Source organism: Magallana gigas, chromosome 4, assembly GCF_963853765.1.
Source record: "Magallana gigas chromosome 4, xbMagGiga1.1, whole genome shotgun sequence".
Lineage (NCBI taxonomy): Eukaryota > Metazoa > Mollusca > Bivalvia > Ostreida > Ostreidae > Magallana > Magallana gigas.
In genome coordinates, this window is record NC_088856.1 from 16636898 (window position 1) to 16925255 (window position 288358).

The 288358-nt window shown below is 33.3% G+C and overlaps 11 protein-coding genes, 2 long non-coding RNA genes and 2 other non-coding genes across 26 annotated transcripts; 8 read left to right on the forward strand and 7 right to left on the reverse strand.

The window, feature by feature from the left end:
• Nucleotides 1–17549: 17549 nt before the first annotated feature.
• On the reverse strand, nt 17550–19621 carry LOC117680568 (B-box type zinc finger protein ncl-1). Its single transcript, XM_011437412.4, has 2 exons — nt 19481–19621; nt 17550–19332 (listed from the first exon to the last, which is right to left on the reverse strand). The coding sequence occupies exon 2, from the start codon at nt 19330–19332 to the stop codon at nt 17674–17676; it is 1659 nt and encodes a 552-aa protein (XP_011435714.2). The 5' UTR covers nt 19481–19621; the 3' UTR covers nt 17550–17673.
• A 1529-nt stretch (nt 19622–21150) lies between these two features.
• Nucleotides 21151–42009, reverse strand: LOC117683017 (uncharacterized). Of its 2 annotated transcripts, none has more exons than XM_034451759.2 (31): nt 41749–42009; nt 40646–40815; nt 38625–38697; nt 37445–37512; nt 36965–37087; nt 36108–36255; nt 35018–35145; nt 34015–34188; nt 33556–33845; nt 32939–33116; nt 32371–32573; nt 31908–32004; nt 31468–31594; nt 31123–31327; nt 30828–30876; nt 30546–30698; nt 29983–30119; nt 28895–29030; nt 28249–28403; nt 27941–28091; nt 27537–27671; nt 27038–27217; nt 26461–26568; nt 25980–26108; nt 25351–25563; nt 25033–25137; nt 24279–24386; nt 23652–23749; nt 22830–22896; nt 22490–22596; nt 21151–22297 (listed from the first exon to the last, which is right to left on the reverse strand). In XM_034451759.2, exons 1-31 carry the CDS (start codon nt 41912–41914, stop codon nt 21733–21735), a joined length of 4746 nt encoding a protein of 1581 aa, XP_034307650.1. In that variant the 5' UTR covers nt 41915–42009; the 3' UTR covers nt 21151–21732. The 2 variants fall into 2 exon arrangements, 1 of the variants encoding a protein (XP_034307650.1); XR_010712885.1 differs by lacking the exon at nt 21151–22297 and adding an exon at nt 24770–24816 and having other exon boundaries at nt 22523–22596.
• A 27-nt stretch (nt 42010–42036) lies between these two features.
• On the forward strand, nt 42037–51097 carry LOC105334077 (alpha-L-fucosidase). The gene is made up of 7 exons (XM_011437399.4): nt 42037–42447; nt 43441–43547; nt 44183–44310; nt 44927–45060; nt 46232–46329; nt 47178–47481; nt 49595–51097. The coding sequence occupies exons 1-7, from the start codon at nt 42092–42094 to the stop codon at nt 49848–49850; spliced, it is 1383 nt and encodes a 460-aa protein (XP_011435701.2). The 5' UTR covers nt 42037–42091; the 3' UTR covers nt 49851–51097.
• A 3678-nt stretch (nt 51098–54775) lies between these two features.
• LOC105327024 (carbohydrate sulfotransferase 15) lies at nt 54776–67530 on the forward strand. 2 transcript variants are annotated; one of them, XM_066081460.1, is made up of 10 exons: nt 54776–55161; nt 55622–55680; nt 56405–56452; nt 58401–58608; nt 59724–59970; nt 60459–60584; nt 61025–61184; nt 62613–62766; nt 62933–63080; nt 66905–67530. In XM_066081460.1, exons 2-10 carry the CDS (start codon nt 55655–55657, stop codon nt 67156–67158), a joined length of 1371 nt encoding a protein of 456 aa, XP_065937532.1. In that variant the 5' UTR covers nt 54776–55161; nt 55622–55654; the 3' UTR covers nt 67159–67530. The 2 variants fall into 2 exon arrangements, with proteins under 2 accessions (XP_065937532.1, XP_034307665.2); XM_034451774.2 differs by lacking the exon at nt 56405–56452 and having other exon boundaries at nt 54777–55161.
• Nucleotides 67531–74904: 7374 nt separating this feature from the next.
• Nucleotides 74905–94176, forward strand: LOC105339894 (carbohydrate sulfotransferase 15). The gene is made up of 9 exons (XM_020072073.3): nt 74905–75121; nt 85171–85271; nt 85404–85575; nt 85740–85986; nt 88145–88270; nt 88950–89109; nt 89328–89481; nt 89627–89774; nt 89956–94176. The coding sequence occupies exons 2-9, from the start codon at nt 85246–85248 to the stop codon at nt 90642–90644; spliced, it is 1722 nt and encodes a 573-aa protein (XP_019927632.2). The 5' UTR covers nt 74905–75121; nt 85171–85245; the 3' UTR covers nt 90645–94176.
• Nucleotides 94177–94588: 412 nt separating this feature from the next.
• On the reverse strand, nt 94589–100986 carry LOC105339890 (uncharacterized). The gene is made up of 5 exons (XM_020072078.3): nt 100402–100986; nt 99986–100178; nt 98642–98958; nt 98134–98394; nt 94589–98047 (listed from the first exon to the last, which is right to left on the reverse strand). Exons 1-5 carry the CDS (start codon nt 100868–100870, stop codon nt 96093–96095), a joined length of 3195 nt encoding a protein of 1064 aa, XP_019927637.2. The 5' UTR covers nt 100871–100986; the 3' UTR covers nt 94589–96092.
• A 9044-nt stretch (nt 100987–110030) lies between these two features.
• LOC105318884 (uncharacterized) lies at nt 110031–134716 on the forward strand. 2 transcript variants are annotated; one of them, XM_034452477.2, is made up of 5 exons: nt 110031–110890; nt 111238–111430; nt 112044–112363; nt 127233–127496; nt 132458–134716. In XM_034452477.2, the coding sequence occupies exons 1-5, from the start codon at nt 110143–110145 to the stop codon at nt 134350–134352; spliced, it is 3420 nt and encodes a 1139-aa protein (XP_034308368.2). In that variant the 5' UTR covers nt 110031–110142; the 3' UTR covers nt 134353–134716. The 2 variants fall into 2 exon arrangements, with proteins under 2 accessions (XP_034308368.2, XP_065937533.1); XM_066081461.1 differs by having other exon boundaries at nt 110038–110890; nt 132442–132561.
• LOC136274500 (uncharacterized) lies at nt 120508–123447 on the forward strand. The gene is made up of 2 exons (XR_010712886.1): nt 120508–120880; nt 123145–123447. It is a non-coding gene; the product is annotated as an uncharacterized lncRNA (long non-coding RNA).
• Nucleotides 134717–135481: 765 nt separating the features above from the next.
• Nucleotides 135482–148957, reverse strand: LOC105339887 (pseudouridylate synthase 7 homolog). Of its 2 annotated transcripts, none has more exons than XM_066081462.1 (16): nt 148864–148957; nt 146589–146962; nt 146302–146392; nt 144105–144215; nt 143557–143706; nt 142885–143012; nt 142419–142496; nt 141716–141844; nt 140876–141001; nt 140164–140225; nt 139898–140055; nt 139439–139628; nt 139017–139139; nt 137458–137527; nt 136551–136702; nt 135482–136139 (listed from the first exon to the last, which is right to left on the reverse strand). In XM_066081462.1, the coding sequence occupies exons 2-16, from the start codon at nt 146930–146932 to the stop codon at nt 135940–135942; spliced, it is 2112 nt and encodes a 703-aa protein (XP_065937534.1). In that variant the 5' UTR covers nt 146933–146962; nt 148864–148957; the 3' UTR covers nt 135482–135939. The 2 variants fall into 2 exon arrangements, with proteins under 2 accessions (XP_065937534.1, XP_065937535.1); XM_066081463.1 differs by lacking the exon at nt 148864–148957 and adding an exon at nt 147792–147855.
• Nucleotides 148958–149124: 167 nt separating this feature from the next.
• Nucleotides 149125–149246, forward strand: Trnal-caa (transfer RNA leucine (anticodon CAA)). Its single transcript has 2 exons — nt 149125–149162; nt 149201–149246. It is a non-coding gene; the product is annotated as a tRNA-Leu (tRNA).
• A 2325-nt stretch (nt 149247–151571) lies between these two features.
• On the reverse strand, nt 151572–207271 carry LOC105318881 (E3 ubiquitin-protein ligase HUWE1). Of its 7 annotated transcripts, none has more exons than XM_066081464.1 (81): nt 207151–207271; nt 205706–205791; nt 205447–205554; nt 205124–205240; nt 203883–204043; nt 203463–203541; nt 203306–203368; nt 203019–203093; nt 202792–202908; nt 202581–202680; nt 202330–202430; nt 202182–202243; nt 202000–202088; nt 201792–201872; nt 201622–201707; nt 201331–201435; nt 200867–201098; nt 198777–198878; nt 198416–198496; nt 197853–197959; nt 197302–197340; nt 196848–197025; nt 196524–196615; nt 196024–196229; nt 195740–195806; nt 195440–195616; nt 194988–195233; nt 194181–194806; nt 193967–194086; nt 193806–193870; nt 193402–193559; nt 192942–193232; nt 192552–192704; nt 191865–191963; nt 190227–190380; nt 189761–189885; nt 189478–189612; nt 189057–189175; nt 188788–188875; nt 188284–188399; nt 187881–187932; nt 187648–187768; nt 187394–187496; nt 187012–187252; nt 186541–186730; nt 186264–186410; nt 185964–186091; nt 185440–185637; nt 184525–185080; nt 184079–184227; nt 183514–183607; nt 183167–183247; nt 182832–182995; nt 182573–182687; nt 182292–182402; nt 179444–179642; nt 178961–179114; nt 177055–177181; nt 167730–167881; nt 167463–167565; nt 166565–166775; nt 165978–166183; nt 165754–165853; nt 165326–165609; nt 164779–164975; nt 163806–164106; nt 161394–162599; nt 160330–160382; nt 159873–160030; nt 158753–158863; nt 157220–157413; nt 156683–156798; nt 156320–156443; nt 155865–156056; nt 155295–155498; nt 154760–155035; nt 154387–154657; nt 154099–154204; nt 153652–153951; nt 152880–153070; nt 151572–152527 (listed from the first exon to the last, which is right to left on the reverse strand). In XM_066081464.1, the coding sequence occupies exons 2-81, from the start codon at nt 205748–205750 to the stop codon at nt 152425–152427; spliced, it is 13254 nt and encodes a 4417-aa protein (XP_065937536.1). In that variant the 5' UTR covers nt 205751–205791; nt 207151–207271; the 3' UTR covers nt 151572–152424. The 7 variants fall into 7 exon arrangements, with proteins under 7 accessions (XP_065937536.1, XP_034306507.2, XP_034306508.2 ...); XM_034450616.2 differs by having other exon boundaries at nt 184079–184224; nt 196839–197025; XM_034450617.2 differs by having other exon boundaries at nt 164779–164966; nt 196839–197025.
• LOC117683347 (small nucleolar RNA SNORD61) lies at nt 156541–156610 on the reverse strand. The gene has a single exon (XR_004597414.2). It is a non-coding gene; the product is annotated as a small nucleolar RNA SNORD61 (small nucleolar RNA).
• A 5338-nt stretch (nt 207272–212609) lies between the features above and the next one.
• Nucleotides 212610–219641, forward strand: LOC105336799 (titin homolog). Its single transcript, XM_034450623.2, has 5 exons — nt 212610–212745; nt 213475–214910; nt 215326–215487; nt 216317–217531; nt 217935–219641. The coding sequence occupies exons 2-5, from the start codon at nt 213501–213503 to the stop codon at nt 218430–218432; spliced, it is 3285 nt and encodes a 1094-aa protein (XP_034306514.2). The 5' UTR covers nt 212610–212745; nt 213475–213500; the 3' UTR covers nt 218433–219641.
• Nucleotides 219642–220581: 940 nt separating this feature from the next.
• LOC105336800 (POC1 centriolar protein homolog A) lies at nt 220582–239555 on the forward strand. 2 transcript variants are annotated; one of them, XM_034450625.2, is made up of 14 exons: nt 220582–220730; nt 221398–221482; nt 231618–231697; nt 231958–232049; nt 232440–232548; nt 232998–233068; nt 233294–233401; nt 233946–234061; nt 234564–234697; nt 234896–234964; nt 235382–235540; nt 235983–236069; nt 237007–237174; nt 238513–239555. In XM_034450625.2, exons 1-14 carry the CDS (start codon nt 220716–220718, stop codon nt 238615–238617), a joined length of 1398 nt encoding a protein of 465 aa, XP_034306516.2. In that variant the 5' UTR covers nt 220582–220715; the 3' UTR covers nt 238618–239555. The 2 variants fall into 2 exon arrangements, with proteins under 2 accessions (XP_034306516.2, XP_034306517.2); XM_034450626.2 differs by lacking the exon at nt 235983–236069.
• A 19177-nt stretch (nt 239556–258732) lies between these two features.
• Nucleotides 258733–266552, reverse strand: LOC136274501 (uncharacterized). Its single transcript, XR_010712887.1, has 3 exons — nt 266478–266552; nt 262440–262797; nt 258733–258853 (listed from the first exon to the last, which is right to left on the reverse strand). It is a non-coding gene; the product is annotated as an uncharacterized lncRNA (long non-coding RNA).
• Between the last annotated feature and the right edge of the window lie 21806 nt (nt 266553–288358).

Genomic DNA, 288358 nt, shown 5'->3' on the forward strand with positions numbered 1-288358 from the left:
CTATCGGTTGTCTTCTTAAATAAAGGTCTAATTGATAGGATATGACGAAAACGGGGATAGTTTATTGCTGAATAGATGGAACATGTGAAATACAATTGTACAAGCAATAGTCGTCCCAGGGAACTTGATGTGACCTCTGTATAATGGGTGCGCCACATCACCCGGCACTAGTACAGATGCGATCTTATTCAGGAAAGTTTTGAAAAGTTGTGCATTTTCATAATGGTTTATATATAAACCCTTTACACGGTATTTTGCAACATAATTTCCTATTCTTGGAAACAAAACAAAAAAGGGGCTTTCTTTTGTGTTTCATGTGGGTATGAAGGTACGGTATAGCTAGCATTCCAGAAAAATAGAATAACTTGCATAAAATGAACTATAATCGATTTTTTAAAGAAATAGAGTAGACAATACATTGTAGATGTTATTATAAATCCTAGTTTTTAGCGACACTGCTTAGTTAATTTTTTTTTTAAATTTTCCACATTTTTTTTTACTCACAGATGTGAGCACCGGATGCTCTCGGTTGATGTTGACCCGGAGTACCTTTTTCGATAAAAAAAAATCGTTAGGGTTTCTCATATAAGTTACATGTACATGTAAATTACGGTACGTTGTGAAAAAATCTTTAAATTAGCAATTTTTAAAGCATTTATTTGAAATAATTACAGTATTTATATTATAAATGGGGACTGTTGCCTTTAAATAGGCATTACAAGTTTTCCAAAAAATTTATATGTTCCCCCCTCTGGATCCGCCAATGGATATTATGTTGTTATAGATAAAATAATTTATCGTTTAATCTAAACTTAACGAGCATAAAAAGCTTTAATACACATGTACTTGTTGACCCCTAAGAAAGAAATAGATAATACATGTACAAAGCCTACTCTCCCGACTTTCGTTTTGTTTTAGTGATTATTTACCTTTCACATTAAATGCACGGATAACGTTTTAGGTAATTCAAAAACATAAGTTTATTTTAGACTATATTCATTCAAGAAATAATGATGTGTCAATTTGTATGAGCTTAATGATTCAAATTATTTTCAGCTTACAGAAAGGTAGAATAGAGGTAAAATCAAGCGCTCTAACATAACATAATTTACCCCCCCCCCCCCAAAAAAAATAAAAAATGTAAAACGTATTTGTAGAGAAACCCATGTATGATCTAATATATAAACTACACTACATTTGTTTAATATATAAAAACACATTTTGTAATGAGAATCAGACGTGTATATAAAGTTTTTTGTCACATGGTTGACATTTGATGGCTTCTCATAGCATCAGAATATTCAAAATAAGGTTCATGGGCCAGGAATCATATGGTGTTAACAATGTAAAATTTATTTTGTATGAGGATATTTGCAGAGTAAATATTATAACCCGTAGCATTGTAGTTCTTGGAATGATTTTTAAACATGTTTCAAAGACATTTTTATGCTGAAACCCTTTTTAAGGCACAGAACTTGATTAGTGGTCATGGTTTTAACAATATGTAAAATCTACTCTCTCTTAGGCTGCTTGCATAATAATTTCACAAAACACAGAACATTGTAGTTCTTGAGAAGAAGAGTTTTAAACATTTCTCGATGTATTTCTATTTAAAACTTTGAGTCAGCCCATCATTGGAATACAATATACTACAGTATAGTTTAATAGGTTTTGAAACAATTAAATAATTATTTGAATCTAAACCTTCTGATGTAGTTGCATGCATTTGTGAAAAATGCATGCAAATCATATCTGTTCTGAACGTCTGTCAAGCATCCTTACTACATTTGTAGTTTTTCTATATAACACATCAGCAAAAATATCTTGTTTGATCCGTCTTACTAAAGCAAGCCCCTTCTATTACACTTGACTACTGCCATCATCTACTATTTCACTACACCGAAGTGAAATATTATGGACTTGCTTTAGTTAGACTGTTATTTGATTAAATAATTTCTGTTTGTTTAATCATTTCTTTTTGTAAAACCAACCTGTAAGGATCTTCTCAATTTGATACACATTTATCCAGGTACATTGTTTAGTTCGACTAAATGAGTAATCAATTTTATAGTCAAACTAAACAATTCTTATGAAAGATAGTTCATCTTTTTAAGACCCCCCGCCATTAAAAACAACATTGTTTGATACAAAATGCACAAATACGTCGCTATATTACGCCATACAATTTCATCTAAGTCTACTTGTTGGGTCCTTAAGAGGATTTTTATCTCCTCAGAAGAAGAGTTCTGAATAAAGATATGTAAATATTCAAATTTGGATGGGGTTTTTTTACTTTCCTTTAGTTTACCAAATGATAGTTGTAACTAAACAAATCTTCTTATCTGAAAATTTAGGGAAGATCTGATTATTAATTTGTTCTTACATTACTATCCTAAAATACTCTATAATTAAAATGAAAACCTTTGCTAAAGATTTTATTCAATTACACACAGTATACCAAAAGTATATACATGTATAGATGAAATAACCAAACATTTAAAAGATTATATATCAAAATTAATAGGTAACTTCACTGGGTAGTGTATATCACAGTTAAGCCAAACGAATAATCAGAATTCAATCAACAATCAACTAAAAAACAACAAAACAAAAATTCTTGAGATGTATAGAATTAAAATGAATCATTAGTGTAAATTATCTATAAAAAATCTAAAAAAAAAGAAAAAAAAAAAGGAGAAGGTCTTATTTAACGGTTATTCAGTTTTGCCTTAAGATGAATGGGGGACTTTAGGACTTTAATAAAACGCTCTATCAAAACATTATGTATTCCATCATCCCCCCCCCCATGAAAAAAATACACCAAAAAAGTAAACAAACTCGTGCATGATCTTTTTGATTAAGCTACATTTGTTTTTTATATAAATAATAAAATAATTCTTGAAAACTCTTGATGTATACCACTTCTGTCTCCATAGGAGTCTTAATCAGATCTACTTGGATTTCTAGTACATTGTTTAGTGTTTAATAATCGATCAAAGAACATGTACACATGTTTATCCATAGTTTCCTAAAACATTTTTGAAAGCTAACTTATGATTCTTTTAAGCAAATGCCATAGTCGTAATACAATAATACCCGCCTCGACATCGAAACAACCCTTTATATGGGGCGAAACCACGCGTTATCCTAATATGTTATCTCTAAATTTACTGCGTTGCCCATTATTAAGGTCTTGTTGTTTTTGTATTGTTTCTTATTATTTTTTTCCCAAATTTTGTGCACGAGATTTCTCAAAAACTATTAAACCGATTTTAGCCATTTTCACAGAAGATGGGACTTTATGTAAACTTAATACATTTTTGAGATTTTGAGATTTTATCTGTCGTCACTTCCGGTACCGATTTATCGGCCATTTCGTAAATTTTTATGACCTATTTTGTGCAGAGCTGGCCCTGGGGCCATAAAACTTAGACGAGCTTACTTTTGATCTAAGTCTCACTTTTACAAAAGAAACATATAGTGGAAAAGTGAGACTGAGATCAAAAGTGAGGTCGTCTAAGTTTTTATGGCCCCGGGGGCCTGATCTCAGAATCTATCAGAGATATGATATGATATGATAATGAAATTCTCAGGATATGTAGTCTATAGTTTGAAGTTGTGCACTATTATGTTATTTCATGCCAGTGGCGCCATTTCTTGGAGCTCGCTTAAGCACAAAAATTAGATATGAATTTTCATTTAAAATTTTCATACGTTGTGATCTGTATCTCTTTATGAGTTGATATTCTGTTTAAAGATATATAACAAAAGTTGTAGATAATTAGAATTTCTTTCTAACGAAATCAAGAATAAGGGGCTTGCCCCTTTAATTAGGGGCCAAGCCACTCGTAAACTCTGTTACGAATAACTTAAAAAATGATAAAGATTTTGTAATGCATCATAGAAGCAAAGTTGTTGATCGTAACAATATCTATCAGGAAAAATTATTACTACGCCCATTGATGACGTAACTAGGGATTTTAAGGGGACAAAGTACTTAAACTTTGACGCAATATATTTAGAGAAGGAGACATATTTTGTTAAGCATTGTAGAAGAGAAAATGTTTGCATTGATGATATTATTCGATTCCACTAATCAAACACTAATGTATGTCCCCATTAAGTATCAAGAGGGCTGGCCCTAAAATATTCAATCATTTGTATCTCATAAATGAACAACAATTTTATATGGGTGTAAGAACAATTTTTTTTAGTATTTTTAAGACCTTTGCAACAAAATCAATAAAAAAGCTGGATCTTTTAATAAGGGGCCAAGCCACTCGTAAACAATATTACGAATAACTTAAAAACGATAAAGCTTTTGTAATGCATTATAGAATCAAAGTTGTTGATTGTAACAATATCTATCAGAAAAAATCATTGCACGCCCATTTATTACGTAATTAGGGATTTTTAGGGGCCAAAGTACTTAAACTTTGACACAATATTTCTAGAGAAGGGACATATTTTGTTAATCATTAAAGAAGAGAAAATGTCTGTATTAATAATACTAATCGATTCCACTATTCAAAACACCAATGCCTGTCCCCATTAAGGATCTAAAGGGCTGGCCCCTTTAAATATTCAATCATTTGTATCTAGAAAATGGACAACAATTTAAGATAGGTGTAAGAACACAAAATGTAGGTATTCGTGAGACCTTTCGAATAATTTAAGAAAATGGGGCTGTCTCCTTAAATTACGAGGTAAGACACTCGTTATATTTCTTACACATAATTAAAAAACGATCAAGATTTTGTTATGCAATATACAAGCAAAGTTATTGATCGTAACAATATCACTTTATATAACTCATTGCCACACCCATTGATGACGTAATTAGGGATTTTAGGGGAATTAAAATCTTAAATCTTTAATGTGCTGTATGTGGAAAAGCAAAACTCTTTGTTAAGAATTTTAAAGGATACTGGCAATCGTATACATTATCTGAAAGGGAGTGGTTGAGAGGGAATTAATATTTTAATCGTATCGTTTAAAAAGTTGAACGAAAGACCTACTCGTTACTCGTAACGAGATCGTATCTATTTAAATAATATATTCTTAACAAAACCATCATTTTAGAACGTGCGTAACAGTTAATGTATCAAACCAAGCAACTTTATATATACAATAAAGTGAATATGAAATTCCAAGTGACTTACCATAAAACAAAGAAGAAACATAGAAACTAATGAATATTTTTAATACAGTAGGCTAAAGTTGCATTAGTTTCACTAATTATTACATGAATCAATTTAAATATAAAGCAAACATGAATCAGACAAGAACTGGAGAAAATAAGGTATATTGAATTTAGTTCCCATAAATCAAGGTGATACAGAATACCAACTATTTACAGAATGTTGTTCACTTGAGATATTTGATGACCTTCACATTTCCCGTGTTGTACTCGGCAACAAACAAGTTGTCAAGTGTATCTATACCCATACCATGCGGGAAATCCAGCGCTATGCTATCAATGTAACGCAAGAAATGTCCGTCCTGATCTAAAATGTGGACACAGAGGTTGCCATCGTCTGCTATTAAGATCTGACTTTGACCGTTTGTTGTGATGCCACGAGGAAGAAACGGTTTCTCCTTTGACTTGTTTGAATGACCTGTGTAACGAAATCGGAGTTTCCCTGCCTGATTGACAACCACCACTGCCTCAGCTGCCCGGTCAGCCACGCATATATCCAAGTTTCTGTTTTCTGCAATGTATTGTGTTTTATAATCCCCTGAGTACAGAGGTTTACCGTTCTCTTCAAATCGTTTGTTTCTCAACTGAGCCCGAGTATCGGACTACTTTATTTTTGTCATCATTACACATCACAATCAGAAGATCATCAGTCGAAGTGACGCACCGATTGCCGGGTATCCATCCCAGAGGTTTGATTATTTCTTCTATCTGTCCATTCACTACTTTATTAACAGTCTTCAATTCCCAGTCACAATACAATAAACATCCTTCAGTTGTGACTGCTATATCATCTGGATATTCTCCAGATTTTGTTTTGATTGAATTGATAGAGTTACCTTTAACATTGAAGCATTTCATTTCGCTAACTCTAGCAGACGCCCAAATTTCTTGTTCGCTGTAAAAGGAAACATTTCTGAGATTGAGATACCCAGTGTTAAACGTGTTGATGACCACTGGTGTATCCAGCAGTTCTCTGAAGGACCCCCTCTGTTTTTTCAACGTGTAGCCATTTTCAATTGTAGTAGAATTTAGAGGTTTGATGGATCCAATTAATTTTTTAGCTTCTATTCTATCCACTGGCCTCGGGCAAAATGTAGGCACTGTCACTTGAATTTTTGGAGAAAGTTTACCAAATTCGTTGTTTCTTGAACTGTATTCCATGATTGTAGACACAACATTGGATTCCCTCTGTAGGTCCTTCAAAGTTGATAAGTTTTCTTTTATCATAGACTCTATCTGTTTTATCTCTTTTAAATGCTTCATCAAGATGTCCCGATGGCTTACTTTGATCTCGTCTATTTCGTTCCTCATTTATTCGATAGCTCTATCAATTTCTTTATGCCATTCCTCTCCTTGTTTGGACACTATTGTGTTAATGTTTTCATACTCTCCATCTAGGCTGGCAATCTTGCTCTCCAAAGCTTTCCTTATTTCTTCATATGTTGGAGAAATTACATTTTCTATTTCTGCTGTATCTTTTTTAATGCTTTCTTTCTTCGAATTGTAGCTGTCTTCGAGGTCTACTACATTATGATCCTTGTGTCCTTTTAATATCGAGCATTTGGCGCAAATAGAATTATTACATGACAAGCATTGCAGTTTGCATGTTTCTTTGGAATGTTTTTTACAAATTGGAAAAATCAGGGTGGATTTTCGTTGCTGGAATGGGACAATTTTATGTTTGTCATATTCATTGGAGATGTGTTCTCCTATACATAGCTTACATAGTTTCACATGGCAGTAGTCACAATAATTCTGTACAACGTTATCCTTACACAGGTCACACCGTACCACGTCCTGGGCACTGAGACGAGGATCCATCTAACTTACAAAAGAGTGTACATGTAATACAGCATTTATCTGTGCATCAAAATACGTGAGCTTGCAATTTATTTTAATATAGTTTTTTTTCTGTTATCTTAGCTTTTGAATATATACTCTAAATGAAAATAAATGAAAGACAGTGTTTACCTTGTTGAATAAAATGGCGGATCCTGGTCACCCCGACTACAAAGTCACCTGACAGAGGAAATTACATATAATGTAAATTGAATTTTTTATGTTAATAAATTTCTTCTACTGATATTATGTTTTTAAGTAAACAAGTTATCCCTCCATCTCGATAAAACCTGTAATAAAATTCTGTAAAGAATTTTTGACACCTGTGACAGTAATATATCATAAATGGAAAAACCTAATTGTCCTGACTTTCGTTTTGTGATGTATTTACCTTTAAATAGTCAATGCATGCTTGTGCATTGATAAGTTTTCATTCTATTTATACCATCGTCCATGTTTCTATCATATCACCTATATTAATCTTTTTAACCAGTCTACACTGCTCTGTTTTTTTGTCAATTTAAAAGACAATATTATAACAACATGTTGAATTGAAAAGAGCATTTTATTACAAATGCCAATGTAAAATGTAAATGTAGCGGTATTGTCCGCTATCAAACTGTATGTTACACCTGTCACAATATAAAATAAAACAACCAAAAAGATAAAGTATCATGAATATAAAAATTGTACATACACAATGAAAAACACATGACTAAGGAATGGCAAAAAGAAGGGACTACTATATCTATATGAAAACATTCTATTTAAATTTACTGTACATTAAGTAATAAATAGACTATTCTCATTCAACAAATATGATGTGTGAAAATGTACATGTATAAGCGCTCATTCATTTTAAGTTATTTTATAATTACTGGGTTAAGACTCAATAAAATATTTCCTTCCACTTCGTACAATTTCCTCTATTTCTTACGAGAAATGATAGTAATTCACAGTTGTATAGTATCTGATAGGACTGAAATCTACAGGATCCAGTGCTATCAATCGGTTGAAACCTTCATCGACCTAAAAAAAAAATCACGGACTGAACGAAAATTCATGATAATCTTAGACGTATATAAATTCCCTTATAAGACGTTATTAGATATTTCTTTTATCTATTATGTAAACGTACTGATGTACATTAAACAACAATTTAGTTACTTTTATTTACAGTTTACGATCAATTCATACTTTTTTTAAAAAGACAAATGTAAATATAAAAGCATTGATTGGTATTATAATTAAGGCAAATCTGTAGAAAAACTATATGTGCATATATTAATGATGAAAGGTAATCTATACTCAAATTTCCAGTGCATTGCATGTATTATATTGGAAAATCTGTTAACAATCGTTAAGTGTGTACGAGTACAATATTGGACAATCTGTGCACATCCTTTATATACATATATTACGTATTGGTCAATATGTAGGTGCATAATTGTCATAAATATATACTATATATACATATTATAATCGATACATACTAACCTTATTAGGCTGTATGTCATAAGCTCTCAACACTCCATCATGTTTGTCGATCTGTACAAAGACGCCACATACATGTACCATATTGGAAAATAAGTACATGGATATCGTGTACATGTATTCTATTAGACAATCTGTACATAGGTACCCAGTAGTATGCAGTTTTCAACTCCAATTAATGAAAAACTTTAATTTGCAAAAAATTTATTCAATTACATACAGTATACCATAATTACCATAATTATATATTAAATAAATAACTAAATATTTGAAAGATAAAAATATCCAATTAATACATATCTTCACTGGGTAATTTATATCACAGTTAATCCAAGAAAATGATTAGATTTCATTCCACAATCAATTAAAGAACAACAAAACAAAAATCCTTGGAAATGATCACTTCCAAATTGCACATTGGTATTCATAAGGTAGACAGTTGCGCATGTAGCATAAACTACATATAATAATGCATATTATTCATTATATTTCAATAGTATACTTGGTAAACAGTCTCTGTACATAAATATAGAATCTTATGGCAACATTCTGTAGAACACCGGTATAACATGGCACTATATCAGCAAAGCTTGCCTTTGGGTTTTGCAAATTTGGATACATGAAAAGATACAGTTTTTTCTAGCATAAATAATTGTTCTGATTGATTATAAACAGGGTATGGCAACAAATCATTTAAAATAATTATCACAGCTTTAACAACAAAATGTATCTTAGGTTTATAGCACCGTATAGCACAATTGGTTTTCCTGCTAATTGCCCACAGAATGAAGAGCGTTCCGAACACACTTGGGACAGGCCAGAGGCAGAAGATCCCCTCTGTTATAGTACTTTACCAGAACTTGGGCACTACTGGGTACACTGGCAGGACCATGTGCAAGTTCTTTCTGAAACGTGACCAAAACTTCCTCCAGAAAGTTCTGCTTTTTGTATTAATGTCCGCATGTGAACAGGACACTGTTACTGGTCTGACTCGAATCAAGCACCTGTTCCCCGTGAAGCTTTTCGTCTAAATGGTCCACCTCGCTGCGTGTCATTGCGATGAACTGCTGCGACTCTGCGCCTTTCTGAAGATTCTGCACAACGTCTTGCCAGAGCTGCTGATAGGGGATCATTTTGTCACTTGGCTGAAGGTCAAGGCCGTGACCTTCACTGCTGTCCACAACAAAAGACTGGCAGGCTTGGTGACATATTGGATGGTTTTTTTCAATGTCAACTGACTGAAGTTTTTAGCTCACCTTTTTGTCTGTCGTTCGTCTGTTTGTACGTCCGTCCGTCTGTCTGTCTGTAAACATTTTACATTTTCAACATCCATCTTCTCCTGAAGATAGGAATATATAGTAAAATATCTTTAAATCTTTTTCTAAAAAAAACATTTGCCTCAGATATTGTAGATTCAAATTTGTTCAAATCACAATCTTTAGGAGTAGTGTGGGGCCACATTGGAGATTCAGTTGTACAAAGAAAAATATTTTAATTATTCACAAAAACTGAAATGTTATATAAGCTTTAACTTATATGCAAGCATTTTATATACTGCTGATTCTTTAAAATTGTTTAAACTATGGCCCGTTGATGATAATTGGGCCTCACAAGGGGTTCAGAGTTTGATGTAGGTTTATATCCTGTATATAAACAAATGTTAAGGGTCATTTTGAGAACTGCAATGCTGAATGTGATATGACTATAAAATCATCCTGTTAGAAAAGGAACGTTTAACTTGATTTTAAATATAAGAATATCCAGGGGGAAACAGATTTTTGTATTTTGTATAGGATCTACATGTGTTATACCACACTGTCCAGATAGTTTGTATTATGACTCCTTGAAGCTAATTTTATCATGCCTATTGTTGCTCATGTGAGCGATGTGGCCCGTGGGCCTCTTGTTTGATAATGTACTGTAAGACTGTCATTGAAAATTTTGTGGAGAAAGAGAGGTTTGCGTCAGCAGCCGACCGCTTCTCTGACTGTGGCCTAAAACAAACAAAGAATCATAGTAAAAGAGTACCATAAAATCACAACATCATGCATCTGCCTTTTACAATTTTTTCAACTAAAAAAACCTCAGCTAACAAGCTCAGTTTTATAACATGTAGAAAAAAAAACTGCTCACCAGAAAATGGTGACATACAAAATACGGGAGATGTGATCCAAGTACGGATTCAATAATTTCTCTAAATCTACAGTTTTCAATTTTTCAGCCTTCCAAAACTGCAATACCTAAAGATGCACTAACTACCAATTTAATTCTCGTCTACAATTTGTCAAAAAAACCCATAAAATGCATGTGCAAGGGTGTATCATTTATTTGAAAGAAGATGTATATCTGCATTTGTGTTGGTATTATTTAAAATCCAGTCAAATAAATAATGGTCTTTTGAAATTATGCAAGATGTAAAGATATCATAAACATGAAACAAAATTACTTCGCATTATGAAATAATATATACCATAGAAAACCATTGCCCCGTAATACTACTGATACTTCCTATCACTGATTATAGGTGACACGGAAACCTGAATTAGCATTTGAAAAATCTCCACTTAAAGCCAAATCAATAAGCGCGTTAAACATTTGCCCTTTAGACATTAGAGAGAGTTTCATACCGTGCAGCATCTTCAGTAGCCAACAGTTTTTGATCCGCACCGCTCCTGAACAAGCGGAGCGATGCGGATCAGAAACCCTTGGCTGTCGAAGATGACAGAACAGATGCAACAACCAATCTATCTTCAAGTAAAGTAGTCCTGCATAAGATGTTAATCACCACGCCTGTGAATGCAGTGCAAAGATCAACTCCTGAACAAAACAAAACGAGCAAATATATGACACGCCAATTTCTAACAATAAGCTAAATATTATATATAAGTATTAAAGTCGATAAACTAAGTTTTATACGGTTGTACACTGAGATTACGGACAGAAAATTATAGTTGACGACATTAATCTATATTTCACATCGCCACCACCTATGATTTAAAAGTTTATACTATATAAACTATAATTAACACAATAAACAACATTTGCGATTGCAAAAGAGTTTATCAGATAAATATAATTTCACGATTGTGAAACTATGATTAACATTTATTAACTATACGTGTAGTTGACGAATGTTATAAATTTAATAGTTTAAAGGTGTACCGGTGTTATATAGTGCCTTTTCCCCCTAGCCATCTTTCCCCCCGGAAAAATGGCTATATAGCAGTTCTTCCCCCCGGAAAAATGGCTATATAGCAGTTTTTCTCCCACGGATAGCTGACTATATAGTGAGCTTTCCCCCTTTTTATAGCCAGATTACCCCCACGGAAAACCTACTATATAGTGGATTTTCCCCCATTTTTACTTTCCGACCATGTTTATTGCGGACTATTCGTGAAAATAATTTGCAATAACTGATATGATATTAATTTCTCACAATAAAGGATAATCATGGCATTTATTTTTTTCAACCCCAAATATGAACTAAGGCATGTGCCTTCATAACATGCATGTGTCATCATCGTTTATTTCACCTGTTCTCATCCCTTTTTGGAACACCTTTTACACGGATTTCGGAATACCTCGAATCTTTTTCATCTAATCGATGCTTATCTACAGTTTTGACTTCGACGTTATGAATACGTGAATAAACACATTTGAGTGAAAATACGCCGGTTTGGAAATATAATTTTCCAATGTATTACCATCAATGTATAAGCTTCTCTCAGGGAACTAACTGACCAATCTTGACTTAATTTTGTAGAGAAGGGAATAAAAAGTGGAAATGTATTAATCCCTTCGTCCAAAAAGCTATCAAATTTAAATTAATACCGTTAGAAATGACGATTTTAAGAACAATTATATATTTCTTCTTCTAAATATAAAACGGGAGACAGGGTGCAATGATATAATGAGAAACTGAAATGTTTTAGTTTTACTTTGATTGATGGGGTTCTAAATCATGGGTAAAGGGTATTTTAATTATGTATTAAAAGCATGTGTAAAGTTAGTGTTTACCATTTCGTTTTAAAGTTACGTAAATTAATATTTTTAAGCACATTTCTACGAAACGCGAGATATTATGATGTAAGCATTTTAAAAAACAATGAAATATCTTCACAACCAGAACAATGTCGGTATCTTTGCTGGTTACTTTGGAAAATGTGAAATGGAGCCTGAACTAACTTTATGTTTATATTGTCACTCACTATTTGCTAATTTTTCCACTTCTAAGTTTGCAACGTGATTTATATACAATATTGAAAACGATGCCATATAAATCAAGATTTACTTCTGTACCATATTATTTCTTCGAACAATTAAAAAAGGGTAATTAAAAAAACAAAACAAAACAAAAAACACAAAAAAACAACCAACACATATATTGTGATGAGCTGACTTTTTTAAAATATAAGCTTGTTCTTCTAATCAACTAACAAGTAAAAAAGTCGTATATGCGCTTAGGTTGGTTATTTATTTTTGATTTTCGGTTTCTCCTTTTATGAATAAAAGTTCATTGATTTATTTATCTAATTATTAATCATTTCATTAGTCATCTTATGAATTGATTAAATGTTTTGAAGAATAATGAATTTTACCCGCGTACCTTTTTATAAAAATTTGTTCGTAAATTAAAAAAAAAGCAACAGAATTAAACATAATTTTCAATTATTTTGATAAAGAAATATATGAGTGATTGTGTATTTTTAAATGATGTTTTTACTTTTAAATGACCGTAAAAATATGTGCATGTGGTTATCTAGAGTTTTTGAGATATGGGGCCCTAAAAAATACATATTCTTTATAACTGGATTTCAAACATCGGGCTCGAAAACAACAAAGGCTCCTACCCTGCATGGGGCTTAAATTTTTGGTGTCATCTACTAGTGGTATACCACTACCACTTTGAAAATATGGTTAATTGGTCATCTCTTGAAATTGAGATTCGGGTCCCCACTTATAGAACACTATTCAATCATTATAATGGGGTTTTAAACATAGAGCCCTGAAACATCAAGGGCCCCAGGCCCTACCCTGAGGGCTGATATTTTCAGAGTCATCTTCAAGTGGTAAACCACTGCCACTATCAAAATATGGTGATATGGTCATCTCTAGTTTATGAGACATTGGACCCTAAAGAATATGCACTATAATTATTATAATAGGATTTTAAAAATCGGGCTCTGAAACATCGGAAACAATATTTCTCTAAAACAGAGGTTTAGCCTGGATGAAATTCTCACAAACAGACAAACAGTCTGATAGATTTATCAAGAAATTCTTAAAACATTCTCGTTTAATACAATTTCAGAACACAGAATTATGCATATAAGTGTATAACTTGTAAAACTTTTTTTTCAATAAATTACCTAAATTAAGTTCCATTACACACATGTTCAACTTTCAGCATTGTCTATAAAAACAATAAATCGGCAAAACGAAACTTAACCTGTAGAGATGAATGCAGATATACATGTATGCAACCTGGGAGTGTAGAAACATTGATTTTAATCCTTACTGGATTTCCATAAATATTTTTTATGAAATCTGAACCAAAAACGTGAGGGAGAAACCCTACTATGGGGGAAAAGCTACTATATAGTAGGTTTTCCGGTGGAAAAGCTACTATGGGGGAAAAACTGTTATATACCACCGGTGTTGTACAGCAGTTTTTCCCCCATAGTAGCTTCCCCCCCCCCCCCCGGAAAACCTACTATATAGTAATCTTTCTCCCTAGGGGGTTAAATCAATGTTTCTACACTCCTAAGTTGGATATATCCGCATTCAACTCAGGTTAAGTTTCGTTTTGATGATTTTGATGCTAAAAATTGAACATGTGTGTAATGGAATTAATCATAGAACTTCATTTAGGTAATTAAATTGAAAAAATTAATTGGTTTAACAAGATAATTATACACATATATGCATAAATCAGTGTTCACAATTTGTAAGTGTTTTGAGATTTCTTTAATAAATCTATCAGTCCGTCTGCCTGTTTGTGCAATTTTTTTTTCCGGGCTAATAGTCTGTTTTAGAGAAATTTTGTTTCCGATGTTTCAGAGCCCGATGTTTAAAATCCAATAACAATGAATATAGTGCATATTCTTTAGAGACCCATGTCTCAAAAACTAGAAAAGACCACATCACCACATTTTCACAGTGGCAGTGGTTTACCACTTGTAGATGACTCTGAAAATTTTCGCCCTCAGGGTAGGGGCCCTCGATGTTTCAGGGCCCGGTGTTTGAAATCCAATTATATCGAATAGTTTATTTTTAGGGCCCCATATCTCAAAAAACTAGAGATGACCAGATTATCATATTTTTTACGGTCATTTGAAAGTAGAAACATCAGCTAAAAATACACATTCACTCATATATCTCTTAATCAAATTGATTGAAAATTACATTTAATTCTGCTTTTCTTTTTAAATTTACAAACAAAATTTTTACAATAGATATGTGGTCAAATTCATTACTCTTCAAAACATTCAATTAATTCATAAGATGGCTAATGATATAATAAATAATTAGATAAATAAATCAATAAATTTTAATTCATAAAAGTAGCAACCGAAAAACAAAAATAGATAACTAACAAAAGCGAACTTGATATACGACTTTTTTACTTGCCAGTTGATTAGAAGAACAACCATATATCTAAAAAAAAAAAATAAGTGAGCTCATTACAAAAATGTGTTAGTTTTTGTTTCTAATTACCCTTGTTTCATTGTTCGAAGAAATAATATGGTACACAAATAAATTTTTATTGCAAAAATATATATGAAATAAAGTATGATTAGTTTATTTTTAGGTAAGTGAAACGTATATCTTGTTTTATATGGCATCGTTTTCAATATTGTATATTTATGAATCACGTTGCAAAATTAAAGGCGGACAAATTAGCACGCAGTGGATGATATTATATTCATAAGGTTAGTTCAGGCTCCATTTCACATTTTCCAAAGTAACCTGCAAAGATACCGACATTGTTTTGGTTGTGAAGCCATTTCATTTTTTAAAAAGACCTTGCGTTTCGTAAAAAAGTGTGCTTCAAAACATGAATATATGATTATATTTAAGATCGTCAATTGTACGGGATTAATTAATTTAAAATGCCTTTTGAAGAAGGAATAATACATTTCCACTTTTTATCCCCTTCCTCTACAAAATAAAGACAAGATTGGTCAGTTAGTTTCCTGGGAGGAGCTTATACATACATGATTATACATGGCAAAATTAAAGTTCCTAACCGGCGTATTTTCACCCAAATGTGTTCTGACATGTTCTATGAAAAATGTCAATGTCATAACATCGAAATCAAACCTGAAGATATGCATCGATTAGATGAAAAAAATTCGAGGTATTCCGAAACCCGTGTAAACGGTGTTCCAAAAAGGTGTAACAAAAGGTGAAATAAATGGTTATGACACAGGAATGTTATGAAGGCGCATACCTTTGTTCAGGGCAGAAAAAACCATATATTTTATTATATGTGTTAATAAATGCCGTAATTATCCTTTATTATGAGAAATTAATATCATATCAGTTATTGCAAATTATTGCAAATAATGGTCCGCCATAAACATGACCGGAATATAAAAAAGGGGGAAAATCTGCTATAATAGGTTTTCCGTGGGGGTAATCTGGCTATAAAAAGGGGGAAAACCCACTATATAGTCAGCTTTCCGCGGGGGAAAAACTGCTATATAGACATATTTCCGGGGGAGAAAAACTGCTATATATCCATTTTTCCGGGGGGGGGGGGGGGGGGGGGGAAGATGGCTAGGGGGAAAAGGCACTATATAACACCGGTAAATCTATATTCACCATCAGCAAATATAATATAATATGTACTGATTTTATACATTGTTCGTTATCACCACATCTTATATAGATATATTTATGAATGATACAAGTAACAAGTGTTTGAATGTTGTTATATTTATATCCAATCTCTGATTGGTCGTAAATTAAGTTACTCAGGCGTATGAAAGTTACTGGGTACGTGCTTAAAGTAGTAGAAGTTATTCGAGAATTGCTGCCTATTGTGCAACAGACCCCTACCCAACCACTCACTCAATTTGTTATTTTGGTGATATCGATGTTGATATGTTTTTATATTGTAGAATGTTAAATGAAGGAAAACGGAAAGTTGATTGTACATGTATATGATGTAATAAAAAAGTCTAATGCACTCGCGCAGGCGAGCTGTTCCTATAAATTGGAGTTTTGAGTTTTAGTTTATAAATATTTTATGTTCGTTTGAACGAGTGAGCTGGAACATAAATAATGTTTATTTCTAGACAGATACACTTATATAAGCATTCGTTAAGAAGAATAGTTAACACCTGTTAAATAAGATTTTATATTGAAAATACATTAATCAGCAACATATAATGTTCAACGTTTATTTACAAATAGAAATACATTTTACAGATTGGAGCTATAGTTATCGAATCGTTTCCTATAGTTTGACATTTGAAAATATATTTATAACAGTCAAGAAACCTAATTTATCGACTTTGAAACTATGTTTAGCTCATTTTGTGAATATTGAAAGCCATGCAAATGTTTTACATAAAATATATAATATTAATCATCAAAATAAAGATAATGTCCTATTCATCTACTTGAATCTACTAAAAGCATACAATTACATGTAACTAAGGATTCATATAGTCTTTAATGAACATGTTGTACATGTATTACCTGATAATACTTATTATGCCCAGTCCTTATACATCATCACGGACACAAGCACATTGCAGAGGTATATCAATAGATTACAAAGACGCCCGATGTTCTCTATTGAAATAGATACGCATTGATGAAACACTAACTCTTTGGTTGTCGCCTGCCTTCATAATTTTCGTGAATAAAGTTATAACGTAAAACCTCTTGCACTTAAAATATATAAGTAAATAAGGGATTAATTGCTATAAAAAATAAGAACAGACTAAAAATAAAGCAAAGGACGTTTAAAGGTATTTCAAGTTTTAAATAATTTTATTACACAACATACACAATAAAGCCAAAAAGGTAGATCATCAGACAAAAAGTTTCGGACAGAAGCTTTATTATTGATTCAGTTTATTTTCCGCACAAGTCAAAGTAAGTACCAACTATTTACGCAATGTATTTTACTTAAGATATTTAATGACCTTGATATCTCCAGTGTTGTACTCGGTAACATACAAGTTGTCAAGTGTATCAACACATATACCGTTAGGATCATCGAACATTCTGTTATCAATATGACTCAAGAAATGGCCATCCTGATCTAAAATATGTATACAGAGGCTGCCGCCGTCTGCTATCAAGATCTGACCCTGACTGTTTGTTGTAATTCCACGAGTTTTAAACGGATTCTCTTTAGATGGATGACCGGTGTACCTGAATCGGAGTTTCCCGGCCTGACTAACAACAACCACTGCACGGGCTGCAAGGTCAGCCACGCATATATCTAGGTTTCTGTTTTCGGCGATGTATTTTATTTTATAATCCCCTGAGTAGAGAGGTTTACCGTTCTCATTATTTTGAATCGTTTGTTTCTCAACTGAGCCTGAGTATCGAACAACTTTGCAATGGGATTCGTCATCATTACACATTTCTAGCAGAAGATCACCGGAGGACGTGACACAAATATTACTCGGTATCCATCCCTGTAGTGTGATTATTTCTTCTATCTGACCATTCACTACTTTATTTACAGTGCGCAATTCCCAGTCAGTATACAGTAAACATCCTTCAGATGTGACTGCTATATCATTTGGATTTTCTCCAGACCTTGTTTTGATTGCATTGATTGCGTTACCTTTAATGTTGAAGCATTTTATTTCGCTAACTCTAGCAGACGCCCAAATTTCTTGTTCGCTGTAAAAGGAAACATTTTTGAGATTGGTATATCCTGTGTTAAACGTGTTGATGACCACTGGTGTATCCAACAGTTCTCTGGAGGATCCCCTTTGTTTCTTCATCGTGTAGCCATTTTCAATTGTGGTAGAGGTTAGAGGTTTGATGGATCCAATCAATTTTTTAGCTTCTATTCTATCCACTGGCCTCGGACAAAATGTAGGCGCTGTCACATGAATTTTTGGAGGAAGTTTACCTAATTCGTTGTTTCTTGATTTGTATTCTATGATTCTAGACACGATATTGGATTCCCTCTGTAGGTCCTTCAAAATTGATAAGTTTTCTTTTATCATAGACTCTATCTGTTTTATCTCTTTTAAATGCTTCATCAAGATGTCCCGATGGCTTACTTTGATCTCGTTTATTTCGTTCTTCATTTGTTCGATAGCTCTATCAATTTCTTTATGCCATTCCTCTCCTTGTTTGGACATTATTGTTGTAATTTTTTCATACTCTCCATCTAGGCTGGCAATCTGGCTTTCCAATGCTTTTCTTATTTCTTCATATGTTGGAGAAATTACATTTTCTATTTCTTCTGTATCTTTTTTAATGTTTTCTTTTTTCGAATTGTAGCTGTCTTCCAAGTCTACTACATTATGATCTTTGTGTTCTTTTAATATCGAGCATTTGGCGCAAATAGAATTGTTACACGACATGCATTGCAGTTTGCATGTTTCTTTGGAATGTTTCATACAACTTGGAAAAATCAGGGTTGATTTTCGTTGCTGGAATGGGACAATTTTATGTTTGTCATATTCATCTGAGATGTGTTCTCCTATACATAGCTTACACAGTTTGACATGGCAGTAGTCACAATAATTCTGTACAACGTTATCCTTACAAAGGTCACACCGTATCACGTCCTGGGCACTGAGACGAGGATCCATCTAATTTACAAAAGAGTGTACATGTAATACAGCATTTATCTGTGCATCAAAATACGTTAGCTTGCAATTTATTTTAATATAGTTTTTTCTGTTAGCTTAGCTTTTGAATATATACTCTAAATGAAAATAAATGAAAGACAGTGTTTACCTTGTTGGATAAAATGGCGGATCTTGGTCACCCACTACCAAGTCAGCTGACAGGAAATTACATATAATGTAAATTGAATTTTTTATGTTAATAAATTTCTTCTACTGATATTGTGTTTTTAAGTAAACATGTTATCCCTCCACCTCGATAAAACCAGTAATAAAATTTTATAAAGAATTTTTTACCCTGAGACAGTAATATATCATAACTGGAAAAACCTAGTTGTCCTGACTTTCGTTTTGTGATGTATTCAATGCATGCATGTGCATTGATAAGTTTTCATGCTATTTAAAGTTACTGTACATTAGTTAATATTCAGTCTATTCTCTTTCAACAAATACGATGTGTGAAAATGTATTAGCGTTCATTTATTTATTTTAGAATTACTGGGAGGGGGGTTAAGACTCAATAAAATATTTCCTTCCACTTCGTATAATTTCCTCTATTTCTTACGAGAAATGATTGGAATTCACAGTTGTATAGTATCTGACTGGACTGAAATCTACAGGATCCAGTGCTAAAATAAATCACGGACTGAACGAAAAATCATGATAATCTTAGACTCAAATTCCCATATAAAAAGTTATTAGATATTTCTTTTATCTATTATGTATACGTACTGATGTACATTAAACAACAATTTAGTTACTTTTATTTACAGTTTACGATCAATTCATAATTTTTTTAAAAGACAGATGTAAATATGATAGTATACATTGGTATTATTATTAAGGCAAATCTGTAGAAAAACTATATGTGCATATATTAATGATGAAAGGTAATCTATACTCAAATTTCCTATGCTTTGCACATGTATTATATTGGAAAATCTGTTAACAATCGTTAAGTATGTACTAGTACAATTTTGGACAATCTGTGCACATCCTTTATTTACACATATTACGTATTGGTCAATATGTAGGTGCATAATTGTCATAAATGTATACTATATATACATATTAGTATTGATACTAATAGAATCATTCATTATTACGAGTGCGGGATAGTGAAATTCCACCGAGGGGACAAGATTCACTGTCTAGGACGAGGCTTTGCCGAGTCCTAGACCGTGAATCTTGGCCCCGAGGTGGAATTTCACTATCCCACACGAGTATATAATGAATGATTATTTTTCTCGCATTATATTAGCTTAAAAAATGATGTTTGACAACTTTCTGTTATGACGTTCAAAAGATTACTTTCGGTTTATCCCTCCGCGTGCTTCAAATAGTGCAAGTTAAATGAAAGCATACGACAGTTTTTTCAATTAAAATATGAAAAATTGTAATTAATTATGCAACACAATTACTTAATGGATAATCTCAATGCACTATTTTGCATTTCCCTACAGCAGACAACGTTTGTTTACATTTTAAAACAGCGTAGTTATACACAGTGTAAGACAGAAAAATCTCACACTGCTGTCTCACACCGGACAAACCGATCTCACACCGGTGATAATGCGAGAAATACTTATCTTATTAGGCTGTATATCATAAGCTCTCAACACTCGATCGTATTTGTCGATCTGTACAAAGACGCCACATACATGTACCTTATTGTGAAATATGTACATGGATATCATGTACATGTATTCTATTAGACAATCTGTACATAGATACCCGGTAGTATGCACATTTAAATTTTCAACTCAAATTAATGAAAAACTCTAATTTGCAAAAAATTTATTCAATTACATACAGTATACCATAATTACCATAATTATATATTAAATAAATAACTAAATATTCGAAAGATTAAAATATCAAAATTAATACATAACTTCACTGGGTAATGTATATCACAGTAAATCAAAGAGAATGATTTGATATCATTCAACAATCAATTAAAGAACAACAAAACAAAAATCCTTGGAAATGATCACTTCCAAATTGCACATTGGTATTCATAAGGTAGACAGTTGAGCATGTAGCATAAACTACATATAATAATACATATTATTCATTATATTTCACTGGTATACTTGGTATACAGTCTCTGTACATAAATGTAGAATCTTATGGCAACATTCTGTAGAATACCGGTATAACATGGCATGATATCAACAAAGCTTGCCTTTAGGTTTTGCAAATTTGGATACATGAAAAGATACAGTTTTTTCTAGCATAAATAATTGTTCTGATTGATTATTAACAGGATATGGCAACAAATCATTTAAAATAATTATCACAGCTTTAACAACAAAATGTATCTTAGGTTTATAGCACCACGTAGCACATTGGATTCTCTTGCTAATTGCCCACAGAATGAAGAGCGTTTAGAACACACTTGGGACAGGCCAGAGGCAGAAGATCCCCTCTGTTATAGTACTTTACCAGAACTTGGGCACTACTTGGTACACTGGCATGACCATGTGCAAGTTCTTTCTGAAACTTGACCAAAACTTCCTCCAGAAAGTTCTGCTTTGTGTAATAATGTCCGCATGTGAACAGGACACTGTTATTGGTCTGACTCGAATCAAGCACCTGTTCCCCGTGAAGCTTTTCGTCTAAATGGTCCACCTCGCTGCGTGTCATGGCAATGAACTGTTGCGACTCGGCGCCTTTCTGAAGATTCTGCACAACGTCTTGCCAGAGCTGCTGATAGGGGATCATTTTGTCACTTGGCTGAAGGTCAAGGCCGTGACCTTCACTGCTGTCCACAACAAAAGGCTGGTAGGCTTGGTGACATATTGGATGTTTCTTTTCAAAGTCAACTGACTGTAGCTTTTTGATAACGTTTTGTAAGACTGTCATTGAAAATTTTGTGGAGAATGAGAGGTTTGCTTCAGCAGCCAATCGCTTCTCTGACCGTGGCCTAAAAACAAACAATGAATCATTGTAAAAGAGTACCAGAAAATCACAACATGATGGTGTGTCTTCAATCTAAGGGGGTGTTGAACAGTAAATTCTAAATTTTCTTCTGCATCTGCCTTTAACAATTTTTTCAACCAAAAATAACATCAGGTAACCAGCCCAGTATTATAACCTGAAGAAAAAAGCTGCTCACCAGAAAATGATGACAGACAAAATACAGGAGAGGTGATCCAAGTACGGACTCAATAATTTCTCTAAATCTACAGCTTCCAATTCTTCAGCCTCCCAAAACTGCAAGACCTAAAAATACACAAAGTAAATTTCATTCTCCTCTACAATTTATCAAAAAAAATAAAATGTATGTATATGGGTGTATCATTTGTTTGAAAGAAGATAATTGTCTGCATTTGTGTTGGGATTATTTAGAATCCAGTCAAATAAATAATGAGCTTTTAAAATGATACAAGATATAAAGATATCATGAACACTAAACAAAGACACTTTGCATTATGAAATAATATATATCACAGTACCTCCATAATTAGAATCCTATATCTTTCTTCTTTTTGTCCAGCAGGCAGATCTTGTTTCACACAGAGCCTGAAATATACACAACAAAAAGATTTACATGTTCATGTATCACATCAACTATTAATACTGAATATACAAATCTAATACTCAGAAATGTAGTCATCAAATACAGAATCTTTCAATTATAATTATTGGGGAAAAAAAGATAAACATCTAAAGGGCAATTGATGAATTAATTTAATACTGGTGTATATTTAGAGAATTTAAAATATGTTATCATCAAAAAGACTCTTCCCCTAACCTAAAATAAACCCCATGAACTTTAATCTTTAGAAGCCAAAAAGCAATTGTGATATAAAACAGAAAACTTGTTTTATTACTTAATATGCTGTAATTGTACTATTTAAGTTTTTGATTTTTTTCTCTTTCTTTTTCCACAAACCGTTTTTTGCCACCCCCCCCCTTTTTTTTTTGCCCATCTGAACATATATTTTTATGCATATATTTTTATGCTTCATCATTCCAGGCTATAAATAAGAGTATTATTTAATTTGTCATTTATATATTGCACTTTACATGTATTACCTTGCACCTTATGGTGAAGGCTTACATAGGCATTGCCTGCTGCCTAATCCATTTATGTAAATGTATATTTGCATAATAAAATATTTTCAAATCATAAGTTTTAAAATTGAGAATTTGATTATTAAGGTCTTCATGCCTTAACTTTTATACTGCAGCATCTTCAAACCAGAAATGCTGTAAATGGAGGGTTTGGTTAATAATACCATATTATGAACTTCAGACAAGTTAAAAATACTCACTGAATATAGAGGTTGATAATTGCTGACACAATCGCATTAAACTTGGCTGTATAGTGATGCTTGTATTTCTTAAGTGCAGACAGGTGAAAGGTCAAGGCCTGAAAAAGAAAGTACATGTATTTGAAAATGACTGAAAAAATGTTTTAGGGAAAACCTTATTTTTGGAAATTGTACAAAAATGTCATATTTGCTGGGTCTACATGTAAGTAGCCTGGTGCCATATCTACTGCACTATGAAATTTGATGAACAATTATCTCAATATAAATACGTCAATGAACATTGTTAACAAAAACAAAAACAAAATTTAACCCCCAACAAATATTTCTGCTCTTATTTGTTGTACATTGTAGATAAATTAAAATATTTCTTCCCTAACCAAGCCCTACTAACACAAATTATATCAATCATCTCTAAAACATGCGATATCTCCCAGGATTTGGTTTCATTTGGCTTACCTGTGAATAATTTTAATTGCTATTAATTGGCATACACATTAATAAATCTGATCAATAATTGGCTAACCTGTGAATATTTTTGATTGCTATTACATGTAATTGGCATACACATGAATAAATATGATCGTAAATTGGCTAACCTGTGAATATTTTGATTGATAAATGGCTTACCTGGGAATAATTCTGATTGTGAATGCCCACATAGACAGCACTCAACCAGTCCTTCAGATCTACACATCTCCTGAGGAACTGGAGGCAGTGACAGAACTCGGACAGGTGCTGCAAAGAAAATAAACCAATCAAATGCCTGTATTTGGTATGCTCGTATTGTTTTGATAAGCTTGCTTTGTTAATAAAATTTCCATATCTGCTTCACTTACACCAAAGTGTTCTCCAATTACATCAGCAGACTCTGAATGTACTTATCCTTCTGACTTTACAGAATAATTACAATTTTTATCTACATGTACATGTACTTTGCATCAATTGCCCATGACAATCATTTAAAAACTTACAGTTTTCTCACTGCCATAAATCAAAATTGTTATTTCAAGCAATTTAAACATTCTTTTCTAAATCTGATTTTACCATAATGTTTGAATATACCAGCTTTATCAGCTAGATTATTCTCCTTTCAAACATTTCATATTTACAACTACTACCTCATGAGCACTTTCTCAAAGAATAAAGAAGGTATCGTGTTTCCAAACTGCAAGGAAAGATTAAACTTCAAAGCATTAGACAGACAGAGTCTGGGTCATCCATGGTTTTCCAGAGAAGAACAGGAAGTAATACAATGTAATTTTTTTTCTCAAAATATCAAAAGTCATTGCTTCAAGATTTAGACAAGGAAAAAACATAATTAAATTTGCCAATGATTAATACAACATAGAATTATATTGAAATGTCTCTGTATTGTACTTGCCTCTAATACTTCCAGGATGACAAGTCGGTTGTATTTGGTCTCTGTCAAAGACTGGAGATCTGGTAACTTATCCAAGTGCCTGCTATCAAATCTTTCTAATCCAAGCTGCTCAAAAAACAGAAACTGCACTATATCAAAACCCAACAAACCATTTTTTTCCCTCAAAACATGAATTCATAAATCATCACTGCAAAAATTAAATAATTTTGCAAAATTTGTGTTCTGAAGGCATGCAGACTAAAATTCAGGAGAAAATGTTTGATCGATGATTTTCAATGAATGAAAAATAAATTCCCAACATTCAACATGAAACCCTACCCAGTGTTCCTCACTGCTGTCAAAGGAGTCAGACCGTGACAGACTGGTGTGCCTTATCCTACCGGCAGGTTTAGGGGCAGGGATACCAGCACAGACAGTGGGGACCAGTATCTCTGTAACGGGGGCGTAGGTTTCCCGGTGTCTGTGGTGAGTGTGTATTCGGCTGTGTTTGGTGCTGGTTGGACTTGTGGAATCCATCTTGTCCATTCCAAGCTATATAAAAAATCAATTACTTAGTTATTACACTATTTCACAAAAGCTATGATTGAACATAAAAAAAAATTTAAAACAGCATTTTTTAACAAAATATTTGGTCCTAGAACCATTTTAACAAGAGCGTGGACTTTGGGTAGTTGTGTCAAACGGCAATGTGATGTACGCCTGTCTATTTCATTGTAGGCCACTCAGTCATAACTCTTTGAAATCAAAAGAATTTGTCTGGCTTTTTAGCTAAGACTACGCAATCAGTGTATATTTCGCTTAAAACCAGCATCATTTTTAACTTGTTAAATGCAAGAAAAAGATAGTTACGTCCTACTGAAAGTCCAAGGCTTTTTAAAATGGTTCAAAGTGTGGCTTTTGGAAGAAATCACAAGTTTATCATACAAATACAAATCTTTGGTGTTTACCTGGCCAAAGTCATTTTTTCCCCACACCCACACCAATCCCTCGGTGTCCATGGTAACATTGAACTCTCCTCCGGAGGATAAATGGGCCATCTGTCGGTCATTAATCTGAGTGACAATGTTGGGCTGTTTCTGCAAAAAACATGTAAACTTGCATTTAATTTCTTCACTTTAATTTTTATATGTATAAAAACCATCACAGGGATATAAAATTCTTTCATCTGTATAACAGATTACCAGGATTCATTTTTTATCTTCATCTATAATGCACTTTTTTAAATCTTGTTCTACTCTTCAAAATTTTCAAACAGTTAAAAAGTCTAAGTAAAGCAAAGGATAAATGCACTTCATTTTTCACCTATACCTAGCTTCTAAGTACAATATACTTTAATGATATTTGTGTATACATACATTAGCATATTTCTAAATCATATAAAAACTTTGAGATGATCCCCATCATTTGTGGTCTGTACATCTGACTTACCATTTCATATTTTGAGTTGTTCCCTATCTGACCCTCTGCATTACGCCCCCAGCTGTACACATCCCCATCCAAAGTCATCAGTAAACCGTGGGAACTCCCTACCGCTACCTCTCAGTGAGACAAAAAAGAAAACTCCTCACTCACTCAATATACATCCGTAAGTATAACATAGAGTTTCACAGGTCATATATCTGTATATGCTTGTGTTGTAAAACCAAAAAATATCAACAAAATTACTGCAACAGCTAATATAGCTGAGGGATTAATGGTTCATTATATATCCACCTATTAAGGACTTCATTTAACACAGTGCATATGATACAAGATAATTTGCTTTAATCATAACATTTCTTTGTTGAACAACAATTTTTGTGGATTTCTTTGTTTAGCAGATCTATCCACGATATCAAATTTTCATCAAAGAAAGTAAATATGAAAATTTTTTATTGTTGATGTCAAAAGAACTTTTGTCCACAAATTAACAAATCCTAGAATCTCTACAAAATTAATGAGAATTGATGCTCATGATTATTGGAAAAAAAACCACAAAATAAAAGAACCCAGTGTGGACCCCTACCTTTGTGATTCTGCCGTGGACGTATCCCGTATCTACGACTTCAGGCAGGAGGAAACGTTCCACCGGGTCCCCCATAAACTTCCCCGCCTGGCGGGCCTTCCTGGCCGCATGAGCCACAAACCTCAGGTTGTAAGGGTGGCACCCCCAGGTATACACCTTGCTACTGTGTGTTACTGCCACCTGTCAATCAATTGTATGGCATATAAAGGTAGAATACAATCTTTTACTGAATTCAAATAATTACAAGACAAGCGAAAAGTGGTAACTTCAGTTAAAAAAATTTATTGTGGAATCGTCATTTGTTGGGGCCATGTTCATGGCTTTTGTGGGTAACCCTTGCCCGCAAATTTACAAAATTACGAACCCACTAACCAGGAAAAATTTGGCTACCAGTGAACATTGACCGCCACAAATAAAAATGATTTAACATTATATCATGTTAAAATTTATTACAATGAAAGCAAGAAAACACATTTTAAAAGTAACACTTATATCTTACATTGTGGAAGTATCTTGTAGCTACAATTGCTATTTTTTCTGGCAGTGTATGGACTTTCACTGGGACTGAAGATTTTCTGTTGTTTCCAATGCCAAGTTGACCAAAGAAACCACATCCAAAGGAATAAACAACACCCTACAATGTTACAATGTACAGGGGAATAATCTGACATGTACACTAACATATCAACTTTTTCATATTTTTAATAAGATAAGGATCAAGAATGAATGAATTTAATCATAATCATGATCCACTTTCAAGAGTAGGATGATTTAATTATAAACTTTCACAAACAATACTGTCTGCGGCATTGAAAAAGTAATAACAGCTCTTAATTTTTTTCAGTGATTTAACAAGGACTTCGCTGACAAAAAGATTTGTAGAAGAATTTAATGTTCTCTTACTTGTTCTGTTAACACCAGAGAATGGCAGTGTCCAGCCTGTATGTGAGACACATTTAATGAGGTCAAGGATGTGACCTTGGTAGGGGTCAGTGCATCTTCAATATTGCCATGCCCTAACTGACCGTGGACACCCCAGCCCCAACTGTACACACTAAAACAGAAAACATTTTTTTCAGTATAATCAATGGACATCTATAATTTAGTATTATTCCATCTCTCTCTCTCTCTCTCTCTCTCTCTCTCTCTCTCTCTCTCTCTCTCTCTCTCTCTCTCTCTCTCTCTCCATCCACACATCTATGTACACTTACTCTCCCTCTGATGTGAGAGCTAGGGTGTGATACTGTCCACAAACTATGTCCACACAGTTGGTAGCTGACAAAGCTTCTAACAACATAGGCCTGCTGTAAATGTGGGTGGTTCCTATCCCCACCTGGCCATACTTAGAAGATCCCCATCCATAAACCTGAGATAAGAAGCACATGTATTTTAAATACAATATTATTCAATAAAATTTGATAAAATACTGTGGAATCATTTTAATTCATGGGGCCCAATTTTCGTGGATTGTTACTTTTTTGCTCATTAGTGGGGATATAATTTTGTGGATGCGACGTCGGTTTCTGTTTCAAAACTCTTTCTAAAATTGTATTCATTGAGGATTAAAATTCGTGGGGGAGGGTTACCCACGAATACCACGAAAATTGAGCCACCACGAATTCTAATGATTCCACAGTATATGATAAATGCATGATTTCAAAAGAAAATTTCCAACCCTAATAAGACATATCACTAAACTAAGTCTAGCAAAATCAATGAGTATTTTTCAATCTACATAAAAAACATTATACTTTCCATCCCTAATAAGACAAATCCAAAGTCTAAAAAAACCAATGAGTGTTTTACAATGTGTAAACTTAAAACATTCGTTGAGTTATAAGGACAATTTTTCCTTACCCCCTGCTGTGTTAAGGCCACGGTGTGTTCCCCACCACAGGAGACAGACAGAACTTTAATCTGCAGCATGTGTAGGGTCTCAACTCTGCAGGGAGGGGATACAGTGTTCTCCAGAGCCAAATCTCCATGACCCAACCTAGAAAAGAGGCGCAAAAAGTCATTTCTCAGTGTGCGAAATTAACAATAGACCGATAGACAAAATCTATAGAAAATATGCCCGGTCTATAGTAACTCGAATATCTGTAGACCAACTTGTCTATAGAACGAACGCAGCCTGTCGTCTAGTCGATTGAATGTTTTACTCAATACCTTTTTAAATACACTGCGATAAGAAGCAGAATGTAATTGCCATGTGCTATTTAAAAGTCAAAAACAATATTCAGAGCATGTCATTTTTTGACAAAATGAAGTATTCACAAGGTGCTAGACCTGGGAAAAAAAAACTGGATAGTCATACACCATTCTAGTTTTCGCATTCGTGAACCCAGACTGCACATCTGGAATTCATGACCGACATTCAGTTTTCCTTACGTTGTCTTAGATTCTGCGCTTTTGTATCGTGTTATCTACAGTATTGAAGGGAATAGGGTATTTTATATATCTATTTTCCTTTACTTTATCTGAGTTTATTTGATTGGTAATTACAAGGCAATGTCACTGTGTATGGGTTTAGAGCCGACCACCCTTCACCATGTTCTATAGAAAGAGAACTTTCCTATTGTGGTGTGTCCAGTACCAGATTATTTCACCATGTTCACCCTGAATAAAATTACAATACAAATAAAGAATATTTGTTGTTGTTTTTGGTCTATAGGAAATCAGTCAGGTCTATAGATTTTGAAAATGTTGTAGACCGATTGTCTATCGTACAAAAAAGTTAATTTCGCACACTGATTTCTAGAGTAAGATATTGTCAATTCCTTTTGGAATAAAAGATTTGATACCTGAATTCAAAAATTCTTCAAACAAATCATTTTAAAAATCAAAACCTTTTTAAGTTAATTTATCTAATATAATTTTCAAGATTTTGTTTCCTCTATTTAATAGGTAATAAGCATGAATTATTTGTACCTGTAATCATTATTTACCTCCCCTGGGATGTTTTCCCCCAAGTATATAGTTCTCCATTTCTAACCACTCCCACATGCTGGGGACCTGTCCCTACTGGGCGAGGTTGAAAGGAAAGACGCCTTCTCTTCTGGACGGGCTGATTTGATTGGGCATTCTGAAAAATTTATCAGTACTTATTTGTTGGCATGTGATTCGGAAATTAAGCAAGTACTTTATATTTCAAACAATAAATGAATCATGCAACCTGTAATCAAATAATTTAAACATAAATTTTACTAGTAATTCTCTCTCTCTCTCTCTCTCTCTCTCTCTCTCTCTCTCTCATACCAAGATATTAAAACTGTTCTGAATAATTACATAATAATAAAATATTTGGTTATGTAACTTTGCTCCCCCTCTCCCTCTCTCTCTCATGTACAGGAATATTACATAAATGTTCTGATTTATCATATAATATTGAAATATTTGGTTACGTAACTTTGCTCTCTCTCTCTCTGTGATACCTACACTGACAGATGGCTGCTTCTCTCTCTCTCTCTCTCTCTCCTTCTCTCTCTTTCTTTCTCTCTCTGATACCTACACTGACAGATCGCTGCTTTGCCTCTGATGTACTGACAGACATCATCTCCTGTACTGATGGAATGTGACCATTCGCTTCTCGTTTCTTGTTCAGGTGAAGTACAACGCTCAGAAAGAACTCCACCAGTTTTCCTGCATTGAAGATTCCTCCATCCTAAAAATCATACATTGATATTCAAAATATATTTACATTTTTACAAAAGTAATTAAAACAACATTTTCTTTTTTTTATTAAAAGCTTTCAGATTGTGCTTTGAGAATAATGATAACATCCAAAACTTACCAAGATTCCAGAATCTCCATCACTGGATACTGAGCTAATACTGGTGGTTCTATAAAAGAAATCAGAGAATACATGACTATCATCATTATAAACTTCACAATAGAAAATCAATGATCCTAATAGTACTCCTTTTCTGTGATATATCATAACTTATAAAACAATTTAGCACTGATACATGTGTAATACACATGTGCATGTACAGTAAATGTAGGTGTATTTGAGATAAATGCTTATGTCATACTCAATTTTTCCTTAAGAATAACGAGATAAACCATGAGTCCCATATATTTCCTACCTGTGCCTGGACCCCATGAATCTACAGAGGTGGCCTTTTAGGGGATTTCGGGAAGGGTCAAACACCTGGGCCAGAGTCTCCAGATGAGCTTCATCAAGACTGCGTAATACAGGCTGCAGGAGGCGGTAGTTGGGGAGGGCCAGCTCAGGCTTACTGCACAACAGGTCCACCAATGATGGCGGGGTCATGAACTCAAGGAACACACCTGAAGAAAAGACAATAGTATACATACATACTTTACAATGAATTCTGTATGCATTTTTTTTTAAGACAAAATTTGTACGAATACAAAATACATCAAACTGGAACTGTTCAACGATAGACAAACTTCAAAAGTGCTGCTACCTTTGGAAGCCTGGATAAGGTGGTTGGTAAATCCTTTGGCAACGAGTCCTTGAATCATCTCTGGTTGTAACATGAAGTGATTGAATTTGGCCAGTAGACTAAGGGCCTCCATAACAAGGCCACGGGACTAAAAACAAAAATCTGTATTGTAGTCTGAGATCTACTCAAAAGTGTGCATAATCAGTTGTCAAGAAACCTCATGTATTTATTTATATACCTTTAATAATTAACTAAGGAAAATAACATGGGAACCAAATCTCCAAAATCCTGAACAGAACAAATATAACTGCTTGACAGGAAATTTTTAATTCCCTACTAGATCATACATCAATTCAAAATGAGAGTCAGAAATCCTTGCTTCAGATTTTCTTCCTTTCTTCCATGGAATCAAAATTTACTTAAATTTACTGTAATTGATTTACATGATAAAGTAATCTTACCTTTGCTACCTCCAATAAAATATCATTTAAGTTGCTTTCTGCTAATAAATTAAGGGCCATCTGTTCATCATAGAAGAAATTGCTGGTCAAAAATTCTCTGGAATAAAAAAGAACTCAAGAATTATTTTTCTAACATTAGAAGTAATTCTCGTGTAATTTGTGCCACTTTAATTGCTTTAAATTGTTGTTGAAGATAATCTCTTGTATAAATATCATATTAATAATAAACCATAGCTTGAAAAATGTACAGTAGACTCTTGCATATACGTAAAGACCAACATCAAAATGAAGACTTTCAAAGAAAAAACCTTCTAGCTATTAGATAATGGTTTTATAAGTACATATATGTACTTACAGAAATGTAATTTTGATGTTCCAGTGTTAAATGTTAAATGTGATTTTTATGTTCTGTATTGTTTGTAGGGAGAAAAAATCTTTGGGTTAATTGTTTATAAGTACTAACAGAAATGTATTTTTGATGTGCTGCTCCCCGGAGCTTTGCTTGTAGAGGTAAATGTAGCAATAGACGGCCATGTTGGACAGTTGTTTCTTCTCCACCGTGGTTAGGTCAGAAGAGCGATCCCCCAGAGCCTGCTTCAGGTGTGACATCACTTCCTGTACACACCCGTGCTTTGCAAAGCATGATACACGCCTCAGGAATGAAGACTGTTGAAAATATTTATTTAGCATCATTTTTCAAGTCTACAGCAACCCACTTATTCAATATTTCAAGACTTAGTGAAAAGGATCAATAAATTTTACCCAGTGTCTTTACAAAAAATCTGATTTTCTCTAAAGATGATGGCTAAATAATACAGATAGTCATCTGCAGATAGTCATCAAATTTTATAGTTGCTATTGAAGTGAATGTAACCTTCACAAGTATTACCTTTGCCACCTTTTGCACCTTATTTCTGATTTCACTCACTAAGTGAATGTTACCTTAACCTTCACATGTATTACCTTTGCCAGCTTGAAGACTTATATGGCTCTGACAGAGGTGTTACTGTATTTTGATTTTAATTTATTACCTTAGCTAACTTGAAGAGTTTGATGGCCCTGTCATAACTGTGGTTCTGAACACATTTCTCTGCTGACAACTCATACAGGGTGTTCACGTCCAGACCAAGGGCTATCCCCAAGTTGTCAGTGACACCGGCATCTGATTTACCCAAGGCTAGGTCAAGGAAAAGGCGCTCAGGGGAAATCCTGCACATCAACATAACAAATATCAATATTTTGAGTTGTGCATAAATGAAAAAAAATTTAAATAGTAACATGCAAAGAAGTTTCAAATTCAGATTTAAATAAGAATATCATTGCCATTTTGTTTTCAACAGAAAAGCAACAAGCTCCTGCTTCACATTGCTATATTTGCTTCATTATATTTTTACAGCATGATAAAGACCTTAATTGAATTTGATTAATACTCATTTGTTTAGAATAAAAAACTTAAAATGCTTTTTATTTTTAATGTTTCACCCCAAAATTAATTCATCTTAAATTTCTCAAGATTCAAATTTCAAAAAATAAAAATTAAGGATCAAATTTCATTTTAAAAAAATTTTTATAAAATGAAAATAACAAAATCAACAATGAATCCATCTTGCAATTAATATTAAGAATTAACAGAAGAGGATTAACAAACCTTGGTCTAAGTTCATACACAGCTGTGTCTGTGATAACCAGGCATCCATTTAATACTGTGTGACCATTGATTTGGATCTCAAACGATCTGTACGCTCCACCGTATGTGCCAAGAGTTTTATCCTCGGAGTGGTTCCAGAGTCCGGTCTCCTTGTTTCTCATCATCTGCTGCTTGAAGTTCTCCTCCCTCTTGTCATGCCAGTAGAATGGAAAGGACTTCTTCACCACAGCCAATAATTTCTCATCCGCTGGTAAATCAAAATGCTGTAAAACAGCCTCCTTGTTGAACTCCTTTTAAAAAAAATTATTATTTCTATGTACATTAACCATGTATTTAACTGCATAATTGTTAAGTTACCAAATTATTTCTAAAAATGAAAGCTAAATGTCTTTTATGTTTAGTTCAAAAGCTGCGATTTTATTCATACTCCAATATATAATCAATTTTGGATAGATATACCTTCTGGTTTTCCACTGATGTCTCGGCTTTCTGATTGGCTATTACTAGCAGTCTTTTCTCTCCAGCCAGTCTGGTGGTTGTGTAAATTGTTTTGTCACTAAGGATAATGTTACAAGCACCAAGAGGAAGTTTGTATACAAACAGCGGAGAATGTTCGATGTTGCTATCAAATACCTGTGTTAAAAAGATCAATATCCAATTAATATTTCAAATGAGCATTCACTAAATCTTTCACATAAATCAATGATACACAATGCTGTTAGAAAAAGTTGTGAACATTTCTGGAAATATTGGCATGGCCAATATGCATCAACAATATCAATCCCCTTTTAATAAGATCAAGCATGCACATAATTCTGTTGAATTTCAGGCAATCAATAATACTTGAGTCCTGTTTTCAAACATGATTCATTGATGATCTGAATGGGTTATCAAAGCTGACCTGGTATGTTGAAGGTAAATAACCAGAAACACACCTGATAACTGACCTGATGAAATACTGATATCTGAACTGAATACAAGACTAATATTTAATCTGATACAAAACTAATATCTGACCTGATACAAGATCGATATCTGACTGATATATGACATAATACATTACTTATATGAGACTTGATACATGACTAGGAAGTTGACCTGATATGACTGATATCCGACCTTATACATAACTAATATCTGACCTGATACAAAACTAATATCTGACCTTATACATGTCAAATAACTGACCTCATATGTTGATACCTGACCTGATATATACTTGATAGCTGACCGATATCTGATTCATAACTGATGCTATATGAGCTAACTTGATAAAAGGTTGACAGCTGACTGATACATAACATCTGACCTAATATATGACTTAATAAATGACTAATATTTGTGCGATAATTACACGACTGAACACTGACCTGTTAGGTTAATGATTGCTAACCTGATAAATGATTGATATCTGACCTGATACATGATTGATATCTAACCTGATACAACATTGATGACTGACCTGGTATGTTGATGATTTGTTGTCATACGCTGTGATGAAGTGTCTTCCTTTGGCGTTCTGAGGACTCAATGAAACAGATCTCTGGAACTGATAGAACCTAAGAGGCAGGAAGACATCTTTGGTTTCCTCTGCAAAAAACAATTCAATGACATTTAAATCTCTCTTAAATCTTAAATTCAAATTGATAAAGATTTCATTAAAACAGATCTCTGAATAGACATATTGCATTTACATGTCTCTTATTTGTGACAAAACTCTCATGTCTTGTCTGTTTTTTGGTACAGATGTTCGTTATTTCAGAGACATCGGATGAGAGAGCTAAAAATATAAAATATATGAAAAATTGAACATTGTCTTTTTTTTTTATTTAGCATAAAGATAAAGCTAGAATGCTAATTTGAAACTACTTTGAATAGGACAGAAAACAGTTTTTATCCATGCATCAAAATATCATGTACTAAGCATTTAAACAAACACAATATTTATGTGCTTAGACTCAATTTGCGTACATAACAGAGCAAATCACCTCCTTCCTTCCTATCAGCCTATTCTTTTCAAGCACAAACTATCCTAATTGCATTCCCATGCAACCCTACACCCTTCCCACAGAGGATCAGTCTGTTACTCGGTTTTCAAAAACAAAAAATGCTTTTCATAATTTCAAAACAAATTGTGTGTGCTATTGACTCACTTATACAATATATCCTACATCTATATTCATCTGATCAGTGAAGCATCGACTATACATGCAATCATTTTGAAGCATCTCTTTCACACAATCTGGGTCAATCTTGCTGATTAAAATTTAACACATTCAGTAAAAGCAACTAAATCTGCATACTTATCTTTATATAAAACCTTTTCTTATAAGACCTTTAATCTAATATACAAGACCTATTCTTATCATTTTTTAAAAGACCTCATCTTCACATAACACCCTACATTAAACAGGACACATTCTGTAGAAAAGACCTTTTATATAGGGTTTCCTCTTAAATTGTTTTAATCGCTTCGTTTTCTGTTATCACACTTCTGTTCATAATGCTGCTGGCTGTGGTATCGGTACACCTGGTAGGTGTTGTTCACATACCTGTAACGGCAGTGATGCTTATGACTGGCAACTGGCGGCCATCAATTTGGTCATAGCCAAGGTCCGACACTTCAAGGTCAAACTTGAGGACCTCGGATGTTCTCGACTCTAACAGGAGTTTCCACTGAATTCCTGCTTGTCCAGTTATCTGAAATCCCCAATAAAAAAAAATATATATATTTTAATATATTCAAGTTCAAATATACATTTCATGTTTATTAACAAAAAGTTTTTTAAGGGTTTATTAAGGTTAAAGATGGCCAGAGGCAAACTGCTATAGAAATTGTTTTACGTTCATCCGATCAAACATTTTGCATATATAATTACAATTCATTTGAAAATGAATAAACAAATAAAACCAAACAAGTCTGAGTAAAGATTTCCACAAATTCCATTAAAACTGGTCAGAAGATCATTCTTGCCCAATTAATCAGAATGAAATGTTTTGATGGGTTTGAAAACCAGTTCTAAACACCTTTTTGAAATTCAGAATCACTTGTCAATCTACATTGTTTATAAAATAAATCACTTCAACAAATCGGGGTTATGTGAACATAGAACCATTTTAACAAGAGCTAGGACTTTGGGAAGTTGTGTCAAACAGCAATGTGACGTAGGCCTGTCTATTTCATTGCTGGCCACTCAGCCATGGCTCTTTGAAATCAAACAAAATTTGTCTGGCTTTTGAGCTAAGGCTACTCCATCGGTGCATATTTCGCTTAAAACCACGTCATTTTTAACTTGTTTTGACGCAAGAAATAGATAACTACGTCCAACCGAAAGTCCAAGGTCTTGTTAAAATGGTTCTATATCCTGGCTGTGTCAAGTTTCTTTCTGCATAAAATGTATGATTGTACCAAGAGATAAGTGGACATCTGCTGGTCATCTTGAATGAGGTCAAGGTTAGCTATGCTGGCATCAACCTCCACTTCATTAACAATGCATCTTTTGATTAAGTCAACAATCTCTATCTCTCCGCACTACAAAAAAACGCAAAATGTTATACACTAAATTAACATGGAAATAATAAAAATAGAATAATTACATATAACACCAACAGCTGTTGCTTCATGGAATTCGGTTACTTGGCACTTGTGTATTACTGCTTTGCTATGTTTTTCTGCCAACAGTACATAATACACGTCAAGTAATTAAGTTTCATAAACTTGATTTTCAGCTGACTTTTGCATCTGCATAAACAAAGAATTTGTACCATATTTTGTGAAACATATTCACAGAAAACTTTCAGATGTTATATTTATTTACCACATAGTGACTGAGAACCTGGTCTTATAAAAATATCATTATCAAATGAATGCAGGTTAACTGCGCAATACCTTTGTGCCAATGATAGCAATTTGTTGACCGTCCAGTGTATGCCACCACGTAACAACAGATGGGAGACCTAAATGTACAGGAATACAACTATTATAACGGGGAGTTACTGTAGATCCCTCATTAAAAACAAGGAATTAATTTTCGCGTAAAACGCAAGAACCAATTTAACTTTCGCGGCTTTTAAAGTTTTGCTTTTTTTCAGACAGGTTTTAACTATAGAAATTATAACAAAAAAATTGGCGATTGTGATTTTATATTCACGTGATTTGATACATAACAGTGGTCGAATCGCGGAATTAAGTACTTGCGTAAAATAAGGAATTTACAGTATGTATGTATAGAGACACCAACAATTGTCAAACCAACTGAAGATACCGTTGACCAACATCTACATGTATTACATTGCTGTTTATCTATAAATCACATCTCGCCAATCTCGGTCATTGAAACAAATAAACAAATGTTGGAGAAAAAAAAATAAAACACAGTTCTTCTCCCTATGTATACAGTGTGGGCCTTATTTATCTAGCTGCTTATAATGGACTGAAATTATTCATTTTCAAAAACTATACTGGGTTATGTTGTACTTGGTCTACTATTTTAACCAAAAATACCGGTATTTAACACAAGAAAGATTCTGTATTACTGCAGTGAGAAATAACCACAACCTAGATCTTTTTAATAGCATAGAATGATCCTGTACAATTATAGTACTCTCTCAAAGTATTCCTTACGGGTATTACCATAGTTTAAATGTTTGGTATTACAGATGATTAATGATTAGGCCTAAAAAAAAAAAATTGTGTGTTTAGGGTAATTAATTAACCCTATACCTAACCTACAAAAATGCCCCGATCTTACTATTTTTAGATGTCTGTTTTTATCCGATTGTGATTTTTATATTATTTCTATTAAAAACCCATTTTTAAATATGGCACAAACAAACATTCTTAGGATTCATGCAGAAAAAAATATGATAAAATAAAAAAAATCCCTACCTACCTAACCTAATTTTTTCATCGGTGTTACCCTAAACACACAAATTTTTTTTACAGGCCTTATCATTCATCTTTCATACATAATTATATATGTTACTTTTCAGTCTTTAGTTCCCCCACAGAATAATGTAATCCTGGATTGTAATTATAGGCCCCCATTTTATAACCCAGAAGTAATTACCTCGTGGTTTCTTCACTTTAGTGATTGTGACATCATCCAAACTCCAAATTTGATTAACCTGGGCTGATTTATCCTAATATTAAAAAAAAATAAGTTTATTTAATATCAGATATGAAATATGTATAAATTGAGATTGTTGAGGCAATACTAAATAAATGTTCTTGACAATGAATGACAAATACTTTCAGCTACATGTCACTGAATAAGCCATTTTTTAAAGATAAGAAATTCATATGCACAGTCTGTCACCATATGACATTCTTTTCAAAATCAATTTTGCATAACATCAATTTATCTATATGGTCTGAATATTATGAAAAAGAATGTCAAACTTAAAACCCACATACGCCAAAAATTATTAAAGGATTGAACCTATAGAGAAACTATAGACACCCATTCCCCTATACTAGGTCAGGCATGCTTGCACATCTAAAGATCTTTGGCATATACAATGACACAAACAATAGTTATAGATTTTAAATATTTCTATCAATATGATCAATAAACAATGAATCTGTTACAGATAGGTGCTCCCAAGTTACGACGACACCGATTCTGATCAGCCTTTCGTATTATATACATTGTACATATATGCATCTATCTCAATCTGATGAGCTATGATTGTCTTTTTCTTGTATTATACACATATATATCTATGTGCTATGGGTAATATCATAAAATAGTTAGCAAATGAATTCTCTACTTGAATAAGCAATAAACTTAATGTATATCCATGTACATAATTGAATTTCACTGTGAATTCAGATGATCCTTATTCTTATTACTTTAAAATGCACACGTCTTGACAACAAAATTGACAAATCATAAGGCTTATATTTCATGGTTTTGACAAGATTTTAAATATTTAATTTCATAATGTAAAAAAAAATTCAGTAAGGAAGTTTTTTTAATTATGTCATGCATAAAAATAATTCTGAATCAGGAAAATCTTCCTTTACAGTGCCTCAATCGTAAGTATGACAGCCAGAATTTACTGGTTGTAACTAGACATGAATTATGATTGTTACGTAATCTAGCACAGATATGTTCTTCGACTGATAAAACATTCATACACATTCTAAATGCTTACTTTTATAATGATACTTTTCTGATTTTATTATTTCTTACTAAATAATTAAGAAATCTTGCATGTCGACACTTTGAATAGATATTTTCAAACTTCCATATTGTGAATATATGCTTCCTATAATATTGAAATAAACAATAAAATCAAGCAAAATTTTATGTTGTTGGTTCCCATGAATGTTACCTAACCGCAAAGAGCACTGGGTTAGACAGTTAACTACCGTACATGTATTTAACCTGTAAGTCAGACGATTTGAAACCCTGATGGGGTTATTATTTTTACCTTTCCAAACATGTTTAAAAACATTTTTTTTGCTCAAATATTGTAAAATTAAAAAATTCTAAACTATTGAGAGTGTTTTGATTATAATGTACTTTTATTCACATTAATATCAACAGATTTCCCATACCACCTTAATAATCTAAGATTTAAAATAATTACATGTATGTACCTATATAAAAGGGACAAAATATTCTTATTTAAAAAACACATTACCGGTATGTCATATGTACATGTATATATATATTTTACAAAAAATCCTGAACTCTAAATCAATTTACTATCTCCTAACAAAACATTTAAACTGCAAGTATAATTTTAGCAACCCAACAAAATCGGTCAACAATGAAATTCATTGAGCCAGTGACCTTTTCAACTTTAAATACATCAACGTTCTTTACACGTGTGTGAGAAAAAAAGAAGAGAAAAGCTATGTTCTAAAGAAAAAAACATTACTGTAACAATGTACGATCTGACTATATTAAAAGTGTATTTTAGATTATGTGTATTCCTTTACCCTAAATGGCCCAGAATAGTAGCCCAATCTTCTGGAAATTCCCTTTGCACCTCTAATGTGATCAATGTTTACATAAAACTGGAAAGTTCTGGATCAGACCAGAGAAATCTAAACAAAATAGGTTAAGGTCTCTCTCACCAGAATTGATCGCGCAGGAATGATGAAAATCGTGGCATCTTCTGTTACAATGAGGAGCCATGATACTGTTGGGTCAAAACACATGGAACATATTGGTTTCTCTTGGGGCCATGTCAGCTGTTGATATTTAGGGATTTTCCCTGATGATGAATACCGCAATAAGAGGTATCCTGGAAAAGAATTAGCTCATAAAAACACACAAATTCCAAGGATAGTCTATTTTTTACTTAATTTATACCACATGCTTATTTACTTTTATGTTTAGCCAAATAACTGGGGCATATTGATACAAATCTATATATGCAAATCTTGATGCTCGAGATTATAAAGTACAATCATAATATTTCAAGACTACAGTTAAGTGATTAATTGAAATGTACAAATTATATGTTAACTTTATCAATTGACTAAACTTGACTATTCATTAGGCCTAATTTAAGGAATAGAAGTTTATAACCTAATTAAACTGTTGATAAATGTCAAAATCGAAATCTTATTTGTTGATAATCTGGAATCTATAACAGATGAGTTCAAAGTTTTTGTTGAGGCAACATCACATAATTATACAAACAAAATTGAAACTAATTTAAAAAGCCTTGAATTATCATATGCAATCCGATAAGCGACACAATATGCTAATTAAAACTTTGGAAATTATCCAGAAAGCATGATTTTTTGTACATATGTAAACAAGGTTAATATGTCACATGCGATGTATCACGTACACAACTGTTACAAAAGTTATTTATAGATATAGCAACTTTTTTCCAGTTGATAAATCAAAATTCAATGCAAATGCACATAGATTTATAACCACAAACACATGTAAAAATGCATTACAATGTATACCTATGTAATCAACACTATATATCTATTAAATTACTCATGCAAAACAATTTTTTAGGGCTAACGTTTTTCAAAGAAAAATTCATTTATGATGTTTCTTATCATTTAAGCATTATTTGCAGATTCAGAACTTATGCATATTGAGCATATTGAGTGCACTATACAATGGCATGAATTCAAATGCCCTAATTTCGTAGTCAACATTCATGATCAAACATTGCGTAAGGTCACTAAAAACTGGGTCAAAATATATTTACCATTGCTGTTGTAGAGAGCTAACAAATTATCCTCCCCTGCCTCAATCCATGCATATTTTGTCACTACCGGTGATTTTCCTGAATCGCCATCTTCTCGAATAGACATTAACCGAACTAACTGAAATAATGGGTACGTTGTTGGAAAAGGCATTCTCCTGTCTTTCATTGAAACATGGTTAATTTCATAACGTTATTTACAGTTCCTGCTTGAACCGCTTTGATGTCCGACTGCACACTCGGGAAGTTTCTCGTTTCTACCTCAATATGAACGGCGCGGCCATGTGACTTTCATAAACAAAACCACGTGACGATCTCTCGCACGTGACTTACTTTTCATTTGGTCATGTCAAAATTTTGCAAGATTTTTAGGATCATTTTCGTGGTTCATCTGTTGACAGATGTGTCGCTGACAGTTCGATATGACCCGAATTGGAAATCTCTTGATTCCCGACCCCTGCCGGATTGGTATGACGATGCAAAACTTGGAATCTTCATACACTGGGGAGTTTTCTCGGTTCCAAGTTTTTCCTCTGAGTGGTTTTGGTATGACTGGAAGCAAAGGGGACTGCCTGGCATTATTGACTTTATGCAGAAGAACTACCCCCCAGATTTCACATACCCAGACTTTGCGCCTGAGTTTAAAGCAGAGTTTTACAGCCCAATAGAGTGGGCTAGTCTTTTCAAACAGGCAGGAGCCAAGTAAGTCATGTGAGAGGTGAAAAGCATTATGCATATATAGTCTTATTGTATAAGACTGCCGTCGTCAACTTTCTGCATTTCAAATTCTGACCAAGTTTTTCTAATAGGACCTCCTTTGCGTGTGCCCTATGGTGAACAAACTCGTCCTCTTGCCCCTTCTTCAAGTCATTCATTATCACTTTTATCTCTCCTTGATTTGTATTTCACACACAAAATAGGCTTTAATTAATTTGAGTACTAAATAGTGTAAAACCCTCAGTTCTGTAGAATATTTATTTGTTCTTCCCTTGACCCTTGAATTCTTGGCTCATTAATATAACATCATAAAAAGTGTTGGGGTAATGTGTAAATCAAGATATTATGCACATCAGCTAAATGGTCAAGGTCATATCAGATCTCTGGAAAACCTTTGGCCAAACCTATGGCTGGCTCATACTTCACATCAAGTATCCTTGAACCAAGTTTCATGGTAACGGTCATAGCTAATCTCTAAAATCCATGTACAGATATGGATTAGATATTACTATAAAAACAGTGCTATGGGTAAGGGGTGTGCATTGACCTTGAACCATGTAACAGATGTCAAATTTCTTGATAGTCCATAGGTACAGGAAATAATTTTTCATCTTTGCCCTAATTGACATACCAAACCCAAAGAGTATATATAGATCTATTGTGCACAGTCATTGGAAATTAATGCTTTTCATTATAATGGCTTAAAGCAGGGCCCATTATGTTTGGTTTAGAGAACACTAGCCATGTATCTCTCCCACCTGTAAATGCTGCACTCTTTAAAAAGTATGACCGGATGACTAGTATTATCTGGAAATAAATGATGCAAAAATATTTCTGAATGTAGAACATACGTCATTTAACACTAGCTGCCTCATTTAATTCAATAGAATTTTTTTAATTTTAACATAAAACTAGCTTTGTTGTGCTCTTTTTGTTTTAGGAAGTCCGGTTGATTGATAATATGCACTCTTTAAACAGGTATGTTGTTCTGACTAGCAAACATCATGAAGGATTCACTAACTGGCCATCCAAATACTCCTTTAACTGGAATGCCAATGACACTGGACCAAACAGAGATCTTGTTGGTAAGAGCTAGAGGATAAAGTAAAAACAGGTACAGTGTTAATACATGTATAACCAGATGCTAGGATTTTGCCTGTACATTTGAACAATGGGGCTTGACATTTGATTACTGGGTATCATATGTACTCACTGGTGTTTCCTTTAAGCTCAGGTTTAGTATGTATCAATAGATTATACAGTTGATCTCTAACTCAAGAATATTGATATCTTGCATATGTATTAAAGTTTTCTGAAAGTCCCCACCACTGGGGTGGTTTTTTTTACCTTATTAATATTATAACTTCAATATATATTTCAAAACCTTGAATATTTTTTGATGATTGTGAGATTCTGAAGTATGTACATAGTACAACATGTATATAATGGGAATTTATATACTGTATACAGGTTTATTTTCACCCCCTGGTAATTTTCACCATTCCACACTTGCAATTAGTTTTTCCCCGTCTTGAATTTGCCCAGACACAGTTGTATTTAAAGACAGATAATTTGAGACATTGGAATTCGCCCAGTCTTTAATTTGCCCGCTGACAACAAGGGCAAAAGGAGCTAACATAATATGGGAGCAAATATTTCCCTGTATACAGTATATGTAGATAATACATCATGATTATTTGTGTAAGTTTCCATTAAACAGGGGACTTGGCAGATGCTGTTAGGGATTACTCTCTAAAGTTTGGACTCTATCACTCCATGTTTGAGTGGTTTAATCCATTGTACAAAAGTGATGCAGCAAATGGCTTCAAAACCCAAAACTTTGTCAAGGTATGCTGTTATCACACATCATCATTTTATGTGTTCGTAAATATATTTTCAACAACCATATTAAAGTTATTTTTCAAAATTGTTTGAGAGAGATAGAGAACTAGAGAGAGGAGCTAAAAAAAACCCATAAGGATATAAAAAAAAATCACTTGGTTCTCAGGCCAGTATTTTCAAAAACAGATGTGGCTTGGCAGTGGTATTTTTTTCTTTTTATTTCATAAAAAAAGAATTAGGATGTGGGATATTTTATCTTAACAAGGTGCAATTCTTATAAAAAAAAATTCAGAAAAAGCGATGTTTTAAAGCAAATAATAGCAAGGAATGCATGGGTCTGAGATGAAAAAGAAAAATATACCATCGATCGCCCTGCCGCATCTGTTGTTTTTTTTTCAGATCTCGGCCTGAGAACCAAGTGATCAATTTTGTGTGGCCTTAGAGTCTACTTTTACTCATTTTAATTCAAAACAGTTTCAAGATATTTTTGGTTAAGTATTAACACTAAGCAAAGAAGTTTGATTGAAAAATTTTGAGGGTGCATGGGAGAAACATCTTTAAAAAGAGAGTGTATTTGAATTTTCGAAGTCAGACTTTGAACGTATGATTTGTCTCTAATCAGTCCAAGACCATGCCGGAGCTGTACGAGATTGTTCAGAAATACAAGCCAGAGGTGGTGTGGTCAGACGGGGATGGGGACGCCCCTGCCGAGTATTGGACATCCCAGGAGTTCCTCGCCTGGCTCTATAATGACAGGTATACTGTAAATTTCTAATTAAATGTGAGGAATTAATATTTGTGTAAAATCACAAGAGGCACATCTCACTGATTTTAAAATCCCGCTTCTATTTTTTTGACAGATGTAAACTTATTGAAAATATGATAAAAATTTGGTGTTCTCAATTCTATAATCTCGCTATTTGCTGCAAAAGAGTTGAATCACGGAATTAAGTACTCGCAAAAAATAAGGAGTCTACTTTATACATTAACATTGTACTGTGTTTGTAGTTTGTATATTTCTTAAACCAGATGGGTAAAACATGCGTAGAAAATATTTGAGATGTAGAGAATATGATGCAGAATAGATGAGTTAGAACACAACACAAACACTTTAATGAAAAAAGAAATAGCTACACGATGCCATGTTTCAGAATTGGCAGCTAGAGAATTCTAAGTGGGTTTTTTTTTATTTTGAGAAAAATTTCTTTGGTAGTTAACTGTTGAATTAATGTCCATTAATATTTTCATTTCATCAAAATTGTCCATACTTAAGATATTAATAATAATTTTTTGATTAAACATTTCCCTTGCTCAGGTAAAATAAAATAATTACTGCATCTCATCATCATCTACAGCAACCACATAATGCAAGCTCTCTGTAACAGGTTCACACATTGTACTTATCTTGCTTGTCTCCCTTGATACTATTCAAAAGACAAAAATGAGACTTAGTTAAGGTGTCAAGGAGCTACCATTTACGTGATATGAAATTAAAGTGATTGAATGTTTGTTTAACAAACCATCACAGCCGATAACTTTTAACGATGGATATAAACTTTTCATTATCTTTTTAATTTAAAAAAAATTATTACTTGAAATAGAGGGCCAGAGAGGAAAGGGTCTTCAAACTTTGAAAGTTGTTGTAGATTAACATAAATTGCATTTTATGTGAAGTGTTGAGATGCCAGTGGGAATGCTGGAGTTAGTTCCCATGCATCATATGATTATACATTCATATTACAGACAATCTTTATACATATAGTGATGATGATTTGTTTTACTTTAATCAATGTGATAACTAGTGCATGTAGTCATTTTTTTAATGTCAAAATCCCATTTTCTACCTGTATGTAGCTCTTTACTGGTTTGATATGGAAAAACAATAATCTTATGATAACTTAAGAAATTGCTTTTGTGCTTGCTATAGTCCTGTGAAGGACACAGTGGTGGTCAATGACAGATGGGGGAAGAACATCTCTTGTCATCATGGAGGATTCTTTACCTGTGCTGACAGGTACAATCCAGGTATGTTCCCATAGCAACTACAGGTGAAAGCAAAAAAATAAATGATTTTATTTATTTTTACAAACTTTTTGAAATTGTAAATCTGAAAGTATTTATAAATTGTTTTTACAAACTTTTTGAAATTGTAAATCTGAAAGTATTTATAAATTGTTTTTTTTTGTATTCTACTTTGCTTTAAACTTAAAGATCAAATTCGAATAATTTTTTAAAAAGTTGCAGGGGATTAAAAAACTTGATTATGTGATTTATGTCCTCTAAGTTAATGTCTATGTTTGTTCTAAAAAGTTTGACCACATATTTCATTGGGGCTTTGGAAATGCTTGCTGCATTATACAAAAGCTTATTGGTGTTGTTTTCATGCCTCACAATGTCTGTCATTCTATTCTGTCTTGAAAATAGCACTATAGCTGCTGACGTTAAAGGTGATATTTGATTAGTATCTACATGTATTTGCATTGCTGGGTTTTTTTATTTGCATAATTTTGATTTGCATTATTTGACCAAAATAACCAGAGTTATGGCTCTTGGACCTGAACATTTTTAAATTGTTATGCCTTTGCAGGCTGATAGTGATATTATTGAATTAACCTACTTCCAGCATTTCAAGTTTTGTATCAATTAATCATACTTTGCCGCAGTCTGTTCTCACTTCAAATTTAAAAATAATTAAACTGCCTTTAGTCTATCTTCCTGTAATTTCCAGTACCAAGTTAAAGGCAATTTGTTCTTTCATTGCATGCTGCCAAAGCATGCCATTGAAATTATCAAATCTTTTTTTTTTGGAGGGGAGTTAAGGTGTATGTGTATGCATTTCCTTATAGCAAGTTTTTCTCTTGCTGTATTTTTAGGTAAGCTTCAAACTCATAAATGGGAAAATGCCATGACAATAGATCATTATTCATGGGGATACCGCAGAAATGCCCCTCTGAGTAATTACCTGACGATTGAGGAACTGCTGAAGACATTCATCACCACTGTCAGCTGTGGAGGAAACATGTTGATGAATGTGGGGCCAACAAGTTACGGCAGAATAGTGCCGATTATGGAAGAGAGGCTGAAACAAATGGGGGAGTGGCTGGGTGTGAATGGGGAGGCTATCTATGGAACGAGACCGTGGTCCCATCAAAATGACACTGTCAGTAAGGATGTATGGTGAGGGTTTAAATAAACTCTTATACATGTACATCAAAAATATATTTAGCTCTGTTTAGGCCAAAAAAAATTAATGATTTGTTTCTCAGGCACCGCTGCATCAGTAAAATCATCGCCGCATCAAACTTTTTTATCGTTATTTTTCTGGATTTTTCATATCTTATCATTGTCGGTTTTCTCTATTATGGAGTCCATGTAAACAAACGCTCAGAACAAATGCTTGTCTCTGTCAGTGAAAAACGTTATTTTATCTGAAACATCTACACAGTGACCAACCTAGGGGACTACCTGGGCTAAATACAAGTTTATGTAAATATAATTACTCGCTTTGTGGTCGGTAACTTCGCCAGAATTTCCTCAGAGAAAGAGGTAGAAGTTGCACTGTATTCTGAGTTCACGATCGTGAAAGTTAACCCCAAATGCAATAAAATGATAATAATCTAATTCAAAAGATGTTTTCATGGCCTAAGTTAACCCCTGTTGTGATTAATAACTAGCGACTGTCTTATCTTTAGAGGTTATAAATACGGTTGATGCAACCACATACTGTGCACTGGAAATTACAACCGATGTTTATAACTTTAGGTGTTGGTATTACAATTAGTTGGTAACTTGTAATTAATTAATAACTCTGCCTAGTTAGTGCTAAAATAATCATAAAACCGTTTGTCTACAGTTATCTATTCTGTACAACCCACTATATGACGGTAGTAATTGGGTCAAAGGGTTGGACTAATACCTCCAAAATACACTTAAACACATAGACTGATTTTATTTGTCATTTAGCCAACACAAATACAAACATTTAAGCTACAAAATATATGAATACACATAATAAATTAAATTTTAAAAATTGGATAAGATTTTAAATTTTTTAGGAGTTGTTTTATTTTTAATTGACTTGCCTCTAATCAAATTCAAATTAAGGTCGAATCTGTGTATAAATGTATCATCATTAGCATTATGCCATTGTCAAAGAATGGAAGTCTACCTGATTTCTCAAATTTCTCCGTATTTTTCTTTGAGGGAGACCTTCAGAAGTGAAGTCTCCCTAAACTAAGTTTGCTCTAGGTTGGTCCCTGTTAACGCAACCGCTGAAATTTCTCTGTAATCTTCAGAAATTGAAGCCTCTGTGATATTGCATAGAAGCAGGAATAAAGGACAATTGTATTGTTATAGAATTTTATGATGACTAATTTACTTTTCCTTGATTTGTCCTCAAGGCACTGAAGATTGATAAGAAAACACCCCAAATGAATGCTTTATTTGATAAATTTTTATATGGCAAATTCAACTGTAAAATGCCATAAGAAGTCCCCTATTTCAGTTTAGACTTCTGTTATTACTGTGAAACGGAAAAATGGGCAGCAAAATGAAGCAGGGGCACAAACCATTTGTCATTTTTGTTCATCTGCAAAAACTCAACCTTTAAAAAGGAAACAGATTTAAACTAAAAAGAACAGATTAAAACAAATGTTTAAACTTTGCCAATGAATGAGCTTGATGAATATCTGCTGATGAGTACACAAATAAATCATAAAGTATGGGTTATCGTCATTGTAAATTTTGTTTCCAAAAAAAAAAAAAAAAAAAAAAACCTGCCTGCCTCATCAAAATTTCAAAATTTTGGCCCGAGAAACTAATGATTAATTTTTTTTGGCCTTAACTCAATGAATTTGATACACTTCAAAGTTTCAAGAAGTGTTCAGATTAGATGTGTTAAAAAGGCATTGCTATGACCCAAGATGAAGCCTATGCCAGTCCAATTCTCTGAAGAGATTAGTCAGAAACTAAATTGTTTTTCACTTTATAACATTTCTAATATACTTAGAATAGCATGTCATAAGTATATTCTGAGGATGTAAATACATATTTGCATTTCTTTCCTCAGTAGATACTGGTTATTTGTTTTATTTTCAAACTTCTCTGCAGTTTGTATCTATTGCAATTTCTAAAATGATCACTCAATCAATATACAATGAATGCATTTTGAATCTTAGAATTTTGAATTCATGACAATGCCTCAATATTAAAAACAAAATGGCACCCCTCAAAAAAATCCAGTTAAACATTGTTCATACTTAAATGCCATTTGTTATGTATGTTTTTATAGGTACACAAAAAAGAAATCTGCCACAGGATACACAGTATATGCCATTCTTCTACAGTGGCCAAAAGCAGGAACTCTTACCCTTGGGGCACCCCAAACAACAACAGCCACAGTAGTATCACTGCTTGGTTATCAAGGGAACTTCAACTGGAGCAAGGGGCCCATAGGGGGGATTGAAATTAAGTTTCCCCTTATTGGTTGGAATATGATGCCATGTAAATGGGCCTGGGTATTAAAGCTAGATGGAATAAGCAATTGACTCATCTAAGTGATGATTGATGACAGCCAGGGTGGTTTTTATCCTTGCTGGTATTTTTTTATTGCTTTTTTTAATTTTTTTTACTTTTAAATACTATAATCTGTCCCAAGATATCCTCGATTCATGTTTTGCTTATTTACGGTACTTGATATTTGTAAATGCCTCAAGGTGCAAAAAGATGTTCAATCAAAAGTATGAAAAATTTCTGAGATTTCTCCTTTGAAACACCCTCTCTAGCTTAACAGGTTTCAATACATGGCTAAAAAATATATGTCTACAGGGATTTTGTATTGCAACAGACCTGGATGATAATCTTGAAAAATTGTGCTAGGTATTCCGAGGATTCTGAATTAAGAGAAGATGTTAACATTCCCCATTATAAACCTCCACACGAAATCAGTTTTCGTTCCTGCCAATTTTTTTCGAGAGAAAAATGATAATGTTCCCTTCTCATCTATTTCAATTGCACTTCTTTCACAAGTATGTGTATTTTTTATTCAGAATCCTCCAAATGTGCTGCATAAATATCTTGGGACAAACTATAGTACAATTATTCTTGTTTATTAGAATTAAGAGATACGATATACATTGTAAATGCAATAAATAAGAATTGCAAAGAATTCTTATATTTTGTGATAAACAGCCATTTTTATAGAGATAGATTTTTGTACAATTTTTAATACTTTCTTGAAAATATCACTAGGCCTTTATAAGGTTAAAGTTGATGTGAAAACCATTCCATATTATGCATTTATTTTATTACGGGGTATGTACATGTAAGCATGTTTGTGATTTGTGCTGTTGGTTTTCTATTTTTTGAAAGATTTGTCTCTTTTGTCTCATTTTACTCAGTGAACCTAGATTGAATGTTATGTAGTGTTTTTTTGTGTGCATGTTCAGTGTGTGACACATTCAATTATTACATTCCATGTTTTTCAAGATTTTTTATATGCAAAAATGACACAAACCCAATGTTGAAAGTGAACAAAATAAACAGAATGTGTATATATATGTACATCATTATGCAATGTAATTTTTTTTAAGGGCCCAAAACTATAAGGTCTCGATACTCTGTATTGCGTAATGTGTATTGCATTTTGACTGTGATAACTGTCAGATGACTTGAAATCCATCAAGTGTTGTTTGTAAATGCTCAACTTTTTTTTCTTATACCACATTGCAGATATTTTTGTACATAGACATGTTATATGAATGTCATTTACGTGTAAGTAAAATATTTAATTCTTGCAATAGTTGATTTCCTTTTCAGCATATCAGTTATATATCTCATATATAAAGCTGATATATATGCAGTAGTTATCCATACTCTACTTTTCTGTCACTGCTTTGACTAATAAAGAAAAGAAACAAGTACATGAGACAATATTTCCCCTTATATTTAATTTAGAAACAGTATATGAAGACCTTTTACAAAAGAACAGGATTAAATATGGCTGATTGCCAGAGATAAGCAATTGTAATTGATGATATGTTTGTTTATAAACATGTTACGAGTAAACCCGGTATTGGCGGTAAAATGTTACATTTTTAAGAATGGGGGGGGGGGGTGAAACTTGTTTCGCTGTAAGCTAGACTTCGTAATAAGTAGACTCATTGTGTTGGTGTTTTACTGTACAATTTATAGGCATATTTACTTCCACCAAGTATGATTCTTTTTCTTAGAGAAATTAATAGTAATTCATAGCTACAGACCCCGTTGTTTAGCGATTGATTGAACCTTCAGCCACCTAAGATTAAACCACGGAGTGCTCGAAATAAGTATGATGAAATCGGACTCAATTCCCTTTTTAAAAAGAATGACTTGGCTATTTCTTTTATTTTACGTACTGAATTCTGGATCCGTGCATGATCTGCGTTGACCAGTATTGTATAGGAGCCTTTCTCGATCTGATCTTGACATGAGTCCTGAATTAGGACGCTGGTGTACGTGCAGATGCGTTTCTATACGTAATGAAACGTTCATCACGCATTGATGTACTGTGTTGCAATAAGGCATAACAATGACGGCTGTTCACGATCAAGATGGAAAGTGATCATGATTTGAGCTACGATTGAACCCCGACGAATGCATCCATAAAGCCTGAATTACCATATTAATACATCGCAACTGAAAGCAGCTCATTGCTGTGTTTATATACTCTAATATACAGTCTGTAAGCCAGATCACCGCGAATAGTGCGACGTGATTGTAATGAAAATTGGACATGCTGCGCTTGGTAAAGATGCGAAGCGATCTGATACAATGATAACGACTGAAAAACAATCGTGCCGGTCTTAGAAAATCGTAGTCAAAACTACGATCAACACAACTGCTGCAACAAACTTCAAGATCTATTGAAAGTTGACACGATCAACACGTTTAAACTAAGACCGTGATATCGATCGCGCCGCGAATCGTGATAGTGAGAACGTAGCATAACCAATTCATCGAGGCAAGATGGTTGCTATCATTATAAAGTACATATCACCTCTTTAGCTTGGAAGATAATAAAATTGACAGGACACGTTTTGAAAAGATTTAAATCAGAGTGTTCAAGAAATGTACATTTATTTTTCAATTACAGTGTATAAAAAATATACTTTGCTGTTATCTCAGTTTGTTTTTTTTTGGGGGGGGGGGGGGGTTACCTTCGAATGTAATAAAGCGCATATGTGCGTAATTCAAAATCAATCGAACTGCCAATTATTTTTGTCTTTTTTAATTTAGATTTGTATTTGATTGAATAAACAAGTTAAATACAATTTTTTGAATAATTTGTTATGATTTATTACTGAAATTGTTCTAAAATAAAAGGACAAATATAAGGTATATTTGTAAATTATATTCTCTGCGTGATAATCATAAGACATCGTTTATTTTCAACTTGCAAATTGCCTCATTTTATATTTTCGAGACACGACTCAGAATCGCTACCATGCGGGGGTTTTTTTTCACCAATGATACCGAGTTCGAATTATACAAAGCCGTTTCATTCACCTAAAAATTGTTAATATCATAAAACCTTGCGGGTTTTAAAGAAACAAATATTTCCTTAAAAACATATTAATCCGCTTGGTGTTAATGTAAATATGTAAATGTTTTTATATTAAAACTAAGTTTGAAGGCGTCTTTAATTACAGCAACACTTATCCCCGCGTTAGAACCCTTTCAGTGAAATATTTCTGTTTTTCGTCATATCTTTGCACCCGGTCGCCTGCTAAATATTCAGAAGTCAATATTACATAGGTATCGGAACCTTTCATATTACTAACTTCAAACCGATGGCTTTTGAGGATGAATGGTTCATTTTCAGTCATATACTGAGAGTAGCGAATTATCACCTTTTATTATGAGTCATCAGACATCTTTGTTATTTGCGAAATATTAATCTAATACATATAGCAGGTCCTCCTTGATGGTCATCTGGCTATTAAAAGGGGGACTCCCACTATATAGCCAGTTTTCGGGGGGGGGGGGGTCTACTATATAGCTATTTTTACGAAAAAAAAGATGGCTAGTGGGAAATGGCACTAAACAACACCGGTCAAAGATTTATAAGCTTTTGACCGTGGTCATTTAATTACTTAATAGATAATTCAGGCATTAATGCACAAGCAAAACAGACATATATTGTGTGTAACTACAAACAACAACAAGAAAGAACAATTTCAAGAACAACAAACGTATTTAACATGAGAACCTTTAAATTTGGCTCAGACATTAAATACATGTATTCGGGTAAGTTTTTAATTCGATACTAAAAACGATGTGAAATTTCTTGTAATGTTTTAGATTTATCGTTTATACGTAAGTTATATTCATACAGTTCGATTTATTGGAAGCTCTCATCACTTTTTAAAAGACGTTCTGTTGGCCTTCGAAGAAAAGGAATGGTTTACTTAAACAAAAATCTCGCTTTGTCGATTCGTAAATTTTACTCACCAAAAGTGTAACTGCGATGTCACCACTCATAATGTTCAGTTTAATGTAAAATTTGGTGTTATGACTGCATTAAGAAATGAACTTTTCAGGCACGCAGCATCGGCAGCAACAACGCCCCTTCCCACTTTTTTGCGCAGCAAAGATTTTTCTTAAATTTACATACAAAATATTGAATTAACATGGAGTTGGCCCCCCACTTTTATGGGACCATATAAAAAACTGAATTGAAAATAATGAAATAAACGGTGGTATTGAAGTTAAAATTATACTTCTTTTTTTTGTTGTTGTCAAAATGGATGAGTGGCCCCCCCCCCCCCCCCACTTTCAAAAACGATGCTGCGTGCCTGCTTTTGGTGTTAGTAGTACATTAAGTAGTCATAACTCCAATTTTTTTTTTAAGTAAGCACTTATGGGAAGACACTTGAGCAATTTGGTTTAACTAAGTGCTATTCTGTACAGTGTTAAATTACATATATTAGGTTAATTGAATATTTTTCATAATCGGACTATGCATTTTAACTTGTTAGTGTCTTTTCTATCCCATCCACGATACTTATTGTTGCAAAAAATGTTATTAAATAATGAACTTTTTGAAATTCATTAATGGGCATGCTATCTCAAGGAATCATCTTTCTAACAAGATAAAGCAACTGCATGTCAACAATGATTATATATACACGTGACTTATCCTTTGAAATCTCGAATCTGTGATGAATAGTCTTGCAAACTCGATGTATATATGTACATCAAAACATAAAGATTGTATAAGAGTATATGGCAACTTTTCAAGACTTTCAATTTGGTTTCAAGCCTCAAAATAACAAAACACACGCACAATTCGTGTTTAAATAGTTGCTATATGTTACATGTAAAACTCACTACTAAATGTAGGTCAAAATAGTTACTATATATATATACGTTCTCGTAACAAAAAAACAATTTAAGAAAGAACGTTCTAACTTGTATCGGATTAAAGTGAAACGGGTAGGGTCATTCACTGTGTTACGTAAAGTTTATTTCATCATTTAAATCCCGCCAGAGAATACATGTAAGTCGCAATAACAACTCAAACTGAAAGGAATGGTAAAAAAGGGATAATTTAACGGTTTAAACATGCCTCCGTTCAAAGAGTTGACGAATATGTCAATAGCATTCCAATCTGAATTGATAAATAAAAAGATAATGTTTATGACTGTCGATGCTACAAAGGTCCTGACACTTAAACAGTAACATTTCATTTAGAATGAAGTTGTAAATAGTTAAGTAGAAGATTTCTCGGACAAAATATTCCACGGGAGAATAAGAGAAAACAGTCCTAAGTGAACATAAACGATGCCACCAAGGCATCATCTATAGAGAGAGCGGGAAGTAAGCGAAAACTGTGGAATTTAAAATAAATTTCTCTTGAAAAAAAACCTTGAATAAAAATTGGGGATTTGAGAAGAGTGCAATTATTTCCGTGAAAACATTATAGAGTCGAGTTTAAGTCGGCGATCCAAGACATACTGAAAAATTTGTTTATTGAATATACGTTATATTTAGATAAATCTAATGTATTTATTTATTTTTCATTGTTAAGGTTTGCGATTCATTTGATGAGTAACTTCTTTAAACACTAGCCTTTTCTATATATTTTCAAACCTCGGATTTATAAACAGAGGCGGATGGCAAAATAAATTGATTAAAAAAAAGTAAGCTGAATGCAATAAATATTTTCTACTTAAAAATACCATTTTTTTAACAGACATTACATGTAAAGCAAGAAATTTACCATTTTAATGATTTTTTACGGACATGATTTAAACGACTTTTCCTTTGATTTCAACAGTTTCACTGGAATCAAAGAGAAATATAAACCAGGATGAAATTGAAAGTTCTTTGTTACAGGTAATCTCTTAGTTCTTCATATCAAAAAGTTATTTTTTTCATTTTAGATTTATTCGAGGGTCAATACAAAAGATTCGATAAAATCACAAGATTAATAAAAAGCGAACAAATAAATATTCGCTTTGAAATATCTGTCTTTTGATTTTCTGATCTAAAATTGTTTATTTACATGAAGATAATTACTCTTGTTTGTTAACGAATTGTTAATTTAAACAAAAATTACTTTCATTTTTGAACATCAGAAGAGATCGAAAAGTATTAGATAATTTTTCCTCGATCATCATATCAATTATTACAATTTAATAAATGCAACAAGAACAAATTCCTTACATTCTTGAAATATTTGTTCAATATTTTGTGTGATGTTGCTATTCCATATTGTTAGGATTCAATGAAACATCTTTTCTCGGTTGGTCTCTATTCGGCAGAGAAAGTATGAAATAAAACTTTTAACCGAAAATTTTCTGATTCCTTGGCTTTTATTCAAGCCGGATAGTTTCTCGGAATAAAATATGCCAACGAAAAAAAGCCCCCTTTTATGTTTGGCAGGGACATGGGCTGGAAAATAGACCCAGTTTTCAATTTTCATTGATTTCAATTAAACAACGAGGATTATACAACATGTACTTTAACTTAACCATTGAATCCTTATCGAAATTTGACATAATGTAACGTTTTGGAAGGAAATAGTCTTTCTTAATTTTCTTTGTTTATCTCTTTCCAGTGTCAGTATTACAATTGTGCCAAATGTAACAAATCACCAGCCAGAAAGGTTTTGTATATATAAACTACTTTTATGACTACATATTATATGCATTTTTAATATGTTTTGACATACTGATGTACATTTGCCCGGCTGTTACAAGTTCATGAATGCGTATGTAGAATCTCTCTTTTAGGCATTTCTATCTAATATCTGTATGCCCTCTGGGTCCAAAATTGGAAATAAACTATTATTATTATTATTATTATTATTATTACTAGACTTTGACCCGTGCGTGCACGGGTTGACATTGCATATCGGACATTTACGAAATAGGTATATCGACACACCTTATTATTGACATTTACATAACAAAGCTATAAGCCTACAATAATGCTGTTGATTTCACTACACTTTCCTTAATTTAAATAATCTAACTGTGTCTAGGGAAAGGCCCTCACCCCAGTTAGAATGCTTCCCTTGTACCCCTAAAGTAGCAGAAAATTGCAGAATCGCCCCGAACGATTTTGGAGAAAGTTAATGAAGTTGACTGAAAAAAAACCAGTCAAATTTATCACAACAAACCTTTTTGAGACTGCAAAAATATAGCAGAAGTCCAATAAAAATTCACCCGTATTTGTATTATCATTTCTGAGTTTATTCATGCAGATGTGATATTGTGGAAACATCGTTAGCGTGAATATATTGCGCAAGCGCAATATTATAAAATCCAAAAAATCCATGTGATTTCCGGGATTTTTTGAGGATTTTTCGTTGATTAATTATTAGCGAAGCTTAACTGAGAAAAAATAAAAACAAATTGGTAATCTTCAGGTACCAATGATGTTTAAAATATATAAAACAAAACACAGTGTTCTTCCGATTTCTCGGTATTAAAGACCAAAAATTCGAGTCTATTATTTTAATATAGTAGTATAGATTATATAGGCGACATCAATATGTAATATTGCATCTTTGAGTATCTATAATGTTTGACCTTTTAGTATCTATCTTCAGCTTCGTGTATTGGTTTTCGTTATCAATGTATCTTTTAGTTATATCTGATCTCAATATTTAACATTGGTTATTGGTGATATTAATCTACATTCTATTGCATGTATCTACTCTAACAAATTTAGAACGTTTTACGAAAAGTTAAAGATGGATCCCTAATCAGAAATTTTTTAGTTAAAGTATTTTTTTTCTCTCATGAATCAATTAGTATGATTCTTGTGTTACATTTTAAAAGCGAAAAAAAAATTATTTGATTTATCTTGACACATACTGTAATTGTTTCTAATGCAATATATTACTTGAATCTGCATGAAATCGCTCAGTCCTTTTATATTTGCTACACTATGGCGTATATAAATATATGTAAATCATAGGCGTCGGAAGGGGAGGGGGTGGGTGGGGCTTACCCCCCCCCCCCCATCTTTTTTGCAAAGTTATACATAACCATAATCAACGACCCCCCCCCCCCCCCCCCACCTCACCTTTTTTTTTTGCTTGACAAGCCGCCACTGTAAACTTGTATCTTCTACCAAAGTGATCAATATTTATATATTTAAGGTGCGTCCTTACTCGAGTGACGTCGCCACTGATAGTACTTTATACATTGTATATATTGATATTATGTAATTTTCATAATTAGAAAATCACATGATTATTTGGTTAATGATATTAAAAAAAATATATAAAAATGATAACAAATTAAAAACGCAAGAATTTTTTAAAATGACAGAATCCAAATGATCGTTTTAAATAAAATCTTCTTTTTTTATACTTAATGGCATCTGACTTTTTAACAACAAAATTTTTCTTATCATATTTTCCTGTACAAAAATCAAAATTTTGTAATTGCCATGTGAAAAATTTTGATTTCCGATAATCTAAATTTTTGTAAAGGACATTATGTTAGTAAGGAATATCTATTATAATTATTTCGTCCTCATACTGAGGCGATTATCTAAAAACGACGTTATGTTTTGTTACGATAATCTTTATCCCTTTATAGGAGGCCTTTAAGACGTTTACTATGGTTGTGTTTTTGTCTGTGCGTCCTGTACAGCTTCAGTCCACTGGTATTTTACAAAGATTCCTTCTCGGCAAACGATAAATTCATGATACAAGTTCATCACCAACACAATTCAAGCTTCAAACACAATACAAGCATTGAGTGTCAGAACTCTCGAAAGACAGCGGCGGAGGATGTTCTTTGCATGGTATATAATTTAATTATGGTTGTAACGCGCTTTCTGATTGGCTAAAAAATTATTTTATATCGGATAAAGAATGTTGCCTACGTCATAGTATGACTAAAAAACGAATCAATACACCTGACGTTACGTTTGAATTTTGTACAATTTTACGTCATTTTAAAGGTCAAATGACCGTTTTTATCTACAATGAAGAGTAAAAAAAATAAATTATAAGCAATGAATTCAATATTTATTAGTTTTATACGATATAAAATGGTTTGAAACAGTTTACGCTTTTTTTTTAAACCGCTTCGCGTAAACTGTTTATTAGATGAATGTATTTACTTTCCATTTCCTATTAGATATATGAATTGCAAATATATATATATATATATATATATATATATATATATATATATATATATATATATATATATATATATATATATATATATATAAATCTTTAAGCTTAGGAAAATCACATTAAAATACGTTATGCATGGGTTCTAAGTATATGCATGTAAGACATTTTAATTTTTACATGAAAGTGCGCGCGCGCAGCTTTATGAATGGTTCATTTTGCAACTCTTATTTAAAAGAACTTAGTTTTACTTTCTTAAGATCGACTGTATGATATGTATCAATTAATTATTGTATCACAGGGCTATTGTTTTTCATGCATATGTACATGTAGATAAGTGATTGGCATTTATCCTTTTATAGTTTAATTCTGGTTGTAACGCGCTTTCTGATTGGCTAAACAATTATATTGTATAAAGAATGTTGTCTACGTCATAGTAAGACTAACGTCAAAAATGTATTAATCCGCCTGATGTTACGTTTGAATTTTGTACAGTCATTGACCTAGTTATTCTAAAGTGAAAAACAGCACCATAATAGAAGGGCTACAATGTACAATAAATAGCTTTTCGTTCCTATTAGTGGATTTTTTTTTCACTCCTGAGTAAACGTAATCGTTAACACAATTTTAAACAATAATTAAGTTTTTTAGTGTAGATTTCAGGCGTACTTAATATTAACTTAATACTAACGACTGAAATAATTCACCTTCTGTTGAATGTCCATGCGGGTTTATTTACAAGATAATAAATGACAATTATTGTTTTGATTTAAAACAGAAGAAGGAAGAATTTTTAAAGAACTTCAAAAACCCGTGCTGGTTTGAAGAAGAAGCAGGAGGCCTGATCTCCTCCCAGAGTGAGGGTGTCTTGCAATGTCTTCCATATTTCTACTTATTCGGCGTGTGTAAAACCGGAACGACAGATCTATTCTTCCGGTTGACCCAGCATCCACAGATTTTGGAAAACTTTGGAGACTTGCACAAAGAAACCACATTCTGGTCATGGGGCCGTTACGGAAAAAATGGTATTTACTTTATAAAGCAATTTAAAAAAAAAAAAATCTTTAAAAACAAATTTCGAGAAAAAATCAGTACTCTTGAATATTGTATCTTTCAAATAATAACAATGGCATTGTCCTATATTTACAAAAAACATTCATCGCTGAACATTCAGGAGGCTTGTAGCAACAATCAACCATCAGATCTCCCTAACATTTTAGGATATGAATTATTAAGCTATAAACTATAATGTAGTTAATATATATATATATATATATATATATATATATATATATATATATATATATATATATATATATATATATATATATATATATCCATTTCGTGTATTTCACCTTTAAAATTTGGTTATTTTTCCCATATTTTTAAACAGAGCTCTTCTTCTAAAGGAGATCAATACAGTCTAACAATGGCCACAACCATCGAGCCCTCTTTACTTATTAAGATAAATACCACTATATCAATGGAATTATATTAGACAAGTTTTCTGCAGGTCACCCTGGACATGCATATGTAAAGGAAACACTTTACAACTTCACTCAATTTTTTAATGCTGAGGAAATCGGAGAAACCAACATCTTACTTGAAGATATGACAGAATATTCCAATATGATAACAGGTAAACTGCGTGTTGTGAATGCATGGTTACAGCATACATTGAAGTGATCAAAGGGTATCAAATAATGCAATTTACTTTCTGTTTCTCTTCTAATTGTGATGTATATCATTACTAACAATGTTTTTATAAGAATATTACGGTGGTATTTTTGTTTCATCATAAGTTACAGTATCATTACTTTAAAAAAGAATGATATAAAAATTGAGAAAAGAGAGCAAATATTGACAAGTTTCTCTTATAACAAGTCCTCAAGGAAATATACACATATTCTGTGCCTTCGAAAAACGGCACTATTGATTCTGTTCCTTAAAAAATATATTTTTTGTTCTTTGTTAGTTTTGATAAAGTTGCACCAACAATCTTACAGTTTATTATGATAGGTTAAAGCATCGCTATATAGAAGGGGGGTTAAAAGTAAAACAATTCATCGTTATGTACAGGGCACGCTTATCCCATGGATTTTTGGGATCACAGCGATTGGCGGGAAATTCCACAGAATGACCCGACAGCAGACGTTCCTACGTTTATCACACCACATCTAGTCAAACACGTCCAACCAAACGTTAAACTGATACTGATGCTCAGACAACCAGCAGAGAGGTATGGCTTGGCTAATAAGTAAAGAGAGATACCAGCATCTATTTCATTTTTGTCTGTCTTTGTTTGAGTACAGAAGAGGCGCAAGGCCACATACATTGTACATTTATTAAATGTATTAAAATGTTATTACTACAAGACTTTGCAGGATTTTTTGTCTCGATATATTTTTAAATGATTTTATGAAAACAGTTCATTTATTTATTAGATTTACAAGAAATCATTCATACAAAATTAATTGATAGTTTTTTTTATATTATAAAGTTAGAGACTTACACATTCAATATGAATGACAGGCTACGTTTGACAAACGCGTCTATCTTGAGTGCTGTAGCCATTTCTAGTTTGAAAAATATGCGCACTCGCTCAAATAAACGAGAAATGTGATGATTTTTTTGTTTGATTTACGAAATAGATAGAAATCAATTTCTAATTTATTGTAATAATAAATTATTTGTCCGGAAAAACTAGTTTAAAGTTTTCATTCGAATGCCTGTTTGTGTCACTTGGTTTGTACGAACCGATTTTTTTTTTTACAGAAGAGTTGTGTAAGGAATTGCATAGTTGTTAAAGTTTAGGACGACACATACAGCACATAAGTTTAGGAAATGTTTCATTAAAAAAATCAATTTAATCCAACTTTATGGTTTACAACATTGTATTTTTACATTCTTATAAATATGTCCAACATTAATAGTGCTGCGCGTCATTGGTAATTCCACACAGTGTGAGGTTATTTTAAAATTCAGGAGAACATAATTTCATTCACCAATCCTCCGCCGAACGTGATCAATTTAGCTTGTTTTAACCGAGTAATGTCCAAAAACGAATTTGCAATTTTGATTTTTAAAAAAAAAATTGTTTCAAATCCCTGACTTTCTCTATAAATATATTATTAAATATGTATATTTATCCATTTCTTAATACTATTTTTGCACTTAATTTCCTTGTTTGCAGCAAAACCCATTTTTTTCTTTTCTTTGATAAAATGCAATAAAGGATATAGAATGATTGAAAGATTATATTGGTCTTTAATAATTAATTCATATAATTTTAAATAGATACTTGATCAGTCCATCAAATAATGTATTTATATCTATATAAGTCGAACCACCTTAACACTGAAGCGCGATTTTTTTTTAAATAGCACTTATTTTTTTTAGTACAAAAGAAAACTCGAATAAAATGTTATTGAAATACATGAATTCCTGTGGAGAAAACATTAAAATGGACAAATGTTTGTTCAGCTGGTTGATTCATTCAATTCAAATTATAAGAATTGGTCGACGAAAAAAGATCATTTATTTTTGGCTAATAAATTTGATTTAATGTCTATATATTACCAATCCAAAAGTTTCCATATACATGCTAAGGATTTCTACCTGCATATTAATACAAAATAAGCACAGGTTCCTTTCTTTATATCTTCAGGTTGTACAGTCATTATTACCACGGCAAATACGGGAACACCACTGAACAGTTCCATCAGGACGTCGTCAAGGAAATTAACAGCCTCAAAAACTGTACTGAAAAATACAGCTATCGGGAATGTTTATATGGACAGAACATGACCCAAAGCCCACACGTACGTCACCAAAAAGCAATAGATTCCCGTCTAAATTTAACACATGAACGCAAACCGGTTATCATATTTAATGTGCGTCATTGTTTTTCTATGAAAATATAAGACCTGTTGGATATAATTAATGATTGTTTTATATAATATTAAAAAAAGTCTAACAAAATTTCAGATTCCAATCACGGCAAGTTTATATTACCTTCATCTTCAAGAATGGCTCGAAGTGTTTCCATTGAAGCAGATTTTTATCTTCAGGCATGAAGATTATGTAAAGGACATGAAATACATCCTTAAAGGCTTGTTTCGGTTTTTAGGAGTAGGTATGGAATCTACAGATTGTTAATTGACTTCATACTTTACAACTTTTTTACCAAAAAAATAAAAATAATTAATTTATCATAATATGTATTACGGTGCGACCGTTGGGGCGAGCGCAGCAGGTGATTAAAAAATCAATAAAAATAAAAGTGGTGACGTAAAGTAAATGAATTTGAATGCAAAATAAAATAAACATACATATTTTTTCCAGTAAATTTTCATTATTCATAATTCATAAGATTTTTTATTTATCTATACACTGGTCGCACGCCAGTATAGAATTTATCTCAGATAAAATATTGTTGAATAATAAAGATTTTAACATAATGTACATTCCAGTTTATTTCCTCTTTTCTTGCAGCAGACATTTTTCTTAAACTTACATATAAAAATTGACTTACCATAGAGTTCCCCCTCCCCCGTTTTAAAAAAAAAAATTCAAATTTACGCATAAAAAAATTGGTTGATCATATGTGGAAAATGGATCCCCCGGGAGCATGTAATAAATAGTAGAGAAAATAAAGACACTTTTGAGCAGCTAAAGAGCTAAAGGCATACTACGCACTCCCCATTCCTCACCCCGATTAGAATTTTCCTGATTTTGAGAATTTATTTTTTCTTTTTGCTTGTGAAGATTTTTTGAATGATGTTGCCACGCCCCCTTTTAAAAAACGTTCCTGGACCGTAAATATAGTGAATAGAATAAATGTGAGCATTCAGCCAAATGAGAGCAAGTTACAGCTGTTTCCTATCTCTGAAGAAATGTCCCGATTCGTTAGCTCTGCAAGATATGAGAAGATTTTGGTATTTATATTTCAGCAGATTTACAATAACTACTTAGAATAGTTTCCCCTTATTGTGACGTCAAAGTTCACGTCAGTCAAGTGTCGTCTGTCGCTTTGTAAACACACTGAAAAAAAAACTACGCGAAAATACTGTTTTGTTTACTTAAAAAGCATGATGTTCTGGAAATTACACAATTTATCTGTTTCTCAAAAGTTTTACTTTGATTCTCGCGAGATGGTATCCAGTCTAGTGAATTCGTCCGACATTGATAAATTGCATTGTGGGTCGAAATTTACTGACGCCGAAAAATTCTGTCGGATCAATGTGTAAGGAATCCATTGTGACGTCACTCGAAAGGACGATAACTCCGTTAGTCTTATGTAATGGAATATGCGTTGTGTCAGCAGTAACAATGCATGTACTTGTTCTCGTGAGAGTGTGAAAATGGGAAACCATAATTACAGGGAACTACTGGGACGATTAAAACAAGGCATGACTGGTCCGATTTACTGACGCAAAAAAAATCTGTTGAATGAATGTGCAAATAGTCCGAATTTTCTATTCACACACGCCTTGCCGGTAGAGCTCGCTTCGCGCCGGCGCTGCGCTCGCTAATATGTTTTACGGTGTGACCGTTGGGGCGAGCGCAGAAGCAACCACACATCTGTCATCATTGTTAAATGCAACCCGTGGACTTGCCCTAACAAAAAAACTTGGGCTTTGTTTGAAAACTTTTAACAGTTAAAGTTATTAAACTTTTATTCCAATGGTCCCTTCCTAGGTTTATACACTTAAACAAACTACAAATGAGCATTAATAAAATGTTAAACAGACTTATTAAAATATTTAGATAAACACATTTTTTGTTAATGTAAATACAATTATAGTTTATCATCCCTTTACCTTTTAATAATGATCATTAAAATCAGTAAACAATAAATTGAGTGTCTGTGTTATTTCTCATTTTGTTCCTTGTTGTCATCAGTGTTTTAATGATTTTCCTCTGTGACATCAATTTTGTCTTTAATCTTTCAAATTTTTGTACGCTATATAAGCGTTGTAGACATGTGCCCTCACCCTTTTTTAGTGTGTTATCCAATATTATTTAAAGGATTGACCACATATGCAACTATAACAAATACATGTAGATATTTTAACAGTTTAATTTATTTCTTTTATTTATTCATTACAAAATGACGTGGCATCACGTAGATCTAATAATGATTGGACTTTTTTTTTTCTCTTTTTTAATAATTTTTTGTCACCTACCTAATGTATGCATAATTATATGTTTGGATCAATATGACAGTAAATTTAGCATGGAACTTGCATGCGTCCACATCCAGTACAGATGCTTGATCGACCTCTAAATTTATTGCTGGAATATATAGCCCGAGATCACTGTGACGTCATACTTAACTTTTGCGCTCGACAGTTTTCGTAAATTGTCGGACAAATTCGGGGAAGGAAATGACGTCATATGTCAGCAAAAATTTTACGTAAGCATATGTGTTGTTTACTTTAATGTTTTTAAAAGGATTTTCTATTGTTAAATGAAAATGATGTATGCGATTTATAGGTAAGAATTTTCCGTAGAAACTCTTCCTGTTCCACCATGTTGCTATGTACCGCAAAGGATCACTGGGATAGTAGAACGTTTTCACGTGGCCTCATAAAAATTTCTTTGAACAATGTGCAGATTTCAACTCGAATTTTCTCCGCTCGTACACTTTGTCTATGGAGCTCGCTACGCGAGCGGCGCTTCGCGCCGCCTCGCTGCGCTCGCTATTAAAAATTTCATCAAATTTGTATGCGACGGAGAGTTGGTTATGGAATTATAGCCAATCGGTTAATTGCAATTCGTTCCGATCGATTAATCAATGAAAATTGCCACATATAGAGGTATCCCGACCCGACCTCCCCCCCCCCCCTCTTGCAAAATTAATTTTTGTTAAAATTTATATATTTCATTATAAAATTACGAAAAATATGCCTCGAACGGTCGGACCCTCTCCCCCTCCCCCCCCCCCCCCCCGGCAAACTCAAATAATGTCGGACCCCCCCCCCCCCCCACCAGTGAAAATATATTCTGTTGATATTAGAGGGGCTGAGGAGGATGTGGACCAATACATACCTGTTTAGATTCTTGCATCAATGTACCCACGCCTGTTTTTATTCATAAATAATATGTAAACGGTGTGACCGTTGGACCGAGCGCAGATTTAACACAGTGCAGTTTGATTTTTGTATAATAAATCTATTTAAAACGCACACAGTAGGATCCGCCAGCAAGGTTGCCTACTCAAATCATTCGTCAAAGTTAAACTAAACGTCGCGTGCTCAGTCTACATTATGACGTCATATTTCAGACGTAAAACGTCTTCGGAAATAGCCGAAGAGACTTACGTGATTCCGAAATTTTTTTTATTTCTTCTTTCATTGTTCATCAATTTAATTAATATGAATGCCAATGTAATAAAATTGAATACTTTATTCAGAATCTTAAAGATCAGTTCCTTGACGTTAATGTTTTTATTTTCCATCTGATAATTTGATAAGACATACATAGAACAAGTCGTGTTTCTAGACTGAAGCACTATTGAAACTTATCTGGTTTCCTTTTTAATTTCTTTTAATTCAAATTACCTTCTATTGAAACACTGGAACTTATTAAATCGAGTTTAGGGGCAATAAACATCGATAAGTACCAGTCAATCAATGATCGAACTAACTTTTAAAAAACAAAATGGCTGCCAAAATGGCGGCGCCCAGGGCTGGAAGAAATTTTTTTGGGCCTTAGTACCCCTGATTCAACTTTCATTTTTCACCGATTTTCTTATATATACGTGTTACCATTAATCCTCGCTTCGCGAGGCGGGCTTCGCCCGCCTCTCGCTGCGCTCGATATAAAGATATCAATTAATTTGAAATCCAATCAAGAAAAGAATAAGTGCCTCATATGATTAATTGGGTTTTTTTATGTATATAATGTTATGTCTTAACATTGAATTCATGAATGTGTTTTTATCTCCTCCATTAGATACCGTTCCTAAAAAGGTTTTCAACTCCATCTTAACTTCAAAAAGAAAGTATGTCACACCAAATAAGCTCAGAAAAGGATCAATGCTTAAAGAAACATGGGACATTCTAAACGGTTTTTTCAAGGACTGGAATAAAAAACTTGCGTCGCTGCTGAATGATGAGAGATATTTGTGGAGAGACGTGCCCTACAAGCTTAAGCATCCAATGAATGAAGCAGAAATGAAAAGAATAACAAATTATACCGATGTTTGAAATATGAACATGGTTCTATAAAAGGAAAGTTAAAATTAATGGAGGTGATGATCACGATACTCAAATCAAGCCAAAAGTTCAACATTGAATTAATTACTTGAGAACACATCCACAAAAAGAAAATTGAAAAGGTCGTTAATGCAACAAAGTGGCAAACAGCCTCAGATTCCAGAGAGGCTAACAGACCACAAATCCCAAACTGGCACCTCAACACATAAAGACGCTCTCAATTAAAAGAAGTCTTTAATGATAGAAGGAAATGGAGTCGGTGAAAGGGTGAAAACCAGCGAAAAAATGATTAAAATTCAGAGGAGAAATATTTGTAACTCCTTTTATATAAATGAGTTGATTTTGCAAACAACGGCTGGATTTTTTTTTGAACAATGAATTTAATGAAGTAAAAAAAGACCGAATTTACGACGGATAGAATACATAAATGTTAGTGGCTGTGCTTCATCTAATATCCCTTAACATATGTCAGCGGCCTCTTTTTATTACGTTGAATCATAGAAAAAGCTACCATGATTTTGATAAATTTTATTTAAAATAGTGTGACGTGGAAGTTGTTTATAAAAGCTAACGCGTCGCCAGCATCATGAGTGTATTTAGATTCACGTTTGTTCAAACCATGGTCTCCGGGGGTAAGGTGGGGCCAAAATGGGGGGGGGGGGTCAAAGTTTAACATAGGAATATATAGCGTAAATATTTAAAAATCTTCTGATGAGAAACCAATCTGCCAGGAAATCTGTACATTGTTTGGAAGCATCCTCAGATAGTGTAGATTCAAATTTGTGAAAATCATAACCCCCAGGGGAAGAGTGGGGCAAAACGTTTCTAATGTAGTTTAATGTTTTTGTTCCCATAACAATTGGTAAATACTTTATTTATTAGCATTTTTGACGACTTGTTGTTTTGTATGATGTCATAGTTAACATTTTCCGTAATTTCTGGTCGGCGCGACCACAGAGTAGACCTTAACAGTGCTGCGAAAGGATGCAGCTGTAAATACGGAAACGAGTTCAGTTGAATGTAAAGTGAATGATGATAGTGATTGAGCGCCTCGTAAAGATCTTTTTACATCTAGAAACATCACTCTTTTGTTATTTCTGTTGGAAAAACTAAGGCGACATGCATTATTAGTCGCAAAGAGTCAAATGGTTTGCGACCTTTGAAATCGCGTCACGAGAGACTTTCGATAGTTGCTAAAATTGCAATTACGTTTTTACAAATAAATGAAAACTGTTTTAATGTGCGGCTCTCTGTGGCATTGTGTGTGCTATCAGTAAATGACCTATTTCTTGTACTGCTGGGGCGCCATATCACTCATTAATCCGACAATAGAGCATCTCGTATTCTTAACATCACACGAAGCTCGACAGCAGAGTACTACAGAGTACTGTTGTATTCCACACAGTCATGAGAACATCATGTGCACTTTGGTATCTACAGTGTAATTGATATTTTGTATGCAGTCTTAAATTTTTCTTTCTTTTAAAAATATTTTTCATTATTACTTGTGTAAATCATTAATGTATTTATGTTCTAATTCATCCGTTCAAACGAACATAAAATGTTCATAAACTAAAACTCAAAACACCAATATATAGGAACAGCTCGCCTGTGCGAGTGCAACGGACTTGATTTATTACATTACATACATGTACAATCAACTTTTCGTTTTTCTTCATTCAACATTCTACAATATAAAAACATTTTATTAACATCGATATCACCAATACAACAAAATGAGTGGGTGGGTAGGTGGGGGTCTTGTACGATAGGCAGTAAATCCCAAATGCATGGAATGAATTCTACTACTCTAAGCACGTACCCAGGTAACTTTCGACACGCCTGAGTAACTTAAAGGGGCATGGTCACGATTTTGGTCAAAGTTATTTTTTCGATTTTAAGGTTTACAATGCTTCAGTAAGGCATTTTTAATAGGCAACCAAAATTTGAGTGTCATTTGATGAGATATAAGCGAGTTACAGAGCTTACAATTCTTCGCTATGTAAACAAAGCGTTTGTTTACATTTCGAATGTTGAAGTGAAAATTCCAGTTTTAGACCTAAAATAAATGTGTTAATCGTTAGGAACTGTTTATTTATGCTTAAAATGAATAAAAAGATACAAAAACCAGCTTAAAAAAGATTTTTACTGCTATATTGAACACATGTAAACAAAAACAGGGCACGAGCCTTGTTTACATGACGAAGAATTGTGAGCCCTGCATCTTGCTTAAAACTCAACGACTGGCACCCAAATTCCATTTGATCATTAGATTTGCATTTTTAAAGCATTGCTAATAATAAAAACAGAAAAAGAAACTTGACCAAAATCGTGACCATGCCCCTTTGAACGACCAATCAGACATTGGATATAAATATAACAACAGCATTCGAACACGAGTTACTTGTATCATTTATAAATATATGTACATGCATTTGATGTGACTCTTTAGAAACTTTACATAATGTTCAATCTCTATGTAGAGAAATAAAATATGAATTATTGAATTAGTTAAATAATTACTTTATAATCTGTTTTTCTAGTACTTTCATAAAAAGCAAGCTAGTATTCACTCTATTACACAAATAAAGTCGTTTGGGTGCGTGTCGATGACAATAACAATGAATTTTATTCTCAATAGAAGCGACATATTATTAGATCAGTTCAAACAATCATGGTACTATCAATAGAAGCGGTTTATAAAAAAGCAATAACTGTTTCAAACCTTTTCATATCGTATAAAACTAATAAATATGAATTCATTGCTTTTAATTTAATCTTTGGGAGTTGATTTAAATCAACTCTCCTATGCAGTTACTCAGGCAAACCGAAAGTGAAACAGTGTTTGGACCTAAGCACAAATTAACACCGCTGACAACATTTAGTTCTAATCAATAAATTCGATGTATAATGAGCTCTTAAGCATTGTTCTTCAAGGAAACTCATTTATAGATACCTTGTAAATAGTCAGATTTTAAATGGTACGAACAATTTAGATATTTTTTGAAGTCGTGCATTTTATGTATTCCTACGCCAGAGTTCAATTTAGTCTCGTTCAACCAGACGTTCGGCTGTCTCCGTAAATCTCCGACAAGCATAGAGGCTCTCTTGCTTGTCGGAGATTAACGGATACAGCTGAGAGTCTGGTTGAACGAGAGTAGAGTTCAATTTTGCTTGGATTAATACAATTTCTCATAACTATTTCGATAACTAATACGTAGTTTGATGGAATAATTCTTTGAATATTACATAACATGATTGGTATTGGATTTTCACGAAATTCCTGTAGGGTTCATATTATAAAAATGTGCGCAATTCAAATAATTATAGGAATTTACTTGCCATGCAAAAAAAAACATATCGGTGATTTTAAAATAAATGACAATCGATAAAATCAACTCCCGTGAGTACTTCAGTACTTTGATTTTACTCTTCATCGAAGATAAAAACGGTCATTTGACCTTTAAAATGACGTTAAATTGTATAAAATTCAAACGTAACGTCAGGCGGTTTGATACGTTTTTGACGTTAAGTATAAAAAAGTGACATATTTTCCCCTTGTCTTACTCCAACAGTACATTCAAAAAGGTTAGAACATCTTCCATTGGCCAGTACTTTTGACTTAATAACTTTATACATATAAGTGATAATTTTAAATAATATTCCATCAATATTATTCAATAAAACATCGTTTCATAAGCCAATATGCCAGACAGAATCGAATGCTTTTTCAGAATCTATAAAAGCACAGTACAATTTCATTTTGTGTATTTTAAATAGTCCTATAAGAGAATGTACTAAAAACTAGACACGATCTCGTTGCGAGCAACAAGGAAGTCTTTCGTCTGAATTTAGAATTTGAGATATATGTTTGATTTTGATTTTGCTATTTAACAGCTAAACATGATTTAATATAGAAAAACAGGGTCTACATTCTAAGTCCAGATACTATATTGTTTCATGTGTAAGATGTTTGTTCAAGTGTTAAGAAATTCGTCACCGTTCTTGAGATATCTGAGAAAAAACGTTTTAGAGGCCGGTCCCATATATCCTTATTAGGGCCGCTGAACCAAATTTGAAGGTTGTACGAGTATGTTGTTAAGTACAGCATTTTGAGCATCTTTTCTTATACTGCATTTCAAAATATTTTTCCTTTTTGAGATAAAGGTGATCAAAGTTTTGCACTTTTGACCCCTTAAAAACACAAATTGTGTAACACATGAGAAATTCATTATATTGTATGGGTACATAACAGTAAGATAAACATTTTTGCTTCTATAACCTATTGCAAAATACCCCTCAGTAAAGAGTAATAGCTAAAATAGTTTACACCCGTCTGGGTCTTTGATTGTAGGGGCCAGCCCCTTTTTGTTGGTATTCAATTCAATTCAATTTCTTTATTGCAAAGACATACGTCTTATAGCACTTACATGTATAAATGTGAACAATACATGAATAAATAATAATAATGGACGGTCAGTCCTTACAAATCTATAGAATAATTTGTATTTGGAGAATGAAATAACACATTTATTATATATATATTGATAGTAATAACAATTGAAATCAGCAAATGACACTTTATATAGTCAAACCATTCTGAGTGTGAGGGCTTTGTAAATGAATTTTCCTAAATTACACAATTCTTTAATATTGTTAACACTTAATAACTGTATTAATTTGTACATGGATGGTTTACACCAGTAATACTTTTTTATGAGCTTTGATCGTAATGCTAAGTACATTGGACATACAAGTATAAAATGATATTCGTCTTCAATGTCTGTTATACAAGTTTTACAAAATCTTTTGTCTCTTGGTATATTTTTATGTCGACCTGTTTCAATAAGCAAATTATGTGAGGACAACCTCATTTTGGAAATACATTTTTTATACAACCTTGGTATTGATTTTTCTAAATAGTATTGTAAGCAAAAATTATCAACTAAGTGCTTGTAAATAAAACATTTTGTTTCTATTTGCATCTTGCCATGCAGCGTTTGAATAAAGTTGTCTTTAAGTCTTTTCTGAATAATTGGTAAACAAATACGACTGTTTAAATTATTTTGACCATTCCACATGTAGCCAAGTCCCAGATTATATAATTGGTCCTTAATAAATTTTGCCCAGCTTTGATAATTTTGCTTTTCGTTTTCACAAATACAATATGACCAGCCATAAGCAGCTCTTAATATACAATTTTCTGTCTGTAATAATTTAAACCAGAACTTAAACATTCGATATATACGAATAAGATATAAGGGTAGACGCCCAGTCTCGAAATATAACATAGTTGTATTAGTATTTTTCCGGACACCAAGCACAAAGCGTAAAAACTCAAGGTGGACCTTTTCAATATCTTGTCCCTTGTGGGAACCCCAAACTTCACATCCATAATTTAAAATGCTACACACATAGGTATCAAAAACAGAAAACAAAGTACAATGGTTTAAATAAAGCTGATTAATTGTTGATTTGAGAGCAAATATGGCTTTGCGACCTTGTGCCGCTAATTGTTTTTGAGTGGTAAAAAATTTACCGTTATAATTGAACATAACACCTAGATAAACAAAATGGTCCACAATTTCTAAATTTTCACCATTATAAAGCCATTTCTCGTTGGTGCGGTAATTCCCACCATTTCTAAAAATAACCACTTTAGTTTTAGATACATTTACATCAAGGTTCCATTCATTTGTATAGAACTGTAAAATATTCAACATGCTCTGTAGCTCATCAATTGATTCAGAAAACAATACCATATCATCAGCATACATAAGAAGATAAAGACTTAGCAATTGCAGGTCAATGGGGGCAGTCCCTTTTCCTATAAATTCATTTTCAAGATCATTAACATATAATACAAACAACATGGGAGACAACACTTCTCCTTGTAAAAGACCAACATGATTTTCAAAGAAATTAGAAATATGACCAGAAGATTTAACACACGTTCTAATTCTGGAATACATTGAACGAATTACTTCAAGTAACTTTCCCTGTATACCATAATACTTTAATTTTCTGTACAATTTCTTCCTATTGATAGAGTCAAAGGCCTTCTTATAATCAACAAAACAACAATAAAACCGTTTTTTAGTTTGCAGCGCTTGTGAAACCAGGCAATGAAGTGCAAAAATTGCTTCTGTAGTACCTAACATAGGTTGAAAACCAAACTGTGCATCTGTGACAATACTATTGGAAGATGCCCATAATATAAGTCTACGGTTCAATATTGAGGTAAACAATTTACAAAAGCAGCTGATAAGACTTATGCCTCGGTAATTGTTGGGGTCATCTGGGTCACCCTTTTTAAAAACAGGAACAATAACTGCATCTGACCATTGTGTAGGAAAATAACCGGATGATAATATACGATTAAAAATACTATGTAAACATGGCATAAGTATACCCTTGAATTAAATGAAAGGTCACTTAAAACTACGCACATTTTGTTCAACAAGTGTTACAAATTCGTTACCATTCTTGAGATATCTGAGAAAGAAGATTTTAGGAGCCAACCCCTTATCTCCTTATCGGGACCGTTTATCGAAATTTTGAGGGTTGAATATTGTTGAGTTTGTCATTTTGAGCATCTTTTCTTCTATACTACTTTTCAAAATAGGTTTCCTTTACCAGATATAGATGATCAAGGTTTTAAACTTCTGACCCCTAAAATTCCCTAATTACGTCATACATGAGAAAATCAATGTATAAGATATTTTGTGATAGATTATAGAAGCAAAAATGTTTATCTTACTGTAATTGAACCGAACTGACAAAAATTGTTTCTACAAATACCGACTATAAATTACGAAAACAAAATTCAATACTACAGAAAGATTCAAAATTAATTTCTTTACAACTTTGCTTCAAAAATTCATTAGAACTTTCTATTCCTTTACAAGTTATTGACTAAAAACTTTTGACGCCTCTTACTCCCTATCTATAGGGGCCAGCCCCTTTTTCTGTACACCGAATCAAAGGTCTCGGTAAGACCAAGAACTTTTAAAATACATCTTATAACAAATTATTATCAGGTAGAAAACTAAAATTTTTTGCATTTTTTTTTCTAACCTTTGTTTCAACACCTATACCACTCCTTTTATTTGCATTTAAATAAAAAATGAAATATATGTTGCACAAATTCAATGTATCAGCTTCCAAACCAGCTTCCAAACCAGCCCATCTTTAAAGCTAAACCCATCTGACAAAAGAAGTCATTAAATTTTACTAAAAGGGGAATAATTCAAAACTGCATGGGGATTTTCATCAAGTAAAATATGAAACGACAACATTGCACGGCATGTGATCAGACCTAAAAATTTCAAAACAATCGGTAAACAATCAAGCGAGATATTTAGGATCAAAGTTGGCGTCTACAAAAAAAAATAATAAGAAATCTGAAATTTTTTCAGAATAATAGTAAGGTCTCCCGCTCAAGCAGAAGACCTTAATAAAGTGAATGGACACAGACTATTTATTGTGTCAGGAAATCGTTTTGCACACATGGTGTAATTTGACAACTGAGATTATATACGTTATGTTAGTCAATTAAATGAAAAAAAAATGTGACTGATCGAATGTCTTCTTTGATAAACGGTATGTATTTAAAAAATCAAACTTTATTGATGAACGATACTTCGCAAATACTCAAGCTAGTTAATTTGACTCTTTGAACACTGTTTTCTTCAATAGCTAGTACGTTAATAAAGAACAAGCTGGTATAAGCTTTGTTGCACATATGAACTCGTCCGGGTGCGTGTCGGTGTCCAAAAGAGAGAAATCTGAGCTAAACAGCAATTAAGGATGCCTAACGTAGTGTGCAGTAAATAACCACCTTACGACAGTTGTTTAAATCGGGATTATCTGATATCCAAAAAAAAAAAAAACCGGGAGTTTTCATGATTTACAAAATTCCACGGACACGGTGTAAACCTCAGCTACAGAACAGGTTTGTCGAATTCTGAATTTTTTGCACGGTTTTGAATTTTTGGGGTTTTTTTAATATGGGAGGGATTATGTGGGGAAGAGGTGTGTGTGTCTTTTTTTATTTTAAGCTCACCTGAGGTGAAAGCTTATTAATAAGTGAGCTTTTCTGATTAATTTTGTCCAGCGAGTGAGCTTTTGTGATCACTTTTGTTTGGCGTCTGTCTGTCTATTTGCCTGTCTTTCTGCAAACTTAGTACATATTCCATTTTTGACTTCTTCTTTAGCACCACTCTGTCAATTTCAATTAAACTTGACACGAGGCATTTTTTTAGTGAATGGGAATTCAATATTTTTAAGACGAAGGGCAACACCCTTTTTCAGTGGAAGATACTTATGAATCTATTATCTATCATTTAGTTACAGAAATATGATAGAATACTTCAAAGTTTTTTTAGAAATCATCAGTAAAATGTCCACTGTAATGTCTCTCTTATGTAATGCTTCATTTACGAATATTCATTCAAAATAAACTGCAGATAATGAATTTGGCTAGAGACATGTTATGATAAGGTAACTATAAAATTGGGAGAATCTGGTAAAATAAAAAAGTAAGCAGTTAAGATAATATTATGACTTTTAAAAAAAATAATAATTGCTTACCGTATCAAATTAATAATTTTAAGAAAAATATCCCTGTAGCAAAATTAATCGATCTTATCTTTATTCTTCACAAATAAAGTTACAGGGTAGCCTGTAAAGTTCTCTACGAGAAAAAACAAAGTTAATCAAGCAATGTGTTTAATGATGTGTGCAGGAAATGCACGGCTTAGGCAGATTGTTTAGAATCATCTGGTATTTAAAAAAAAACCAGTAGTTCAAATTAAGTAATTTAACGACATAAAAGTCATGTTTCCTCCCCGATGCTTACGTTTGCATTGTTATATCAATACAGGACAGGGCACCCATCTTTTTTTTTAGGTACAGAGATATATCAAAGACCCCAAATTTTTCTTGGAACGTTTCAGTTCTTTAATAAAAATATGAACTTTTTTTCTGAAAAAACTATTCTTCATAAAAAGCTGAAAACTGAATATACCCTCATAATAATGAGATATAAGGTAGTTTTATAAAAATGCCTTTAACATTTTAAAAAGGCAAAGTAAATTAAAAAGTGTGTTCTTTGACAAATTTTTGAAGCATAAAAAGTGTTTATGAAACTTAATTAAACAACGTTTTGCAGGTGTAAGTTCGTAAGCCCTTGTGTACTTAATTTACTTTGTTTTTCCAGTACATTTATAAAGAAAAAGCTAGTATTTATTCTTTGTTCACTATGCGTAAGAATAAGAGATGCGGTGATGCATTGTTGTATGTGCGTGTTACTAGGGAAACATGAGAACGTAAATACAAACTAGAGATTATATTTGCATGTTTACTGGAATACAGTTAAATTGGTGAATTCTCTTACTAACTAGAATTCATAAGAAGGAAAAGCTTTGCAATGAGAAGCTGTTTCCGACTGAATTCTCGCGAATTGTGTCTTGAGTTTTAAATTTAAAATTAAAGAAAAGCAAATTGCCCACAAGAACTGAATCAAGTGGCCTTTTGTAGTCATTTTAAATGAAATTGTGACGGCAAACTTTTTGAATTTAACTCATGATTTTGATGTTTAATGCCCCAGTTACACATTCACGGATTAAATGCCGGTGTAATGAAGAATAATGACCCCCGTAGAATAATGACCGGGGGTTATTTTTCGACTTAGAATAATGACCCCCCTTCCTGTAGAATAATTGGATTATTCTGAAGAAAAAAGACCCAGGGGTCAATTTTCTTCATGTTAAACGTGAAGAAAAATGACCCCCGATGTAAGCAAGAATAGAAATAGGTTACCCAGTATCCCGACAAGGTATCTGACTTTGAAATTACTGGAATTTTCACTCTGTTCAGTTGATTTTGATGTTATAAACACCGAACTTGTACAGATATCGCTGTATATACTTTTTCATATCCGTAGCAAACACACACACAAACACACATACATTGCCACAAATTGATTGTTAACAGTGAAGTCTCTACTCTCGTCGATATATGGCGGGAAATAACGCTGCACTTGTTAGAAATCTGCTGAACTATACTTGTTTCTTTACCATGAATCATTCTTAACAACATATTATATATCTTTATTATTTAAAGACGATATTTCATTTAAAAATGTATGCACAGCTTGCTGAACTTGATATATCGCGATTTTACAATTGCATCGATAACAAATTGCCAGGTCGGCACGTCTGTGCAGGTGGTGCTACTGTTGCAAAGTCATTCCATATTTAAAAAAAGAAAACAAATGAAAAACAAATTTATGTACATTGAGGAAATAAATTGTGTGATAATTAACGAACAACAATCATGAAAGAATAATTGTCGTAATTGTTGTAATATTATAAGCAATATTCATTGGTAAATGAATTATCAAACAAAGAATGATATACATGTATTTTCTTATATAGATATATCTTAATCGCTCGTTCACCAAGGTAAATAAATGAGAATAGGAAAAAATATACTAAGACAATTGCAAACTCTAGACTTAGTCATCATTATTTGAAACTTATAACAATTCAAATGTTTAAAATTGATTCAGGTTGTTCTATTCTAAAAGATCAGATATGGGAAAACAGAATTTAAAAAAAAGAACAATATCCCATTTTCTTCAAGATAATGTATATTCCTATATTGAGATTTTTCGATTAATAGAAAATCTTTGATTTCATTTGATTCCCTTTATGTGTTATATATAACAAAAAGCTCTGGTTTGAATTCTTTTCATTCTAAAACATATGGATCCATTTTCTATTATCTTATCCAATTTTAAAAAAAGAAACTTTTAATGAAAATTTAAAAACTATTGTAATTATCATATACTGTAAGTATCATGTAAAACCTGTATGTAAAACCTTCAATAGTGCATGATAAAGAAAGATAACTATTGCTGTTTGAAGCAGTTTTTGTTACAAACCTGAACAACAAAGTGCTCATCTGAACCATAAAGCAGCGCTTCACTATGTTTTGTAAGATGATTTGACTTTGTATATAACAAGATATTATTTTCATATACATTTAATAATTTAAATTTTATGATGCGATAATAAAGTTTTGTTGTTTTTAATCTCTTTGTCTAATTTTCTTAATATCATGATTACACACAATGTCAATTTTGGAGAAATCTATCAAGGCTCAATTTCTTTAACTTTGTTTCATTGGAATCTCTAGGTACTGACTTTGATGAAAATCAAAATGAATTGTTAAAAAAAAATATATATTTAAAATTAATATCGGAGGGATATTACGCCTTAAAAAAGTCATTTTACGTTAGTTTTGTTTTCTGTTACGAACATATACATGTCATACATATACATCGGTATTCTAAACATTTGTTGTAATGTATTTGTGATCATGTATATACTTTCTTATAGCAAATGTGTGAAGAGTACCTGACTATAGTAAATCTTATATAGATAATAAACACTGATAGAATATAATAAGTGATAATTTCTAAAAGTGTTGATAAGGGGTTAAGGGCTCATTTTGAAGGATTATATCCCCCCTTGATTTTGATCAGACGAACTTTACTGCCTCCAAAGTTGTCAATGCTACCATAAACTATTGATATATTAATCATCTTGATATTAGATACCGATGATAAAGTAAAATATATTTTCTGTTTGAGTACTCTCAGTACTTTGACGATTTTCCTTATTGAATGGCTGCTATAAGTGGCTGCTAACTTCAGGATGGTTATAATGCCTAACAATGGGGTAAACTTTTTATAATTTTGGTTTCATCATTTATTCTGGGTTATGTACTTGCACACCTAGTAGTTTGTAGTAGGGGGAAATCGTCAATGTAAGTATAATTCATGAACAATGTCGAGTCTACTCTTTTATCGCCAATAAACAGAGTTTTGTTTTATAGTGTCTTGTATTTCAAAATAATTTTAATGTGTTATAATGGGATATATACATGTAAATTTAACTCGTTAAGATGAAAACCATACCCCTATACAATACGTCAGTATCTTGTTATAACGGAAGGATTTTTGTTTTCTAAGATATACCCCTTCTTTCACTTTAAATTTATTTAAATATGAATTATAATTTTTGTTACTTTCTGTAAACTGCAGTAAAAATTACAATATTGTAAAGACTATTTCACAAATAATAAAAAAAATATACTAAAAAACTTTAATCTATAAGGGGGTCATTATTCTACAGGGGTCACTTTTCTTCATGTAAAGTGTGCTCATTTTTATGAAATGACACTTATTCTTCAGGCAAAGGGGTCATTTAACTACGTAGAATAATGACCGGGGGGTCATTTTTCTGCGTAAAATAATGACCGGGGGGTCATTCTTCTACGTCGAAAAATGACCCCCGGTCATTATTCTTCGTTACACCGGATTAGCTACGGAAGCGATTCGGCATCATTCGTGGCGGTATGTATTGACCAGTGGCTTTTCCGACTGTTAAAGTATCCAAACGTAGCAGTACTTGTATAGCTGTGATAATTTTCAAACATGTTCAACATTCCACTACGGATGAAATCATCGTTGCACTTCCTTAGTAAAACTTACCAAACCGTTTAGGAACGTTGAAGCCCGTTTTAACTCCGTGTAAATCCGTCGTAATTCGTATGTATCAATTTGTATCCATTCCGTAATATTTACATTTACTTTCTTTTTCCCTATTAAATTGCATTGATTGATTTGAGTGATATTTATGCATAACACAGAAGACCCAAACACCAAATCTGGTGCGTATGAATACATTCAGTATTTCTCAAAGAACATGACTGACTTTCCTCGCGACTTCAAACCGGACTACGACCTGATATTATACTTACGCTGATTAATATTTCATTGTTGTGAATATTGTCTAACTGTTAAATAACTTCAGTTGATTATTGTTCTAGTATACCAAAGGTAAATTCATCAGATTACAGAATGAAAAGTCAAATTGTGTTACAATGATTTAAAACGCTGTGGACTATTTTTGTCAGCATAATTCGACTGTTCCAGTGGCTCTTCCGTTAATTGCGCATTACTCGTTGAATAAGGCAGACATTTTTAAAAATAAATATATATTTGCAGAAAGGGAAAACATGTTTAAAAACGTAGATATAAGCATTGAATCATTATTTTTTGAAAGATGTGGTCTCATAACTGCAACGGTGTGTGCAAACAAATTTTCATAACGCGCTAGCGTGCATTATTCAATTTGTATGCACACACCGTTGCAGTTATGAGACCACATCTTTCAAAAAATAATGATTCAATGCTTAAGTGCATTCGTACTAACTTCGTATCAATTTACGATCATTAGATTTTCCGGTGTCAACCGTGGAAAATATTGAAAATATTCCGTAGCAGAACCGTGGAGTTGATCCGTGAATGTGTGACTGGGGCATAAACTAACAGAATCGTGCATCAAATAATTTTTTGTCGATATGGGTACGAGATATATATACGGTTATTTTAGACAAAACATGATATTTGTGTATGTGCTATCAAATGTTCTGCCTGTGTGTTGAAGAAGCAAGGTAAATTGCTGCAAAACCGTAGCCTTACCGCAGATGTCGGATTTACAGACCGACGAGTTCAGTCTACTACATAATAATAAAATAATAATAACAACAACATACTGTATCTATGTACATATAATCATATTGCTATATTTACATATACAAAGTGTTATATATACTCTATTTCTTATGGAAACTTATTGTCAATTCATAGCTCTATAGAAACAGCCAGACTAAAATCTACACGCCCCATTAATCGATTGGTCGAAATCTTCAGCTGCTGAAACTGACAAGAAATTGACGGAACTGAAATTGACACACACGCCCTGTTTATCGATTGGTCGAAGCCAACAGCGACCTAAGAAAAATCACGGACTGCACGAAATAATCATGATGATGTCAGACTCAAAGTCTCACAGAAGACGATTTGGCCGTTTCTTTTAGCTAACCTACTTATATACATTAGAATCAGATACGGTAGTGACATTATTTGGCCGCATAATTTACGATATTTTCAACGTCTTTGCGTTATTGATGTTGTGCAATTTTTCGATCATTATGACGTCACTAATGTGCGCTAAACATGGAACGCTCGTTCAAATGCGTTACGATATGATGTTTCATGAGAAGTTTTCGTTAAAATTAGACACTTTCACATGCGACTATAACGTTTTTAACTATTGTTATCGACGTCAACAATGCTATCGACACTGAATGAGAAGCTGATTATAGTCTGTCCCAAGTTATTGCTTCCATCACTTTTTGATGATTTTTATTATTCACTTTTCGCTTGATATTTCAACAATAATAAAAACCTTAGTGCTCAAACAACGTTAATCCACTAATATGAAACATGTCTAGATTATCTGTTTTGAAACATCCCCTCTACCGCTTCAGGTTTCAATACACATCCGAAAATAGAAAGTCTACGGGGATTTTGCATTGTATAAGCCATGAAATAGCCCGGATGATAACGTTGAAAAATTGCGCGAGGTGTCCCGAGAACTTGCGAATGGAGAAAAGATGTAAACATTTCCCATTATAACTCTCCGTAAGAAATTTGTTTTCGTTCCTGTAAACTTTTATGATTGAAAAGAGATAATTTGTCAATGAATATATCTTGGATATTTTCCCTTTCATCGATTTCAACTGTACATGTATTTCTTTTACAGGTATGTGGTTTTTTTTAAATTAAAAATCATCAAAAAGTGATGGAAGCAATAATTTGGGACATACTATTATACTTACTCTATTCAACGAAATCAAAACTAAATAGCTACATGATGACAACAATTGTACTTTCTGAAATGGAATAATATCTAGTTTTATATTTTGTGTTATTTTAAATTTTATTTTTTTTTAATAAGAATCGATTCAAAATTTCTAGAGAAGTGTTTTTCATTTCTTTGACAAAACATGTTTCTTGTTTTGAAAGTTTCCCTAATAAATGTTTGACTTCATCTTTATCGGACACTTTAAACATTTTGTTTAGACGTCATTTGTTTGAAGAAACTAAGAGAGAGAGAGAGAGAGAAAGAGAGAGAGAGAGGGGGAGGGTACATTTCTTTTGTAATTCACTAATAAGTTATCCTTTATAGTAATGACATTTTGATAGAATTCAAAACATAGCAGTTACAGTCCACGTATTACACCTGTCAATCAAATCAGCCCGCGAGCTGCACCAGTGCTCTTTCCTTGATAAAAGTTTTTCACTCAAAAGAAAATAGAAATATCTTTGACAATAAAGTATTTTACAGTTATTTTTAACGTTTAATATAATTCTTACACACTCTTTGTGTGAAAGTTGATTTGTTAATATACTACATTGTTTAAGCAGAAAACTACACGTGTAACCCCATCTTTCTTTCTCTCTCTCTCTCTCTCTCTCTCTCTCTCTCTCTCTCTCTCTCTCTCTCTCTCTCTCTCTCTCTCTGAGTGTATATGTGTGTGCAAACAATTTTGTAAAACATGAACAGATCCAGTTCGTTTTTAACATCTTTCAAGTCCTGTCCAATCATTCCCATTTCCTTATCTATTTCAGTCAAAGATGTTTTTCTAATTGAGATTGCTTTTCAAACTTGCAGAGAGTCGAGGACTACCTCCTCCTTTTCCCTTACCTTCTTCGAGTTCATTGTTCATGCATTTAAAATTAAAAATTGTGATCAAAAAGATAATGAAAGCTTAAGAGAATTTTTTTGCTTCATGTACTTTAGTGAATAACCAATGGAAGGCGTAAGGTACTTGTGTTAAACTGACTCACTACACCTTTGAATAGTTCCTCAAATCAACAGAAATTTACTTGATAAGAAAAGATTCAATGTAGCATAATGCATCAGAAGTATATATATCACATGTAAGTCATAAGGCGAAAATATATACAATTTTGTATTTAAACACTTATAGTTTCAAAAGTTCAAAATGAAACGCATGCAAATTTAAACTTGTGATATGCGGTTCACAAGCCCGAAACTCATGCACAGGTACCGTTATGTTTTTACAACACTTATAAACTTCTCGCGTAATATGTATGGCGTCGTGTTCAATTTAAAAGTTAAATCAAGATTAAATGTAATCGATTCCCTTTGTCTTTCGGAGAAATTATTCATTATAACTTTCCATGAAAGTTGACAACAAAACAACAAGTGTTGTATATGGTGGCATATCTCTGCCCCTTGTGTGCAAGTTATTTTTCTATCAAATATGTCGACATGCAAGATAAATATGTTGACATGCAAGATAATTATGTCAACATGCAACATAACTATGTTGACATGCAAGAAAATTACAATCAGATAGGAATTATAGGAAATCTCAAAAAATCTCAAATATCGCCGACCTGTGACATCCAAGATGCTAGATGCTACTTTTTTTTATGTCGACATGCAACTTACTTATGTTAACATGCAAGATAAATATGCTGATATGCAACTTATTTATGTCAACATGCAACTTATTTATGTCGACATGCAACTTATTTATGTCAACATGGAACTTACGTATGTTGACATGCGAGATAAATATGTTGACATGCAACTTAGTTATGTTTACATGCGAGATAAATATGTTGACATGCAACTTATAAGTTGTATGTCAACATAACTAAGTTGCATGTCGACATAAATATGTTGCATGTCAACAAATTTATCTTGCATGTTAACATAACTAAGTTGCATGTCGACATAATTAAGTTGCATATCGACATAAAGAAGTTGCATGTTAACATAAATAAGTTGCATGTTGACATCAATAGGTAGCGTATCTAGCATCTTGGATGTCACATGTTGGCGGTATTTGATATTTTTAAAACATCTTATTTGATTGCTGTTTTCTTGCATGTAAACATAGTTATGTTGCATGTTGACATAACTATCTTGCATGTCAACATCTTTATCTTGCATGTCAACATAATTAATAGAAAAATAACTTGCACAGAAGGGGCAGAAATATGCCACCATAGTTGTATTTAATATTTCCTTCTTATTTATATTAAACTCAAGTGTAGTTTTTTTAAACAAAACGAAAAGCGTTATGAATGTGACTCGTATATATAATTTCCTTACATACATAATACATTATTACAAATCACCAATATAGGAAGTTAATATGTTTTCAGTTTTAAGATGAACGATTATTAAAAACCTCTAGGTATTTTTTTTTATTGTAAATGTTTATTTACAGAAGGCTCAAGCTTTTTAAAAAAAATCATAAAACCTTAATTTTTGATCGTGATTAGGTGATCACTTTAGTCAAACAACATCAATCCTCTAGGAATATGTTTTCTCACTGCATAATGTACTAGTGTAATGATTTGAGGCGTAATTTAAGAGGAGGTCAAGAAGAGAAATATACATAAATCTTCCTGGATACAGAATATATCCGGATGCCTGGTAACTTGTTATCATGTAACATTTTTTTTTATCATAAGTCGCTGACTTTGTTTCATCTTTATTTTGTCAAAATCTCTAAATAATCTATCACTGGAACATATATAGGTATATCAAATAAATGCAATCAAAATTGTATTTTCTTCATTATGTGCATGTTCATAAAACGTTCGAACGCATTTTTCTCTTTATGCTTCCATTGTTTGTCGTTTGATTCACACTATGTCTTTTTTCATAACAACTTGGAAATAGTTCGGTCGTTTAAGCAGCGATTTTATATCAAATTTTGTATTCCCTTTTAAACGATGGTTATGCTGAGAATATGTATATTGATATAAATTGCAGTACTTGTCCTGGTCTTGGCTTCGTAGTTCTTGAGAGTATGTCAAAATGTGAAAAAATTACAGTTGAACAAATAGACAGACAGAGCAGGCAGACAGACAGACAGGGAGGCAGAGAGACAGACTGACGGACTGAGAGACGGACGGACATACAATCAAGCAGACAGAAACCATACAGAAGGTGATCAAAAATAGATAAATTGAGCTTTCAACTCGAGTGAACTAACATAAAGAAAATGATCTACTTAAAATAATAATCTAATTTTCAGATGTAAAAGCAATCAATATCAGGACATTTCCCAACCATTTTGATTTTGACACTCAATGGTAGGATGTAAATCAAGATGAGAAAAGTACACTCTTTCTGCAGGTAAAATTGTTTCCTTTCAAACGCGTTTTTATGCATTCTTTCGTCCAAGGCTTGTATATATATATATGATTTGATTGCAGAGCCACGCCATTTTATACTTTAAAGCCCACATTTTCTATTTTCCATTTTTAGATGGAGATGTCTAGTAAAGGTGTGCTTTTTCTTCTGTGTCCTTGTGAGTCTCAGTCCATTAATTTATCGCAGAGTATCCATCTTCTCCTACAACTATAAACAACAGAAGAGAATGCCAAACTTCACCTGTCCCAGCACACGAAAAACAATTGCAGAGGATGTTCTATGTTTGGTATACTAGCATTGATTTTTTCGTTAAAACACTCTTAGATATTATTCAGCATTGCTGCTCACACTACAAATAATTTTTTTCGTGCAACTTGATAGAGTCGAGGAAGGCATGATATCGACCGACAGAATCTAAATCTTAAAAAAGTTATTATTTTGTTGATGTAGGAGAGAAAAACGTTTGTGAAGAACTTCAAAAATCCGTGCTGGCTTGAGAAAGAAACACATGGTGTGAACTCTTCGTACAAAAATGGCGTTCTTCGATGTCTTCCATACTTTCATCTATTCGGCGTGTGTAAGTCCGGGACGACGGATCTTTTTTCCCGGTTGACCCAGCATCCACAAATTTTGGAAAACTTGGGGGACTTGCACAAAGAAACAACATTCTGGTCATGGGGCCGTTACGGAAAAAATGGTATATATTTAAAATATATTTTCACATGCTTCTGTGAAAAAAGGACACTTTTCACAGAACATTGTCATAACGCCTATTAAAGAGGTTCGTTCCTGTGTTTTGGGTAGCCATTTTGGGTCACCTCTACTCTAGAAAATATGTATTATATTATGATTCTACTCATATATTCAAATTTTATGATGCCAATTAAACTATCTTAAATGAAATAGTAAAGAAAAAATTACATATTTACAGAGTTTAGTATGGGACTATGTTTTGTGGCGGAAGGTTTTTAAGAAGAAAATGAACATTTTTCATAACTCAATTGTTTTGGAGTACCGTCACTTAAGCTTCCTTATTTTCAGTTCAAACAATATTTCCAGATAGTTTGTGCATTAGGATATCTTCATTTTGTTACGAAAAACATAATTTTAATTTTTTTAAATATTTCTATCGTCATACATTGGCAAATTTAACTTATAATTCATAAAATTCAAAGAAAAATGAATTCCAATTTTATCCTAAAATCAGCTTATTTCATGCCATATCCCAGATTTTACATAATAGAAATTTTAAGCTTTTTTGACAAGTTTATCATAATTTGAGAAAAAGTTTGAGACTTTTAAATAATTTCATTACATGTTAAATTGGTAATGGATAAAAATAGCGTTTTATCAGTGCAAAAAGGTCAAAATAACAATTAGGTGAAGGAATTGTAACATTTTTCTTGATGATAATTTTAATTTTATTTATTTTAAATAGTATAAATTTGTATTTGATGCCATGGTTCATTCCAATTATAAAATATAGAGGGAAGAGCGATTTATGTGCAATCTGAACTTTCAGTGCAGAAAGGTCATTTTAAATACACCGTAGCGACGAATGAAGCATGTAGACCCCAAAAATTTGTTTTGAATTTTGATTAAGCTAAGATTGTAGATTTTTTAAAAATACTTTAGAAAAAAACTTTAAGACTTTTGATTGCAGGATCCAACGTCCTTAAGTGGTTCTTGTGGATAACATAATTTTGACTTTCTGTATTATTTACGTTATGTGATTTTTTTCATTTTATGCCGATTCTTCAAATGCAAATTCTCTTGATATGGATATGCTAGTTTTTCATCATATAATATACTTATTGTTCGTTTTTAATGCTGGAACGTCACCAAATGAGGGTATTTTTGGGAGTTGATTTTAATCAACTCTCCTATGCAGTTACTCTGGCAAACCGAAAGTGAAACAGTGTTTGGACCTAAGCACAAATCATCACCGCTGACAAGATTTAGTTCTTCAAAGTAATCGATAAATTCGATGTAATGTATTTTGAAGCATGGGTTTTTAAGAAACTTATTTATGAATACCTTGAAAATAGTTAAATGTTAAATAGTACGAACAATTTAGGTATATTATTCAGTGGTATGTATTCATACGCCAGAGTTCAATAAAGTCTCGTTCAACCATATTTCGATTACTTATACATAGTTTGATGGAATCAATTCTATCTTTAATCATTACACAACACGATTCATACGGGGTTTTCCTCAAAATTCTTGTCGGAAAAGTCCGAGAATTCATATTATAAAAATGTGCGTAATTCAAAGACAGATTATAAACTACTTGCCAAGCAAAGTAACATATCGTTGATTTTAAAATGAACAATAATCGATAAAATCAACTCCCCTCAGTACTTGAGTACTTTGATTTAGTTTTTGCTGATACTATTTAAGGGCTAAGTTTATGACTTATTATCACCATAAAGATATACATATGTAGTAACAGTATTAACAAAGCTTCATCATTAAATGAGCAGATAAAACTTTAAAAGTAATTTTTATTGAGAAAATGTCTTTGCAAAGATAAAAGCTTAAAAGTAATTATTATTGAGAAAATTTCGTTGCAAAGATAAAGCTTAAAATTATTTTTTATTGAGAAAATGTCTTTGTTGCATAAACAAAAAGACTTATTGTGTAAATACATGTACTAAATATTGTTATCTGCTATGTTATCTGTCTTGTTATTTGCGCCGATCGTCTATAATATAATCTGGCAACCACTCATACCTCATACAAAAGCTACAGATGTATTTTAAGGTTTTAAGCTCCTCTTACGCAATTTTGGCAGTGAGCATGTGCCTATCAATTTATTCAAGGTATAATATGCATTTCATCATTTTTTTAAGGCCACCCTGGACATGCAAATGTTAAAGAAACACTTTATAATTTTACTCAATTTTTCAATGCTGAGAAAATCGGAGAAACCCAACTCTTACTTGAAGATATGACAGAATACTCCAATGTGATAACAGGTAAAAGGAACATACCTCTCAAACTGATTCAGCCCAGTGTCATAAAACACTGGTTCTCACAAATCATTTGAATGTTTATTTTGAATAATCAAGTAATATCTATTTTCCCCAAGAATATGATTTGTCGATTAACTCTTTAATCAACTTTCTTGCCGTTCAGTCACAATTGGAACATATTTGAAAGAAATTGTTTCACATCATTAATTTTGTTTATTCAAAGCATTGTATGTGAAATGGTGTTGAAATATGCATATGGCCAATATAAATTATTGTCTAAAGGCCTTTAGGTATAGTAATTTTGTCAATTATTTGGAGAGGGTTGATTTATGATAATTTTTTTCAATTTTTGCATCAATTTATTATTTCCGCAAAGTCAGATATTCACAGGTGTTTTCTTTGTGATAAGCATTTAGGGATTCACTTTCGGGATAGATATACGTAATTATATAAATGACTATAAGCTTCTTTGAGAATTCAATGTTGTAAAAAATAAATCAACAGAATTAACAATACCAGGATTTATATGATTATATTTGTTATAGTCTAAAATAATAATTACCTGCTAATTTATATAGCTTAATTTGCACCAATGATCAAAGTGTTTAAGAGTTTATCAAAATGGTGATAAGCTCACTTCATTGTAAATTAACACGTTGGCGTTTAATTTTTCTATTTATAGGACACGCTGATCCCATGGATTTTTGGGATCACAGTGATTGGCGGGAAATTCCACAGAATGACCCGACAGCAGACGTTCCTACATTCATCACACCACATCTAGTCAAACATGTCCAACCAAACGTTAAACTGATATTGATGCTCAGACAACCAGCAGAAAGGTATATATTATAAAAAGAAAAGTCATTCTCTTCCATAAAACTGAAAAATCTTAGAAAATAGAACCAGGTAATAGTTATCTGACCGATTTATTTGTACATGTATATAAAAAATGTTATTACATGTTTTGGTATAAACTGTCTGCACATTAATTTTATCTAATACAACAATGTTCACAAAATGCAAAAATGGTCACAATTTCTTTGTTTTGTTACAATAGGTTATACAGTCATTATTATCATGGAAAATATGGGGACTCTGCTAAGTCGTTTCACAATGACGTAGTAAAGGAAATAGAACTTCTGAAAAACTGTACTGGAAACTACAGTTATCGCGCATGTTTGTACGGAAGAAATATGACACAAAAACATCATGTAAGTGTCTAAAACTTGTACTCTACTCGTGTAAGACCAAGCAGCAATAATAAGAGCCTCAAATAAGTTTTATTAACAACCAAAAACAGTGAAAGTTTTTTTTATTGGAATGGCATTAGATTTCAATTTTACTTTTATGATTTAGGTTCCACTTACGGCAAGTTTATATTACCTTCATCTACAAGAATGGCTTGAAGTATTTCCATTGAAGCAGATTTTTGTTTTTAGAAACGAGGACTATCAAAAGGACATGAAATATACTTTTCAAAGATTATTCCAATTTCTGGAAGTAGGTATGAGAGAAACAAAATACTTATTAATCATCCATCTATACATTTTAAATGAAGGTGAATTTTTTTATGATTTAAAATTAAAATTCAGTGAAAAATAATTCAATGATTTTTATTGAGATGGATTGCATTTTCTTCTGTTAACCAAGTCTTGCCTCGATAATTTGTTGTTTATCTTTTTAAGATACAATTCCTACAAAAGTTTTTAATTCAACTTTGACTATCAAACGAAAATATGTCACTAAACGGAAGGTCAAAGAAGGTTCCATGCTAAAGGAAACATGGGATATTCTAGACGTCTTTTTCAAGGACTGGAATAAAAAACTTGCCTTGTTGTTGAATGATGATAGATATTTGTGGAATGACACGCCCTACATGTTTAAGCCTGCAAAGAAAGAAAAAGAAAATAAACCCGAGATTAATCGTCTTCAGTTTTCAAATAAGACTGAACTACGAACCACGATGATAAAAAACACAAGTTTAACAAAGAAAGACACTTCGAAGACATCCTTAAAACAGGTTAAAAGTAATAAAAATCAACCGAAAGCTTCTAATGAAAGGAAAGTTACAGCAGCTGAGAAACGACTTAGTGAACAACATTCAAAAGATGCCAAAAGGGCCACAGTTAAGGTTACAAAATTGAAAACAACTTTACACCATAGACAAACTACCTTACCAAAACCTAAAAAAAAAGTATTAAAGAAGGATGGGATTGATCAAACAAAAACAGTGAAAACCCAAACGTCGATGAAAAAGACAAAAGAGAAGCCAAGGGTGAACAAGAAAAACGGGGAAATCACTCTGCGTAAAGCAGAAGAGGGAAAAGTGAAAAATACCATTGCAGTGTTACAGGAAAAAGGATTTCTACTGTGACATTTATAAATCGCTTTCTATGTCACAAAATGTAATATTGATGTTGAAAGTGTAATAGTTCGGTTTTTGGTATACCACTAAGTGGTAAAGTCAATTTAAATTCAATTTTCGAAATCTATAAATAGGTCTATGTTCACTGAGGTTCAAATCGATGTTTCTGACAAAGAATAAATTTGTTAAAAATAATACTGGCGTACGACCATTTCCCGCCGATAACCATTTCTCGCAGGTGCATTTTTACGTCATTTTTCGTTTATAATTTTTGGTTGATAAAATGACGTATCAATGCACTGGCGAGAACTGGTCGCACACCAGTAACTTTCCAAAAAGCTTGCCTAACTAAGAAAATTATTCGATCGGAAGCATGTATAAATCACGTTTTGAAAATAGATTTGAAAGTTTTGCTTCAAACAACACGTGTACATGAAAAAATGATAATAACAAACAGTGAACAATCTCAAAAATCCATAACACGAAATACAAATCTAAAACAGAGCAACACGGACCTACAAATAGATAGAGGTAGGATCAGGCGCCTAGGAGGAGTGAGCATCCTCTGCTGACTGGTCACACCCGCCGTGTGCTCTTGTCGTAATCGGGAAAAAAAATTGGAAAAGTTCGTAGACAATTAGGTGATTAATTATGGTCTAACAATTATTATAAAAATACTGGAGATTAAAAGCCTTTTTCTTTCAACTTAGTGAATAAATATTATTGACAATTAAAGTTATATCCAATTATTCCAGGAAAGTATCACATAATTTTAAATCTTAAAAGTGAGAAAGAAAACTGTAAAATTTTAAATTGTTTTTGCTATATTAAGATAACATAATTAAAGGAATTTTCTCAAAACGGGAAAAGAACAGCTATAGTTTGTCCCTAGTTAAGGTGGTATGGGATACTTCCATGTTTTTGACGTATAGTTTATCGAAAAAAAAACCCAATAAAATCAAGTGTAATTATATAAGTAGTTTCTTTCCCAAAATTGCCACCTATCAGCGTAGCTCAGTGGCTTAGACGCTTCACTAAAAATGTGTTACCCATGAGTTCGAATCCTGCTAAGGTTTTTACAATTTTTACCTCTCCATTATTTAGAAGCTGTTTTTCGGTTAAATATTTTCAGATTTGAAAATTCTAAAGTAGTGAAAGTTTTTTTTTTAATTATAAAGAAATTAAATGCACATTAATATCGACAAATGTCCCATACTATCTTAATCTACTGTCACATTTGACACCAGGCAATAAACAGTAAAAATCATTATGCAAACTTATATGAGAACAAATATATGAGTTAAGGAAGACAACCGTTTATTCCATGACAATGAACAACAAAAACGACCACCCTCTTCCCCCAAAAAATCTCATGAAATTAAACATCATGTAATAGTTTCAAATAAACAATCGTTTTAAAAATTTTCAATCAAGACCACTAATGAAAATCAAATTAAATAACGTGAATGCAAAATAAAAAAGTTTTCTTATATCATAAAACAAATTCTTTAAATCATTATGAATAAGATAGGGCAATACTTTCACACAACAACTGGTTTAAGTTTTAAACATTGACTACGAACGTTTGTCCATCATTTTAACCCAATAAAAGAGATCAAATATATTTCATTAATAAGTTTGTAAATATCTTTTCATTCAATGATGAAGCTAAAAAATTAATGATAGGGACAGAACTCAAAAATTGATTATTAAGAAAATGGTTGAAAGGGTACCATCCTTGGACTTAGATGTTCTACATACATAAGTAAAAATTCAATTTAAACTGTAATAAATTTGGTATGTAATTTACTTTTCTATTTTATCATTATTTTTCATTTGATATTCCGATTTATCGCCTTGGTGTGCAATGGACAATCATAAAATGCGTATACAAAGACGATGTCAAACATCTAGTTTTCATGAAAGTTATGACAATAAATTTACATCAACCAAGTTTGATTCGCTTTATTTCGTACGAAAATTGATTGTACAAATGGAAACTGACATGACCGAAATGAACACGCCCCGTTTATCGATTATTCGAAACCTCAAGCAACCTAAGAAAAAACCACGGACTGCACGAAATAATCATGATGATGTCAGACTCAGGTTCCCATTTACGACGATCGAATCGGCTGTTTCTTTTATCTAATGTACTGATGTACGTTAACAATAATCAATTTTTCTTACTTTTTGCGATTAGTTTAATAATTTGTTCACAGAAAGATGTAAATATAAACAATTATATGCTTGAAGCTTGATGCAGGTTATGAAGGAAGCAATCTTTGTGAAAAAAAATTACATTAATGTCGCCACTTTCACATCCCGCCAAAGAAAGCACTTGTTGTTTATATTCTTCATCTATTTCTTAAATCCCCGGGATTTTGCATTGCACTTAAATGACATGAAAAGTGTCAGGATGGTTGATTTGAAAAGGTGTGAGATGAGTCCCGAGAAAACCCGAGTGAATAAATATGTCAGTGTTTCACATTACAAATCCCTGAAAAAATGTACTTTTGCTATAACAAAGTCTCCACCCCGACCTTCACCTCCATTACATGAATATAATATGTGCAAATAGATTTTTACATATTATTTGTATCATTGCGCATTTACATACTTTGCGTCTGCGTTTTCCCCGCATTGATTCTATACTGTTATAACTTTACCTTGCTTCGTGAGGTCCATTGTCCGTCTGTCCGTCCGTCTGTCTGTCCCACTTCAGTTTTCCACACTTTTTTTCTTATGCGTTTGAGGAATAATATGAAATTTGCTGCACAGTTTCAAAATTGTAAAAGTACAGATCAAGTTTTCATTTCATTTTTGTAGCCTCTGGTTGACATATTTTCGAGAAAAATAATTTTTTATGTTCCAATTGTTTAATGTTCGGGTTCGAATTCGGGTTCGGTGTGTATTGAATAAAAGAGGAAAGTATGTAGTCAGTAATAATATCGTGCATTACTTGTAGCATTCTTTTTATTGTTTCTAACAAACAAATAAGTTCTGTAAAATAGTGTCAAATATAATCGACAGGGGTTTTTTGTATTATTACAATCGGGTTCGTTATCGGGGTTTCTCTGTTGATTCGGGGCCGGGTACAGAAATCTGAGAAGACGTTAATAAATGATATTCTGCATAACAGTGCATTATTTTCACAAATTTCTATCAGCAATTACTTAATGGACTTAGCGAAATTACAGGAGATAATAAAGAGTATTATTTTACCAATTTTTCTATATCAACTATGTAGTTTGAATTTCCTCTGTTCTTTTATCTCTGATTAAAGAATAACATCTCGTTTATAATAGTTTTGAAATAAATGTATGCTTTGAAGCTTTTATAGAATAATAATATAAAACGGTAGGGGACGTTTATTGCTTATGCAATACTCTCAGAATACTTGTTCTTAATAAAAACGTAACATAATACATGCATAATGTGTTATCTTTCAATTTGCAATGGAAGAAAATGCTTAGATGTAATAAGCAACAACGTGCTAGAGTGTTCAAGATAAAGGGATGTTTCATAATGCACTTGTGTAATATGACAATGTAAAGGCAGGTGTCAACAATATAGTTAACTAAGGTAGAAAGTAACTCATAATTGATGTCGAGTTATATAAACAAAATCATCAGCTTAGTTTGGGATTCCTGCTTTCATAAGAATTTGATTCAAGCAGGAAGAGTTAAATTGAAATCTGTTTGTGTTTTCCAAAACGACTTATATTAGTAATATATACGTACAACATACATAATCTGATAAATTTGATGTGTGTTTTAAAGATGTTCATATCAGTTCTAGAGTTGAAACTCGTAACAAAGTAGCCCAAGTATACTCTGTCGTTTAATGACTTACTAAATACTGCGTAACTGGGCAGGTAAATCTAGGTCTTGTAGCCCAAATACACCGATAATTGTTTGCAACCCGTAAATAAAACACATAAAACACTCATTGCAAACATTTTATTTCATTTTGATCATTTTGAAGATACTTTTAAAAAACAGTGTGACATACTATTAAATTTTAAGCCAATGTAAAGTCAGGAGGCCCAATCAAACGAAAATAGATAAAAAAAAAAAACAACAACTATACAATCAAGAAAAACCAATTGAACAATTGGACAATCAGTATGGTATATAATGTGCTGGGTCTGATTGTTTTTAACGTTATAATGTTGTGTAAAATTAGAGCAAATATATTGATTATATCTAATAAACATTGCTAGTATAAAGCGAAAACCATAAATTGTGTTGAATAATATTGTGTATTGGGGCAAATATAAAATCAATCCATGCCGCGGTGAAAAATTAAGGACAGGATATGTTTTTGCATTATATGAATAACATTTAAATAGTGATGACAGAGAAGAAAAGGTTTTCTACTTTCTCTGATGTTCTTAATACATTACAACAAACTGAAGGCATAGCATCAAATATCATTATGCTTCAATTGTTTATGGATTTTTTTAAAATAAAAGTTTACGTGAAATTGGTTTTTATTTTGGTTAATATGTTTTTTAATAATTTCAAATGTTATGACATTTATATTACAAAAAATATAAATCTCACTAGTCTTTTAATTAAAATTAAAATCACGTATTTCCTTCCCTGTCGCGATGTAACTGACATGATAGCTTGTCAATATATCTAATTATTTACTGTTCATGTCAACAAGGTCGTTTTTTTTAATTCAGATAAATCATATCCATTTATTTTGAGATTATCTTGGAAAATGTTCAGCAAAAAAAAAAAAAATACAAAAAACAGATCGGTATCTGTTCCCCAAAAAATTAGGAAAAGGAGAAAAGTTATATTGAAAATAACAGGAAAACATAAAATTTCATAACCATTTCTAAGATAACGAGTGGATTGATTATAATTTGTCTGCAAAGTTGAATAAGTACAATTTGAAGGAGAACATCCTAGAAATGAAGTACCCAATGGCAACTTTTTGATAAGGAGAGATATCTGCAAGATATATCTTTTATAATGATAAGTTAATAACATATATTTGTGATGCTAGAATGCAGATATGGAGGGAAATTCTAAAGCACGAAGAAATGTGTGAGTTACAAGCACTAAAGAATAAGCATTATTGAGCTACCAGTAGGGCAATATATAGAGCATGCAAAGAGAAATTCCACATGGTATTCATTAATTTACAATGGTATACTCATTTACGTGTGGTATTCATATTTTCAAACAGACAAGGAAGTAAACCTTAGAGAGCGATATTTTCGTAAATAAGAGCAATGAATTGGCAACCATGGACCTCTAATGTGTAAAACATAGCGTTTCCGGATCATATAGTTCAATTTTCTTCCTTTAAATTAGGACTGCAATATTAAAAAAGCATATTCAAGTTGATCAATTTTTACCATCTGCATTTTACCTACAGTGCCAAATGTCTGCTCTTGAAAGCGGGGGTAGATCAGGTTTCGTCTTTTTAAAGAAGAATTTAATGTGTTATCATATCGCTACCTTTATTCTTCGTAATTTTTTGTCTGTACTCGTTGGCTTTTTCTTCTTTATTCAAATACATAAACATGTAAATGGCATTATAAGCCATTTCTGGCAGCTCGATGCATAGTTTTTCAATATCGTTCATGTGTTTATCTAAGGGGGAAAATGTTAAGAACAGCCGTGAAATATCATAAAGAGAAATGTAAAACTCCCGCAGCTTCCCACGAAGGACTAACAAATGCTGTTCTTTTTGAACTGTTATTTCTTCTCTCAGACTTTGGTCTTCTATTTCATCACTATTAATCGCACCCATTTCAATAGATTTTTGCACACAAGCTATTGCTGTTTCTAATGTGGCAGTTGCAAGGGTTTCATTTCTTTTATCAATTTCTTTTATACTACAAGAAAAGAAATAATCTGCCAATGAGTTTAAGTCAGTATCCATTTGTTTTGGAATTTCCATCAATTCTATTTGAAAATATGGTTTCCAGGGAAGGATATCTTTTGCAAATGTTGCACGCTTATCGACGATTTTGTTTAAAATATTAGCTGCAAATTTTTTGTCAAATAATCTTGCAAGAATAATACGAGTAGATCTTTGGTGAAAGCTTTCTAATATTTTCTCAAAGATGTCAAGACAACTAGGAATTTCACAGCCACCGTCCGACATTCGGAGAAAGAGCATCTGCTCACAGAGGTTTCTGAATATATCTAATGCACTGTTGTAAAAACCAAGCCTGGTGTACACCTTCATGGAACCGACAGTTCCTGGCATAAATGCTTCGGTGAATAATGTTATCGAATCTCTGTTTTCTTTAAAATCTTTGCAGTCTTTAAGAACCATCCTTATCAAATTTTCAGCAAAATTATAACCGTGGTTTTCAGTTGTTATTTGTATAACAGTCAGTGGAAACATACGGATACATTCAATATTTACACAGATCTCGTTGATCTCCTCTGGTGAAAAGCTTTCTACAAGGTTAAACGAAGGCATGAAATAGTGAGGAAGATGCCTTGCTTTTAAACGGGCTACTAAGGAGCTTGTGACAAAGAGCAAACACCCACTGACATTTGTTTCCCACAATTCAACAGGAATATCTTCCAAAGCTCTGAAATATACAGCAAGCAAATGGCCATATTTTAATTTCTTTGACATATGAAATGTTGCATTTTCAGTAAGGATTTTGAACACACGGAATCCATATATTTGATGTTCGGTCAGTCCAGCCATGAATATCTCTTGTTCAGCTAATGAAAAGTCGTACTTCCACTCAATGTCTGGATCTCTACTCTGTGGATGTGCTTTCTTTATTAATAAACATCTCCGACTTAGAATTCGTTGCACAAGCCTTTCCGAAGGGAAAGAAAATTGTCGCTCTCGTTTCATCCATACCTGTGCATGTGGGGGGAATGTGTCACACAACAAACTAATATATTTCACACTGATGTTTTCGGGAAGATTTAAGTTTGGTGAGGCTGTTGGTATATTTAAATCTTTGAGATAAATTTCATTGTCCCGTTTTACAACATCTTGCCCAGGCGTCACAACTTCGTTATAAGGAACCTTAATGTGACAATAACCTGAATGAGTCCTGGAAGAGTCAGCATAAAAGGATACTTTAGGGTAATGGCTAACATCACTATGTTTCACAAGAATATCTACCGGGCAAATGGCAGCTGATAGCACTTGTTTTTGACGATGTAAGTTATAAAATCTCCTTTTTTCTTGCGATTTGCTTATATCTTTTAAATAAACATCTGTTCCTGTTGCATTTGATCCGACAAATACGATACACACATTATGGTACAACAGCGGGACTTTCATCCCTATGTACAGGTTAATGAGACGGTTTAGAAAAAGTTGTTTAAATATATAAGAAAGATGGAAGAACGGAATCCCGGTAACATCATCTATATTCATTGGATCTAATAAACTGCTAACTGTAGTTTCTAAAATTAAATTAAAATAGTGTTAGTTGTTTGAATTACATTTCCCACAAATCAAATTCAAAAATTAACGTGGAATTGTGTCTTACCTGACGTTGCTTGTAGTTCTGACTCATTTATAGAATATATATCAAGGTACATATTATCTCCATGATTTTCTTCAAAACAATCCGTGGACTCGGTACTGTTTGTGCGGAAATTTTCAGTGTGAGTTCCGATTCTGTCTGTATATTCTTCTTCCGACAGTGTTTTACCCGCTTTGATTTCTCCAAATTTGTTTCTGATAATGTCTAGTCTTGCGGACGGGGAGAAGTGTCGAGAACAAGCAAGTGTTCTGCACAGAATTGATTCTGCAAAAAAACAACAAAAAACCCTCCATAAATCCTTTTGTTTTAAACATCACAATTAGTATTATTGGGCATCCTAACTAGCTAACTAGAGTAATTAACATTATAAACATAAAGTGCTGTAGCGTTTTCTAATATTAGGAATTTAAGACAGTTTGATGATCTCGTGCATCATTTTAAATTTAATCTAATTTCATTTATATATTTGTATGTATTTTCCGATTGGATTTTAATGAAATAAAAAGTTTACTAAAAGGCCAGTGATGGCGCCAGTCCCTTGGTCGCAGACTCAAATAATGGAATTCTCCAATGTGTCCAAGGAAGATACGTATGCGTCTTCTTTTAGCGTTAGACTCTGGTTGAAGAATTGTTCGTCTAACATCATACTGAAAAACATTAATTACAGTGATATGGATGTCAAAAGCATCAACGACAGCCTGGAGAACTAGATGATCTCCCCATTCTTTGTCCTTTGACATTCGTTGGAGATAATCTTCCCAAGTTTCTTTACACAGAAAAGACTGTCTATGATGACTTTCCTCTATAAATGGGTGTTCCCGTAAGTATCTAAAAGAACCAAAAATATTATTCTGATTAAAGTATAAGGAATCTCTAAATATGATGATTTATCAGATAAATTCAAATCACAAGAGAATATCTACTTGATATATATAAGCTTTTTAAACAAAAACATATTTTTATTTTAACATCGATTATGTTATGTTATGTTATGTTATCCTAAAATCTAATGCTTTACAATTAAAGGACTGAACGTTCGTTCTCTAAAACTTCATTGATTTCCTTTAATATAATATTTAATAAAGAAATAGCAAAAATACAATAATTAAAGCATTTATCTGGTATTTGATTTATGGATAAAGAAATTGCACTTATATCTCAATTGTTTAGGTACACAGCAATCTTAAGGTATCCATAAAAAACGGAAAACAGTATTGTTGATTCAGTTAAAATACTTATAACGTGAACATTTCCTTAAATCTTATGTATTTCATGTTGATAGACACATTCAATACTTTATTTTGATATGGTATTTTTGTGACTCATTTGTAATTATTTCTTATAGTCAGAAAACACGATTTACAATATAATTAGGATATATCTTCAGGTTTCCCGAGCTTGATTCATATTAATATTTAACCCCCTCCCCCCGAACAAAACTACGCTAAATATTTTCCGATTAAATTGACTTTCAATATGCATTTTTTTCTTTAAGTTGTTTATACGTAGCAGGAAGAGTCTCAAAACCATTAATATATTCAAAGTTACTTTATATAGAACTTTAAAGCTAGAAATTTCGATGATATTGAATTCAGTAAAACTAGCATTAAAGACCACATCTATTTAACGGAGTTTAAAAAATCTATAACTGTATTCACAAACGCTTCAATACATTCCCCGAACGTTATCGAATGGAATGCAGATCGTGACGCCAAAGCTGAAGTCATATGGCATGACCTACAGACAAGTGCCTGTCTAGACATCTATGCAAATCTCTCGTAATCTGATGGGTAATATATTGTCCACCCACCCTCATCAATTAAACACCTTTATGTATCGTAGTAGCAAATCTTACTGAACGGCAACATATCGTAGATGTTCTGCGCTGCACCCCATGCATCCATTTATCATAAACTGGTCAGAAAGCGACCGAAACATGCAGTTTCCGTCAGGAATAATGTCATGTATTTCAAAACCGTTATCACTGGCAAACTTCTGTATTGATCTTTTATAAATCGGCATGTTTTTATATTTGTCTAAACCTTCACCTATGAAAAGAAATATCATAAAATTTTACATAGCTACATACATTAATCAAAATCGGTCTCTATTTAATTAGGCAAATGTTACAAATTAAGAATCAGAAAAATCAATCAAATTTTATATTAAAAAAAGAATCTAAAAAATATCCAATGATAAAATTGAATCTTGAATGGGAATAATAAGTGAAAATGTCTTACTAAGAAATGAAAAAAAACCAATATTACTTACTATATCTTCCTTCACTAGAGTCGGCTTTCGTGATCACTCCATCAAAGATAAATTGCAAGTCTTTTTCGGCATAGTTCACATCGTTTTTTTCCATTAACTCTTCATCGCTATCAAAATAGTCTATGTCATCTATGTCTGCTATTATACCTACGCTGGGTTCCTCTTTCTTTTCAACTTCACAATCACGAGGAAGTTGTTCTTGCTGTCCAGTTTTCAAAAAAGGTTGTTCATCTGAATTTTCTTTACGAAAGTTTTTTACACCTTCAACTGTTTGATCAACAGATTTTGATGTTTTGTTAGTGCTCTCTTTCACATTTTCATTACTTTGTAGTTCCATTAATGAATTTGTGTAAATAAATTCTATGGACTGCTCTTCATTATCATTCGGTGTCCACAGTCCATCCAACACATTTCTGCATACATTCTTCTCAATGAATTGTGTTATATTTCTAAGCGATGTCATTTTCATTCAGTCAAATATTAGATAGCAATTTTCTTACATGAAATTTATGTTCCCTACTTGGAGATAGTTCAATTTTGCTCCTAAAACTTCCTTGTTCAACAGTTTTTGTGCAACATCTTCCTTATTTCTTCCGTTTTAGCTTACAACAATAAAAATTAAAAACTGGGCTTTATATAATTTGTTGTTATTAACAAAGAGGAAAGACACAACTGGTAGAAGGCCAAGTCAAATCCCTTACGCGAACAACAATTAAATTTGCTGATATATATTTTAATATGCATCTTTTTTACTTAGAGTTTCAGCGCAATACAATGATATTTAGTTGTACAAAGTGATTTTACACAAAAATGTATTTTTCTCAAGAATCACATATAATGCATCCAAAGTTAATAAAAGCGAGTAATTGAAGAGAGGAAAAATTGATATGATGTTTAGCAAAGTTCGAAAATGTTGTAGACTATATGTATCTAGAAATTGTGCAGCGAAAAGTATTTTTATACTTAAAAGTTAGCTTTCATCTTTTTCCCCAAAAAGCTTTGAAGTCTTTGAAGGCCATTCCCCCAGAAACCAATGGCGATGTCATTCGCTTCTCACCTTCACTCAGTCATAGATGGATGAAAATCTTGCTCAGAAATTAACTTTTTACAGTCAGTTGTGCATTGATAGTTGCATGTATGTAAATTTTCTCAGTTTTCATGACATTAAACATTATAATGATATTTTAGAAAGAAAGATAAACTGTTTTTTCGCTTGCTACGTGTTTGTTATTCTTAATCATAGTTGTGTAACACATCATTTCCATTGTATTGAAAATTTGAAAAAAAAAACGAATTCTTTTGAAGTTAACTAAAGATAATAAATAAATCAGAAAGACCTTACCTCTTTTTTCTTGACTGGAACAGGAATATTCAAGATAGATTGAATTTTCTCTGCTGTTGGTTGAACTTGACTATTTCCTACCAAGTGCCCTAAGAATTCCATCTGACATGCATCAAACTCACATTTTTTTGGGTTGACAATCAAACCAGCTTTCTGTAATGAACTTAACACTACTTGTAAGTGTCTAATGTGACTTTCCCAACAGTCACTAAAGATATCATCAATAAAGGAATCTGAAAAGGCGGTATGTGTTGTGTATTAAGAAATACAAACACGTCCTTTACTATGGCTACATTTTATTAACTGAGAATCCATTAAGGTACATCACAAAAAGTTCTCAGACTATCAAATATCAACTTTAGCAGAGCCAGTGCTCATAATATAAATAAACTATGGAGTTTCCCATTTATAAATGTCCGAATCAATTACCGCCCTAAACATTGTTTTATTTATATGCGAGGGATGCTAGAACTTAAGATTTCATCAGTATAAACATAACATTTCCTCCCTTCAAATTTATGAACATAAAAGATAAAGAGTAATTCAAACAACACAAAACTAATCTACAGTTATGAAAATCAAGGTATATATGATTATGATATCGTCACAATGTCTACTATTAAAATTAACATTCTTCAATGAGTCTTTTTGTTTTATTACGTGCACGTGTCGGATACCGTCTCATTAGTGGCGCGTTTTTAGTCGGTTGATGGTGCAACGGTGGTCAACGCTGTTTGCTCTTTGAACTCTGATGTAGGGTCGTCACAGTAACTCGGTTCATCGATTTTTTTATTCGAATCTCGCATTTGATCGACATGTCTTTTCCACACGCTCCCTTGTTCGGTTGTAACTTCATATGATAGTGGTCCTAATTTTAATTTAATTTGTCCCGTCTATCCATTTTTCATCCTTTCTGTAATCTTGCACGATAACATGGTCGTTTTCTTTGAAATTACGAGTTGTTCCTCTTTCCTCCACCGCATTTTTAGTGATTTTATCGGTTACAGTTTTTCTTGTGTCAGGTCCAATGAGATCTAAGCATGTCCTAAGATTTCTTCCATTAAATAATTTTGCCGGTGTTTCATTTGTAACGCTGTGAGGCGCGTTCCTATGCAACAGTAAGAAATTTGCAATCTTTTTGTTGAGTGACATTTCTTGATTTCTCATCGACTTTAGGGTACGTTTGAACGTTTGCACGAATCTCTCCGCTAAACCATTAGTAGCAGGGTGCTAGGAGCGGATTTAAAATATTTAATTCCATTTTTCCTAATGAATTCGTCAAATTCGTGTGATGTAAACTGTGTTCCATTGTCTGATATAATCTGTTCTGGAATTCCGTTTCGTGCGAAAACTGTACGCAAAATTTCAATGGTTTTAAAGGAAGTTATTTTTTTTCATTGGAAAAACTTCAGGCCATTTTGAGTTCGCATCCACCATAATGAGAAAATTCTTATTTAATAATGGTCCGGCGAAGTCGATGTGTATTCTCTGCCAAGGTTCTGACGGCCATTCCCAGGGATGTACTGGTGCCTTGGTGAGATGCATGTAGAGTTTCCAGTATTTTTTGTCGAAGTTTCGTTGGAATTATGACTCTGATTCCCCACATCAAACACCCATGTTGTGTGGTTATTTCATCTCTACGATTGTAAAACAGCATCAGAGATGTGTCCTCTGGCTTTTTCCATCCTGATGTCACATGTTGATAAACACAACTCAGCATCGGATTTCTCTTTGTTTCTCTTGCAATTTCCATTGCAGTAACGGGCAAATTTTCTATTTGTTCAATGTTGAAAATATCAGATGCATCTGGCTCATCATTTTCATTTGACTTCATGGGAAGTCTTGACAATGCATCTGCGTTTGTGTGATTCTTTGTACTTTTGTACATGATTTCATAGGTGAATCCTGATAGAAATACAGCGTATCTTTGCAATCTTGAAGCGGAGGTTACAGGGATACTTTTTGAAGGATGAAAAATCAAAGTTAATGGTTAGTGATCTGTGATCAGTGTAAACTTCCGTCCAAAGAGATAAGGATAGAATTTTTTACCGCCCAATATATCGCCAGTGCTTCTTTGTCGATTTGTGCATAGTTTCGTTCAGTCTTTGTCAATGTTTTTGATATGTAAGCAATTGGTCGTTCACTTCCATTTTCGTATTTGTGTGACAACACCGCTGCTATTCCATATGGTGAGGCGTCACAAGCGAGGTACAAGTCCATATCTGGGTCATAATGAGCCAGGACCGTATCGGAAGTAATAAGCCTTTTTGCTTTTTCAAAAGCTTTCTATTGGCTTTCATTCAATGACCATTTACATCTTTTTCCAACAGTTCATGCATTGGTTTCAGTTCACTTGCCAGATCTGATTTCACCAGTCCAAGAAATGATCTCAGTTGCGTAAGATTTTCAGGTGCTGGCGTCCTTAATACAGCATCAATTTTGTCTTTTGTTTTCCAGATTCCATCTTTTGTGACTTCATGTCCACAATATTGGACACTGTCTTTGAAAAAGTAACATTTTTCAAGGTTAGCCCTTAATCCAAATTTCTGGAGGCGTTGAAGAACACTATCCAAATTTCTCAAGTGTTCCTCATCGGTTTTACCAGTGACTATCATGTCATCTAATATGCAGTGAACACCTGGTAATCCTTGTAGAATCTGGTCCATAGTTCTTTGCCAAATTGATGGTGCCGATGCTACCCCATACAACAGTCTGTTATATCGATACAATCCTTTGTGGGTATTTATCGTCAGGTACGCTTTGGATTTTTCTTCCATGTGTAGATATGCTTGTCTCAAATCAATTTTAGAGAAATGTTCTCCATTGGACAAGGACGCAAATATATCCTCTATTTTCAGTAAGGGATATAGGTCAACGTTTAGCCGAGGGTTGAGTGTGACCTTGAAGTCTACACAGATCCTAACTTTTCCATTTTTCTTGGGAACTTGTACAATTGGTGTTGCCCAATTGCTGGTGTCCACTTTTTCTAGAATTCCCATATTTTCTAGATTTCCTAGTTCTCGTTCAATTTTTGGTTTCAAATCATATGGAACTGGTCGTGCCTTACAGAAAATTGCTTTCGCATCATCAATTAGATGTAGATTTCCTTTGATTCCATCGACTTTACCGATTCCGTCAGCGAACACTGAGCTATATTTTTGTAAGATTTCACGAATTTTCCTTTGGCTTTCAGGTTTTTCTGTGGCAACCGTCATGATGCTTTTGACATTTTTCCATTCGAGTTTTATTTCTTTTAGCCATGACCGTCCAAATAGGGTTGATGTCCCTTTTTCTACAACATACAGCTCACAAACTGCACTTTGTCCATTGTTTTCAACTTTTACATCTAGGACTCCAACTGGTTAATGTTTTTCACCAGAATATGTGCGGAGATTGATTTTGCTTGGTTTTAATGGCTGCTTACCGAAAATTTCTCGGAACTTTTGCTCTGATATTACGGACACAGCTGATCCGGTATCCAATTCCATTGGAATTTCTTTTCCATTTCCTCTAACTTTTAAGAGTATAGGATGATCACCAGTCTTGATACCTGAATAAATGCTCAATTTTTCGATTTCGCATGATGAATCACTGTCATCACTTGTCTGGTCAACATTTCGGACAAATTTCTTTTGTTTTCTTGGTTTGAATTTTTGTTTTCCTTTACCTGTAATGTCCTGTTACACTTCCGGCAGACAGCTGATTTAAAATAGCAATCAGCTGAATCATGATTCTTTCCATTGCAATGAATGCAATTACTTGCTGCGGCGACTTAGGTTTTTGATGGTACGTCCTTTGTTGGTTGAGTTTATTGACACTCACTTGTTTATGTCTTAGTTCCTGTGCATCTTTTGAGGTGGTCTCCATTCCCACTGCTATATCAATGGCTTTTTGAAGTGTAAGAGTTGATTTTGATAATAATTGCCTCAGTATTTGTTCGTTATTAAGTCCACACACTATCCTGTTGCGAAGTTTTCTCCGAATTCGCAATGTTCAGCCAATTTCCTTAGCTTCACCACATATTCGTTTACTGATTCTCCGTCCAGTTGTTGCCTACGGTTGAATCGGAATCTCTCTGCGATTACAGATGGTTTGCGAGATAGGTGATCTTTCAATAATTTCACAATATCCACAAGGTTTTTATCTGCCGGTTTTTCAGGACTGGTCAGGTCTCTCAATAATGAATAGGTTATTCCCCCGATCAAACTTAAAAGCGCCGATACTTTCATATCATTATCTACTTTGTTGGCCTTGAAATATTGTTCAAGCCTCTCAACATATCAAGTCCAAGTTTCAATGCTGTCATCAAAGGGATCAATTTTTCCTATATAACCTGCCATCTTAGTAATAATGACTCAACTGTTAATCACAGAAACTTTGCAGTATCTTTTATATGTAAATTTCCATGGAATTATCAGTTAGTCTTAAAACATCCTCGTCGCCAATTTGTTGTGTATTAAGAAATACAAACACGTCCGTTTACTATGGCTACATTTTATTAACTGAGAATCCATTAAGGTACATCACAAAAAGTTCACAGACTATCAAATATCAACTTTAGCAGAGCCAGTGCTCATAATATAAATAAACTATGGAGTTTCCCATTAATAAATGTCCGAATCAATTACTGCCCTAAACATTGTTTTATTTATGCGAGAGATGCTAGAACTTAAGATTTTATCAGTATAAACATAACAGTATGTTCAGCTAAAACAGTTCTTACCAACCTATTGAATGTTGCAGCGGAGTTCATCATTCCAAACGGCATTACCGTAAATTGGTAATGACCGAATGGAGTTCCGAACGCGCTTTTCACTTTGGTATCATCATCTAAACTGATTTGCCAGTAACCTTTTGTAAGGTCTACTTTCTCAAAATATAGCTATAACAGTATGTAAAAGAATAAACCAACAAATCAAAATTTCCAATACTGTTATATGTAATTTCACAGAAAAAGTAAATTGGAATGTTATCTGTAATTAAAGAATCACTTTTTATCACTAGATAATCTGATAAATCATTTAAACATAAAAAAGAATTGACAGTTTGGTTTCAAATAATTGCAAAAGCCACCCTAAAATAGTCACCACTGGGCCTCCATAGCACGCAAAACACATAAACAAAACGGACTCGAAGGTCTCTTACTGGAAATCTATCCACACAGGGCCTCTTAACCATAAATGTTCGTCAAACACGAGCTCCCGTGCGTCCCACTTGCGTTACGCGCTGCTCCGTTAATAGTTCTCGGTCCTAGTCCTGCCCCACATATGCTACGCAAAGCCTTCAACTGACGTTTCACCACTGACCCACCGGCTTTAACGATATAACTATCCCTGCACTGAAACAATAATTACCTATTCTAAAACCTATAGACATTCTCATTTATACAACGAAAATAACTAAGACCACACCCCGTAAATATACCATGAAACTGACATAAAACATACATAAATTTACCGGCTGGAGAAAAGCAAATGCCCAAACAGATTCACAGTAATTTATGGCTACCAGTCTACCAGACTAACTTCTGGAATTCGACAAAATTAACAAACTGGAGGGCGAATTCAACAACGTGGCCGCACACTTGACAAGCAGCCACGGCTCTAACTCACCAAACCGGTTATACTAAAACTAGCCCTAATACCGAACACTCTCGATTGACAAATATGGAACACAACTTGGTCCAAAATTACAACTATTTACACAAACAAAATACAAAACTGAAATGAACTGAATTCAACTTTATCACAGATATACTAAACAGAAAAAAAACAAATAAATAAAATGAAAATAGAATTACATCGTTTTGAGTTTTTCTAATTAAGTGTAGAAAAGGACGGAATGGAGACATTGCATTTCCTGTGGGGAAAAATATTTTTAGTCACTGTTTATTGTAATAGATATTAAAAATACTAATGAAATAATTGTATGATGTTAAAATCTTAGTGGATAAAGATACTCTACAATTAAAGTCTGGTAGAAAATGGCTTCTTCATTGCATTCTAGCTATGCAAATTTTTTGACGGATCAAAAAAACATTTTGTTACTAATTCACTTTAAGTGCAGCCAAGTTTTCCCAAAAAATCTAAACATTTAATATGTATCCATGTCTCATTAATACCGGCAACAATAAATTCACGGTATTAATTGTTGAATCTGGATGATAAACCAAACTTCTTTGCATCCTGTTCAATTTTACAAATACTTACCATGCATTTTGCTAAAGAATTTGAACATGTGTTAAAAACATCTGGACACCCCTTTACATATCAAATAAGCCCTGTAAAGTCTCAGGACATGATCATACTGGGTTCCATATTTTTGTGATTTTGGATAATGGCACCCTTATTTTCATTCCTTTGACACTCTAATGGAGTTCCCAAATCAGATTATAGCCCCATTTGCTTCAGAAATACTGTATTGTATATTTCTCACTAAAGTTTGATTCGTTGACAACCCCGTGTGACACTTGTTAAACTATGGTGTTAATGAATATTGATTATCTTTACGAACCTTGAAACTTGCAACTACATTAAGTTTTAAAATTTGCCGAAATATTCTGAAGAATACTTTTAAGTGCATTTTCCATCATTTAAGCCATTTCCTAAGATTGTATGGGATACCTTTATATTGTGATGTACTTCCTATCCAAATAAGCAAAAAAAAATCAGAGACACTTTAATGATTTCTTCTTCGTTCTGTGCGCAATAGGTTAGAATGTTAACAAGGAACATATGTCATTAGTTCAAATCCTGCTGGGGTTTTTATTCTTTTTACCTTTCCAAAAAAATTAAAAAGTATTTTTAGGTCAAATATTATAAGATTTATAAGTTTTACACCGGGAATATTCTGATTATGATATACTTTTATTTGACATTAAAATGGATATCCCATACCACAGAAAGCTTAGAAAGCATAGAAAACGTTGAGGTTGTAAAGCAACAAAAGCAACACGACACGTAAAATACTCAAATATAGCTACCGTATATCAGGTTTTTTCCACGTGTATCCAATTTCCGCTTTGTTCGCGACGATTTCTGAATCGCAGAAAATAAATCAGCGTAAATTTGATACAAAGTTTTGTTTTTTTTAATATATTCTTTCTTTCCTTATGAAGTAAACAGGTATGTAAGAGTACAATGAACTGTTTTCACTAAGTTTAGAGTAGAAATTGAGGGATCGGAGGACAAGCGGCAGATGACAGGTTTGTAAGCCTCGTAGTTTATTTAATAATCCATTGACAAGATAATTAAAACGGTCTCTTTTTGCGTAAACTGATGTCTGTAATTATACTTGAGCTACTGGTATATGTAACGGTACATGATCTATTTCTCTATGACTGTGTGCGTCTCTGAAAATAATTATCGGTAATTATTTAACATTAAGAAAATCGTGTAAACGGTTTAATTGTCCGAATTTTTCATTATGAAGAGCGGCAATTTAGATACTTTTACCCTCTTATTTCACAAGTTTAAACAATCTTGAATTATATTTTCACTATGACTTTGAAATAGTGAAAATTTGATTCGCGTAAATTTTATATACCGTTCCAGGTTCTAAATCGCAGAAAAAACTTGACGCGGAAAAAACCTGATATTGGGTATAATATTGGCTTGCAAATAGAATATACCATCTGAAGTGTACTCTTTGAGTTGATCCCTACGAACTTCCAGATTGGGTGAGATAAGTTTTAGAAAGTGAAAAAAAATATGAAAATTATACAGAAACTAAGTATTTATGGGTTTGCATTTTGAACACATAATATGATTGAAAGTATAAAACATATTAAATGACAAACCTCGTTATCATTCTTCTGTATGTCTTGAGTCTTCGGACTTGGATTTATACACTTAACATTGATATGAAAAACATTCAATACCAGAAACCGCTATGACTTAAAGAAGTGAATGCTTACATGTTGTATAGAGTGTTGTGTCATATTTTTTGCATATATACCAACAAAATACATTCGCTACTGTGTGTTTAATGTATACAAATTCATATTGTAAATTTGGAGTTCGTTTTGTGGCTTCAGAATTCGTTTTCCCACACCAGTATTCCTGTTTATATTTCTTAAGCATATTCAGGAAATTTGTAAAATCCGAAAACAACACAGAAAATTTAAAAAGTTAATCGGCGATACCTGTAACTGAAAATCACAGTTAATTAGTATGAATATATGAAGGATTAACATTTTTTTAACAAATATCCTCATATAACTGTTCGTTTAAAATTAAAAATAACGATCTCACTTTTTTCCTTCCTTGTCATGATAGAACAATGTCAGTGATATCCTTCCTTATAAAGCAGATATTTAGTTTGTTTTGCATAGAGAAAAAATACGCTCAACTTATCTTTATAGAAAAACAGAATTTCAAATTATATATATTCATCTCAATATGTCATCGGAAGACGTGGCAAGGTTGCTTGAAAAGCAGAAAGCAACTTCGCTGCAACGGTTTTGGAAAAAGGAAGAAATTGTAAATAATGTTCCACAAGAAAAGAAAATATATGAAAATTCTTTCGATGATAGCAAAAGGACCGATGATCGTTTTTCTGAAAACTTCTGTAAGCAAGATGTAAGGAATGTCAACGTAAAAAGACCGGGGCCAATTGGGATTCACACAAAAAGAGGAGGTATGGATAAGACAAAATCAGAAATAAAATTTTTCGACAACAATGATAACTGGAATATTTGGGAGCACCCTTCAGAGGAGAGTAAGGATTTTGATGAAGAATTTTCCACGAAATCAATCATTGGAAAGCCCTCAGAAGTAAGAAATCATAGAGAACTAAACGGGCACAACAAAAACCTAGATACCAAACGACTATGTAAAGGTGAAGAAGAAATAAAAGACGAAGACAGTTTATTGGCGTCGAATAGCATCTTATCTGAGTTAGATTCAATCCAAGCCAAACCACAGAACGGTGAGGATAAACAAGAGGCCTCCGATGGACAAACTATGAACAAAGATACAGAGGCCATAGCTTCGTCAAGTAACAAGGAGTTATTCGAAATAGATGAAACAGACTATTATGACAGCGAAGATGAGTACTGGGACACGCACCCTTCCGATGAATCTTTCCTCGACTATCTCGATGACTATCAAACATTACCAGTTCCAGACTCACATAAAGGAAGATTTAGTAAGTCAAATTGTTGCAACTATTCATACTAGTTAGTCAACTATTCTTAATGAAAATTCATGTAGAATTCTTTGTATATAAAAGATAACCCTTTAACATAACAAACCATACTAAAAACGTACAAATAGACGATCAAAGATTAAATGAACAAAACACGCATTATTTGTCGGAATGACGTTGGAACCATACATTTAAGAAGCAAACTTAATTTTTTTTTTTTTTACTTTTAACAATGTAGTGTGCTGTTTTGTAGCGAATTGTGTGACATACAACAGTTTTAATGAAATACTAGTATTGAAAGATCATAATATTAATTCATAGAACGAGCTTTTTGTTGATTTTTTAAGGTAAAGGACTGGAACAATTAGCAAACCTCCCAGTGTTTCGACGATCCATACATAAATTTGCGTTTGATAACAATTTTGAAGTACATGATGTCAAGCCAGACGGAAATTGTATGTTTCGTGCACTCTCAGATCAATTTTTGATCAATGGTTTTCCAGGACACACGGAAATTTCATTAAGGACGGATGCAATAAAGTATGTATTAGTTTTCTATATTTAAATACATGTTTTAAAATATTTTTACTACATGTACATGTGTGTGCATTTAGTTAAATTTTCTTTCAAAAGGTTTTGTATCACCAAAGATTTTTTACCTATACCCATCAACGTACAAAGATATATTTTCAGTGTAGATAATGCTGAAAATTCAACACATAGATCAAAAATATATTAACATAATCTTAATCAAAATGTATGCTAGGGTTAAGAAAAATTCTGCTCATCAGTAAATTAAGAGATGTTCCATGTTTCAACAACAACAAAAATGACAATATACATATATTTTTAACTTTTGTTTTTCGTTTGGTTTTCGTAGACATTATTGGCGTTGATTTTCGTATATTTTCAAAATGTGTACATAATGCAAGAAATGCTGAAACTTACTGAAAAAAGGAGAAAATCATTCAAACATAACAAAATGTTTAAATAATATTTAGTTTGCAAGCAAATGAAGTACAAGATATACCGCAGCGCTAGATGTGACAAGCAAATGGGCTTTCTGTTTTCTGTCCAACACATGGAAAAATCCTTTACATGCATAATCAAAGTTACAAGCCTAACTCTATAAACTTCAGGCATCTCATTTTAGTTATCTGAGATCACACTCATCAGAAGAAGGGGGTGCCCACGCATCGTCCTTTTTATCCGAGGAGTCGTGGGAAGATTATCTTGTCAGAATGGAGAGATCGGGAGAGTGGGGTGATCACATCATGCTGCAGACTCTGGTTAATGTCTTCTTTCTAGAGGTCATTGTATTCAACGTCTTCCAGGAAGATATTAGAAGAACCGAAGTGATTGCAGAATCAAAGGAACGAGTCAGCTATAGACTTACAATATACTTGGGTCATCTCGGGGAGTTTCATTACATGAGTCTACGTCCAAAAAACTGGCTACACCATTGGCCATACAGTAGGTTTATTAGGGTTTTCCGTTTTTCAACGGAAAACCCTTCTGTTATTCTACTGTTTCTTATTAGGGTTTTCCGTTTTTCAACGGAAAACCCTTCTGTTATTCTACTGTTTCTTATTATTATTTTTTTTTTTTTCCCGCAAATTTTGTGCACGAGATTTCTCGAACATTTTTTGTCTGATTGCTATGAAACTTTCAGGGTATGTAGATGATATTAATATCTCTAGACGTTTTTTTCAAATTTTTAAAATTCACTTCCGGTTATGAGTTATTGCCCTTTAATTGAAAATTGGGGGGTCTTTTGTCCAGAGTTGATCTCGGGAACTACAGATGATAGATGCATGAAATTTGGCGAAATTGTCGGTAACATTTTATAGTTTTGCTGGCATGAAAATTTTGGTAATTTCTTTGTTAGTTTTTGAGCTATTTGTCGCCAAAGTTTAAGATTTTTTCGGGGCTGAAATTTTGTTGCTTTTTGTATTATAACCTTTAAACTAAAAATATTTTGTTAATACATATAGAACAAAAGTTGTTTAGAATAACGAGAGGTTTCATTTAAAATTAAGAAAAAAGGGCTGGCCCCTATAATTAGGGGTCAGCAGCTCATACACGTATTTTTCTGATAGCAAAAATCGTTATCATTTTATGAAAAAAAATTAATTCAGTTATTGTTGATATATTAAATAATGTCATTTGGTATCAAATTAAACAAGTTCTGTGCCCTATTTTTTTTCAAATTTCATAAAACAAATATGTGAGAATCGTACATGAACGAGTTAATATGTCTACATAGACACACAAGCGAACAAATGCCACATTAAGGCCCAGGCATTTACTGCATTACGTTGTGTTGCGTCTTAGATAAATTGTTGTGATTCAATTTCATTTTTTTCATCTATATCATTTATGAATTCAATGAACACACATTATTTTAACGTTCTATGTGCAACTATTTATCGGGGCGCCCCTGTTTGTAACCCCCGCGCGCGCACCGAATGTAAACAGTAACGAACGGCATTGTAGAAAAGAGAGAGCCGTAATGCAGAAGAGAAGTTGTGTATTCTTTCGGTGTACACATGCATTTTCAATTTACTGTGAAACATATGAACATGCACAGGGAACAATACTACATATTTGTTTAAGGAGGATATTTTTCTCGTGTGAATCGTTTACGAGGAAATTCTGACAGCCACACTTCTGTCGACGATCAGCCGTTGATAAGCTACGAGTAATAAAGGAGAAAAGATGGACATTAAAGTGTGTGATTTATGTGGATGTTACTGAAGAAGGTGAGGCTTTTACTCCTTTTAAAGTTTTTTTTTAACTGGTTAAAATTTAGTATATAGTATAGATGTACATGTAAGTACGTGCACACAGTTAGATGTTTTTGTTATGGTGTGGGTGTTTGTTTACTAACGTGTAATTTTTACATGTTTCATGGATGTTTAGACTCGCTCGAGGTTCATGGGGGACTGGAAAGGGTAACTGAATTTATCTATTTAAAAAAATAACAGATTGTGAATTTTCAACTCAAAATTCAAAGCAGGGTCTAATTAGAAACATATCATATATTCTTGTGCAGAAGACTCCAAATGTAGTCATGAATACCCTGTAGACATAACTTCAAGTAAATAAAATTGTATACTTCAGACTTCAGAGTTAAAACATGACTTTAATATCTTTATGATGCCGATCATTGTATCATTAAAGAGGTTTAGCAGACCAACGGGTACCTGGTATATGTACTTGTACATGTAGGTTACAAGTTAGAACTATGCCTACCATTCTACCAGTTTACATAATTTTTCTTGTTTAGCAGTTATGATGTGTACTTAAATTGTCCTTGTTAATGTTTTAAATGTAATTTTTTATTCTCTTTTTTTAATCTGACTACTGGCAGTACTGGCGTGCGAGCAGTTCTCGCCGAGGACCATTTCTCGCTGGTGCACTGTTACATCATATTTTCGTATATAATTTTATGTGTTGATAAAATGACGTAACAATGCACTGGTGAGAAATGGTACTCGGCGAGAACTGATCGCACGCTAATATTGATTAATTACAGACAAAAACTGAAGGTTGCGAGTGTTATTTTTTATTGAACAACATTGTTTAAAATAATTCTTTATATATGTGACGATCAGACCGGTTTGAATACCAGCTAGTGCCAGATAGCTCAGTTGGTAGAGCACCTGACTAGAGATTCAGGGGGCCCAGGTTCAAATCCCGGTTTGGTCCTTCATTATTTCTCCCATCCTGTTACAATATTGGTGTTGTGACCAACCCCTGCAACTAACAGGTTAACTCGATCCTGCCAGGGATGATCTTCGAGGGTGAAGATCATTTAAGGGGGAGGAATGTGACGGTCAGACTGGTTTGAATACCGGTGCCAGATACATGTAGCTCAGTTGGTAGAGTACTTTACTAGAGATTCAGAGGGCCAGGTTCGAATCCCACTTTGTTCCGTCGTTATTTCTCCCATCTTTTACATATACATCAGATATATGACAGATGATTAAGTCATCACATGTTTTGCAAGATGCAATAAGTGTTAAAAACCTTTACTTTACAACAGAATACATTTAAGTGAATATTTATGTTCCTTCAATGTTATTATTTGGTGTGCTTTTCTTGACAGTGTCGCATAAACAATTTACCCGCTCCTAAAACACAAACTTTCTTTGTGTGGATTCAGCTTACCGCTGATTGGCTGCTGTTGCAGCAGACAAATAAAATATGCACGCACAAAACACAATGAACTTATCAGAGAATGAGTTGAGTTTATTTAAACTGTTGGAATTTGGGTATTTTTTTTAAAAATGTATACTTGTGACAAAACATATATGTGGTACATACAGCTGTAGCTTTATGAAGAAAATTTTGGTTAGACCATATATACCTATCATGCAAGTAAATGATATTTACAAAAAACTTGCAATTTATGGCGCACGAAATATACGCTAGTTTTATAAAGATTGACATACATGTAATGTACCACATTCTGTGAAAAATAATCTATTAAAAATTCTTCATTAAGTTTACTCATACATGTTTTATGCTTATTACACGTAGTATTGTTTTTAAAACATGTAATTTATAAGAAAATAAACAAAAACCCTCGCTAAATTTATTTGCAAAAAAAAAAAACACAGTAGAATTGATAAAAAATGGTATACCAGAAGCTAATACCAGTACATGTACTTTGACGCTGTTCGGTGGGTAATATTCGTTTGTAATTTACGAATTGAAATATTGACTGTTGCACTACAAGTACGGTAATAAACTCTCTCTCTCTCTCAAACTCTCTCTCTTTCTCAATTTGATAAGTGTTTATACCTATGAAAATTTTTTTATATTATATTATGACTTGATATGCAAATTTTTGATCTTGTACTGCCTAAATGTTATGTCATGTATTGGGATATGTCATACTTATTACACTGCATGGTCAGTGTATTTTTTACAGAAATACTATGCATATGTTAATGTAAACACAGCTATTACTAGTACATGTATGTAAACACAGCTAATTAATTTTTTTATTTATTTCAGCTCAAAACGGACTCTTGTTACCACATGGCTTTTACCGGTACCTGTTGATTCTTGTGGGTCAGCTCCTGAGATTAATCTGTCACCTCTATCCACATGCATATTCCTTGTGTTCTACAGACTATTTACCGGTAATTCAAATTAAATCCGATAATGCATGAACAATAATGGAACTTGAAGAAAGCATCATGCCATGTTGTGGTTTGTGTTTGATAAGAAATTATGAAAACAAAATTAAGACTGTTTAAAGAAATTCATAATTGCTGTGAAAATTTGTTTTTCAATAAAAGTATACAATTATGTTTCCTTTATTTTTTATTTCATAAAGATATTTAGATGTGTTTACATAATTGAACCCCCCCCCTCTATTTAATTGTCTGCATTAAGATTACATGTAGGATATGTAAATGTACATTTGACTTTGAAATAACATCTGCTATGATAATTACTTTTGAAATGAACAAGAAACAACCTATCTCTACCTTTCTAAGGTAAATATGCATAAAAAAGTAGAAAAACATGTCAAATTTGAACATTTTTCATTGAAATCAACTCTGTCTCCAGCTACCTGGGTGTGTTTGAATTTAATTCTAATTTAAGACAGATGTCTAACTTGTAGGTTGTAACTTACTGTTTTAGCATGGTTAGAAGGAGACTAGAAATCAGAATAGATTAGATATTCACTAAATATGATTGTTAACTTAGCTTACTTTTTTCATGAAAACAAGAAATCATAAGCAGGACAGCTGTCTATTTGTTAATTAAAATGGTACAAATCATACAATAAACAAATAAAGATCAAATTTTAGAATCATTGATGATTGTTTTCAAATATGTGTGAGAAATTACTCAAGGAAATTGCCACACGTTTCATAAAATTAGGTTAAACATTTCAAACCATGACTTTTTATGAAAATCAAAAGATTGGGGGGGTGGGGGGTATACATGTAAGGGTATTTCTAAGTGATGTGAAGCTTTTATCATGATTATATCCTGTAGGCATATGTTGTATTGAATAAGGTTTCTTTTTAAAGGTGGTTGAACAAAAGTTGACCTCTAAAAGGTCAGATAAAGATGTTTTACTATGGAGAACCTTGTAAATCTATGTTTACTAAAGGAAATTGGAAATGGTGGGTTCACTTAAATGGCCATATTTTTATTAAACCTCAATGGAATTGGCAATATGTGGTATTCTTTTTCTCAGAATTGCATTAGCTTTCTTATTCTAAGAGGAACCGTCTTTTCATAAAAATGTTAGTGTACTAAGTTAAAGGTACAAGGAACAGTTTCGGATAAAGTACCGTCAACATTTTTGTAAAATTGAGAGTGACTGTACTTGAAGGTTTATCATTGTTGCGTAGATTCATGAAATGAATTTTAATGATTATCAATAGTTAGAGGGATGTCTCTTGTTGGAATTGGTAAGCAATATTAAGGCCCCTAATTTTAAGTACATGAGAAGCAGAAATAAATTGTGAAACTTGCGGCTATGACAGATATGTTGACTTTACAGTGAAATTGAAGGTTACAAACGGGAGGTTATATAACATGAAATGTAGGTGGATGGGATATTATATGCCTATTTAGTAATTACTGGGTATGAGGACAATAGCAAGTTTATTGTCCTCCAAGACAGCAACTATTTAATGAGGCAAAGCCAAGGGAAATAGTTGCTGTGGAATGGGACAATAAACTTGCTATTGTCCGAATAGTCAGTTAATTGGTATTTCATTATACAGAAGAAAACTTTATTTGTCAGCGATGCAGAATTTCTTGATGATAAACAAATTAGAGTTAAATCAAACTTTGTATTTAATGCGGCGATCTGATTAGGTCAGAGGTGTTCCGAGTTTAAGGTGATATGGGACACTTCCATGTTGTGACGTATTGTCTATCGAAATAAACAATAAAATAAAGTGTAATTATATAAGTACATGTAGTTTCTTTTCAAAAATGGTCACCTAACTCCTTAGCACAGTGGGTTAGAGGGTTTACTAGGAACCTGTAAGTCATGAGTTCAAATCCCGCTGGGGTTTTTACAATTTTTACCTTTTCAAATATTTTTAAAAGCTATTTTTTGGTTAAATATTGTAAAATTTGAAAATTCTAAACCGGTGAAAAGTATTCAATTATATAGTACTTTAATCCACATTAATATCGACAGATGTCCCATACCACCTTAAAAAGGAGGGAAATCAAATTCTGCTGATGAATGGTTTTGATGACTATTCACCATGGGCAGATAGCATGGATACTATTTTAAATTAGATAAAAAGGCATGTTTATGCGGGCGCCTTCTAGTGATCAATTTGTCCGTCTGTCCATCCGAGATGGCTTGACAGGAGCATAGCTTCTCTCCCCTTGGCCCAATCTGGCTCATACCTCATCCACAGGGTTCCTTTGGTTGAAGGATGTGCAGTGACCTTTGAACCATGTTTTTAGGTATAAGGTTAAGGTCATAGCAGAATTATATATATAAAATCCTTGTCTGGGGCATATCTTTTTTCCCTTTGGTCCAATCTGGCTAATACTCACAGAGTGTCTCTATGGTTAAACGATGTGCAGTGACCTTGCATGACATTTCTAGGTAACGGGTGAAGATCATATCGGATCGTGCAAAAATCCTTTTTTGAGAGCATATATAATTTCTATTAACCCCTATTTGGCTCAGACTTCACATAAGCAGAGCTTGTGAGTAAAGGGTGTGTAGTGACCTTGAACCTATTTTCAGTGAAAAGAAACTGTGAAGGTCATAGCAGAATTATATTTTTAAAAATCCTTGTCCGGAGTATATCTTCTCTCCCTTTGCTCCATTCAGCCTCATACTTCACCCACATGATGCCTTTGTTCAAAATATATGCAATGACCTCGAATGATATTTGTAGATGAAGAGTCAAGGTCATATCAGATCACACAAAAATCCATATTTTAAGAGCATAGATATACTCTCCTTTTAGCCCCTATTTGGCTAATATTTTACCTTTACAGAGTTTATTGGTAAATGGCGTGCAGTGACCTTGAACCAAGTCTGTCAATGTGAAGGTCATAGCAGATCTTTTTAAAATTAGTTTTAGATAGTAGATTATTTTCCAAATATTCTTAATCTTGGTCAGATTGAACAAAAATGCATGTATGTTAGGGGGAATGAAATTGAATTAAAAGTTCTATGCCAGCTGGAAAAATTTCAAGTTATAGGTCAAGGTCAAAGCAGAATTCTCTGAAATAACATAAGCGGGGCCCTTTGAAATGTTCACCATTTCAATGTTGTCTGGTTCATAGTAATTTTACATAGAAAATATTCACAGAAGTACAGTAAAGTAAACTTTACATCGATAAGTTTCTGACAATTAATGACGCAACGAGCACACAGTACGAAAGGTGAACCCTTTGAAAAGCAGTGAAGAGGAAAAATTGCTCAGAATTATGTTTTAAACAAAATTGATTTTTTACATAAATTTTAATTTTGCATTCTGGGTTAAGAAAAAAGATGTTAGTTCAAGGTAAAGTAAACTTGTACCTAAAATGAAGTCAAATTTGTTAAGTCGTACTTAAACACATTGTTTTTTTTTGTTAAGTCGTTCTTGAAATGGTTAAGGGTTTTTGGTTAAGTCGTACTTAAAAACATTCGGATCATGTTAAGTTGTACCAAGAATCATTCGATTTTTTTTTATCTTTTTGTACTTAGGTTTCTTTGTTACTAGATTACGAACTCTGCTTCTTAGACGTACTTCTAGCGTTGCTTTCGACATTAGCGGAAAACCCACTCGTTGCTTTGCAACGAGCTTTGCTCTAGTTATTATTTTTTTTTTTTCCCGCAAATTTTGTGCACGAGATTTCTCGAACATTTTTTGTATGATTGCTATGAAACTTTCAGGGTATGTAGATGATATTAATATCTCTAGACGTTTTTTTCAAATTTTTAAAATTCACTTCCGGTTATGAGTTATTGCCCTTTAATTGAAAATTGGGGGGTCTTTTGTCCAGAGTTGATCTCGGGAACTACAGATGATAGATGCATGAAATTTGGCGAAATTGTCGGTAACATTTTATAGTTTTGCTGGCATGAAAATTTTGGTAATTTCTTTGTTAGTTTTTGAGCTATTTGTCGCCAAAGTTTAAGATTTTTTCGGGGCTGAAATTGTGTTGCTTTTTGTATTATAACCTTTAAACTAAAAATATTTTGTTAATACATATAGAACAAAAGTTGTTTAGAATAACGAGAGCTTACATTTAAAATTAAGAAAAAAGGGCTGGCCCCTATAATTAGGGGTCAGCAGCTCATACACGTATTTTTCTGATAGCAAAAATCGTTATCATTTTATGAAAAAAAATTAATTCAGTTATTGTTAATATATTAAATAATGTCATTTGGTATCAAATTTAAAAAGTTCTGTGCCCTATTTTTTTCAAATTTCATAAAACAAATATGTGTGAATCGTAACGTTACATGAACGAGTTAATTTGTCTACATAGACACACAAGCGAACAAATGCCACTTTAAGGCCCAGGCATATACTGCATTACGTTGTGTTGCGTCTTAGATAAATAGTTGTGATTCAATTTCATTTGTTTAGCTATATCATTTATGAATTCAATGAACACACATTATTTTAACATTCTATGTGCAACTATTTGTCGGGGCGCCCCTGTTTGTAACCCCCGCGCGCGCGCCGAATGTAAACAGTAACGAACGGCATTGTAGAAAAGAGAGAGCCGTAATGCAGAAGAGAAGTTGTGTATTCTTTCGACGTACAAATGCATTTTCAATTTACTGTGAAACATATGAACATGCACAGGGAACAATACTACATATTTGTTTAAGGAGGATATTTTTCTCGTGTGAATCGTTTACGAGGAAATTCTGACAGCCACACTTCTGTCGACGATCAGCCGTTGATAAGCTACGAGTAATAAAGGAGAAAAGATGGACATTAAAGTGTGTGATTTATGTGGATGTTACTGAAGAAGGTGAGGCTTTTACTCCTTTTAAAGTTTAAAAAAGTTAAAGTTAAAATTTAGTATATAGTATAGATGTACATGTAAGTACGTGCACACTGTTTGTTTTTGTTATGGTGTGGGTGTTTGTTTACTAGGCTAACGTGTAATTTTTACATGTTTCATGGATGTTTAAACTCGCTCGAGGTTCATGGGGGACTGGAAAGGGTAACTGAATTTATCTATTTAAAAAAATAACAGATTGTGAATTTTCAACTCAAAATTCAAAGCAGGGTCTAATTAGAAACATATCATATATTCTTGTGCAGAAGACTCCAAATGTAGTCATGAATATCCTGTAGACATAACTTCAAGTAAATAAAATTGTATACTTCAGACTTCAGAGTTAAAACATGACTTTAATATCTTTATGATGCCAATCATTGTATCATTAGAAAGGTTTAGCAGACCAACGGGTACCCGGTACATGTACTTGTACATGTAGGTTACAAGTTAGAACTATGCGTACTATTCTACCAGTTCACATAATTTTTCTTGTTTAGCAGTTATGATGTGTACTTAAATTGTCCTTGTTAATGTTTTAAATGTAATTTTTTATTCTCTTTTTTTAATCTGACTACTGGCAGTACTGGCCTGCGAGCAGTTCTCGTCGAGGACCATTTCTCGCTGGTGCACTGTAACATCATATTTTCGTATATAATTTTATGTGTTGATAAAATGACGTAACAATGCACTGGTGAGAAATGGTACTCGGCGAGAACTGATCGCACGCCAATATTGATTAATTACAGACAAAAACTGAAGGTTGCGCGTGTTATTTTTTATTGAACAACATTGTTTAAAATAATTCTTTATATATGTGATGATCAGACCGGTTTGAATACCAGTGCCAGATAGCTCAGTTGGTAGAGCACCTGACTAGAGATTCAGGGGGCCCAGGTTCAAATCCCGGTTTGGTCCTTCATTATTTCTCCCATCCTGTTACAATATTGGTGTTGTGACCAACCCCTGGAACTAACAGGTTAACTCCTGCCAGGGGTGATCTTCGAGGGTGAAGATCATTTAAGGGGGAAGGAATGTGACGGTCAGACTGGTTTGAACACTGGTGCCAGATACATGTAGCTCAGTTGGTAGAGCACTTGACTAGAGATTCAGAGGGCCAGGTTCGAATCCCAGTTTGTTCCGTCGTTATTTCTCCCATCTTTTACATATACATGTATATCAGATATATGACAGATGATTAAGGGTCATCACATGTTTTGCAAGATGCAATAAGTGTTAAAAACCTTTACTTTACAACACAATACATATAAGTGAATATTTATGTTTCCTGTTATTATTTGGTGTGGTTTTCTTGACAGTGTCGCATAAACAATTTACCCGCTCCTAAAACACAAACTTTCTTTTTGTGGATTCAGCTTACCGCTGATTGGCTGCTGTTGCAGCAGACAAATAAGATATGCACGCACAAAACACAATGAACTTATCAGAGAATGAGTTGAGTTTATTTCAACTGTTGGAATTTGGGGTTGTTTTTTTTTAAATGTATACTTGTGACAAAACATATATGTGGTACATACAGCTGTAGCTTTGTGAAGAAAATTTTGGTTAGACCATATATACCTATCATGCAAGTAAATGATATTTACAAAAAACTTGCAATTTATGGCGCACGAAATATACGCTAGTTTTATAAAGATTGACATACATGTAATGTACCACATTCTGTGAAAAATAATCTATTAAAAATTCTTCATTAAGTTTACTCATACATGTTTTATGCTTATTACACATAGTATTGTTTTTAAAACATGTAATTTATAAGAAAATAAGCAAAAACCCTTGCTAAATTTATTTGCAAAAAAAAAAAACACAGTAGAATTGATAAAAAATGGTATACCAGAAGCTAATACCAGTACATGTACTTTGACGCTGTTCGGTGGGTAATATTCGTTTGTAATTTACGAATTGAAATATTGACTGTTGCACTACAAGTACGGTAATAAACTCTCTCTCTCTCTCTCAAACTCTCTCTCTCTCAATTTGATAAGTGTTTATACCTATGAAAATTTTTTAATATTATATTATGACTTGATATGCAAATTTTTGATCTTGTACTGCCTAAATGTTATGTCATGTATTGGGATATGTCATACCTATTACACTGCATGGTCAGTGTATTTTTTACAGAAATACTATGCATATGTTAATGTAAACACAGCTATTACTAGTACATGTATGTAAACACAGCTAATTATTATTTTTTTTTATTTCAGCTCAAAACAGACTCTTGTTACCACATGGCTTTTACCGGTACCTGTTGATTCTTGTGGGTCAGCTCCTGAGATTAACCTGTCACCTCTATCCACATGCATATTCCTTGTGTTCTACAGACTATTTACCGGTAATTCAAATTAAATCCGATAATGCATAAACAATAATGGAACTTGAAGAAAGCATCATGCCATGTTGTGGTTTGTGTTTGATAAGAAATTATGAAAACAAAATTAAGGCTGTTTATAAAGAAATTCATAATTGCTGTGAAAATTTGTTTTTCAATAAAAGTATGCAATTATGTTTCCTTTATTTTTTATTTCATAAAGATATTTAGATGTGTTTACATAATTGAAAAATCCCCCCCCCCTCTATTTAATTGTCTGCATTAAGATTACATGTAGGATATGTAAATGTACATTTGACTTTGAAATAACATCTGCTATGATAATTACTTTTGAAATGAACAAGAAACAACCTATTTCTACCTTTCTAAGGTATATATGCATAAAAAAAAGTAGAAAAACATGTCAAATTTGAAAATTTTTCATTGAAATCAACTCGATCTGTCTCCAGCTACCTGGGTGTGTTTGAATTTAATTTTAATTTAAGGCAGATGTCTAACTTGTAGGTTGTAACTTACTGTTTTAGCATGGTTAGAAGGAGACTAGAAATCAGAATAGATTAGATATTCACTAAATATGATTGTTAGCTTACTTTTTTCATGAAAACAAGAAATCACAAGCAGGACAGCTGTCTATTTGTTAATTAAAATGGTACAAATCATACAATAAACAAATAAAGATCAAATTTTAGAATCATTGATGATTGTTTTCATATGTGTGAGAAATTACTCAAGGAAATTGCCACACGTTTCATAAAATTAGGTAAAACATTTCAAACCATGACTTTTTATGAAAATCAAAAGATTGGGGGGTGGGGGGTATACATGTAAGGGTATTTCTAAGTGATGTGAAGCTTTTATCAGGATTATATCATGTAGGGGTATGTTGTATTGAATAAGGTTTCTTTTTAAAGGTGGTTGAACAAAAGTTGACCTCTAAAAGGTCAGGTAAAGATGTTTTACTATGGAGAACCCTGTAAATCTGTGTTTACTAAAGGAAATTGGAAATGGTGGGTTCACTTAAATGGCCATATTTTTATTAAACCTCAATGGAATTGGCAATATGTGGTATTCTTTTTCTCAGAATTGCATTAGCTTTCTTAGTCTTTTCATAAAAATGTTAGTGTACTAAGTTAAAGGTACAAGGAACAGTTTCGGATAAAGTACCGTCAATATTTTTGTAAAATTGAGAGTGACTGTACTTGAAGGTTTATCATTGTTGCGTAGATTCATGAAATGAATTTTAATGATTATCAATAGTTAGAGGGATGTCTCTTGTTGGAATTGGTAAGCAATATTAAGGCCCCTGATTTTAAGTACATGAGAAGCAGAAATAAATTGTGAAACTTGCGGCTATGACAGATATGTTGACTTTACAGTGAAATTGAAGGTTACAAACGGGAGGTTATATAACATGAAATGTAGGTGGATGGGATATTATATGCCTATTTAGTATTTACTGGGTATGAGGACAATAGCAAGTTTATTGTCCCCAAAGACAGCAACTATTTAATGAGGCAAAGCCAAGGGAAATAGTTGCTGTGGAGTGGGACAATAAACTTGCTATTGTCCGAATAGTTAGTTAATTGGTATTTCATTATACAGAAGAAAACTTTATTTGTCAGCGATGCAGATTTTCTTGATGATAAACAAATTAGAGTTAAATCAAACTTTGTATTTAATGATGCGATCTTATTAGGTCAGAGGTGTTCCGAGTTTAAGGTGATATGGGACACTTCCATGTTGTGACGTATTGTTTATCGAAATAAACAATAAAATAAAGTGTAATTATATAAGTACATGTAGTTTCTTTTCAAAAATGGTCACATAACTCCTTAGCACAGTGGGTTAGAGGGTTACTAGGAACCTGTAAGTCATTAGTTCGAATCCCGCTGGGGTTTTTACAATTTTTACCTTTTCAAATATTTTTAAAAGCTATTTTTTGGTTAAATATTGTAAATATTGATGACTATTCACCATGGGCAGATAGCATGGATACTATTTTAAATTAGATAAAAAGGCATGTTTATGCGGGCGCCTTCTAGTGATCAATTTTTCCGTCTGTCCATCCGAGATGGCTTGACAGGAGCATAGCTTCTCTCCCCTTGGCCCAATCTGGCTCATACCTCATCCACAGGGTTCCTTTGGTTGAAGGATGTGCAGTGACCTTGAACCATGTTTTTAGGTATAAGGTTAAGGTCATAGCAGAATTATATATATAAAATCCTTGTCTGGGGCATATCTTTTTTCCCTTTGGTCCAATCTGGCTAATACTCACAGAGTGTCTCTATGGTTAAACGATGTGCAGTGACCTTGCATGAAATTTCCAGGTAAAGGGTGAAGATCATATCGGATCATGCAAAAATCCTTTTTTGAGAGCATATATAATTTCTACTAACCCCTATTTGGCTCAGACTTCACGTAAGCAGAGCGTTTGAGTAAAGGGTGAAAGGGTGTGTAGTGACCTTGAACCTATTTTCAGTGAAAAGAAACTGTGAAGGTCATAGCAGAATTATATTTTTAAAAATCCTTGTCCGGAGTATATCTTCTCTCCCTTTGCTCCATTCAGCCTCATACTTCACCCACATGATGCCTTTGTTCAAAATATATGCAATGACCTCGAATGATATTTGTAGATGAAGAGTCAAGGTCATATCAGATCACACAAAAATCCATATTTTAAGAGCATAGATATACTCTCCTTTTAGCCCCTATTTGGCTAATATTTTACCTTTACAGAGTTTATTGGTTAATGGCGTGCAGTGACCTTGAACCAAGTCTGTCAATGTGAAGGTCATAGCAGATCTTTTTAAAATTAGTTTTAAATAGTAGATTATTTTCCAAATATGCTTAATCTTGGTCAGATTGAACAAAAATGCATGTATGTTAGGGGGAATGACATTGAATTAAAAGTTCTATGCCAGCTGGAAAAATTTCAAGTTATAGGTCAAGGTCAAAGCAGAATTCTCTGAAATAACATAAGCGGGGCCCTTTGAAATGTTCACCATTTCAATGTTGTCTGGTTCATAGTAATTTTACATAGAAAATATTCACAGAAGTACAGTAAAGTAACTTTACATCGATAAGTTTCTGACAATTAATGACGCAACAAGCACACAGTACGAAAGGTCAACCTTTTGAAAAGCAGTGAAGAGGAAGAGTTGCTCAGAATTAAGTTTTAAACAAAATTGATTTTTAACATAAATTTTAATTTTGCATTCTGGGTTAAGAAAAAAGATGTTAGTTCAAGGTAAAGTAAACTTGTACCTAAAATAAGGTCAAATTTGTTAAGTCGTACTTAAATACATTGTTTTTTTTTGTTAAGTCGTTCTTGAAATGGTTAAGGGTTTTTGGTTAAGTCGTACTTGAAAACATTCGGATCATGTTAAGTTGTACCAAGAATCATTCGATTTTTTTTTATCAGGTTTCTTTGTTACTAGATTAAGAACTCTGCTTCTTAGACGTACTTCTAGCGTTGCTTTCGACATTAGCGGAAAACCCACTCGTTGCTTTGCAACGAGCTTTGCTCTAGTTCAAAAGTATTTTCCTTCAAAGACAACGATTATTCCTCACATTGTTAAACATACTTCACCTTGAGGCTTGTTCTGTTCCGTAAGCAATGTTTAAAGCTGACTATCTAGCATTTTATGTCGAGTTTTTAAAAATGAAATGTCATCTTATACAGAAAAGACTCGTCAAACACATAAATGATATGTATTGTGATTAGTAAGGTGTACAATTCAATTTATTATTCCATTTTAAGGTTAATAATTGGTATGTCTCACATTTGTTTACATTAATCAATAACATTGATCAAAATTCTTAAAAACTAGACGGTTTCTTATGGACAAGTCAAAATATTTATTTATATCATTCCGTAAAAGATTGGATAAAGAGGAATAGGATTTTCTTCGTAAAAGGGTGTATGTAGATATATTTGGAATTTAAATTGTTCCATTTTCCCAGGGGCGCTACTTGGCCGATTGTTAGTATGTTCCACAAACGAGACACTGGAAGCTCGTGAAAAAGTCCTTCAAGAAAAACTGTCCACAATGCACCCTGGCAAATACATTCCACAAAGCGAACTTGAAAAAATTGCAGGTTTTGTTTCACATCATTTCATGAAACAACAAAGTGCTACACATCAGATCGTCGTGGATGACCAGTTTCCCCATTCTGAACCTTTCAACACATACAGTGGACAAGACCTCCAGCTAAATGAAACAGAAGGTATAAAACAAGAAATATGTAAAATTTTAAAATCTTGGTTTTTCAAGTAATGAAGTTCGTTGTTTAAAACTAGTGTATAATGATTGATACAGCTCGGAAACAAAAGATAAGAAAATATGATTCTGGCACTATGCCTCTATAAAGTATCAAACATGCCAGCCTTATATCTCATTTTGTAGAATTAAAATTTAGTCGGAAATACATCCTCATAAAAAACTGAACCTTATTTATTTTACAACGATTGATAAACAAGTTCTACAACTTATATTAATATCTCTCGTTGGCACGGATGTTAGCGCAAGGGGGTCATTATCCTTATCATTTGATACCACTTTGGGACATGACTGAGTTGAAAATACTCAAATTAAATTTTAAAGTATTAATGAATTTCAATGATGTTAAGGCCATAAACACAATTTAAAAATTCCAAACGATTACAACACACATTTTTTTATTTTTAAAAATCCTGAAAAAGGCATGGTCACGATTTTGGTCAATTTTTTTTAATTTTAATTTATATTTCACAATGCTTTAGGAATGCATTTCTAATGATCAAATGAAATTTAGGTGTCAGTCGATGAGTTTAAAGCACGATACAGGGCTCACAATTCTTCGTCATGTTAACAAGGCCCGTGCCCTGTTTTGTTTACATAGGTTCAATAAACCAATAAAAATCTTTTTCAAGCTGATTTGCCTATCTTCTTATTCATTTAAAACATAAATAAACAGTTACTAGCGATTAACACATTCATTTGAGATCTAAAACTGGAATTTTCACTTCAACATTCAAAATGTAAACAAAAGCTTTGTTTACATAGTGAAGAATTGTAAGCTCTGTGACCAGCTTATAGCTCAACAAATGACAATCAAATTTTGGTTGCCTATCAAAAATACCTTACTGAAGCATTGTAAACATTCATATCGAAAAAATACTTTTCGACCAAAATCGTGACCATGTCCCTTCAAATTATTCACTTGTAAATTAATAAGGTTTAAAATGCATTTCATCAATGGTCACATACATACTTTTTAAACCTTTCCTACATAATTGTATATGAAATTGTAAGATAAAGATTTTTGTTACCAAATTGTTTGCAAAGTTGCCACTTCTAGGCATAATATATAATAAATTGGCTGGATAAGTCTTATTTATGACTTTGATCTTAACAGTAGATTATTAGTACGTACCATAAATGATATTATTCTATATTTTATTCGAGCATACGTTTTTCCAGCTCACTTCATTTTTAGACGGGTCACGTGACCCCGTCTATTAGTTTACTGTGCGCCGAAGTCTCAAACCGGAAGGCACGCGTAAAACACTGAATTGAGTCTGTGCGTAAGAAAATAGTGCAGAAACTTTTCAAGCATTTCAGTAAAAATATATATCATAAAAACACGCATTAAATCGTTTTAAGTCCTCTACATGTATGTATAAACCAAATTCTGTTAAGAAAATAATCAAATAGCTTTATTGATCAAAATATTCTTGTTCGGTTTAATAGTTGTAGTGATTTGTGGAATGAGTTACGTAACTGAATGCACAACGCCGTCGAGGAATCAGTTGGTAGACGAGATCATTATTCAATGAAAGAGAATGTAGGTTGAATCGAAAGTAAAGTTCCGAAAGGCAATGTGCCATATTTGAAAAATGTGAATTTTATTTTAACAATCTATCACCTGAAAAATGCCGAACTTCATGCGCGAGCCGATGTTAAAATCTGGACGAGTTATACACAGATTACATATTAAATTCATTGGCTTCCAGTCTACCTGCAGTATGACTGATGTTCATCTCTAAATTTTGTTCATAGAAAATAAAAACAAGTCTGAATTTGCCTTCTCGTTCATTGACTCTTAAGTTAATTAAACTGAACTTTAATTTTGAACAATGCATTGTAAGCAAAATCTATATAGATTATACATTTTGGGTGACCAATAGAACAAATAATATATACAATGTTGTTGATTGAAAAACCAAGTTAAATGTTAATATTCATGCTGTCTGGCTTAGTTGGAATGTATAATCATGTATTTTTTTTAATGTTATGAGACATAAGTTTACACTTTTTTCTATACTTTATAACGGACAAAACCAGTAATATTCATCATTTAAAAGAATTTTTTTCATCAATATCTGAATGTCTCTCATCAGAAACTAAGCCGATCTTTCTCCCATCGGTAAATATCTCGCATTAATATTAGACCTATGAATTCACATATAATGCATGGTTGTTATGTTTTAAACTTTTTTTTTTACATGCAGATCCCTGAAATGCCAATGTTCTACAACATTTGTTAATTTTGTTGTAAATTACGTTAACTTTGCATATATTAGAAGTTTTAAAATCAAATAATTCTGAATTAATAGCTAAAATTAACAATTTACAATTATCATACAATAATGTTTGCTTTAGCAATTGTCAGTAAAACATATTACCGCCAGGTGAACATTTTTCCTAGACGTCAAACAAACTCTCCTTCAGTAGCACTAAGTAACTGATCTGGACATTTTCCTTATTTTTTTCTAACCAGTCCTTTAACTGACTTATCTCTTTACATTTATCAATCTTAATCATTCTGTTGCTTTATTTTTAACGACATGTATAACAGTCAATCAGGAAAGGTTTACCTAAAAATATGACACGATTCATCACTTTTGGTCTCCATTTTCTAGTTTTATCGATTTAAAAAGCAGTTGACTGAATTCGGAGTATGATTTTTAATGAAAAGAACAGTTGTATCGTAATTTGTGTAGATGATGCTCGAGTTTACACAAAAAAGTGGTAAGTGGCGAACGAATTTATTTTACCTATTAATTCAATATGAATCGCGCCGCAAGAAAATCGTGACAGATAAGTCGGTCTAAAAAATCAAAATGACTACCATGACGAACTTTCTTATTGTTATATATTCTTATATATTCTTATTGTTATAGTACTTGGAATAATCTTATTGTAAAAAGAAATAATTCTAACGTCAGGTGCCTGTTTTTGTTATCGGTATGCAAATGTTAACATTGTTCGGTAATTTAGCAGTTTGAGAGTTTTCGGAGTTTTCATAAACCTTGTAACAGATCCGTCCGACTTGTGGATTTTCCCTTAGATCACAAAATTAAATAAATCTATTAATTTAAATTTACTACTCAAATAAAGTTGATTTGATTTTCCCGGTTAGTTGTAGTTTTTAAAATTTAGAAATATGTCATTGAAATCTTTAGAAAACAAACTTCATATTGATAAAGAAAAAAGGTGATCAGTGTTCATTTGTGTTCGTTTGGCGCATTTAACTTGAAATTTCTTCACCAAATCTGCAACCTTTGCTAATAACATTCGTTACAGTACTAGGATTCTATATGAGAGATATCATGACATCATATTGTTTTAAATCATGATCAATGATTAATTTGAAAATAAAAGTTGAAACAGAATTTTTGTATAAAGGTGCAAAACATTATTCATGACCTTTTTGCACCTTAAATTGCGTAAATTTTAAAAAATCTCATTTTGATTTGAAATAAAAGCTTTTTATATATTTGTATAAAAAATTGCTATATTTATTTAATGCAGATTGTGGGTTTTTTTCCAAATTAAATAAACTGATAAAAGATCACGGTTAGTGATTTCAGTAATATGGCTACAAAGACAAAATCCTCACAACTTTGGCTTAAATATATATTTCATTGGTTTAAGGCAGAAAGTCAATCAAACTTTCTAATTTTGATTCCTACATCAAATATTATGTTATATATTTTTTATTTCTATGATTTATCATTTTCCTCAAGAAAACCTTCCGCACGAAAACAAAAAACAGTTTCTATTGGTTTTCGATGAAGTTTCTTTATGAATGTTGTACAATAATGAAATAATAATCGTTCTGTGTTGACTTAATGAAAAAAATGTACCTTATTTTTATTAAATAGAAAGTTCATATACGAAACAAATATTGCTTATTTATATTAAAAAGAATGCTATTAGTTATTAAACGAACATAAAACGTGATGAGTGTGATACCTTAAGGTCGTGAATAGCTTAAGTTTATTATCTTATCTGTGGTATATTCATCCATTGAACAAAATATGAATCCTGGAATCGGAGAAAAAGAAGTCATTTTACACGCTAATTATTGATTGTCACCATTACTTTTGTTATATGGAAGAGTGCCGTTTTGCATAAAAAGTAAGTTAACATAAAAAAAGTGTTGTAAGTAGATTAAAATCGACCTTTAAACACTGTTTTATTATCGTGTACAGTGGATATTAGCAAAAACAGTAAAGATTTTGGTCAAAACTTAAACTAGACTTAACGCACAATGGTTAGTTGCATTTGTATTATTCATTCTTAAAACAGAAACGAATTGCATAATATGATATCAATTTGTGGTAGCCATTCTAACAATGGCAAGCATCATTGTTATTCCATCCAACTTGACTTAAAATATGATCACAACCTTGGGCCATCGGCTATGATTTAAATAACAAATGAAAATGCAAATCTGTGGTTTTGATTAACATTTAATTCACACCAACTTGCATTAAAAGTTAGACGGTATTTAGTCTCTTTGGGGTACGATTGATACTTTTTAATACCTTAGAGAGATGACGGAAACTCCAATCACGAACTGTTGCATTGGCAAACGATTGTTTATTATGTTTGCAACACTGTTACATTCATAGATGATAAATTAAGTATGGAAACCTCATTGCAAAATATTTTAAACAATTTCCTTTTTCTAAAAATACTGAATAGCTATGAGAAAAAGTAAAAATTACATTTTTTTTCTACTCTTTGCAATTATTTGTTTAAAATAGAGCCAGATTCCAATTACTCTATATCTTCTTTTTTAAAACATATAAGGCAATGTTATGAATAAGATATTTGTCAAAGCAGTCATTGTGTAACGAAACAAAAACTTTAAATTTTAAATTTTTCATGTTTTTTAACAGTATTTATTTTTCTTAGACTCACTGCAATGTTTGATTGAAGACCCACTACTAACAGATCCAATTTCGGGAATCCCCCTGCCTCATCTAGCCATCATAATTACTCTTCTAATACCAACAAAGATGATTGAAAAATCTCCGTCTTTGCCCGCTGTATATGATGTACCGTTCAATTTCTTGGGATCGACTCAAGATGGGAGTTTACATATATATCTTAAAGACATTTCTATAGGACAGAAAATGAGAGCTTTTTACAATAAATACAAGCTAAAATTCGGGGAAAAAATGGCAATTTTGAAAGATGATATACATGTACGCGTTTCAGACTCCATTCCAGACGAGGAAGAATCTTCGTCGACTGTCTTGTGTTTTGATGATTCCGATACATCTCCGGGATATTGTAGGTTAAAATATTTAGATGGGCAAGTCCCAAAGTCTGACCAAAACACACTCCAAACGGAACATGGATTATTTTTACAAGGTTTTGATCTTTCGGGTGCATTTTTAGAGAATACATTAAATGATCAAATCAGACATTGTGGAATCCGAATGGACTTTTGTTATGTAGGCATGGAATGGTTTTTGCGAAGACCGCTTTTTGACTTTCCTTCTCGAAGCTTAAAGTTTCAAGTTTTTGTAATGTATTGTACGTTAATACCAAAAGCTCACCACTTTAGTAAAAACCCTGCAATTGAGTGGAAAATAGATTTTTCGATAATAAATGGCTTAATAATGGAAAACTTTACCTATTTTCAAAGATATGGATTTGCGATTTTTAAAGTCTTGCTTGAAAATCTGACATTCCATCTCGAAAAAAGACTAAAATTAAAACATCTTAAAGCTGTCTTCTTTTCAGCATGCGAGGAGTTCCCAAGTTGCATTTGGAAATCTAACCTTGGTGGTTGTCTTCTATTTGTAATTAGTAAACTGTTGATATGCTTAAAAAAGAGGTTTTTACCACACTATTTCATTCCTCAAAGGAACTTACTCGACAGTTTTTCAGCTCAAGATCTTGACGCCCTTTGTGTTTTTGTCGAATCCATTCGAGTCTTTCCAGTGCAGGTTACTCAGCTCATTGTAGAGAAACATGGATTTTCTTATGGTCCAAATTTAGTCCGTTCAATTTTGACCAATACAAAGTTATTTACAAACTCCAGAGAAATGAATACCGTAGTAGACCATGGGATTTCCGGGATGTATGGAACAGCTAGATATCTCTCTAGATTCGGTTATTATCATGCAACCTGTGAATTGTTGGAAAGAATACACGACTTAACAAAATTATCACCCGGAAACAGAGACCCAGAAAGTTTCTATAACTTTTTTGACGGCGCATTGCAATTAATGAAACAGCGATCATCTCGAGTCATTTTGGCAAAACTGTACGACATAAGATTTGGAACAGCAATGGTAAATAAATACTTTTTAGACAGTAAACAGAGCTTAGGAAAGTGTCTTTCCTGGGATGTTGATATTCTAATAAGTTGGTTGGAGGTCCCCGCCAGTAAATCCGGAGATTTAATATCAATAGCTGAATTTCTGTACAATCAAAGTCTGCGTGAGGGAGAAAAGAGAAATTTATCCCTCTCAATCCCAACAATTGAAACAGCTATAAATTGTATTAAATATGCCCTTCAAGAAGACTCAATCGGAGTGGAAAACATTGACGACAAGAAATTAAAGGATGAGATATTAGCACAAAAGCGTGAACTGAAAGCAATGCTGAAGAAATACTACATACAGGTGTATCATTTATCAGAACTAACTCTGAGTCTTTCTCCACTCATAAATCACATGCCAGATATAGAGGACCTCTGCAAGGATTTCCCAGAAATGTCTCTTTGTGTTAGTCTGATGTTTAGGTTTTTAGGACAAAGAGAAAAGAGCCAGGTGTATGCAAGAAAGGTGAAATAATAAATGTTCTGACATAGGGTGAAAGGTTTGACAACTCACTCTGAAATTGAATGTAAAAAACCAATTTATTAAAATTTAGCTGTTCAAATTATTTCAATTGCGCATGGCAACTTAAATTTTTATTGGGAGTTAAATGACAGATATTATGTATAATGTATTTAAATTATTGAAGCATTGTAGTAATGTGTTAAATTAAATATGATAATCATTAAAAATATTACAAATATTATGACTCAAATTGAAGTTTAATATTCATTTGTATTATATTAATTTAATGTTTGGAATTTTTGGAAATAAACTGTTATTTCCAGTCAACCATACGATAGCCTTAATGATAAAGTACGATACTGTAAAATGAATATTAAGATGTTATAATGGGCTTTCAGGAGTTGGAGTACTACTCGCTTTTCACTATTCACTATTCAAATAGTTAAAAGTATTCTGTGGTTGGTTCAATATTCAAATTACCATATCCCGAGTAAATGTAAACTCAAAATCCACATCAACTTACATTTATATTTGAAACCCAGTGATTCAGTAACAACTGTCACTTGCTAAAGGCCCAAATATGGGATACAGTGTGTTAGCTAGCCCCTTGAATGACGATATAATGAGAGACATGTTTTTTTTTACTATACATGTACACCAAAAAACTTTTTTACAAAAACATTCAACGTTACTGGTCCTTGTGGAAAGAGGCATACTTTTAACATGTACATGTATAAAGTTCAGTCATTGGTAACTTTGCTGTGTACAAATACTGCTTGTAGGCTAAAACTTAAGAGACTATAAGCAATTACAATGCACATCTTTCTCATAATAATATTTGTTTATCTAACAAAATGGGTAAAAGTATTACAAAATAGAATTCATGTTCTAATACATTTTTCTAGAAGGAAACTGCATGGATCAGTTTACTAGGTTCTTTAACCCTGTAACCTTGTTACACTGGGTGTGTTTGAAAAGCTATACCATAGCAGATGTTTAAACTTAAACATCATTGGACCTATAATCTGGTTTTTAATAAATCAAGGAATTTTTGTAGTTCATGTACGTATATAATTGGGAAACAAATGAATTCTCTTTAAACAGCATTTAAATGAAGAAAACAAAATATCACTAAAACAAATTCAAGAACATGGACATTTTTCTGACCATTCATGAATGTATTAACATGAATACAACAAATTAGAAACAAAAAAATATTTCTGTTAATTTGTGTTTCATGCACATCAATAACTTGTACTTGCTGCTAACACTTCAGGTCAAACATAATCAGATCATTTTGTAAGACTCTATTCTAAACATGATGATCTATTCAGGAGTCAGATGTTTTTTGCAATATGCTCTGTAAAATATTTAAAACTAATAATGTCAGTTACTAAGATAAAACAGCTATTGCACTTCTTGACTTAATATCTAAGCAAATACTTCTGTTGCTGCAATTCCACCATTGAACATCACTACAACATTTGAAGGGAGTAGATGTTTAGGTATGTAATTCTCTATCTGGCAACTCCACCATTAAGAAACACTACAACAGGTGCCCTATGTCAATATTTCCATACATGATTATGTACACAACGATCACTGGCCTAGAGCAGACTGTTTAGTCTGCATCTCCTTGACAACCATAGCTGTGGGTGAGCGATCGGGCATGACGCCATGGTTCAGTGTCGCCTGATAGGCGGCAGACGTGTCTATTTTTAGAATTTCACGTAACGCCATCGTAGCATAGCAGGACTGTGGCAGAGATAATTCTATTTTCAATGCTTTTATGGTACCATCTGTTAAAAAAAAGTAGACTATTATAAGGAAGGATATTGAGATACATGACTCTATAAAAGGGTATTCACTGATAGTGTTGTCAATGATGATAAATGATTTTACACTGATAGTAATCAAACCGATACCCTGCATCAAATTTGGATTGCCCTATTTACTCATTCAAATACTATTGTCATTGACGTCAATTTCTCTTATCGATAAGCATAATCAAATGTTGATTGTTGTTTAATTTGCGTCTTAGGTTTTTTATCAAAATGTCAATTCATTAAAATGAGTTTCATTCAGAAATCAGAAACATCAAATAAAATCAAGTTCAACACTTTCTTTGTTATTGATAGGAATTGTGTTTCAGTTATCTCAATACTTTGATTGCAAAGTGTTAATGACAATGAAATAAACATGCAACAAACCTGGATCGGAGACTGGTTCTGGTTTTTTCTGCAGAAGGTCAAGATCACTTTGGGTCAACTCCTTAGTAACATCTGAGTACATGTAGGATTGCCACATTAAATCCTTGGGTAGTATTATTAACCTCCTATAAGTACCTGGCAAAGCATAGTTTCTGCAAGTCAAAAATAACATTTTAATTTTTTTTCAATACTTTTTAAAACATTCAAAATTTGAGACAAATTTGTAAGCATTGATGTGTGAAAGATCTTTTATATGCAAAAATGACTCTAAATAAGTGTGTATAGTTATATTTGAAAGCTACAGTAAAACTAATTTAGTACGAACACATATATAGCAAATTCTTGGATATAGTGAAGTTTTTTATCAGACCCTGGAAATTTTTTTTTTTCAAATCTTTGCATAACTTTATGGTAAAACGAATTCGGATATAACAAATTTACGGATATAGCCAACTGATTTTGAGTCTCGTGGAGGTGAAAATAACAAAATTTAACACGTTTATAACAAATTCATTACAAATTAAAAAGTCACTCTACCATTTAACATAATAGTTTGAAAGAATTTATTTTCATATAATTTTTGTATAATTTTTTCAATTCACAATCCCATTATTAAAGGTATCAAAGTAATGTATTTGTATTTTAAGCCTCAATTAGCAAAAATTATAGTCTGGTGGAAGAAAACATGTACATAGTGAATTCGCTGTAGTTTTTATTACGAATTCGTTATTACGGATATAAGGAATTACGGATATAACGATGTTAATCCATTGGTCCCTAGGACTTTGCTATAACCAAATTTTACTGTACCATTATAACTGGACATTATAACTGCCTACTAACCCCCTCCTATAAAAAACTGACCCCTGACATGACAAGAAACTATTTAAGAACAAAAGACACTTACTTGTTGGAATGTTTTAGATCTTCCAATTTGAGCCCATCTTCAGCCATCAACTTTGCATACCATAAACCAACTGCAAAACCAAAAATACATGTAGCTTGGTTTCTACAATAGATATGTAGAGGAACAGAGCAGATCCTTAACCCTTGGCAAGTGAAAATGAACCGACAGGTACCATGATCATTTTATTCAAAACTCTAAATCATAACTTTTTTACCACTGGCACTTGAAAATTAATAAATGAATCTATCTGAGAATATCATTCCATAATACAAGTAAACATTGATATCTCGAAATTGGAAGGACTTCAACAAAACTTCGAGATATCCGGGGGTTTAAGATATCCAAAAAGGCTTTCCAATTTTGATTCTGTAATGTTCTTATATCAACATGTGTTTTAGTACCTGTACATGCTGAACTCTTCTACTACTCATAAATGAATAATCAAACATTTGATGAAATAATTTTTTGTGTGTATATTTTTTTTGTTTATGAAATACATATTAATATTTGTAAGAGCAAACAGAATAAGACGACCTCAAATCATCTTCACTCTCAACAGTTCATAACTTTGAGAAGGAAGAAGCACTTGCCATGTAATTTCTGAAATTTATCACGGGAAACATTAAATACGGATTCGAAAGTTTTAAAAAAAACCACATATATAAATAATCTAGAATCACAATCCACAAAACATTATTTTATATCATTGTGTTTGTGAACTAACATATCTTATATTAATTCATTACGCTCACAGCTATTGGAAACGACCAGTGTACGATAAACCGAAGTCACTTTAAACGCTGCGTGTTCAATACATGAACCATTTCTGTTGAACTTAGAAAAGTTTTCACATAAATCTTTGTATCTCAATAATGCTTCATTGTTATTGGAGCGTACATGTATGTGAAAAAGACATAAGCTAAGTTCCATTATTAATCCTTTTTCATAAAATTGGCAGTTATCAATATTAAATCGATTCTCCGTACACACTCTACACAGTCTGTTTTTTTAATTCATATTATCTGCAATCGTGGCTGTGTTTTAATCTGAATTTTATAATTAGGTACTAAATATACAAAACACTCAAGCTACCATTCTTATTAATTTACATCATGCAGTTTGAGGTACCACTAGTTTTGAAAATTGTAAATAAGTGTAAAAATAGCAGCGGGCAGAAATGTGTGAAGTACTGACACCAATTATATTCAGCTAAGCAGAAAAATGGGTCAATTTTGAGATAAACTAGGCAAAATTAGGGCTTCAGCCTATCAAAATACTTCGACATAAGCAGAGTATTCGTGATTACCGTATTCAAGATATTAGGAGTTTTTTTAAATCATTAACATAAAGAAAACTGTCTGGACCAGCGGTGAACTTCGACATATTAACCAGGGTATTCTAGATATCTCATGTTCGAGATACCGATATTTACCTGTATTTTACTTTTTTTATTTTTGCTTAAAAGACTTTTTTATTAGTGCACAGATTTTGATAGCAAGATTTTAGGTCCAGTCTGCTTAGCTTTTCTGCTCTTAGTTGTGTGAGCCATGCATGCCTACCTTCATTATCTGGGTACTGGACATCAAACCCTGGGAGTGGAAGGATGACATCGTGAATGGTGTATTGAGAGAGGGTTTCTGCTGTCACTACCTCAGGGGAGACCCTGGAACTTGTACTGCCCCCTACAACAAATCAAACACTGTTTATTTCAAATATAGAAACGGCACTATGAAATAACCTACAAAAGGGATTCCAATGAATCAAATAAATAGTGTATGTTCATGTAATTTATCTGCAATCATCTCTGAATAATTATTTCACAATAATAACCAAATGTTTTGAAAACTATAATTTAAAGTATATAAAGTATCTATATTGAATATTAATCACTCAGATAGATTTCAATACAATTTAAAATCAATGAAAACGTTCTTCAACAATTAATAAAAAGCCATAATGAAAGGAATTGAAAAATATTAACCTTCAAGTGATCCGTTTGCTGAACTTTGTCGATTTTCCTCTTTGAAAGCTACATCTTTCAAATCTCCTTTGTAAACAAGATCCCCAACCATTGGCTCCATCCCAAATTTCTTGATTCGATCAGAGGCTACATGATTCCAAATATAGCTCTGGTAACCATGTAGATATAACATTCTTGTGTTTCTGTGAATCTATCAAAAGTAAGATTTACAGTTAAAAATGTAATATACAGGTACATTCATATGTATGCTACATGTATCAACATTAATTATCTAAGTTTGAAATTAATGTAAAACAAATTCAAAGCTTTTAATTTCTTTATCCTCATAGATTTGCATTCAATAAAAATCTATCAAACTATTTTTTAACTATTATATATTAAAAACAAAAGCCCTGGTCAGATTTAGTAATAAAGGCAGTATATATATTTACCGTCCTTTATCTAAAAACTGTGACATACCATCTGGAAAGCATTGGCATAGTTATTTTCTCCAAACTTTATCAGTCCTTCTAGAAGTGCTCGCTCTATGTTGTATTTCCGTGGTAACACTTTCAACATCTGTGTGCAGTTCTTGTCTTTCCACCAATTCTTCCTACACTCTGTTATGAAATCCTTCTCTACAGAAACAAACATACCATGTAAACTGTGTCAATAGAAAAACATCGATCAATCTTTCGATCTTTCTTCATAGCCAAGTTTTTAAAATTTGCGACATATCAACATACCGCCTGGCCTTGGCTGTAGGATTAGCTCCCCTGCTTCTTTGTAGTTACTTTTCAACAGCTCTCTGGAGAGTCATTAATTTTGATACAGTCAAAATCTGTCCATTCATTCATTAATTCAATGAGTTGGTTGTTTTTTTATTAACAAATGTTTTTGTTTGTGGTAAATGTCCATTGTTTTGTTTTTTGGGGGGTTTTTTCAGATAAAAAATAACTCTATCTTTTTTTTAAATTAATTTCCAAGCTAACATTGCATAATTAAAATCAATATGGTATCATAAGATGTAATATGTCACATAAGTCACATTGCCTGAGAGAGAAAACATATGAAATTTTATTGCCATGCCATTGGATCATAACAGTTACTGTATAAGCATTTATTTTCGTTGGGTTTAAATTTTGTTATTTTTAAACCAAATACAATATCGTTGGCATTTATTTTCGCCATATCGTAATCCCTAGAATGCATTGCATATCAACTCTGTATTTATTAATGCTTGGGTTAAAAGTTCGTCATGGATTTAATTTCGTTGATTTATACTGCCAACGAAAATAACGAAATTAAATCCTCAATGAATATTTCTGCTTCTACAGTATGTGATTCCTATTCATGACATTATCAATTGAATACTTATGTAAAGTACGCTTTAACAAAACATGTAGAGACTTTTTGATACATACACGTACTGCACATCTGACACTCAATGTTACTCACTTTCCCACTCGGTAAGTAGGTATGGCTGTTGTTCCAAATCTTTGCATTCCAAAGTAGTTGATGAATCCGTTGGTCTTTAGAGACTGGAGAGCCGAGTCAATTACTTCATCTGTTCCCGTGACATCTCTAAAAGTTTCATAGTTTATTTTGAAATTAGTCTAATACTTATAAAACTTAAGTTTCAGTGTTTCAGTCGCACTACCACAGTGTACGTTATAATTATACAAATACTAATTTGATCTGTGTTCCATAAGTAATTTGTTCTAATGCTAAATTAAATGCAATACTCTAGACTAGTTCTAACATATGTAGTAGTTTGCTTAGTGCTTCAACAGAAATTTGTTTTGATTTATAGTACTTAATCAAGCAAACATTTGTTTTACTTTTTTATTTACTATGGAATCATTAAATTTCGTGGGGGCCAATTTTCGTGGATGGATAAAATTTTACAGGTTCATGGGGACGTAATTTCATGTAGTCTGATATATCTACAAAAGGAAATATGACTTTATTACCAAAATTTATGAATTCGTTGAGGATGTTATTTCGTGGATGAGAGGTACCCACGAATTCCACGAAAATTGAGCCACCACGAAATCTAATGATTCCACAGTAATCTGTTTCACGATGTATAAATTCCTTGTAAAAATGATGAACACAAATACATAAACATGTTTTAATTACTCTAAAAATTTGTTCTTAAAATACCATAATTTTCAGTTCCACTAGTACCTAAGTATTCATTCAATCAATTGCACTGCTAAATGCTAGAAAAATTTGGTTTTTTCCCAAACATTTATTAGACATACTGGTAAAAAGTTGATTTATGAAATTCCATACCTTAAGACAATGGTGAACCTGTTGCCACTCAGTTGACCTAGTTTGAGTGGCTGTTCGACATATCTGAAGTTGCCAAGCGCCATTTTGTAAAAATAACGGTTGGCCCCCACCAGCTTCTCTGCCTTGACCCTAAATTACAAAAAAATCATAATTATACGAGCCTAAACAAATCACATGATTTAATTTTTTCATCATACACACTTATAATATTTACTTTTGTAAAATATGTTTCCTTATATAAACCTATAGAATAGCGAAAAAAGTTAAATTCTGTGTGAACGTTTCCGTGACGTCACAATGATAACCACACGCATTCATCGCTCGACAGTTGCAATATTGTAATCGTAAAAACACAGTTACATTAATGATTCTGAAGATTTCCCTTCTCAAATGTAAATATAAGTAATAAACAGCAACGTTAAAAAGTTCACCAGGATATGAACTTGGTTGGTACGTGATCAAATTTTCTGAAAAGCCTTTTGGGCTTCACAAGATTTGATCATGTGACCGACCAAGTTCATATATATCCCTGTGAACTTTTTAAATTGCTGTTTATTTTTCAATTGAACTTAGATTTTGATGCTGTTTATCAAATGAATTTTATTTTATTCAAAGTTGCATTTAATATCATCAGCAGCTACACAGCCAGTTACACAGCATTGCTTAGATATCATCTTTATCACACCTGTGTTTCATTCTATACCTGTAGACAGTGACCTCTTGAGAAGTTATGGCCCTCTTGTCCTTGGTCCCCGCAAACTGGAACATGTTCTTGTTAATACTGTGTAAACCAAAAGATTTGGTAATAAGTCAAATACTTTTATATTATTTATGTAACTATTACATTTACTATTCCCAAATAATCTACATCTTGATCGAGAAAATAGTCGCCATGAACCAGAATATACACAAAAATCATGAAATAAAGTACAGTTGAACTTCGATATTTTAAACACTGATATATCGAATACAATGGATATGTTGAAGTGATTTGTAAGTCCCAACTACTTATTTTTTAAGTATTTTACTCTCGGCATCTCGAATACTCGGATATCTCAAAGTTTTTAAACAGTCCCATCTAGTTATAGATAACAAAGTTTAACTGTAGTTGCAAATAAAAGTTGGTTTACAGTTTATCTGCATTCTGATTTCTGGCTGTAAGACCTTACTGGAAGAACTTGGTGAGTTTATGCACTGCCTCCATAGTGTCCATATTTTCTTTGTACAGAACGAAGCGGCAGTAGTTTCCAAAGCCGGCCGGCCAGGGCTTACGTTGAAAGTTCTGCTGTCTGAAATGCTGACCTGAGAAGAAAAAGGAAAGATCAAAATGAAAAAATAGAATCAAAATGTAAAGAATATTAAAAAATACTATTTGTTTTGTAGAAAGTAATATATATGTACGATAAAACTTTTCAAATCATCAATCCTTCTACCTTTTACTATTTCAATTAAGGGATGTGATTAACAGAGACAGAAAAATGAGAAAATCAAATCAGTTGGGGTCTGCTCTGATCTCAAGAATGACTATTCTGACTTTCAAAATCTGCAGAAATAAGTAATTCTGAGAAAAAAATCATGTCCCTGCCATTACTAATTACTATGAATATTTAAGAACATCCTCTATAATGATTTGATAAACGGAGGAGTCAGACAGCTAAATAAAACAAATTTTTTTGTAGCCCGCATCTTATTCACAAGGGGCTGGTGAAAAATTGATGTTACATAATGAATGTTTTATAGAAAATAAAGAATTGATGTTATATGGTACATGCATAAACATGATAAATCACTGAAGTTTGTCTGAGTGTTTCAGGACCTTTCTCTTGAAAAATCAATAAAACCTGACCTGAACCCCAATGGCCGCCTGCCCCTTTAACTGAGATCCGGATAAATCTCACATCATCCTCTACAAGAGTATCAGATTCCAACTTCTTGTAACGCACCCTCACAATCTGGTGTACTTTTCCTCGGGTGACTTTATCAACCGGGGCCTAAAGTGTTTTTGAAAAATTAAAATTGAGCGATGTTTTAATGTATAAAATGTTAAAAAAAAAAAAATTAATATTACACAAAATTTTGCATATTAAATTATGTTTCCATCAAAATATGGTTGTAATGAATGGTTGAAATAAATTTATCATTCTATCATTACAACTGAAATGTCAAAAATTAAAAAAAAAAAAACATTATCCTCAATAAATATTCCAATCTTTTAAAATAAAATGAAACGGTTCAAATAAATACAATCATGTTCTTCACTGAAAAAACTTTTTTGATATCAGTGCTTACTTCATTTTGAAGGATGCTATAAAATACAAATCTAATGATGTCAAGCGTAAATAGTTCTTCAAATTAGTGAAACTCCAATTAATGAGCTGTTTATCCTTACACATATGTCAATGACGCGTTTGGGGTTAGGATTAGCATTAAAGTCATCCAGCTTCTCCTTCTGTTCAGGGGAGAGCACTCCATCCAACCCTGTGTCATCATCCTCTTCATCCTATTAAAAAATAAAATCAAGAAAATGAATTGTATCAGGTTTTTCTATAATATTTTCCATTCATTTACCGGTAAACGAATTATTGTGTATCCGTAAATGCATATATCTTGACTATATTTGTTTCAGTTCTGTTAACCAAACTTAAATCAGAAAATTCTAATACCTTCCAAATATTTCTCTCCATTAAATGTCTTATTCTCATATTTCAATGTTTATATAAGATTACAAGTATCTATATTGCCCCAGTCATAAAAATCAGACACTGCAAACTAGCTTTTAAAATAACAGCAATGTTTTTTTGAGTATACATGTACATGCACTTAAATACACATAAAAATTCTCAGTTTCTATTTTAACTTCCCTTTTATACTGTGTACATGTGCACATAAACATGAAAATTACATGAATGCGATCTAATGCAGCTTAGCTTTAATGTAGAAAACATTGCCCATGTTGTCCATTATAACATTTTCTCCTTCTTAAGGACCCTTGACAGCTTGTTACTTCTATTTTTTATGACAGTACGTCACAACATGGCGATTTTAACGCATTGTGAAACAGTTTATATCGCCAATTCTAGGTGTTTATCTCTGTGACGCAAAAGAGGATCCGGAGCTTCAATCTATTGACCTGCAGGTCCCAAGTTCGACTACTGCAGGAACTTTTTTTTCATGAAAAGCGGTAAAATAATAAAAAGTTGATTTTTCCCCTTAAAAAAACTGAACTTTTTCCTGTCATTTTTAATTCAAACACATGCTAAAAATCCATATCTTTGAGTAATTAAGAAGAATGGGCTTGTATGCAGAACTTTTCCCAAGTGTGGAGGACCCTTAACAAATACATGTAATTCTTGATATCTATACATCAGCATCACCTTTTCAAAATTCAGAGACTTTAAAGAATACCAGGCTGACAAATGACTTAGATAATGTACATATACAGTATAAAAACACTATCACCACATTTTCTCTCTACATTAAAAAATTACAAAATAAAATATACCACAGATAAGCAAACTCATACCAGTAGTTACAAATATTATAATAAAGCAGTTTGCTTTTTTTCTCTTAATTTGCACTGTCTTTCATGGTATATTCTTTTCTGTACTAATTTCTGTAGTGAAGCGTTTCCAGTTAGAATATGTATCAGCATACACAATTTCACATACTTCAGAGTTCAAATTTCATATCATTCAGGTCTGGTTTCATGTGTCAAATGAACAGTTTAAATCATTAATATTTTGCAGTTCTTTTTCATTTTCAATTGCATTGCAATCAAAAAATACATGTGAACTATCACAAGGATTGTAAGCAAGTCAAATATTTTATGAACCTTATGCACTTAAGGAGGAATGGGGCACTTTCAGTTTTGTTGTATGCAGTCAGTAACTGTTCTGAGCAGTTTAAAGAAAGTCAAGATTTTAAAAAAAAATCTGCGTCAGAAAGATTATCGAGAGAATAAAATTTTAAATACATAAAAATGTAAAATTTTCAGTACATTAAAAATTTCCACATAGATTTTGCCTACATTACCATGATTTTTATAGTCAACAGCTTGATCAAAAGTTTTGGTGAGTATTACATGTAATACATATACACTATGATTTGTCCCTAATTTTTAGGTCCAAATTGGTGGGGATGTGTATTGTACACCAGAGTGCACTTCATTTGGCAAAATATGGTACTTTCTAAAAAAAATAAATTAATTTTTACATTCTATATCTTACATTTCTTAATATTGAAGCTCAGTTAGTTAAAGTGTTATCTTGTGATTTCTAGTTCACTATTTAGAGAGTAGCTGGTTCTGTGTAGGTTTTTTTAAAAATTTATTCTTTAGTTAAATCTAATAATAATTTAAAAATGCATTTTATGACCAAAAATTGTAAAACGTGAATATTGAGAAAAAAGTGATCATATATTCAATATAATCTACTTTCATCTGTATCTACCAAGAATAAAAGTGCCCCATTCCACTTTAAACCAGGACTGTTATTTTCTAGAGGCCACATATTTTTTGTTTGCCATGCAAGATTGACATGACACACCCCAGACCCTGTGACATTGTGTACGCTGATATTGATACATACAGCCGGCATCTGCGACCTGTCCACCTCTAAGCTTGTCAGTCTCACTAGCCTCCCTTCCTCATCTATCTCATTCACTATGAAGTCTGAATACCTGAAGGTTGGCATGACAGTTTATTTAAATCATATCTTATCACTGTCATTCCATGTTTTGGTATTAAAATGAAAAAAAATGTACACAAGCCTGTTTTTTTAATTATTTTACATTTATATATTTATAATAAAAACAACAAAAGTGAAATATGGAGATTGAGTTTTTGAAGCAAATCTTCCATTTGAAGTCCACAAACCTTTGCTTGATGATAGCACTGAAACCAGGCGAGGAACTAATGTATTCAGTGATTCCTACGTCCCCCTCTTTAAGGAACACCCCCTCTGTGTCCCCTGGCTCCTCTTCGACTCCCTCTTTTTCCTCCTCTGTGTTGTCCTTGACCTCCTCTGTCTGATCAGATGAGCATTCAAGGGATTTGTCCAGGTCTTCTGAGGTTCCAACTGATTCTGAGGTCCCAATTGATTCTGAGGTCTCCTCTTCATTAGGACCTGCATCTAAAGAAGAACCTCCTCTTCCTCTACCTCTTCCCCGTCCTCTCCAGTGACCTCTTCCAAAATTTCTTCCTCTTCCTCTGCGTGGCATTTTGATTTGTGAACTTACGAATTAAAGCACCTGAAAACCAAACATTTTGCCATCATTTTACCAGTACATTTATATTTTGAAAAGACAATTTTTGTGGGATAGACAAATAAATCATACCTTAATAATATACATGATATACATTCATTCATTATTTGTATTTGTACATTTGTCTACTGGAATTGTTCACTTCAAATTATATGAAAGTACCCTTTTGGCAAATGATAAAGTTGAAGAGATGTGCTATGTGTTCCGAAAAGTTAATGGATAATAAATGCCAGTAGAGATTTTTCCATAATAAATTTGTATTAAGAAATTTTTACATTCTTGGTCATATTGTAACTACAAAAGTCAGTATTGTACATGGCATCATTATATTACAGTATATGGACAAATAAAAAACATGAAATTAAACAATAAAATTTTATTTGCTATACCAGGTTAGTATATACATGTATATAAAATGCTGGAGAAAAAACATACCCAGCAGAAAACATACATGTACCCATGACTTAAGGTATACTTTCTCCAAGAGAAAACCTACCCTGGAGAAATTGTTGGAGAAAAAAAAATTCCCAGGAGAAAACATACCCAAAAATTAGGGTACACATTGTAACCAGATTGTGAAATAGTTTTAAAAAACTTTGCTAATTAATGCATAAGGATACTGAAATATATGAATTTTTTAGCAAAAATATCTTGTATGGATCCTGCAATTCTTATACAAATGTATAAGTATTGTTGGAATACTTTAAAAATGGACTTGGACATGATTTGAGCTTAAAAATTTTAAACTTTATTTTACCAAATTTAATGACAACAGAATAAGATACAACCAAAATACAGCAATCTTGAGTCTTACCTTATATCCATTTTCGCGATGATCTATCTTTGCTTTTTTGGCAATCTCTTTTAAATCACAAATTCTTGAATATGCAGAAATTATATTCTGTATTATTTTCTATAATTTTTTTTAACCACAAAAAAATGACTGACACAAATTAAAAATGCTACACAATTTTCCGATTTTTGCAAATTTTGAGACACGCGAAAAAAAAGGATATACAGTATATTTAAACTAGCACTTGGCAATTATAATCAACATAAATAAAATTGATAATAAAATATAGACCTAATTGTATACACAGTGCAACCAGACTGATATATCACACTGCTACATATGATATGTAATAATATTATATTTTTTCTTCAAAAGTGACTCATATGTCTGATGATTCTGGTGTATTCTCTTTTGAGAAGTGAACAGGCTTAGCCTACATCAACTTCAGTGGATGGATTCTCTTTTGCCTTGAGAAGTGGACAGGTATAGCCTACATCCACTTCAGTGGATGTAGGCTATGCCTGTCCACTTCTCAAAAGAGAATAAGTCCGGTGTCAGTGTGCTTCATTTAAATGTAAACTGGAATTGACAAACTGCCTGGGTTAATAATTACATACACAACTGTACACAAGTCACCAGGGCCCATAATATATAACTTACTTACTTACTTACTTATTGTATTAGATCAATGAATGTAGTACTATAATCAATAAGAATTTTATAGCTTTACATCGACGATTACGATTTCTTAATGTATCCCAAGTCATGGGTATACGTTTTCTCCAAGAAACGTTTTCTCCCTGATACCGTTTATCATGTTTATACGTCCCTGGCCAGACAATGACCCAAAAGTTGGTATTTTTATATAAATAGAGAGGACACAGTGGATTTTCCCAACAGATGTATACAGCAAGTGGATATTATTGTTGCTTCAGTAATTAAGAGAGTATGGTTTATATAGAACAAAAACTGCGGTTCTTCAGCTATGACAATCCAAAGTAATCTGTTTAACAAAAGGTACTAATAAAAAAAGTCGCCACTTTCGCTAATGACAGCATGCTTTGCAGGTTTTGTTTGTTTGTTTGTTTTTTACCTCAACTAGTTTTGCAGCAAGCATGGGATCGTTTGCTGTTATGATTAGCATGGTTTGGGAACTAGTTTAAAGTGAGTTGTGCTGGTTCTCAATCCTTAAACAAAGCATTTTATTCATTTCGGTTTTCATTCATGTTCTGCTTTATGCATCTCCAACGTTATGTACTTATTACCAAACAAATTAATAAGCAAAAATCGAAATACATAGTTCTATTTCATTTGTCAGTTAATTGTTGCTTATTTATTTCTTAATAAGTAAGTTGTCAGGATGGCCGAGCGGTCTAAGGCGCCAGACTCAAGAGCGATAACTCTTCGCTCCAATCACTGGAGTGCGAGTGTTCTGGTCCACGAATGTGGGCGTGGGTTCGAATCCCACTTCTGACAAATATTTTTCGTGGTTTTTGTTTTCAAGATGCTTTGGCGGGTGACGCTGCCTTATTTATGATCAAATTAAATGAAAGAAAAGCGGAAAAGCTCACGTATCCCATACAAATTAAAATGACATTGATAAAAAGAAAAAAGTGGCTTGGTTTTGTTTTATTTACTCAAATGGCAAACTTCATGTCAGTCTGATTAAGCAAGCACCTACTAGTTCACTTCGTTGCAGGGACCCCTAAAACAACCCCTAAAACGAATTGAAATAGTAGGAACTGGCTTTATAGTCAGACCGACCTCACGGCTGAAAGTTATTCTTTTTAAAGATACAACCCTCTTCTATCATTTTTTTTAATTGGTCGTAAATCATTTTTTTTAATGCGAGAGAGTCTTCGTTATAAAAATGTTGATTTGTATGCTTTCAATTTGCTGGCTTACTTAAAGCTGAACACCATTCTTTTAAGAATCTAATTTTTGATGGTATTGTCAAACAACTACCACGCTCCACCACCACATGACAATGTCATACATACGCGAAGTGAATGAGAGGGTAGGCCTGAAATAGACAAATTAAGGTCAGACGACACGTTCCTCAATTTAATATAACTTTTTCCAGGAATTTGTTATTGATTTAGTACAACTTTGACACGCTTTCTTGCAAAAAATCAGGATACCTTACCAGGAATTTCTTCAAATTACTAGAATATTCAATCTTTTATATAATCTTTTTGAATTAAAAAATATACAGCACAGGAAAATTCACTATACTGGAGATCGCCAGGGCCGGGGGCTTGAACTCACGAGCCATTACACCTGCGCACCTCGCAGGGATCGGCCACCGCTCTAACCACTTGGCCATCTAGGTATGATTAAAATTTCAATCAAATTAAAATGATTTTAGATAATCATTTTACTGGAACTCTTTATAACGAGGAAATACAAAAAAGATGCTCGAGGAACGTGCATGTCGTCTGACCCAAATTTGATAAAGAGCATGACTCAAAAAAAATCCCCAGATAAAACTTCCTTCAAATATTCACATCTCTTCCTTTGTCAACCACAAAATTATGGAATCGGAATTTCTGATAATATATACATCTACATCTACACATTGCGTCCTAAATACAAAGTATCAACAAAATCCTCGCAGTTTACACAAGGAGTGAATACTAGACCAATATTACTTGTAGAATTTTTAAAATTACATGTACATAAATGTCCGTAAGGCTTGCATTAAATTTGATGTTGCTGGACAAGCTTGTTGATTTGTTTGCTTTCAATTTGCTGGATAACTTAAAGCTTAACACCATTCTTTTAAGAATTTTTAAACATTTACATTCTTCAGCGTCTTTGCCTGAGATAACACTATGTATCGAGTTTGTACTATACAGTCCAATAAATTCATTTGACGTATAATTGGGGCACAAGCGGGGTTTGCCTATTTATATTCAAATATTTAATGGTACAATTGGTGAAAATTATATAAATATAATGTAATAAGGAATCATTCTTTAAATATAATGAGGTGATAATTTCGGTCGGGGCGTGTTCAAATCCAATAAAGCCCTGATCACGCCCCGACCGAAATTATCACCTCATAATACTCAATGAATTTCTTATTCCTTAAAGGGGCATGGTCACGATTTTGGTCAAATACTATTTTTCTGTTTTTATTATTTATAATGCTTTAGAAATGCATTTCAAATAATCAAATGAAATTTGAGAGTCAATCGTAGAGTTATAAGCAAGATACAGGGCTCAAAATTCTTTATCTTGTAAACAAGGCTCGTGCCCTGTTTTTGTTTACATAGGTTCAATAAACCAGTAAAAAATCTTTTTCAAACTGATTTAATTGTCTATCATCTTATTCATGTTAAGCATAAAGAAACAGCTCCTAACGTTTTAAGTGCATATTCTGTCTGTAAATATAAATGCATCGACCTGTTTATTTGATGTTAGTATTCTTCTGGCTAGAAAAGTGCGTAAAATTTGATAATTTTATCGCGACAAGGTAACACGGCCAGGCACGATGTCCGGCCACTCCAATAAAAATAATCCGGTTTTTCACTAAATGGGTTTCCAAAATAACACCTGCAAGAAAGCTTGTCATAGTAGAGTAGTAAATCAATAACAATTCCTACATAAAAATGAGGAACGTGTAGTCCGACCTTAATCTCCATACCAAGTATTGCAAGCCGCCGCTGCTTAGTTACTCAATACAATTTAATATATTCAAGCCTATCAAGATCTAATCCGAAATGATCAAGGCAGACGTCGCTGATATTTTATACATAAAAAAATATTATAATATTACTACCATTAAAAATAACCAAAAAATTTGGCAGAGATTTTATTCATCATGGACAATAGAAAGTAACAAATGTGATAAATGTAATTTTTTTTTAAAGATATATCTATCATTGCAAACTGTGTATAACACAAAAACATGTGAAAAATGAAGGGCAGATAACTCATTGCTTTCAGATACCCACCAAACTACTAGCTTCTTTCATTCTAACTCATCAATGCACCACACATTTTGTATGACTTTTTGCCCCATCGCTTAATGATAGTTTAAATAATAAATAACATCTTAAGAACAAAATATTCGACAATATTTACAAATCAAACAACAACTACTGAGAATCCTGTAATTTCTATGCTTTAGCGATTCTCTTTGCTATAGTTTATGTCAACATATTTCACATACTTTGTAAATGCAGTATTATTCACAAAATGCCCCCACATCATGCACGTATATAATATATACATGTATATCAATATAGTTTTTTTAACTTTATAATAAACAGTAGTCATCTACAAGATTTCAAATAATTTCTATGATATTTTCCTGACTACATGGCATTAGTGGCAGGTCTTCTAGAAGTAAAATTTATAGCCAAACATTATTTACATTTTAATTTGAGATATTAATCAACTGCATGAATGTATGAAGATCTCTAAAAGACAGAATGGATATATATATCTATATAAAGCCTGACAAGCACCTTCTTTCCACAATAAAACATAATAAAGCAACTTCATTCAGAGCACAGCGTCAATATCACCATTTATAGCACTTTTTGTTATTCTGCACTTATAAAATGTATTTGTTCTACAACCGGCCGACACAGATGTATTACTAAATCGTTTTGTGTGCAAAACAATTTCAGGATGTCTTTTTGAGTTAAGCAAGACCAAATCCCTCAGAACATTCGTTGATAGCCAAGAGCAGCATTCTTTTCAGTTTGTCATATGTTTCATATGCAGGCAAGTCCAGTTGATTAAAGCTGCAAAAAGAAAAAAAAAATTGGGGGTTAACATAGAACATGGACAAATACCACATACTGTAGATATAAAAACTTAGTGGCACTTTCCTCAAGCCCTTTTAATACATATCCAATATCATTCGGACTTTTAATTGATACCTTATATTATTTTTGCCTTCTCCACACTAGTATTTTATGTATTTTTTTCTATAACTACCAACTGATCTTAGTTCAACAATTATCTACTATATCTTTTCAATACATGCACTTGCATAATAAAAAAGTATACTAGAAACGACTCCTAGAGCATTCCTTTTTTTGAAATATGCACGTTTGTTTATTCTTTACAAGTTATCCCCTTAGGATCTCCTACCATGTATGTGCCACTGGCAGTCTGTCAGTGGATCTGTCGTCTCGGTGTATCTGGAATTTCTGGTATCCATTCATCCCCTCCAGATAAGCAAAGCCTTGTAGAGGAACTTTGGACGTTCCGGTCACAAACTGCAGGAACTGGGCTCGGTCTTTCTGATCAAAGGAACGCAAGGCACGCCAGAACCATTGTACCTGAAAAATCAGGAGTCATGTTTAACTGACACCATTAGCTAGTAGCAAATTGACTATTCTTCAAGCTGGCTCTCTATTAAACATTTTGAGATGTTTTCCATCAAAATACACATTTAAATCAACCCTTACATCATATTTTCCAACATCTACAGTATCTTTTTCTCACAGCATTAAAGAATCCGAGTTCTGTAATCCATTTTTCTTGAAAATGTATTATGTTTTACATTTTCTTCTTTTATGAAACTATGTTTCTTTGAAAATTCCAGATTCTGAACATACATATATGACATACTTTGATAATCCACACTGATATCCCAGAAGTGTCTTATACCACCTTAAACTAGTACAGTAAAACTCGTTTAGTACGAACACGGATATTGCGAATTCACGGATATAGCGAAGTCATCTTGGATCCCCAGCTATGTAAATTTAATAAATTTCTTATACGGTTATAGCGAATTACGGATATAACGAAGTAATTTTTTAGGTCCCAGTGACTTCGTTATAACGGAGTTTTGCTGTAGATACAACAACTGTCGTCCGAGTTCAGTTCACTCTGCCCTATATACAAGAGGACGTACCTGTAGAGAGGTGGCCTGGTACTTGTGGTACTCTGTGTTGGCCTTCAGATCGTCAATGTCAATAGTGGGCAGACCGGATATCAGAAGCTCTAGCTCTTGTTCATTGAAAATGGAGATGAGGCGTTTAGGAATGATATCATAGAAGCCCTCCATAAAAGCATTGAGCTGCTGGCGTATGGCTCCAGTCATCTTCATCTGACACACTAACTTCACATAATCCTTCTTGTTGTCCTCGTTCACAGAGAGGTTCCTACCCCCAGGCTTCAAGTCCCGGACCTCAGTCACACCAAACTCTTCAATCTACAAAAATCAGGATATAGAATCTCTTACAATTATCTCACATTAAACCAAAATATTCAATCATTCACTTTGTGCCGAATAAAATATCTAATTTTAATGGAATTCGTTGTGAATTGAATAGAGTGTTAAGCTCAATTTCTTTCTCACCTCTGTGCTAAATGTGAGATCGTATCCAAGATCTGAAACATTATTTTCCGTCAAGAATACCAAACCCTGGTAGAAAGAATAGTCTTCACTTTCCATGTCTGTGTACCTGTGAAAACAGAAACACTTCCTATCAATATTTATTCTTCACATCAAAAAACCCAGGAAACTCTCATACAAAGTGGCTTTTCTTTTTATGCAGCCATGATGATTATTAAATTATGAACAGTTTAAAATTCAAAGCATACATGAACAATGTACAACGTTCTGTGGAAAGAAAGGGACACTCACTTGACAGTCTGGCCTATGATATGTTTGTAGAATGACCGAGTGAAGTAGCACTCCAGAAGCTTGTTATCGTACACAGCCTTGGCGATGATGCGACCCACGAACTTGTAGTAGCTGAGGTGGTTGCTGTTGCAGTGAGAGGACGGGTTGATTGTGTAGGTGACCCTGTCTCCTGGTGATGTACTGAACAGAGCATACATGGGGTTGAAGATTTCCCTGGATATGATGATGTACCACTCTCTTAGCAAGCCTCCAGCATCTTGACCCTCTTCACCTGTTAACACAGATCACCATAAACATTAAATAAGAAATACAGCACAAGTGGAAAATCCATAAAAATATTGAAGAAGCCGATATATATTGTCAATGAATGTACCCTCAAACACAATGTAGAATCTGTGCTTCCATTCATCAGCGGTGCGTCTGAAGAGTTCCCGGAAGGAATCCTCAAACACATGCTCTCTCCTGACATGTACAGCCAAGTCTTCTCTCCTCATTCCCTCGTCCAGTCGCTCTAGTTCCTGTCTGAAGTACCGCCGCTTCACATCAAAGTCCAGGATACGGGTGTGGTCGACCAGCACGGAGAACGGTCCGTCAGACAGGGGGGTGGTGGACTGACGCAGAATCTGGTTCAGAACTGTTCTGTGGGTCTCTGAAAACAAACATATACATGTAATTGTCTGTTGTTTACAACACTAAAACATAAAGAAACCAACTTTTTGTCAAAGAAGATACACATGTACATGTTCAAATTAAGCAAATTTTCAAAAGCCAATCATATATATCTGTTTTGATTTTTTTTAGTATCCACATGAAAAGAGAATTTGTTACTCTGTGTTATTAGGAGCCAACCTCCCTGTCAGTACAGATTGACCATAACTAGGCGTTTTTTCAAACAAACACAACCTTACCAGCAAACTTGAGGAACTTCTGTGTGTCTGGGGGTAGCGCTGTGAGAGAGGACACAGACGTGATGGAGCCATCCCGTTGGACAGGGGCAGGATTCTCGCTCCCAGGGGCTGCAGGCGAGGCCGGGGCCAGGTCCATGTTGAGATGTGCCAGCTGATCCTCCCGCCTCGGTGTTCTCTGGTCCTGAGATTTCGCATCCTTCTCCCCTATAACAGAGAATTCTTACTGATGAATTACATGATGGCTATCATTATAACGGCAAAATCAAATAAATCAATCTCCTACTACAATGTCTTCTATTTTAATCATCTTTTACATTGAAATACATACAGAGGTAAATATCCAGCTTACATGTGAATATGTACTTTGTTTTTATATGTTGTCAATTCTAAAGTTTTTATGTGACACCCAACTGTTTATGGTGAGCAAACTCAAATGTTTAGTACTTAGTATATTGATAAAATGTGTGACCAGTTGCTTAACTACCCATTTTCTATGTAGATAAACAATTTGATCAATGATTGTATATGCACTGTCCTGCTATATGATTGAATTCTAAGTAGCATACACACCAGCATGAACAATGAAGAAGGCCTCGACTGCCGGCTGTAGGATGAGGACCGCATGGTGGTCCGGGGTCTTAGCAAGCTCTGTCAGACAGTCCCCCAGGGTGTTCCACAACTCCTCCAGCCCCAGCTGGTCACTCAGAGACTGCTGGGGAGGGGCAGACTCCTCAGTCTTCTCTTGAGGGGATGTGGAGGGCCCTAATATAACAGAAGTGTAGAGCATGTTTAAAAGCAATTTCAAATTTGCTCTTTGTAAGTATACATCACATTTCTCTCTTTCTTTTTTTTAAATATTTACAGAATTTATTCAAATAATACATGTATTTTTTCAAATGTGTTTTAAACATACCAGTTGTGATAGTACCAAAGCTTTGAATACATATAGATGCATTTTCCATATAATAAATGGAAATCATGGAAAGTTATCAGTTAAACTGTCCTTTTGTGGTGTTGTTACCTACCTGATTGATCTACATCCATCGGAGAGTCGGGGTTGGCATCGACTGGGGGTGGGTTGTTGGCCGGTTGTCCCTCTTGTGCCTGCTCAGCTGGCTGGTCCGAGGGGGCACTGCTGCTGCTGGAATCCTGTCAACATTTACAGACAAGGTACAGTCAGAGTATGCATTGGGCTATATGTTAGACATCGCATGTTAGCTGGTGTTATAAAACATCCCTGCTTAGTCAGTTCAGTACTTCTTAGAGGATAAATATGAAATTATCATGACTAATCAATATAATTCAATCATCATTACTGACTGCAGGGCTGTCAAAATCTGCAAGGTGCAAGATAAATGTATATGTAAATATAAAAGGGGGACATATACCTGCTGTTGCCGGGCCTGGTTCTGCTGCTCTGAGCGACGTCCAACCATGTCCATGATTGCTTCAGCCTCTGCCTCGAGGGCTGCCATTGCCTCCGTGATACTGCTCAGGTCTCGCTCTGAATACAGAGACAGTCAAATCTTTATCCACACATATACACTTTACACACAAGAACTGTATTCTGAAGGCATTACTTAATCTCAACTTTTTGGGAAGTGCTAAAAATTTTCACATGATATTTATATGATTTTAAAATGCATGATAAATACTATAAATGTTGAAAATTAATAAACTGAAAAAAATTAAAAAGAATATAAATGCATATATATTTATCTATGTATTGATTATCATATTGTATCTTAGATAAGTCATACCAGTGACACAACACTGATTTGGTTTTTTGGTGTTTTTTTTTTTAAAACAACATGTAGAAATACATGCATTCAGTTTTAAAGAACAATCATAAATTAAATTCAAAGAAACACAAATCTATCTATGCTATTTCCTATTAACCCCCTTATAACCATCTGCACACTTACCCCCTCTCCTGGCAGTCCGTTTGACCTGTATTTTGGCCGCGTCTCGTAGCTGGATGATGACCTTGAGGATCCTCAGGAAGAACTGTTGGCTGGAGGTCTTGCTGGTCAGGAGGGACATGGAGGGCAGCTGTAGCTCCCGGCCAGCCTTGATCTTTTTGGGGGCTGCCACCACAACACTGGCACTTGGGTTATACCTGTAATGTATACATCTGTGTGAATCACAATGGTCAATACAAGAAAGTGATTAAACGACCAAGTCATTTCACTTTCTAAATTCAAGTTCCATTGTTACAAGTGTACAAGAAAAGCTCAAGTTTTGGGAAATTTGGGAGTAATTGGCATTCAAAGAGACAGATGACAAGAATTCATGTTATCTTAACTCGACCCAAATTCCTTAATAGTTAAGTATTTGGTGTGAAGCAAGATGTTGATGTTGCTGCCTATTCAAGATGCCAAAATATTGACACACTTTACCATCAAGCGAGACAGCATATAAATGTAGTTTGCCAAGATTGTTTAATTTGATTTTCAATATTTTGTTTGATTTGGCTATAATATATAATATCATACACAGTTGCAAAATTTCATCAATAGTATAAACTGATCTAAATTCTAATATGTTTAGAATTGTACAATCTGGTTGAAATTTTGAAGAGGATAATACTATGTAATCTACATTAAATATTTGATTTTTGTCATAATCTCAGGTTTTTTTCTTCCTGTCTGTCTATAGCTTAATCTTTATCATCTTTTAAAATTAAACACGAGAAAAGCTGTCAATGTGACAGCAAACTGGGTTTTCTTTTGTATGAACAGTATTTACAATCCATTTGTCAACCCTGAATTGATGAACACTACATATACAGAGAAATAGGGTACTTTATATGCAATATTTTGCCGAAAAATACTGCTTAGTTCAACAGATGGTATATTTTTCGTCAATTATCAACAAAAAAATCCAAGAAATATGCACATCTCTCATATCTGTACTTGATTAATCTGATAAAAACAACAACTTTCTATCTTGAAAACTGAAGATTTATCTGTACAGTAGGGGTATATTTTTGGCAGCAGCCCACGCACCCTCCCGCCCACTCGCCATTTTCACCATTTTAATGACAAGGTTTTACCTTTGAAAAACCCGATTAAAAAGAGACATAAGAATTTCTTTTTTGGTGGTTCAATATCAACATGCTAACAAGGAGGTGACAATTGCAGAAGAAATAATGTCTACCTACAATTACCTTTATATACTGAAACTGTAATCTTAACTCGACCCAAATTCCTTAATAGTTAAGTATTTGGTGTGAAGCAAGATGTTGATGTTGCTGCCTATTCAAGATGCCAAAGTATTGACACACTTTACCATCAAGCGAGACAGCATGAACAAGGAGAGAACTTGCTTGTCCTGTATGTAGCCTTTAGAGGACTGTGAGCACACACTAACTAATGACAGTAGAGTACTTGACTGTCCTGTATGTAGCCTTTAGAGGACTTTGTGCACACACTAACTAATGATAGTAGAGCACTTACCTGTCCTGTATGTAGCCTTTAGAGGACTGTGAGGGCGTGGTCTCCATGTCCTTGTCATCCTCTAGGTCTTTGTTCTTTTTTGTAAATTCACTCAGTTCCTCCAACAACGACCTGATAAACATGGACGTACATGTACATCAATCACAATCTAGGACTGTTTTATACTGTGGTAGTCATAACATTAACTTATCACTGTATACAGGGTTATTTTCGCCCCTTGTAATTTTCGCCCTTTAAAGGGGCATGGTCACGATTTTGGTCAAAAATATTTTTTCCGATTTTAATGTTTACAATGCTTCAGTAAGGCATTGTTAATAAACAACCAAAATTTGTGTGTCGTTCGTTGAGTTATAAGGGAGTTACAGAGCTTACAATTCTTTGCTATGTAAACAAAGCTTTTGTTTACGTTTGGAATGTTCAGGTGAAAATTCCAGTTTTAGATCTAAAATGTATGTGTATAACGTTAAGAACTGTCTATTTGTGTATCAAATGAATAAGAACATAGACAAATTAGTTTGAAAAAGATTTTTTACTGGTATATTGAACATACATAAACAAAACAGGGCACGAGCCTTGTTTACATGTCAAAGACTTGAGATTCCTGTATCTTGCTTATAACTCTACGACTGACTCTCAGATTTCATTTGATCATTAGAAATGCATTCCTATTAAAGCTTTGTAAATAAGAAAATCAGAAAATTAGAATTTGACCAAAATCGTGACCATGCCCCTTTAACACTTGCAAATTGTTTGCCCCATCTTGAATTTGCCCAGACACAGTTATGTTTAAAGAGAAATAGTTTGAGAGTTTGGAATTCACCCAGTCGTAAATTCGCTCGCTGACAACGAGGGTGAAAGGGGACAAAATAAGACAGGGGCAAATATTTCCCTGTATACAGTAACTAGTAACTGTTTTACTGTCATAAACTTTTTAACTAGTATCTGTTTAATAATGAATGGTTGTTTTGTACTAAATAGAGAATATTTAAATTTAAGTTTTGCCAAACACTTCACTTCTTGAAAAAGTTATAATGCATAATCCTTTCGTTTCTGATCTCACTTAACAACTCCTGACTGACACAGACCCGGTATGATTACAACTTTGATTATAAGTACAGACCTGATATGAGTACAGACTGTCATGCCGAGGACCCTGGCCCCCTCCAGCAGAAGTTTGAGGACCGCCTGGCGCGTCGCATTATTGGCCCAGGACAACTGTAACAGTAAGTTTGTGGCGTCCTCTAGTCCTTCCTCAGAGCAGGACTTGGAAGTCAGCACCTAAATGTAGGGTAAAACAGTTTGAAACTCAGCCATCCTTTCATGGTAAAATTTTATCTAATTTTATATACTAAATATAAATGAATATAGTATTAAGGAAATACAAAATAATACATTTCTCAAAGAAACATATTTTTATATACTGTACATGCATATGAACTGTTCACATAAAACAAAGCAATGACATATCCAACTTGAAAAATATCTTTGCTTCATCAGAAAGATACATGAAATACCCCTATCAGCATGGATTCTTGTATGTAAACAAAGAGATAGTTAAGGACTAGAACAGAACTCACCTGTACAGCTAACTGTAGCCTGTCCTCTAACACCACCGATCCTTCTTCTTTCACTGAAAACAAGACACCAAACACTATAAATTCACAGATGGTGACCTTCAATAGCACATTCACAAAGAAAACTGTCTCACAAAAATTGCAGGCACTGCTTAGCCTGGTGCTTTCAGATTTTCACATAAAGACATATAATGTTTACTTTTTCTTGTTTCAAAACTGCTCAAAGTTGAGAGGAATGTGATGATGATGGCCAGGGCTCTACATTAACTTTTTTTCCTACTTGTCCATTTGGACAAGTGACCAAGATATTTACTTGTCCGAACTTCAACTTCACTTGTCCAAAAAATTTTCAGTATTAAAGATCAAATATTGTCAACTTGAAAACTACAGTTCTGTATTACTAAAATAAAGTCATTTATTGATTATTCTTCCCATAATTAATAACCTGACTTCTTAAATGGAAACTTAAAGTGTCTTTCCTAAATGTATTGGTTCCATATAACATTAAACATGATTTGTCAGCTGTAGCTTTGTCATGGCAAATTACAAGACATTTTAAATTTTAAAATACATGTTACTCTTAAATTGATTTCTCATCTGTTTTTTAAACTAAACATAAAAAGTCCTCATAGTCTATCAATGATGAATGAAACCTAATATAAATTACATTTCTTTCCATAATCCTTTAAGTTTATCTTTGCTACCTATTCTTCCTTTCTTTTTGATAACATGTGTGTTTGGTACTGTGTAAGAACTAAGATCCACATCTTTACAGTTCAATATTGAAAGTTGTTTGTAATTAGTGAACTTCAATCCCGATCAAGAGTAACTCAATTGCATATTAATTTGAAGTCGGGATCGAAATTCAAAATAACTAATCGATAAACTTATAACGGGACTACGGATAAACTTATCACAAAACTTTCTTTACTTTTTAAAATGTTGGAGACTTCTTTACATAAAAATGCACTTGTACAGTCGGACAAGTGGCAAGCAATATTCACTTGTCCGTTTATTTTTTTAACTGGTACCGGACAAGCGTTAATGTCGAGCCCTGATGGCCTTACCTTTGACCTCCTCCTTCTTCTCCTCTACTACTGGAGGTTTGGTGGTACTGACACCCCTAGAAACCACAGTTGGAGTGGTCTGTGTACCACCTGCAGTGGTGGAAGTGGTTGTAGTGGTAGCGGTAGCAGTACCACTTGCTGCTGCAGTGGTCATCAGACCTGCTCCAGTGACCCCCGTAGTCGTTGACGTGATACCGGCGGTAGACGTGTTGCGCGTAACATCGGGGAGAGCCAAGGATACAAGGCCTAACAGTCTCAATAACCGGTCTGTTAACAACTGACTCCGCTTTATCACTGGGTGCGACAACATGAACATCAACTGTCCCAGGGGAGAGGAGTCGTAACTAAAGAAGTTGGCCTCCCCGTCAACATTGCTGGCTGTCTTCTGAACACTTTTACCTTTCTTGTTTGCATTTAAGCTGTCCAGTTTGATCAAGAGATCCCAGAAATCTGTCTCTGTTGTTGTTGTTGAATCTTTGGCACTTTTAGGACTAGTACTAGTAGAGGAGCTAGATGTTTTTGTTTTACTCTCACTATCTGTCTTACCCTCTTCACCATGTTCATTGCACTTTTCAACTTCCTTCACTTTTGAAGTTGGAAGAAACTGACTGGGGAATATTTTAGCTAGTGCTATCAGAGTGTCTAACACATGCCTACACACCACAGGAGAAGCCTGGTCATGGATAGTCACAGAGCCAGGACAGCTCCCAGATAAGTGTTTTTTGCCCGTTTTATGAATTTGAAAGACGTTGGCTCTACAACCAAGAGCAGCCTCCAGACTTATGGACAGCCAGGAGCCCTGATTTTTTGTGTCACTTTTAACTGTCAACTCACTCTCCGTCGCCAGCTTCTTCTTTCCTTTCTCTCGTGCAGATTTCTCATCCTCCAATCGACAGTCGCCCGTTTTTTGCAGAATGGACAACAAAGCTCTGATGACCCACATCCTTGTGGGTCCATGATAACACAGGTTGCGTAACACTCTATGTAATCTCGTTGTGTTCAACTTCGGCTCGTCCACAAACAACAGAACAAGTAAACACGTTAAGGCCTCATGATCCAGTAGGTGTCGCCCGCGTAATTTTACTGCATTCTGATTGGAGCTTGAGCTGGGTCCGTTGAGACGGCTGGACGCCCACGTCCACTGAGTGCCACTGCGGGGGAGTGCTCGAATGGCCAACCTTCCTCCTCCCAGACGACCCCCAAAACCTGGAATAAAGTTAACACTGAATTACACACCCATTCTCTTCAAAGCATTTAAAAATAATTCATGGAAGAGAGTTGAATAACAAAATTCTGCTATAGAATGATCATTACATAATACAAATCCTATAGTAAAATAATGCTGCATAAAACACCATTCTCATCAATTTGTTTTTAATGTCAATTACAAAATAGTTATTTTACCATGACAGAATTAATTTGGTGCATCATTATGAAAGTTTATAGTAAATGAAACAAATATAAATGATTCAAATTCAAAGAAAAATTTCATAAAGAACATTAAGCAATTCTGTATGTCACAAATAATACGTGAAAACGTTTTTTTAATTCCCAACTCTTTTAAAACATGCAAAATCAGGAAATGTATTATAAATTAACAAGCATTTGATAAAAAAAAATTGTTCACATGAAATAATCCCTTAATTTCAATAGTCCATCTGAAATCTTTCTGAAGATAATACTTTTGAAAAATCTACAGCACAAAAAGATCCTTCATAATTACTGCAGAAGAGAGGTTTAGGTAACAGTTTAACATCCACTGATATAAATTATGGACTATCTAGAAGAAGCTCTAGCACCTACATGCAGATCGAAAGGGTTCATACATACTGTGGAATCATTAGAATTCGTGGTGGCTCAATTTTGTGGTATGTGGGTAGCCCTCCCCCACGAATTTAAATCCTCGACGAAAACATTTTTAGTAAAAGTTATCTTTGTTACTGAAACAGTAACCGATGCATCCACAAAATTACAACCCACAAATGACCAAAAAAAGTCACAATCCACAAAAATTGGCCCCCATGAATTTATATGATTCCACAGTATACTTGCATATATACATTGCATCCATACAAAGGACAATAGTAAGCCTCTCTTGTTTGATTAAGAAAAAAGGTCAACTTTCTGACATTCTGAAACTATTTATCTTCTAGAGTAATGTTTTCAATTGAATAAAGATAGTGTAAGTGTTCAGATGATGAGTTATTGAATTTTCAAAACAGAACTTCCAACTCTAGTACACGTAGTATTACCAATTCTTCCAATATTTCTTCTAAATGTGCATAACAAAGTCTATTTCATTTGGGCCAAAAAAAAAAAGAGATGTGTAAAATCATTGGGGATAAATAAAATTATGGGATGGATACATGTAAACAAAAAAAAATAGAGCAACAATGCCCTAAAAACAAGCACCTGAATGTCTAAGAATAGCTGACAGAGAACCTGCACCGGCGGCCTGGGCAAACAGCCTCTCCTGCATCAGCCTGCGGTGTCTCTCCTCCAGCTCGCGGCGCAGAGCTTGGGCCTCAGCGGCAAGGTCAGGGGGCAGTACTGCCACTGTGCTGTCATCCATGTCTGCCAGCACCTGCTGCCGTAGGGAGCTGGGAAGGGAGGCCAAGAAGCTGACCGGGTCCACGGGGGCCTCCGCATTAGCCGTGGTCTGCTGCTGTACGGCGGCCATCCGAGCCTGCTCTGTTCTTTGTTGTGCAAGCACCTGCAAGTATTTACATGATATATGCCAAAAAATACATGAAAAGGTGGTTAGAGCAGAAATGTCTTTATCTATAGTTCATATATAGAATGCAGTTATTGCTTTTTTTCTTTCAATATTTATGTGTCTGCTCTGTTCTTTGTTGTGCCAGTATAGGTATTAACTTGATGCAAGCAGATATAAAAAGAAAATATTTTCATTTAAATATAATTGAAATGAAAATGGCCTAAATGACATGACACCAATGGAAAAATGATGTTCTAGCCTTTTGTGCCTCCTGGCACACAGAGAATTAAAGTTAAGGTAGAGGAAACGGAAATGTTTTTCTGAATAACTCATTCATAATGCTGTTGTTGTTTTATCTCAATGTTTCTAAAATTTTCAACTTCTTGAATGTCTCTCTGGCCGTTGTAAAATGCTTAATAACAAAAAATCCAAACATAAAACATAGGTAGTGATCAGATGAAACAGCTTCATGTATTCACTAGTACTATAGCTGTAATATAAAAGTTTATACTCTGTCAGTTCAGTACTTCTTAGAGGATATTGCAACTCAGGAATCACGCAGATTTGTATCATCACAACTGACATCTTACAAGTATTACCCCAACCCCTTCATAATTCTTTCCTTTCAATGTAATTGCTAATGAGAATGTAAAAGGCAGGTGTTATTACCTCCTCCTGGATATTGGGTGGCAGAGCTGCTAGGAACTCGGGGCTGACTTGGAGTGAGCCGGTGGATTGGGCAGTCTGGGCCTGCTCCCTGGCACTCTGTCGAATCCTCTGTAGCCTCATTTGTTCTGCTATAACCTCCTGTCGTATGTTTTCCGGCAGTGCTTCCAAAAATGATGGGTCCACACCATCTGGAAATTCTGCATATAATCAACACACATAATGGAGTGGACACAATTTCTCATCTTATATCATATGTACTCTCTTTACTTAGATGGAGTGCTTCCTCCTTTCCAACTGTTAAGTTCATCACTAAATGCATTCAAGAACAAGACCATACACTTGAGTATGCATACAATGAAAATTCTACAGACAACATTTTAATTGGGCAGAAGTTTTATACATTAAAATACTGGGCGAATTCAAATGTCTCAAATTATCTCTACTAAAATAATTGTGTCTTGGCAAATTTTAAGATGGGGCGAAACTGTTTGGAAGTGTAGAACGGCAAAAATAACCCTGTTTTCACATTCACGGACTTCCTTCTTACCTCCGAATCCATCAAGAGCTGAACCAGACTGTACATTGGAGGCACTTGATGGAGCAGGTGCCCCTTCCTCGCCGACTGCTGAGGAACTCCCTGCCTCTCCCCCAGTAGACAGGATGCTGGAGGGGACGTTGATCGAGGCACTGAGAGCCCCCATCATGCTGCTAGTAAGGGCTGACAGATTGACTGGGGGATCATTACCTGTGGTGCTTTGTGGGAAGAGGCTGGAGGAGAAGCCATGGTATGCTGGAGGGGTACCGATACCTGCCGTGTCTATGGTCAGGGCACTAAATTATAGATTAGATAATACTTCAATCAATGTGAATCAGATAAATCTCAAAAGTAAAAAGACCTATTAAAATTGAATCCATAACAGATATTAATGTAATATGTTTATATAAGAGAAGGGCAAGATTGAATATTTGACATACTTTGCAATGTTGTCCAAGACACCTGAAGGCTGTGACCCACTGGATGAATTAGTGGTAGTAGCATCAGCAACATTTCCTGAATTCAATTCCTCTGAACTCTCTGCCAATTTATAAACTCACAAAAATGAAGAAACCAGAAAATAAAATAGGTGTTTAAAATTAAAGTTAAAAGAAAATTAACACCCCCCCCCCCCCCTTTTTAAAAAATAACTTCAGACACAAACCTGAAGACTGCACTGTGACGGCATCAGAACTGCTGATGGCTGAAGTCTCCTCTGGTGTGATACTGCCTTCCAGGGTGGGTGGAGGCACTGACTCCTGTCCCAATCCCTGGGGGAGATTATCAATGGATGAGCTGGAGAGAGGGGAGTCAGGGATCAAATCCTCTGACAGCAACAGAGAGGCTAGGTTACAGGGACCACTTGGAGTACTAAAAGAAAAACCCAACCTATTTAAAACAGATTCCTCTCTTTGTGAATTACATATTATCACATCATCATAGTACAGAGTATTTCTATAATCCTATCTACTCCTGCAAATCAATGTATAATGCAGTTGTGGCCATATTTTTTTTTTAATCATTATCAAAACAGAACAAAGGCTGTTAAAATTGCTCTTATCTACTCAAATATGTTTAATCAAGTTAAGTTCCTCCCTTTGTCAGTTCAGTACTTCTTAAAGGATATTGCAGCTCAGGAATCATGCAAATGCTAATCATCACAACTGACATCCAAGAGTTCAAACACAGTTAAGACATATTAAACACTGTACAGGAGGTGGTACATTGTATGTTCACTCGGCCATAACTTACCTTCCTGAGAAAGAAGACACGGGGCGGTGGTAGTCCACCACGGGAGCATTGGGAGCCACGGCAGGCATGGTGACGGCAGGGGTGGTGAATGTATTCGCTGGGGCTCCAACAGAGGCTGGAGGTGGTGCCGACTGGCCCTGGGGTAGGGCCAAGATGTCCTCCACAACAGCTGTGGCTATCAGCTCCGCAGCAGCAGCTGCTTCAGAGGCACCTAAATATTATCAGTATCAGTGGGTTAATCAATCTTGTCGAGAAGTCAGTAAAACTGTCACAACATATTCTTGTACTGCATAGTGTAATCAAAGCTCTTGTCAACAACATTATGTAAACTAATCAAACTACATGTAACTCAAGAGTCATTATCATGCCATGCTTAGTATCATCATCATCGTGTCAACTAAGCAAGTCAAACAAACTCATATCATACTGCCAGACTACCAGGCTGCTATTTTAATACTAAAATATCTCAAATATATATATATATGATCTGTATTGTATAAAAAGTATATATATGCACTAAGTTAACTGACCTCTGAATATAATTTAGGCGTAGTAGTTCACTTTCGATTACAATGCAATTCCCTTTAGCAATATTTATGCAAACTGAACGAGGAAGATCAGTAGAAAAATGGTAAGAATTCTGTCAAAGAACCTAGACATTGGTTGCTCAGGTAATACTCAAGTTTCAACACTTTTGCATTGTAAACTAACAGACCTATCTGATAAACCTAACAACAGATGTGATTACAGAACAGTAAAACCTCTTTCCTGATGACAATCAGATAAGAAATTCAACACCAGAATGTCAGATATATGCTTGTCTATTCCTATATCATCATATTGTCATTATATTTCACAATCTGAGTCTAAGTGAACCAGTTATCTTCTGACTACGTACTTATCTGCCTTCCTGCTGAGGTGGTCACTGTTGAGTCAGAGGTTGTCATGGTAACAGTTGTTGTAGCTGCTGAGCCACTGGTTGTTGTTGGGGTTTGTGTTACCTTCAAAAGAATAATAGATTCATGCGCATATGTGTCAGTTTAACCTCTCATTGATGAGAACTGTTTCTCAATATACTTTTTGAAAGTAAATCTAAATAAGCCATTACATGAATTCTCTCTCCCCTCTCTCTCTCCCTTCCCCCCCTGTAGTGGTGTGCTGTTACCTCCATATATTGTGGAGCCTCCCATCCTATGGAGGTGTTGTTGGACTTCTCCTTGCTGGCTTCCTCCGACTGCTTCTGAGATTTCTCCTTCCTTTCCGCCAACTCTTCCTCCCTCTTTTTCTCCAAATAATCTATTAAGTCTGGTTTCAAACCTGGCATTGAAAAAATATCCAAAGTTTACAAAAGTTACTGCATCACCTTTATAGAAACAAACAGTAAAATCCACTTGACATAAATCATTATTTCAGTTGTTATTTTCCCCCCCAAGAATGGAAATATTGAAATATCAGCATTTCTTTTTTGATTCTATGCAGCTCTGAATCAAAGGACCAAGTTGCAATGTTGAAAACATTATGAATTAATATATATTAAAAATCACATATACGTATTAAACAAATGTGAATTTCAACACATTTTGATTTTTTTTGTAATATTGAACATGTCCTATAAACGCTCAATCATGTATTACATGTACTTTGTTCAGAATATCCTCATTTTGCTTAAAATATACATGTACCATTAAAAAATTTTTTTTTTTGATAATTAGAGTGATTTTCACACCAGTTACTATCATTCTGACCAAGTAATCTGTTAAAATAGCATATATATGTTGCTTGGGGCTTTTTTGTTTCACATGGGAAATTAGAAAATATGTGCAACAGCAGTTCCTCTTTTGCCTGTGTAGGTTTTGACCCAGCTCTAGGATATTCAAATTCTGATTCCCAGAAAGATAATTTTTTTTGTAGTTCAAATTTCAATATTATTTTACATTTTCCAGTGTCTTTGCCTGTGATAACACTACGTATTGATTTTGCACTATAAAACCCATAACATCAAATTGGGGCGCCAGTGGGGTTTGCTTACCTATATTTAAATATTTAATCGTACAATGGCTTAAAATTATATAAATATAAGTAATAAGGAATCATTCTTTGAATATTATGAGGTGTTAATTTTGGTCGGGGCTTGATCAAATCTATCATAAAGTCCTTCGGGCTTTATTTGATTTGATCATGCCCTGACCGAAATTATCACCTCATAATACTCAAAGAATGATTCCTTATTCCTTAAATATTTCCCTTCAAAAATTGATATTTTCTTGTTGAACAGACAGTCCACAGATAAATAGATAGGTAGAGAGATCAACAGATTGATCAGTCTTGCTGAACATCACCGAATTGATTAAAAACCAATTTATTAGGGTAACCAATGAGATCTATTGACAAATAGCCAGGGGTTAAACATGGCCGTACACAAACTCCTTCATTTTATATGCTATGTTTATTCATCTCATAAGCAATACCTTAACCGCACAGAAAATTGTTCTCATTAGCATAACGATGATGTACACTAATTAAATCACACAGACAGGAATGCAGGCCTCACCTTACTTAAACTATCACCACAGTTGAATTTTGTTAACACAGTTGCAAACAATCTCCTTCAGACACCACACACAAGATGAAGGCCTGTGTAGTGTGGGTGTCCAGACTATGGATTCTGTACTTGACTACAGTTAACGGTCAGCCACAATCTGGGAGAACTCTCTTTCCTCCCTGCTCATTAGTGAACCGCAGAGTTATCGGTAATCAGTCTACATTTTCCTTCAAATTTTGATCTTTCATTTTACAATGCTTCATTAAATTAAGGAGAACATGAAGGGTCGAGTGCCATTGATGACAGTGCTTGTAAACGCGCTCTGCTTGCTGCTTCATCTTATTTTCTGTGTGCAATATACATCAATATTTACATTTTGTAACGTTGTCCATAATAAAAACACAGATCAAATGCTGCTAAATTGGTTCAAAAGAATAATAATTATAATGCACACTTAGCCTGATATGTTGCACAGCATCGCATAATTGCTTTAAATGACATACACTGGTTGGGAACAAGCAAGTTTCACAGAGTTAAATAAAATTTTAAAAAACATAAAAATGCTTTGTATAATAACCGATGAGAAATGCAAATATTATTAAAACGGAATGATTCTTTGAAATTTATGGAGATATAAATACGAGTCGGTATATACCAGTACCCATGCTTCTACATTTCTTTATTTCATTTTTGTTTTGTTTTTGCATGGTGTTTGGTTACAAAGTCATCCCACTACAATTTGTAATGTTTAACTTACAAGCTTTTAGTTGCTTACAATTTTGAATTTTGAAACAAATGTTGTTCATGTAAACTGATGCTTATTCTCCTGTCTACAGATAATATTTATGATCGAGCCTACCAGCGGGGTTATGAGGATACCTTTCAATCAACAGTGGAGTCATCGAAGGCTTATTACATTAAAGTCCAGTGTCCCACTGACACCTGTGGCCCTGATGCTAGAGCAAAGGCTGAAGAAGAGGCCAGAGAACAAGCAGATGCCAACCGACAGGCTGCCATTGAACAAGCTACAGAGGAGGCTTTTGAACTTTGGAAAACAGATTTAATCAAATGCTTGCCTATCACTATCATTAATGATTGTGATGACATGCCAGGATGCACTTATCAGAATGGTATAAATAAATGTATTCCAACATCAATATAACTCATAGATAATCAAGTTAAAATGAAAAAAAAGTTCTACCTGTGTGAAGAACTTGATTCACTTGAGCTAAGAATACATATTAAAATGATTCTCTTTGACAGTCATTTTTTTTCTTCCTTATTGATGTTAAGAAATGATTTAACTCAAATATAATTGATTTTGCTCATATTGAATAAAATGTATAAAAAAAATTACTTAATTTGCCTTGAAGATAGAAGTACTAGACTTTAAGAGTACCAAAATTATCCAGATGTATAACAGTGCTATATACAAATGATTTATAACATTTATTCAAAAATCTTAAACTAACAAATATGAGGTAAAAGTCGCATGACTTAGTATTCATTTACAGGCAGTAATGGTTGTACCACACGTTTCCTCATGACAAAGTTACATAGAATTGGTATACATTTATGAGTAACAGCCTTTATATGGTATACATTATGTGTAACAGCCCTTCATAAGGACATGACACATTGTACAATTGGGCACCTGTATAAGCCTTGTATGGATTATTTTCAGTTTTAATAACGTAGATCACTCACAAATTGATCATTTAATGGTCTACACTAATGTTCACCATACAGTATCTTTATGGCTTATTATCTATAATCAAAGTACTGAAGTACATATGGGAGTTGATTTTATCGATTATTTTTTATTTTAAAACCAACAATATGTTATTTTGCATGTCAAGAAGTTTCCTATAAGTATTTAAATTATGTACTTATATAATATGAAATTCTCTGCAGGAATTTTGTGAAAACCTAAAATGAATCAAGTTGCCTACTATTGAAATATTAATTCCATTAAACTATGTATCATTAATCGAAATATTTCTGAGAAATTGTATAGATCCAAGCAATATTGAACTCTAGGCGAACGTTTTTTTATTAGTTGGATTACGGATCCGCCGACCGAATTTTTTTGACTTTTAGAAAAAAAATAAAATGCACTTTTCCAAATTTTTTTTTACTGACCGACATAAATTAAAAGAAATACAAAAAATAAAATAAAATGACTGGTGAAAAATATCAATAAAATCCACATAAATAGGTTTCATTCGCGAAAAAAATACCTTAACTTTTACACTTTCAGTTTTAAAATTGATCAGGTTTGGAATACGCACTTCTCTATGACATTCGTGCCATGTTGCCTAACGGTGGTTTATGTTTTATCATTTAAATGGCGTACTTTCACATATCTGTCATTTGCAAAAATGACATTAAACTGTCGTTTAAGACCTTGAAACACTGTAATCAGGCCTCTCGATCCTCTATAATTGGGGCCGATTTTCGGCGTGAAAAAGGCATATTTTTTTCCAAAATTGATTGTGTTTTTCCCAGTTTGAGATTGGCTAATATTAATAATGTAACTTAAAAGAAAACCATACTTATTCTAAATATATATCTTGTATATTCAGCAGTCATAAAAGCACTTTGAAGATGTGCGACACTAACACGTTGTAAACTGTTTCTTGTGATCGGTAACTAAGCCAGAATTTCCTCAGAGACGGTGACTGTAATTTTAAAAACGATGTTTATTACTTTTACAGTCTTTACCAAATTTTTTTCTCAACACCTGCCCTTCGGGCAGGTGTATCAATGAAATGTACCAGCCCGAACAAAAATTTACATGCCCAAGAAAAAACTCACAAAAAAGTTTTATTAAAGTCATTTTATTCTTAAAGTTAATATCTGCATTTATGTATTTATATTCTCTCTAGTTCTCTTTCAACTTCAAGCTCTGTTAGTTCATTATCACTATCATACCTGTTACCCTTCCAAAGCTGCTATGTGGGAGAATCTCCCCCTTACCAACTTGGCTAAGGGGGAGATTTTGCGTAAACGACGTTTTTTCACGAGAAATGCAAATATATTAAAAATACTGTTATATACCTTATTTTACCATTGTAATTAATGCATTTGCAATCATTTTAAATCTTATTATTTTTATGACTACCAGTGTGCAATTACAACTTGTGTTGCTGTACATATTCAGAAAACTATTATTTTGTTTGCATGGTACAATACAAGAAGCCAATAGCGCCACTTTTTATATGAAGTCTTCTTATGGTTCAGTACTGAACCATCACTGCATGCTGTCGACATATAGGGTAAACACAGAAAATTTATTTTGTGTATTTTGAATATGCAGTGAAACCCAGTTAAGAAAATATCAGTAAATAATATTCATTAAAATTATTTTTTGCCTTATAAAGAGGATAAATTTTTAGTTCACAAAACAACAAGTATTTCTCCATTATCATTTAAAAATGATCTCTGTTGTAATGCCTATAGCATCCCTGTAATTCATAGTACCTGTACTATAAATTTTAAAAACTCTTGTGAAATGCTTTTACACTTTTTCCACATGCTTCACTTTTATTGGTAGCTTGTATAAACACCCAGTGTTCCAAACTCACTTTGATTTTTACCGACCGTGCTGGCCAGACAGAATTAGTCACGGCTTACTGCACCTGTTAAGTGAAACCACTGGCTGTGTATTGTTTTCTTTAGTATTACAGAGTAAAATCAAGATGTTTTAAGCTTTTACTTATTTTTTTATCAGGCCTATGCATAACTAAATACGTAATTGATTTAAGTCAAAACCGGAAGTAATCGTAAAAAGTAAACTAGAATATACTTTGATCACGGTAGACAGTACTTAGATGGATTTTGATATATTCAATCTACACAGCAGCTTTTTGAGCTCAAAATCTTAGAAAAACCCGCAGTGGTTGTTGAAATTTGCATGTAATGATTCAAAAGATTAGGGGGGGGGGGGGGGGGGGGGGTGGGTTATGTGGAAGACAAATACGATTGCAGGAGAAATTTGTCTCCCGCGTGGGAGATAGGTTGGATGGGGGAGATTTTAGATTTTTATGCCGTTTTGCGGGAGGGTTACAGGTATGCACTATCACTATCAGAATCTGATTCTGTGTCACTAGCTATCTCATGGCAAATTTGTTGCCATCGACGTTAAAAAGACGCTTTCATAACTACGAATTCAGTCGGGTATTGCAAACGTTTGTATGATTCGAATCAAGTGGGTTAAGTTGTACGAAGATTTATTCATATTAGTTAATTTATTGAACGAATCGATGTTATAAAAAATGGCGACGAACGTAAATAAAGTATCTATTGGAGATTGAAGTTTACATGCCCATCGGGCTTGCGAGTGTGTAAGTTTCACATGCCCTCTTTCATTTTTACCAGGCCCCGGGCATCGGACTCCCGGGATTTGTCGCAGACTGCTTTTAATCCTGATATTAAAGTTTGTTGATAAGATGTTAGTAGTTAATAATTCTGCAATAAATGTTAAAATTATTATAAAAATGTTTGTCTGAACAGCTATCCTCTAAAAAAAAGTAGCAAGTGGGTCGAAGGGTTGGACTAATACCCCAAACACACAGAAGAAGAGAGACTGATTTTATAAATATTGTCATTAGGCTAACACAATCAAGAAAATTTATCTATAAAAGGTATAAACAAATAAAGATTAAATTTTACATTAATACAAATAAGATAAATTTTATTTAAATTCTAAAAAAAACCTGTTACATTATTTTCTTTGCCATTTAACATATAGCTGGTAATTACACAAAAACCTTTTGGGAAATTTTACATCATCAGTAACTAACTTGTATCACACACTGTGAATTAACTTCTTTTCTTTCTCATTACTATACACACGTTTCCAGTTTTAAAAACAATTTTTAAAAAATGAACCTTTAAAATCCTGTCAATATACCCTAGTTTTTGTTCTGGGGACTGTACATTAAGCAAGGGGGAAAAAAATCCCAATTTCTATCAAAACGTCGCATTTTTCCCATTCCATTGGCCCCAACCCCAGTACGAAAAATGGGCGTGAGAGGCCTGGTGTTGTCCCACACATACTGTGGGGCAAGCGGTGTCAGAAGTTCTTGAAAGTGAAAGAACCCACGTATCATGTTTCAAAGTTTTGGAAATAAAGTCGTCAGACAGAAGTACGGGTAGCCAAGAAGTTTGCCAGGTTTTTTTTTTTTGGTTTTTTTTCGACCTACCGACCCAATTTTTTAAATAAAAAATCCGTAATCCAATTAAAAAAAAAATTTTCGCCCTAGTCTTGTTCAAAAAACGCTCGATTGTCTCCATTAATCTCTGACAAGCAAGAGAGACTTTGCTTGTCGGAGATTTCCTTAGTTAAAACAAACAATAATAGACATACAAATGAAGAGCTTTCTGGACATCATTCACAGTGACTGTTTCATAAACGAAGTTACAAGGTAAACCTTTTGGATGTAATATTACATCACGTTTGACAAATAGCCAGGGGCAAAACAAAGGCGCATTGCATCGTTGACAGTGTTTAAGTGTACAATAATTTGTGGACAAGATTGAAAGAAAATCTGAAGAATCCATAACTTTACCAGCTTCTTAAGCATAATTGTGATTAGTCAAACACTTTTATTTCTTTTTTTCTGGGTATTCCCCCCCCCCCCCCTACCTCCATACCAGAGTCACCCTATTGCTTGCCTATAACTGACAAGATGACACATGAAAATGTTGGATGCACTTTTGAAAATATTATAGATGCATTCCAACAGACCTTGCAAAAAAAACTTTCAGATAATCAAGTTCAAATAAAAAATATTCTTGCAGATGATTCCTTATGTTAAATTATAGAATAGATATCATGAATCCACTGGACTTTAAAAAGTTTTCTTTTATATAAATTCAAAGTAAATCATCCAATATTGATATAGCTCATACTGAAAGAAAGAGAAAGTGAGCATACTCCACACTACCCCATTACATGACATCACCACACAAAATGAATGACAGGGTACATATCAAATACACAAAATAATTTAATAAAGGGGCACAAGTCCTCAAAAATCATTACATCAAAACTATCAGCAAATATGCACATCAATATATTGTCTTTAACAACCACAAAATTTTAAATTCAAAAGCGTTGCAATTCTGGGCAAAATAAAGGAACCGAAATTTCCTGGTAATGTGCACCTCAACACATTGTCTCCTTATTCCCTGCAAATTTTTTAGCAATTCAATTCTGTGCAGCAGTTTAAGAGGAGTTGCACTTACAACTTATTCATTTGTACTACATTTAATAAATAGCCAAAAGTGCAAAAGAACCAAAATTCCTGGAAAAACTAGAGGTACTGTGAGCAAGCTCACAATTGATACCCCCCACTAAGATAAAAATCATAATGCGTGTATTTTTCCAATTATAGAAAATATTGGATGAATATATTTCACCGTCCATTTTCTATAAATAACAACTCATCTATTTTTTTTAAAACTGTTGGTCATAAGCAATATTTGTGTGAAGTAAGAACATTCAATGCTTCTCCATAAGAAAGATAATGACCGGACATAAATTTTGCACTTTTTCTGCCAGTGACCTTGACCATGCCCAAATGACCTTTGGTCAAGGTCATGATGCACCCTTTGGTCCTAAGCAATATTTGTGTGAAGTTAGAACATTCAATGCTTCTCCACAAGAAAGATAATGACCGGACACGAATTTTGCACCATTTTTCCCAACGACCTTGACCTTGCCCAAATGACCTTGGGTCAAGGTCACACATACCCTTAGGTCATAAGCAATCTTTGTGTGAATTAAGAACTTCCAATGTTTCTCTATAACAAAGATATGGACGGGACACACATTTTGCACTTTTTCTGCCAGTGACCTTGACCTTGCCCAAATGACCTTGGGTCAAGGTCATGACACACCCTTAGGTCATAAGCAATCTTTGTGTGAAGTGAGAACTTCCAATAACTCTCCATAAGAAAGATATGGACTGGACACGAATTTTGTATTTTTTCTGCCAGTGACCTTGACCTTACCCAAATGAACTTGGGTCAAGGTCATGACACACCCTTAAGGCTTAAGCAATCTTTGTGTGAAGTAAGAACTTCCAATAATTCTCCATAAAAAAGATATGGACCGGACACAAATTTTGTATTTTTTCTGCCAGTGACCTTGACCGAATGACCCTGGGTCAAGGTCATGACACACCCTTAGGTCATAAGCAATCTTTGTGTGAAGTAAGAACTTCCAATGTTTCTCCATAAGAAAGATATAGACCAGACACGATTGCACAGACGGACAAGGTGATTCCTATATACCCCCCCCAAACTTCGTTTGCAGGGGGTATAATAATGTAATTGGCATTGTTGGTAATTTGCACATCTACACAATGTCATAACTCCCAACAAGTTTTTGGGAAATGTTGTGCAGTATTCTATGAAAAATTGCGCTTACAAAAAAATGGATTGATGGACTTTGTGACTGACATTTTATTTCCTCCAATGTTATAGGGGTAAAAAAAAATGTATGAACAAATTAGAGATTGTCTTGAAGATGTGAGTACTGGAGTTTTAAAAGTTTTAGAGTCAAGGATTTCATTACATTTCAATCATGTACATTAACCTCGAGTGTAAATGCTCCATTTTCTGGTAAAAGTTAGTTGCTTTCATTTCAATATTATATGGGAGTCAAACAGAGGCAATAGTAATCGTATGCAGGTCTAATCTTGTCATGTGCCTCATGTTTACTCTATAAGAAATAAACTACTTTCAATGTCTCTGACCAAAACACAACTATAATGTGCAAACATTGCCCCCTTTTTTTAATCTATAAAGAGTAAAATTATTCCATTGTCAGTCATCAACCTTTGTACAAAATTTAAACTTTCAAGGCAAAGAAAACTTCTCTTCCATACACTTCATTTACAGCATTTGTTTTTAGCAGAAAAACTCAAAGCTGACATACCAGTCACGCAATCGTGAACACTGTCTCCATCCAGAACTTTGGCTTCCTCCGTCCATCGCGTCAGGGTGGAGGGAATGTAGGTCAGCACACCAGAACCTCCCTGCCCTCCATCTTGATCTATCGTATTCTGCAAAAAATAAGAACAAGTGCAATGTTATTTTATAAACCATGGCACATTTCGACTGAAAATATTACTCTACATGCAACACCAGTGATATCATATTCGTCGGATTAAAATTAATCCTTTTTCTGTTCTCTCCCCGACCCCCCCCCCCCCCCCCCCCCCAAACCTTTGCGGGTTTGTTCCCGTTTTGCACACATTTGAAAATAAGGTATCGAAAAAATGTGTGCGAAACGGGAATTTGCCCAGGTGAGATAATTGCTTAATTGCTATAGTCTATATCACAATTCCTACGAGGGTAATTGACATTAAGATAAATAATTAAAAACAAATCTACTCGCAATTGAAATTTACACGTATTTTATGTTACAATATAACGCATAAAAGCACATTCACATAATAATTGACATCCATATTCATGAATTTGATTTCAGACATCAATTTGGTCATGAACAATTTCATTATTTTTTTAAACAAGAAAGATTATTGCAAAAATGTCGGATATGTAGCGTCTTGTTTAACTTCCTGTCTATAGGAAGTACATGTACATGCTAAAAGTTTGAAGAGAAAATATCATATGTTAATGTTTAATTATTGCATTTGCTGACATAAATGGTAAAAAGTGTCTAGTGAAAACGGTGCTAAATATTTTATTATTTATGTTGTGTTATATCTTGAATAATCGAAGAAAATTGACAAACTGTATGATGATAAATAGGCAATTTTATATGCATGCTTCAAAAACTGTAAAGATTATTTCACAAAACCTATCAAATGTAGACCTCATTCATGCATTTTCAACCTTTTTCAGTTTGAGGTATATCGCATCAATATTAAAATATTATTTTTGTCAGATTTTTTTATGTATTTAACCTCTGATTTGAAAAACTAGAAAGTGACCCGCCATATACTAAAGTGGTGATGTCATAAGAACTACTGTCGATTTAAGGTCGCTACTTCAAACATTGAAATATTTTGTGATAAAGATATGTTTTCTTTCATAATATTCTTTCTGTTGATACCAATCAATCAATAATAAACATGCGTTTTACATAATTTGCAACTGAATTGTAAAAAGAGACACGGAGTACTCCATATGACTGTCTATGTAGTTTTCCCCTTCATCATATAATTATCCATTGAATCAGCTTCCAATTGGCTTTGGACCAGCAATTTTTCCTAATTCATTTGGTTTTATATTTCAGGTAAATGGACAAAAATGTAAAAGTCAATTCATCTAATCATTATTTTTTTATCAGACTTTTTAAATAAAAAAAAATGGTGATAGTTATTAGTTATTAGACCTAAAACACAACAAAATATTTGTATTCTTCTTGTTTTATCGTTAAGGCACTGATAAAACCGATCTCAGGTAAAAATCCAGGTAAAATCTTTGACCGAAAGCAGACTATAATTGTTATCACAACACAATTCACACCTATTGTTCTATACCCAATTATCAAATGTGTGCAAAACGGGAACACACCCCTTTGCGGTCTGAATTTCCCTATATCTTCCTTTGTAGTGGGTCCTACAATATTTAATTAGTCCATTTATATCAGAGGTGTTGTCTGCTAGTTGGTGACCATCATGTCAAATGCTGCCACATTCATAAATTTTATTGCTCTTTGAAAAGGGGAATAGTTCATATTTTAATTTAAGTAAAGAGAATCAAATTGACTAATAACCCTTTTCAAACTAACAATAAACCTGGCAGCCACATTATATTCTGAGAAACTAAATGTTATTTTGTGGGATTCCAACAGGTTGAAAGGGCCTCCTTACATGCAAGAACTCCTCAATCAAGTCGTCGTCAGGCCTAGATATGATGCGGAGATCATCATTACCGACCATCAACCTGCCATGGTTGGGGCCAGCTACAGAGGTCAAGGTCGAGGTCAGCTGAAGGACATCTGCTGCTGTGGTAGGACCAAGTAACCTGCAATATACAAGAACTTTAAATCAAAATGAACATGATCACTGCAAAGCTGAGCATATAATGATGTTATGATAAAGAAAGCATATACATATATATGTATATGAACAACCCTTTATTTTGATAAACATGATCAAAACATAATGATAAAGATTACTGCGAAGCTAAATATACACTAAAGAGAGCACATATATTTCTAATAACCTTACCAACATCCAACATATGGAAAAAAACTTCATTAAATTTTCATGAATTTTTATGAGATCAGATGACAACCACTGACTGGAGAAGAAATTGCCATGTTTTCCTCTCCTCACAATATAACCACAAACCTTTGTAAGATAACAGGCGGGTTTGGCTGCCTCTGCAGATTGACGTGTAGAGTCTGTGTGGTGGGGTTGTATCGGCATGATGCCTCCCTCCTGCCCCTCCCCCTTCGCTGTACCCCCATCATGGCATGTCCGTCAGGCTGCCTCACTAGGAGAGGATGGGAGGACATCACATTGACAGGAGCTGGGGGAATGGCAGGTGCTGAAATAGAACAATCATTTTCTTAAGATTAAACAATATATTAGATTTCAAAATAAAATGCTACGACATGAAATAAATCTCATAAAGCGCTAATTTCACAGATAGTCCAATTTTCTTTTTACAGGAAGGAGAATTTATTTCTCATTTTTCTGGATTTATTTATCATTTACATTTAGCTATAAATATGCACCAGTATTTGTCAAGGTAGAAGCAAAACATCTGCAAAATTTTATTTTGTACTCCTTCAAAACTCATAAACTCCACTGCATATAGCTACAAGTCTTACTAGACATACATGTACATGAAGTTCCTATCTTATTGTCAAATCATTGAACCCTTACAGAATACATGAATGTCTCCTTACACAAGCTAATTCCCCAATGCATAAAAATCCAAATTGACCATAATAAATGTGCAAGAAAGAGTGAGAGAGAGATAAACACTGGATTTTTGGATGAAGATATTGATGAGGACTATATTTGGAATGGTCAAATATCTGCCCCCAAATTTAATCAATTTTTAAATACCGTATTTTTCGGGGCATATGCCGATGTGGGGCATAGGCCGAATTGCTCATTTTCAGACAAAATTCAGGAAAAATCCATAGACTAGCCGAATTATGGGATAGGCCGATTTTCAATCGATGATTTCTATGGTGAAAGTATGACCGCTGCATGATGAAGGAATTTAAGTTGACGTATTAAGTATATACTTTCAGAATATCGATGTAGAAAGTCAAAAGAGTAATTAAAGTTATTAAATTTGCTTAACATATATATTTTAAACATTTAAAAAAAATTTAATTGTGTTTTGTGGCTGTTTGGTCTCTTCCGTATTCGTCGGTATATATCGTTAGGTATCGTAATGTTACATAATGTAAATTTAATTGCAACACCAAACTCCGTGGTACTGTCTGATAGAACTAAGTATGATATTTTACCAAACCTTTTATATTTTTATTAAAACCTTACTGCTCAATTTCATTTAATCAAGTAATACTTTGAAAGCTACTTGTAGATCGGGGTATGGCGTCCATTAGCTCAACACGTGGTTTCATATTCAAATAGAGTTATCCCCCGTAATCGCATGAATGAGAAAACGAAATACCACACATAAAATATTTAATTTGTGTTCTTTTCAATTAATAAATTAAAAAGTGACTTGCCGTTATTCAAAGAAGTTGTAATGTTAAAAACACAATTAATGCGGTGAGGTGTAAGGGTGTACACTACGTGCCCCCAGGCTGTGTTTTAGTCACGGGTTTCACACCTTTGTATATACACACGACACCAGAATACCGTTATTTCATCCAACAGAAAATTAACTGTAAAAACACAAAGCATTGATTTATTCTGCACCCAAGACCAGTGATTCCCACGAACGCAGACATGAAGAAATTCACAAAAGTTCCGTCATATTTCATTCTACCCGGTTTCGTTTTTTTTTTACTACGCATTAATAGTTTCCAGGGTTCATACGTGAACGTGGGGGAAAAATTCTTTTGATTGGGGTTGTAAAGAAATACCTCGTACAGTACTGTACATTTTATTACTCGCAATGTCATTACAAAAATTATCAACGGGACAACTATCAGAGACGTATATACTAACGGGCTCTGTTATATCTATGTATCTGCAACTATCGAACAATAGTTCAAACGGACGAAAAAAAACCCAACCCTGATGATAAACTGCTAAAAACAGTGGATTTTAAATTTGACTGTTTAATTTTTTCAACTTTGAGCCTATGATTAGCCGATCCCGGGGGATAAGCCGATGCTCGCGCATTGGAGTAAAAAAATACCGGCCTATGCCCCGAAAAATACGGTAGTATCGTATAAAAATCATATCTTCATAAATCATTGTACAGAGGATGCCTATCACTTTAATCTTGATTTTAGTCATCATTTCTCATTCGCTGTTTATCTATGACGTCACCTAAATGACCAAATTCCCGCAATTTTGCAAACGAATAAAAATATTCTCATTTTTTCTTTATAATTTGCATTTGGAAATATAGAACGCAGGTCTGCTCAAGTACGATTTTAACATATATTTTTCTTTATATAATTTAACACATTATACTTAAATATGGTACTTGAGCAAGCCTGGGCTCGATGTTTCCCAGTCGAAAAACCATCGGAAAACACCCATATTTTGCTTCAAAACATCAATTTATCAAAATAAGACAATCTTCATGACGTCATTTCTACATTATGACGTCACTGTGCTGATAATCTTTTACAAACTTCTTTTCAATATGATTTCAACTATCTTCCATCTTATTTTTAAAGCTTTTTATAAAACTTTTATTTTGGGGGCAAAAAATGCATAATACCGCACATAGTCCTTTGAATAAACTGTGAATTTCGATTGCAGAAAATGGAGATTTGAATTACCAAGAATTTTGGAAGAATCAAATGATGATTTGAATAAACGGTAAATTTTGGATGAAGAAAGTGGTGATTTGAATAAACAGTGAATATTGGATGAAGAAAATGATGATTTGCTAAATTGTGAATTTTGGATGAAGAAAATGATGATTTGAACAAATCATGAATTTTAGATGAAGGAAATGATTTGAATTTTGGAAAAGGAAAATGAATGCATAGTGACTTTTGGATGAAGCGTATGCAGACTGCGTGGGTACCTGAGTCATCATTGCCGTTATCATTGTCATGTAAGCTGATGGGGATCTGGAAGCCGATGTTCCTGAAACCACTGTTTTCATTGAAAAGTAAGCTCTGACTTCTACCACTCCCTGTAACAGTCAAAATTAACAGCATAACTTATTGTAAACATATTAATACTTAGACCATTGCAAATGACTTCATTTGTAACATAATTCGTTTTTACATAAACAATATTCAAGCCAACTTTACATGTACTTAGAAGATGTAAAATAAGTAAATTTGACAGATGTTCACTGACCAGTGGGGAAGATTTCATCCATGTGCATGATGTTATCGTCAAACTCGCTCATGGGATTCAGGGTCGGGTCAATATCAGGGTAATCATCCTCCTCCTCTGCTTCCATATCAGAACCCTACAACATAAGGAGACCCATCAGATTCACAAGTAATGTGATCTACTACCACAGGTTCATCTTGTTTTAACAAGACCCGTAAGATTACACATTATAAATTGTGCAACTATTATCCACACATACTGTTATAAACTGTACATGTACCTCATCATCTTCATCTTCTTCCTCATCATCATCATCGTCATCATCTTCTGCTTCATCATCCCCATCTCCATCCTCACAACCATCTTCATCATCATCGTCATCATCATCATCATCATCTACATCAGATGCACTGTCATCTTCATTGTGAATACAGCTGTCATCACCTAAAATAAACCAATGAAAACTGACCTTCCCATTTTTTAAAATCCCTATTTATCCATTAAATATCAAATTACTGGGTATGCAGTAATACTACAGATATACATGTATATATAGACAGGTCATCATGAAGTACACATAACATGCAAACATTCAAACAGCTGAAGCTAGCTCACCATGTACATGTTCCTCTGGATCGTCGTCATCAATGGAGATCTCCTGACTGACCATCTGAGAGTCGTGGAGTGTTAAGTCCTCTACAACAGGAAAAGTAGACACGATTGCTACAAGCAATTGAACAAAAATCGATGTGCTGCACTTAAAAATCAGCATCCACAGTCAATTTGAATATGACTGGGAAAAAAATCTTCAAATTATAAAATTGTGCCAAAACAATGTAAAAATTACATATGTATTTTACCAGACAGTACATTGATGAGTAATTACTTGATGTCATGTGTACTTGAGCATTGTAATATTAGATTAAAATGTCTAAGCTTGTATTTGTGTCTCCCCCACTCACCAGAATCCATGACAATGTCTCCGATCACTTCGTTGTTTGGGTTGCCATCACGGTTAAGTAAGACATCTAGCACATTATCCAGCTCTGTCTCTCCCTGTTCATATAAAACGAGAAGAAATCTAAGAATCCACATGTATAATATCTGGTGATAGCAATCAGATAAACACAGAGCAAATATAATCTATCTACTATATAGCATAGAATAGTGTATAGCTAACCAACCATAATAATTTATAAATTCATCACCAAATCCAATTTTAATGTACCTGTATGTCAAAACAAACATGCATGCAGTGCATGGAATTAACTCCATCCAATTTAGGAATCAATAACTCACATTTTCATGTTCTGATAAAATCTCACTGATTTTTCAAACAAAGCAAATTATATGCAATTAACTGTATATATAACTACTGAGGGCCAGACAGCTAGTGCCATGCCCAGACTGGATGTATTTCTAATCCCATCTTTGTGTTTGGTAGTAAAGCTAAGCAAATCGTAAGCAACCAATAACATTAAGAGCCAGACAGCGAGTGTCGTTTATTGGACAGGTTGTGTTCCTTACCCGTTCTCCATCCTCATTCTCTGGTTCCACAGCGCTGATGGGCTCTGTCTCTTCCATTGTCCCAGTGTCTGTGTGGTCCGAGATATCCTCGATAGTTATCTCCCCTACGTGGGAAGGTTCGGCCGGTGTTGTGGTTGGCGCAGGCACTGCTAACAAAAAAGTTATGCTGTCAGACACTTGTAACACCATAACAGTAATAGTATTCTTTTCCCCATAATTTTTTTTTCAAAATAAAAATACATCATGGTGGGCCGTTTTCAGAGGGACGGGTGGGGATGAAAATCTTAAAATCAATAATTTTATGTGGCCTTACAGCGCGTGTTTGATTATATTTGTCCAGTTCTACCAGTATTTCAAATACTTTAAAAGCTGCACACAGAGAAAACTGGAGTGAGAATTAACTACAGCATACACAGAACCAATTGGAAACTTTGCACAATTCTTACTGGTTGTGTTGTCTTCCTGAGATTCAGTCGTCTGTTGTAGTGAAGTCTCTGTCTCTGATTTCTTGACCTTTGACACCACACTCTGGGCGGGCTGGTTGACACCCCTGGAGAGGGTTTCCAGAGGCTTCAGAGCCGAGTTGATCGTGTTGGCCATGTACGGACTAGACAGGTCCAGACTGTGGGGAAGCCGGGCCAGGTCAGTCACCAAGCCCTTCTTGAGTAGAGACTTTACAATGTTGTTCATGACTGTTTGCTGACCCTTGAACATCTGGTTGGGAACCTGGCCCCCAGGGCTGGGGCATGAGTCAATGATAATACTGATTAAATTGGTCAGGGCCCGGATCCTGGTGTGTTTAAGGGCACTCTCTGGCAGGGCCAGGGCTCTCTGTAGTGCCCCCTTGATCTCCGTCACCAGGGTCATCTGAGCATCAGGACTGTGATTGCAGGACGCGATGCTGGCGATAAACACACGGGACAGGGCGGGGCAGTCTCGGTCCCCAAATATCTGACACTGAGGGAGGAGATTGTCTAACACAAACGCCAACACTGTACATTCCTACAACAATAAATCAATGTTTCATCACTATTTTACAACTACTGCACATACAATTTGTTTGATGCCCAACTAGTACTTTTTTTACATCATGATTTAAATATGAAAGGCCGTTAGACAAGGTTTAAATAAATATCTACTTGAAATGCATAATGTTAAACTGCACATTGACAAATTCTTATTCCATTTTTTAACCACCTTCATATCATCTAGCTTGTTAACCCCTATCTAGCTATTTCTTGTCCTCATTTGAGATATTGTTCTTCAGCACATAATTTTTTTTAAAAATTTGACATGCTCATTTTTGCAAGTAGATCTTTATGTATTTAATTAAAGAATTCATATCCTGACGCTGGCCTCACCTCGTGCACCAGTGGTGTCTGGGCGGCTGTGTAGGTGTACTGAGTGATGAGCTGGGTACAGCTGCTGTAGGATTTGACCACCTCAGACAGCAGCCTGAGGACACTGGACTTGGGCATCAACGGCCGCTTCTTCTCCTGATCCTCACTGACCTTGGGCTCCTTCTCTTTGCTTTGATCCTTTGAGGTCTCTGGCTCACCCTATAAAACAATGACTGTCATTAAGAAACAAAACAACTTTACCAATGTCATTAAACTATGAACCAATTTATTCGATCAACAGAGATCTCTTTAATGTTAAGAAGGCTGAAAAGTCAACAAATCCCATTAGATCTGCCTAAAAATCTTTAAAATATTTTTGCCCATAAACTATCATTCAGTAAAAAAAAAAAAAAAAAACCAATTTTTTTAAGCTTTAAAATAACTCTTCATCTCAAGGAGATAAATATAGTAAAAAAATGGATCTGACAATCTAGCCCTCTTAAATGAAATATCACAATGTGACAGACAATGAGGAGTTATCTTACTGCCTGCTCCTCCTCGTTGGTAATATCAGCTGAGCTGCCCTGTCTGGGTATGGCGGAGGGCCTCGCTTCACTGGCAATGGCTTCTGCCAGGGTACAGGGTGGTTGTACCTCAAATCCTCCAGACACACCTTCAAAATTCAGAGGTAACAAATTAAGTATCATCATTTACTTAACATGTTATAAAGTTATATAAATTCATTTTCAAAACAGATACAACATAACTACATGTAACAACCAAGCACACTTTACTACATGTTTATTGATCAATTTTGTATTGTATAGTTTCTATCTACAACTTACCATCGTCTTGGTAGTTGTACTCCGCTATTAGACAGTTCAGAAGGTCATGTAACACCTCCTTTATTGGGGACTCTACGGTGGTTGACACACACTTGGTGGTGGACACGCTTTTCAAGATCTGAGGACCACTGTACCGAGCATCATCATCTACAAACAGGCAACAAATGAAGGAATACTGGCTCACCATACAATAGTCATATACCTTTTCATTTAATTTCAAATGGAACCCCTATTTATCGAATCAAATGAAAGTCAAATAAGAAATATAGCCACAAACCTCTTCGACTAGAGGCTGGAGGTAGGGCGAATCTACAGGTCGTTTTAATGACATCACAGAAGAGCTCAGGGTCTCTGCAGGCAGCTGGTGCCAGGACTCTGAACACATAGTTGACCTCCTTGGAGCCCATACTGCCAGGCTTGACACCATGGATACTGGAGCCAGTCCCACTGGTAGCTTTCTTTATCACCTACAGGAAAACAAAATTCACTTACTGATATCTACACATATCTGTTTAGGGGGTTTGTCATAAGCATATACATGTAAGAATTACTTTTATCAATGGCATGTAAAATTAAAATATTGACACATTATAAAAAAATTTAAAATATAATGTGTTTGTAAACATTTGTGTTACAGAGAGGAAGCAGGCTAACAGTTTTATGAGACAATGAAAATTGAAATGGTAAACCTGATTCAAAAAAGCCATTTTCAGGAAACATAAATAGGAAATATATAAACATTACTTACCTTTTCCATACAGTATCGCAAAGAAGATGGTTCTTCAATGATATGGCGAAATATCAAGGAAGCAAGGGAGATAAATCCTGGAAATGAGGAACTCTGGGTCAGGGTAAGTAAAATGCGAGGTCCACCCAATTCTGCAAACAACATGGCATTCTGGTGATTTCTAGTCAATCGCAACACCAAGCGCAGGGCAGCATGTAGGCACTCTGCTTCCACAGGAATGTTCATTAAGGACACAATACACCTGAAATAAAAGCATCATTGTGAGGCATATCCAAAATCATACATTAATCAAGATCACATATTAAAAAGTAACAAACAATAGGAAAATGTAAATTACTGTGACAGGTAAGGTTTACAGACTATTTCCTTTTCAAACTCTTACCTAATAATTTGGGTAATTTGATCAGGATTCATCCCTGACACTATCACAGACTCTTTCATTCTGTTTTCTGTCTTTGGAGGACTTTCTGTTTCCATTTTACTGACTGTAAAAATAATATATACACTGCATGTAATTAATTTTGATCAGTAATTTTTTTTTTCTAAAAAAAAAAAAATAAACATGAATTTGTATGAAAGCTTTGATGTGCATGGGCTGGACATGTATTGCTATCAGATCTTTCTCTCGGTCCATACCTGACTGTGCAGTCTCTACTGAAGGCTCTTTTGATTCCTCTTTATTGCCATTTTCTGACATTTCTTCAGGTGAAGGAAAGGCCAACATGATTGGACGACGATTCCCTGTCTCTTCGTTGATCTGTACAAATATAGTGCATTAGTAGTGCACATATTTTCTGCATTTAAAAAACTGAGCAAAAAAAAATGCAAGTTTATAATACAAGTACACAGCAGCATAAAATCAAACTTACCTGTACCATGGAGTTAAAGTTAACAGTGTATCTCCTCCTGCCTGCTTGAAACCTATATGTGTGTTGAGGAAAGCAACATCATTATCTAGAAAGACTATGCATTGTATTTAAACTAAGGAACATTAACTATCTACAATCATTTTTTGGCAAAAGATTTATAAAATTTTAGCAAAATACAAGGCACACAAATGCATGTAGGTAAATGAACATTGAATGTAAAATTGCATTTTCCTAGGAAACATGCCAGAAGCAGATCAGATCAGCAATATCAACAGGCAGACTTGTCTATTCTGACATATGCTTGTCTTGATGCATTCATCATTTGGCCAAATTCATTAAAATACATGTAATCCAGGACAGTATGAACTCTTAATTTATACAGTAGTACTACAGATGACCCTACCTAATGCTTGTTTCCCCTGATTGGTAAGCATCGTCAATTGTCTTGTTGTTCACTGCTGAATATTTACACCATCGACCACTGCTGTCATCAAACCATTTCCAGGTGTGACTGTGACACTGAAAGAAGTGATACATGAAAATTCATTTTTTGCTACTCTCTTACAGAATTTTCTCAGGTAACACTCAAAATTCATGAATGCTACGCTCATACAGAGTTTCACTGCTAACGTAACATGGTAGCTTAGGAAAAGATATGAATAAATATTTTAGATAAGAGCATTTTAACATGAATTAACACATATTTATACTAACATGTATGGAAATTAATGTACCAATCAACATGCACATGCATTAACACACACATCACTATTCATGGATCATTGACATTCTATGCCATATTGTGATTCCATATTCCTGTTTCCCATGATTTAACAACATTAACAGTGTCCATACACATGCTGTAACAATCGAATTTGTCTGCCAAATGTGTCTCACAGTGACTTACCAGTAGTTTGCTGGCTTCTGCTTTCCGCTTCGATATCACAGACACCTTCTCGTAGAGATCCAACAACAGAAGCAAAGGAGCCAACCACCTGTACAACACAATCATCAAACTATTAATCAAGTACAATTTTTTCCAAATCAAATCCAAGATCAATTCAATAGCTTCAGCATGAATTTCTGCAGTGTTTGTCACTTTATAGAACTTTTACAGGTAATGGTACATGAATTTATTTAGGGGCGTACAGAACTCCTATAGGTAATGGTACTTACTTTGGGGTGACTGAGTCCTTGTTTGCCGTGAGGAACTCCTGCCCACTGTTTAAGACTTGCACCAGTAAATCAGTCAGCCACACACTTTCTACACTCTCTGCACATGGAAGCATCATTTCCTGCAACGTAGAATGATACAGCTTCTGTATGTTCTTATACTGCTGTAGAAGTGCCTTTCAAATTTCACTAGTTTTAAACCTCGTAAAAATCTTGACTGAATCAAATGTGACTGATAAAAATTCCCGAGTTACAAACATGTTTCAAGTGTTTGCTTTTTTTTGTTCTAGAAATAGCTATATAGTTAAGTTTGTTATTTCATTTAATTAACAGAAATTGGAACAGTAGTCAACATAAAGGGTGAATATCTAAATCATTCAGTGCTCATTATCATCACATTCATCTCCCATTGTTTTGAATTTACCTCAAATAGTAAACTGAATAAATGAAGTCTTGCAGCAAACTTTGAGGCATCAGAATGAAGATCCTCCTTATCTGTCTCTGTCAACGATTCTAAGTTATTGCCTCTGTTAAGGATCTTTTGACCTATGGACTGAATCTGTTAAAAAAAAAAAACAGCAACAGTTTAAATATAAACAATATTATTTAATTCTTCAAAGAAGATTGATTTCAAGGAAGAAATGTTGAAGCATGGAATTTTTTTTTAAAGTCAGTTTCTTGCTAAACATTACTTAAGTGTGCTTTACCTCTTTGACAAGATTAGATAGCACCATTTTCTGCCAGTCTGCCCCATTCCTGTTGGTGACCACTATCAACAGATCACAAACTCTGTACACTGTCTCTGGTAGGGCATCAAGGAGAGTCAAACAACCTTAAAAACACAAACACAATATTACAACTGTAGAAATATGAAAACTTACATGTACATAGTAAATAAGCTAAATCATCCAATATTTTAGTAAAATTTGTGTTTTTGAAATTCATGTATCTATAGAAATATGAAAACTTACATACATGTATATAGTAAATATGCTAAACCATCCAACATGTCCAATATTTTAGTAAAATTTATGTTTTTGAAGTTCATGTTATAAGAAACCTTTGAATAATTGAAATTTGAAATTGCCTACATAAATTCAATATATCAAAATATTTTGGCCAATGACTAACTAGCCTTTGGCACAATACATGAAGGAAGCAACCAGATTTTACCTGGTAGAACTTTTTCTGTAAAGTTGTCAATGACAGACTTCTCTAATGGTTCTTCCTCCTCCTGCTTTTCATTGTACTCTTCAGGTATTTCTACCTGGGGTTTAGAGGGAGTCTTCTCTATTGGTTTGGTACTGGATGAAGAGGGAGCATTGCTCTGAAAAATTAATTCCAGTGTTATTAGTTTACGTGTTGCAAATTCACATATGAAAACTTTACATGTAATGGTGCCCAGGCCTCCTTACATGATCATGTACCTGTGTGTATATGCGGGTAAAATACATGTACGTACACCTGCATTGTGTTAAAGAAATGCTCAGTCAATATGGTAGCTTTAAGCTATAATCAGATTATCCAAAGTCAACATACAGTATTTCTGACATATGCTTGTCTTTGTTGTCATCATCATTTTCATATCAAGAAAACTCTTAAAATTAATACCAGTACTTAAATTTTTGCATGCTTCACTCAACATCATTTACTTTAATATTAGACCTTTTTTTATCTACACTTTTTTATATCGTACAATCCACACTATTTTCTTTCATCAAATATTTTTATAACTTGGAGACACTATGAATTTATTAATACTCTAGGGCATCAATTTTTAAGGACTCAGTAAAATCCAGTTTTAAGGATACATAAATTTTTTGGTTAATGTCTTAACATATACAACCTTTTATTATGTTTCTATCTTAATTAATTTTTGTAATATTTGAGTTAGAAGATTGATACAAAACGAAATTGCAAATACTGGTGCTCAATAAATGAAACCAGAGCATGACAATTTTACAAGTTTATAAGTTAAAAGTTTTAATGCAAACAATATTCTTGTAATGTTGCTAGACAAAGATGAAGCGGGAGCATTGCTCTAAAAAATTAATTCCAGTGTTATTAGTTTACGTGTTGCAAATTCACATATGAAAACTTTACATGTAATGGTGCCCAGGCCTCCTTACATGATCATGTACCTGTGTGTATATGCGGGTAATATACATGTACGTACACCTGCATTGTGTTAAAGAAATGCTCAGTCAATATGGTAGCTTTAAGCTATAATCAGATTTTCCAAAGTCAACATACAGTATTTCTGACATATGCTTGTCTTTGTTGTCATCATCATTTTCATATCAAGAAAACACTTAAAATTAATACCAGTACTTAAATTTTTGCATGCCTCACTCAACATTATTTACTTTAATATTAGACCTTTTTTATCTACACTTTTTATATCGTACAATCTACACTATTTTCTTTCATCAAACATTTTTATAACTTGGAGACACTATGAATTTATTAATACTCTAGGGCATCAATTTTCAAGGACTCAGTAAAATCCAGTTTTAAGGATACATAAATTTTTTGGTTAATGTCTTAACATATACAACCTTTTATTATGTTTCTATCTTAATTAATTTTTGTAATATTTGAGTTAGAAGATTGATACAAAACGAAATTGCAAATACTGGTGCTCAATAAATGAAACCAGAGCATGACAATTTTACAAGTTTATAAGTTTTAATGCAAACAATATTCTTGTAATGTTGCTAGACAAGGGTATGAGTTTAATGTTTGCCCTCAGATATATGATGTAACTGTAGTTTAGAGATCAGCCCAGCTGTGTCACCACATCCACGTTACCTCCTCTGTGGACGACATGACCACATTTTCTCCCAGAGACAGGGCAATAGCCTGCATCATCTGGTCTTCCTCTGACATCTCCATAACCACTCCCGGGGGCTGTAACAAATCATCGCAATTGATCAATGAATAACACACTACATCAATCAATCAGCTGGGTGATCTGTAAACCACCCAAGATACACGAAATCTGAGGGGTTTTTGTTTTGTTTTAATTTTTGGTGGGTGTTGTTTTGTTTTCTTTCAATCTAATTAAAACTAGACTTGTAAAACGATGCACTATACAGCCTACCGTAAAGGAGCAACTTTACATGTCTCAATTTAATCAGATTGGTTTTTATTTTTTTATCAAATTTTAGTTAGTGACCCTTTGTACAATCATGATTTTCAAATCACAGTGTCTGTGATGGAAATCTTATGCCCTTAAATAAACTTAAATACAAGTCAACATTACTCGTTCTCAGAAATGCAAAATCAACAGGCAGACTTGTCTTTTCTGACATATGCTTGTCTTGTGCAATCATCATCTCAGAAATAATTATCAACCAAATCTAAAAAGGAACTGTATTCCAACTTCACTGTCTCATTACCTTGTACTTAATAACAACTTGACATTGAATTCTGTAGTTTCTTAATTTAAAATGAGAAATCAATACTGCGGGATCTACTGTATATGCTGTCACTTACATTTGTGGGGGCAGGGGCTGCTGGAGGGGCACTTGTTCGAGATTCCAGGTCTGCAGACCGATTCGTTAGAATAAACTCAGTGGCCTGCTCGAGTGAGGGGGTCAGAGCTAAGGCCTCTATGCAATGTTCTCGTGTAAATCCCATGTCCATCAGCTAATACGAGATAGTGAGACTTGGTAATCACAAAGTTTTCTCATCTTATAATGAGGTGTGAAAGCAATGAAATACGAGTTATCAGATACACATTTTATCAACACACATAGTACTCTGACATATGCTTGTCTTAATGCAATCATCATCTAACATCTTTTATTCCATTTAAAAAACAATAGAACAATCTTATCAAGCAATGAAGACTTGAAAAATCAATGAAAGATTCAGTAGACAAACCTGTTGAAGATGGGCCTCGTTTACATCTGTTTCATTGGGTGCAGATGTTGCCATGGGAACAGCTGGGGAAGCCCCTGCTCCTGCCCCTCCACTGGTGGATGGACCAGCTGCTGCTGCTGAGGAATTGGAGGAATCTCCCATCTCTTCCCTCTCCTTGGCAAGCCTCTCTTTGATAATATTCTCTCCCTTGATGATGTTACAGAGAATGGCCAACATTGACTCTGACATCCGACCTCCATAAACCTTCAATGGCTTCTTGTTCCAAAGACTCATCACAGCTTTAAAGGCAGCCTGAAAAAAACACACACCCTTCCTTCTAACAAATTTATATAAAGAATGCACACTCTATTGAAACATATCCTGAGATTCCAATTACCCCTACTTTCCTTCAATGTTCTTCAAGATTTTTTTTCAAATCACAGTCACTCAAATTAGACTGCTACAAACTCGGAGCCCCTACCTTCTGTGCCTTGATGAGGTACTGAACAGCACTGAAGGGAACGTATCCAGTCTGACTAGATTTAGATGGCATTACATGAGGGGTCTCCAGGATCGTCTTGGGGTTGGACATCCTCTCAATCAACATCAACCAAGAGTCTAGGAACTCGGCAATCTCCTCTGGGGAAAAAAATCCAGTAAACAAATGAATACCGATAAATTCATTGATAAACAATAAAACTTAATCATCTCAACCTCAATTGGACCATGAATCGTCAAGATAGAGGTTCAAAACTTGAAATATACAAACAGTGGCTAAAACTACCCACTCTAACATATCAATGATATTCTAGAGATTCTAATTCTACACAAGTTTAGACATATGATACATCACCGATATACTTCAAAAGATGAAATGAAATGTACCTGATAATTCTGGTTGTCCATCTTTGGAAGTCTCTTTACCCAAAGTCAATGCCCACTCGAATGCTCTACAAAAGGTAAGTTTCTTCTAATTAGATTATATGTTCAGACTTTCAAGAACTTAAACCTACTTGTATTTCAATGGTGTTCACTTTGTGTCTTACTTGAACAAGGCATCCTGACCCCCAAGAGCTACAAACTTCTGTAGCATAAGATGAAATGGCTGCTTCTTCTCATCAAACATCATGGACATAAAGCCAACAAAACACACCAAAAACGTCAACCTAAGGATGGGGAACACAAACAAGCATACAATCTACTTCTGTTAACTTTCATAATTAGAAATCCTCTTCATCGAATGTGTAAAATCATACATACCTTAATTTTGGCACTGGTGAGCATGCAGGGGGTTCCCACTGGAATCCGTTGGCCAGAAGTTTAGTAAGGGACTTGGCCACTGCCTGTGCGAAGGGGGAGGGCACAGTTGGGGGTAATGGAATTTGGTGGGACCGCCTCTGACGGACAGGACTTCCAACACAAAGCTTCACCAGTAAACTGAATAACTCAGCCAGAGTTCGACACAGTCTAGAAGACACAGACAACAGAGGTTTTAGCTGCTTCACCTGGGCCTGCAGTGCTGGAGACATTTTGGATTTCTTTCCATCTTTGTCATCTTTAGATGTACTTGCTCCTTCGTTCACCTCCATGGGCGTTTCGTTATTCTCTGACGTGGAGAGAGATTCCATGGCTGCACTGACGCCATTGCTTCCCATCGCAGATCCAGGAGACATTTCTTCTTTCTCCAATTTGAAATCTTTGGGCAGCAATTTGTCCATGTCTGCCTTTCCAAAGGCACATCCTGGGGGAAGTATCTCCTCACTACACAGGGCCAGAAGTACTGTACTCTCCCACACTAAAGAAGTGTACAGTTTACTAAGACCACTCAGTACTTTCAATCCCAGCTCTGATCCCCAATGGCTGACAGATATCGTTCTGAGATCAGTCTGCAAAAGATAACAGTATTCATAACTTATAATTCTTTGTGTCATAAGGTTGATTTGATTTGAACATATTTTTAATGTACTAAAATACAATCAGGATAGGGCTAAAGTTCCATAATTTAAACCGCCCTCTCTCATAAGGTTAACTATATCTAGCAAAATTTACCAATCACAATGTACTCACCTGTCCCATTCTGCAGACATGAACAAACATCATGACATAGGCATGACATGATGACAGAGTGTGGAGGAGGGGTGTGGCCTGTGGGGACAGGGTAGCATCAGTGGGGGAGGCCACACTGGCCAACTCCCTTAGTAACACAGAACCACCGGGTGGGTCCAATGGTTTGTGAAGGGGGCTCAACTTCTCTAATACTTCATCCAACTTGGTCAGACCAACTTTCAAAACCTGAGGCTCTCTGGATAGATTCTGCAAATGAAATACCAAATTGTGACAATTTGTGTAATGTGACACTTCCACAACTTCAAATATAAGTATTAAACCTTTTTGCCTTTAATCAAGACATAAGAATGATTGAACTGCATATATACCAGAATAGAAAAGAGGAAATCAATGTGTATATATTTTTGTGTAAAAAATTGTAGGCAATTGTGTATAAATGTACGTCAACTTACCAGAATGGATTTGCAGACAATAGCCACTGTCTGGCAGGCTGGGGAGGTAGGGAAGTCTATAGGGAGATTGGGAAGACCTAGGATACTCATCAGCGGCTCCAATCCTTTCTGGGTGACAAACTCGCGGCAGTGGTCATCTGTCGAGTTGTTAGTCAGAATAGCCTCCACAAATTTCATCTACACCAAAGAAAAAACCCACATAGATGTATTAGATATACATATGTATTTTTTTTTAAATAATTTTCATTTAAAAAGAAATAAAATCTTAGGAACTTGTCCATTAAAATTCAAAATACTTACCACATTTAAGACATAATCCATAAGTGGAATTTGCTGCTTTTCTTGGGTATTTTGGGCTACAGTTGCCCTGAAATCAAAATATACATCATTAAATCCATTTCTTAAATTGGGAAGAACATTTCAAGATGCAATACCAAAGATTGATATAGAAATGCATTTCTGTATTGCCAAGAAATTATTATACATGCATTAACTGTTTCCTTCCCTCTCCCCTCACCCAATAATAAAAAAACAAACCACTTCTACATTATTTACATATAACTATTTCATAAAAGCCCCCTCACCTAGCAGCCTCTCTCTGTGTCTCTGGCTTGCTTCCATCAATGTCCTGTGTTGTAGGAATCTCATCCTCCTCCTCCTCTTCGTCAGACGAGTTGTTGTCCGGGGGCTGGGGAGACTGTACTGACATGTTCACGGGCTCTGTCTTGGGGGTGGGTTTCACACACACATACTTCTGGTCCCTCCCCATAGAACACACCTCCTCCAACAGCTACAAAGACAATAGCACAACTTATAAATAACCTGTAAACTGTGTCTTACATCTTGCTAGGAATCGTTATCATGATTTGATGTTTGACTTCAGAAACTTTTCCGAGGAAGGTGTCACACAGACAAATGTTCCGGAAGACTGTTAATGTTGCATTGCTTTATTCCCAGCAAATATTAAAATTCAGATCTACCAGGAGATCAAATACAATGCTTATACTGCTTATTATTTCCACAGACTATTCAACATTTAAAGACCTTCACATAATGCATGTGAATGTGCATTCTAAAGATATACCTTGATAATGGCCTTTGTGGCATCACTTCTGAGAGAGGGCTGATGTCTCATGAGTTCATCCATTGCATTTCCAAGATTACTGGCTGTATCGCCTACAGCAGACAAATGTCACAGATAAATATTCAATTTAACATGATTATTCAAGACAATCTGAACTTGATAAAAAATAAAATTTAAAAAGTTTTAGGTGTGCTTTGTAGTAAAACTCTTTACAGCCAGAAATTCTGGAATGATTTTGTGCTAGCATAAGGCCAAATTTTACACCCATTAAAATTCTAAAATCACTGTATAGTAGTAAATGAAGAAGCATCGTACCATTCTTACCAAACGGATCCGACCCTCGTCTTCGCCGCATGGCTGGGAGATAGTCAGGGGAGAGAAGTACCTTAAACAACCTATCAAAAGGCTTACAGCTGACAAACGACTCCAAACCTCTGGCATTGAGACACAACGCACTAAACACATTGGGGAGGGAGGCCAGGACCTCTCTGGTAGCTGGAACCTACAATATTAGCTCAAATACTGTATACATGAATATCCTCACATGTTGATAATACATGTATTTGCAAATCCACTGTGAATCAATACATATGTACAAATTGTACATGTATTGTTTCTGCATTACATAACATCATTGAATGTTTCTCTGGGAAATTATATGTATTATACGGATGGGTGAACATTTTTCCTTCTCATCTCCATTTTATCTATAAATACCCCCTTGCAGAAATTTCCACATTTACAGTTTGATTCATACTTTTCTTAAAAATATACATACATTTACATTATCTTTTCTGCTTTCGTAGGGAGTCTTGATCTTTACATACAATGTACATGTACACAATAAATTATATCTCAACCCATAAAAAAGGCACATCAGTTCACTGAAATGTTAATGAACAATATTTGCAGTAACATTGAGTAAGTTTTTCTTCTCTAAGAATTATGTTTTTATCTATGTAAAACATGAGTATGCTTTCAAAAAAAAACAGAATACTTTGAGATCTAAATGACCAGTGAATTACTTATACAAATCATGATACTATCTTTATATTTGTATAAACTACTTTTATGACTATATATTATATGCACACTGTTCATATGTTTTGACATACTGATGGACATCTGCCCGGCTGTTACAAGTTCATGTATGTGTATGGACTATTTTTATATGTAGAATCTCTCTTTTAGGCATTTCTATCTATTATCTGTAATCTTGTATGCCCCCTGGGCCCAAAATTGGAAATAAACTATTATTATTATTATATAATTATGTACTGTATTCTTATTTCCCTCCCTCAGTGCTTAGACATGTGGTGTAGAACTTACATCTTTAATCAACAAGGCGTGAAGAACAACGTCAGTGAGGCCACTGTCTTGTAGTGAGGAGAGCAGGGATGGCTCCTGGAAGACATACACAGTCACTACATCCGTGGCTACAAAAGGAAAGTGAAAGTTCACAACCTCAGTACATGCTGCATTCAGGACCTGAATTTTAGGGATTACGTATACCCAGAAGTATTCACCCCCAGTTTATTTTCACCCCTTTCGCCCCTTGTTATCAGCGGTCAAATTCAAAACAATTTTAAAGTACAGTGTTAATAGAAAGAGTATCCATCATATACAGTGCCTTGGCGAATTCAAGGAACAAATTGTTTGCAGGTGTAGAACGGCGAAAATACAGGGTAAAAATAACCCTATATACAGTACATAAATGATTTGGAACCAGTGTAGAAGCTACTAATTCCAAGATACAAGACCAAACTGGTCATGACCCAACGATGCAAATCACTTCACATTATTGTAGCATTGGAAACGACTGAGCATGCCATAGTAGCATGGACAGAGATACACAATGCAAAAGCAGGAATCAAAAGGAATTAATCACTTGCCTAGAAGGAAGAGAGAGGGCCCGAAGTACTCAGCGTTACTGATGATGTGTCGGAGAGACTTTGGCAGCGAGCCATCCATCACTGCAATTAAATGAATGTCAAAAATTACCAAATAAATGAATAAGAACATATATGTATCTGGATATATTTATTAGTGCATTGTTGGGGGCATTTTTACAATGAATTTAAAAAACATTTAAGAACTCTTCTTGTACAAAATACTTCCTCTAATATATGACATATACACAAATGAACTTGTTTAAACTTTTCATTTATTCGAGCATTTTGTTTGTTTTTGCTACCTATTTATAACGTTTATAAAGAGTAATAATGATTGTTCAATAGAAGAAAAGTTCCTTACAATGTCTGATGCTGTCGGAAAATGATGGATCAGGAATTGCTTTCTTTAGGAAATTGAGCATGGACTTCAGCAGAGCTGCTCTTTGGGGGTAACACTGAACACCTGTCATGAAAAAATTACGAGTACATTACATACAACATATAAAACAAACATGTAAGTAGAAGATGAACAGCCGGTTTGTTAACAGAAATGTGTAAAAACATTTAGTCACATACTAATACATGTGTTTATTAAAACTTCACTGTAATTCATACATTTACTTTGTCAAGAAAGGCCTATAAATGCATCAGCCCTATTCTAATTCTACCTAATTATATCTACACTCTAGAGAGTAATACTGTCAAACAGCACAGTGAAGATCATATCTTAATTGCCTTCTGTAGAAGCTACTAATTCCAAGATACAAGACCAAACTGGTCATGACCCAACGATGCAAATCACTTCACATTAGTGTAGCATTGAAAACGACTGAGCATGCCATAGTAGCATGGACAGAGATACACAATGCAAAAGGTACTTCTTTATAACAATCAAAGTAATTTCACTCTGCATAGACTTCATGCATTTTCATGAATATGTATTGTATTGTTGCTATTACATGTACATCTCATACTGAACACAAAAGATACCATAGAAAACCAAATCTATGGTGATATATTTACAAATATTTTAATTGAACATTGAATGTTATCAATAAATCAAAGGCCTGAAGGGCCTAAGAGTCGACTCGCTGTGAACATGTTGTCATTATTTTGATGTATTTGATTTTATTACATAGTTAGTAATACATAAAAAAAATTCTGTCTTTTGTATATGAATTAAACATAGGTGAACAAAGATTACAGGGCTCATTGTGGCAGACATCACCTTTATGAGACCAGCTTTATCATATTAGATTATATGATAATAATATTTAGATATCCTATTTATTTAAAAAATTATCTTTCACGATTCATGATTTTTTTTATCTTTGATATGTTTCACTTGAATGATAATAAGATACTTCTATACTTCATTCATGATTATTTCAAATTCTGCGTGCTGAAAGCAGAAAAGGGTCAATAAATGTCTGATTCCTGAATCATCAACTCGTGTCAGTACTTTCAGTACTTTGATTCAACACGTTCTGTTGCACATTTCAATGATAGACTGGCAATGCCTGCCAGACTGGCAATGCCTGCCAGACTGGCAATGCATAATATCGTAGGATAGAGACAAAGGACCAGTATATTTCAATGACGAGCTATTTGCATTATATCGCACATTATCAATTCATGTTTGTGCTCAAAATCCACTCCAAGAGAGTCGATGACAGCAAGGGTCTTCTCGTTTTAAAATAGATTTTACGCTTAATATGGAACAAGGTTTTCCCCATGTAAGTTGTCGAATTCATGGGCGGCGATTGAACAAGAACTACTTTGATTTGTTTTATTTTTTAAACATCAAGAAAAACTTCAAAATATATGTGTAAAAAAGGATTAGATTGTTTAACCATTTAAAATTGGCAATCACGCAAACAAAAGAGGTTAATGCATGCACTATTTTCATTAGCGCATGAATAATGTAGTTCAAAATTTTTGCAGAAACGGCTATGATAACAAGGACTTGCGAGCCGACTAAAAAAAACTATAAAATTTTACTACTGATTATCAATGCATACTGTAGGTCTGACCATTTAAGGGCTAAACATTGTATCCTTTTAACAAGTGGGCGAAAATTTTGGAAGTTCAAAAACTTTTTTAAGCTTGAATGAGATACAGGAAATTTGTAAATAATGTTTTGGCTATTATGGTAACGGATGAAGCATGATAAGGAAGTGTTCTTTTTGTGTATTTTCCCATAACTTTCTGTTTAAAACAATTGATTCACATTTGTACACAACACTATCCAAATTGCATGTTGTAGAAGCTACTAATTCCAAGATGCATGACTAAGAAAGACATGATCCAACGATGCAAATCACTTCATTAATATAGCACTGGAAACGACCGAGCATGCCATAATTAGCATGGACAGAGATACACAATGCTTAAAGAAAAGACTTCTAACAAACTAACGAAATTAATCCACAATGGACCCCCAAGACTTACCTGTCTTTGTTGGGTTTTGAGGGATCAGCTTGTCGTGTGTGACCCCCGAGGATGTGGAGGGCTGGTTGGGGTCTACTGACCCAGGGGAGGCTGGAGTTCTTGATGAAGAAGCCTCTGTTGACTCCGTCTCCATGTCAGAGGCCGGGGACACCGGGCTCTCCTCCAGCACCGACTCTCTCCTCTTGGTCTTGATCTCAAATGGCTGCTCTTTCCTACACACATCCACTTCATGCTGATATAACGAAAGAAAAAAAGAAATATCAATATTTACATTCCTATTTTGTATTAACATATAGAAAATAAAAGGTTTCTTAGTTTTTGTCTTTTTTTGATATAGTTCCCCCCTTTCATACTTTAAGAGTTGCAAGTATATTGATTTTAATATATGAACTATCATGAAAAATGTTCATTTCAAATGATGCATATGGGAAAAGTATATTAAACAGACCCTAGCCTTCCCTTACCTCAAGTCTGTTGATAAATGTGGAGAGTCCTCCTTGTGCCTGGAATGCAGCCATATCCAAGTTTGTGATCAGATCAACCACCCTAACAGCTCTTGTCACAAATTGCTGTAAATAAAATAATAAACTAACTTTAAGAACACTGATGCCTTTGTCTTTAAGTTTTAGAAAAAAAAATTAAGTGTGTCATTTTTGTTTAGAACTATACAAACAACCATGATCAAGATTCAACAATTACATGTACATTCTCATCTCCTGACAATAAAGCTACAAATGTGCAACAGGTCTACTCACAGTGATGTGCTCCTGTCCATCTCCGTACCAGTTAATGACCTTCAGGAGACACTCCATCATTCCACAGGACACCAGGGCCTCCACACCTACAGGTAGAACAAACCACTTGTGTATCTCCTCTCAAATCTATCAAATCTGGCCACCAGAGATTGAATGCAAAAATCACTTACCATTCTCGTAGCTGGCCAAGTGATACAGGAAGGAAAACAAGGCAGTGGCATATTTCTGTGGGAAAGGCGTCAACAGAGGATCTGTCCAAAAGTTAAAAATAATCAATACGTATCCACAAAATTTAAAAAAATTTTTTTTAATCAAATTGAACATGTTATACAAATTAGTCAATTCAGTTATATATCAGAAGAGATTAAAATGGTTTACCCGTCATGTGCTGGATACATGAACGTACAAGCACCGGAAGAAACCCGTGATAGGACGAGGCTCCAGTTGCATCAATTATATTATTCAATCTAAACACAAAGAAATCTCAAGTTAACATACATACAGATGTTTATTCATACGTAGAATAAATCACCAACTGAAGTAGGTAAAAGTCTACATACTTTGGGTTCCTCTCCAGATGAATGATAGAAGTCAGAGTTCTCAAGGAAGCAGCTTTGATTTCCTGTGTAGGAAAAAAGGAAATTAGCACCTATTTGACACATATAACTCAAATCTTACTGATATCATATAAAATGAATGAAAACTTACAACAAAGGTATTGTCCTTCAGCTCTACGATGTCAACTAATTCTTCTATAAGTCCAGGGTACAAAAGGGAGTTCATGTTTTCTTGTATTGCATTGGAGTAGACTGGAAAACCAGAAAACAAATATTCAATAGATTGAAAATTGCAGAAAATTTATAACAACATTCACTCCATCCTTTAATTTGTTATATGTATTTACTTAAAATCTTAACAATAAATCATGCTTTTCCAAAGCAAAATGCTGCACAGTTTACCTAGGATGGCCAGGGCCTGTAACCTTGCTTGAACGCATTGTACTCGTGCATGGTAATTGGAGAACAGGTGGGCCAGGCGAATATGTGTATACAACAGCATCTGTAGAGGAGCAATAGTCACACAGTGGTTTAATGTTGTACCTCTACAATCCTACCAATGTAGTTATTTAGTTACGGAATGACAATCTTGATTGTTTCTTGTAAAATGTACCTGTTTCTCCTCTGGTATTTTGAAGTTTGTCAACAAGTCCTCCATTATTTGCGAGGGTAATTTTGTGGATTTATCCAAATTCTCCATATGTATGGAAGTTATTGTGTTTGCAGTATTCTGTTAACAAAAAAATTGAATAATGCAATTTCTGGAAAAAATAAACCATAGCATTACACAGCTTATTTATGTGTCTTGAAAAAAAAATTATTTATAGAAAAATAACATACCTTTTTACTTCCTTTTTCATCTTTATTTTCAACATAGAACTCAAAATGAAGAGTTGTGGCACTAGAGGGGAAACTCTGCAAATAGAGAATTATAATTATGTAAAATTCTTGATCCAGGGTATTTTCGGCAGGTAATGCAAAATTTAACTGTTCGAAACTTTGCATGGATATCATACAATTTCATTGCATTTCAACTATAACAAATACAAAATAGATAAATGTGTGCAAGTTTAAGTCATGTAACATATACTGAAAGCAAAGATATTCATAAAACGTTAGATACATACTGATATTGGCACATCTTTACAGCACTCTGCTAAACCAAAACCATTGTCTTTTCCACCCCAACTCTGAAAAGAACAGTTGAGTTTCAGTATTAGTTGAATTCACTATGCCATTGGTGTATCAATCATAAAAATTGTACAAATAAATGCAATAAATCACCTCTGCTAGATGAGTCAGTCGGACAAGGAGTCCTTGTTTCTTGTCATTGCTCAGCCTGGTGATGAAGTTGGATCTTTTGCTGTTCATATAGGGAAAAAATCAAATATAGGTAGGGTTTTTTTAACATGAAAAATGGGGTGTTAAAAATTTACCAGATAGTGTAACAGTATCTTTATTATCAAAAACTTAAAGAAGCTGATGTGTATGCACTTTATAATGCTTCTATAAAAATACTATCACATGAACAAAAGTGTATAGTTAATAACACAATGAACATTATTTTATCATGCTTATTCAACTACATGTTTGTCTCTTTTTTTCACAAAGACAGCATTTAAATGTGATTTTCTCTGTGCGAGTAAGATAATGGTAGAGTACTTTGACAGAGCTCTGTCACTTGGAAATGTTGAGCTCCTTTACCTGAAGACATAGAGGAGATTGAGTACCCCCAGGACCACAGTCATATCACAAGAAGACAGGAGTGTAGTCAGGTGCTCCATGGAGTTGTATAGATGCCTGGAGAAGCTGTGCTCTATCAGCAAGGACGTGAAATCCAAGATGTACAACAGCAGCTCCTTCAGCTGGTCAATAACAACCAAAATGTTTAATCAACCATGTTACATTTCTAGAATAAGCAGGATAAATTGTTTAAAAAAGTAGTTTAAAATCAAATAACAATGTAATAATTGTAAAGCAGTATACATCTTTTTAACTAAAACTTTAATTTTTCCATCAGAGAAGTTAACTTTGCCTTGTTTTCAGTATAATTTAGATGTCTAAACTATATACATACTATATATAGACCATTCTTGCCAACTGACCCGATTTCGTCGGGTCACACCCGATTTTTCGACCCTTCACCTGATTATTTTTTGACCCCGCAGTCATGCTTTTCACCCGATTTTTGTCGAACAACCCGAAAATCTCCCTATTTTCGGATTTGGTTCGTAAATTACGTTGCGCGTTTGACTTCCAGTTATAAACCCAAGCTGAGCTTGGATTTACATAAACAATGCCAATGGCTATAACAGACACATTAAGTGTTAATTATTATCGTGCGTTGTTTTGACAAACCGAAGGTTTAAATCATTCAGTGTGATGGCTTACAATATGAAAAGATCTTCATCGGGGCCAGCGGAATCAAAACCAACAAAAAGAAAACAATAATTTTGTACCTATCGGCATATCTGGGAAAATGAATACCCATGGGTAAAACAAAGTAATCGAGTACAAAACGAGGCTTCTTGTGTTCTATGTAACGCACATTTGAATATTGGATTTTGTGCCCAAAATGATCTGACTAAACATTCAAAAACGCTAAGTCATGTATAAAATGCTTTTTAATACACAAAAGTCTTCAAAGTCACTTACAACTTTCATGCCATCGTTTACCGACTTCAAAAGCAAGGGTAATGTATCAGAAACTCTTTTTGCATTTTTTTTAGCTGAACACAACCTACAATTTTCTGTGTCAGATCACTTTACAAAATTCAAAATCAGCAACTGTTAGTTAAAATGTCTCTTTGCAATAGAGTATAACGCATAAGTTTTAACACATATTTCTTTTGTATATACCTATGAAATGCATGGTAAATATGTCATGAATGTTGTTATGCGCTATGACCAAGTCATGTTTTAAAAAGAAAGAATTGTAAATTTACCCGCTCATTTGAAGGCAGATCACAAGCCAGCGTCCATTTCTCTGTCTCTTTTTTACAGGCTTTTTCCATAATTTCATCAAACTTGTCCAATATATCCGACCAATGGTAAAGCTCGCACTGCAAGTCAGTAAATAAATGCTGAGTCAATGCAAACATCAAAACAAAAAATATTCCACACACACAATTACTTTAAACAACAGCTTGCTAAATCTTTTCATTTTTAATTAATTGTACATGAAGAGAATTGTTTCAATAAAATTTGCCGAGAAAACTTAAGTCTTAATAATGGCATATAAAATATATATCAATGGCACTCAACTTACCTTTCCATAGGTCCATGACGTAACAGTCGTGATGGCCTGTAATTCTTTGTACAAGTATTCTTCTGTTGCATTTCGCAGCTTCTCAATCAGTACCCGACAATCTGCAGGCTAGAAACAAAACGAAAGATATCCCAAGTGTAGTAAGATATTTATAATATCAACAAATTTGATTGAAAACATCTTTACAGAAATCTCAAGTAGAATAATAGATTGATGACACTCCCTTGATATTTCAATATATTTCACTTGTGACTCTTACCACTTCTGTTGTTGATTTCTTTAATTTATTTCTGTCGATCTTCATTTTGATTATCTGTATTTCACTTTATTTCTCATCATGGTTTGCTGAAAGATAGATTTAGTTATAAATACATCAAACCATGCATTGTATTACGTTTCCAAATTATCCAGTTGATAGATTACAAACCTGCAGAATTTGTAAATATGTCATTCAAAATGATGAAATGTTCATAAAATTTTCTGTTTTGATTACCAATTAAATTTACTTGACTGCTCAATACATGTTCAGGGCTGTCTCTAAAAATTGAAGTATAAGGAAGAAATAAAAAAGTAATAGGGGGTCTTGCTTATAGCTACATTGTGTTTGAAATGCAATAATAGCCAGGTAATTAAGGCATTATAAGCGGGGTCTTAGAGACAACCCTGCATGTTTAAATCCTAATATCATATTCACCCAATCATCAGTTCAATATAGGATACTGATAATTACTGTAGATTCCTGATTTTACGCGAGTACTTCATTCTGCAATTCAACCATTTTGCATCAAATTGCGAGAATATATAATCGCGAAAGCGAATTTTATCATAGTTTCTTTTATCTTACATCTGTCAGAAAAAACAAAGTGAAGTTTGTTTCTTGCAATTTTTATGAGAATATTATTTCATAGCATTTAATTAGGAATCTACAGTAAATTGAGTATATGACTTTAGTACCTTTACACAGTGTTAGCATTTTATAACAAACTGTAAAAAAAAAAAAAAAAAAAAAAAATACCGAAATCGGTGAAAATTTTACCAGGCCATTTTAAGTAGATCATTCTTTACCTGTAGCCTGACCTTATTTTCACATGTGTTGCACATGACACTACTTTGCTAGCATCAAGTCCTTATGCTTATGGTTTCATCGTAGTACAGTAATCATGGTAAGAAATTGTGTTAATGAAAATTATCAGTCACCATTTCAGTTCAATATAAAGCAATGCTAAAATAACTACACATACAGTGGAGAATGATCGATATCTACATTACAAATAGCCACATTCGCTATAGCACTTGCAACTTAATAAGTGCCATACAATATAATTCAAAAACTGTGTTCCAATAGTGCCCACCCAGTTTCGTTATGTGCACGTGGTCGGCACTAAAAATTCAATTTTCTTACAGTAGCGAACGAAAGTATTTTATACATTACCAAAATACCACTTAAATAATGAAGAATTTCTATATTCTATTGAAAATCATTTGGTTCCAATGCCTATTTTCAATTTTGGCACCTTTTTCAACGGATGCAAATCTATTGAAAATGGCGGATTCTTATTTTCTCTAAATGACTCTGCCATGCCTTAAAATTAAGACTATGTCATATTTTCTCTAACTCTGTCAATCTAAATGTTTTGAAATATTCAAATAGCATTTCTATTTAAGTAATGGGTACAACGTAAATTGAAACAAATGATGACCAACCTCCAGACGGCTGCCATGTTAAATTTTCTGAAGGCCCGGATGGTTGCCTCGTTTTTTTAAAGGCCGCTCATAACGTTAAGATATTCATTAAATTTGTCATTTTAGTACATTTATTTTCCATTTATTTCAAAAAGATTTATTCTTTACAGAGTGATATTTAGTTTTCGATACATTTTAATTGAATTTCCTTTCAGATTAAGTTTTACAGAAATGGAAATAAAATGCGCTAACCGGAATAAAACGAAATTACTTTTAGGCCAAAATAATCAAAGTACTGAAGAACTGACGGGGGTTGATTTTGTCGACGCTTATTTGTTTTAATATCAATAATATGTTATTTTGCATGACAAGTTTCCAATTTGTATTTGAATTACGCACATTTTTATAATATGAATTTTGGACTTTTTCGACAAGAATGTCGAGAAACCCCCATATGAATCATGTTAAATAATATTTAAAGATAAAATTAATTCAATCAAACTATGTATCAGTAAAAGAAATATTTCTCGAAAATTGTATGGATCCAAGCAATATTGAACTCTAGTCTCGTTCAACCAAACGCTCGGCTGACACCGTAAATCTCCGACAAGCAAGAGAGACTCTCTGCTTAATTGTCGGAGATTTACGGTGTCAGCCGAGCGTCGAGTTGAACGAGACACATTGAACCCTGGCGTAGGAATACATAGGACTACAAAAAATATCTAAATTATTCGTACCATTTAAAATCTGACTATTTTCAAGGTATTTATAATTAAGTTTCCTTGAAAAACAATGCTTTAGCATACATTACATTGAATTTATCAATTATTTTCAAGAACTAAGTCTTGTCAGCAGCGATGATTTGTGCTGAGGTCCAAACACTGTTTCACTTTCGGTTTGTCTGAGTAACTGCATAGGAGAGTTGATTAAAATCAACTCCCAAAAATTAACTTTGTTTCCCCTATCGCGACCGACACACGTTCCCGCCACCTGAATTTTGTTAACAACAACATAGATTTTTTTTTATTATGAAAACCAATTTTCCCGAAGTTCTTGAGAGATAGTAAAAATGTACATCAACACTGAAATGAATCTATAGTCAGAGACTAATACATTTATTTAGTAACTGCATAGGAGAGTTGATTAAAATCAACTCCCAAAAATTAACTTTGTTTCCCCTATCGCGACCGACACACGTTCCCGCCACCTGAATTTTGTTAACAACAACATAGATTTTTTTTTATTATGAAAACCAATTTTCCCGAAGTTCTTGAGAGATAGTAAAAATGTACATCAACACTGAAATGAATCTATAGTCAGAGACTAATACATTTATTTGTGTCCCTGTCTATAGTTAAATCTACGCAAATCTATTCATTGAATCAAACATGTTTACATGTAGATTTAAAATAAACAATATTAAAATGAGCAAATTGTTTAAAAATTTGTTATGCATTCCATTCGATCGTACAAGAATCATTAGTGATAACACTTTGTTTTGTCATGTTGTTAAGTTTTGTTATTAGAAAAAAGGAATCGATTCATATTTTTTAATTCTAATCTGTAATGCATTTTCAATTTCTGTCCTTTAAATTTCTTTTTTTTTCCTTTTTTTTTTCTTGTCAAGATTTTTTGGATGAGTCTGCCCCCCCCCCCCCCCCCACTTTCAAAAACGATGCTACGTGCCTGAAAAAAATGCACCTACCTACCCGACTTCAAAATTTAGGGACGGATTAGGGAAAATATAAAGACATTTTTAATGATGACCCTACCCAAACATATTTGAATTAAATATACATTTAAATCTTTTTTGTTCAAATTGTTTTAAAATAAATCTTTAAAATATTCACGACGTCTTTGATTCTCAAAGAATTATCATTTTTTTTATTATTATTACTATGCAGGACTAACGAAGATTACGTGTACAAATATTCATAAAGAAATCATTTTAAAAGATAGAAAGGGCCAAAAATGGCCCCCTAGAATGAACATCAATGTATAATACAAATCAAATGTAAAACTTTTTTTTTTATTTCTAAAATTGCATTTTTAACATTGACTTGCATTAGTCTGTGACAGACCTGTAATCAAGTTTAATTCGATCGGCTCCTTTGTGTGGTTTTAAAAAAAAAAATAGAAGTTTAACATGTAAATTTTTCTTTGTTAAGATAAAATATCTTAAATAATTGTGTGATGAAAAAGTTTCAAATGATTGTTTGTAAAAAAAAATATTTCAAATGATTGCAAGGAGAAAACTGTTTCAAATAATGATCTGCGATACATGCATTTTCAATTAATGACGCTTTTATCGAATACAATATAAGGATGAAAAGGATGGAAAATTCAAACATCTATAGATCACATGGTAAACATCAAATATCGAAAGCTCCCCCCCCCCTTCCGAGTAACAGAAGAATATCCATCTGAACCCCCCCCCCCCCGCCGGTTACCGGAAAAAATAACTGAATCCGCATATATTTGTAGACTAAATGTGAAGGGGGGGGGGTCCTTTCCCGTGTTTAAAATGGGCGAAAGTGGGATATATAATTACTGGACTTAGAAAATACTTTCTTTGGTGATTCATGCGGGATATAAAGGTGGCGACATTGCAGAAAAGTACATAACCAGCATAAATTATTACATCTTCATTTTAACAAATTAATAAATTGATTGTAAAAACGAAGTAAGTTAAATGAACTAAATTACTGGTAATATACATCAGTATTTTGGATAAAAGAAACAGCCAAATCGTCTCTGATGGGAATTTGAGACGTACATCTGATCATCATGATAATTTTGCGCAGTCCGTGATTAATTTTAGGTCGCTGTAGGTTTTGACCGATCTATAAACAGGGCGTGTCGATATATCAGCCCTGTTAGTTTCTATAGAGCCATGAATTTACTTAAGTTTCCGAAAGAAATAGATAAAATCATACTCGGTATGTAAATATAATGTCATCAATGATTTTTTACAGGAAAAGAATTTCCCTCTCCTTAAGTTTGTACTTGAATAAATTTCCCTTTTGTTTCTTCAGAATTTGTCCTTTGAATTACATTTCTGAAATATTTTCCTTCTTATTGTAAAGAGAATTGACGCTCTAGAATCCAGTGCTGTCCATTTGAGCACCCCTCCCCACAAGACTATAAATAGAACAAGTGTGTTCTAGAGGTTTTCTTTGTACAATGAATTCGAATGTGTTGAATGAAAAAAAAAACCACTTCAGTATACCCCATGACCTGAATTCAGACCTGATGTGATACCTGGTATCCCAAATTGAATACCTCATTGGGCAATCCAGCCACTGCTGTAATTCGCTGTAATTAATGCAGTTTATTTGAGAGCAGTTATTGTCCTAAGTAAAAAATAAGTCTTGCGCATATTATACGAAGGTCAATCAAAAATTACGAAGATAAAACATATGGCTGTCTATTATATTGTTCATAAAAGTCATAATTTTATGCACTTACACTTATACTCTATTGATATGTGAAGTTTAAGTCCACTTAAAGAGGTTTGCTCCTTATATAGGTTTTGGGTATCCATTTTGGGTCACCTCTAGTCTGAAAATTCTGCAGCACATGTTATAATTCTATAGTAGTATATCTATATTTTGAAATGCCAAATAATCTTTATTGAATAAAATTGTTTTTAAAAAATTACATTTTTACAGAGTTTAGAAAGGGGCTATATTGTGACGGAAGGTTTTCAAGAATGAAATGAACAATTTTCATAACCCACAAGTTTCGGAGTACTGTTATCTTAGCTTCCTAATTTTTAGCGCAGACCAAACTTCTATATAGATAGTTTGTGTATTTTGATATATTCATGATATTCTAAAAACAGATTTGAACAATATTTTGATATTTCTATCGATATATTTTGGCATATTTAGCTTATATTTCATAAAAGGTAAGACAAAATTAACTTCAATTTTGGCCTAAAATTAGCATATTTCACGCTATATCTCAAATTTTTGAGATGTGACCCCTACTTCTTTTACTTTTAAATACTCGCATTAAAAGAGTTATGGAATTTGTATAATTTTCACAATTAAGAAAATTTCAGTCATAGTGTTAAATTTTTAGGGTCTTTTCTGAAATTTTCAAAAAATATTCAATGGCCATTATCAAAAAAAGTATGTCATTGACCTACTTTTTTGAAAGTGAAAAATAGCACTACCATGATAGGTCTTTGACACAAAATAGATGGTTTTTCATTATCATCAGTGGATTTTTTTTTCACTCTGAGTAAACGTATACCTTAAATGTTTGTCTATTTGTACGCACAGTTATGAAAAGATGACATCACTATACATTTTTTTATTTGCGTTATAATTCGATTAGTCCAAAAGTTTTGTAACATCTGTTGTTGTGTTCATTATGTACTGGCCTTTGAAGCTACATGTACCATGCAGTAAAGCAAGAATTTTAAAACTTTGACTTGATTTTACTTTTATAGTCACTACTTCTGTTCAACTTCATACTGTATTAAAATCATAATTAAATAATAGTTCAGACTACGAATATTTGTTTTATTTCTTCAAATTATCAATTTCCATGTCAAGTTTTAGCAAACATTTCAGGAAAATTATCCGATTTCTGTTTGGGGTCCTATATTTCCAAAAAATGAATGACATGTGACATGGATCAAAAATAAAATAAATGAACATTTTAGGTCCCCCTTTTTATATCCAAGTGGTTTTCGGATGATTGACATTGCTATTATTTCAGGTGCCAACCTCCTTAATAAAAATCAAGAAGCACGGTAACGTCCGACAAGATGACATTTCCAAGTATATGTATATACATTACTTTAGACATTACATGTATAGATGTTTTTTTGATTATCGAGAAGGGGGGGGGGGGTTGTTGGTCCGATGGTTATTTGAATTTGCCGGGGTGGACTAAGTCTAAGGCATGTTTTTGGTAATTTCACAATGTAAATTTAAAGAAATTGAGTTAACAGGTGTGTGAAGGGGGGATGTCAGACCCCTCCTCCCTGAAGCCCCCCCCCCCCCCCCCGCAAAAATAAAATAAAATAAAAAATGAAAATAAAACATGATCCGCGCAAATGGTTCAGTAAAATAACTCTCCTATTTGGAAGAACTGCCTGACTGGGTTAAGTCATAGACTCTACCCTCGTATTTACATTTCAGTGTTGTCTATTTTCGAATAAATTCCAGTAGAATTTATTAAGATAAAGAAAAAAAATTACGTCGAGTATTTAGTATTCATTTGTACATGCATTGGTTATCAAAATATTTGAAGTTCGCAGATATGCAAGAATCTGATTTATATAGTCTTAAAGTATTTTGTATGAATGTTTTAATATGACATTTGATTTAAATCTTTTCAGTTTTTCATTTATACATATGCATCTTTTTATTTTTAATTTATCCAGGTCTGCAAGTTAAAAATTGAAAATTTTGTGTTTATTTTAACTATCCGAACGGGACGTCGTAGTAAAAAGAGGACGATTCCATTCGAACCAATCAAATCGTTCGTTACTTTCATGCAAGCGTCGGTCCGGCATGTGCCCGAACAAGAGAGAACAAATACCAAAATAATTTTTATATTTCACAACTTTTACAACTATGAATAGCTGAACAGAACTCGGTATGTATTCAAAGTATTTACACTCAATGCAAACGTAGTATTTTTAATTAATTTTGCAGTTTTTGCTAAATAATGAGAAAAAGTAAGTTGAGAGTAGGCCACCTTATATCATCAATAATTCAATAATATTAGGTAGTTTACTCAAAATATATCGTGATAATGGTACGAAATCGTTTTAAAAAATATTTTTTAACTCGTATGCCATGATTTCCTAAAATGGAATGGATTAATTTTACTATCACGGATGCAATTTTTGCGTCAAATCAGGAACTTGGTTGCTGTGGCCTGTACACTTTATAACCGATCTAAGGTGAATGCTCACTGAAAACAGTAATGCACTGCGATTTTTTATTGATGCATCATTAAATTCATAATACAAAACATATGGTGATTGTATTTGACTATTCTCCTTATTTCCAAGTATTTTATTAAATTTGCACAGACGCTTACATGAAATTTGCAGTTTTTATTCAATTTATAACAAAATGTAATACTGTAACTCATTTACTTGAAAACCAAATCCCAATAATGATATTGCAAGACACCAGAATAACTTACCTGATAATGAATTCATATAATTGTTAGCTTATCTAATTTCTGAACAAAAATTATAATGTTGAGATTCTTTTTATTGGTATGCACAGACTGTATTTAGGATGGCGTATCATAACTAATTCTACTGTAGTGTTAATTTTATTCCATAGTAAATTTTCTTGTTTATTTTGGCAGAGAAAAGAGAATTGACATAAATCAAGATGCCAGGAATAAAAAGAAAAGGTTCACTGTTGCCTGTCACTGATAAGCCACCCAAGTTAAAGAAACAGAGCACAAGTGCCACAGTTGCCACAGCCAAAGGAAAGGTAGAGAAGAAGAAAAAGATTGTCCCAGTAGATTCATTAGACGCTCCGCCTAAATTAGAAAAAATATCAGCCATTGATTCTAGAAAGAAAGCGTCTCCCGGGAAAAAGTCACCAGAAAAGAAATATAAGATGCCAAGATTTCCCACATTGAAACCCACCAAACCAAAAGATGATGTAGATGGAGAATTTTCTTTTTCCACACCCTTATTTTATTCCAAATCCCCAGCTTCAACCAATTTTACCAAACTAAAAAAGGACCCCACCCTAAAGTTAAATGACAAGATAACTGAGAATGAATTGAATAACGACAAAGGAACAAACCTGGCCTCAGAGACTACAGAAATTTTGCCCCCTCAGTTGGAAATCGAGGTGGACCCCAGTCTGACTAGGGCTTCAGAGATAGAGAAGAAAATGCAAAAACTTCCATCTGGCTCAATTGTGGGCAAAATTACCAACTTAGAATTTGATGACCTGGTTTTACCTGTGGTTGCATCAGATATAGTTTATGAATTTTCTGATGAGAGTTCCACTTCAACATATGGAGCTTCTAAGATTACTTGTGGAAGTCTCCAGCCAAGAGCCTCAGCTTTTGAAGTTGCTGAATATTTTACTTCTGTGGATAACCAAGATAGTGAAAAAAAGATTGAAAAAGAACCATTACCAAAAATTGAAGAGGAAGCAAGTGAGAATACTGAGAAAGAACAAATTGATATAGATGAACAAGAAATGGATGAAAGTGAAATTAAAGACAGCAGTGATGAAGACAGTGACAAAAAGGCTGAGAGTAAGGAAGAAAATAAACCAGAGGCTAGTACCAGCACTAATGAAACTGCCTCCCCTGTGAAAACTCCTAGAAAAGTTCCTGGAGGCCTTCGCGAGATTGTCTTTTCATTTGACACTACAGGGTCCATGTATAGTTACATGGAAGAAGCAGGGGAGAGAATTAAGGATCTAGTCAACCGCTTACAGACCGACATGCCTGGGATTCGTCTAGCGTTCATGGCACACGGTGACTATTATGATCTCAGCCATGACAGATACCTGATCAAGTGGATCGATTTTGGTGCCAGTATTGAGGAAGTGGTGAAATTCTTTGAGAACCTGTCAATCACTCATGGAGGTGACGATGACGAGTGTTACGAACTTGTTCTGAGGAAAACTCGCGAGTCTCTATCTTGGACCCCTGGAAGTCAGAGAAGTCTAGTTTTGATAGGAGACTCCGACCCCCACGAACCAGGCTATAAATATGAACAATTTGTCAATGACATTGACTGGAGGGTAGAGACGGCTCTTCTGAAGGAGATGGTTTGTTACATTTAGACATTTTCTTGCTTTCTAAATTTTTCATAGAAAAAATAGGGGTTTTTTTGCTCAAAAGTTGGTGGGATTGATGGCAGAATGTTGTTAGATCATGTACAAATTTGTACTGAAGACTTTCTACATAGTTTTTAATAATCATAAGAAATTGTTAGATGTTTATGTATAAGGATAATTAGAATGTTGATTGGCTTTTGTATGGCCCCAAAAAAATCAAAAGTTTCTCAGTCAATAAAAATGAAATTTTTAAATAACAAAATGTGACAGGCAGGTTTGATATTGTAAATGTCATAATGATACTCAATTTTTGAACTGCAAATAAGTTTTTTTTAACAATTCTTCCCTGAGAAACTTTACAAGAACTTTTTTGTTGAATTAACACATCTCTTGCTTTGTTTTGTAGGGAGTCAGGATCTACGGTTTACAGGTGGGATACAGATCAGACTTCTACAAACAGATCTCAAAAATAACTGGAGGTGCTCATCTGAGAATAGACAATGCTAGCTTTACTTATGAAACTCTGATGTCCATATGTTTACGAGAAGGCAGCTTGAAGTTACTAAAGGTGATTTATTGATGAATTACACAACATGAGTTTATACAGATGGTTAATCAACTAAAGTCACTATCCAAAAAAACTTATCAGAATTAAGGACTAGATTTAACAACTTCCCATACAGGCTTGGTTCAGAATCACACTTCAGCCAATAATTTTGTTGCTACCAAAGTTCGGGCGGTAGTTTGGTTCCTTTTCACACTTTTAACACCCAAGGTGGCCCCAGGAGTAAACAAAATCATGGAAAAGTTCATACTAGCAAGGACTGGGTTGATATAAGTTTGTCCATTTTTTTTTTTTTTTGATTAATGATTTTATATGCTAGAATGGTGTATAAAACAAACTACATGTACATGAATATATATACCAAGTTTGAGAAAAATTTAATTGACAGTTGGATTGGCTTAAAAAAATTGAATGAAAAGTCAACCTGAGGTGATGTAACGTGGGATGATAAATCTTGTAAAGGATAGCATAGATGTGGGAGAAGAGTAGGTTTAGGAAAATGAAATTGCTTTACGTTGTATGCAAAGCACTCTTCTATTCATGGCTGCCTGATAACATTAGATTAAAACTCACATTTAATTTTTTGAAATCTAAACTCTGTGCATTTTGATAACATCAGCCAAAAAAACCAGCATCTTGCATGTAAACTTATTTTCTTTTGTCATGCAGCCATGGCCAGGTGAAAGAAGAATGTAAATATTACTTGTATTTGCATCAATAACAAAACTTTGATGTGAATCAATATTCAGTAGATCTTGCTTGTTTAAACTACCGCTGTTGAGATTTAAGATTAATACTGATTTCAACACTTGCTTATTTCTTGTTCTTGCAGAGTTACGAAAATGAAGTGCGAAAAGCCAAGAAAAATTCAGAGGAGGGGGGTATATTGGACTTGGAATTAGAGAGGTTATTTAGCTCACTGAAAAGTGTTGAGGACAACAAATCTACGAAAACAATGCTCAAGGAACAAAAACTAGCCCTCAAAGAAGAAAAGAAGGCCAAGAGAGCCCTGGAGATGGAGGCAAAAATGGAGGGAAGTGGAGGCGAAGGATCACCCACCAAAAAATTAAAGATCGATAAGTCCCCCCTTAAATCTTTGAACAAGTTCAAGAATACAGCAACTGCTAAAATCTTGTCTAAAGCAAAACGAACAATTATTGAGAAAAAATTAGCAAAGACTTCTCCTGTGAACAAAGGGTTAAAAAATGAAGATGGCCAAAAGGAGGAAACCACCAAATCAAAAGTCCCATCAAAAGTGAAAGTGAAAAAAGAAGAGGGCAAGGAAATCTCAAAAAAGACACTGCCAAAGTCTGTGAAGAAATCTTTGAAGTCTGGAAGTGGAACTCAAAACGAAAGTGGGAAAAAGAAACCAGGAAGGCCTCCTAAAGCTCAGAATGAAGGAGGAAAGAAGAAGCCTGGGAGACCTCCAAAAAGTCCTACAGTGGAAGAGAAAAAGAAACCTGGAAGACCTCCAAAAAGTCCTACAGTGGAAGAGAAAAAGAAACCTGGAAGACCTCCAAAAAGTCCAGCAGAGGAAGAGAAAAAGAAACCTGGTAGACCTTCCAAAGTTCAGAAGGAAGAGAAAAATGAAGAGAAGAAAAAACCTGGAAGACCTCCAAAGGGAGAACAGAAAAAGCCAGGCAGACCACCTAAAAACCCTACTCCTAGCAAAGAGGCTAAAGAAAATGCAAAAGATGACAAAGTAACAAATAAGAAAACTAGTGATGTGAAGTCCAAAAGAAATGAGAGCAAAGGAACAAAACCTGTGCAATCTACAAAACCTTCTCCAGCAGCTAAAAAATCACCAGGGAAAATCACCAAACCAAAGGTGTTAGCAAAAGTAGGCAACAAGAAGGTAGTACTCCTGAAAAAGTCGGCGAAAACCACCACAGCTAGTGCTGTTAAGAAACAAGAGAAAACTCAGGCATCCAAGAAAAGTGAGAAATCCAAACCTGCAAACAAAACCAAACTGGAGAAAAAGACTCCAAAAAAAGAAGCCAAGGAAGCTCAGCAGACTACCAAGAAAAGTCCAAAAGCTTCACCAAAGGTAAAATTTTAGCTTGCATGTATTGTTTGCTTGATCTTTTAAACTTACACATCAAACTCTCACAATTTTATGAGGTGCTTTGATGAATCATTCTTTTTTGAAAGAAGCAAACCCTTCCTATTTACTGCAGGTAATTAATACAGTATCATAAAATACACTGTAATATTTATTTTTGGAGTAAATTGGGGAAATGGTAATGAGGAACATATGGTAAACATATTTCTGAAGTAAATTTTATTTACTGAAGCAAACTTTTTGAGCTAAAAGTTTATGCATTAAAATATACTATAAGATTTTATAAAATTCGTTGTGGCTTACATCTTCAAGTATTACACAATACAACTCTGATTGTGTAGAAGAGAATGTGTGTGAAGTTGGTTAATTGCTTGTAACTACTTTGTAGGTGTCAAAACCGGTCAAGAAACAACCGAGAGAGGCGGCCCCGGTGACAAAGTTTGTGATGGGACCGCTCAGTGTGTTATCCTGGGACAACTGGATGCCTCTAATCACCCACACCAAGCCCGACGTCAAAACGGAGGACTGGAAAAAGAAGCCCAGTGTCTCGCCTGGGTTCTGCAATGACAAGGTGTATAACAGCGAGACTCCGCAAGCGGTGTACGAGATCGCGGTGTCCCCTCCCGACAGCACCAAGCGGTATCCGGTGTTTTATGGCGTCGATGCTCTGTGGAGCTGCTTCTCTTCTGCATACGTTAAGAAGGAGGTGGAGCGAGTTATAAAAGCCAAGGGCTCCATCAGTGTGAGGAAAGGGTCCATGGGCAAACCTAACGATGCTGTGTTTCAGAAGGCAGTGGATTTCATGAAGGTGAACTTTGACTATGCCTGGGACGGGCGAGGGGTGGATGTTAAGAAAGATGGGTTCATTATTGCTAAAGCATCGTAACGCTGGTTATTTTTCACTTGATGATGTTTTTTTAGTGAGTTCAGGACAATCGGATTCATAACCTTCTCATGTGTATATGTTGCATTTTCATTATGTTCATATGCTATGGTACACAACTTTTCAAGATGTAATGATCCAAGATCAATGTACCTTTTTTTGATCATGTGGCGTATGAAAGCTGAAATCGGTGGTAAATTATTTCTGGTTTATCAACTGTTTGTCAAGTTTATATGGATAACCTACATCTATATGCTGTATGTGTGTGTAAACATGTAAGAATCACTAATAAACCAAATACCATTTTTTATTAATTTGTACATTACTTTTTTCATTATTTATGCTAAATATTTTTTATTCACATAAACAGAGATGTGCATTTTTTATACATCTATATGTGAATTGTTATTTATGATAAACACCATTTTGTATAGTTTTATTCAAATGATTTTTTTAAATGTAAATGGTATGTACAAAGATGTTGTGCTTGTTTTTTCCTTCTTTAATTTTTTTTTGTACCTGACATTGCATCAAACGCCATTTATTGAATAGTAGGAAATAATTCGCAAAGCAGTTTTAAGGATCTAGTGAACAGATTTTAATATGAACATGATGAACAGTACATCTTCTTCCCCGAAAGTCATTTACATGTTGATATTGGATTTACTTTCATCTGTATGTTTTATAATGTGCGAATGCATGTCTGATTTGTTAAGGCTGGCAATTTTAATGTTACATGTATATGTACATGTAAGTAAATTGAGGTTTGAGCAACTGGTACTTTGGGTAGTTTGTTTCCATCGATGGGATTTCTGTTGATTATTTCTAGTATTATTTACAAGTACATGGATGTACTTGTACATTGTCTTTTTTACATGTCAAAAGGTTTCTGAATTTAAACTGAGTATTGAATGAAATATCTGTTTGTAATGTTCCAGATTGTTCAAGTCCTGTGTGGAATTGTGCCGTGGTTTACTCAAGAGGGTTCTTTTAATGTGTATTTTTGTTGATGAAATGTATCTTTAATTGAGTCACATGGGACTGCAAAGTATGATACGTGTACCTTGGAACATGTCTGTTAATTTTTCCTTGTGATGTTTGTTATTTCAAATGAATTTTTGTTCATGGTTTAAATTGATAGATATAAAGTAATTGCTTATTATTAAGATATGATTTATAATAATAAAAAAATATAATTACATTAAATATGCAAAGTTCTTGTTTTCTTTGAATTGTTTTTTATTTTTTGGGTTTCTTTATGGGGGGGTCATGTCATGAGAAGTACACGAACCAAATCTTTTATTAAAAAACTGAACACATTATTGCATCAAGTTTATAAAGATATCATTAATAATGTTACAGATGTTTTAAATTATTAAATTATGGTACATTTTTATGAGTGATATCTATATCTTGGGTGAATGTTTCCTAAAAAAAAATGCAAGTTTTCAGTACTAGGAATTAAATGGTCATTTTTTCATCAATCATATCCTTTTATGAAGGGGTTGGTTAGTTTTAACAATGTGATTTATGATAACATTGGTGCATGTGTGGCGATCGAAAAACATTTTGGTAAAAAAGCATTCTTAAGATATGATAAAAGGGTTACTATTTAAAATCCAGACATCATCTGTTTTGAGCTACAAAATCAAGGAACCTTTTAATTAAGGAGACTGGATGTTCATAGTTTTATGTCAGTAGGAGGCCAATTTCTAAAATGTAAAAAATAATGTAATGAAAGTATGAATGACTTATGTGATAAGGAATCCTTAATTCCCCCCCCCCCCCAAAAAAAAATGAAAGGAGGGGGTAGACTAATCCATGCTTCAGATGTGTGTGATCTACATATCCATTAAGAAGGGTTCTTCTATCAATGTACACCAGTAAAGACATAAAGATCTAGATAATGAAAAAGCTTTCAAAATTTATCAATGATAAGGTTATGTTACTGAAATTACAATCCGGAAATTTTTAATTGTACCACAATTGGTTTTCTAAATTAGATTTGCACAGCACCGGAAGTTGTTAGCAGAATTGTTATAATAACCCGTTATTTTTTATTTTTTTACTTTCAAAACAAAGTGTTGATGTTGGGTATTTTATCACAGCTTGGTATATGCAGGACATAGATTACCGATTGTAAAAACATGAAATAGATGAAAAACAGCCGCATTGTCTCCGTTACGCAGTTAACTCCCTTTGGTAAACATACCCGCCACAGTTCGAATTTATGTGCATGACTGGACCTGAATCGATAGATCATTAAATTGTGTACACGGGATTACGATGGCCACTGTTTTGGTAGGTAGCTGTTGCAGAAATGAAACATTCTTTAACTTCTTTCCTCTTTTAAGTGTTCATATATCGATAATTTATCGTTCTTGATTACTTGGTATTTTGTTGATCAATGCAATATTTATTCTGAAACTGCTTTATTAAGATAATCATAAAATAATGTTTACTGACACTCTACGAGGCCTATTTTTAAGTGAAAGGTGTCTGTTATTGTTGTGAAATTAAGAGGTCCTTAATTTAGAATACTTGAAACAATATGGTAAATTATGTAAAATGTACAGTAGCAATGTATTTGTGATAGGACAATGAAAGTAATAGGTGTAGAATAAGTTCAGTACTGCCAAGCTCCTACTAGCACTACCGAGTGGGTTAACCCTTTACCTCAGTTGTTTTTTTAAAACTGAAGGATTGTGGGTTCGAGCCTACTTCACTTGTGGTCATTTTTCTTACCCGCTACATTAGCACCCAACAAAATAACCCATAACTCCAAGTGGAGCAAAATGAAAAGCCTTTTATATATGGTATTTCTAATCTCAAAGACAAGAGAGAAGGGGGAGAGTGTGATAGTGTGTTTAAATAAGCTCAGTACTACCACAGACCACAGTATGTTGCACATTCAAGAAAAAATACCTGAATTAAAGTATTATCAGTTGTGATTTGATTTCTGTCTCAGGAGGATCCATCCTTAGAGCGGCATTTCAAGGGACACAGAGATACAGTATGCAGTCTCGACTTCAATCCCAACATGAAGCAGCTTGGTAAGATGTCGCTGAAACTCAAACTAAAATATTTACATTCTACTGTGTTTTTCCATTAAATTCTGTGATCTTCAAATGCCTCTAAATGCAACAAGTAGTCAAAGGTCAAATTGACGAGTTTTATTATGACGTCACAAACGCGGGTGATACTAAAACAAGTCCCACGGAGAAAACAAGTCCCACGTAAGTCCCACGTAAGTCCCACGGCAAATGCGGCTATATATCGATATAATTATGATTGATTATGATTAAATGTGATAAAATAATATTAATTCACACAACAAAATAATTTTATAAGCTTTTATTACGGATTTATCGACGAAAAATCAAAGATGTTGGTAAAGATAAATAACTCGTACGTAGAATTCATACGGCAGTAGAAGAAATCTGTATACCCGCCGTTTATTGATGGATAATTTAAATTTTCTTTAACAAAATAAAATCAAATAGCAATTTAAAAAATGACTTTATATTCATTTAAATAACACAAACTAAGTAAAAGTTGGGTATGTAGACAACTCCTACGCAGAATGCATTCGCCCGCCGAGAAAAGAGCACACCTGCCGCTTACCTGATGGGCGATCTTAATGTTTTATTTTTATTTTCTAACTTAAAAAATGATCATATTAATATTGATAAAAAAAAAAACCACATTTATTGAGTAACACTCACTAAATTAGTAAAAGTCATGAAAGTAAAAAAAAAATTATGCAGAATCCATAATCTAAACAACTTTTAATTTATTTATTTTTTTTTTTTTGTATGTTAGTCTTTTATTTCATTGTACTTAAAAATGCATAGATAAAATTATTAATTTCTTTACGCAAATTTAGAAAAAAAAAGCGCGAATGACTTAAAAATAAAGGGAAAACTCTAACACAGAATTCTTACGACTGTGGAATTAAAATGCACGCCTGCCATTTATAGTTATGTCATTTTATTTGTAAATTATTTCAGATGGCTGTAAAGTTAGCATTTTGCCTTATGATTATGTTCAGAAAAGAAGTTTACTTATTGCTGTGATTACTTTATTATATTACATGAAGTTGGGTGATACGAGTTTTATATAGTCCGTATATCACTCCTTTTAAGTTTGACCCAGTTCTGTTCTCTCTAAGAACTGTCGTGTTGTAAATTTTGAATTTACTGGGTGGGTTTAAATACAAAATTTACACATGTTGGAAATTTTGTATTTACACCCACCCAGTAAATTCAAAATTTACAACATGACAGAACCATGCGTTCATTCAGAGTATTTTTGGGGGGGTAGGGGGGTATTCAGGTTTGTCGGGGGAGGGGGTCGGGGCATATTTTTGGTCATTTTACGATGAAAATTTACGAAATTTGATTTTTTTTCCGGGGGGGGGGGGGGGGGGGGGGATTCCACCCCATCCTCCGAATCCCATCTAGACCAGCTCATGAAAAGTCTGTTAGTGGTGAAAATCTTCCTAAAAGTCAAAGAAAAAATCTTGCATCTACTCCAAAAAAAGAAGAAAAAAAAAGAATGATGACTAAAATAAATATTTGATGGAAGTTAATGAGTTATACTAACATATACATGTATTGTTATTAAATTGTTATTGTCAGCAAGAACATTCTAGTCTACGGCAGCTCCGTCCCCCGTGGAACAAATCAAATTTCTTAAATTTCCTCGATCCCCTCCCTTAACAAACCTGAATATACCCCTCAAAAATATTCTGGATGAACGGATGGTTTTTATTACGTTTTAATATTAATAATAATCTGATAGTTATTTGTTGAATCGTTAATTGGTTTAGTTAAATGATATCAAGATCACGCATTTTCGCGTCAGACGAAAAAGTTATGATAATATTTAACAGTATACTTTTTTAAAAACACAATAATTCTTATTGAATTCTTATTCATGTATACGAGGTTTATTAGTTAAGTTCGCGGACAAGTTGACTTGTGAGCGGACTATTTACATGATACTAGCGAAACTTTTCAGATTTAACTTTTATTTTCTAAGAAATATGAAACGATTTGTTTGTTTTAAATGCACCATAAAAAATATACAGCTTAATTATTTGATGAATATGCTTCACGGAGCATGTCAGTTGTTTTTTTTTTTAACTTTTTATATTTTGTACGCATTTTTCCTTATTAAGAAAATGTACCGTTGAAGTGCATAAAAATAAACGATATTTTACATGACATCACAATAACTTATGAGGGTCATTTTATGAAAGTTTTAAGTTGAAGAATTTCTGACCGTTTTATCGCCGAACTTGGACGAACAACGCTTGAGAAATGAGTCAAAAACTTTGACGTCTGTTATATTTATGGATATCTTGGAGCACCGGGCCGTCATTTAATTTTGTGTGCACGCAGGAAAATCTCCGATGGAGACCAAAGGGTTCTTATATGAATGCTACTATTTTTTTCTTTTTATAGGAAAAACGTTTACAACTTGAATCACAGAGGTTTAAAGATGGAAAAACTGTTTTTTTAGCCCTTGCAGCACCCCCCCCCCCCCCATACAGCCGGGATCTTGCACTTATAGATTTCGCTTATTTACCTCATCTAAAGTCGAAACTGCGTAGACAGAAATTTTTGGACCTAAATGATTTACGATATGCCACAAAAGGTATTATACAAAAGCTTGACAAATAGTGGTATGAACGTGCATTTTATAAATCGGTTAAATGTCTTAAAAAGTGTGTGGAACTTAAAGGTGTTTACTTTGAAAAAGAGTAACATGTTTGACTTTCAGTTGTTTGACGTCACCTGACTTCGTGGAAATATGAAATGTTGCTCCGTAAATCTAATTCATGCAAAGTAAAAATCGCTGTATCTTTTGGGGAAAAAAATTAAATTCATATGATTTTTTGCATACTTATTTTCAAATGGTAGTCATTTAATAAAACATACGCCATCCTTCAAAGTTCACAGTAATTTTGCCGTCAATCACTGTCTGCGAAGTTTTCTAACAACTCTCGTACAGTTGATTAAAAAAAAAAAACTAAGGTAATGAAAAAATCATATCCATTAATATAGGTAGGTATTCGACAAGATTAATTTAAGCATACACATGTACATTCCTTCAGGCTTGTGTGTTTGATTTGAACATATTTTATTGTATACATATATAAGATACATATACAAATGGTTTGGACACAAGTTCTGACAACTTACTAGGTCTTTACCATTTTTGTGTGTTTCGTATAGACTAGTTCTTAAATCTTTCACTGTATTATAATTTATCATAAAAGCCTCAGTGACAGGCAAAATAATTTTTTTTATTAATATGATCATTTTTAAGTTAGAAAATATAAAACATTAAAATAACCCATCAGGTAAGCGGCAGGAGTGCTCTTTTCTCGGCGGGCGAATGCATTCTGCGTAGAAGTTGTCTACTTACCTGATTTTTACTTAGTTTGTGTTAATTAATGAATATAAACTCAACTTTTTACTGCTATTAGATTTTATTTTGTTGGAGAAAATTAAAATCATCCATCAATTAAACGGCGGGCCTAGAGATTTCTTCTGCTACCGTATGAATTCTACGTACGAGTTATCTACCTTTACCAACATCTTTGATTTTTCGTCAATAAATCCGTAATAAAAGCTTATAAAAATATTTTGTTGTTTGAATTAACATTATTTAATCACATTTAATCATAATCAATCATAATTATATCGATATATAGCCGCATTTGCCGTGGGACTTACGTGGGACTTACGTGGGACTTGTTTTCCCCGTGGGACTTGTTTTAGTATCAGCGCACAAACGCTGCAAACTGCAACGTCACAAGCGAAAATCAAAGTTCACGCTTGTGGCTGTTACTGTGGCTCTTCCATTAATATTAACTTACCCTTAGAATAAGATAGGAATTTCAAGGCATGAATCACATTTGCAGACAAGGCAAGAAGTTGAAAAAATGTAAATATAAGCATTAAATCATGATTTTTTGAAGTATACACTCTCATAACTGCCGCGGTGTGTGCATACAAATTTTCATAACGCGCTAACGCGCGTTACTCAATTTGTATGCACACACAGCGGCAGTTATGAGAGTGTATACTTCAAAAAATCATGATTTAATGCTATATTAAAATATCCTGATTATGTCATTTATCAGTTGGTTGAAATTAAAAAAGTGATTCAGGAGAGGGGTTGTTTTCAAAAATGTTTACCCTGTACTACTTGTAAACTTCTGCGCTTTCTCATAAATCTTTTTTTTTTTTTTTTTTTTTTTTTTTTTTTTTTTTTTTATTGATATTAATTTCATTTGCACATACAATATATCATACAATATATATATACATGTAAGTATATTTAGCACAATTGAAAAGTCTGTTGACAAGATCAATTTCAACAAATTTAAGGGAGAGAAAATGAGGGACAGTAGGAAGTGGAGAGTGGGGGGAGAGAGTGGGGGAATTATGAGGATACATGTATCATGTCAGAAATATTTTATTAATAATTAGGCGTAATCAAAATATTTACTACCGAGTTGTTGTATTCAGACAAGGTATATATAAATCGTGCCTTATGTAAATATGTCAATGGTCAGGATCTACATGTACATGAGAAAAAGCCAGTCAGTCCATTGGTTTAAGAAATTATTATATTTGCCTTGTTTTGTTGCAGTGTATTTAAGTGTAGTTATATGGGTTTTGAGATCAATCAGAAGTTCTTGGATTGATAAGTTTTCCTGTAGACATCTTTTCCTGTATATGTAAGATTTGATTATAAGAAAAATTATACCCAAATAAATTGAATTAGGGGTTCCTAATATAAATGATTTTTCCTCTAATGTAATATGTAAACCTTTTCCGTCACATATTGATATAAAGTGGCTTAAAAGATTTTGGACATGTAAACAGTCCCAAAACAGATGCACGATAGTTTCTTCATTACTTTGACATAAAGAACACAACTTTGTGTCAGTTTTACCTATTTTAAATAAAAATGAGTTTGTTGTCAAAATATACTGATTTATTCGAAATTGCAACCATTGCAATTTAGAATCCTTGGTGTATAAAAAGGGAAATGTGAAGATATTTTCCCACTGAAGGTCTAAAATTTCAAAAAACTTTCCCCATTTTACTTTTCCAAGAGGAGTAATGTTTTCTGTAGTAAGAATATTGTAGATATGTTTTGTTCCTTTTTTGTTGTTACAAAATGTTTTAATATTATGAGGAAGAAACGGTCTAGGGCTATTTGTTCCAATTTGAATTTTTGAGCTTGAGAGACTTGCTTTAATTGAATTTCTAAGTGATGCATAATTCAGAAAATTTGTTTTTATCTTAATTTTTTTTTGTAAATCTTGTAAAGAATAAAAAATTCCATTTTCATCAAGCAAATCTGCTATGTATACTATGTTCTTATCAAACCAGTTTGTATAGAAAACTGTTTTATTTTCAATTTTGATTTTCGGGTTGTTCCAAATGGGCTGAGTAATAAATTCATCCCATGATTGAACTTCTAATTTTTCTTGAATTATTTGAAAGACAGTAAATGTATCTTTCCAGAAAGGATTTTTTATTTCCTTTTTAACAACATTAATATAGTCTGATCCAGTTTTTAATATTTTTTCTATAGATACAGTTTTGCCAAGCAGCACTTTCCATTTTGTTTCTTGGGAATAAAGAATTCTTTTTATCCATGATGATTTTAATCCCAGATTGTAATTGTTAATATCAAGCATTTTTAAACCTCCATTAATATAGTCTTGCACTACTTGCTTTCTTTTAAGTTTATCTACTTTGGAATGCCATAAAAAATTAAAAAGAGTTTCATTCAGATTTTTCATGAAAGTATTTGATGGGGAGGGTAGAGAAATGAAGAGGTGATTTAATTGTGCAATAAGCAATGATTTTATAAGAGTTATTCTGCCAAGTGGAGTAAGTCGTCGTTTACTCCATTGATTGATAATATGCTTGATTTTTACTAATTTCTTGTCATAATTAAGTTTTGGTATATTTGTTAAGTCCACATCAAAATATATACCTAAAAGTTTAAAGGTGCTTGTCCATTGAAAGTTCATTTCCTCACATATCATATTAGAAGAGTATTTTTTACTACCAATCCAGACAAGTTGAGTTTTTGATATATTTATTTTGAGACCAGAAATTTGATAAAAGTTATTCAACTCTCTAATTGCTTCTCTGAGAGACCTCTCACTGCCATCTAATATAATAAGGGTATCGTCTGCATATTGTGATAACAAAAATTCTGAATTATCTATGTTAATACCATTTATACCTTTATTATTTTTTAATTTAATAGCTAGTACTTCAGCACATAGTAAAAAGATATATGATGAAATTGGATCACCCTGACGACAACCACGCTCTAATTTAAAAAAGTTGGATAAGTAACCTGCTTGTGATACAGAGGAGGAGGTGTTTTGTTGAAAAACTGATATCCATTTTCTGAGCGATGGACCAAAGTTAAAGAATTGAAGCGTTTTATCAATAAATTTCCATGAGACAGAGTCAAATGCCTTTTCAAAATCAATCATTAACAGTAATCCAGGAATGTCATTATTCTCAGTATATTGCATTAAATCATAAACAAGACGAGTATTTTCACCTATATATCTTCCTGGAACAAAGCCATTTTGATCGGTACTGATAATTGAACTGATTATTGTTTTCATTCTTTGAGCAATGCAGCCTGACCCTATTTTATAAACTACATTTAATAAAGAGATTGGCCTCCAATTTTTCATGTAAAATTTACTTTTTCCATCTTTTGGTATGCAGGTGATTATACCCTGCTTTTGTGTAACAGATAACTCCCCTAGATTGTATCCGTGATTTATTGATCTAATAACAAAGTCTCCTAAGTGTTTCCAAAAGACTTTAAAGAACTCTGTAGTGAAACCGTCACTTCCAGGACTCTTATTATTCGACATTTTTTTCAATACATGAGAGGCTTCATTATAAGTTATTTCACCTTCAAGGGTATTTCTTTGAGTATCGCTTAATTTAAAAATTTCAGAGTCTGATTCTAGAATCTCATTTAAATCATAGTCTTGAAATTCACCCTTGTTTTGATATAGATTTCTATAATAATTTTCTATCTCTAACAGGATTTCCTTTTGTCCATTGATTTCTTCGGAACAATCTTCTTTTATATATATATATATATTCCCATAAGTTTGTGATTTCTGATATTTTCTAATTCTTTCTTTTTAAAATTAATTGTTTGAATGTTTTCTTCATACTTTTCCTCCAACTGTTTTATTTGGTTTATTAAAAATTTCTCCTTTTCGTTATTTTTCTTTTTGGCATAGCTAGAATATGATATACATTTGCCCCTGATTTCCATTAATAGTGTTTCAAGAAAGAGCTGGTCATTGACAGTGAATTGAATTTCATCATTTGGAATTTTGTCAATAGATGCATTGTTATATACGGGTACTGCATAATTTTGTTTTATTTCTTGTATTTTTTTATTAACAACATCTAGGAATTCCTTATCATATAAAAGTGCATTATTGAACTTCCATAAACCTTTTCCATGTGTAAATTCATTGAATTTTAGACTAAGGAGTACTGGTGAATGATCTGACTTATAACTTGCTATGATTTCACTTTCTTGTGACATACACAGTAGGGTGTTTGATATTAAAAAGAAATCTAGTCTTGCTTGTTTAAGAGGGGTTGGTTTACGCCATGTGTACCTTTTCTTATCAGGGTGAGTTTCTCTAAAAATATCAATAAGATTGAATTGATTTATTTTTTCTATTACTTTATCTCTTGCTTTAGGATTGTTAAGATGAAGATAATTGTAATAATCCAAATCGGGATCCATAATAAGATTAAAATCGCCAACAACTATTATGTCTTTATTTCCTATTTCACTTACAATTTCAAAGAGTTCTTCATAAAAAAGGGGCGTGTCCTCATTTGGACCATACACTGTGATCAAACTTAAACGATGGCTTTGAATGCTGAGGTCTAGTACCACAAAATTTCCAGAATCATTTGTAAAATTCTTATGTACTTTATATTCAAAATTGTTATTGAAAAAAATTGCTACTCCTCTGGACTTTGAGGTAAAAGAATTAAAATAAACTTCATTGCCCCATTCGTTTTGAATACTATCTTCCATATCACAAGTGAAATGAGTGTCTTGTAAACATAAAATATTGCATTGGGTTTGTCGATAATATTGAAAGACATCTTTTCTTTTCTTAAATTCGTGCAGACCCTGACAGTTAGCAGATATAATTTTTACCGAAGACATGTTACAGAAAAAGTTTGCTTACCTTGTACGATTCGCTGGAAATACAACAACACGGTCAAAAAATGCTCTTGTCCAATAATTATACTAGTCTGAGGTTGATACATGATTGAGAAAGGAAACATACAGAAGGGGGAAAGAAAAGGAGTGCTCGATTGCTGGGTTTAAAGTTAAAGGCACGTGCTGATGTACGGTGAATTTGGTTGAGGGGTTGAATGTTTACATTGGATATGCCGACACGTTACTAAAATTAGAGTAAACAATGGTAGACATAAATATTTCCGGAATTAAATTATAGGCATAATCAGAATGAAAAGTCGGCATTTGAATTAATTAATGGGATCTTTTCATGTGTTTGAAAATACATATACAGTTTTTTTTTTCAAAATACGTAATTATAAAGACAAGTAATTCGGACATTGTCCTTAATAGTTTATAGTGTGAATGAGGAAAATTCAGTTATTTTCCGGCGTCACTTGGATCATCTAGTTTGTTAACAAGGTCACAAACCAAGTTTTCCATGATGGAAAAACGGGCTGGGCCAATGTGCGAGCGCCCCATCCATCGCGTCAAAACAATTGCAACGTCGTTGATCCGATTGTCTTGGAGGTACCTTAGCATTCTCCGTCCTGCCCCATGCTCCCGATCGTCGTGGTAATTTTCGATAGTTTTTCCACTTTGGTCGCGAAACCTGTATACAAGGATTCTGCTGTCGCAACTTGCAGCGTAAGGGTCTATTGATGTTTTTTTGTAGATATTCAGGGCCTCGTCCGAGGACTGAATATTAGCACCAACCGCCATAAATTCAGACCCGTCTTTCTGCACCGGTTCCGTGGAGACAACCACAACGTCGTCCAAGGACTGATGTTCCTCAGAGGAAATTTGCAAGGCATCCGCACTGGAAATAAGGGGTACCTCTTCCTCGTATTTCGTACCGTTTGGCATTGTTATCTCGTTTCTTTGAACTTTAACGTTAATGTTCTGCTTGCGAAATGAATCCGCTTTATCAAAAAGTTTATTTCTAGCGGAGGTAAGGGGTGCGGGCTGTTGGGGAGTGATGAAGAAGGGTAAACGCTGTTTTGCAATTTTTTTTAGCCTCTGCGCGTTGAGAATCTCATCCTTTTTATTGCGATCCTTCAACTTAGCGGTTATTGTGACCGGTTTGTCATTGAACTGTGGGCGGACCCCGTTCCTGTGGATGCGGACAAACTCAACATCGACACCCAGTGATTGCTTTATATCATTGGGTATCGCTGTGGCCAAGTCCTCTTGTTGGGTATAAGGATAGTTGTGAATCAATATATTGTCTTTCATCGATCTCGAGCGAAGATCAGTTATGTCATCATCGATGTGTGACAGTTTTCTGTCCATTCTAATCACAACCGACCGCAGGAGATCAAGTTCACGCTTAAGTTGAGCATTTTCGGAGCGCAAGGTTGTAATTTCGGTATAATTACACTCGGCCTGGTCCGATATGGTTTTTAGTTTGTCACATAACGGACCCTGGTCACGCTCTGCTGAATGTTCGGTTTGCTTGGCTTTGGGTGAACTGTTGTCAGAATTTTTTTTAGATATTCCTTTGTTTCGTGTTTCCATGTTTCAAACAAACCCAAGTTGAAATTCCTCTTTTTTTCCAGTATATATCAATACAGAACACTATTTGACACACAGTAAACCAAAATAGAATCCCACTTTGTATCAGAAACACTCCAATAAAACCAAAATCACCAGGACCAACAAATTTACGTGCTCATGGCCTCGGGTGTCACGTGACTTTCTGTCTTTCTCATAAATCTTCATTTAATAAACTGTCTATAACATTATTAAAAAAAAATAAACATTTGCTAAACATGCTTAATATACTTATATACACATGTCTTATATAAAATAAATTTAATACTTGGTCTCTTTCAGCTTCTGTGTCCATGGACTCTTGCCTAATGGTGTGGAATTTCAAACCACAGATGCGTGCATACAGATTTGTTGGACACAAGGTAAACTTTTGATACGTCTTTCCTAAACAACAGGTTTTATCATACCATCTTTAGAAATCTGGCCAATTAATTATTTAACACATACATTATCACCATGCAAACAGACAAATACGCTTTCTACTTGTATTAAAGATGCTCTATTTTTCATCTGCTCTCAAACCAAAATAAAGAGCAAAAATCAATTCATAAAATCCCAGAAAGCAAGTAAAAATATTGATGCAGTAGGTTTATGCAAATCCTTTATGGCTGATCTTCTGTAGGATGCAGTAATGGACGTCAAGTTTTCACCCTCGGGACACCTGGTAGCTTCAGCATCACGAGATAAAACAGTCCGGCTCTGGATTCCTACAGTGTATGTAGAAGTTTTAGAATGTTTGAAAGAAAAAAAAAAGAAATACTGTAGATTCCTTATTTTACGCAAGTACTTGCTTCCGCGATTCTGCTGTTTTCCATCAAATTGCGAGAAAATAAAATCAGAATTAGGAATCTACAGTACTGGCATTGCAATCCATGCCTGGATAATGTCCCTAGGAAAATCTGTAATTATCATAAAAAAACCCAGTGACACATGCATTGAATACAATTACTACAAGTATAAAGATGTTAGCATACATTTTACTTACATTGAATATATATATATGTAAAATTTACTGATCAGAGTTTTAAAAAAAAAAATTTTGATTATGTAGTAATTAAAATTAAGTCTCTATCTAAAATTGAATAGAATATTTTTTTTTTATAGAAAAGGAGAGTCCACAGTATTCAAGGCCCACACTGCAACTGTAAGAAGTGTAGACTTTACTTATGATGGACAGACGTTAATTACTGCTTCTGATGACAAAACAATTAAGGTACAAGGTTTTTTTTAAATTGATTCTGTATACAGTGTTATTTTCATCCCATGTAATTTTAGCCCTTCTACTCTAGCAACCGGTTTCGCCCCGTCTTGAATTCGCCCAGACACAGTTTTGTTCAAAGAAAAATAATTTGAGACTTTGAGATTTGCCCAGTCTTAAATTTGACCGCTGACAACAAGGGCGAAAGGGGCAAAAATAAAATGGGGGCGATTATTTCCCTGTTTACAGTAATATGTATTGCTGTAATGAAGACAGTATGATACAGTATACTTGTGATTCTTTTAATATCACAGGAAATAAAAGTTTTGAAATTTAAAAAAAATCTTTTTACAAAGTGAACAATTAAGACATTTCATTTGTAGTTGATTTACACCTATCACATTTAAAACTCGAAATATGTTATTATCATAGGCTGTCTTTTATTTGATGATTAAATTTTTCAGTTGTGGACTTGTCACAGGCAAAAATTTCTGTATTCCCTAAATCAACACAGCAACTGGGTCCGGAGTGCCAAGTAAGTGCAGACAAATATTTCTTACTTGGGCATAAAAAAAAGAAAAACTAAAATAGTTTGTAATCCTCTTCATCCTGAATTACACAAACATATAATAGCTAGGTTTCTCTAAGCACTTGCACTGTTTATTCAAAATTAACTAATATTTATGAATTTAAGGCAACTGAAACTCCTAAAAAACTAATTGGTCAAAAGTTAATCAGAATTATTACTTTCATTTGTTAGATTTTCACCTGATGGCCGTTTGATTGTGTCGGGTAGTGATGATAAAACTGTGAAAATCTGGGACAGGAACAGCAAAGAGTGTATCCACACATTCTATGAACATGGAGGGTAAAGATAGAGTTTTATAAACACATTCAGATGGGATATTCCATGCATATCTCTGCAGCTATGATTCATAACATTAGCCCTTTTCTTTTTATCATTTTGTACATTACATGCATGAATTTGAATTGTTGAAGGAATGTGTGTAATGTTATACAGTTTGATGTTATAATGAATGCAGCCTGTTTTTAAAATATTTACATTTGCAAATATGTTTCCTTTTTCATGTATAAACCAATAGAAAAGTGAAAATGTTCCAATTCTGTATGAACCTTTTCATGACATCACAGTGATTATAGCACGTGCTTATCGCTTGTCGCTTGGGTTACTGTAAACATAAAATCTTGGTAATTTTAACAATGCTGAACAATTTGCCCTTTTAAAATGTAAATATAAATAATAAACAGCACTGTTAAAAAGTTCATATCCAGGTGGACTTTTTAACTTGCTGCTTATTTCTTAAGTAAGGTATCACAGACTTTGTTCACAGGTAAATGATTTTCTTGATGACTTTCTTATGACTTACTTATTCCCCTTTTTACGTGTTTAGGTTTGTAAATCATGTAGAATTTCACCCCAGTGGAACCTGTATCGCCTCAGCGGGAACTGACAGCACGGTCAAAGTGTGGGACATTAGGATGAACAAATTATTACAACATTACACAGGTTAAAAAAAAAGGTCTTAAAAGATCTTGAGTGATGTCAAAATAGACCTTAAATCACCTTTGTCAAACTTTGCAGATGTCATACAATACAGACTTGTATAATTTTCTTTCTGTAGAGGATTTTAAAAATTTTTTTAATGAAATTTACTTGTTCCTGGCACTTTTATTGTCAACTTTTTTTTCATCAATAGTACTTATGTAATACACCGGATTTCAGATGTATATAAACTTCGCATTAATCATACTGATGTTTACCAGTACTGTGGAATCATTAATTTTCGTGGGGGCAAATTTTCGTGGATTGCTAAAATTTTACAGATTCTTGGGGATGTAATTTCGTGTATTCTCTTAAACCTACAGAGGCAATTTAACTTTATTACCCTAATTTATTAATTCGTGGAGGATGTTAATTCGTGGATGAAAGGTATCCACGAATTCCACGAAAATTGAGCCACCACGAAATCTAATGATTCCACAGTAATTGATTCTGTTGTAATCATCAGCCCATAGTGCAGCAGTCAACAGTCTGTCCTTCCATGCCAGTGGTAACTACCTGATCTCTGGATCAGACGACTCAACGCTCAAGGTGTTTGACTTGTTAGAGGGAAGGCTGTTTTATACACTCCACGGACATCAGGTATTGTATAATTAACATGTATGTGAGAGAGAGAGAGAGAGAGAGAGAGAGAGAGAGAGAGAGAGAGAGAGAGCACTTTATTTGACTGTGAATGAGATTAGCTACATTTGCTAATTGCTTTTGATGTTTGTGTCACATATCTAATTTCAGCAGAATATTGTTTTGTATAATTGTTCAATGTTGATATTTCTTTCATAGGGACCATGTACAGCAGTGGCCTTTTCCAAGTCTGGTGAATATTTTGCCTCAGGAGGATCAGATGAACAGGTATGTATGTTTAATTTGTTTTAGTTAAATTAAGAAACAGTAAGTATATGCTTATCTCTTGCACATACTGGTACACGTGTGAATTGTTTGTGTATATGGAGGATATAAATCTATACACTACTTGTACCCTGGGTTAAGCAATGGAAATGAAAGCCGTAATTAAAAAAAAATCATGTAGATCACCAATAACACTGGTATCAAATGGAACAGAAATAAAAGAAGCCATTCTTCTTTCATAATTATAGATACTAAGTGTGTCAGCATTCAAGATTGAAAAATTTTTGTTGTGCATAAAGATTATGGTAATTGTATATGGTGACTTACTGTTGCAAGTAAATGAGAAGAAAGTTGACATTCATGGTTGGTTGTTTGTGATTCCCTGACAATCTGATAACTGATGGATGATCTCCTCTACAGGTGCTGGTCTGGAAGACAAACTTTGATCAGCTAGATTTCTCAGAGGTTCTCCAGTCTCACAAAAACCGACAGGAAGAGCAGACGCCCTCAGAACCCACCGTCTCTGACATCCCACCCAGGGTCACACGGAAACCGACCAAACCAAAGTCTCCCCGAGGGGTCAGTACAGACGTTGAACTTATTCCCTTCTTTTTGTTATATTTTTATAGTTGTTTTAGTTCATCTGTTATTTGTATTTTATAAATCTTCAGTCCAAGGTACCAGTAAACATTTATGGTCTTAGGAGAGATATAATTTTTTTTTTTTTTTTTTTTAATAAAATTAAGGTTGTACAGTTGTAAAACGTATAGATGAAACCTTTATTTCTAAATTAATTGTAACTATAGCATGAAATTTGATGAAAAAAATAATAATTGTGTATGATGTAAACATTTTAAAACTTGCCAGATAGTGTAAATGACTATCATTTTATGATTTCTACCCTCTCTAAATTTCAAAAATAAATATTATTTTCTTTATATAAACTTGGTAGAAAACACGTTAACAGTCTAAGAGCATAAATAGGGTAATGGAAATGTCAAAGGGCAAAATTTTTTTCCAGTATGACGCGAGAACGGAGCTTAAAAACATGGATGATGAATCAGTTCCCGTTACGGATGTGGGGCCTGCTATGTTTTCATCAGAGCAGGTAGCTGCATTAGACTTAGATACCTGACATGTACTGTAAAATTATGAAATGTTAGATTTAGTTTTCATCTCTATTTACTAGTACATGTATTTGTAGTGTAGGTTTTACATTAGAGAGGTTAAGCATTTAAATGTGTATGTGTACGATTACATGTTACTGGGAAAATCCCCTAATGCTATGGGTACATGTATTACATAATGATTTCTGCATACCACCTACCTCTACAAGTTGTACAAAACATGTAGAATCAAAAGTACCCAGAGGTAAAGACTTGTAGCATCTTCTGATAAAAATATAGACTTAATGTATATCAGATGTTATTTTTTAAGTAAAGCAGATGATAAATTAAGGACGACTGCTTTTTTTAAAAATTAAAATCGAAGAATTATTCCATAAACAGTGAGAGAAAGCTGAAAATGTTGAATCTAATTGTTTTACACGTATGCGTACATGCATATTTTACTAAACATAACCCAAATTTTGGTAAGTGTACGTGTAAACATACTTCTTAGTTCTAGCCCCACACGTACCAGTAGACATACACATTCAATTGCTTAACCTCTCTATTATGTTAGTATGATTTTACATGTGATTGACTTTTTTGGTACCGAGCCAACAGGTAGACAGGTTTTTGACAGCCTAAAAGGCATATTTTGTCTTTTGTGTTTTAATCAATTTGTCTTTTATGTTTTAATTAATCTACAAAAATGATTGAATGTTTTGTATTTATTCGGATTTGGAAAAAAAGAAAATTTTAAATTAATTTAATGATTACATATACCAGGAGAGAGAGAGAGAGAGAGAGAGAGAGAGAGAGAGAGAGAGAGAGAGAGAGAGAGCTCTAATTTTTACTTTAATAAAAAAATCTTTCTGCTACTATTATGAACAAGGAATGTATATGTAAGCATGTAATTCACTATTCATTCATCTCTTCCAGAATGGTGTTACCTTTGAAATGGATATGATGGGATCAGAGCCAGAGCCCACAATACGCACCACAAAGGACCGCCCAGCTACCACCCAGCAATTGGAACCACAATCCTTACCCCCGCAGCTTGGAAAAACCCTGGAGCAGATAGTGGGACAACTGGATGTACTAACACAGGTATTAAATTGTTATTGTACATATAATAGCTGTAAATGTAATAGCCTGACATTACTGTAAACTTTTGATACAAAACAACAAGAAATTTTATGCATTCTCAACCATATTTTGTGAGTAATATGATAAAAAAGATTTAAAAATAAACAATAGAATGTTATCTTTTTTGGTTCATAGGAAAATAATGGTTAAGATCACTGCAGAAAAAAATGGTATAGCCTGCTCACATGAGTTATGTATTTTTTCTGCATTGCCTGCATCTGTTATACTCCTACGAACTACAAAAAGAGTATTTAGCAAATTCTAAGTTTTTCCTATATTAAGAGTCCAACTAAAATTCAAAAACCTGTTTTTCTACAAAGGAAGAAAACCCAAAATCAGCAGAAAAAAGAGTTATTATTTAGTTCATTAAAAATCAAAGTACTGAAGTACTGTCTGGAGCCAATTCAATTGATTATTATCAATTTTAAAATCAACGATATGTTATGCAAATTTTTATTATATGAATTCTCGAACTTTTCTGACAAAAATTTCGAGAAAACCCCATATGAATCATGTTGTGTAATATTTAAAGATAGAATTAATTCCATCAAACTGTGTATCAGTAATCGAAATGTTTCTAAAAATTGTACACGTCTGGATCCAAGCAATATTGAACTCTAGTCTCGTTCAACCAGATGCTCGGCTGTCTCCGTTAATCTCCGACTACCAAGAGAGCCTCTCTGCTTGTTGGAGATTTAAGGAGACAGCCGAGCGTCTGGTTGAACGAGACTATATTGAACTCTATGGACTCTATGAACTCTAGGAATACATGCAACTACAAAAAAACAGTTGAATTGTTCGTACTATATAAAATCTTACTATTTTCAAGGTATTTATAGATACTTTTCTTTTGAAAAACAATGGTACAGCATACAGTACACCGAATTTATCTACTATTTTCAAGATCTACGTCTTGTCAGTGGTGATGATTTGTGCTTAGGTCCAAACACTGTTTCACTTACGGTTTGCCAGAGTAACTGCATACTGTAGCAAAAATAAACGCATAAAAATCCCAATCTTTGGCAGATATGGTAAAACAGAGCAAATTTAAAACCCTAGTAATGTCCATGTATTTTATAATGTGAAGAGTACATGTACATTTTTTTTGTACTTGTATGTATGTGATTTTTTTTTTTAATTTTCATGCTTCAAAACCAATCTGTCTGTTGAGGCTTATCATAGAAAAATAGTTAAAATAGCCTTAATTGTTTAAATATCACAATGGTACTTAGTTTTTCAGCAATCATTAATTCAAAATGCTAGATGAGAGGAGTTTAACCAATATGATTATATTTTCAGACTGTTTCCTTATTGGAGCAAAGATTGACAATGACTGAAAATAAACTTCGAGAGTGTCTTGACAACCAGCAAAGATTGACACTTCAGGTCCGCCCCTCCGACTGATTGCAGCTCATCGAAGACCTGGTCATCCATGGTCCTCTTTTATTTATTTAGTTTACAGAAAGAAACGCTTATCTCAAGTGCATGAATGAACAATTTATTGGAGAAGAACATTAAAGATGGCCAGTTGTGATCGGAGAATCAATTTTTCTTTACTTGTTGGCAACATTAACTCTCTTTGCATTTATCTATAAATGCTGATATTTTGAGTTGAAAAATGATGACAAAGCTTGTATGAGGATTTTTGTGTTACTCGCATTAAATGAATTTCATTAAAAAGATCTGATGTACATGTGAACATTTTAGAAGAATTCCGTCCATTTGAATCTCTGTTGTTCGTACGCCTTTTTAATTTGGATATTTTTAAAAATACCCAGTATTTGATATTTGTTTTATTTTTTATTTTTAATTTTCAATATGACAAAAGCTCAGTTAATTTTTCTCCTCATTTGTTCATTAGTTTTACTGAATGTAATACATAAGAGTACATTTATATCAAATGTCAAATTGATATTAACATTGTACATGTACAGCAATAAAATGCTTTTATCACAAGATAAATGCCTGTCATTATAAATACTGACATTTATAGGTAATACATAATTTACAAACAATTTTTAAGTCTTACTAAAATTTTTAATATTTTGTTATTAAAATTTTGTTTTTAGTTCTTTAATTGTAATAGACTCAAAAATTTAATTGTTTTGACAATTTGCAGGAAGTCACAGAGCCATTCATATACTTGAAACATCAAAACCAAGCAGATCTTTTTAGAATAAGACAAAGATTGTGTCAGTTCTTCAAGTTCTCTACATATTCATGTAAAGCGGAACACACGAGATGGGTTGTCAATTCACAGATAATAGAAAATGTAACAAGAACTTTTGTATGTAGTTATGTTGATATTTATTAATTTGTAAATAAAGATATATGCAATTATTGATGTTATTTTTGTCAATCCTTGTGTATTATGTTCTACACAACCAGAGAGAGAGAGAGAGAGAGAGGGTTTCTAATTTAGTATGGAAGCAGACTAATTCTAATTAAGTTCGTTTATTTAAGTGATTAAATTGGGCATATTGTAATCTAGACAAAAAGAAATAACTAAGAGAGTTTTCAAGACAGGGAAAAAAAACCATATACAACAAAACTTACTGAAATTCATGACCATATTCTACAGAGCAATACCATATTTCAATTTTTGTTTATTGAATAGATGTAAAGTGGACACCTGATGAAAATGAAAGTACAGAGAAAAAACATTAGAATATTTTTTTACCCTAAGCAAAGTGGAAACTAATACTATGAAGCTTGATAAGTCAAATTCAACTTAGAACACTTTAATCAGATTATATATAGTCTAAATCTAAAACTTATTTTTTGCCACTATATTCCTACTTTAGTTTTATTCAAAGCTCTTCTGCATTGTTACTTCTTGTTTAGTTTATTATAACTTAATTAATAACCTTTGGAAGTGCATTCCAGATTCAGTAGTTTGATAAATAATTGCTTTTATAATTAAAAAAATACAACAAAATCTTTCCATCTTTTGAATTGCAAGTAATTATTTTAATAAGTCTGTTTTTCCTTCGCTTTGCGCTGATCATTCGCCGCTGAAATGTAGACATTACCTCACTAATTCGTCACCAGTGTATCTCTAACCTTGCAGGACACGGTGGCATGTTTTCTTTGGTGCCATTTTCGATATACTGTTATGTGTATTCTATTGGAGGTGATGACAGGCATAACTTTCATTAATACGGACTATGTATAACGTCCACTTCTCTCGAGGATGTACAATAAAGTTAAAATTTTCCGTGTTTTGAAAGCAGCTTCATTCAAGCAAATCGTTGCATACCATAAAATATACTCAACCTAAAACTCGTTGTCGACTCTTTTCTTTGCAATAAAATAATTGATCAGAAAGGTTATCTATGATGACAATCACCAAGGAATGGAAATGCATTTAGGTCTTGATGGGCACGTAACACTAAAGTGGGGAATGGAATCGGAACTATTTCAATTAAACCAACTATTATATATAATATCATACATTTTTTTCACTCTCTTTATGCCTAAGAGTGAAGCGCAATTGAAAAAAAAATTGTGATGCCACTGCTCTGGAAGTGACGAGTTCGATTCCCGCTGGATCTTTTACAATTTACAAGTTTATAGATGAAGTATTTTACCTCTCTAAAAACACTTTTTGAAAAGTTTTTATGGTCATGTGGAATACAAAATCAATTTTTAATCGGTGATAATAGCAGGAAATAGGATGTAAATTCACCCCCGTCAATTTCTCAAGGCTTCGTTAACCAGCTTGATCTGTAAGTTAAGGGAAATACAAGGGCTGCTAAAAATTTTGTTCCCGATGTTTTCAAAATGAATGAAAAAATAAATGAATGAATAAACCAGGAACGCTTTCTAATGATTATATTTTAATTAATTATTTCTCTCAAGATATTCCCTTTTCACCGAAATAAGGTCTGTAATCTTTTAAAAATCTAATTCCTAAATGAGTTTTTATAAAGGTTTTAGGGTATGGTCAGAATGTACTGAAATATGGCAGATCCTCAGAAATTTCTAGATTTCTGTCTTCCTCCTACGAGGTGTTTTTTAATGTTTGAAAAAAAAGAAATAAAAATGAATGAACGAGAGATTTGACGTATATAGCGGTTGTGACAAAATATTAAACTTCTCTTTCTTTAAAAAGTGTTTCACTATGAGAGACTATGTGCTGGAGCGTTCTTGTGAGGTTTTGTCCCTTCATGAACCTTGACAATTTTTTTTTATCATCAATTGGTCTTTGAAGACACGTCCAGTTATTGGAAGGACTATCAGAATAGGAATTTGAGACACAAGACAAGTGCTGAAGACAATGTTTTATAATACTGTCTTTATGCTCTCGCATCTTTTTGCTGTCCATTGGTGTTTTGGTTACATATAAGGTTTTCAGTTGTGGAAGGATTCAGCCGGGCGCGAAAGCATTTGGGAACGTCATCTAACCCCCTTTTTCCTGGCATAGAGTTTAGGACAAAATTTACTAAACAGCTTTTGTATGTTAAACGATACAGGTTTAAAAATCAAAATGAGTAAAAGAAAACATCATTTATTTTTAAAAGGGTGTAATCAATCATCACCACTATCCTAAAACTTCAATTAAAAAACATCTGTCAAACTGCGCGTAATCTTGTTACTCCCCCCCCCCCGATTCAACAATCTTAATTTTTTTCTTTTCCATATAAATATGAACAATACCTTCCTTAATTACGTCTACGGTTGTTGACAAACCCTTCTTTGTTGCGGAAACAGCATCTCGTTGTTCAAATGCTAAACAGCGTGTTAACAAAATACAAGATATATAAAGGATGACCACGCAATATACTTTGTTACTTAAAAAAAAATGTAGATGCAATTTGTTAATGACACATACTCCTTAGGAGAAAATTGGGTTCCCACTCATAATGATGCACGATATTTTGCTTAAATATCTATGTCTATTATCCTCTTGGGATCAATTGGTAATTAATCACCGTCCTGATTACTACATGGGACAAAAAGTTACAGAAACCAATCTTTTATGTGATAGAAGGACTTAAATTTTGTTACAAATAGTAAACGTAAATTTTCAATTTGAAATGGAGAAACCATTTGATACCGATTTGAAGTATTTACTTCTATGGAGACACCAATTCGGTCCTATTGCTTCGCATTTACTATAATATTTGCTTGGACATCATTGTCTATCATCATTCTGGGATTGATAGGAAACTTCGTCACTATATCTTAATAAGATGTGCCAAAAACCAAAAACCAAAAAAAAAAAAAGCACCCATCTTCTACGCAATACGGAGTCTTGCAGTCTCCGATTTTATATTTTTGGTTTTAAGCATGATTTCCTGGATTTTCATTTTGACTAAAGTAAATCGACTTTACATTCAACGTGTATCCGTGGAAGTGTAGTATTAATCCTCACTTGTTTAAAGATGAGAAGACTTCGATCAACGACTGTGAACCCTGTCAATACCAGGAGCAGGATGTCTTTGTTTATCTGTGGTATTGTTCTGCTCAATGGAGTCTTACAATTCTCTTTAATTTTTATCTTGATATGAAAAAACTACTTAACTTTAACAGTTTCTGTACTTGTAAGTTTTATTCATTCATGTAACCCATATATGTTCATCTTATTTCACTTTTTGTGTGACCCATTGAAGACTTTTTGTAAAAGTTGCTCCCCGTAATTCAGTATCAGAATATTAGGACTTTTTAAACGAAAACTTAGATTTTGTTTTGATACAGAACAATAGAAATGAAATATATATACCTTTTTCTTATTGATTAAACACATCACATTGAATCACAATGTTGTCCAGTATAAGTAAATTAAATATTTTCATAACGTATTCCTAAGGTATGTAAACCAATCTAATTGTTCCTTCTGTGTTTTGCTTTTTTTGTATTTAGTCCATAATTGTTCATGACACATGATGTTTTAACATAGATTTCAGTTGCTTTGTATTTTTCGTGTACGTTGAGGATTTTATTTACATTAAATGTACCTTTAATTTCACATAGAAAGATAATCTGTATAAAGAAAAATCCAAATATTAAACAAGGGTTTGACTTTATCATGAACATCTCTTTTGTGATTTGATACAACACAATTGAAATTGAATACTACTTTGCAATTAAATTTATCGATTAATCAAGTCATATTGATATTGACAGTTATTATTATAAAATTACTAGTATCTACAATATTTTCATGATATGTTTTGTACATGTATCTGATTCGATAAATCGTTTCTATTGTGGTATTTCTTTGATATTATCATTCTTGACAAATGATGTTCAATCATTGATTTCACAGTGTTTCTAATTTGCATTCATTTGTGTAACTCGTTCACATGAACATGCATATGATTTAATGCTAATGATATGAAAGGTTATTTGTAACTCTCTATAGAAAAGGGCTGTCAAGTTCAAGTTATTGTTATTTGATTTAATTAAGTTCTTAATTGACAATATTACTAGTAGGAAATTCAAGTAACACACTATATCACGGATGTCAAATTTCCAATAACTTTCAAGAAATGTCCATGATAAGATCATTGACATTTTCAAGTCATTCGTTGTATCCGGGTTCCTTCCGAGTGCAAAAAATACCTAAAATACAAAAGCTTGTAAGTTGTATTAAATTGCTGTATATTAATTGAAAATAAAGTCACGGACTTGCACGAGTAGACCCCATACTCCCAAATAGTTTTTGTTTGCATGCATGGTAACCTACAGATTAGTTTTTGTGTGTGTTTCGTATCGATATACATTAAACTGGAATTGTAAGGTCTTTGAGATACAGATGAAGTAAGTTATGTGTCGAAAGATGGTTGTGATACAAATTGCACATGACTAGAACATACAAGGGTTGTTAGAAAAGTTCGTGGACAAGTTCGATTGTGAGCGGACTATTCGCATGATACCAGCGAAACTTTTTACATTTAATCTGACGTATTTTCTAAGAATTATGTGAAGATTTGTTTATTATAAATGCACCTTAAAAAATATACAGATTAATTATTTTGATAAGATATGCTTCACGGAGCATGTCAATTTTTAATTGTTTTATATTTTGTACGCATTTTTCCTTATTATGAAAATGTACAGTTTAAGCGCATAAAAACGATATTTCCTATGAGATCACAATAAATTATGAAGGTCATTTTGTGAAAGTTTCAATTAAATTGAATAATTTCTGATCGTTTTATCGCCAAATATGGACGACCAACGCTAGAAAAATGAGTCAAAAACGTTAACGTAAATGGACACCTTGGAGCACCGGGCCGTCATTAAAATTTGTGCGCACGCAGAAAAATCTCCGATGGAGACCAAAAGGTTCTTAACTGCTATTTTTATAGGACAAAGGTTTACAATTAGAACCACAATTGGAATTGAAGGTTTGAAAAAACTGATATCTTGATCGCTTGCAGCACCCCGACCCCCTATACATCCCGGATCTTGCACTCGCTTTATATGGTTATCTGAAGTCGAAACTGCGTGGACAGAGATTTTCGGACCTAAATGATCTACGATATGACACAAAAGACATTATAAAAAAAATTGACAAATAATGGTGGGATATGCGTTTTATAAATGGGTTAATGGCATGAAAAGTGTGTGACTAAAAGATGTTTACTTTGAAAAAGAGTGACATGTTTAAATTGCCTTTCAGCAGTTTGACATCACCTGACGTCGTAGAAATATGAAATGGTGCTCCGTATATCCAATTGATGCAAAATAAAATCGCTGTATCTTTTGAAAACAACTTCAAAATCATATGATTTTTGGCATACTTATTTTTACATGATAGTAATTTGATAAAACATACGTCATCCTATAAAGTACACAGTAATTTTGCTGTAAATCACTTTGTCCGCGAACTTTTCTAACAACCCTCGTATAACTATATTTTTTTTGTCACTTGAGGCATCTCCAAAAAAAAAAAAAATAATAATTTTTTAGAATCTCCATACGATATCTCCAATAAAGTGAATTTTCTTGCCTTAGATATATTTTTTCATTAAGGGCAGGTATACGTTGATATGAGAGTTCTGAGTAAAAACACTGTAATATCTGCCTGAATCGGAACATTTGTCTCAACATTTTATCTACAATATTCCCTCTGCTTTTGGTCTCTCAAGCCCGGTTTGCATCAAAAGTTCCTTCTTATACCATTGTATGAAGGAATGAAGTATTTCAGCCGTTTCTAATCCCAAAAGTAATAGAGAGGTTGTTGGAAAGTTCAAACCAATGACAAATAGTACATATAAAGTGGCAATGATGAGGATTATTGGATCATTGCGGACATCTTTCTTGTTAAAAATGCGAGATTTGAGAGTTCTATCTTAAAAGTAAAAAGCAATGCTATTATCTGTCGGTTGTGGAACATTTGTCTCTTAACATTTTACCTATCATATTCTTTTGGCTTCAGTTCTCTCGAGCTTGTTTACACCAATTCCTCCGTATACCAATTATATTGGAATATTCTACTACATTTTATAAATGAACAAAAACGATTCGAGAACCAATTTTTTTTTACGTTTCATTAAAAAAACAAAGACAATATTGAATAAATTAATCAATTAATTTCAAATCAATACACTTATAAATTAAATTAAAACACTACTATCAATGTAAGTACAAAAATTATAAGAGTGACACACTGACAATATAACTATAAAATTGCCCTATTATTATGATTACTATTCTTACATAATTTCTGGTATGGCACCTGAAATAGGAAGAATATAAATGGATTAAAAGAAGACATCAGTCCGAAAAGTATTGGAGAGGTTGTCAAAAAGTTCAAACCAATGCCAAATAGTACATTCAAGTTAGCAATGATGATAATCATTGCGGACATCTTTCTCGTTATTGAAGTGTTGGCAGTCGAGGACTGAAGAGTTTTCATTTTAAAACAATGAAGAACTGAAATGACCAGAATTGGCACAACGGCTATGCTTAACACCAACAATATTGTATCTAGATTTGTACTTTCAGTTTTTTCATAAATCAATGGTACAACGCTGTTCATAATAATAAAAATAACAAAAACAACAAAAAAGCTGTATCCCCATAAGACCAACAATGTACTGATGACAAATGAATTTGTGAGGTACTGTCTACACTTGAGCGGATACACAATCAGAACGAAACGGAGGAAAAACAGGAATACCACATCAGCTGACGAGTTAATCATTGCAATATATAGGACTAATAATGCAACGAATAACACGTTTCCTTCAAAAAACTTATCATTGTCATACATTTTAACAAACAATGATATCACCACAACTGTTAGATCCGTAATTGCCAGACTACAAATTGTGATAAAGGTTGGTGTATGCAAATGCTTACTGCAAGTTATATACAAAATGGTGGTAACATTTCCCAACACTCCGAGAGACAATGTACAGTATAATATCATCGTAAAAACACTGCTATCAAAAAAAGTCGGTCCTGGACGCTCATAGTAATCACTGAAATTGCTTTTATTTAAATATTCACTATTGTTGGATTCATTGAATGCTTCCTGATCGTTTAATGACATTTTGGAATCTTTCGCTTTAGATCGATGCAGTGTACAGTTGTGTTGTGGCTAGTGAAACGCACACATTACACACTTGTGATATACGTGTTCTCCTAATAATTCTCCCTCCTATATATTGGTGTTTCCCAGTATCTCTACGTCATTATCTTTATCGACCTGTGTACAATGTATTGGCCTATTTAGCAGAAGGAAAACAGTTGGAAATAAGGTCTAATGAAGACTTTTATGACTCAAAGTCAGCCACAGACTGCCATTAGGAACCAAACTCTCTATTATCGCACTTTTAATATTTTAAATGAAGAAAAATTTCTATCAAGCTAATTACACAAGCTTATTTCATAGCTTTTCGAGGTGTAGAACTTTGCTTGTCTCTCATGTAAGCACGCTTGTTAGAAGCCCTGCTTTTTGTCCCTGCAGATTATTCTGTATCAATGAAGTAAATAAACGTACGATTGCTAAATTGGTGGTACTGTCTCTCTTTTGACTTCTGAACTCGAAGTCTTTAAAAGTGCGCAATTAGCCATTTAGTTTAGCACCAAGTATTGGCAATTAAACAAATCTGTGACTCCACCGGAGAAACAACGACCCCTTGCACTTAACACTAGGTTTTTAAAGCTGAGAATCCTTCCGTTAATCATTAAGACTACCATTTTTTGACTTAATGAAAATGTCACTTTCATTTTGTTGGCACATATTTAGAACATTCGTAAGTTCAATTATGCTATAACCTAGAGGGGCATGGTCACAATTTTTGTCAAAAACTTTTTAATGTTTACATTGCTTCAGTAAGACATTTATAATTGTCAAACAAAATTTGAGTGTCTGTCAGTAGTCGAGTTAAAAGCAAAATATTGAGTTTTTCAGTTTTCATGGCCATCATTTGATTGATTGAATACACCGTTAATTTTTATGTTTGGAAAAATAATGTCACTGATAAAAAAAACATACAATATCACTTTACTTTACAATGTTGAAATCGAAAAGCGAAAGAAATAGGTATTTTTGACTGATTAAGATTGTAACTAAAAAATCTTCCTATTTTTTTAAAAAATAAATTCATTTAAAATACACTTAACAAAACTTCTAAGTTTGAAAAAAACCCCGAAATGATCTGAAATTTTCAACATTGTGTAACCGATACGTATTCTCATCAACAGCACATATAGAACAAGACTCATTGAAATCGATTGTCTGTGACGAAATATTAAAGCAATAAATTTGTGATTCTCTGTCCTTAGTTTTAGTAAATAGTAACTTAATTTGATCAATATGCATCTTTGATAACAGGTAAATAAAGTAAAAGGCAGTATGATCATTGCGAAATGAGCAAGATCTATTTGAATGTGGGTGACTGAATTGTTCCTACGACAGGCTGTACTTATTTTAAATCTGCTGTTTAATTCATCTTTAACACTGTTTTTTTTATATTAAGCAATCCGAATAAAAAGTATGTTTTTTTTCATTTTTTCTTCTATGTATGTCATCATTTTCTTCTCCAATCAAAAATAATCTAAAAATCAAACAGGAAGTGTTCGTGATATCCATCAATGGTCAATGTCGCAAGTAGCAACAAGAGGTTAAGATTTCTACATCGTTCTTAACCAGTTGAGAGTTCAATTGAAATCGGTCACCCCAACGACATGACATACAAATGTGCTTTTTTCATATAATAAAAACATTAGATTCGGCAAACAGAATTTTTGTTCAGTGTAAATGCTAAAGAAAAAAAATGAGATAATTAATCTAAGAGACTACGATAAAAAAGGAAAAACCTTGGACTTTTAAATCAAGAGAGTATGAATATGACACTGATATAATTTTGAGAATTTGTTAATGAATTAAAGATCATTGTGAAAGTTGCATATTTGTGTTCTAGTTACAAAGTTAATTAAAAAATAGTACGTTATAGACATTGTGGAATTCAAATCATAAGTTAAGAAATCCTCTCATAGACAAGCTTACATTGTCTAAAATGACCCTTAAACACAGATAAATTTTGTTTAATAATTATTCTATACTCGGATTTTTCATTTTAAAAACAATAATGTTTTAGAATCAAAAGTTAATAACTCATCAAATTTAATTGTTTATCAATTAAGCTTGCAAGGCTGACGAATATAAACATTCGATACAACAAATGAGTGTTTTCGGTTTGAAACAAAAGAAATTAGTTTACAAAATTACCATAATAAGCATACCAGCTTTGACCCAAAATAAACTAATGAGTAGTCAACAAATTCATTAAAATGGAGTATATTTGATTTTTTTTCCCAAAAAGATAATTAGTTTAAAATTGCAATTATGCTTGAAAACTTTTATTGGCATTCAAAATGATTTTTTAATAAATGAAAAATCAATAGAAATAAATGGTATTTAGCCATATATTTGTAGTTGTTTATTGCAAAATGATCCAAATCATCAATATGTTTTGGGCATAATCAAACGAAATTGGCAAAAATTCATTTTACAATACGATATAAGGATTTATTTGAAAGTTATTAGTTTCAAAACTTTCAGCAAAGGTTCGAAATATGTCTTCAATTTTGAAAAACAAAAAAACTAATTAGTTAGTGAACAGCTCATCTTGCCTGTCGTGCGATGTGAATTTTTACTGCATGTATGTTTTTGTAAAGAGTTTTAACTCGTATCAATGATCGATAAATAATTGTGCGTGGTTATATTACAGGGCTACATGTAACATGGCGCCTAGTTTACGTCACATATAGTTCTGTCCATTCCTATTAAATGATTTATTTTTGAACATTGCAAAATGACAAAGATTTGTTCCTTTTTGTGACAATTTTATTCACCAACCATAAAACAATGATTCCTCCCTAAATTTTAACTGTTACACATGTGTCTTGTACATATAAAAAAATCACTTAGTTAAAAATCATATATAAGGACTGTTAGGAAATCATTGAAACATTTACTACATATCAGAAAAAAGAATATAAATTCTTTAAGTTCTTCAGAATATTCTCAAGAATTGGAACATTTTCTGGTCAGTAATATTAACACGTTCCGTTAAGAATACATCTACGTCTTTGATTAGAGACACTCCACATAGGTTATGCGAAGTAAATTTGATTCTATTTTTACTTTTTGTTTTTAAATCACTTAATGAACGTAAAAATCCTTTCAGCAAATTTTTTTTATCTTTCGACTTCAGCAATAAACATGAAGTCAAACTTGTGAAAGTCAAATCGGGTAACTATTTATAGAATCTCATTTTATTGGTATTTTTTTGTAAATAATTGTTATATCTTAATTTCTTGTGATATTTTTAATAATCATATAAAACAGGGCAAAATATGACTGAAAAGTACCTAGACCTGTGTATAAACATATCAGAGCTCCGAACTGTAAGTTATTAATTCTATTTATTTTCTAGCGCTATTAGAGGACGTAAATCTCAAACATATTCCTTCTTTTTGTCAGTGTTATTTTTAATATACATGTATATCATTACTCAAGTGAAACACACAGCTGATTTAAGTTTTCTACAGAATATAAAATGTTTGCCTTCTGACAGTCGGCTATTATCTCTATTCTAAAACTTTTCCCTCCAAATTACATAAATGATACACAAAGGCCAATTTACAACCAATTGAATACATTTTGAAGCGCGTTATTCTTTAACGATTTTAGCACCGCTGACGTGAGTTCATGTATAATAAATAACTTTAAAGCGTTTTTCATTCAGTATACCTTATTTTTGCATGTTCTACATAGGTGTTGCACACAGACAAACTAAAATAGCCCTTAATTAAGGGAAACCATTTAGTATACGTCACTTCTCTGGTGAAGATTATTTATAACTATACTCACGCGCTTGTGTTTTTGTTTTCTTTGTTTTGTTCGTATTTGTTTATAGGACCAATCTATGCATTCCTTAGGCAGAAATTAACCTAATGTTTGACTATCATAAAAAAGTGAAAACCCAATTGTTATAAAATCCTTTTGATCCTGAAACGTTGTGAGCCTTTTCGAAGTTGCTTCCATTTAGACATTTGTCATCGTTGGATCCATTCAATGCTTCATATTATAGTATAGGAATTGTTTGAATAACATACCGCCCGAATACAGTAAAAACTGTTGTTGATTAGATGATGATAACACTTGTTGCTCAGACGAAGTTAGTCGATATTTTGATAAGCGTACATTCTATTCCACAGGACATATTCATTGTTTGTAATAATGCAGAGTGCCCTAATTACAAAAAGGCATCGTCATATCGGAAGAAAACCACTTAATAATGCAGTATTTACAATTATTGCTGATCACGTAGCAAATTCCTTCTTGCTTATTTCCTGCAAAAAGAGTTCAGGTTTATAGCAATATTCTTTTATAGTAAGACGCAAAATAAAAAAAAACACCAAAACCCCAAAAACTCAAACTTCACAGCTGCTTCACGTGAGACTAAACAAAAGTTCTATTTATTATCAAGAAAGTTACTATAACTTAAAACTAAAGATATTTCGGGCTTTTGAGTTCTTTTGATTTCAAAAACACCCGACCTGTTTTAACTATCTCTAACTATTTAACCTTTAAAGAGCTAAGTATTAAATTTAAACGAACTTGAATGTTCAAATTCTGAAAGTTTAAGACAAAAAGGCGAGCAAACAGACGCAAGGCAACCAAGTAATCGTAAAGCATACTGGTATAATTTAGATTTCAAATTGTTTATATATGGATTTTGGATCAATGCTGGAACCCTAAGAAGATATTAAAAGTTTAATATAGGAATATAGTTTAGAATTTGAATAGTTTAAATCATGACATTTAAACGTATACTATGTAACGGGTCTCAGGAGAGGATAAAAGACTGTATGAGTTTGTATGGGTAAAACTCTGTTAAACTATTTTCCCCCAGAAATACATTGTTTCATTTTGTAGTATCATTGTATGTTAAAGAATTCTGATTGCTAATTATATCATTATTGCCGACACACCAACCTCTGAAATAACAACGGCTAGAATAACAGAACATTTGACTTTATAGAGCTACTTTTATTAGAGTTAGCTGATTTGGTTAGAGTTATGGCAAATGTTACATTGGTGAACAAAGTGGCCCCTTGGTCTCTTGTTTTTATAAAGATTTAATTAATTACCGGTATTTAGAATGTAACAGGTACCATAATTTCATGAATTTAATGAGTTCAGAATATTGACTTGTGTTGTTTGAAGAGTTATTCGCGTATATATAATGATTATGACTAAAGAAGCGGCTTCAAACCCTCATTACCCATCACATAGATCAGGACCAGAAGTACTTCATAAAGGAAGGTTTCCAAAAGACCGACATGGTGATGTATTCTTACATCTTTAAATGATCACATTATTATCTATTGTATTTTACGTTGTTGAGGCATACTCAAATAGTGTAGATTCAAGTCTGTTTAAAAATGAAAAAAAAAAACTGTTGGACATCATTATGCCAAAAACTTCAACCAAATTGATTGTTCCTAACGGTTCTTGGGCTGATTTACATCGACATCGTGCTAATATAGGATGCGATATAAAAATTCCAGATAATAATCATATATATTACATTTATTACGACCGATAAAAATACATATATACAAGACAATATGAAAAAAAAGAAAGAAAAAAGTCACCTTCTTGGAAATAATTTTATCAATATAAATACATCAACTATCAATTCTGTGTGTTGTCTGAGCCAAGCATTATCCGTAATTGCCTGTAAAGATGCCATGCTTAGATGAAATACTGGAAGTAAAAACTAATTAAGACAGCCATTTAAATGGTGCAAATTATAAAAAGCTTTCTAAACATTGACCTCTTTATATAAATATAATTCAATAAAATAAAACAAAACACAGTTAAAATTAAAAAATACACATAAAAATTAAATATGAAATTTTGGAACAGTCTGTTATCTGCAAAAGTAAAATTCTGTTAGACCACAATTATCGATTTTGTAAAAGCGACAGACTTTTTACGTTCAAATAATTAGATGACTGTAAAATAAGCAGAAATTCAAAAAAAAATAGAGATTTTATTTAGGTTGTAACAAATCTTATTTTTTAACTACAAGTATAATCTTTAGAAGGTGATCAATAAATATATACATCCATTTAATGACCTCCCTTTTTACATAAGGACATAGATTTTTGATAAGGAACGTGAAATAAAAAAAAGATAAAAGGATTTAAGGAATGTACAATTGCGAATAAAATGTTGGATGTACTCATAAAGAAAAATAAGATGCCAAAGAAAAAATTTAAAACGGCAATACATATGATGACAGCGGACATTTTTCTCGTTATCGCTGTGTTGACAGTAGTGGACCGAAGTTTTTTCATTTTTACACAATGAAGAACAAACATGGCAGCAATCGGTAGGACAGTCATAATCAGCACCAACGTAGCCGTAGAAACCCAATCGCTTACATTAGGATCACTTATTCTCAAATCAAAGATCAAGTATTCAATGAAATATTTGAATGAAATAAACATCAAACTGTATGCCCATAAGACTAGTGATGAACTAATGACAAGCGAATTGGTGAGGTACATTCTACACTTCAGCGGATAAGCAATTAGAGCAAAACGCACGAAAAACAGGAATACCACATCAGCTGATGACTTAATCATTGCAGCATAAAGGATTAACTTTGTCCAGAATTCAATGTTTGTTCGAAAGAAGTCAAAGTTGTTAGCTAACTCGATTACCACTGATAATGCGATGACAATAAAATCTGTGATCGCTAAGCTGCACATCGCTAAAAATGTTGGTGTGTGCATGTCTTTCCTGCATGAAATGACCAGAGTAGTAATAAAATTTCCCAGCAGTCCTAAGGTATAGAAAGTTAAAGCTATCCGATTAACATTGTGATCAAAGTAAGTCGATCTTGAAACGTTTTTGGCCTCATCGAATTGGCTTTCATTAAAATATCTGTCATCATTGGATCCATTCAATCCTTCCATTGTTTTCCAGTTTTGTAATTTTTTTATTCAGACACAGCCAGATTACAGTAATTGATGTGATAAATTTTGAAATCCAATTTCTCACTTTTTCTTATTTAAAGCATTATTCCAGTAATTCTTCACACCAGATAGGGAGGATAGTTGACAATAATTGAGATACAGATATATTATGCAATGCATTAATACAGATACTGTCTGTTCCGTAGAGGTTATTCACTGCAATTGGAATGAAAACAATTATACGACTGACATGGAGAAAGAATTTGCAGATCCATTTATACATAATTATCTGTACGTACCTTCTGTTTCCGCATGGCATGTTCATTGATCGGTGTATAACATATAGGAGGTAGAATTATAATGTGTATATCGACAAGTGTGTAATGTGTGCGGTTTACTATGCACTACTGTACACAGCATGGATCTAAATCTAAATATTTCAAAATGTCATTAAACGATTAGAAAGCATTCATTAAATCCATCGATGGTGCATATTAGAATGAAAACAATTTTGGTGATTTCTAGGAGCGTCCAGGACCGACTTTGTTTGATGGCAGAATTTTTACGATAGTTTTGTATCGTGTATGTATATCTCAGAGTGCTGGAAAATTTTACAACTCTCTTGATCATAACTTGCAGATAGCTCACTCTATTAGCACTTTGAAATTAAAAATATTATTTTCGGCGACGAACTGGAAGTAGGAATTTTAAAAAATCGATGTTGATGGATTTTTTCCTGATATTGACGATGTCTTTGTGTGCATATTGTGTTTCCCTTAATGTGACGATTTCTGGGCTTTAAACCTACTATCACGGGATCAACAACACAAGTCACCTAAGTAAAAACGTATATTAACGAAATTAAAACTGACAAACCACAAAGAACACAAGACACGTCTGTAAACTATAGTTAACGCGATAATCTATGTTTCACATCTGTTAACTATAGTTAACACTGAAAACAATCATTTGCGATTGTTAAACATAGTTTATCTGATAAATATAGTTTCACCATTGTAAAACTATGATTAACAACACTAAACTATAGTTCACGAATGCAAATTGTATCTGATAAATATAGTTTCACAATCGTGAAACTATATTTATCAACTCTAAACAATAGTTTACGTATGTAAACTATAGTTTACAGATGTAAATCTATATTTATCAGCAAAATCTATTGTTAACGTGTATTTCCAGAAAGTAAAACATAGATTTGCATTCGTTAACTATACATGTAGTTTACAGATGTGAAATATAGATTAACGTCGGTAACTATAGTTTAGGATCCGTAAACTATAGTTAACAGCCGATAAACCTAGTTTATCGACTGTGAAATTATGTTTTGCTAATTTATGTGAATTTGGCGTGCTTGAGATTTGTAAACCGTAGTTTACTGATCATAAAACCCTATTTATCAGATAAACTATGTTTAACAACCGCAAATGATTGTTTTCAGTGTTAACTATAGTTTACAGATGTGAAACATAGATTATCGCGTTAACTATAGTTTACAGACGTGAAATATAGATTAATGTCGGTAACTATAGTTTACGATCCGTAATTATAGTAAACAGCCGATAAACCTAGTTTATCGACTGTGAAACTATGTTTAGCTCACTTTTGTGAATTTGGCGTGCCATAGGCCTTGGCCTGGCGAACGGAAACAACACACATACAATTACCTAGATCCCGATCCCGAACCCAATTATCATTCAAATTTACCCCCGAAATACGCTACACCTTCAATCATTCCCTCATTGTCGTGATCGTTTCATTTGGTACTAAGTCATTATTTATTTTAACTATTTATGCGTTGTTGTAACTTACTTGTTTTATTCACATGAAAACAGACTTGTTTATTTTTATTCAGACTAACCGCCATGCTTGCAGTATGTTGAGCCCGATGTTTAAAACTATTCTAAACTCTTTCTAACAAATAATGACAAATGATGGAACAATAATAATTGATGTTTTTTTTAAATTTTATTAATTGTAATTTTGTATAATAATTTAAACATGTTAAATGTCATGTATTTTATGTCCGTGCAACGTTATCATTTAATTATGATGAGATACGCCAAGTTAGTTGACGATTGTGACGTTGACGTCTCAGCATCAACATAACAAGTTCGGCATAAAAAGACAGTGTTTTGAAAGTAAAGTTCAGTTGAAAATGAAAAGTAACTCGCTTGACAGTGGTATGTTTTGACATAACCAAGTAATTAGCGATTAATAAAGTAATGCAACTTTAGTATTAGGGCGTCCTGGATCGGTTCGTCGCTATACTTATATGAATAGATAACCTTGTATCAACCGTACTGTATACTAGTAATAATTATACGTTTTTTATATATAGAACCATTCATTCGTTACAATAAATGGTAAAAATGTATTTGTATTAATGATAAACTGTGACCAAAGTGAATTTTTTTTTAACCTTGAAGCAAGATAATTAAACAGCGACCTATAATTATAAGTTAAAGCATTAACTTCTACTCTCGGTTCGTTACAGTAATTTCACGTCTTTATCTCTATGTATGGTGTTCAATGTATGTACCTATTAAGCAGAAGAAAAACAGTTGGAAAAATGTCAAATAAAGACTTTTTTTTACTCCAAGTCAACCTCAGACTGCAGTGTAGAACTCTGCTTGTCCTTCATGTAAGCACGCTTGTTAGAAGCTCTGCTTTTTGTCCCTGTGGATTATTCTGTTTCAATGAAATAATCAAACGTACGTTTGCTAAGTTGGTGGTACTGTCTGTCTTTTGACTTCTGAACCCGCAGTCTTTAAAAGTGCGCAATAAGCTTTTTAGTTTTGTATTTTATGCAAGTATTGGCAATTAAACATACCGGTGACCCTACCGGATAAACATAAGGGAGCATGATCACAATTTTTGTCAAAAACTTTATTAATGTATAAATTACTTCAGTAAGACACACCCCTTTAAATATCCAATGAAAACTTATATTAGCTCTTTTTTCAGTTTAAATGGCAATCATTCATTTGATTAAAAAATCTGTGAATTTTTATGTTTGGAAAAAAATTAATGTCACTGATAAAACAATACATGATATCAGATTACTTAACAATATTGAAATTGAAAAGTAAAAGAAATAGTTTTTTTTTACTGATTAAGATTAATTCATTTACAATACCTTCACAAAAGTTCTAAGTTTGAAACAAACAAAACAATGTGAATTTTTTCACATTTGAAATCTATTATCCGTGACGACATATTAAAGCAGTAAATTGGTGTTTACCTGTCCGTACTTTTGGTAAATAGCACCTAATTGCGATTACTATGCGTCTTTGATAACAGTTATAAAAGTAGAAGACAGTATGACCATTGAGAAAAGAGCCAGATCTGTTGTTAGTGTCTGAAGTCTTCCTCCGACAGGCTGTACTTACTTTAAATCTGCTGTTTAATCAACACTGTTTTATATATTAAGGAATTCGAATAAAAAGGATTTTTAACCTTTCTTTCTCTTTCACATGTGTCATCATTTTCTTCTCTAATCAAAAACAATCTGAAAACCAAACAGGAAGTGTTCATGATAACCATCCAAGGTCACGTTCTCGGGTAGCAACCAGATAATTAGATCACTACATCGTTCTTAACCATTTGAGATTTCGATTGAAATCGGTCACCTTAACGACAAAACAAACAAATGCAGTGTTTTTTCATATATCTATCATTGATTATTAACTCAAAGAAAGTATATATAATTTTGATATAATTTTGAGAATTGGCCAATCAATCAATTAAAGATTATTGTGTTAGTGACATATTTATGTTTTATTTACAAAGTCACTATAGAAAAAGTACGTTAGAAATTTTGTGGAAATCAAATCCTTAGTTAAAAGATTCATTCATAGACAAGGTTACATGGCATAAATGACCCACAAACACGGATAAATATAAATTTATCATAATAAAGATAAATTTTAAAATAAAAATCAACTGCACATTGAAAACATTTGTATCATATAAGTGCACATGGCTCACAAATATAAACTTACATGTTCGATACAACAATGTGTGTTGACGTTTTGAAACAAATTAATGAAATTAGTTTTATCAAAATATAATAAGCATAACAGCTACGACCCAAATTAAATTTATGAGGTATCAATAATAATAATAATAATTGCAAGTTTTTATATAGCGCTTTTAAATTGCAATGCATTTCTCAAAGCGCTTTTACAATTATTACCGCAGCAGACCTTAAAGCATTCCAGAGCCTTCTCAGTGCGGCAGCCGTTAAGGCGCTCAGACACTCACATTCTGACAATATCTTTCACTGTCTATAGCCAGGTACCCATTTTACACTTGGGTGAAGTAAGGAAATACATGAAAAGTGTCTTTCCCAAGGCCAGGGTTCGAACCCACAACCTTTCAGTCATGAGTCCTGCACCTTAACCACTCGGCTACCGACGCCAAGAAATTCATTAAACTGAAGTATTTGATTTTTCCAAGAGATATTGAGTTTAAAACAACAAAATTATGTAAAAATATGATTAGCATTCAAACATGTTTTTAATTAAAAAAAAGAAGAAGAAATAATTGGTTTTCACAAACATATGTTGTTGTTGTTTTGTGAAAATTGATCCAAATCTTCAATATATTCTGTTGGCATAATGAAAGAAAATTGGCAAAAATTCATTTTACAATACGATATAAGGGTTCATTTCAAACTCAATAGTTTTAAAATTTTCAGCAAAGCTTACTTACGTCGACTCGATATATCTCTGTGAACTTGAAATAAACGATACCACAGAGTCTGCGTCATCTCTATCATATTTGGATATTTTACTGGAAATGGACATTGATGGTAACCTAACAATAAAACTTTATGAGTTAGTCTCAGTTAATTCGATACGCATGGACACGCTCTACTTATGAACAGTATCTAAGGCGATGAAAGCTACTGACAAACAAGTTGATTAAACAGAGCTATTAACAGTCTCGATTGAAGTCATCTTTTCGTGAGTTTTATGGTCGATACGACGATCTTTTCAGCATATACAACCTTCCACTGGGTTGCTAACTCCTCTATTGCACCTGATCCTGCCTCTTCTCTTTTTTTATTGTAGAGCTACATGTTTGCTCTGCTTCTGTTTTGTATTTTTCCTTTGGACTTGATTTTGGACACTGTTCGTTGTCAACACGTCATTGTCTACAATTTTGAAAAAAAAACCCAAATATTAATTAGATAATGAGCAGCTCATTATTTGTCGTGCGATGTGAAATGTTTTTTCATATATATATTTGTAAACAGTTTTTATTCGTATCAATGCGCAATAAATTGTGCGTTGTTACATTCCAGGGCAAACATTGCGCCCAGTAGTGTAAACTTTACATATAGTTCTCTCCATTCCTATTAAACACCTATTTTTTATTAAATTTCACTAATGTTATGACAAAGGTTTGTTCCTTGTGACAATTTTATTAACCAACCATAAAAACAATCGCAAAATATTCATGAATAATTTTTATCGTTACAATGAATTGAACTTTAAAAAAAATCATTAAATTTAAATTCATACCGGTATATGAAACTGTTTGGAAATCATTGAAACATTTACTATAAGTCAGAAAAAGGAAGATAATTTCATAAAAGTTCTTTAGAATGTTCTCAATAGTTTGAACACTTTCTAGTCAGTAACGTCAACATGTCCCAGTAAGATGACATATTATTTTTAAATTCATAAAAGGTCTGAATTTGTTCTAAATTTTGATGTAAAAGGAACATGTTCTGAGTCTCCAGAGTTGGTGTTTTACACAGATTTTGTAACAAGAAAAGTTCTTTCTTGGTTATCGGCTATTTTAAAGGGTTTTCATTTTCTATAAATATGGATGTAATAGCGTTTGACGTTATACAACAGACGTTATAGACAGATTTTTAACAAAAATGGTTACAAGTAGGGGAGACAGCTGACATTCTAAATGTTGCCTTCCACATGTCTTAATTTGTTTCCTTTAGTCTTCTAAACGAACTCAGACTTGAAGTTAAAAAAAGACGGGCAATAACTTTGATGATTATCTCAAATTAATCACAACTGTTTCTGTATGTTTTTCAGACCCATAATAGCCATTTTTCTTTAAAAATGAGTATTATATTATGTATGAATACCGAAATTTAAAATAAATCATGTAGGAAGCCGTAAAACTGGTGCAAAGTAGTATTGACTTGTTAAGAACTCGAAAAACTGACCTTTTCAGATAGATTTATTTTACAAAAAAGTGGCCGGATGCAGCTGTATATTAAATAGGGGTTTTTGTGGACGACATAAGGTGGCACGGGACAGTTTTTTTGATACAATTCATTGTAGCCAGGGGATGCGTGTCCTCGGAACTCTGTAACTAGAATTTCCTCAGTTCCCATTCAGCACAAATACCTTTAATTCACGCCTTATAAGGCCAATCACCAATTTCTGAAGAAAATTACTAGTCAAAACCGAACTCTGTAACTAGAATTTCCTCAGTTCCCATTCAGCACAAATACCTTTAATTCACGCCTTATAAGGCCAATCAACAATTTCTGAAGAAAATTACTAGTCAAAACCTGTAAAATTCTCTACATACTGGTTTTTACATGTATAAGATTTGGACCCTTTCATATTTTGCTAATTTTTCATGATTTTTCAGCTTTTTAGACCTCCCCCAGCTAATTCCCTGCAGAAGGTTGACCTTCCGTACCGCGTGCATGGTGCACTATCACATGTCAGAAACTTACCGGTGTATAGTTTACAATGTCCCATCCACCTACTTTTCGTGTTATTTTACCTCCCGTCTGTAACTTGCAATTTCACTGTGTAAAGTCAACACAACAGTCATAGCCGCATGTTTCGCATTTTACTTCTCATTCTCATGTAACTAACATATGGGGCCTACATATTGCATATCAATTTCAACAAGAGACACCCTTCTAACTAATGATAATCATTAAAAATCATTTATGAATTTTAGCAACACTCATAAGCCTTCAAGTACAGCAACTCTCAATTTTACAAAAAAACTGTCCCTTGCTACCTAAGATAAGTAATATAAACCATACATCTGAATACGGTAAAACACGTTTATAACGAAGTCACAAGGACGTGTAATTTTACTTCGTCATAAGCGTAATTCGTTATATCTGTCAAGTTTACGACGTTATAAAGTCATGTGAAATAAAAATCACTTCGCTGTAAGCGTAAATTCATTAACTGTAAATAAACTTTTAAGTTCATTGTGTACAATTGAAGATTGAAGTTAATGGTTTTATCTATAATTTCGATACATCAAGACGTAACAAGTGTTTCCTTCTTTATTTTATCTAACATATTCATACAAAACAGACAACAAAGAAAGATAGCACCAACACAGCAGAAATTAATTAATATATATATATATATATATATTAATTCAAAAAGTTGAAATCATTAAACTTTTGAATATTCTGTCTTAAAATAAAGATTATTTAAATAGATAAAAAATAAAATAGAGGATTTAACATGATTGAAAATAGTAAAAGGTCTTTCCATCAGATAATACATAGTATATATTTTGTTTATGAATCATGCAAGTCATATAAAATGAGAGAGATTAACATAATATTTCTATAAGGTTATTGCGATTTTATTAAGTCAAAAGCAAATTTATATATCATAAAGGATTACGATATAAGTAAGAGCATATTCTCTCAAGTATTTTTTGACATCTGATTATCTTAAATTTAAAATCTTAAAATATTTCAGAATATAGAAATTATCACGACGTGATCAATTCACACGTACGAAATCCGTTTAGGGGACCTGAATGGTCGTCGTCAATTTTATTTGCTCTTTTTACTTTCTTAAGACGAATAACGCTGTATCCAGATATAGGAAAATGTTCAGTTCTAAAAGTACACTATTTGAATTTTTTCGTTACTAAATAATAGGTTATGATATAAAATATCATATTCAAAAGTTTAAGGCATAATTTATGGTTAATTTGTCGACCACACATCCTCCTTAATGAGAAATATTTTTACACAAGGACCAAAATATCGAGACAATTTTTGATATGGCACATGAAATAAGAAAAAGATAAAAGGGTTACAGGAATGCATCAAGCCAAGCAATATGTCACCTGAAAATATAGCGTTAAACAAAAAACCCAAACATAGATTCAAAACGGCAATAATTATGATGACACAAGACATTTTTCGTGTTATTGCTGTGCTGACAGTCGAGAACCTCAATGTTTTCATTTTATAACAATGAAGTAAAGAGATAATAATAATTGGTAGAACAGTTACGATAAGAATGAATATTATTGTAGGAATTAAATCCAGTTTAATATCTTCTATTCTTTTATAATTATAACTCAAGTATTCAATGAAATACTTTAATGAAATGGCAATGAAGCTATATCCCCACAAGACTAGGGATGCACTGATGACAAATGAATTGGTGAGGTACATTCTACACTTCAGTGGATGAACGATCAGCGCGTAACGGAGGAAAAACAGGAACACCACATCAGCTGATGACTTAATCATAGCAGCATAAAAGAAAAAAATTAAAAAGAATCCTACTATTCCCAGAAACAAGTCTGTTTCTCTAGCTAACTCATTCATCACCGATATTCCGACAACGATAAAATCCGTAATCGCGAGACTGCATATAGCCAGAAATGTTGGTGTATGCAGTTCTTTCCTGCAGGTTATAACAAAAACTGTTATTAAATTCCCAAGCAACCCCAGCGAATAGACATAAAAGAAAACTGTCAAATACCCATCTCTATAAAGTCTATTCGATCCTGTAATGTTGTGGTCCTTATCAAATTGGCTACCATTGGAATAACTATCATTGTTGGATCCATTCAATGCTTCCATTTTCTAGTAGATGGAAAGGTTTGATTTAGATGCCTTCCGACGGTAAACAGTTATTTAAAAAAAACATTCTTATTCTACTTCCCAGCGATTTTCCACACCAAGAAGTCAGGGTAAAATGATGGTGACGCTAGCTGTTCAGATGTAATATATCGATGTGTTCACAAATGTACAGTGTGTTCCACAAGGAATATGTATTATCAGCCATAAAACACCGTGCAAATTTGGTCGAAGCCTGTACAAGAAGCCTCCGTCAATATCTGAAAAAAAACCATATATATTTTTTTAAAAATAGTTGTAACACTTTAAATAAGCACTTTACAGTTATAACGAATTCGGATTAACGAATTTACGGATATATCGAACTGACTTTGAGTCCTGTAGCGGTAATAATAACGAAATTTTATCACTTTTATAACGATTTTCTTTACACTTTAAAAATTTTGCATTATTATTTAACATAACAGTTTGAATGAATTTATTTCATATGTTTTTTTTCCCAATTCATAATCCAAATATTAAAAGGTAATGTTTTAGTTAAGCCCAAAGTAGCAAAAGTTCGCTATCGTTATTATTACGAATTCGTTATGCGGATAAAACGAATTACGGTTATAACGAAGTAAATCCACTGGTCCTTAGGACTTCGCTATTATACATATATTGCATGGCTTCGAGGGCGACATACCAAAATATTTGCCCCGAGGTGACAGGAAAACCCTGGAGTGTTATGTAGCCCAATGCCGAAGGCAGGGGGCGACATAACACTCCAGGGCTTTCCTGTCACCGAGGGACAACTATTTTGGTATTGTCACCCGAGAAGACATGTAATATATGGTATATAACATTTCTAAAAATAAAAATCTGTTTATGAATATATGTACCTCATTAACATGATTGTGTATTTTTAATTATTAATGTATCTTCATATCTTACAAATCAATTTTCTTGTAAAATGTCGATCGATGCTTTCAAACAGAACATAACTATTCAAATTAAACAATTAAAGTAAGTTTCTCTGAATAGGAGACACTGTCAAGACATTTTTATTTTTGAGGAACTGTTTACGTTTGCTCAGCTAAATTTCGAACCCGACGTAATTAATATGCAGAATGATTGCACGCGAGGATGATTTAACAGTTTCAGGAAGGCAATATTATACAATTATTTAATGCTTTAGCAGTCAATAGACCAGAATATTTTTCCCGAGGTGCAGGGAACAGCTCAGTATGATCTATTGCGCGAGGCCAACGGCCGAGGGCAATAGATCATACTGAGCTGTTCCCTGCACCAAGGGAAAAAAAATCTGGTCTATTGACTGTTCAAGCATTAAATAATTGTTTTATTACCTAATTCCTTTTTTTAGTTTTCTAGGTTTACAATTTGCATATTGCAGATGGTTTTCGTGCCATTATGCAATATACTAATTTTTTTTTCATCTTTTACATGCACCAAACTTGTTGCATGCATTAAAACATCTCAGTTTAATATTAGTTTACACAAAAAAGGAGGAGTCTTCAACCCATTAGATTTTAAATAGTCTTTTACCTTATATTAGGCTTTAAAACTGTTGATTATTTGATACTCCATTTTGATAACATTGAATTTGATTTCACCAAGTACTAAAACAGCGTCTATGTAAAGGAATATACATTCCCTGAGAAAGGATGTAACATTATAACATACACGCGTTCTGATATACATTGCCGGTCTAATAGATCACAGTCTATTGACCGGCGGTCCAATAGAACACAGTCTATTGACCGGCGGTCCAATAGATCGCAGTCTATTGACCGGCGGTCTAATAGATCGCAGACTATTGACCGGCAGTTCAAAATAGATGCAAATATTTAATTTGTAATAGAACTACAAAATCCCTTTGAATAGGTAATAAAACCATTTCCTGTGAAATATAACTTTTTCCGGGAGGGCAATATAACTATTTCCGGTGTTATTCAGCAATTTTCAGGGCATAGTAATAAAATTATCTAATTTGTGACATAACGACAAAACTTATTCAAATATGTTATATAACCGTACTGTACCTTGAAACTTTAACGTTGAAACAAATGACTGGGTTATATATAATGATCAAATACCAGATTTACAGACCTTGAATGCTGGCAAAATACAAACACATCACTCAAAGCACCGCTTAAAGAGTTGGGTTGAAAACAGAATTCAAATAAACCTCAATTTGTCAGTATTCGTTAAATACAAATCTTTGTGGACTTCAGATTTGAGATGATACACGTTATCACTAAAGTATAGTATCTAATAACATGTCGGTATTGGTTTTTTTTTTTACAAATCAAAGGACATGAATGTATTTATCATTGCAACTGTGATGTTTTTCCCTTATCAAATCCACAATAATCGATGCACAAGAACATTAAATAAACCAAATTTCTTGTTTTATAAGCATTTTATCATGATTAATTGTTTACTTAAACTTGACAAAAAATTGATGCAATAATTATGAATTAAGGACATATACATAGTTTCAATTTTTATACACTTCAAAAATATTCTATGATACATTCGATCTTTTAAACTTGAAAAAAACTTGTTTGCGTGTTACAAATTTTTTTTGGACCATATTCATTTACAACACAATCGACAGGTATTATGCATTATACGGTAAAGTCTAATCAAAATCAACTTTAGCTTTTAACATCTTTATGTTGCTTTTCATTTGTTTAAAAATTAATGTTGATGGTAAGAAAAAATGACATCCATATATTGACGTAATTAAAAATTTTGTTCACATCAGGCGCATGTACAGATAAATCTATTAATTAAAACCCTATTTAACAACTGCAAAATTATCATCTAGTGGCAACCAGAAATTAATGTGGAGTCTGTCAAAACTAAATATCTGGAGACTGCCACATACATAAAATACTTGGAGGCCACTGGATAAGCTTTGTGGGCACTAGAAAATTTTTTTCACCTTGAACAAAATGGCTTCCGTCATATTAATGATATTAATAATAACGTTAATATTGAAAAATAAGATGAAATGCATTTTAGGGGATTTTGCTTTGACCTGGCTAGACATATATATTTTCTAGTTGGCATAGAACGTTAATTCAAGCTCATTACCCCTTACAAATGAGGTTTTTGGTGGGTTAATCTTAGCAAGATTAAGCCAATGCGAAATAATTAATTGTCTAAAATTCATTTTAAAAATATGTTCCATGACTTTCACATTTGACCGCGAAACTTGGTTCAAGGTCACTGCACACGCTTTACACAAAAGCTCTGTTAGTGTGAAGAATGAGCCAGATAGGACTCAAAGATTACTATATATGCTCTGATATGGTCTTATATGACCTTGACCCTTCACCTAGAAACTACATCCAAGGTCATTGCACACGCTTTGACTGAAGGCACTCTGTTGGTGAAGTATAAGCCAGATTGGACCGAAGAAAGAGAACATGTGATTTAGACAAGGATTTTTCAAATAATTTTACTATGAAATTGATATAAAGGGGAAAATCCAAGCCTACTTCATTGCCACTTCATTTATTTTTAACCGGAAAAAATATCATGATCGAAAACAAATATCTTACGGGGTTTTATAATGGGAAATATGTACAGTATCTTTTTCCCCATTTCCCCCATTTCAAATAGATACTTGGAACACATTGCACATTTTTCAACGTTATCATTTAGGTGTTTTCATGTCTGCTGCAATGCAAAATCTCCTTAGACTTTCTATTTTTGGTTATGTTCTGAAACCTGAAGGGTAGAGGAGCCGTTTCAAAACAGAAAGACTTTTTTCATTTTAGTGGAATAACGTAGTTTGGACACACTGGTATTCATCAAAACATGTTGCTGTACTCTCATGGCATTGCACATGCGCAAACTATGTGATGTAGTTAATAGTTTGGAATAATTATTAGGCAGAACCGAATAAAAATAATTAAATGTTACTTACTAGAGCGATTTATTCCATGCAATTTGGTGGGTTACAAACAAGTTCCGTGAACACGTGGAATAAAGGATATTGATATGAAAGCAACTGAAGGAATCTCTATTGACCATTTAAAAAAAAAAATCTCATGTTACAATTGAGGAAATGTCGGAGAATACTTTTTGGCCTTCATATTAGCCCAACCCAGATTAAACTCCCATGGCGTGTTTGATAATTGGAATATTTACACATTTTTTTTTAAACCATGAGAATAGCCTGATATTTTGATGTGTAAAATGTTGCTCGTTTCTCACTACAGTGCGCTACTGAACAGCTAGCCCTGGGGTTAGTGATTTTGAAAATTGCAGTTAATAAGTAGTTGCGTGGTGAATCGTGTGACTTCTGTCTGGTAATGTATCGAGGGGACATAATGAATCACAAACCCATGATATAGCACATATCGAATTATTACACGATATCGACATTTTATTATAATATGAAAAGATGAACTTTTGAAAAATTATGGTGTCAAAAAGTATATACATAAAATAAAAAAAAAAACGCAAAATAGAAATAAGCCTTGTGCCAACACAAAATATTGACTTTCTTTTTTGCTTCATAGCCACGTAAACACAAGGGAATGTAAATATTAAAACGTGACAGTTAAATCAGCCTCTCATTGAAACTTGATGTATTCAAGAACTGTATACAGTATGATGCAATAAATATTCGTCACAATGGCGGCGTGTTTACATTCTCGACAAAATAAGGCCAGATTTCAATCTTCCATTTAAAGGTTTAAGTAAAAAAAACGTTAACAAATACTTTGAAAGATGACTTTTTAGTCTGATCACACGTTGTATGCGTCTTGGAACTGTGTTCTATAGACTTTGAACGTACTCAGGCGTATTGGAGGTCCAAATGTTCACCACCTCACGAAACAGGTCGACCTTAGTTTGCAACTCGGCCAACACGTCCCTGTAGCTTTTTCTTAAATAGGTTTTCGACAATGTTTTTATCGGGACTTTGTACAGGCCAGCTCATAATTCTTATTCCGTTACTGTAGAGAAAAAATCTTGAATTCAACGAGCAGGATGCACTGGCACATTGTCGTCTTGAAAGATGTACTGCTGGCTGGGCTATAACCGGCCACAATCTGTCATTATGCCCCTGTTATGAAATGGCTGGGACGTATAGTGTTACCCTGTTCAGTCATTCCGTCATTCTGATATTCTGTCATTCCTTCTTTCCATCCTTCCGTCCTTCTGTCATTTCGTCATCATTCACTTTCCGATCATTATCTTAACAACCGGTTTACACATTCAACTTAAATTTAATGTATTGATGTATCTTGTGTATATACAGGCTAAGTTCGAATATGGTTCCAGGCCGATGGTTTTTGATAGAGTTATGCCTTTTGAACTTTGAAAAAAAAAATGGAAATTTACTTTCCGATTATTATCTCTACAATCGTTGCACACATTCAACTCAAATTTGAGATATGGAGACATCTTATACATATAGAGGCTGACTTAGAAGAATTTGGTTCCGGTACGGTCCAATGATTTTTTTTTACAGAGTTTTGCCTCTTGAACTTTAAAAAAAAGGATATTCACTTTTTGATCATTATCTAAACAACCGAGAAAAATGAGAAAAATGAACAATGAGAAATTTGAATACATGAATTTGTATGATTTATATGGCACTCATTAATGGCTTAGATTTGTATTAAAGCTTGCAAGTGTGGTTGTTAAACAAAACTAAATATCAATAATTTAGGTAAACCGAATATACTTGAATTTAAAATTTTACAAAAAAAAAAAAAAAAAAAAAAAAAAAAAAAAAAAAAGAAATTGAAAAACAAAATAAGAACATATTCAAAAGTTCTCCACAAATGATAGCATCGTATTTTTTATTTTCAATTTATTTGCTCAGCATTATTAAACTACGAGTATTTATTTTCACGTACAGTGAGTAAATGCTCTTCTCCATATGTTCCCAGCATAAAAATGAATTATTCAAACACTCAACCAGAAAGGCGCTTAATAAAATACCCGCAAAAAATAAGGGTCTTACATGTACGCCCATTTTAAAAATTGATCTATTTTAGGATCAAGGATTCGGATGTTTTAGCTATAGTTTAAACTGATTAAATATTGCCTAATTATGTCAATAAAAATTGTAATAAGAAAACAAATACTAAAAAAGCTATCGCAAAAGTCTTCGTATTTTTACTGGCCATAGTATATGCTTTATTTTGATACATGAAATTTCAGAATGTCGTTCAAAATAACGTTCATTAGCAAATATCTGAAAACGTAATAAACGTATGAATTGGAAAAAGAATGTTTGCTATCGCCACATATCATACTTTATCTTAGTAAATATCTCTTAATTGTATTTCACTAACGTTTATGACATGAAATAAACATACCTTTTAAGAATTAAGAACATTCAATAATTTAGTATTATTATGCAATTTATTCTCTTCAGTCTTTATGGATTATTTGCGTGTTGTTCAATAATAAATTTTAGGATGTATTCATAATGAACCAATTACAGAGCATTTTCATTGCATAATTAAGGCACATGAAAAGTAAGGAGAGCTTTTAACTGACTAATTAATTTTGCGTAGCATTTTATAATGGACCCTCCTCCAAGCATCCTTTAGGATGTAAAGGATGAGGGTCATTCTATGTAATGAGCCTGAGGCTCAAGAGGGTATCATGTAGCATTATCTCCGAGTGCAGCGAGGCGTTACTCAATTCAAAGAAGTTAAAAAATGACCTGTGTGACGTAAACACACCTGTGGTCAGTGGTATGTAAAGCACAGCTCCATGTGCCGAAATCATTCTTTGTGACAACCAAAAACATAAATTTGGAGGGTAATTTTCCTCAAAGTTTTATCAATTCGGGTTGGGTACATGATACTCTCTTGAGCCTCAGGCTCATTACATAGAATGACCCTCATCCTTTACATCCTAAAGGATGCTTGGAGGAGGGTCCATTCTATTACATATCGCCTTTCGGCTCTACGAGGGTATCATGTAGCATATTTAAAGAGTTAATTGGTCACAAACAAAAAATTTAGAATAAAGACAATAAAAAAGTCGAAATAAACCACATTTTATTAAATATCAAAATTCATACATATCATAACATTACAATAAGTAATTTTTTATTACAATTTTAATTGATTTTATCAACAATGTAAAAATAGTACACCATTATCAAACAGTCAATTGTTTATCTATTTAACACTGTATTCGCAATATGTCCATCAGTATCACATCCAGCTATATTCACTTCTTTATAGTAAAACTTAAAGAATGTCTTTGATGAGGACCAATTTGCTGCATCCATAATTTCTTTTATCGATACGCCTGACGAATAAGCCACCGAAGCGGAAGTTCCACGGAAGGAATGTGCAGTAAAGTCCCTGATTCCTGACAGTTCTAGGACATTTTTCAGCCATCTTGCTTACGTACATGTTGAAACAGGATTGAATGTTTTGTAGGAAACATATAATGTAGATGATTTTCTATTGTTTTTGGTTCTTGTTAGATATTCATGTAACGTGGAAACAATACAGAGTCTGTTATCATAAAATTTATGTAAAACAACTCTATGTACAGGAGTCCCAGGTTTACATGTCTTCAATAACTTCTGTATTTGAAAAATAACCTTATCGGCAAACACTGTCATATATCTCAAATCAAGAGCCAAATGTGTCTGGGCCCTTGAAGCTGTTGTAAGCGCAATAAGAGCTATTAATTTAAAAGTTAACAGACGTAAAGATATTTCATGTACTGGCATTAAATTGCGCAAAAAACACAAAACCTTTGATACATCCCATGATGTTCTCACTTTTGGTCTACTTGGATTCAAATTAAAATATCCTTTCATTAATTTTGGAAGTAATAATGGTTCCTTAACCCATAAAACACCAAAATATGGCAAAGTGTTAATCAACATTGATTTATGAGTATTCACAACAGAATATGAAACTTTATTACTCATCAAAGAAATCAAAAATTTTACAACAATTTCTTCAGAGGCTGAAAAGGGATTGGTTTTCCATTTAGAACACCAAAAGTATCCATTTTTGCCAGCAACATTGGTGTTGTTTGTTTGTGGCCGGACGTAAGGAAGCAAGGATGATGTCACTATCGAATCTTGCCAGTCCTTTGTCATAGAGGGATCTCCTGATACAAGACAGGCGGTTAGGGTTATCTTGCGGAGTGGATGTAGCTCTCCTGAGTGTGGCATCACTCGAGGAATTCTAACAGGAATAAAAATCAAAACAGACATAAGTTGCGGAAACCAAGTTTGAGTTTTCCATAACGGAGCAATAAGTATTGCCTGTCTAACTCTATCTTCTAAAATCTTATTAATTATCCTACCAATTAATTTAAAAGGTGGAAAAATATATGGACATAAGTTTGACCAAGATAAAGTAAAAGCATCAATATGAAAAGCGTCAGGATCAAAACTCCAGGAAACAAACTTTCTCATTTGTCTATTTATACGAGAAGCAAAAAGATCTATGTCTGGATTAAAAAATTGTTTACAAATTCTCACGAAAATATCATGTTTTAACATCCATTCTGTAGAATCAGCAAATTTTCTAGAAAGTAAATCAGCATAAATATTTTCATATCCGGGCAAATATTGGGCAGAAATGAAGATTTCTCTTTTTATGCACCAATTCCATATTTTTACTGAAAGATCATCAAGTTGTTTTGAATGCATGCCACCCTTTGCGTTAATGTAAGAAACAACAGTTGTATTGTCCGTTTTGAAACAAATATGTATTGAATTGTATTCTTTAAAAAATGATTTTATTGCAAAATACACGGCCATTAATTCTAAAATATTGATATGATATGATGATTCCAAATATGTCCATCTACCTCCTGTCATTTTATTTTCAAATCTAGCACCCCAAACTTGCAGGGATGCATCAGTTTCAACCCAAAAATCAATTGGTCTTGATCTAATATCTTTTCCATTTAGAGATTGTATATTTCTACACCACCAGTTTATCTCATTAATACTTTCAACAGAACAAGTCATGAAAGAATTATAATCATCACCATTCAATTTTAGATTTTGATCTTTATCTCTTTCTAAAGTCCTGTAATGTAAAGGTCCTTCGAAAACTGCATTACAAGCATGAACCAATAAACCTATCAATGAGGCCAATTGCCGGATTTGAATTCTTGGATTAGACAAAATTAATTGACTTTGTCTTAAAATCTTTTCAACTTTTTCATCTGTCAAATAAACTTTGAATTCAACTGAATCAATTATAACTCCAAAGAAAACAAATCTCTGTGAAGGAATGGTTATATATTTTTTATCATTTATTGTGAAGCCAAGATTGTGTAATTCTGACATAACTATATTTGTTTGTTCTTGACATGTAGAAAATGTTTGATTCATGATCAGGGAATCATCAATATAATAGCAACATCTTATGCCATTTTCCCTAAAAAATGCATATACAGGTTTTAATATCTTTGTAAATATTCTCGGACATGATGCTAATCCGAAAAGTAGAACTACAAATCTGTAAATTTTTCCATTCCAACAAAAAGTTAGAAATTTCTTGTAGTCTGGGTGAACACTGACACTAAAATATGCATCCTTTAAATCAACTGAAGTAAGATAATCATTTTTCTGAATCAGTTCTAAAGCATATGTCAAATTTTGCTGTTTGAAATGATAATATTCAACAAATTCATTTAAATATTTCAGGTTTATGATTGGCCTGAGATTACCGTCTTTTTTAGGTACAAGGAAAATATTTGAAATAAAAGCATCCGAAATATCTTTTACTTCTTCAATTGCACCTTTATCAACCAACTGTTTTACTTCTTTTGATACCATTTCAGATTCTACTGCATTAAATTGAATTTGTTTCGGAAAGAATGTTTGAAGAGGTTGTTGAAAAAATTCAATTTTATAACCTGGTTGAATTATATTTAATATCCATTCGTCTTTTGTAAATTTTTTCCAGTAAGGTTTATTCAGTTTTCTCACCTTACTTGTTGTAACTGTACTGTTTTTTCATTGCACTTCTGTACTGGAATTGCCCCCTTTGACCTCTGCCTCTCTGGGAAGGGTATGATGAATACTGGCGGTTTTTGTATGGGTTCCTCTGTATGGGTTTTGGATGGGTTGATACCCTTGGTTTGACATGTAGTTGTTTGCTTGAGTTGTATTTTTAAATTTTTGCTTCATAGTTCGATTTCATTCCAATTGGTTGCTTAGTAATATCACCCATTTCCTTGAGTTTAGAGACACAATTGTCTCCAAACAAGTGATCAGTAACTGGGATTTCAGAAGAAGCAATTTTGCGATATCGAAAATTCAAAACATTTTTTATTTAATTTCTTCTTTTCATAGAGACATTGTAGAATGCATTGCCAAGCATACTTATTGAATCAGCCAACATCTTTTTACAAACGTGGGGCTCAAGTTCTTTTTTATTTACAAGCATATCAGCCATCTGTACTAAAGGTATCATACCCGTGGCTAAAGATTTTTGTATTACTTGCAAAGTGAGATCATCTGAATGGGCCTGCTTGTTCATGGCATCCCATATTTCTTTATTGACACGGGGAACTTTCAATAAATTACAGTTTTCTGGTCTGTCATATTTTTTCTCTAAATCAACCATGCTTTCTTTGCTACTTTAAATAGAGATGGCTGCATTTACAGCTTTTCCAAGTGCTTCATTTACTTTTGGACCAGTTTTTTCATTTGCATTTAATTGTGGGATATCCCAATCATTGTTATCAATTGTTATCTGAAGTGATTCATCATTTAAAATCCCCTTAAAACTTTCTTGAGGGTCAACACCTTCAATAGAAGGAGAAACTTGATCATTCAAATAAGAAAAATCAAAGTCAAAATCATCAGGGGTTTCGTCAAGAGTCTGTCGTGAATCATAATCAGGTATGATTACCAAATTTCTTAGCGGTCTATTGGGTACATTTTGTGTGAAATTACCGGGAGAATTATTACCCGAAGTGCGCACCGTAGTTTCGGTGGACCGCATATCATTTACATTGCACGTATTACGTGCCATACTATTGGAATTACCCAACTGTTTTACAGTGTCAGTGAGGGAGGAAATAAATTGTTAGATTTTATCTATTCCTAATTGATTTTTTAGCTCGTCATTCCTCTAGTTCTTTTATTTGTTGCATTAGTTATTGTGTCCTCCGTAACACTTCGTGTCCGGGGTTTATCGCCAAACAATCCATCTATGTCTGAGTAATTCTCATGGTCGCTTCCCATGAACGACAGGACATCGTCCTGATTTTCCGTCATTACGGTAAAGAACCAAACTTCGTATTAACTTACCTTACCAGTATAACGTTACATAAAATTAAATAAGGTAGCTGTTTTACAGCAGAAAAAAAGACAAGAAACTTGAACAACGTTCTAAGTTTTAATACACACCGTTATAAGATGTTCACCTGTTGTACAGGTATAAACACACGCCGCTCAGAGAAAAAGAATGATTTCGGCACGTGGAGCTGTGCTTTATATACCACTGACCACAGGTGTGTTTACGTCACACAGGTCATTTTTTAACTTCTTTGAATTGAGTAACGCCTCGCTGCACTCGGAGATAATGCTACATGATACCCTCGTAGAGCCGAAAGGCGATATGTAATAGAATGTCATAATGAAGCGTCGACGTCGTAAGCAGATTGGAAATTAACAAACCCATTCAGTGGCGTATTATAATCATGACATAAAATTTGATTTGAGAAGTTACACACACAACAAAAACGACATATAACATAATTCAGTTTCCACATGCAGTCAATGTTCAGAACATTTAATAATAACCAAAAAAAATTGAGAATATTCTTACTGTAATAAAAGATTTAAAGATGGTTCATTATGTATTTCAAAATTTTATTATTAAAACAACCAATACCAAGTTTTGCCTTAAATATAAACTCTTAAATCTATGCATTTTTTATATAAAATGTTACAATCGGGTTTATTTTTCTTTAATTATGAGATGTGGTGATTACAACAGTAATCAAAATCAAACGTCCAAAAGAAAAATACAAAGCGAGAGCAGAGCAAACTATATATAGGACCTCCACAAAAAATTAGAGATAGAATCAAGTGCAAGTAATGATAGACTGTTTTGATGGTACAGCGGTTGCCTCGCGTAATTGTATAACTTATTGATTGCCATTTTGTATGATACGACATTTGTATTCAAACTACTCCATTTCAGGTTGATATAATTTTATTTCCCTATATTATAGAATTAGGGTTAAAGTTCACACTAAAGCATACGTCTATATCCATAAACAAGTTATAGTTTAACATTTATTTAAGGAGACTGGATCCTCCCATTAAGTCTTTCATTTTAAAGTATAAAGAAAAGGTTCACAATTTTATCACCTGATTATTTTTTTACCTTTTGCACTATTAAAACGCCGTTTCAGTCCTTAACGATTCAACATGCAATGTGATTATTTAAAAGTCTCAAACATTACTTGAGTTATAATACAGTTTTCGAAAAAATCTTACAAATTCAGAAAATAAAATTAAAGATATGTCAATAATGTAATATTTCAGATATGGCATGAAATAAGCTAATTTTAGACACATATTGGAGCAATATTTTACTTGAATTGTATGAAATACAACCTAAATATGTCAATACAAAAATTGTTGAAATATGTTTTTCGGAACAAAATAAAGATATTCCAATGCAAAAAACCGCTGGAATTTGATGTGCACTAAAACTTTGGAATCTAAAGTTATAGTGCTTTGATTAAAAGTTAAACTATTGTGTTATGAAAAATGTTCATTTTCGTCTTTAAAAAAAATCGTCCGCCACAAAATCTCGTATTTTACTAAACTCTGTAAATATGCATTTTTCCTTAACTATTTTATTCAATATAGTTTATATGCATTGTAAACATATAAATATCCAAGTAGAATTGATATATGATGCACAATTTTCAGACTAGAGGTCATCCATAATGGCAAACCAAAACAGGAACCTCTTTAAGTTGACTATCGTTAATGATGCCATTTAATTATTGAGACAAGATATAATAAGATTTATGTAATACGAAATGGTACAGATAAATGACATGTGAAATCATCCTATTGAATTGAAAACTAAATATTCATTCAGTTTGATATTTAAGGATATTTATTTTATGAACTCTAACCCAATTTATGGAAAGAATCACAGTAAATTGCAATACAAAATGTACAATATCAGGTTTTCGCTCTTTGGAGTGTGGATGCAGTAGATACAGTCTGTTACGCCCTAAAATTCATAAAATAAAAAGAGTTTCTTTACCCCATGTCCCTAGCTTGCAAATAATTGATTCGTTAGTTACATGTAGTTCTTAGATATCTTGAGGTGTTGTTTTGCATTCTCCCCAAACCTTTAAAAGACTGAAAACAACTTGAATCCCCTAAGAATGCTATTTGTTTCAACATATTTAATTGTATTAACTTGTTTGTACATGTACATCTAAATATATTTATTCTATGCTTTTGATAACATATGTATGTCTCACTTTAAACATATTAATATTGTCCGTTTTTTCACGCATTTTCACTCCTCTATATTAAAGTTTCTCATCACTGTTTGCTGCTGATGACGCTCACAACAGTCATCCCTATCCTCTATTTCTACAAATACTATTTGTATCTGTGTTCCATTAAGCACAATTATATTCTTAAAAAAGGGTTTTAAAAATGTCAAAACAAAGATTACCTATAGAAAATTGATATATCATTTCAGCAATCATCAATCTATCCTTATTCATTTTGGTATAGTTATTAAATTAACGAGAAAATTTGGCCGTATGGTCATGAATGAGAAAAAAAGATAAACGGATGACATGAATGCGCGAGTCAAAGTAAATCAGAGGGGGTTATAAAGCTAAAACACAAACCACGTATATTATTAAAAGCAGCAATTAACACAAATCATCTTTCTCGAAATTGCTGAGTTGACAATCGTGGACCGAAGTTTTTTCAGTTTTAAGCGATGAAACAGTGGTATAAAAATAACTGGAAGAATAGCTATCAGTACAATCTATACTCATGTGATAGTAAGATAATTTTCGCATTCACCCATTTCAGAAAAGTATTCAGTTTAAGATATTATTGAAACCACAACAAAGCTGAAAAACCACAAGACGAATGATGCGTTGATAATAAGCGAATTTAGTGGGACACAGTCCATATTTCAACGGATGAACAATCAGAACATATCCGAGAAAAAACAGAAAAACGATGCCACCTGTTGACTTACACAATGATAAATGAAATATGCAAAAGATAGATTTTTAAAAAGTCAATTTTGCCAGCAAACATATTCATCTGTGATATTCCAACAACTGTTAAAGCCGTTATTGCTAGATTGCAAGTGTAAAGTTCCTTACTGACGGCTATCATCAGAATAATTAAACTGATAACCGGGCAGTCCTATGAAAATGATGGACTTTATGAGCCATTTAGAAAAATAATTTTTGTCTATTAAAACTGTTCCTGTTGTATTGTGTGATGATTAATTTGACTCCCATTTAGATAATCATCATCGCTGGATTTAATTAACGCAACCATTTCTCACATTTAAGTTACTCCCAATACCATTTTTCTCAGTGCAGTGTGGTTTATTCTAAGTATATTGCTCAATTTTCTTCCACTTTATATAATGAAGTTTTCAATTGCTTGTCATTTTACAGTAGGGAGGGGTTAGTTTCAATTACGATGTAACATATTGGTATATTGTTGTGAACTTTTGCAAAATATTACACCTTGAGTATGGGTTTAGTTTGGAGATAGACGATGTCTACATCATGAATTAGAATTTATTTTAATCGGCTATCTGTTCTTTTGTTTTTGCAAAATATGTCAAAACTTGTTAACGGTATTAAGGATCAATTTTAGCATACGGCCACTTTATCTTCTTTTCATCAATTTAAGGTGATAAAAATTGCTCTTCTCTCCTCCAGGCAATAGGGCACATGAGTTTTGGAAACTCCTTTTCACTCTCACTTTTAGCAATTTGCAATAGCAATATTTTTATTTATCTTTTTTTTTAGCCGACCTGCAAAAGTAATTCTTATTTCATTTTGTTTGAGTTTTTTTGGTCATACCATTAAACTACAAAATAATAAGTATTGAAATGTATCTACTGTAAACTTGCGAATTGGTTAGCCTACGTTCTGACACTCTTTGTGTAAAAATTGCTACCAATATAATACGCATATGTTGTCTTTTTATGTCTCTGAAATTCAAAACTTATTTTTAAATACTAGTACCCTCAAGCGAGGATTTTCTGAAAACCACATGCAGCTTCAAGGAAACGTAAATTCGTGGCCAATGATCCTATCAATACAAAATGTTAGTTGAAATTGAACTTCGATTAACATTTAATTTCGTGGATCAACTTAAGAACGAAATCCACGAAAATTGGTATTCAACGAATATTGATGAAACCACAGTACCCTCAAGCCCCATAAAGAATAGTGATATAGTTTGCTTCTATTCAAAATGTCGAATCACAGGTAAATTGTGTAACATCAATAGTTAAATTTTAAAAGAGGGTTTGACAAACAATATTTCCTTAGAATATGTAAGTAGCACAAGAAAGTTGATTTTTCCATATCAAACGCAATATTTTGTAAACCGTAAACTGCAAGTATTTTGAATGGTGAAACTGGAGCTCTGTAAAATGTAAGTTAAAATATTGTCTAATATTAAAAATATTTTTTCATGTTTTAAGGGATATCAAAACATATTGAAAAGAAAATTAAAATTAATGTTTACATTGTTTTATTACAGTATAGCTGAAATCTTTTAGATAATATTCGCCAGGAAAGTGTAGTATTGTGAGACTTCCCCAATAGTGAGACTTCCCCATAGAAGACCGGCTATAGAGTGAGTCTTCCAATTTGGAGTGAGAATGGCTGTGTAGCGAGTCTTCCCCATAGCCGACCATAGTCAGGCTTCCCTTCAACATGTTCGCTTTGGGTTTTTTTTACTAGACTATGTATAAGTGCAGTAGGAACCGTAATTAACGCTTTCTCCCTTTTCTTCGTTTTTAGGATTTATTAAACACATCGATTTATCATTATGAGCTAAAAAATCATCATAAAAATTCAAAATATAATTATTTATTCACCACAAATTATCATTCAAAAATATCAGTAAAACGCTTAAAATTTGTTACTATCAACGAGACACATTTAAAAAGCAATGGTTTTTATTTGATGTTTTCAATTACAAGACAAAATAGCAATTTTGACCTAACTTTGACTTCTTCATGATCCTGGCACCACATCTAAAGTAAGAAACTGTCATATTTTATAGGCTTTTATTGTCTAAAGCAATGGTCCAATACATGTATCCTGATATATTACAAAACAGATTCCATTTTTGTATTTGATCAAATTGAAACGTTATTGAACGAATTCCTTAACAAAGGATTATATGTGGTATTGTACATTTCTCGCCCACGAAATTAAAGTTTTATTAAAAGCTTTCAAGATAAGGTGGAAGATAGTTAAAATCATATTGAAAATAAGTGCGAAAAAAGATTATCACGACAGTGAACGCAATGTAGAAATGACGTCATGAAGATTGTCTTATTTTGATAATCTAAAGTTTTGTTGCAAAATAGGGGGTTTTTTTGCGATGGTTTTTCGACTAGGGAACATCGAGTTCAGGCTTGCTCAAGTACCGCTTTTAAGTATGATGTGTATTATTATCTATTTAAACACATATGTTAAAATCATACTTGAGCAGACCTGCGCTATATACTCTCAAATGCAAAATATAAAGAAAAAATGACAACATTTTCATTTGTTTGCAAAATTGCGGGAATTAGCTCATCTAGATGACATCATAGATAAATAGCCAATGGGCAATTATGACTAATATCCATAGAAAAGTGATAGAGATCCTCTGAATTATGATTGCTTAATATTTGGTTTTAATACGATACCATATTAAAAGATTGGTTAAAATTTGGGGCAGATATTTAACCAAATCAAATAGACTCCTTTAAAAAACCAATAACTGCTTTTAAGGGTGATGAATGTGCGTATGAAGGTAGCTTCATTGCAGAAAAAATAACTGACACCTTCGTCAATACTAACTAGGTTCGTAAATCGTACAAGTCGCATAAAACCATTTATCCATAATTGATAATGTTCGAAATAGACCATTACTGCATATAGCATTATTCCACGCATATTCATGAAATAATTAACCCCTCTCTGCTCGAAATTGAACCACCTGAGCCCTTCATCCTTGTACAGTAAAACATCACATAACAAATAGGTATGTTGCACTCTGCCACTTTTGTGACTTTATTATTTAACCAAATTTGGTTTGAAATAATCAGGAAAATGACAATAGATGATTATATAACAATAATTAATAAGTTTATAAAATTAATCATAAAATCATGAATATTTGATTCTTTATGCCATGATATTTTACAACTAAAATAATCCATAACTCCCATTACTGATGTCATCAATGATTTGATTGATTAGATAATTTATGCAAAACGTAATCCTTGTGGCTTGAAAGCGCCATGCTTAATAATAATAAAAAAAAAATTTACACAACAATTTTTCTTTTTTATATACATGTTCATGAAAAAGGAAGGTGGAGGGGTGGAGGTGGTTTATAGATCGCTTTGAAAATTTTCAATGCTTAGCTATCGGCGTCCTGAAAGAAAGTGAGAACCCACGCTATTAAAATGACGCTCCCAAGATTTTACCGCGAAATAAATTCATTGGTTACACCCGGCGACGTTGATTTTGTGTCCCTATATGATGATGCTGTATAACTTTGACAATACCGCAGGAAAGATAACTCTCGCAAACTTAACAGAAATTTTCAATACGCATAAAATATTTTAAGAAATCTTAAATTTCACTTATCCATAATTGATAATGTTCGAAATAGACCATTACTGCATATAGCATTATTACACGCATATTCATAAAATAATTAACCCCTCTCTGCTCGAAATTGAACCACCTGAGCCCTTCATCTTTGTACAGTAAAACATCACATAACAAATAGGTATGTTGCACTCTGCCACTTTTGTGACTTTATTATTTAACCAAATTTGGTTTGAAATAATCAGGAAAATGACAATAGATGATTATATAACAATAATTTTAAACACGTTTATAAATTAATCATAAAATTATGAATATTTGATTCTTTATGCCATGATATTTTACAACTAAAATAATCCATTACTCTCATTACTGATGTAATCAATGATGTGATTGATGTACTTGATTAATTCTAATTAAATCAAGTTCAGACCCCAAATTCATTTAGTGTTTATATCTAAAAAGTACACACCCCATCTCTCAATCATTCAACAAATTATGCTAAAAAGGTAAATAAAATACTTAGACTAGTATTTTTTTAGCAGAATTGACAGCCAATTATTTCATTTTTGTGAAAGTAACTATAGAGACACATTTACGGTATGGCACATGGAATATGAAAAAGATAAATGGATTTATAGAATGCATCAGTCCAACTATGTCTGATTCAAGCATAAAGTAAAATAATATACCAAAAACAATATTCAAAACAACAAAGATGCTGATGATAAGAGACATCCTTCTCGTCATCGCTGTGTTGACAGTCGTTGACCGAAGTTTCCTCATTTTTAGACAATGAAGAACTGATATAATGGTTACTGGAAGTACAGTGATAATTAATATCGATATTGCTGTACCAATAAAATGATTTTCATAATTATCTATATTCATATTGTAAATGGAGTATTGTATCAGCAACACTAAGACGTTGATAATTAAACTATATCCCCAAAAGGTTAGTGATGCACTGATGACAAACGAATTGGATAGGTACTGTCTACAGTTCAATGGATGAACGATCAGGGCGTAGCGAAGAGAAAACAGAAACACCACATCACACGAAGATTTAACCATCGCAATGGAGAGGATTATACGTAAAACAGATTGCACACCACTGTGAAAAAAGTCATGTTTGACAACAGGCGGCAGGAAAATGAGCAATATCATGCAAACTATCAAATCCGTAATTGCTAAACTTCCAATTGCGAGAAAGGTTGGCGTGTGCAGTTGCTTGGTGAAGGTTACGTACAAAATGGTGATAAAATTCCCCAACGACCCTAAGAGAACGATTGAGAAAATAATTTTCGGGAAAACACCGTTATCAGACAGACTTGTCGAGTTGTGGTTCATGTAATCACCAAGTTGGCTTTCATTCCAATATCCAACACCTGTCGATCCATTCAATGGCCCCATTATTTCACAATATTTAAAAACTTTCGTGAACGAAATATACACAATAGTTTTTTCCACAAAGCTTCTCTACACGTCCCACTTCCTATCTAATGTGTGCAGTTTTAAGTCTTCCAGTCAAAATAATGGGATAATTTGATGGTGTCTGCGTTTGCTGCACAAGTGTATTAAATCGATTCGTTCTTTTTTTTAAAGTTTGTTTACGTAACAGAGCAGTGTAAACAAGCTTGCTGAACTATATCTTATCGCCACTAATTAGGATATCAAATTGTATGATAAGTTATTCTTAACTGACACAGTTTGTATTCAGATAATGTATTAAAAAATAAACGTAATTCTAATTACTGTATTTTTTTTATTCTCCAGGATTCGTTTCAGAGAATTAAAAAAAATCAGTATCGACAAAACATCTTACGTCATAATCTTAAACTCGTGTAAGAGCTAAGTCACGGGAAAATGTTTCTATAAAAAAATTACCCATCTGTTACTGTTAAAGACAAAGATATCTAACTCTACATCACATAAACTGTGGCACTTTTCCACAATTGGGCGTACTACTCGTAGACAGCGCTTTAATGGTTTGACATAAGTGTTCTTCTACAATAGTAGAATCGATGTAACGTTGAATATTGTTTACAAAGTTTGAGATGGAAAGTCAAACATGCCATGTATTATTTTGAAGACATCGAATATCATGTTGTATGCTGTCAAAATTTAATTTTTTGGTCAACTTTACTTATGCATGTAGTTTTAGCAGACGTTTGAAACAAATATAAATACTAGTATTCTTTTTGTCACTATCATCATTCCATGCCTCATATTAGTTTTTTGAATTTAAATGTTGCAATATACATGTACAGTAATAAAAAATTTTGAGGGCAAATTATATAGTGTGTAATGGATACATACTGATTGTGATTGCTGTTTATAACTGACAGGACAGGTCGGTAAACATCTAGTCGACACGAAATCTGAAAACTCACCGTATTTGCATAAATATATGAGAATAAAATAGCTACTCGAGAATTGTGCTTGTTTAAATTGTATCGCCTTCTTTCCAATCTTAAGGCTGTGAAATTGAATCGGGATTTTCTTATCGTAGAAGGAAACTGTAGTAAACTCTTATCAAATGCGTTTTCTTCGAGAGCGGAAGCCACTTAGTTTTTAAGAAAAAAATTTGTTGTGGCATTCTGCATTTATTTGATGTATTTTATTCACACTGCGGGGGTTATGTTATAGATTTAACATTCTAATAAACATGTTTATTAGAATTTTAAAAGTTTCGATAAAAGAGAAATCAGGTCCCAAGAATAAAACAGAATAAATAGAAATAGATTAAATAGGAAATATGTGTGAGTCAATCAGCTATCACTTATATATTCCTATGTAAAAAAATTGACCCCCCCCCCCCAATTGCGGTCCAATCTTATCTTAGGGATCATGATTTGAAGAGATTTTAATAAGAATGCTTCCACACAAGCCACAGCTTTTCTTTTCTGGCGAATCAGTTTCTGAGAAGAAGATTTAAAAAAAAATATCTATATATTCCGAAGTGAAAATTTCACCTCTCACTGTGGTCCCTCTCTACCTGGATCAAGATTTTGTCTAACTTGAATTTACTCTAAGCGAGGATGCTTTCATACCAATTTCAGCTTTTCTAACTGATCGGTTTGTGAAACGATTTTTAGAGATTTTTTTCTCTATACCTATCTATGTAAAATGCGACCCCCATTGTTGCCCACCCTACCCCTGGGGATCATGATTTAAAAAGCTGTGAATCTACACTACATGAGGAAGCTTCAAAACAAGTTTCAGCGTTTCTGGTCAAATGGTTTTTGATATGAAGATTTTTAAAAATTTACTTTTTATATTCCTATGTAAATATTCGACCCCCCCTTTGTGGCCCCATTCTATCTCTGGGGTGATGATTTGAACAAATTGAATCTACACTACCTGAGGATGCTTTCACAGAATTTTTAGCTTATCTGGCCAAATGGTTTTTGAGAAGATTGTTAAAGATTTACTCTATATACTCCTTCGTACCGACAATAATGTAGCCCTCTCCGATTTTCATATCTGATGTTTACTTAAGAAATAAATTTTTTTTAAATTAAAAATCGTATAAAAATCAAAACCAGATAAAACACGTCAGCATGTTTACCAGTCGTCTTTTTCAGCAGCCATGACAACTCCGAGTTTAATGTGTTATGATCAATTTAAAAATTGTTTATTTTTATGAAAACAGCGCTAAATATTAGTATCGAGTGAATGCGTTCGCCAAGATATCATTTGTCTACTCCGGAATCGAGTCGATCGTTGAAGCTGCCGTGTCATGGTATCACGGGACAGTTAAAAATAGATCACTTTTTTACCTTTACAAAAAATCAAAAAGTGTAACACTACCCTGCAGTTCATTTGAATGTATAATACAATAATTCGATGGGCAATTAATTCATTTTTATTAGTATTACTGCTAGAATCCTATCGTTAATTGCATAAGATTAATATTGTCATTATTTATCGGAAATCCCCTCAACTTCTTCAATTTCATTGAAAATACAACATGTCTTTTATTTACAAGAACAAAGCACAGGATTCTAGCAGCACTTTTCAAGTATTTTAGGTCATGTGCTTTTGATATTTGCCAAATTCAACTTTCATAATATTCGGGGTGTTACACTTTGCCTTTTTGTACACACTGACAGAGGAAAGGCCGGTCAAGCCATATACTCTCGCTGATATAATAAAAAAAAATATCTATGCCTGTATTATCCTGATTATATCCTAACTGATATAGTGATATTCATCTAAATCTTGGGTATTTGTATTAGATAAATCTTAATTCGGCATTGTTTACACTGCATTCCGATGATTTTGTCTCCCGACATTGATCTTCTCTATTAAACATGCCTGTGACGTCATTAATGGTAATTATACGTAATACAGAGAAATCGAAGAAATATTCAGTCAGAAGAGTTTCTAGTGACATTTTACGCCAACGTTTTTTTTATAGTTTAAACCAGTGATAAAGTTAAAATTGACATATTTCTGATGAAAATATGACATCATGCTGCTTGTTGTGACGTAATATCTTTCAAAGGAATTTTTACTCAATCGATTGATTAGAGTTGCCTTATCATATCTGCGCAGTTCTCGCGTGATTTTATGGGATTCACGCTTGAATTTTTCATGGGGTTGAATTTCAGTGTTTATAAGCGGACATACCTCGGTCTATCACTAAAACATCATTCAAGGAAATAGTATATGATAGAAAATCCATACTTACCGCGTTGATTATGTTTAAAAGGTAATTCATATATTCAGTTCAAGATCCGCTCCTGAATTCTTATTGGCTATCCCAAAATAAAACCGATCTAGGTCAATAGACATGGCGGTCAAATTCAACCTGCGTAGTTGACATACACAAAAATAACCGATATAAGGACTCTAATTGACATTTTTGGAATAGTTAATGCCATACACAACTATAACGTTTGCGTTCAGGTAAAAAATGCAAATGTTATTGTCATTTATATACGATTTGAGCCGAAATTGTTGCGGGAGTGAGTCACTCCCGCACTTGCACCATTACGGAGAGGGCTACATTAATTCGACCCCCAATGTGGCTCCAATCAACCCCTGGGGATCATGATTTAAACAACCTTAAAACTACACAACCTGAGGAAGCTTCCAAACAAGTTTCAGTTTTTCTTCCTAAATGGTTTTTGAGAAGAAGATTTTTAAAGATTTTACACTATATACTCCTTTGTAAAAATTCTACCCCATTATGGCCCCATTCACCCCTGGGGATCATGATTTGAATAAACTCAAAAAGGATAACTGCACTTAAGGACATGAGTTTTTCTTTCAATTGCAGAAATGATCAACATCTAAACTGTAACTTTACGTAATTGCGTTAAATAAAAGTATGTTGTTACCAACTACGAATTTGTTTTCATAGGCGGGGTCATCATGATTTCTTCAATCTCTATCCGATAATGAGGACGCTCACTTTTATACTGACTTCATACATAGTCAGTGCATGTTTGTCTATTGTTTTCCGTTTAACAGTAGTTGTATATTTGCACTATCAAAGTTATGACAAAGGGAGATTAATAGACAAACGCTCATGGTTTAAATGATAAAAACTGCTTCTTTTTACTTTTGCTTTCCCTGTTGTAACCAATGGCTGATGCATGTTGAATATTATAATTCACCAAGTGAATTTTCACTTAAGGTAACTTTGTGAATACAAAATTCTATCACATGACGTGTAAGGTAGCATGTTGAGTGCTAAATAGGACAATGTTTTCGAACACGTTCTGTTATCAAGCATTAATTTAAAGTCTTCTTTACTAACATGGGCGTGGTCTTATTGTCGAAACGATAGTAAATAGTATACTTGTACCAAATGGAATAGATAGGGTTATGATGAAAGAGTAATCATATAATTTTATACATGGCATTGTTATTCATGCTAGTCTAATTTTAGTACCATTCTGATAATGTCAGCTCCACCTCTCATGCATATTAATATCAATATCATGTTTGATCAAGGGCAGATAAGCAAAAATTATCCTTTTTTCGAAAGTTGTAAGAAGAAAAACATAGATTGAACTTATTGTATCACAGTCTAAAATTTAATTGATGTTAGAAATTGACTAGACTCATTAAAAAATCTAACAAAAGTGATATAAGGTTTAGAAATAAACGCAACAGAAGCGACCGAAAAAGACCCAAAACCCGGCGCTAAGTGTAGTCATCCTTTGCCGTGACTTCAATTTTGCAGATTACAATTTTTATTATTGAGATATATTGTGATGCATTTATTTTTTTTTGGTTCAAACTGACCGAAATATCGTTTAATATGTCTATAAAATTTTGTGATAATATAACATTAAGTAAAAAAGCTACGGCAAGAGTGTTAGTATTTTTTATTGGCCTTCGTACATGATGTATCTTTTTAATCCCAAAATGTCGATTGTACGATAGCTTTACATTTAGCACAGTCAGAAAGTTTTATGCAAGTCGAAAAAAAAATAAATGATATAAATCAAATGTCTCATTAAAAATATTATAATGAATGTCATATTTTGCATTCTTTTTATCGACTACCTTGTTTATCACATCATTTCATTTTATTCTTTATTTTATCCTTTAAGGGTTAGAAGGATGAAAAAGCAATGACATTGATGCGTGCGAAGTGAGTGATGGTTAGAAATGTTAGCATCCTATGTGAAGAATGTGTTGTGCGCAGTAGAGTCCCAGTGAATCATAGACTTTGCACTAAAAGCAATTGCATGATAACGCTTTTTCAGATATGAAATAAGCTGGTCAAAAAAGATTTGTTGTTGTCCTGAGAAAAGCTTTAATTCTCGTGATGGCTCTGCTCTGGCTATTTTGTCATTTGTATATTGTTTTTAAATAATAATTGTTTTTTTATCATGATATGTCAGAACTCTCTTTAAATTCAAAATTCTGATGCAACGAGAACTTGTTTTATAATCAATCGCCACGCTGACTGAGTGCTTTGTCTTTTTCATTACAATAAAAAAGAGCCAATATCTCATGAATTAGTACAAGGATAAGGATAAGAGTAAAAAGAATATTCGAATAAATAATTTTTTGTTTAGTTTTAATGATTTCAACTAACATCAATCAGTAGATAGTCAATCAACAAATACAAAAATCAATTAAGACGCTTGAAGTTCAAAATATTTCCCATCAGATCTACCTTAAAATGTAGTCTTTGTACTTTTAGCCATAACTGTATTTTAAAAAAATATAAAATCCAGATATTTAAGGCTGAAAATATTGATTTTATTATTTTTTCATATTTACCCTATTAATTAGAATTTTTATATTGACGCGAATGCTGGGGCATATATTTGGTTTCGACGTTAGATATGAATATATTAAGATATTTAAGAGATGCATTGATTCGAGGAAAAGTCAAGCGTAATCATAAAGTTAAGTTATCTACCAAAGAATATATATTAAAACAGCATTTATAATGATGATGATAAAATACATCTTTCTCGTTATTGTTTTGTTGACAGTTGAGGACCAAAGTTTTCTCATTATTAGACAATGAAAAACTATGGAGCATGCACCAATGTAAGTATAGAAAAAATTACCCGTGAGGATCCTTTTGCTTTAATTGTAACTCAAGTATTCAATGAAATATTTGAGTAAAATGACATTGAAGCTGTGTGCTTAGGCCAATGATACACTGATGACAAGCAAATTTGTTAGGTACTGCTACATTTCAACGGATGAGCATAACTGAGAAAAAACAGACACACACTATCAGCCGATGACTGAATCATAAGGAACATTAAGGAGTGTAACTGTCAAGAATTCTAGGTTTCCAGTGTTAAAAGCTAACTCGATTATCAGCGATATTGTGATGGCAATAAAATCCGAGATTTGCAGACTGTGATTTGCTAAAAATCCTTGACCTTAAGCGTCCACATCGATTTGGCTTCCATTCAAATATCTATCATCGATAGATTCTTCCAAAATTTTCCAGAATTTCGATTGGCCCATGTTCATATTCGT

What these genes read in the sequence shown, in the direction of transcription:
- LOC105318884 (XM_034452477.2), top strand. Translation starts at nt 110,143, where the DNA reads ATGTCATCGGAAGACGTGGCAAGGTTGCTTGAAAAGCAGAAAGCAACT. An exon ending in GCTACACCATTGGCCATACA is followed by an intron (nt 112,364 to 127,232) that starts GTAGGTTTATTA and finishes CCATTTTCCCAG; the next exon opens with GGGCGCTACTTGGCCGATTG. An exon ending in CCAGCTAAATGAAACAGAAG is followed by an intron (nt 127,497 to 132,457) that starts GTATAAAACAAG and finishes TATTTTTCTTAG; the next exon opens with ACTCACTGCAATGTTTGATT.
- LOC105318881 (XM_034450615.2), bottom strand. Translation starts at nt 205,750, where the DNA reads ATGAAGATCGACAGAAATAAATTAAAGAAATCAACAACAGAAGTG. An exon ending in GTACAACTACCAAGACGATG is followed by an intron (nt 186,092 to 186,263) that starts GTAAGTTGTAGA and finishes TGAATTTTGAAG; the next exon opens with GTGTGTCTGGAGGATTTGAG. An exon ending in CTGCCAGTGGCACATACATG is followed by an intron (nt 152,528 to 152,879) that starts GTAGGAGATCCT and finishes TTCTTTTTGCAG; the next exon opens with CTTTAATCAACTGGACTTGC.
- LOC105327024 (XM_066081460.1), top strand. Translation starts at nt 55,655, where the DNA reads ATGAAATTGAAAGTTCTTTGTTACAG. An exon ending in ATATTCCAATATGATAACAG is followed by an intron (nt 60,585 to 61,024) that starts GTAAACTGCGTG and finishes CGTTATGTACAG; the next exon opens with GGCACGCTTATCCCATGGAT. An exon ending in CTCAGACAACCAGCAGAGAG is followed by an intron (nt 61,185 to 62,612) that starts GTATGGCTTGGC and finishes TTATATCTTCAG; the next exon opens with GTTGTACAGTCATTATTACC.
- LOC105339887 (XM_066081462.1), bottom strand. Translation starts at nt 146,932, where the DNA reads ATGCCACGCAGAGGAAGAGGAAGAAATTTTGGAAGAGGTCACTGGAGA. An exon ending in GCCATTGGGGTTCAGGTCAG is followed by an intron (nt 143,013 to 143,556) that starts GTTTTATTGATT and finishes TTCTCAGGTCAG; the next exon opens with CATTTCAGACAGCAGAACTT. An exon ending in AGAACCAGTCTCCGATCCAG is followed by an intron (nt 136,140 to 136,550) that starts GTTTGTTGCATG and finishes TTTTTTTAACAG; the next exon opens with ATGGTACCATAAAAGCATTG.
- LOC105334077 (XM_011437399.4), top strand. Translation starts at nt 42,092, where the DNA reads ATGTCAAAATTTTGCAAGATTTTTAGGATCATTTTCGTGGTTCATCTG. An exon ending in AAACCCAAAACTTTGTCAAG is followed by an intron (nt 44,311 to 44,926) that starts GTATGCTGTTAT and finishes GTCTCTAATCAG; the next exon opens with TCCAAGACCATGCCGGAGCT. An exon ending in GCCTGGCTCTATAATGACAG is followed by an intron (nt 45,061 to 46,231) that starts GTATACTGTAAA and finishes TGCTTGCTATAG; the next exon opens with TCCTGTGAAGGACACAGTGG.
- LOC105339890 (XM_020072078.3), bottom strand. Translation starts at nt 100,870, where the DNA reads ATGAAAATGACATCGCTTAGAAATATAACACAATTCATTGAGAAGAAT. An exon ending in CTACGATATGTTGCCGTTCA is followed by an intron (nt 98,959 to 99,985) that starts GTAAGATTTGCT and finishes TGGTTCTTTTAG; the next exon opens with ATACTTACGGGAACACCCAT. An exon ending in GCGCCATCACTGGCCTTTTA is followed by an intron (nt 98,395 to 98,641) that starts GTAAACTTTTTA and finishes GTTTTTTTGCAG; the next exon opens with AATCAATTCTGTGCAGAACA.
- LOC117680568 (XM_011437412.4), bottom strand. Translation starts at nt 19,332, where the DNA reads ATGGATCCTCGTCTCAGTGCCCAGGACGTGATACGGTGTGACCTTTGT.
- LOC105339894 (XM_020072073.3), top strand. Translation starts at nt 85,246, where the DNA reads ATGAGAAAAGTACACTCTTTCTGCAG. An exon ending in GGGCCGTTACGGAAAAAATG is followed by an intron (nt 85,987 to 88,144) that starts GTATATATTTAA and finishes CATTTTTTTAAG; the next exon opens with GCCACCCTGGACATGCAAAT. An exon ending in CTCAGACAACCAGCAGAAAG is followed by an intron (nt 89,110 to 89,327) that starts GTATATATTATA and finishes TTGTTACAATAG; the next exon opens with GTTATACAGTCATTATTATC.
- LOC117683017 (XM_034451759.2), bottom strand. Translation starts at nt 41,914, where the DNA reads ATGAAAGACAGGAGAATGCCTTTTCCAACAACGTACCCATTATTTCAG. An exon ending in CATCAGTGGAAAACCAGAAG is followed by an intron (nt 33,846 to 34,014) that starts GTATATCTATCC and finishes TTTTTTTAAAAG; the next exon opens with GAGTTCAACAAGGAGGCTGT. An exon ending in TTCATGGGGTCCAGGCACAG is followed by an intron (nt 30,877 to 31,122) that starts GTAGGAAATATA and finishes TTTCTTTTATAG; the next exon opens with AACCACCAGTATTAGCTCAG.
- LOC105336800 (XM_034450625.2), top strand. An exon ending in CAGGAGGATCAGATGAACAG is followed by an intron (nt 234,965 to 235,381) that starts GTATGTATGTTT and finishes TCTCCTCTACAG; the next exon opens with GTGCTGGTCTGGAAGACAAA. An exon ending in CTATGTTTTCATCAGAGCAG is followed by an intron (nt 236,070 to 237,006) that starts GTAGCTGCATTA and finishes CATCTCTTCCAG; the next exon opens with AATGGTGTTACCTTTGAAAT.
- LOC105336799 (XM_034450623.2), top strand. Translation starts at nt 213,501, where the DNA reads ATGCCAGGAATAAAAAGAAAAGGTTCACTGTTGCCTGTCACTGATAAG. An exon ending in CGGCTCTTCTGAAGGAGATG is followed by an intron (nt 214,911 to 215,325) that starts GTTTGTTACATT and finishes TTTGTTTTGTAG; the next exon opens with GGAGTCAGGATCTACGGTTT. An exon ending in GCAGCTTGAAGTTACTAAAG is followed by an intron (nt 215,488 to 216,316) that starts GTGATTTATTGA and finishes TTGTTCTTGCAG; the next exon opens with AGTTACGAAAATGAAGTGCG.